The 224,089-nt window shown below is 39.5% G+C and overlaps 4 protein-coding genes and 1 long non-coding RNA gene across 10 annotated transcripts in view; 3 read left to right on the top strand and 2 right to left on the bottom strand.

The window, feature by feature from the left end:
* Nucleotides 1–7,628: 7,628 nt before the first annotated feature.
* Nucleotides 7,629–52,570, top strand: RSBN1L (round spermatid basic protein 1 like). Of its 2 annotated transcripts, XM_050983372.1 has the most exons (9): nt 7,629–8,268; nt 18,625–18,738; nt 28,641–28,901; nt 29,220–29,284; nt 40,948–41,085; nt 41,287–41,429; nt 42,139–42,306; nt 46,946–47,054; nt 47,136–52,570. In XM_050983372.1, the coding sequence occupies exons 1-9, from the start codon at nt 7,674–7,676 to the stop codon at nt 47,787–47,789; spliced, it is 2,247 nt and encodes a 748-aa protein (XP_050839329.1). In that variant the 5' UTR covers nt 7,629–7,673; the 3' UTR covers nt 47,790–52,570. The 2 variants fall into 2 exon arrangements, with proteins under 2 accessions (XP_050839329.1, XP_009085318.1); XM_009087070.4 differs by having other exon boundaries at nt 28,641–29,284.
* A 4,633-nt stretch (nt 52,571–57,203) lies between these two features.
* Nucleotides 57,204–61,247, bottom strand: TMEM60 (transmembrane protein 60). Its single transcript, XM_009086855.4, has 2 exons — nt 61,108–61,247; nt 57,204–57,862 (listed from the first exon to the last, which is right to left on the bottom strand). The coding sequence occupies exon 2, from the start codon at nt 57,818–57,820 to the stop codon at nt 57,416–57,418; it is 405 nt and encodes a 134-aa protein (XP_009085103.1). The 5' UTR covers nt 57,821–57,862; nt 61,108–61,247; the 3' UTR covers nt 57,204–57,415.
* A 409-nt stretch (nt 61,248–61,656) lies between these two features.
* Nucleotides 61,657–124,694, top strand: PHTF2 (putative homeodomain transcription factor 2). 4 transcript variants are annotated; one of them, XM_030238067.2, is made up of 18 exons: nt 61,657–61,758; nt 75,883–75,959; nt 87,474–87,530; nt 90,924–90,993; nt 93,792–93,950; nt 98,366–98,531; nt 99,254–99,418; nt 104,336–104,537; nt 105,619–105,777; nt 108,584–108,802; nt 110,730–110,858; nt 112,066–112,338; nt 113,511–113,642; nt 114,511–114,597; nt 115,644–115,799; nt 118,995–119,090; nt 121,400–121,525; nt 122,281–124,693. In XM_030238067.2, exons 2-18 carry the CDS (start codon nt 75,915–75,917, stop codon nt 122,299–122,301), a joined length of 2,262 nt encoding a protein of 753 aa, XP_030093927.1. In that variant the 5' UTR covers nt 61,657–61,758; nt 75,883–75,914; the 3' UTR covers nt 122,302–124,693. The 4 variants fall into 4 exon arrangements, with proteins under 4 accessions (XP_030093927.1, XP_030093929.1, XP_050843723.1 ...); XM_050987766.1 differs by lacking the exon at nt 61,657–61,758 and adding an exon at nt 62,336–62,399 and having other exon boundaries at nt 122,281–124,694; XM_009086856.4 differs by lacking the exon at nt 61,657–61,758 and adding an exon at nt 67,039–67,541.
* A 25,626-nt stretch (nt 124,695–150,320) lies between these two features.
* The window catches only part of MAGI2 (membrane associated guanylate kinase, WW and PDZ domain containing 2), a 699,256-nt gene continuing 625,487 nt past the window's right edge, over nt 150,321–224,089 (bottom strand). The window contains exons 13-22 of one of the 2 annotated variants that reach the window (XM_030238194.2): nt 219,853–219,944; nt 213,266–213,458; nt 212,207–212,293; nt 210,004–210,252; nt 196,816–197,001; nt 193,059–193,233; nt 190,177–190,417; nt 188,175–188,318; nt 172,877–173,015; nt 150,321–153,271 (exon numbers count right to left, since the gene is read on the bottom strand). In XM_030238194.2, coding sequence (XP_030094054.1) covers nt 152,478–153,271; nt 172,877–173,015; nt 188,175–188,318; nt 190,177–190,417; nt 193,059–193,233; nt 196,816–197,001; nt 210,004–210,252; nt 212,207–212,293; nt 213,266–213,458; nt 219,853–219,944 — 2,300 coding nt within the window. In that variant the 3' untranslated portion in view covers nt 150,321–152,477. The remainder of the gene's footprint in view (nt 153,272–172,876; nt 173,016–188,174; nt 188,319–190,176; nt 190,418–193,058; nt 193,234–196,815; nt 197,002–210,003; nt 210,253–212,206; nt 212,294–213,265; nt 213,459–219,852; nt 219,945–224,089) is intronic. The other variant, XM_030238195.2, reaches the window with a different exon arrangement.
* Nucleotides 212,307–219,912, top strand: LOC127061344 (uncharacterized). Its single transcript, XR_007780840.1, has 3 exons — nt 212,307–212,386; nt 217,437–217,511; nt 219,806–219,912. It is a non-coding gene; the product is annotated as an uncharacterized LOC127061344 (long non-coding RNA).

Below are 224,089 nucleotides of genomic sequence, written 5' to 3'. Positions count from 1 at the left end.
CTGGCAGTTTTGTTAAAAAATAGTAATGTAACTTCTGATCTGTTTCATTAGAGACAATCAAAAGCTAAAATAGCCATCCCTGTGAACTCCAGTAGGGAATCTAGGGTTACCTTTCCCATTGATGTGAGTGGCCCATACCATCAGGCTTTTCTGAAAAACCATTTGTACATTGGATTTTGTAAGAGTTATTTAAAAAATTACTCATAACCCAGGTCATGAGATGTGTAGGGAGTAATGCGTGAGCATGTCAGAAGTGAAGCAAGTTGCCTGGATAAAGTGATTCAAAGAATGGTCTCTGCTTGGTGCGAGGTAAAAAGTGAATCTGGCAGAGTTGGCAAGAACAAGGAGCACATAATGCCAGAGGAGAGGAGATGGGAAGAGCTGAATTGTAGCAAGTACAAGGGGGAAACTGTCTTTGCTTGTGGGTAATAAAAGGCTGATGTGAACTTGTTAAGCAGGTTCCTGGTTTTGTAAGCTCTTCAGAAGGGCTGAGGTGTGGTTGGGTAACAGGAATGCAACACCAGAAAGACGCTTTTTTAAATAAATTGTTGTGTTTGAGTTTCTACTCAAATCTGCAATTGAGTATGAGCCTCTTGAATTTTGACTGATCAGGCCCAGACAAAGATTACTCCAAGGTGGGAGAAAAAGAAGGATAATAACCTAAAAAGGATAAACTGACCCTTGAAACATCCTGGAGTGGGTGGGAAAGGTGGAAATGTGGAGAATGTTTAATTCAGAAAGCAATCTCTTGTCAGAGATTTTGAGACCTCGAAGTGCTACCTGAACAAGGGCACTCTGTGATACCATTGCCATGCAATGAATACATCTTTGTCTGCCCCTTGACATGTAAATCACTGGTAAGAAGGAAGCAATGCAAGTAATTCTTTTTATAATATAAATCAACTTGTATTATACATTAGGACTAGTGAGACACCTAACAGCTCTGAAAAGCGTTGCTGAGCAGCTCTTTCCCCTTCTGTGTCATCAGACAGCAAATTCATACTAGTTCATTGATGCTGGAAAGAACACTCAAGTGTATTTTTTCCCCTTAAATCTACCCTTTTTGGAAATAAATTTTCAGACCTTACAAAATATTTCTACAGATAAATTAGTTCTTCATAGTTTGGATACTGGCTGGTGGTCAAAATTGTCCTGAATTTACTTCTCTGCCGCTACTGCCTTTCACGTGTTTCATTTAGAAGAAGGGAACGCTTATTTGGACAGTTATTCCTCAACAGGGAGGGTGGTCTCAGGCTCCCTGATTCATAGGAAAGGGGCTGTCTAGTCTTACAATTTAAAAACAATGAAATACATCAGGCCTCTTTTGGACCTCAGGCAGCTGTCAGCCTCCTCTGGGTGCTAAGTTGGAACAGCTACATGAGCCAAAAGGACTCTCTCAGAGTCTCTTCTTAGAGCCTTAGACTCCCTGATAGTGCACAAGAGTGAGCTCAGCCCTGTCCGAAGGAGGGCTTTGGCTCCAAGAGACACAGCTCTGCTCTTGGGCCTGTCTGCAGTCCCAGATGGCAGGGAGGTGTTTTGGGAGGGAGCAGCCTTTGTCACTAAACCAAATGCTTTGTGTTTCAGCCGGCCAGGGCTCCTCTCACCACCACTTCTGGAACATGTGATGTGCTCTAGGGACTCCCCCTAACTCAAAAAATGGATAGGTGCTCTTACAGACCACATCACATGCCTATCTAATTTATGTTTTAAACCATGAGACACATCCTCACTTTGCTAGAGACCACAATATGTGTAACAGTAAGGTCCAGAAAGAGGGCACCAGGGTATGTCACTGCTTGGAAATTTGCTGTACACTTCAGTTAAACAACTCAGAAGACTGGCTGAAGTTTTTATTAGAATTTTTATCTTAAGGATATTTTGTAGATATATCAAGCAAGCACTTTTCAGTGTCTCTTCTTTCAGCGATTAAGAATGTGTGAAGACTTTTTCCATCTGCTTCTTCCTCTCCCTTCCCATTAACTCTGAGCATCAGTAGGAACCAGCATGAGGGAGCTGACTTGGAGCAGCCTCTGGGCTAGAATCTGTGGTCAGATGACAAATCTGTCCTGCACACTTGCAGGAACTGGGGCTATCCATCACATAGGTTCAGCATTCCTGCCTCTAAGCCAGGGCAAGACTGTACAAGTAACAAGGTACAACTGTGATTTCACATGAGCAGGCTGGGAGGAGCCTGCTCATCTCTATTTCAAGTCTGTGATCTGAGGCTGATAGTAATGTGTTAGATTCACAGTGAAGTTATTCCATCTATCCTGAGTGAATCCAAAGCCCTTAACTGCCATGTACTGCGGTACATTGTCATGTACTTCCAGTTACATTGGTACATCAGAGAAAATCCGAGGAGATTATGGCAAATGCACTTTTACTTTCAACAGTTTGTCTTAAACTGTTTCCCAGAATCACTGTGGCCACTGATCTGAAGAGCCGTTGCCTCCACTGTGGAGTGAAATTTGTGAACAGACAGAAAGCTCTTTATTGTGGATTTTCCCATTAAGATATTGTTTATGTGAGCAAGCTGAAGTGAGCAGTGAAAGATTAGCTGCTACATATAACTAGCTGGTTGTTTGTTTTTTATATATACACTTACAAATATAAACTGCTACTTTGCAAATAACTGTCTGTACCTAAGACACAAGACCTGAATGTCCTAGAACTAAATGTACCCCAAATCAAGGCCAGGCTGGATAGGACTCTGATCCACCTGGTCTAGTGAGAGGTGTCCCTGCCTATGTCAGAGGAGGTTGGAATGAGAAGGTCTTTTTCTTTAAGGTCCTTTCCAACCCAACCATTTCATGACCATTCTTTGATCTGTTTATCAGTCCATAAGCCTTTAGGGATAGGAAAAGAAAGCCATCAGGAAATCCCTATGGATTTCAGTTTATTGACTTGAACTCTTTGGCAACAATAAGAGGTATGAATATCTCATAGAACTGCTTGTTAAGGAATAATAATGGAGGTTAACATCTCCTCCATATGTAAGGAAATACAGTTTTGCTCAGCTCGCATCCTCTTGCTTTCATGCTGATTTTAGTAATGATGTATCTTTTGTATTGAAAAATTCTAAAGATCTTTCAAATAGTCAAGAAGCTATGAAGACAAGAGCTAAGCAAATCACCTTTTAAACTGCAAGAAGATATAATTTAAAATTGTGCATATCAAGATCTTCCAGTTTGCTCCATTGTTGTGATTGTTACTACACTTTAAAAAAGAAATATTGGAGCTGTGATATTTCGCATGTTAAACACAAGTGAGAAAAGCAGTTCTAAAGACTAAAGAGCTGTTACAGCAGTAGTCTGTAGCTGCTTGAAAAAGCATTAAACAAGAAACAAGTACTGTAGGTCCTCCCTGAAGTGTAAACTCCTTTTTGTGGTTTTTACGGATTCTGTAAAATGTTGGCAGATGAACAATGTAATAAAAACCATGAGTGTCCCCAGTTGTCTGCTCTGCCACGCTGCCAAATGGCTAACCCACCACCCCTGAGCAGTCAGCAGAGACATCTGCTGCTTCTGAGGGGAAAAAGGCTTTTTGGGATAACTGCTGCCTTGGTTACTGGTTGATCAAAGATGCTGGGCTGCACATTCTCACTACTCAGGCGTGGGGACACTGTCCCTTGTGAAGGACAAGGGCAGGAGGGGGTAGTTCTTATCCCCCTGTAGCAAGGCTTGTCACGCTGTCAGCAGCTTCCAGTTATGAGCCAAGTTAGTCCCCAGTGTCTCATTTAGTTCAATTGTTTGGGTGGTAATTGCAGAAGTATTTGGATGTCACTGAAATGTTCTGAAAACCCTGACTATGGAAAATGAAGCTCTTTTAAAATAAATCACACTTTTACATGATGAGATCACCTTTGTTAGTATAGTTCTGTGCACATAAGGGTAGTTTTCACCTCCGTTTCCAAAGATGAATTAACTGACTTTCAATGAGTTTGAAGAAAAAATGAATAACATTAAAAATTACAGTTAGTTAATTCTGCAGACAAAAACCAGCATAAAGACATCTAAGTGTTATCAAATGTTTTCAATTTACACTTGGCACAATTATTTCCATGCTTGACTTAAGAACTGAGCACATGCCAAACCAAGGAAGTAAGCACATGGAGAGCAAACTGTTGGAATTATAAAAAGAATAAATAACATTTCTGAAAGCTGTTTTTTTCTTTGGAGACCTGAGTAAGGCTACAAAGCATCACTTTGGTGGGCAGTTAAGAGTACAAAGCCAAAACACTGTAACTCAACCTGTGTACAGCATTTACCTTCAGCTTTTTATTTTATAGAGGATGTCTGAAATGATTCTAAATTTAGGTGAACATATACATTAATTTGTTTAAATAAATGCCTTGATTAATAACCATTTATATCAGCATTACATTGATTAATAACCATTTATATCAGCATTTCATAATCATCCTAATTAAATGGCAACACACTTGCAAAAACCAGGCTAATAACATGGGAAGCTTATTCTTAATGCATGCTGGATACTGGACTGCTTTGTGTCTGACATTTTTGCTGTCATGGTTTTGCCTCATTTCGGTCTCCATGGTCTAGAAAGTCTTCATGGATTTCCCTAAGTGCATATAAAACTATAGACAAAAGTACATTCATATAATTTCTCTAGTCAGTTTCAAGGCTTCTGCTGAAAGAGATGAGCTCTCTGGTCTCTGAGTATGGGGTGCTGCCAACACCTCAAGGACTGATCCCCACAAAGACTCCCAGTTCACACTGCTCTCTCTCTGTAGGGGACTGGACTTGTGACATGAGACACTACTGTATTTCTGTGGAGTATTTTGGTTTGGGGCAGTGTTTTGACAGTGTTTCTCGAGATTGTATCACTTCATATATTTTTCACTCTTTTCAATTAACATCAGAACAAATTTCTGATTCTGTATTTTACACAAGCTATGCTGCTTGTATTTACCCCTATTTGTTAAAGACACTCTTTTTTCTGAAGCAGTTTTGGTGTTTCTTATCTTGTCTGTCTCATTCAGGAGCATCTGACCGGGATATGTGCACCAGCAGCCAGAGGTTTAAATAAAGGAAAAACAGGTAGTAAGGAAGACACCCTGAAATTTAGTTTTAATGCTTTGGAATGCGTGCTCACCATAGGTATGGTGGAACACTTTAATGTACCTGTGTGACTGATGACAAAACAAGTGACAGGGACAACACCCCTCCTTCTAATGCCCATACAGCAGCACGACTGCGGGAGCTGAAACAGAGCTGGCTTCTGAATTTCATGCACCCTGCAATTTCCTCTGCTGACAAATGGGTATGAGATAGCAGCAGCAAACCTCCAAACATTAGTCACACTGCTTTCCAACAAGCAACAATTACATATAATAGGTACTCTGTCATCTGGCTCCAGCTGAATTTTATAAAGAATTCACTAATAAAAACTTGGCTTATACTTACAAGCTAAATATGCTCCTTCAGAAAGCACAGGAAACAACTTCATCTTGACCTGGGTTTAGTAGCATATTGTCAGCTGTTAAAGTCTGCTGCACATTTATAAGCTAATTTGTCAGTTTTAAATAAAGTGTTGGGCTATGAGTTCTTTGACCAGTTTTATCTTTGTGTCTATTTTCATATTGCTGGGTTGCATTACAATTCAGTGCATTTTTTAGACATCCAAGCATGTCCAATACGAAGGTCAGAAATATGAACTGTCTTAATTATTAACATTGAGGTAAGTGCACATATCAAGATACTCAGCTATTTATACAGCTATCCAGCCTCATTAGCCTAATAAGTCTTGCTAATTCTGCTGCATGGAGAAAAGTGATGTACTCTTTCACAGAGGTTGTGGTCAAGCTCCTTGAACCAAAACCAAGGATTTACTCTAGTTAAAGAACAAAGAAACACTGCTGTAACTCTTCTGTTACTCAAAGCCCCTAAAAGCAAAAGTTCGAGTGACCTTAATACACTGTTGACTTGGGATCAATACTAGCATAGACATGAGATGAACTTGGTTGTAAAGCCTGTGAAGTTGAGAAAGTGCCATGAGGTGCCTCAAATTCTCACTCTAGAGTCACCAGAATCCAGTTTCCATTAGGGACTGGTATGAGGATACCAATGGCCTCATGTGCATATTGTGGCATCTCTAACATCAACTGAGACAAAACCACTGATTTGGACTAAGATGCACGGGTCACCTTCCCTTAACCTGGAAAAGAGATGTCCTTTAAAATGCACAGGTTTTTCTCACCCACTGACATATATAAACATTTCTGAGGGGAGCTGAAGACGACCTTCACACTCATAGGCCCACTCTAGTTTACCAGCCTATGTACACATGGGTAGATTTGTACCTTGATTTCAGTCTGGGATTGGATGTGAGTTGACTATTCTTTTGACACATATGCCATTTTCCCCATCAGGCCCAGAAATACAGTTTGAGGATACACTCTTACAGTAGTGGAACTTGAAACATCTGAGGAAAAGGCAGAGTTGTCTGGATATAGGAAATCTGTTCTTTGCTGCTGTTGAGATGAACACTGAACTGCACTCAAGCTGGTTTACAGTTTCAAAAAAAAACAAAGGAGGAGATAGCCCAAGTGCTAGGAGCTTACTCTGAGGCTCATCAGTGGCAGCTCAAATGAAAATGCTTTGTGGAGCAAAAAAATTCGAAACTTAAAACTCTGTATGCCTGCTGATACATCGTGTACAGAACTTTTCAGAGCAATTTCATCTGGCTGCCATCTGCCAGGTTCGGTTTAATGTGGCAGCGACTCTGTTCTCCCAGCGGCAACCAGGAGACCTGAGGTGCGACTGACCAGAGCAGGAGCCCGGCAATGCGAACACTCCAAAGAAACTTCTATGCACTTCCATGACGCTTCCTGCTGGCACCAGAACCCGGGGGAATTTCAGTCTGCTCCTGAACCGCGGCTATGGCAGCTTTAGTGGCCAAAGGCACGAGTGTCCTGTTCGGGACACTGAGCCCAAATCCCTTGCCTGAGGCGCGACGGTCAATGATCCCCTGGAGACAGACACCCGACTGAGCCGGCGGGCTAGCACCGGCACTCACGCAGCCGCTGAGATCGGCAGCCGCTGCCTTCCTCCCCTCAGGCCCTCCGGAGCTTCCAAGCTTCATCTGAGTCCCTTCAAGGATGCGGGAGAGCGTGGAGAACTCGGGTTCGGAGAGCACCGAACGAACGACCCCCCGGCCCCGGACCATCCCGAGGGACAGGTTCATCGCCTCCCGGGGTACATCCACCGGGAATGGCGCTAGTCCAGATCTTCCTTATTTCCAAACAAACGCCCTTCCCAGAAACAGCCCGCGGGTTGCGGGGCCGCGAGGATCCCCTCAGCTGCTCCCAGAGTAGAGAAGCCCAAAACCTGAGGCGTTAACAAAACCCCCAGGATGCGCCGGAGTCCAAACCTTCCTTATTCCCAAGCAAACGCCTTCCTCAGGAGCGCCGCCTCTCCCCTGCCTCAGTCCCCGCCGCGCTCCCCTCACACCGCCCCCGCGCGCCTTGCGCACTCAGCCGAGCCACCGCCCCCAATCCCCTGAGAGCCCGCCCCCTCTCCCCTCCCTACGATTGGCCGCTCTCGCTGTCTGTCCGGCACCACCCTGGCCTATTGGGCGAGGCCCTGGCACTGCTCCGCCCCCGGCGCTATCGGTTGGGGCGAGCCGAGAGTAAATAGACGCCGGAGCCCAAGATGGCGCAGCCGCCCAGTCCCGGTCGTGGCGCGGTGCCCCCCGAGCAGGAGCTGCTCGGCGCCAGGACGGCCCCGGATGCGAAAGGTTCCCGCGGATCCCAGCCGGCCGCCAAGAAGGTGAAGGGAGCCGAGGAGCGGAGCCTGAAGGGCGCTAAGCGCGTCAACGGTGAAGGGGGCGGCAGTGGTGGGAGCGCCAAGCAGCCGCTGCCCGCGGTCGTGCCCAGCTACAGCGGCCCCGGGCCGTGGGGCTTCGCCACGCTGGCCTCGGGCCCCTCGGCGGGCGCGGGGGGCTTTGCGTTCCCTTCCCCGCTGTCCCGGAAGCTGCTGCCGCCCGCGGTGCTGCTGCCGCCGTCCGCCTCCCCCTCCTCGTCCCACCCGCAGCACCAGCACCGCCACCACCGGCACCGCCTGGCTCTGGCGGCCGAGGCGGGAGGCGGCGGCATCGGCGGCAGCGCCAAGCCCAAGAGACCCAAGGAAAAGCGGGACAAGGAGAGGAGGAAGCACGGGGCGCTGCCCGTTGTGGCGGCGGCGGGAGATGGCGGCGGGGCCCTGAGCCGGGAGGAGAACGGGGAGGTGAAGCTGCTATTCCCGAAAGGTGAGCGGCGGGACAGCGCCGGCACGGGCGGCGGGAAGGGAGGGCTGGAAGGCGCAGCGGGCGCAGGGGCCTCGCTGGAGCTGCTCGGCGGCGGCTGCGGCCCGGGTCGAGGGCTGCGGGCAGCGCTGGACCCGGTCACACATCGCTGCCGTTGTACAGGCTCGTGGGGAAGGCAGCGGCGGCTCAGTCCGCCGTCAATCCTGTCAAAAAAGGGGGTGTGGAATTAGCGATGGCGTCAGCCAGAAGCTGCCAGAGGCCTTAGGTTTTCTTACCTATTAGGGAAATGAGGATGCCGAGTAATTTATTAGAAATGTGCGTACAAAACTGAATTGAGGAAAAACCGAGAACGTGTTGCAAAAAATCGCCGTAATTTAAAAATTAAATCGTAAATAATCTCAATTCTTAGGCTGTTAATTTTTACAGGATAAGTCATTGAGTACTAGTTAAAATGCAGTTAAAATTTAGATACTTAGACTTTTGAAATCTCATGTAGTTGCTGCTCCGGGCTTGCTTTATTTTTTGAAGATCACATCTCCCAAGGAATGCTTGAGGCCTTCAGGATAAGGGGAGGAATGCTGGGTTAGTTCATTAGTGGTGCTGGACAAAAATGGCCATACGAGGTAGGACAAGATGTCAGGCAAGAGTCTTGCTTGGATTCCTGCTGTGATCAACAGTAAATCTTGGAAACTAAAAGACAATACATGAGTATATGATGACAGTACAAGAATACACGCTTTTATTTCTAGTGTGTCCTTTCCCAGTCTCCAATGACCTTAAACCAGATATTGATGCTTTTATATTTGCATTGAAATATAAGGAATTTTAAATATACACTCCATTACCTAGTTTAATCAATTTTCTTTTATTTTAAAGGAAAGATATATTACAGCTGTTGTGTAAATATAGGTTACTTTGATTGTGGCCTATACCTGTAATTACAGGAATAGCCAAGCTTCTAGAGAAATACCAAATGCCTTTTTGTCTACTGATTGGGTTGTCTGGGCTCCCTTACTTCATTTTCCACTAATTTCCATGAGTATCTTAGTCTATTATTCACTTACCATTGGAAGTTTTTTTTATTTACTTGGATCTTGATTGGTGGTGTCCAAGTGGGTTTTAACTATGTCATTTCAGTGCTTTCAAGTGTTCCATTTTAGGGCTTTCCCACCTCTTTGTTCCTGTCCAAAAAGTGACTGGGGAAAAGCCTTTAAAAATGATGCTCACTACCTGTTTGATGTCGGTGAAGTAATTTTGTCTTGAAGGATAGCTAAGAACCTCACTCAGTATCCTTCTTGCAAAGCTGTGTCATTAATAACCATATTTGCTCTGATTGCTGTAGTGTCCTACTGGCGTTAAAGAGTATGTTAGTAAGTCTTAGAACCATACTGCAATAACAAGATGAAATATTCTGTCACACTGGTTAAAGAAATTGACATTGATAGTGGTAACTGAATAATTTATGTAGTTTGTCTCTAAAGAGATTCTGCACCTTGTATCTGGAAAAGATACTTTTCTCAGAGCTTATATATTTACCGTCCCAATTTCTTTTTTTTTTTTTTAGTTGCTGAGTGCTCAGAACAGGTATTTTTGCCTTGCATTTATTCCTTGAAAACTTATCTACATGCAACAAATAAATTTTCAAAGGCAAATGATACCTGTTTGGTATCTGAGTCTACAGATTTCCGTTTAGAGGAAGTAGTTGCTAAACCTAAAATTTTTTTGCATATTTTCCTCTGTAAAAGAAGAACTTTATTTTAATTAAACTGTATATTGCTGCAGAGAAGGCTTTGAGAAAGTGAAAGATACACTGACTCTTCTGCTGAGAGCTTCCAGCCTTTCAAAAGTGATTCAGTATTTGACTGTAGATTAAAGAACAGGTTTGTGCTGTTAATCCTGTGAATAATTTACTTTGCAGAGAGGAAAAGGAAAAATGCAGTTATGATGCAGGGAGAAAAGAATGGCTGGGGGGCAGGCACATAGAATCCCAAGTACAGAGGAAAGCGAAGAATGGCATTAAGGCGGGTGGGTGGAATAGTCAGGACTTGTACATTGGGAGTGCTGAAGCTACAGACTGGAAAAATATACCAGAGGGACTGTGGTTGCAGCATATAATGAGTGAACATGGAATGAATTTGAAATACAGGAAAAGAAAATAGCAGGCAGAAGCAGTGTGGAGGTGATTCTGGTCTTGTTTTTGGGCAAAAAATTATACTTAGGTGCTGTAGAAAAGGCCAGGAAGGCAGGATAGAAGGAGAATGAAAATTTTAGGCAGCCTACAGGGTGGAATTGAACAGCATGGGTAAATTTAGACAATTTTGGGTAATTATGGAAAACTGAAAGGCTTGCACATACAGGCTATATGAGGGGCAGAGAAGTCAGAATAAAATACTCTCCTTCAGGTATAATAAACTGAGTTTGTAGAAGCTGTCATCGGTGCATTCTAAAAATCAGCCTCATGCAGGCAAGTGTGGTCTCTTGTTCCTGGAGTCTGCAGTTAGCCAACCTTTCTGCTTTTGGTGCAGTGGAGAAGGAGCAGCAATGTGGAATTGATGGTATTGATTGTTTTTCTCTGCTAGCATTCATAACTGATACACATGCCAGTGTTGCACCTGCCAGAAGGAAAGTTGTGCCAATGGAGAGACTAGAGGTACAGAGGCAGGAATACTAAGAGATAAGCAGGTGGAGTGGGTGAGAGTTCCTTTTTGAGGCTCTGAAAATGGAAAAAGTGCATCTCCATTTTTGCAGCTGAAAATGGAAAAAGTGCATGTCCATTTTTGCAGCCAAAAATGGAGATGCACTGCAGGTGGGTACATGGAATGGAGTGGGCTTTCCAGTCATTCCAGTACCTATAAATGAGGAGGAGTTGTGTTTCTGATCAGTGAGCTGTGTGCTCTGCTGCACAGAGCTCTTAGGGTGTGAGGAGAAAAATCTTTACCTCTTTGTGAGAGAGACTGAAGCACAGATTTCAGTACTAGAGAAAATGAGAAGCAAAGCTAGAGGAATTAGGAAAAGAATGGTAAAATTTGTCTCATGAGATTGTTAGGACTGTAGTACAGACAAAATAGTACTGGGACTGAGGGTGTGCAGTGATGTGGAGTGAATGAATGTGAGATCTGGTAGCAAATGCATTTTCCTGATTTTAGTTTAATTGTGGTAATGATGATTGGAGTATTGACACTGAGGAGGAAATGGTGAGATTTTTCACCTTGCATTCAGAAAAGCTGATGATAGGAGCTGATGTGTGTCCTTCACTTGCAGTAGTGATTACAAGGTAAGAGAGCCTAGTTCTGAGGCACCCTAATTTCCTAAGTGATAGGATGATGTTAAGCTTGGTAGTAGCCAAGATGTACTTAAAGCTTTTCAAAATTTTTTATATTTTCAAGTCTTTGTTTAAAGACTTCTTTGGTCTTTTAATTAATTGCCAAGAGCTTTTAAGTTGCAGAGTCATAAGCAGGCCTTACGGCTTGTGATTCCATTAAATGAATGGAGTTCAGTGACCCCTTCAGAGATGATCTACCATGCAGAGAACCTGAAAGAGCCTTTTGCCAGATGCATGATTTATTCTGCAGATAACGAGGTTTAGGCTGTTTAAAATAAGCTTAAATTTCACTTGTCACGAACATTCTGATAGTGGAGCTAAAGTTGTGCAATGTTTTTGTTTTTAAGACACAGTGTCAGTCTGACAGAAGTGATTGCTGTTCATGCTATGACTCTGCTGATTCAGTTAGTCATTTAACTGATACTCTGCTCTAGCAGTTCATAGTTGACATTGTTTTCATAACAGTGCAAAGCTCAGCTCAGCCACTCCCCTCTTCATTAGACAATGCCTGGCCAAATCTTTGGTTTTGGTCCCTATACTTGCTGTAAGGTATAATACAGTTGCATTATCCACTTTTTCTGCTTTTCTTGTTGTTTCTGTGTACAATTTCTTTCCCTCCTCTTTTTTTTCTTCAGTGATCCATTTGTAAGATCGCCTCAGTGTGCAGGCAGTTGCAAAATGAGATTGATGCCTTTTGACTTGCAGATGGGGATTTCCCATATGAGCAAGAAAGCTGAATATGGCACTGTAGCTTTTGTTTTTAGTATTAGTCTATTTTCTTTTAACTCTCCCTCCTTTGCCCCCCCCCTCCCACCCCTCTTCTTTCTCCTGCTATCTTTGAAGGATAGATAAGATTAGATTTCACATGAACATTTAGCAGTGATTCTTCTGGTAACAGTTACCTTGTATCGTGTTGCCCTTCTGGGATTTTAGCTTTCCAGAAGTTACACTTTTCAGTTTTAATAATTCTGGTTGGCATCCATTGAGATGCTCATTTTATAGCCTCTCTTGCCAAAGTAGGTTGAAGAATGTTTTGAATCTTTTTACCCCTCTCATCTTGCTTATAAGGTTGTCTTTTATATTTTCTTCTGCTAAACATTTCCTCCTTCTGTTAGCTACTGCTTCCCTTTTTTTCTTTTTCCTTGGACTATGTGGCTTGACTCACTTCCCCCTCCTTTCTGTTGAATTTTTTAAATATAACAGTCATTTTCATGCTTATGAGACCTCTTGACCACTCTCATCTGAATTCTTTAATATATTTCTATTTAGATATCCTACTTAAGCAGCAATGTCTAGAAAGTGTTTGGAGTTTTAAGTATGGTATTCAGGAGGAAGAGGGACTTCTCAAATTTCTGTTACTGTTTGAGATTTGCAGTTCAGTTTTCAGAGCCGGTAGTGACATTAATGTAAGTTTGCGATGCTGGGATGAGTTTGGAGCCATGCATCTTTTTCTCGAGGGACCCTGGCCCCTTTTTGATAAGATAACTTGACATTTGCTAGGCAGAGCAAAATCTTTCTAAGCTGGAGAACCATGCCCTTCCTGTAACCCAGAATCCAGCTTTGTATGTAATTGACGCAGCAGAAACTTACTCTGATTTTAGAATACTAAATAATTTTTCTTAGTTGACACAAGATCAGGAGGCTGAAGCATTTGATCTGAAACCTCTTTAAGAGGCCTTGTTTGCAGCTCTCACATTCTCTGCTACTGATTTCAACTCCCCAGTGCTTGAGCTTAAACTCATTCAGTTCTGCATGTAGAAGGTCTCCTTACAAGTGAGAAGCTTAAAGGAACTGGGAACTGTAATGATCATATTTCAGTTTTTTAAAAGTGTTTTAATTCTGAAAGGGATCTGTCCTCCTTTTCATTCATTGTAGAGCTTGAGGAAATATTCTTGCCTGATAAGGGGATTTCTTGAGTCATATCTTGGATTTTAAACTTAAATTACTGAAAGGAATGTCAGCCGTATGTTCCTGGTTGCTGGGATGTAAAACCTATCCCTGTTTTGGTGGTTTGTATTTTATCTTGAACATACTGTACGGGTTTTTCCATGTTCATTAAGCTGGGAAACCTGCTCTGCAGTGTACATTGTAATACCCTCAATACTAAGCAATTAGGATTTAGTAAGTGCAGGTGTCAAAGCTGTTAGCATGGTGATATTAAATGTACTTCATGTACCTGCATAACCAGTTAAACATGGCTTCTTGAGGTTTTATTTTTATGGGTATTTGTTCAAAGTGAGGAGGGTGCTGATGGAAGGGATGGTAACTGATGTTCTTGTGTGCCCCTCCTTATTCCCCCTTCCTTTCACTTACACTGCTGGTGGTGTTATCCATATTGATGGTGTCCCTTAGCAGTAGTCTGTAAATATTTTGCTTCATGTGCAGTGACAGCCCTTAAATCAAACAGAGGAGAGGCAGGCAGAATACTTTGAACATAATCTATGACTGACTGCTAATGTGAGTTACCATCTGGAAAATGATGCAGAGCAGCTGCAGCTTTTGGCATCTGACAGGGCTGTACAGCTCTCCTCTTTTAGTGCTGAAATGGACTTGCTTGTTTGAGTTCCTGCATGGACTTTAAGGTGCAAATTTCCCAAGTTACAGCCACCACTTTGTACATAAGATCCACTTGAGAGCAGCTTCCACTTAGTACTCACTTTCTATGCTCTCGGTTTACCTTTTTGTCTGTAGAAAGCTTGCAGTAGAGGCAAAGATCTGATTAGATTTCTGAAATCAGGATGGTGTGATCTGTGAATTCGTGTTCCTGTATTTACTGCTTAGGAAATTGTGGCTACTATGAATATCTCTTGAGTTGGGAAACAAAGGACTTTTACTGTACCCTTTAGTTGTAAATGGCTATTTAATGTGTAAAAACAGTGTATATCCATTTCCTTTATTTATGTACTTAACATCCAGAAAAAGTAGCTTTGGAATTTCAGGAGGAAGTATGCATATAATTCTTAATTAGTTCAGTTCATTGTGTAGGATTGTTCTAAAGTGAAGATATTTTTTTCAGATGCCCTTTAGAAAGGTGAGATGGCACACACCATAACTGTCTTCCTGTCTATATGTTGCACTTCTTTTATTTTAATGTACTGCTGTTGCTGCTGCTGTTGCAGCATTTCTTTTGGGTGTGGGTATACAGTTTTCGTGACACGCAAGGCAAGGAATATGGACTTTATGGTGACACTCCTTAGTGTAAATTTGAATGAGACGTGTAGAAGTCTCTTAATTCCTTAGGTGTTGTATTTTTTCTGAACAGAGATACTTATTCCTACAAAGCCCTATATTTTAAAAAGTATGCAGTGGTTTAATTTAGTAGAGTTGGGTTTGGTTTGCATGGCAAGGTAGCAGGGGACATACAGGGGTGGCTTCCATGAGAAGCTGCCTGTGATGGTGGTAATCATCTCTGAGATTATGTTTTTTAAGAGGGGGAAAAATTTACTGCACAGGACCAGTTGCAGCTGGAGAGAGGTCAGTATAGGAGGTGGAGCAGGAAGTGCTCCAGGTGCCAGAGCAGATTCCCCTGTAGCCCCTGGGGCAGCTCCTGGTGGGGCAGCTGTGCCTCTGCAGCCCAGGGAGGTCCCTGGGGAGCAGAGATCCACCTGCAACCCTTAGGGGACTCCAGCCAGGAGCAGGTGGATGTCCAAGGGAGGCTGTGACCCCGTGGAATCCTTTGCTGGAGCAGGCTCCTGGCAGGACCTGTGGCCCTGTGGAAAGAGGAGCCCATGGTGGAGCAGGTTTGCTGGCAGGACCTGTGATGCCATGGGCACCACGCTGGAGCAGGCTGTGTCTGAGGGACTGTGCCACATGGAAGAGGACCCACACTGCAGCAGTTTCTGAGGAGCTGAGCCCATTGGCAGGACTCACACTGGAGAAATAGGTGGGACAAGTGTAGTGAAAAGATAGATTTCTTTCTTTTTTGTCGTGGGACACAAATCACTTCAGACGATTGGCTTTTAGTTTTAGTATCTTTGGAGGTACGTAAAGGCCTTCCCTCTTGTGTGTTTGGGCTATGTTGTTTCTGTGGAGGCTAATTTGATCCACAGCAACACAAAAAGCTTTTTTTATTTTTCTTTTTTATTTGTTAGGAGTAGTCTTGATGGAAGCTAACTGCAGAATATTCTGTGGACGTAGAAAGCTAATTATAAACATCTTCCTACCTTTTACTACTTGGTGATCTTGGTGCCCTACATATGAAATGGAGACCAGTAGTAGCTTCTACTGGTAAACTTCAAAAAAGCTGTACAAGAGCATTCCAGGTTTTCATAACTTCAACAGAACAAGATTTTCTTGTTTTTCCTTGCCAGTGTCACTCACTGCTTCTTTATTTTGTGACATGTAGGTTGTAAATTGCTTAATATTGAGGGTATTCATTTTAAAGCAGGAATTTTATGAAGAATGTTCATGTTTCTGATGTCCCTGAGGAGAACAATCGGCAGACTTTTGTTTGAGAGTTGTGTTTGAATTCTGCAAGCCAGACTAGAAAATACTAATGCTCAGAATCTTAAGGCATTTCAACTGAGAATTAAGTTCAAGTGTTAATCCATGGAATAACTCATTTTGACAGTTTTTTTTAATGTACAAAGATTTTTTTTAAATTTCAGTATTTATGCTTTTCCTTTAAGGTGAACTACTGGCTACTGTTAATCTATTCTGTGAGCCTTGAAGGAGGAAATCAGAAAATCGGTACATTCAAATTGAGCTTCTCAACTGTCTTTTGCTTGCATCAGGCTCTACGCTGGTTTGGTTACAATACTGTGATTTCTAGAAGGGAAAGTTTACTCCAAACTTCCCTCAGCTTCATTTACATTGTATTTGCAATCACTTATGGTAGGATTTACTTGTGGCTGTTGCTGGGGGATGTTACAGAACACATTAATTGTTTCTTTTGTTGGGAAAGTTTCACCATTGACTCTAATTGCTTTGTAGAAGTGAAAATAAACTAGAGGCATTTTAAAAGGTCCTCTGTCTTTATGTGTTGCTTCTGACAAAACTGGAAGATTCATTGGCCTCAATTTCATGAGCTGGCAGTAAAAGATTCTTTCAGTCTTTTGTCCTCTTTCAACAAGACTCAACATCTGTATATGCTCTTCAATCTTGCTTTGATTTGTAAGTAAAGTGGGCCTCTTAACCATACAAAAATGTTGAGATAAAATCTAGGTCTTCCCATGATAATTGTAGTTCTGGCTGAGTTGATCATTCAGCCAAGGTTATAAATCAAGCCTGGTGTTACTGCCTGCTAGTTGAGTGTCTGCTTTTACATTAACTCCTGTTGTACAGTTTACCCAATTTCATACTCAGGTTGAAGGGGATTTACAAATTAGAGTTGCCTTTTTTGGGGAAAAACAGGCTGGAGAGGAAGATTTATGTCAGTTTAACCTATTCCTAGAAAGGTTTGTGTTGCTTAGGAAGGCTTGTTTGGTTTCCATGGTCTGCTATACACGTAAATCTGCTTTGTCATCCATCCCTTCCCACAGAGGTGTTAGGAGGAGGCTGTTCTTGGACATGGCTGTTTCAGTCACTTACCACTAAAACATCCTCTAAGTGCAGCTACATTATTATATTTGTGCCTGTATAGTTTCTGTTCTCTCCCTGCTGCTTATGATCTGTGGAGAGGCAAGAGGCATATCTCAATTGCCATCTATTTTGGTCTTTATTTGACTTATTTTCTTATTACTCTCCCTAAAATACATCCTTTGCTTCACTCTAAGAACTGCAGGGGTTTAAGTTCTGTACTCTCATTAGAGTACTCCTCAGAAGAAAGATATGAATGCTGTAGAATCACTGTTAGAGCATTCATGTACGTGGATTACTGTCAGCTCTTTGCACCTTTATCAACATGCTTCCTCAGTAGTTTGGTTAGGGGTTACTCTACATTGCCTTCTAGAATTGAGGGCTTTCTTTGGCTTGGTTCTGAAACATTTCTCATTTGTTAGTAGCGAACATACTCGCTACTTCTATTTTATGTGAATGCTTAAGGAAGAGTAATTGGATTTCTTTGCTTCCATTTGGGGTTTATAATGCAAGTACCATGAATAAAACATCAGGGCTGTCTCTCAGCTGTATTACTGAAGCATAACATTATGTAGAAGCTTGAAATCAGATTTCCTCTTTCCCTGTGGAGGTTAAAAAGCCCAGTGAACTCTTTGAGCAGGTACTGGCTTCAGGCCAGGAAATAAGGCGTGAAGTGCTGGCTGCACTGCATATAAGCCTAGTAAAATCTGACTTCTTTAATGCTCGGCCTCAGAAGTGAATCTCAACTTGGCTTGCAAAGATGACTGCTTGAGACTATGAATTCCTCTAGGTCTAGTATTTTACATGCAGAAAGCATGCCTAAAGGCTCTGCTTTTCTACATCAGGGATTTAAAAACCTGGAGTGACTTGACAAGAAAGTAAATGAAAAATGAGACTCCTCAGGTAAGCTGTTGCTGATTGTAGGTAAGCAGGGGAAGCACCAGTGAATTAAATCTGCTGTGTGAATGCAGCACGTCTCATGTTTTTATTAATTATATCTGACTGCGATTGCTGCATTAGTCTGTGAATGTAATATAAACGACTTTTCATTTGACAGATTAAACCATCTTTCCTAGGTATTTGCAAAAGCCTTTAAGTTCAGAGTATGTATAGATAGTTACGAGGTTTTCAGTGTAGATGTGCACCCAAAAAAATGCTAACTATACTTTTTTCCCCCCCACTTCTTATGTAATGCATGCGATTCCAAATTCAACAAATGAGCTGACTGCAGATGCAAAATAAGAGCAGAAGGTATAGGAGTAAGCAAAAGTTACTACACAGTTAACTTGCTGGGTTTCTGCATACAGCCACAACATGACAAACAAAACTTTTCTGAGTTAAAGAAGCTTATGTTGGATTATGCAACAGATAAATATTAGCTTTTCATATTGTAAGTACTGGGATTTCCTTGTAACTCCTCCTCTATATCCTCTTAATAGAGCTTGCATAATAGTAATAGGAAACATGTATATTACAATTTGTTTTCTGTTTTGCTTAATTGTGAAATATTTGCATTTCAGGTCAAATCAAAGACAAAGTTAAAGAAAGGGAGAAGAAGCAAAAAGAAAAGAAGAAGCACAAACTAATGAATGAAATCAAGAAAGAAAATGGAGAGATCAAATTACTGCAGAAAGGTAGGTTCAAACTATGTAGTGATTTTTCATTCTAGTGCTAGAGGTATTTGTGATTGGACGCTATGTTTTAATACTATGTTTTTTCATTTAACTTGTGCCATTTTTCCTGGTTAGTTGCTACAAAAGTTGCAAATTAAAACCTGATATAGATGTTAATTTTTTTGTCGACTGTGCTAGGTACTGGAAATTAAAGATAAAACTATCATCAGTGTTGTATATAGAATAGTAGTAATAGGAAAGACCAGTACTTCAAGGAACAATATTAGTGATTCTTCAATAACTGCTGACAAGATGTAGGTTATCATTTTATATCTTGTGGGGAGGAAAGATAAATGAATGTTACATTTTATGTCTAGCATTAATTGTACAAGACTGAGTAATTAAGGAGTTATAATTCAGGAGCTTTGTCAAATACTAGGCAATTGTATGCAGCATGCAGTCTTAATTTTGGCTAATTTCTTCAACTTTGTTTTCTGTAATGAAAGGCAGTTAAGGTTACATTCTCATGTGGCTTGTACATCCATTGAATCTTAGAACTGTACAGTGGTTGAGGCTGGAAGGGATCTAGTCCAGCTGCTCCAAGTATGATCAACTAGAGCAGGTTGCCCAGGATTATCAGACTTCTTATCTCCAAGGGTGGAGGTAACAGTCTCACTGGACAACTACATTCAGATTACATATACAGAATTTTTTTTCTAGTGATTATGATGAGAGACTGGAACAGGTTGCCCAGGGAGGTGATGGATATTCCATCCCTGGCAGTGTTCAAGGGCAGGTCAAGAGCTGGGCTCTGAGCAACCAGATCTAATTGTGAAGATGCTCTTGCTTATTGAAGCAGGTTAGACTAGATGGTCTTGAAAAGTCCATTCCAGCCCAAGCTAAGTGTCAGTTGTGTGGTCTGTGAAGAAAGGCAGAGGCTGCTGAGACTGATAGGCCTGGAGAAGAGGAGGCTCATGGGGGGATCCTATCAGTGTGTGTAAAAACCTGACGAAAGGGAGTGAAGAAAGTCATCAACTTGTTCTCCACGGGCTTATTTCTTCCAGGTGCAGGGTTTTACCCACCCCTCTGTTAACTTAATGAGTCCCCCAAGTTGGCCCTTTTCTACAGCCTCTTGAGGTCCCTCTCACTGACAGGGCAGCTCTGTAGTGCATCAGCTCCTTCCAGTTTTGGATCAGCTGCAGCTTGCTGAGGGTGTGCTCTGTCCCATGATGCCATTATTGGAGAGGCTGAACAATACCAACACAAGATATTAAGGTCTGGATTACTCCAGCAGTGACTGTTTCCAACTGGAATTTGTGCTGCTGCTCACAACCCTTTGAGCACAGCAGTTTAAGCCAGTACTTGAACTACCTTACTCTTCACTTAGGTCATGCTGCATCAGATTTTCTGTGAGGGTGTTGCTTATTTGAGTAGACCAAATGTTTTTTTAATCTGTTGTTTTCAGACTCTACTTTTGAAGTTAGGAACAAATTCCTGATATGTTTTTCTGTTTCCTCGTATACTGTAGGATTTAATTTACAAACCAGAAACTGAAACCCTCAAATCAAATCTTGAACTTCAGAATGCTCATAAGAGATCAGAGGCACAGAGCCCTTTAGTTACTGCATCATGTATTATACTCTACACACAAGTAACTGTATTAACAATGACAGCTTAAAACCTGTGTGGATCAGATCTCAAAGTACTGCTATGAACTTGAGGGTTGTGTAAGCTGATGACTTCCTGTGCAAAGGGCAGGTGTGACTAGTCTTTGCTGAGCATGGAAGGAAGTTGATGGTTGAGATACTGGGCAACACATAACTCCCGTAACAGTGGGTTCTTCAGGCTTAGTTTGAGTAGCAGCCTTTTTTTTTTACACTGGGTCCTGTTTCTGTTGCCATTCAGCAGATGAGGTGCAATCTGCAAAGACAGCAAGTTGTCTTGCACCAATCGAATAGATGATACCTCATGGGGCTGTTGAACCTAAAATAGTGCTTTATTTTCAGGTTAATGTTAAAGTGCATATGCCCAGGGAATGTGTTAAAGACCTCTTTTGAGAAGCAGGATGGCTTATTTTCACAGCAAACAGTGCTACAAGAGTATTAGATGCTTCACCCCTATTTTATTTGACTTTTTATCACTCAAGTTTATTTTATATTTTCCTTAAGGTGTTTGCTGTTAACTGTTTTGTAGAGGCTGTGGTTGGTTTGCCAGTATTCTGCAAAATTGACTCCTGTTTCAGGGAAAGAACGGAGTGAGTCAGGAGAGCAGGCAGTTATTTAGAGCAGACAGATCACCTCCACAGGGTTTGTATCCTGTTCAGAATGGCAGCTTGGTGTCTTCTGTGCCTCCAAAATCTGACTGAATGTTCTTATATGTTCTGTGAGGTTTGTATAACATTTCCTGAGCTGTCCTGCTGATCTAACTTTACATCCTGGGCAAGAGAGAGCAGAGGCAGCAGTGCTTTATGACGCAGCATCTTGTATATATCAGTGTCAGTGTCTCTCTGACCTTTTCAATTACTAACTCTTTATCTAAGAGTGTCTTTTTCCTGTGTAACAAAAGTTAAACTTCAAGCCCTATTGTTTTGAGCTCAGGATTTGCTGTGTGGGCTTTGGAACGAGTCTGCTTTCCATTTCTTCAGGCTTTTGCTTTTGTGGTTGTTTTTTCTGTTTTTAGTCTGTGTCTGTTTAGAGACCAAGTTACAGTGCCTAAAGACAGCTTATTTCCTTCTTCTAGGTATTAGATCTATATCTTGTTGTAAAATATTGCTCTGACCATCTGTTTGTGACTGACTTTGGCTGAGGGGGTGGAGGTAACAGCCTACGTGACTTCAGACAGCTAAACTGGCTGTCCAAGGTCAGAGGTGATGAGTTATAGAAGAGGTCAGTACTGAGGGACGGATGCCTTTTGAGGGAGAGCTGGTGCATAAGCCTAATTTTGGTGCTCTAAGCTGAATGTGGAAGAGTTTATTTATACTTGGAGGTTCTGGTTTGTGAGCTGTTCATTTGCCTAAACTTGGGTTGGCATTCTGTTGAAAGCAGTGATAAAACTTGCCCGTGTTGGAGAAGGGCAATTCTTAGAAAGGGTTTCTCTACTGTGCTTGAGGCTGCTAAAGGAAATGAGGCTCTCTGAAAGATGGCTTTTTTATAAACCTAGAGTTAAAAGGTTTCTTTGTCATCCTTTTGCATTTAAAAGATATATTCTCTGTAGATAGGGCTGTAGAATTGTCTCTGCGTCTCTGTCTGCTGTGTGGAAAGAAGAGCTCAGTTTTCAGACAAAAGCTGCTTGGCACATGCATATTGTTAAACATTCAGAAACTCTTAAGTGATTTAAATTTACTTTTTAGAAAAATCTGCTTTGTAAATAGTTACTGTCTAGATATTGAGCATTTCATGCAAAATATTTCCACCAATGTTATGTGACAAAGTTACTGGAGGTTCTGCAAAAAGGAGGATGATTAATAGGTTTATATGTAAACAGTCCCATTTCTGTTTTTCATTTTAGAAAAAAGTCAGTCTTGTTTTTCTGATTATTTATATCTGAGCACAGCAACTGCTAAATTTGCAGTAGGAGAAATTCTTATTATGTATTTCTGCAAGATTAAATACCTTGGTTTATTGAATGCCAAAATTCAGGAAAGAACTGAAAATGAATATTTTATTTGCTGGTATGAACATACATAAATCCAAATTGTTTTCTGAAGGTTCTTTTAAATTACTCTTCTGGAAGAAATAACATTTAATTGTACCTTTTTATGACCCTTTAAAATTTTTTATAGATGGGTTTTTTTACATGAGTAATTATAAAATCAGTATATTGAATGTGAGACATGAGTCTTTGTGTGTCTTTAGGGAAAATGTTCAGGATTTGTATGCAATGCACTTTAGTTGAGGGAGTAAGACTGAGATAAGAGTGCAGGGCACACAATCCACAATCCAATACTGAGTTTGGCTCATAGTCCTTATGCACCAAGTTACCAACTTTTACCAATAAAATAGATGAGTAGAGGGTAAAACACAGATTTCAAATGAGATGGAGCAAGTGGCAACTGGAGGGAGAGCTGTGCTGAAAAGCTTTCTGCTGGAGCTGGGGATCTGGAATATGAAGCAAAGACTTCTGATACATCAAAATGAAAATGTTAAATTTTGGTGGCTAGGCTCTCCTAAAGTAAGGAACTAAAAACCGATTTTAATTACTAGCTGCTGTTAAAAATGTTTGTGCCTTCCTGCTACTAGCTGTCAGCTAGAAAACTGTGGAAAACAAAGACTTAAGTGTTACTAGTTTTTGGCTTTTGTTTTGAAATATCCTAAGTCCCCCTCTAATAATTCTGGCTGTGACCTCGAAGTTGAGAAACACCTGCTCTGGTTGAAACAACTGAATAAAGTCTTCAACTTCATGGTCTCTGCTTATTTAAAATTTCAGATCAAATGATCAAGCACAACAAATGAACAAAACACAGCATAAAATAAATTTCAGGTAATGTCTGACTTCTTGCAAAAACTTACATTTGGAAGGTATCTGTAATTAGACAGATAAAGCAGATATTAGGCTGTCCAGCATCAGTTTTAATTACAGGTATGTGTCATCTTGTAATAACAGAGCATTGGCTTATTTGCATAAAATTTGAACAGTTTTGAGTGTCAGTCCTTAGTTGTAGGTCCCATGTCACTAACAGTGACGGGTATATTATGGCACCACAAAAAATAAGGTGTGCTGAGTTACCTTGAAAGATCTACCAGTCCTGTAGATGTGTGCATGTGAGAATTATTTTTCTATTTATGGTATGTAAGGCTTGGTACCTAGAAGATGACTAAAAGTTACTTAGCATTAGTTCTGATACTGCTGAGTAGTGCATGCATGAACAGAATGAACATAATTTCCATTCTTCTGATTTATTGATACAGTGCAAATTTTGTAGCTCTATCCTTGTGCAGATACTGCTAAGCCAAATAAGAGCAGAAGTTGTTCTTTGTTTTTTTATAGTCCAGAAAAGTGTGAGCTTGGTGTACTTTTTATCAACAGGTCGGAGGGGAAAGTTCCTGTAAGTGTGAATGCTGAGAGTTTTTTTATCTACCCCCTGTCGCTGTTATTTTTCATTCCTGGGGTCCTAGGGCAGTGAGTCACATTAAATGAAATGTGACTTAAAATTGTTAATTTCTGTCTCGTGTTTCCAAACCATGTGGTGGAAAAAGCTTTTTGTTCATAGGTTCAGTACCTGCTGTGTCTAAATGGATCTCAGGACACAGAGACAAACATGCAATGCACTTCAAAATGTGTGACATTCTATTCCAAGAGTCGTATGTGTATGTATATGTATGGATGTACACACCTGTACTGTGTTTGCTGGTGAAATCTCTGAAACACCTGTCTGGAAAGTTTTGGGTTGCCAGTGTGTGCCTCTGCAGTAAGAGGTGAATCCAGTTAGCTTGTATCAAGTACTGCGCTGCTGTTCCTAAATCTGACTTAAAACAAAGTAGGTTGGATATCTCAGCCTTGTGTTGGGGTCTTTATTTAAACTTTTTTGGATTGCTTATTTATGTTTTCACCAAATTCTGTATGTCTGCTCTGGAGCAACTTGATTACTGCCCTAGAGAGATGTGGAAAGCTGCTCTTCTTTCTTGGTGTCCATTAGTGAAGTGTCAAAGCAGTGTTATTGGTTTTGGAAGAAGCAGCTCATTTTACTTTAAAGTACTTTGATGTATGCAGCAAAGAAGTGACTAAATGAGTGTGTTTCTGCTCCTCTCTACAGCTAATGCAGAAGAAGTTAAAGAAGAAGGTATTGGGCATTGCTGATAGCAATTCCAGTATTCCAGCAAGCTATCTCTTTTTGCTCTTAAGTATTTGCAGTTTCTGAGCAGCTTTAAACATCTACTTCAGAGTGGATCTTTGAAATTGATCAGAGCAGAAGCCTTGGGCTAGAAATGTTCTTCCTCCTCTATCTGTCACATTCTATTCAAGCTTTACTGAGAAATACTATTTACTTCTAGAAATCAGTTTTTCACTTTGTGTTTGTATTCCTCAGGAGAACTGTCTGGACACTAAAATAGTTGAACATAAGTATTTTAAAATTGGGCGTATGCAGGTGTCAAAGGTGGAAAAAATTATAGTCTGACCTGCACTAATAATGAACTAAAATGTTACCTATAAGTGATAAATGAACTTAATGTTACCTTTAAATGAACTAAATGCTAAAAAAAAACCAAACTAAATGTTACCTTTAAATGATAAATGAATGAAAATGTTACCTTTAAAAGCTAAATTTTATAACTTTTTTCGTTAAATTTAAAAGTTCAAGTGTTCAGGTAACAAAAATTTCTGTTAAGTTTTCCTAGGAAATTGATCCTGTCTCATAAATGTACAGTTGGGTGAGGTGGTGGGACTTTTTTAACCTGTAAAAATTCAGCTTTGTTCAGTGCTGGGGTGGATGGAGAAGGTGTGGGGGACAGGGTAGCTGAGCAGACCAGGTGGTTTGCTGCCCCGAGGACAGGTGGGTGCTGGTACACATTGTGTCCTGCTCTCAGTGGCCTGTGTGCTTTAGTTCCTGTCTGACAGTGCTGGAGCCAGTTCACTGATGTAGCAGCAGAGTGCTAGTGCTGGAACCAGTTCAGTGCTGGAAGCAGTTCATGGATGTAGCAGCAGAGTGAATAGCTTTTTGCTGAGCCATTCAGTTGCTGTGCAGTTGATGAGCATCAGTCAGTAGCAGCAGTGGTGCAGGACCATGTGCTGGGAGCAGTGACAGAGGAGGGTGGGGGGGTTGGATCATCTGGCATTGAGCTTATACATAGCTCAGCTGTGTCATATCCATTTGAAGGCTGAGTAATTGTCACATTTTTTCAGTCTTTCAATATACAATTTGATTTTAAGATGTTATTTTCTTTGCAATGTGGGGTGTATGAAGTGTCTATACAAATAATTTTCTGTATGTATGTCATTTGCTGCTGCTTGTGGGGAAATGGAGTTTTTGACAGAACTTGTGTATGCAGTAGCAAAAGCTTGTGTGAATTTTAAAAAGGCTCAAAACAACTAAGCAGTTTTTGAAGTTGCGTTACCTAATTCCTGCTTGAAGTGGTTTTAGAGATCTTAGTTTTACTCTTGTTGGTATGCATTTTTTTCAAAGTGTTTAGTTCTAGTAATGTTTTGAAAAAAGCCCATTTGGAATATTTTTTATCTTCTGGTTTTTGTGTTTTAAGGCTTCTTTTCTGCTTCAGTGGCATCAGTAGTTCAGACATTGAAGGTGGGTTGATGTTTTGTCTCCCAAGGATAGACACCATTTTTCTCTTTACTGCAAGTAGCAGTTCAGGGGACCCTGCTACTTTCCATCATAGATCTTCTGGTGTTTTTTTGTTGTTATACAGCCTTTTGTTCTTTCAGTGATTGTTGCTCTCCTGGTTTCCAAGTGTTTCAGAATTAAAACTGATCCCAGTTCCATCCTTTGTATATATAGAGATCCAAAAAAATCCATGGAAGAGAGTTGCACACAGGAATGAGGGGCTGTGGGCAAATATTTTGTTCCAAATTGTGTGCAGCATTTTTGCAACTTAGTGTGATTTGCTCTTACTGCAGCAAATAGCTTCTTGCTGTGAAGTTTATTGCTATTTATATTTCTCTGATTGAACCCCAGTCAATACAAATTTCTATCCTTTTCTGCTATACATAATGTCCCAGGTCTGAGTGACTAGTTTGAGCAAAAGTCGGCTCTCCATTTGAAAATAAGTGGGTTGGCAGGTAACTCCTGCTTCCCTCTGCATCACCTCACTCCAGCATTTGGTGCTACAGTTCTATAGTTTGTATATTCAAACTAATATAATATCTGCAGAGTGCTTGACTTCTTTGTGATATCCATCAGCATAGCAAAAAAAATTCATATTTAGAGTGAAACAATTTTAAAATGCTGAGTTAAAGCATTATTAAGAGTTTGCAATACCTATATACCCAGATGCTTTTTTGCAGTTGTGTATTCCTGCAGTCAGGAGGAGGGGAAAAATGTCTGAGTCTGTATTTTGAGATTTGTATTGATTTCAAAGCCTGCAGTATGTAACTTCCCACTGTCATAAGCCGTTTCTTTGTTTTTATTTCCCACTGACTGGAGCTGATGCCATAATGACACCATTAAAATGCCCCAGAACGTAGCAGTAGGTGATTTTTTTGCCGGGTAATGACATTGCACACAAGGACCCTGCCACCCTGAATGAACCATTTTCAGGATTCCTCTGAGGTTGAAGTACTTAGTTATTGAACACCTGTTGCTGGTCTTCCTGGTCTGTTCATGCCCACTAGACTTAAAGACTCTGATAGAAAGAGGATGTTAACAAAGAAGTGGTGAATATTGCATCTACCAGATGAAGCAGTCCTGTTGCTGAGGTTTGATGCTGGGTTTACATTAAATTTAGCCTAAGAAAGGACAGACTTCCATGAAGATACTGGCAGTTGAACTTTTGGCAGTTGAACTTAGCTAGCTAAAAGTGAAAAAAAATTGTTCAGAGAGTGTGTAGTGTTAAATCTGATTCTGAGTGAAGAGAGTCTTTGTAGTTATTAACTGTGTAGATTAGGTTAAGAAATCCTAGAATCCATTTCCTTGTTTGGACTAAATAAGAAATGAGGTGACCTCAGGGCACTTCTCATTCCCCTCTCTGTGAGAAAATAGAATCCAGGGAGATAACTAAATCTGCCTCCACTTCAAGAACCCCAGAAGTATTTAGCTGCTGTCACAAACCTCCGGGGACTCAGACCTGAGTGTCTCAATTGCTTGTTCTCCTTTCTAGTATCTGCATCTTCCATGTCCAACCTCTTAATGATCAGCAAGAATTTGTGATCTCATACACCAACAGTTGTGGTCTTTTTTTTTTTCTTTCTTAAAGGACTTCTGTTAAGTTACTTGGATGTGGGATGGCAAGCTGAAAATAATCTACTGCAGAATTGTAGTAGAGACTGGCTTACTTAACTCTTGGAAATTTCATATGACTTAGTCTTGCAATGAAATGCGTTCTTTTTAAACTTGAAAGCTTCTGTGTTTGAACATGCTGGTTTTGAATTGCTGTTGTGAATATAACTTTGTGCTGAAACATACCCACTAACTTTGTTTTATGATGTGCTAAATCATTTTGACTGCTCGATCTTAGGGCAGTGTAGTGCTAGAACTTTTTTGGCTACCACTTCTGTAACTTGCAAAAAAAAAAAAAAAAAACCAAACTTTTTTAAAACAAGTGAGAACATTTACCTTGGGAATCACTTGAATGTGCTATCCCCAAATGAGTAACTTCTGCCTTTAGGACATTTTGGACATTTAGGACAGTTTGTTTTCATGTCAGCTTGTATATTAAGGGAACTTGAAACTAGTTTCTTTTTGTGAGCATTTTCTTTAATGTGTCTTTTGTTTTAATTTTATTTGATATAATATGTATGGGATGAGTTTTTAGATGTTCCCACTTGTTCTTGAACAAAGTTTTTCTAGTTGTGAAAGAATGACCATGTGCAGAAGCCCGTCAGACAAGGTCAGTTCTGGCAGTGGCATCTCGTGGGCAGCTTGCTGCTGCTGTTCATATCCATGGATGGTTTGTAGGCCCCTTGTTTGGCAGTGTTGGACAGCTGTCCTGTGAGGTCTCTGGACTTCACGGGGCTGCAGCTGCTAATGACCAGCTAAAGGGAATGATGGACTGCAACTCATCGTGAAAGCAGCCTGGGGAAACTTGGTTTATTGTGATGTCTTTCCCTTGTTGTCTCAGCTTATTTATCAATTGCACATGGCAGGTGTCTCTTCCCCTTCTCACTTTTGGTAACGCACACATTGTGACCCTTACTTTTGGTCTCTGGTCTTTTTGTGCCACAGTGAGGGTTTTGGTGACTTTGAATCCCAATCTTTAAATATACATTTTGTATAAAAATTTCCTTAAGAGATCTTTTTTTTTTTAAACTCTCAACAGGTGGGAAGGAGAAACCAAAAACCAATGCAGAAGAGCTACAGATTAAAAAAGTTAAGAAGAAAAAGAAAAAGAAACATAAAGAGAATGAGAAGAGGAAGCGTCCAAAAATGTACAGCAAATCTATTCAGACCATCTGCTCAGGATTGGTTTCTGACATTGAGGATCAGGAAGCCAAAGGCATCATAGATGATCATCTTAAGGATTTCAATGGGAAAAATATGGATCCCAAGAAGGACTATGAGTCCAAGATACCAGAGAACAGTGAGTTTCCATTTGTCTCGTTAAAGGAGCCACGGGTTCAAAATAAACTCAAAAGGTTGGACACATTGGAGTTCAAACAGCTGATTCATATTGAGCACCAGCCTAACGGAGGTGCATCAGTTATCCATGCCTACAGTAATGAACTCTCCCACTTGTCTCCTGTGGAGATGGAGAGATTTGCAGAAGAGTTTGTGGGTCTGGTTTTTAGTGAAAATGAAAACTGTGCAGCTTACTATGTAATGGGTATTGTTCATGGGGCAGCTACTTATTTACCTGACTTTTTAGACTACTTTTCATTTAATTTTCCCAATTCACCAGTGAAAATGGAGATTTTGGGAAAGAAAGATATAGAGACAACGACTATGTCAAATTTTCATGCTCAGGTAAGAGGTTATGCATTTTACTTTCTAAAGTCATATAATGGTTTCAAACAACTGTGAACGGGTTTTTTTTTAGAGTAGTTGCTATTGGCTCTGTTATGTGGATGGCACAGAAGACTAGAAACAAGGGATTTCTTTAATAAGTCAGTTCTGCATTATTGAAGATGAGAAGAGACATGAAATTGTTAATTGTTAATCCAATATGAGACGTCATATTGGATTTTTGGTGGGAGGGCAAGTGTTTGCATGCTTGTGTGTGTAGGTTTCTTTGGATTTGTTTCTGTAGCTGCAGATAACCCTCCAAAACTCATGGTTAGAAATGGTTTAGCTGTGGCTTTCTGGGTTTCTGAACGGTAGTATGTCTGTATTGTCATAAAACTGAAATGCTTTAATACAGTGTTATACATAAAAACCTGGATAGGGCACAATTACATTAGCTGCATTTGTAGTTTGGATTTTCTAAATCCATTCTCAAAGAAGAACTTGGGGATATTGTGGATGTAGATTTGGTCCTTATCCCTGTGCGTTTCTCCTCACTGGATTCTCTGAAAGCTCTTAAGTTAAATGGTGGAATGACTGGCAGCTTTTGACTATTCTTTTTATTTCAAATTTTTTTTAAAGAAATGACTGTATGCTTTCTTAACAACAGCTGCTGATTAAGCATCACCTCTGCTGTTTATTAACTTGCTGTAGAAAATACATTTCTGTTGCACAGAAACAATTCATAGCACTGGTTTTCAGGAAAAAAAATCTGTCCGATTTTCACCTTGGTGATGAGGTTGTTGCAAAAAGCCCCTCCAGTGACTATGAAACAATTTATGCAGAAACCCAGTCCTGTTATTTATATCAATTTAATCTCACAATTACTCTTTTAACTCCCATATTTGTGAATTTAGATGTTGTATGGATCAGCTTTAAACTATTTCATCTTCACTTTTGAGACTGAGAGTTCAAGTGTAAGTTACACTGTCATCTCCTTCATGAAAACCATGCCTATTTTTTCCCTTTGGCTGCATAGACATTTGCATAGAACACCTGCATGTATTGACAAAATTCAGGTGTGTGTTATCCACAAGGATATGCAGAACTAAAATGTTGCTGCAAGAGAACATTTGCAGTGCTGGCTGAGAAAATATTTACCATGGAATATGAATATTCTGTGAGCTACAGTCACTGTTTTTCTTGAGTATGTAAACTGAATCATTATTAATAAAAATCACATAACATATAATGGGCAGCTCTCCAGAGCTGCTTTTTGGCCATTTTTGATAAGAAAAGCTAGATCTGTCCTTGTATGTATGTTCCTTAAATCCAGCTGGTTCTCTTGGGTTGCATTAACACCCCATAGCTGTGTGCTAGTGCCTGCCCTAAAGAAATAGCTAATGAAAGCCCAAATTTTGTTGTTGTGAATTATCATAGAATTCTTTTACTAGAAGGATAGATTAAATTGTTATTACAATGGTAACATCAACATCTGTAGTTAAAGCAGTCCTTTGTTCTTTGGGGTTGAAATCATAATTCCCCATTTTTGTGTAAGTGAAGGAGGAACAGAGAGAGGCTGTGGTAGATGAAAGAAGCTGAACTGTGTTATTACAGCATTCAACTGGTGAGCTCCATGGTGTAAGCTGTATTTTACTTGGCTGGAGGTTTAGTTCTGGTATCTTCTTTTCCTTTGTGTTCCCTCTTTTTTTTTTCTTAGTTTTCATGGCATTTTATTACTTCTCAGTTTGGTTGCTTGACAGAAAAGGCTTGGCTCCTTGTATTTTTGCTAATTAAGGGGTAGAGGGTGTATAAATAACGTGTACAGGCAAACATCAGACTTTGTCTTCTGTGCAGCATTTTTGTTTCCTGGAATATTTAAGTCAGTATCTTGGTTGCCTCGTTATTGATTCTAATTTTCCTTATGGTTTTCTTATTTCTGTTTTACTTTGGCTATTTATTTTGGTTTTTTTTTAATGTGGTCTGCTACAGTTAAAATGTTTTGTTAGCTTTGTATTCTCCTTTTTGATGTGTTACATTTTGTGCAGATTGAGAACATTATCCTGTCTCACTAAGTTCTTTGTGAATCTTTTAAAGGGATTCTAATATCTTGTTGCAGTATATTTTGATGAAGCTTTAAATGTATTTGGTTTTCTGTTCCTACATTTCCCCAGCTTTGTGCTGTGGTGTTCCTTGACCTGGGCAGCCTGAGCAATGTCTAGCAGCTGTTGTACAGCCTTAATTGAGGAGGAAGTTGATTTTATCAAGTCTGCTTTGAGTATGTATCTTGGACTTCATCAGCTTTAAGAAACTTGGGTATTCCTTTGGTAATTTTAACTGAAACACTGAAATGAAGCTCACTTTGATACAAGAGGTTCTTTGGTGGTTTCTCAGAGCTCATGTAGCACATGTAATCAATCTAACAAATGTAAGTATTTAAAAAGATCAAGAAAAGTATTATAAAAAGAAGAATGAAGTTTGAGGGAAGCCTGAAATGGAAAGTGTTATAGAGTGTTTTATCAATTTTTGTTTTTCAAGTTGAACCTTTTGTTACTACTCAATCTTCCGCCTCCTGTTTTGTGACAGATGTGGGTTTGTGATTTTTTGGTTTTAAGTAATGCATATTTTTAAGTCATCAAGTTCTGTGACAAGAGTCAGATTGCACAGTAAATTCTATTGCTGAGGTCAAATTGGAGTCCTCCTAAGTTTCCCTCTAAAGTCTGCATCTCTCAAGTAATTTTCTTAGTTTTCACAATTGTAGAGTTGGAAACTAACTCCTTTCAGCTTGCTTCCCAGTACACCTGTGTCAGATAAGAGTAATGTTATTGTACTTGTTAGAAGATAAGGGACACAGATTTGTGAGAGTATTTGCAGCAGATGCAGGAGACAGGATTTTGGAACTGGTTTTTTCTAATGAGAATTAGCTTTTAAATTTTGCAGGGAGAGGAAATGCATCATCCAGCTTGGGCCTATGCCTGAGTGCTCCTTAAAATTTTTTTGCATAAGTGTAACAGCTCTTTCTGAACTCACTGATGCACTGCAAGGCTTAGTCAGACAGTTTCTGTAACTGGGCAAAATGAAATTAGTTTGGATATCCTTGTAGCCATGAAGTCAGTCCTTCAGGTGGTGAAAAATTGTCTTGTAGCCCCATCTTCCCTGGGCTCTGTATTTGTGTAGATGGCAACAGCTGCATCAGTTACCCGATAGCCATGGATCTCATCAGATTCTTAGGAGGATTTGAAAGAACGTAAATAATCAGCTTTTGCCACCTACTTGCAGCTTACATCACTTCACTTAAGCTCTTTAGTGCTGTTGAGACAAATGTTAATATTTTGAACTTTTTATTTTTTCCTCGTGCTGGGCAAGTGTAAGATTTAGTTGCTGTGCTGAAACCCCAAAGCTCACAGTTGATGTTTAACAATGATTAGTGCATTGATTTTACTGTCTTGGATCAGAGGCAACTTCTTAGTACACATGAAGTAAAATGCTGCACAGTACCAGACAAAACCTCTGCTGCCAAACAAGATGGACTGTTTTAAAGCTATATTTGACAAGTCCTTGTTTGTGGGAGATCTCAAGGTGATTCCACTCTTTGCAAAGAAATCCTTTGTAAAATAATTTTTTCCTTGTTTGACCTCTTACTCTTTTATTCTGATCTTCAGTGGAAAAGGCAAACAATTTATCCTTTTCATTCAGCTTTCTCTATATTTGAGGATTGCTTAATAGCTTTTTTCCCCTCTCCCTAGATCAAGTAATTTGAGTTATTTCAGTCTGTGCTTGCATGTTATACCCTTATTAGTGATCTCCCCTTATGTTCAATTCAGTCATCCGTATTTTTTTTCTTAGTATACGATACTAAAAATCGACAGTGTCTGCCTGGTGCATTGATGTCAAAGACTATGACAAGATTGCTGCAAGTGTCTTGCAAATTATTGCTCTTATGTCTATTTTTTCCTTTTTCAGAGCAGTTTGTGATCTGCTGTGGCAGCAGCTTCTGCTAATTGAGTCACTGCCCTTTTCAGGTTCATGCAGTTCATTAAATATGTATGTGAGTGTTGTTCTTGCTTTTGTTTAAACTGAATTATATCCTTTGCATTCAGACCCCCTCTCCAGTTTCAAGCTTTGTTAGTTTTGATCCTTTCCTATGATTTGCAGTGTTGCAATGCCTGTGGGTTTTATGAGGATACACTGCCTTCAAAGGAAGGGTCCTTGCTGCCTGCCTCAAAATGAGATAGTTACGTGAGCTCAGACTAAACTGCCTGCAGTTTGCTCTTATTAGACCATGTTACTGTAGCAGTTTTTAGAATTTAGAATATAGTAGTTTTATAGTATATAATGTTAAGATGTGTACTGGTCCTCTGAACAAGCCTATCCAGTCATAGTAACAAAGGTTAGTTTGACTTGATTGTTTTCAATTTTGTATGTGACTGTGTTTTTTAGTTCTTACTATCTTATTTTCTAGGTAGTTGATAGTTGTATCCAGCTAAGTGGGTTTTTTTCTGTTAATTGGAATTAGGCTAAATAGTCTTTAGCTGCTCTGTCTTCTGTTGACACCTATTTCTTTAAGATGGTGTGTTACTGTCTTCCAGATTTGAAGAACTTGTTTTGTGGTTTTGAATTAGAATCATGGAGTGGTTTGTTTTGGGAGGGACCCCAAGGACTATCTAGTTCCAACCACCTGCCATGAGCAGGGACAAGACCCCTTCCACTAGACCAGTTGCTCAGAGCTCCATCCAGCCTGGCCTTGAACACTTCCAGGGATGGGCCATCCATAGCTTTGCTGGGCAACCTGTTCCAGTGCCTCAGCACCCTCACAGCAAAGAAATTCTTTGTAATAGCTAAACTTGCCCTCTTCCAATTTGAAACCATTCCACCTTGTTCTGTCACTACATACCCTTGTACACTGTCCCTCTCCAGTTCTCTTGCAGTCCCCTTTAGGTACTTGAAGGTTGCTCAAAGGTTGTTCCTGGAGCCTCTTCCCCATGCTGAACAACTCTAATCTGTCTGTGAAGAGCCTGTCTTCATAGGAGAGGTGCTTCAGCCCTCATCATCTTCATGGCCTTCCTCTGGACTTGCTCCAACAGGTCGATGCTCTTCCTGTTTTGGGACCTCAGGCTGGCTGCAGCACCACAGGGGGGTCTCAGCAGAGCAGAGGGGCAGGATGCCCTCCCTTGCCCTGCTGCCCACACTGCTGGGGTGGCAGCCCATGATACATTTGGCTTTCTGGGCTGCAAGTGCACATTGCTGGGTCATGTTTGGCCTCTCATCCAGCAGCATGTCTCAGTCTTTTTGCCCAGGGCTGCTGTCAGTTGATTCTCCATGCTGCATTTGTGCTTGGGATTGTCCCAGCCCACATGCAGGGCCTTGCACTTGGCCTTGTTGAACTTCATGAGGTTCACAAGGCCCATCTTTCCAGCCTCTGGATGGCATCACTTCCTTCCTCCTGTCAGCTGCACCACACAGTTTGCAGTTCTCATTGATTTATTCAAGCTTTGTCTTGTTTTATCTTACTGCCTTTGTGCTGTAGGTATGAGAGGATGCACATCATTCAGCCTGTTCACTTTAGAAAGGTTACTCTAACTGTACAGTCTGCAATTAGACAAATGGCCAGAGCCAATCTAAAGAAGATTTCCTGCCAAAAGAAAATGTCCTCATTCCTTCTTTCCTCCCAGTTGCATGTTCTAGTGCCAAGATGTGGTGCTTCTTGAACTGGTGAGTTCAGTTTGGTTCATTAATCCAGCAGAACTTCTTAATACTCTTGAGGGATTGGTTTTATTATTGGGTTGGCAAATTACATTGTTTAAATGTGTCAAAGGTAGCTCAAGGATGACTGTGGGTCTACACAATCAGCCCCATTCCATAACAGCAGGCAATTGCATCTTCAGAGAAACAATTTTTGTTGATTTTGTTCTCAGTTTGGAATAAATTCGTGTTGCCATACTAGCTGTGATGGACACTGAATAGTAAAATATTAATGAATAAGTATTTTAGAGGAAGATCTGTGATAGTAATGATAGTTCATGTTTGTGGTGTGACTTTGTGAGGGGTTGTCGTCACTTTTTCAGGTTCAGCACACAGAGCTTGTCATTCCCCTTCTCTTTTATCTTCTTTTAATATTATCTTCTCCTTGCTGTCCTCCTTGTATAGCTCTTTAACATATCTTTTGCAGAGAGGTTTTTGCTGTTTAGCTCTTTAATAATTAGTGAAATCCTGCTTGAAGTCATTAGTTCCTTTAGTATTTGAGGGGAATTGATGAAAATATTTCTAAAAGAAAATCTCAAATAATTGTTTAGTGCTTCATTTCTTTATCATTAAAGATTTGTGCAGTATTTATTTCCATATATTATTTTCCTGTGTTCTAGAGAGAATTCTTTTATATTGGAACTATGTCTTTTCAGTAATGTTTCTGTAGTTTTCAGTAGAACTTTGTTTTAATAGAATTTGCTTATTTCTTTTACGCTGATCAAATATTGAGATTGTATTTCCAGAAACTTCCAATTGGAAAAGAAACTATTTCTTGAATTTAGGTTTTTAATGACAATTGAGTAATGCCAGAACTGTCAAGACATCCCATTCTGATACCAAGACCCTGACCTAAAAAAGGGAAAAAAGGTGAGGGGAGGAGTGTGAAGTACATAGGGTACATAGGAAGGTTTAATAGTAAAAAGCAGCCAAACAGATTAAGGAGTATTTGTAAAATCAGAGCAATTTTGATGAATGTTCAGTGTTAGTTTGAAACTGGAAGTGTAAGGAAGCATTTAAGGATTTGAATGAAGTTCGCAAGGAAGAGAAAACTGCTTGGGCACTTCATTGAAATGTACCAGGTTAGCAGGAATGGCATTGGCCTCTTCCGTGGCTGCAGCATTTGAGATGAACACTCTCTGAAACGAGATGTTTTCTGGTCTGAGAGATACCAGTGTGTAAGTGCATTGCTTGTGCACTTCTGTAGCAAAACCCTCAATGTCCTTGCATATACTTAGGTGTTGTAATGGTTTAGGGTTTTGCTGTTGGTCTTTAGTGGGACTTCATGGGTTTCTTGAAATTGAATTCAGTTGGTGGATAATTTTGTTGGTTATTTTTTTCCTCTGAGTACCTTTTCCCCGGACTTTTTTGGTTTTAAAGGTGAAAAATTGAAATAAATTTAAACCTTAAAATTCTAGCAAGAAAATGATAGTTTCAAATAAGGAAAAAAACTTCCTAAACCCCACAACAACCCACACCATACTATATTAAAAATAGGAATTCAGTTGTTATGTGCCCCAGTTTACATTTTTTAAATTCCTCTCTTGAAATGCGTGGTTTCTTTGGATTGTTCCCTCCTCTGTGTGACTTATTCAAACACAAAATCTTTAACATGTAGTGTTTAAAATGTTTCCATTTGTAGGATGATATTATTTAAATGTATTTTCAGTATTTTTATATATATATATCTGTGTGTGTGTGTTTTTCATTTAGCCTTCAGATTCTTGTCAGACACCAAGACATTTCTGTCAAAACATTTGCTATTGCATTAAAAAATCAGTTGAGGCCGTGCGAGTCACAGAAGCAGATAATTGTCAAGTTTTACTAATTGTTGATTCAGTGGTGGTTTTACTGTGACAATTTTCCATTACTGTGATGCAAGAGAATGACACAAGTCTCCTTTTGTGTTTTTAGGTGACATACTTCAAATGTAAGCTACATGAGAAGAAAGAAGTTAGGATGTTGTATTTATTATTTTATGTTTCTATCTCTTTTACCTGTCCATGGTATTATACTGCATGTATTTGGTGATTTGTGTGTATTCATTCCTGACCACATGCTGGAAGAGCAGCATGTCCTTGATTTCTCCTTTTATTATGGATTTAAATTGTTCCAGTTTTGAGCAAGTCTGTAAAATTCTAAAAACCTAGTCACACTGTAAGCTGTGAAATTGCATCTGGGAAGATTGTTTTATAGAGAGTGTGTGTATATATATATATAGATGTAAAATACTTAATATGTGTAGTACTCTATTAGCAATCAGTGCATAATTTAATAGAATTTGATAAGTACTGGTTTTAGTACGTCAGTATTGGTTTTGTGAGTTTAGAAATGCATAGAGCAAGCTGTTTCTCTTCCTGTGAACAAACCAGCCAAAGGATACTGACAGTAAAAGGAAGGGAAAATGTTGCTGTTATCTAATATCCCATAGGTTATATTTATTTGGTTGTTGTCTTTATTGGGATTAATTTTAGGTTTGTCATTTGTCAGACATCAATGGGAGGTTTTGTTGTTTTCACATTATTACTTAGTAGTAGTCTAAGTTGGGAGTGAGTGAAAATTAGTTCCTCACTAAGAATGACTTCACCTTTTTACGCATGCTTTTCTAATCCTTTAGCCTAATCTAAGGTTATGTAGTTCAAGCATAACCCTCTTCTCTAAGACTAGAGTTTAGGATGCTACAACCCAGTTCATGGAAGAGATGAGATAGGAGTTGCTTTTCACTTGCCCACAGCTGCTTCATCTTTCAAACTCTCTCTTGTTCTTTCTGGCCAGGCATTAGTATTTATGGCCTATGTCTTTATTTATTTTTTTATTATTTTATAAAATAGAATTTTTTTAGGTAATTCCTGGATTAAATTCAGATCAGTTCCTTAGGCTTGCTCCCTGTCCTTCTTCAGAGGACCTAATGTTCTCAGGCAAGAAGGGAAAAGAGAGCAAATCTTCCCCTTTGATCACCAACATGGATTTATTTCCTGCTTATACTGGGTCTGGATGGGTTAATTTTCTCTGTGGACTGTGTTTTGGGTTCGTGAGTAAAACTGTTGGTAACACACAGGTGTTTTGGCTATTGCTGAGCATCACTGGCAGAGTGTCTAGGCTTCCAGGACCCCCCTGGTGAGCAGGCTGGGGTGGGCAAGAAGCTGGGAGGGGACATGGTTGGGAGAGCTGGTCCCAGTTGACTGTGAGGATATTCTGTGCTGTAGAACATCGTGCTCAGCAAGAACACCTGAGGGGGCTGATGGGTTGGCTGGAAGGTGCCTTTTGCTTGGGGCTGCTGGGCATCAGTCTGCTTGTGGGAGTTGGTGAGTGGTGGAGAACACCACTTTTGGTGGTTTTTCTTCTTCAGTTTTGTCTTACTGAATAAACTGTGTTTAACTGGACCCATACATTTCCTTGCTTTTCCTGTTCTCTCCCATGTCTCACAACTGTGGGAGGTGAGTGAGCAGGGGCTGTAAGATCACTATCTGCTGCCTGGGTTAAGCCTCTACAAAATTCATAATCAGACATTTCATTCTGTATTTGCAATGATGTGATTCTGAATATGGTGCCAGAATAAACCACTCATCGTTTGTAACTTTGACATTATTTAAGCATTCTTGTTGGTATTTCTTCACCTAAGCTGGATCTTGAGAAGCAATTGTACTGCCTTGTGATCAAGGGGAGGGTGGTTGGTTGGGAACCTGGGGGTGAAAGGGCTTGGACAAGTAATGCTTGAAAAAGTTGTGCTCATTTTTCAGTTTTAACTTTCAGTGGCATGGGTTTTTTTGGGAACAAATGAGAAGTTTCTTAATTGATCCTTCTTAATGCAAATGTTATGCTGCAGCTAAATACTTGCTGACTTTAGGTTTCTTTACCAGCACCTAGTGGTTTATAAGCCAAATGGGTAGGTTGATCCAGCTGGAAGCTTCACAGTTTTTCCAAGCTTTAACTTAGTATTTTTAGGGGAATTTTTTAGAGTTTTCACTTGGAGTAGTTTCACAACCAGTTTATCAAATTCTATGTGTTTTATAAAATTATTTAGGATGAAAAAGACCTTTAAGACCTTTTTAAGAGTCCCTCTGTTAACCCAGTCTTTCCAAATCCATCACTAAACCATGTCCTTAAATTCCATATCTGTACATCTTTTAAATGCCTCCAAAGATGGTGACTCGACATTTCCCTGGGGAGCTTATTCTAGTGCTTGAGAACTTTTCTGGTTAAGAAATACTTTTTAATATCTAATCTAAACCTCCCTTGACACAACTTCAGGCCACTTTCTGTGCTCTTAGCACTTGTCATTTGGGAGAGTGGTAGTAGGTAGCATAAAGAAGCATGGGAAAAGGCAGAAAAATGGCTGTCTTTAATCAGGGATGCAGATGGAAACTGCATCCCAATATCTTGGACTGGAGTGGTGGAATACTAAGCTACTTACGTCAGTGGAAGAAACATCCTTTAGCATGTTAAGCATTTTAATAAAGTATCACAGATTTGTGGGTATCTGTAGCTTCAGAAAGTGTTTTTTTAGGGTTCTTCCTTGCTCATTGCTGTAGTTGTACAAGCTCCTGATGCTTTGTGCCAGTGAAGATGTAGCTGAGGACTGAGCTGATGCAAATTCAGCAGAAATTAATGTTTTGTGATGTTTATCACAAAATCACTAGCTGTCTCTGCAAAAAAAAAAAAAAACCCAAAACCAAACCTGAAGGAAGGTATGACTAAGGATTTCAATGTGTCTGTGATGGGTTGCTGTAGCATTAGCTAAGACATTTTGTAAAATCCTACTTTTAGCCATGAATCTGTTTGCTGGGAGGAAACAGATGATTGGGATGACTGAGATGACTGGGATGATCGGAACAATGTTTGGTTCTGCATTTCTGGAAAGATCTGGTTACATTAGTTGAGTTTCTCAGAAGGGCACAGTGTTGTTCCATGTTCTATTTTCAGGAACTGATGTTAATTCTCCTCTGCACTGCCATAACTGCTAGGAATGTTAATGGTCTGTTTAGGTCAGGACTACAGCTAAGCACTATTTCATTAACTGTTTTCCTTGCAATTTTTTACTTTTCTTGCTGTGGATGCAGAATGTCTAGAGGTGTCATACAGGAGCCTTACTTAGTGTGTGCACTAATCCATCTGCTCTTTCATCCATTCTGATCTCTTCCTATTTCATCTCATAATGCCAGCATCTTTCACCCTGTTAAATAGGAAATCAGAAGCCTAAAGTGGACATGCTCCTCATCAATCTCATGCCTGAATATTTTGGTGATCAAATGCAACAGATCAGATTGTTGAAAAAAAAACTTAAAACAATATGTGTTTCTGTTCAAATTTCACAGCAGAAGATTCCTCATGAGAGGTGAATGCTACAGCTGTTAAAGTCTGAAGGGAGCACAAGATGTGCTAGCACAGCAAAAATGGAGTGATGATCATTGTTTCACTTTTTGTACAAACTCTTTATGGGCCTTGTGTTCACTAATTTGCTCTAGTTAATGTGCTCACAAAGTGGCAATACTGGAGAGGATAAGCAGCAGAGGAAATGTTTAGAGTTAAATTACTTGTAACTCAGAGTTCTCCCTGTTGCAAGAGAAAAGGTAGAAATTCAGCTAGACTTGAGTAATCTAGGTAAGAATCCTTATTGAGTAGTTACTGAGCCTAACGTGCATTGATAATGTTTTGGAGTTACTGGTTTGGGATGTTGTCTTGAAAGGCAGTAAATGAGTTACTCCAGTTTATCTTCAGATGTTAAAATAAAGTACAAATTGTCGTGGATGTTTAATAAGATCTTCTGTTTTTGAGTTTGTAGTAATTGACTTCATAATAATCTTAAATACACTGGAGACTGAAGGACTAAAATAATTTTCTTTTTATCTCAGAAAGCATAAGCCTAGAGTTTACAGGTGCTCATTGAATGGATTTTGCACAGTAGAGGACTCGGTATAACTTCTGTTGTCATATTCTACTTGTAGGTAAAAAGAACATACTCTCATGGTACGTATAGAGCTGGCCCAATGAGACAGATCAGCCTGGTTGGAGCAGTTGATGAGGAAGTGGGGGATTACTTCCCTGAATTCCTTGATATGTTGGAAGAATCACCCTTCTTAAAAGTAAGAACAGAAGGGAATGGGCTGGGAGAAGGGAGACAACATACTCTGTAGTGCTGTTAGAATAATAAAGTGAGAGTATGGGATGCTTATTTAGATAATTGAGTGTTCCAATAAATGCTTTCATCATGAGAGATAAAGCCTGCTTATAACAAGTTTTTTAAAGTAACTCACTTGAAAATTGTGGCTTGTATTTCCCATTAGTGTACACTGCCATGGGGAACACTTTCTAGTTTAAAATTAGAGAGTCGTAAAGACAGTGATGATGGTCCCATTATGTGGGTACGTCCAGGAGAGCAGATGATCCCTGTGGCTGACATGCCAAAGTCACCTTTCAAAAGGAAGAGGTGAGTTGAATTATTTTACTTGGTAAATGTCTGGTTAGCAGTGTTTTCTTTACAAATTCATTTTATCCCAAACCTTTTACTGTTTGATGTTATATGTTAATATAAATTACTGTAAATCTTCATCTCCAAATCCACTTTCTTGTTGTTTTTTTATGTAAGAATCTGGAATTTTTTGTTTAAATTTTTACTGTCTGGCCAAGTAAGGTACTGGTCCTTTTTGGAGCTTTAGTAGAAATTTAAGGTGAAAACTTAAGGAAAATGTGTACACACATACAATTACTGATACCTGCCATGGGACTGCAATTGATAGGCTGTTGTTACATGTGAGTAGATGGTTGTGACCTCTGGGGACAAAGGCTTTTCTCTCACCTTGAAGGTAACAACTCCAACATTAAATGAAATCTTAAAGCTTTTCTGTGGCATAGGGTATAAGGACCAGCTAAAGACAAAACTGAGAAAAGAATGCTCAGTTGGGATCATATCAATGTGTTTAAGTACTTCACAGAAATTTGTAAAAAGGACTTATTTCAATAATGCCCAGTGACATGAGTAGAGAAAATGGACACAAACTAAATTACAAAAAATAATCCATTTAAAATTAAGAAAAGAGGGGTTTTTTTTTGTGTAGATGAGCAGTCCTATTGCCTATGATGGGAATTAGATAATTCAGAGAAATTTCTGTATCACTGTTACTGTTTTTCTTGTGCAGAACTACCAATGAAATCAAAAACCTGCAGTACCTACCTCGAACCAGTGAACCCCGTGAAATGCTCTTTGAAGACCGGACCCGAGCCCATGCGGATCACATAGGACAAGGCTTTGAGCGACAGACCACAGCTGCTGTGGGAGTGCTGAAGGCTGTGCACTGTGGGGAGTGGTAGGTGTTGATTGGCTTCACCTAGGTGTCTGAAAAATGTTTGCCTGAATTGCCATTTATAATTGGAAGGGAGTGTGGAATAGGTTAATCTAGGATTAAAGGTTCAGTGAAGACTTCATAGGTGCTGGCTGAGCATTAGATGCTTGTGTGCTCTCTTTAATTGCATCTGGCTTTGCTATGTGGTTGAAACTTGAAATGCACCTGGCAATGACAGTTCAATTGCTATAATTGAGTTGCTGTTAACTGAGGTCCTGTTAGATGTAAAAACACCTCACACTTCATTTTGCTTCAAGTGGTGCATAGAGACTGAGCTGCTACTGCAGCAGAGGTGCACATGGAGAGACCTTCTGGCAGTTTTGTGTTGTCTGGAGATGAGCAGAATTATTATGCTTCTGCTTCCCAAGTCATGCTTGTTACAACCTTGATTTACTTATGGAAGCTCACCTAGGAAGAACCCTGTTGGAAGCTAGGTGATATTTTTTGGTGTCTGTCCTTAGAATTCCTGTGTGAGATACAGGAAGTGACGTGTGCCTTGTTTGAAGCCTGTTTGCATGTTAACTAAATAAAAAGCCCATGACCATTTGGGATTCCCAGTCCAGATCAAAGAGGTGTTTTTCAATATCTTCAGACTATGAAGAATGACCTTAGTTTTGGAAGTTACCTTTGCATATGTAAACACTGTAAATACCTTCTTCTCTTTGTGTCTGTCTAGAAATGAGAAGAGTGAATTCCCTGTGGATAAAATGATGTGAATTTGTGTTACAGTGCATGAGTTCATTGACATAGAAAGTAGAATAATTGTCATTGGGGAAGAACTGGATTGTTCAGATGATAATGTATTTGTCTCTTGGGCTCTGAGGTTTTCAGTTTCCTTCCTCTTCAGGTTGATGAGAGTGGGAGCCTTCAACTTCCTGCTTGCTCTGGCTGTGCTGTGGTGAATTAAGACTGAGCAGTAGTAGCAGGGCAAGAGCTGAGATAACTGTGTAGATCTGAGTATTTTAAATTACACTTTGCACATTTGAGAGAGGGACTTGCAAAGGAAGTAAAACCAAACAAAACCCCACTCCCTGGACTTGAATGTTTGTAGAGATTAAGAAGTTAAATTGATAGTAATTTAAGTGTCTGGGAACTTCCCATTCTCATCCTATAGCTTTATGACATTCTTGAAAGTCCTTCAGTTTGAGAAATAAAAAAGAAATATCAGCATTTCATTTCAGTGTAAAGACTGAACGTATCTTTTAATTCAGAATAAAAAAATTGTGACGTATGGAGAGAAATAAAATATACAACACAAGTAACACAATAAAAGTTATGTGTTTTAGGCTTGATTTGGCCTAAATTATAATTCCTGCTTTCCCTTTCCACTTTTGTGTTATTTTGGAAAGCTACTTGTATTACATGATGAGAACTAATCAGGGCTTATGAAAATGAAGCATCATGGATTAGTGTAGCACATTAAAATTATTTCAGGTATTGGTTTTGCCATAATTTGCAATCTGTGGGTGGATTTATTTTAAAGGAAACAACACAAATGAAAATTTTGAAAAATCTAGTTTTTATTTTTTTGTTTCTTTTTTTAATCTCTTTGAGTAGTAGAATGAATCTGAAAAGTTGAAGATATTCTGGTGTGCATTTTTAGTGCCATAGTGCCTTAATCACATGTTCTAGTGATGAGATAATGTGTGTAAAAAAATGCTTTCTGTGAGGAGAAAATAAAACAATTCCTGGGCTGCCTGAACTAAATCCATAAAAATGGATTGAGTGGGCAAAAAAAAGCTTTATAAGTTGCTGTGGATTTAAAGTAAGTAGGATTTATTTCCTAGTTGATAGGGATGAATGTTTATGCTAGGTGGGATAAATGTTGTCTTTAAGAACATACAGGAACAGAGCTGTTGAAAAGCAAAAAGCAGGTTATGGTGTTAGAGGACAGACATTGAAACTAAACATTGTATTTTGAAGAAGAAAAAAAATATTTGTCCTTTTCCGAGGGTGAGAGGATCTTGATTTGAGGTATTCTGTAAAATTACTCAATAATTTTTGAATATTTACAATTTACAGAAGAACTCTGACTATTGCAAGCAAACATTTTAAGGATTGAACTATAATCTGATAAATGCAGGTGTGATCATGCTGATTGCTTAATGCCATTTGCTTAGGTGATACCAAGTGAGCTTTAGAATTTATGAAGTGCCAGTGAAATTTGAATTATGGAAATTGATAAGATTTTTATGTGGGAAATCTGGGTGGGTTTTTACAGGGACAGCAAAAAGCACTTCTTGGCATTGTTGGCAAAATGAAACCTGTGCTTCAGCAAGCAGCTTTCAGGTTTGTGTTCTAGAGACTGAAGCTGTGCTTCTCTGTATGATCATAGGGATTTTGTATATATTGCCAGTCTTTTTGCATTTGGCCAGAAATAGTAATGGTGAAACCTCTAGTTTTGAATCTGTTTTGAAAAGTCACAGCAAAAGGAATCCAATCCTTTTGAAGAATGAGGTAAAGGGGAAAAAATACTGCTAAAACCAGTTCTAGCAGTTCTCTAGTCGAGGCTTAAATGCATTTTTCTGAAGTTATCTTTTTTTTTTGTTTCCATTTAATGTCTTTTTGGACATTAACTGAACATCTGTGCTATAGTTCTGCTTGGGGATAGATACATGATATCTAAAATTGAGGTTTTGCAAAAATTATCTTAAAGCTGTGTTAAAGATAAAATCTGCAAATGCAGAATTTAAAATTATTTGATAACATTTTTTCTCAGTTGTTTGCAAAAGGAAAGTTGTGTTCTGTGACAAAATTGCAGTACAGAGCTGGTGATCCATCATCCTCTTGGACAGATGCATATGGAGTTGAGAGTAGGAATGACAATGCATAAAGCAGAATAGACACTGCTGGGAGAACACATCAATTTGGATTCTCTAAGTGTGCAAAATAGTCTTTCAATTGATTTTGAGTCTTAACTTCATTTACAAATATGGGGGACTCCAAATACAAAATCATATTTTAAAAATAAATAAATTATAAAAGATAGATGAATGTAGTTAATGTTTTAACACCACTGGTTAGAAGTGTTTCTGAAGCTTTTTGCTTTCAGTGTTTAAAATGTATTCTGATCCATATACTCGCAATTGAATCTTTAATAAGTAAAATATGTGGTCTGAAAGGTCTCCCTAGCATACTTTCAGTAGTCGATCTGGTATTTTTTTTTTCTCCTGAAAATAGCCTCAGACTGGTTATTTTTTTGCTTTATTGAGACCATGACCTAAATAAAATAAACATGTCTCCTATGTTTAAAAAGCCTGAATGAACTGTACATCATTGCCTGCTTCCTAGAACAGTAATAACAGGAAACATATATATCTTTACATAAAAATAGGTGTTCATCTTGCTTTTAAAAAAGGGCATTGGAACATCTGTTGGATTCTGAAATGTTTCAGCTCTGTTGCATCAGCTGCTCCCCAGGCCCCCTGTGTCTGACTTGTACCCTGTTTTTGGAGGGGTGGAGGCAGGATGAGGGATGTACTGGAGGGGTGGCTGGCACCAGCCCAGCCCTGCAGGAGGGACAGGCAGGAGGGCAGCAGTGGGTTCTGATCCCTGGTTCCTATGAGCAGTGCCTGGACACACAGCCTGTGCCCACTGAGGAGCTGTTGCATTCCTGTCAGCCTGGGGGGCTGCACAGGGGGAGGGACAGAATCTCCAGCCAGGCTCTTTCTGGCTGAGAAACTGTCCTTGCAAAGCTGCTCCAAGGTGAGCTTTATCTTTTATAAATGAAATCTTCATATAATCACATTTAAATAAAAAAAAATCCTTCTAAAATGCAATCATCCCTCAAAAGGAAGTATGTGGAGCCTTTTTTTTTTTTTTTACATGTTTTCAGTGAGGAACAGAGTTTGGCCTTTAGATCAGGAAGTTATAAGGACTGTGGATGCTTTTGCCTTTTGTGAGCTGATTCTAGATGATGTCTCCAGAGGAGCTCTATTAATGGTGTGTATTTCCTTAGGAGAGATGCTTTGGAACTAGAGATGTTTCTCCTAACAATTTGAATATGGAGACAAAGCCTTATTCAGACTTTGCTTTGTGTAGCTCTCTCTAGTGAACATAAATAGGGATGTATTTTTAAGGGATGTTTTGTGGAGGATGCCAATATTGGCTGATTACTGGCATTGTGGCAGCTTAATGTAGCTTCAGCTTTTACTCCTAACTCTGGGAAAGGTGTTGGAGGCTGAGATGCTGAGCAGCGATTGCCACAGTGCTCCCAGTCAGATTGCTGCATGCTCAGGTGGGTGCATCGTGTTGGAGTGCTGACAGAGTAAGCCCAGTGTATCTGGGACAGCTGTCTTTCAGCATCTAGGCAACCAAGAGGCCAGTTAAAAATAGAAATGGAAAATAGTTTGTTTTGTTGGCCTTTTATTGCTGCCTTTACTTCCACTTAAAAAGAAATTGTAGTTAATTTAACAGTTTAATTAGGTTGTGTTTCAGAATTAACTGCTCTGATCAACTTTTTTTTCTTATTGTTGGTTATGGTAGAGTTGTTGTGGTTTTTTAAAGTTAAAAAATTTGCTTTATCCTTGCTTGCAGAGTTTTTGTTATTTTCTGCAGCATGGTAATTTCAGCCTCTGACTGTGCACTTCTTACTCCTCTGTAGGTCTGAGCAGCCTCGTATTACCAAAGATGTAATTTGTTTTCATGCTGAGGACTTCTTGGAGGTAGTTCAGAGAATGCAGTTAGATTTGCATGAGCCTCCGCTCTCACAGGTAAGCACACTGAGAGCTGATGGTCAGTGTCCTCTGAGTACTAAGTCAGAGTTTTCACCTTTCCCCACCTTTTCCCTACAGTGTGTCCAGTGGGTTGATGATGCAAAACTTAATCAGCTGCGAAGGGAAGGCATTCGCTATGCCAGAATCCAGTTATTCGATAATGACATTTATTTCATCCCGAGGAATGTCGTGCACCAGTTCAAAACAGTTTCAGCTGTGTGTAGTTTGGCATGGCACATCCGGCTCAAGCTCTATCATTCAGAGGAAGAGCTCTCTCAAAACACAAATACTGTTGAAGCAGGGACTTCTGCAGACCCCGAGTCTTCGGTTGTTGGACTTCAGACTGACAGAGTTTGTACCGTGAGCAAAGATACCTCCGAAGACACCAAATTTCCGGATGCTCTGCAGACCAAGTACCTGCAGCAGGAGTTTGTGCCGATTAAACATGAACCTCTTGCATCTCTGCGAGTAAAAGAAGAGCCCATGAATGTTGATGTTGCTGAAAAGACAGTGACACCTAATGACGTCGGGGGACAGAGTGTTCAGGCTAGGCTGGGTCACGCTGAGTTGGCATCACTAAAGTTGGAAATGGATTCTAAATTTGAAACCGGCAACAAGGACTTACAAGGCAAGTTGTGCTCTGGAGGTCACGTACATCCAGATGATACAAGACAACCTAGCTCATCATATCCAAAATTGCATGGACAAAGAGAGGATGATTTTTTGTGCTAAATTTGTATATATGGTTTTAAATTCCTTTTTAAATTTAATGATGTAATAATGTAAAGATCATAAATTGTGAGGCAAGTTTGTGACTTGTCTTCGCATCTGTTACAGAAAATAGTTATGTAGCTTTGTAACATTCCTCAGTGCCTGTCCATAACTGTGAAGTATCAAAGCACTTAGGGCCAGATGCACTGTAAACACTGCAGGTTTAACATAAAGAAGTCTTTAAATAATTTTGAGTTGTAGGTTTTAGAGTAGAGCTGACATTTAACATATATATTTTTTGTAAGATGAGCCAGAATTCTTTTTGACAATTCCAGGCTTTTCCATAGAGCTTATTTATACCAATTTTTTCATTTTAAATGTGTCAGCACTGTAGTGTAAATATCTTTTTTAAGAATCTTTTTAGTGTGATTTATACTGAAATGTGAGCCGCTTAATAAAGGTTCATAATAACAGATTGGTTTTATTTTTGGGTCTGCAAAAAATAATTCAGTTCAACTGCCTCTCTTAGTGGTTATGTTTCTACCTGCCACTAATGCATAGGATGCCCTTGCGCCTTGAGGGTGAGGAGCTGTAGCAAACTGAGGTAGAGCTGAGGCATCTTTGTAAATGCAGATTAGTCAGAAGGCAGAATCAGTCCTCCCTTCACATGATTCCTTATGGGTGCTTGTTCCAGGCACTCACCAAACTCCTGCTGTCAGATATTCATGTGGAACAGGGAGTCACACTGTCTGTCTGGAGGGCAGTTGGACACGCAGTGGGCTCCAGGAGTGCTACCACTACCTGCCTGCTTCTCTCTAGATGAGCTGGTGCAAGGGAGCAAACTCTCTCCTGGGCTTTGCCTCTTGGCCCAGCTCAGGGCACAGTTCAGACAGTTCCACTTAACTTGAAAAAATCAAACCAACCAAAAAAACCAACAAACCCACAAAACAAGCCAAAAAAGCAACCACCCCCTCAAATCTGTTACCTGACTGCAATTTAAAGAATATTTAAGTCATTACTTACCAAGCTAAAGAGGCCTCAACTTTGGCAGTGACCTGTAATTCACAGAGAAATACCTGAATTTGAATTGCTCCCTGTGCTGATAGTGCCAGGCAATAAAGAGGCTGTGTTGCAAATATGTGTAGTGGGAAGGTTCCTCATGAGTCACAGTTTGGAAGCAAGAGGTGTTTCATTAAGAAAATAACAGCAGTGTCCAAGTTAACTGTTCTCTTTCCCCACCTATGGAACACTTGGATTCTTTTCGGTTGTGTTCTGAAGGAGAAGAATTTCAAGGCTAGCTAGCATCTGATCTGGTAACTCTGTCATTTAAACTATTTATTCTCTGTGTATTGTACTCCTGTGTAGTTCAAACACAGCCAAATGATAACGTGTCTCTTGGATAGCTGCACACAGCAGTGAACTGCCCTACAGCCTGTCCCTCAGCTAAATATGTCAAACTTCACATCCAAGTCCTATTATTTCCAAAGCCCTCTGTATCTCTGATTTTTTGTTAAGAATTTCCTGTATGACATTTTTGAAAGTTGTACATCCTTAAGTACCCAGTGTATAAACTTTGATGCAATTAGTGGTCACTTTGGCTTCATTTGTAGCAATAGAAAAATGTGATTTTCCAGTGATGTCCAGTTCAACTACCTGAGGTCCTTCTCTTGTAAATGCTTTTTTCCTTATAGGTTGTTAAAATTTAAAATATTACTGCATACTCACAGGTGGCACTAAAATCAGATATTTATTAGATGAGTGCCCCGATTGGTTTAATCCAAAATATGTCTGTCAAGAAATTATTTATTAAATCAATATTTGAATTGCTAAACATTACTCCTACATAGCCATAAATACGTATTAGAGAAGCAATAGAAATGTGAGTCTCTTGGATGTGGCTTATACGTCCTTAAGTCTTACTACTGTTTTCTTTAATGCTGGCTAAGAGATTACTACCAGTTTTCCAGCCTCAGGGATCTTTCTTTCCCCTTTGCTGTGAGCAGATGATTCATGTGTGATGTGGTATGTTATTGCTCTAGCAGATTCTGATTGGAAGAAGTTAATTTGTTCATGTAAGAATTTGAGCCTTCCTTATAGCAGGAGTGTGGTCTCAGCTCCCTTTGTTTTCTGGATTCTCTGGAAATAATGCTTCCACCTGTAATCTCTGGCTTCATGAACATCCATACACAGTTACTTGGCCATTCCTGTTCTCTGTGCTGCCCATGGGAGAACAGCAACAGAGCAGAGCTGCAGGTTGTAGCTTGCACCAAACACACAGCTCTGCAGGTGGGATAGGTGAGGGCTCCAGCTTTAGCCAAACCAGCCTTGCCAGATACTGCTTTTTAAAACAAAATCCACACAAAATAAACTCCCAACTATTCAGTTGACTCAGAATAACAGCTCTTACCAGTGTGCTGGTCATGCATATGCTGACCATTCGTTTGGGTTCAAGTCATTTTTGGTAACCTGTCAGATTTTAGTCAAGTGTGAACACACATCCCCCAGGACCGCTGCCAACTTGGTGCAGCATAGGCCCTGTCCAGACAGAAATAATAAATCTTTGAAAATGATGAGCAAATACAACTTTACACTTAGGAGTAGAACTTTGTTTCCTTTTGGAGACCTGCTCAGTGATCTTGAACTTCTGCTCAGGTATTTTAGTCCTGAGATTTTGCTTCTGAAGTGCCCACATATTCAACCCATTTTGTTCTTACCACTTTCAGAATTCTAAGAGATGTTTTACGTGGCAGCTTTTTTGCAATTTTGATGTATTCTTTTGTTGTTTTGAGACAGACTAGGTTCTCACTTTAGGCAGAATTCCTTGCAGACAGAATTTGAACCATACTGGGATTTTCAATGGCTACCAGACCTCCCTTTGCATTTACAGATGTCTGCAGTCTGGGCTGTCTGGCTTGCATTACTGTTTACTTTTTACTTGCTTTTAAAAGAAAAGATTTAAAAGAAGTGTCCTCTCCCTGTGGTATGTTCATTTTAATGAAATTGTCCTTTGAGAGGGGAGTACTTTTTCTGAGAATGTCACCTTCCAAATTGTTCATTAATCTGACAAAGGCCTTGCTTCAGTCCTGTGCTATAGCCTTTATTCCTGCTGCATACAACTTCAGACTTTTGCTTCAGCAATAAATCTTTCATGGTCAGCTGTACTAAATTAGTTCTTGCCTATTGCTTTTCCCCCTTCTCTGGATTTTGGTGATATATAAATCTTTGTTATTTTGGCTGAAATCTCCAGTGTTTTAGTTGTCTCTCTTGGCCCTTGTTCTTTTGCAGATTGGAGAGAGCTGCCTGAGGCCATTGGTGCTGTTCCTCTCTCCCTGCACGTGCAGTGGTGTTCCAGTTAATAACATGATGTGCAGAAAATTAGATGTTTTCATAGGTCCTGGTACATATTTTTGGGTAGCAAAGAATTGCATTGTTACAGTTGCTAAAAAAGCTTTTGGGGGGGTGGGGTAGCTACTTTTTTTTTCTTTTAATAATACTGGATCTTTTGCATTTCACTGGCAAGTGACTTCCTGTGTTACATACAAGTGTTACTCAGTGTTGTGTCACCCCCAGCCCTCCAAATGCTTGAAAATTGACTCTGAAAAAAATTTCATTACAGGTACTGCTGGCATGCAGATTTTCCCTTCCTTGTTATTATAGTGAATATTTCAATACTACTTTCACTGAAATATTAACTCTATCTAGTATTAGAAATAACGTATTATTTTAGAGGGTGATGATTTAATTCTTCATCTGTGAAAGAACCCTTGGTGATAAATAAAGTTGATTTTTAAGTGGATATAATGTGCACAGTAAATAAGTTGGAATTGCAAAAGATGTAGGAAATGGAAATCTGACATAGTAGAATGCTGTGAGAGCAATCCGAACATTACAGATTTGGAAAATTGAGTAAGTCTTCCAAGAAACACAAGACCGGTATTCATTTATCAAAATGACTGTTTTCTAATATCTGCATGTGAATAAGATGCTGAATTGACCAAAATAAATCCATGGTTTTTCCTTGTTCATTGGCAGAATGAACTGTTGTGAGATAGTACACTGCCACGTGACCCTGCTAGGCTGAAAGCTGTACTGATTCTGATCAAGAGATCAAAGAACTCCTCAAGCTTCTCAAGTGTAATTTTATTTATTTTCTTGTAGTGGTCAGGTATGTAGAGAGCCTTGTGTTTAGGCTGCACAGTGCCTGTACCTTACCAGGATGTATCCAAGCTGGAAATGGAAAAGACAAGTTTTCACTGCTTTGTGCTTTGCTGTGAATGACTGTCAAGAATGTTTGATTTGATTATGAGTCACTGTGTTCAGCTGATATTTTATTACTTTCTTAAACAGATGAAATGCACTTTAAAATTGTATAGAACTTACTGATATTTTGTGCAGATCCCACTGAACTTGCAGCATATGTGGGAATATTTGGGGAACCGATTCCCATCAGTCACTCATTTCATTTTTCTTAAAAATGCAAGTTATTTTGTGTTCTGTTCAGAAGCAGTGATTAACTTCACAATATTTAGGTTGCTGTTTCTGTTAGAATCATCAGGGATACTGACATTGCAAAATTAGTGTATTATATTCTAACCACTGTTTTTCTCTGTGCTTTGATGCTGATATGATCTCTGCTTTGAAGCCGTGCTGTACTTGAGTGCCAGCTAAACATTGATCTTCTCTTGTTCTGGTCATGCTGATAGATGAGCCTACTGATGAGGGCGTTAGTCCTAAATAGTCCTTTAATATTTGGTGTACAGTTACCTGATACAAACATTGATTAAAACAGCAGTTAAAACTTCTATTTTTATCAAGTTTGATTTTTCAACAGCTATTTTGATACTATGTTTTATCACTGAATTTGCCATCCACTGAAATGATGGTGCCATGTTGGGTGCAGCTCAGGCCTGTGTTCTAAGAACTGTGCTTTTTATGGGAGCTTTTTCATCTGGTTGAGACAAAGCAGGGCAGTTAGCAGAGAAAGCTGTTCCTGGTATCTGGAGATGAAAATCTTGAGAATTAGACCTGTGTGTGGGAGACTATGTAACATAAGTCAAGGCTGCTAAATCTTTATTCTTAGCATGCAGGAGTAACACCCAGGTACTTGCCAATGTGAGCTGAAGCAATTGAGAGTTTTAATTAATCACAAAAATTGAATTTTTAGACTAAAAATCATCTTTAAGGGGTGATTTTTTCATGAACTTCAGAAGGAACACTGAGATAAAAATTAAGGTGGATGAACTAAGCTCACATTCTCATTGCTTTCCTGTTTCTTGCTCTCAGGCTGTTGTTCTTCACTGTAGAGAGACTTTTATATTTGTCTGCTTTGGATGTTGGTTTTGTTAGGAAAGGCAGATCAGAGGGAATGGCATCACTGAGTAGTAGATTTTCCTATTCTTTTCCCACCTCAGTACAAGTCCAAGGAGGAAATGCAGAATTTATATTGAACAGTACTCTAGATCCAGCTGCAGAGATTCCCTGAGTTGCCTGAGTTCTCAAAACCTGATGCTTTTCAGCAGCAAGTTGATATCCAGGCCCATTCAGGTCTGCAGGGCCCTTATGGGAGATTACCTCCATCAAAACCTTAAAAACCAGTAAAGTTACAGTGAAAAGGTGCAAATGTTCTTTTCACAATGCAGCATAATTGTTTTTACTGCAATCCTAATTAAAAAGCATAATGTGTTACATGATAGTGCTGTTTTCCATGCTAGTAAATTCAAACAACTTATTTCTGAGGATACAATTATTCAGGAGCTTTATGACTGAAAAGCCTTGTTTTGTTTGGTTTTTTTTTTTCCCCAGAATTATATTGATGTTAAAATAGGGAACACCTGATGTTAAAATTCTAAGTTTTTGGGAGTCTCATAATTTCCACTTTCAATTCTGCTTTGTGTCACCCAGCTTTTTACACTGTGGAAATGTGAAAATTTTCATGAGATTAGGCAAACATTTTGCTTCTGTAGTGTTATACAGATGTATCAGAAAATAATACTGATAATACATTTCTCAAATGGTTGTGTACCCCTGTCCTGTGCTAGTTCAGGCTTTGTTATTGCCCTTTGTGCCTGGCAGTGCATTTTGTGTGTGTCTGCACATGTTCTCAGAGCATTCAAGTTAAACTTTGTTATAGGTGGGAATGCACATGGCACAGAACTGCATTTTTCAAGTATAAAAAGAACACAAAACTAGATATTGTTCTAAAATGGTGACAAATCAAGAAAACCAGTTAGAATTGGCAATTGAAAATTTCAGTTTCATGACCTTTCACACATGTGTGTTAATGATTTTCTGTAATCAGACAAAAGCAGATACTCGCCTGCAATGCATGCTGAAGTGTTCAAACTTGTATAAAAGATGGAAAGAGAGAAATTATGTGGGATGTATCTCTCCAAGTCAAATATATATCATCAGTACAGAGAAATACTTCCATTTGTTTCAACAAACTTTTGAATTGCAGTTTGAAACAAAGCTCTCCTGTAGGTCAGGTTCTCTCCTTTGCCCCCCATCAGCTGCTGCAGGGAGCTGAGAAAACATCCTTGTGCCTTTTTTGTCACAAATCAGTGTGAGCCATCTCAGCATGGAGCTCTCCTTTTCCCTGCCACCTTCAGCAAATTTGCTTTTCACTTGTTTTATCCTGTTACTGAAGATCAGATGGTAAATTTAGGGAAATGTGTGAGGAGATTGGTGGAAATTGGTTCCACTTCCAAGCTGATGATCAGCACCTTTGAGAACAACATAATTATGAACAGATGCACTTAATTCCTGCAGCTGTTTCTGGAGAGCTCACAGTGGGCTATAGTGTACTTTGTATCACAGCTCCTTCTGAGAGAAGTTCTCATAAGGTAGAGATGTGTGCACAAAGATCTCTGCACTGTTCAGGTCAGTTAAATATGATAGAAAATACTCAAAAGGGATATGCTCTTGTCCAAGTTCCCCTGTAAAGAGAAGGAACTTGGAAAATCGAGCACTTGTGTCTGGCGGTTTGTGACTTCCATATGACACCAGCAAGAAGCATCGGCTTCAGCTTTCCAAATAATTTATTTCAAGGTTTGTAAAGCTTATTAAAAACAAGAAAAAAAAAAGCCAAACCCACAACCAAAACTGATATTGCTGATCTTTTTCTATTGAATTAGAAGGCAACAATTACAAGGAGATTGGTAAGGACTGTGTGTGATTCTAGTTAATTAGAGATGCCAAACTTTCTGATAATTGTTACATCTGTGGAAGAGAAGGGGTTTATTAAGGGGGCAGAGTCACCATTCGTGGCCTATCATGCTAATAATACACTAAGTTCTGATGAAGCCAGTTCTTATTGTTCCATCTTTTGTTTTATGTCATAACAATCAATTACCATTGTCAGTTTGGCTGAGGAAATCTGCTCTGCTCTCCTGAGCAGCATGGGTTGTCCTGGCATCCTATGAACGAGGGGGTTTGGAATTTTATCCTTCCAGAATCATCAGATGGGGAAGGACTGTGGGTGTTATTTTATGGTTGGTCCCATACCTACCACAGGTAAGTGTGTGTGTGTGCGGATAGAATCATCTTGTCTGAGTGCTTGAATGCTTGTTACACACTTGTATCACTGCTTGTTAAATGGGTCATCAAAGTTTACCTGAATTGGAGGTAGGGCTTTACTCTTCATACATTTTGAAAGCAGCCATAACAAATGCACAAGGTCAAGCTGCTTGCCATGGAGTGGCATTCTATTCCAGGCAGGGGCTCCATGGCCCGGGCTCCCATTTGCAGAACAGAACCAAGTGGGGCGTGCCTGTTCTCCCCACTCCACACACAGCACCCTGTTCTCTGCACCCCACACACAGCACCTGTTTTCCCCACCCCATGCACGGGTACCTGTGGCACCAGTGTGTGCTCTCTCTCACAGCTCCTGTAGCCAGCAGGTCTCAGAGTATTCCGAGATTAATGTACTCCTCCACACAGCTCATCCTCATCACAAGTGCCAATTTTACTTGAAAAATCTTTCAAGACTGAAGGAAGTCAGTTCACCTTGGGAACCTCACATGAATGGGCAAAAAGTCTCAAACACAGAGCAGGATCCTTCCATTAAGTGTTTTTCAGAACTACACAATGCATAGCTACACCTCCTCCAAACAACTGTTCCTGCTAGGTACTCCCCATAAATGAGCATATCTTGAGGCTGGGTACATAGGTGTGCTTAGTAAAAGCCAATGATTTGTTATAAAAATAAAGCATTTATAAATATTTTTACTTTTTTTTAACAACAGCTACTTTTGTATCTGTCTTTTCCTGGCTTCTCCTTTAGCAAGGTAGGACAGTCAACCATTCCGAAATAATTATGACTTAATTTTAGAGATCATTTGTTACCTGATATTCTGAATTGATATTCATTGCCTTAGAATGGAACATGTTGTTTTCTTAAAGCTCTTTCAGCAGTCTCCCACACTATGGCTCCTCTGTGTTTTTACCCACATCTGTATGATGAAACCACAAGTGTAAATCCAAACACTTCAGGAAGACTTTTTTTTCCACAAACAAGTACAGCTGAATGTACATACTTAAAATTTTATTAGTGAGACACTTTTCTAGGTATGTCCTGTTACCCTAGACTGTTTTTCATTCACTTGACATTCTTTTGTCTCTAGGAATGGATCAGTACTTTCAGTATGCTTGTTAATAATGTCCCAGATAACTGCTACATTTGAATTTGGTGTTACTGTATCTCCTGAAGTCCATAAAATACACTTGTAGTTCCAGTTCTTCCCTCAAGTCCTATTCACTTGTTACCTGAAAAAGGTCATTTCCTCACATCTCAGTTTGCCAGTGCTCCCTGAAGCCAAGGCTTCACCCCCAAAAATTTCATATCCTCATCTATTAAAAACTGTCTTGTTCAAGTACCACTTAGGGCAGGTACAAATGTAGTACTGTATACTCACCCTGTATTTTCAGTCTCTTGCAGCATTGGTGATCTCTCACTTGGAAAAGAAATACCATAATACCATTGTCTCCCTCATCTCTGGATCTCAGGACTGCTGGCACAGCTCAGCTACCAACTGTGTTCCCTAAGGTTAACATACTGGTTATGGGCTGTTAGAGCAGCTTAGAAAACTGCTTATTTTTACACTGGTAATGGAATCTCACTGTCCAAAAAAAAAAAAAAAAAAAAAAAAGAAAAGAAAAAAAAAGGTGTATTACTTTTCTTGCTCTTATTTGGCTGCTGTCAATTGTTACTGATTTTTAAAGCAAATTTAGCTCCTTATGGAAATTATTGTTAACTGGTTATTTCTTGACTTACAGCATAAGTAGCAGAAAATGTTAGTCCTCTTTCCCAGAATTATTCAGTGTGCTGAATACTCTGGGTAGAACATTTGTGGATTCTTTGACAAGGTCTTCTACCTGCACATGAAGAATCCATATCTTATTCCATGTAACAAATATCAGTAATCATATTAGAACAGCTTATGTTGAACAAATACTTTTATTTACAAGAGCATATGTGAGTTTTAAAATAAAAAAACGAAACATGTCTACTTTCAGTCTTCAGTCTGCTTTAGCTTAAGTCTCCAGCTTGACTCATTTGGCTTTCTAGTTTGAAGATCAAATTTGTGGCAAAATGGTAATAATCTAGTAATTTGATGCCAGCCTTGGCACCAGAAACCACCTGGCATAGCCTAGTCTCTTCGTACATAGAAGATATTGTATCCAAGTTCCACCATGCCCCCAAGCAGCAAGGCCCAGAGCGGGATGAACACATAGGCCAGTTTCATGGTGGTGAATCGCTGCAGCTTGGCACACAGGGCCAGGCAGAAGGCCAATTTCAGCAGCATGGCAATGAGGTACCAGACTTTCTTCTTCATGTTCTGGGAGCCATTGCGGGGGTCAAAGCCAGACTTGCAGCGTCCAGCCATTTTTACAATTAGCATAACTAGAAGAATCGTGTCAAATATCCACACTGGAATAAAAATGAGGAACCAGTTCCACGGTGCTTTCTCATCCAACTTCAGCACCAGCATGATCAGGAAGAGTAAGGTAAAAAGCCATGTCAGCAGCACTCTTTGCGCCAGGGACATTCTCATTTAAACAGCTTTGAGAGGAAGGCCTTCGCTGTCAGCAACAACCTAACAAAACAAAAAGGGGAGGGAGGGCATCAAAAGATGGCACTACACCACCATGAGGCATATTCCATAAAGGAGACCAATTCCTTGCTCTTGCTTTCCCACTCCTAGCCTCACCCACATACTGCTTCCTAGCACTTTCATAATTAGCATGCTCAGCTGAGCAGTGTTCCAGTCCACCATTCCCTTGGAGTGCCTTAAGTCAGCTGAGTAACTGCCTTCATCTAAATTTGTTCTGTGAAACAAACTGTACTTTAATCCCAAACAAGCTGTCAGACTCATTTAGGGATTTTTGAATGCTAAGAATATGTTTAGATCCATTTTCCACCAGGACTGAGGCACTCAGAAAACAAAACATAACAGTCCTGTCTCTGTAACAAAATAACCACAGTAAAATGTGAACCAGCACAAAGGAGCCCAAAAACCCTCGGAGGGATCCTGCAGTTTGCAGAGCTGCAGCTGAAGTGATCTGGGCTCAATCTGAGCCAGAGAGCATTGCCCAGCTTTCTGTCAGCCAGCAGTCTTGAAATTACTAAAAGCTACAGATAAGGTTTGCTTTTTGGCAGGTATCTCAAGTATTTCAGACACTGGCTGACAGGTTTATTGGCTGGGTAGGATATTTTAATTTCTCTGTAGTCATGACAAAAGAAAGGCAAGACAAATGCATCTGCTGCTGCAGTCATGAAAGCGAAGTTTTTATCTTCCTAACTGGATAGTTTTTACCACCGCATCTGCCAAAAGCCTTTCACTACAAGTGTAAAAAGCAGATGTGTGAAGGACTGTGATCTTCGTCTAGATTTCATGCTACAAAAATGAATAATTTTTACCAGTGAAATGGTGCTGAAATAGGTATTTAATTATTTAAAAAATTTGAGTTAAGTTTTTTACTAACTCCCTTTAGAACACAAATAGTCTTTCACCTGAAATAAGAAAATGAGCTTTTATTTGTTCCAGACTAGAAGAATATTTAAATTACTGGAAGTGTGATGTTGTATTCTGAAGCACTGAATCCTCAGCACCAGATGCTGAGGGAAGGATAAGAGTTGCTTCCCCTGTGTCCCCAGTGCCCGTGCCTAGAAGCTGCTGCTGCTTCCTGTGTGTTATTACCAAGGCACACAACATCACCTGACTGTGGCTGCTGAACTCACCCAACAAGCACAAATCTACAAATCTACTGCCACCCTTTTTTCTTTTTTTTTTTTTTAAACTGGAATAGTTTTTTGCCAGATTAGAAACTTGAACAAATTCTGTGCCTGAGCACAGAATAAGATTTGCTGCTGGAAGGAGGGAAATAAAGGTGGTGTCTCAACTGGTTATGAGATGACCTACTATTTTACAGTGAGGGGATAAGAATTTTGTACATCACTGGAATCATCCTACAGTTTAAATCTGCAACTTCTGATACACAGTTCCACAGACAGATCTATTATTTTGTTCAGTCTGGGTTTGAAGTTTGAATGGATTTGATTTAGTGGATAGCAGTAAGATTTCTTGTAGGAAGATCCAGTTTTGCCTAAAATAATCTTAATTGGAGTTGCAGTCAGTGCATCCCCTCTTTGTTTTGGGGCTGAACCTTGTGTCCAAGTCAGGCCAGTTCCCTGAACCGAACTAGAAAAAATAAAGAAAGTTTAAAGTAGAATTTTGTAGTTTTGCTTTTCACAGTTTCAGTTCTGCTCAGATCACCTAAGGGTCTGGTTAAAGGCAGTTCCTGACAGGGTGGAACCAAGACCCCTCAGCATTCTCTTTGTTGGGGAAGAGGGGAAACTCAGAAGCAGCACTCAAGAGTTAAGGGGACAAAAAAACTGGAGAAGGTTTAGATAGCATTGTTGTGCTCTTGTTACAGAAACAAACCTAAACCAGCTGGCAGGGGATTACAGAACAATTACTATGTCTGGCCTAAAGCATTTACAGTATTTTGAAAACACTTCCAATATTCTCAAGTGCAAGTCTGTGGCTACAGTGAGGAGTCATGGTCTGAAATGAAGTTTCAGCATTCTTTTCATGAGAATGTTTTTCAAAACCAGTTCTGGAAATCAATGCTACAAACACTACAAAAAGGGCACTCTCTTCTTCACTTTCTCTACACTGGAGAAAGCAGAAACCAAACAGAAACAGACTGGAAACTTGGGTCTGAAAGGAAAAAAGAAACTCAACACTCTTAGAAGTATCAGGTTATCAGATATTCAAAGAAGGTGCTATCACCTGTCTCTGGAGGGAACACAAAGCTACTGAAGATGTATTACATGGGGCTACTCGATTTGAAGGTTGTTCACTTCAAAATACTTTGAGTTTGCTAAGAACCACTTTGCAACAACTGGAAAAAACAGGCAGAAAATTCAGCATGGGAAGTTACACTGCCTTTCTCTGACCTAACAGACACTCCTGCCAGATTGGGCAGGACTGCAAGGATCCAGCCAGTTTTAGAGGCATTTTGAGATGAAAACTCAAGAAAATCCAAGTGTACTTTTGAGATCTAAGAGTCCAAGTAAAGAATGCTACTAGATTTTGAAGGCTGAGAGCTGGATATAGAACTGACATGACAATGAAGGTTTTGATGGAGCATTTGATTATCTCAGAATGAAAGAAAGATGATGGGCAGATTCTTTGCAAGAGCCCAGCTATCCCAACAAGCTGGGTGACACTGGGAAAAGGATGCAGCTGTGATACGGGTCTGAACTGGCTCTTCAGTGAGAGCACTGATGGGATGTCACAGTGGGAAAATAAAAAAGCTCTTGACTCCTATTAAAGGACCGAGATAATTAGAGAGTGAATATTTTCAGTGAGGAGAAACTATCCAAGGAGCATCACTGACCTTGGTGGGATGATCTGCATAACGAGGATATTAGGATAGCTAATACTGTACCGTTTAGGAGAAAAAAATAAAAAAAGAGGAGGGCAACTTACACATGACAGTCAGCTCAGTAGTAATAACATGAACCTACACATTTAGATTTAAACGTTGAGCATCGCCTAAAAAAGTCCTGAAATTCGTGTTATGGTAAAACCATAATAAAACCATTAAACAGAACCCCAGTTCGATTAAATACCGCTTTAGAGCCTATTCCGATCGTATGGATAATTTAATACTTCGAAAGAAATACTGCGGTAGGCCCGGCTTAAAACCCCATTTAAACACAGCTTTGTATATGCCCCTCCCTCGGCCTCACGGCCTTGTCCCGCCAGGCCCCGCTTCCCCGGCCATGCCGGAGGTCCCGGAAGCGGGAGCCCCCTCGCTGCCCGTCACCTACCGCAGGTCCCGGCGCATCCCCCGGTCCGCGGGGCCCGCGCTCAGCTGAGGGGGCGCGGGGCCCTCCCCGCCCGCTCCGCCTCTGGGAACCGCCGGCCTCCCTCACCCGCCCCGGGCCTGCTATTGGCCAGCGGGGACGCGCGTCCTGCCGCTCCTCATTGTCATTGGGCTCAAGCGACGTCGCTCAAGTTAATCCCGCCTTCCCATCCCAGCCGTCGGTGACGCCCCTCGAGCCCGGGCCGCCCATCCCGGCCGGCGGCGGGTCAGCCTGGAGCCCCGCCCCCATCGTCGATTGGTGAAAAGGGCTGTCTGTCATAGTGGCCCCGCCTCCGTCCCGCGGCCTGTCCGTCAAGGGCAGCCCCGCCTTTCTCGTGCCCTCGTTGGGCTGCGTAGCCGCCAATCACGCTTCGGCCCCGCCCCATAAGGCGGGGGGAACGCAGCTGGCTGCCGGCCCGCGCTGGCCCCGCCCCCGGCCGGCGGCGCGCGCGGGTGGCGCGCTGTTGCTGCCGCCGCTGGCGCCTGGACGCGCGCGCCGCTGCCCCCCCTCGCGCTTCCCCCGCCAGCTGTTGCCTCGCGCGCGCCTTCCCGCCGCCGCCTCGCGCTCCCGCCGCCGTTGCGTGCGGCGCGCGCTGCCCCGCGGCATCGGCGAACGGTGAGATGGCGGCGGGGGGGGCTCCGGCACCCGGGCAGGGCTCCGGCGCCCGGGGGCGTCTCCGCCCCTCCGGGGCAGCGGCGGGGGGGAAAACCGGGGTACCGAGTTCCCCGCGCGGCTGGGGCAGGGGCCGACCTGGGCGCGGGGGGCCGGCCGGGGCGAGGCGGCGGTGTCCTCTCGGTGCTAGGGGACAGCGCGGCGGAGGCGCGGGACGCGCATCACCGGCGGGGCTTCCGCGGCTCCCCTGGCCGGGCGGCGGGACCGAGGAGGCTGCCGCCCCCCACCTCCCCCGGGGCAGCCCCTGCCGGGGCAAGGGCGGGCGGCCCGCGGCCTCCGCGGCGCCGCGGTTCCCTCCGGCGGGAGCCGGCGCTGTGCCGGCGCCGCTGGGGCGGGGGTCTGAGCGCGGCTCCGAGCGGCCCCTGCCCGCAACGCCGCGGACCCGCATCGGGTCCGGCCGGGCAGCGGCCGCGCCGTCCCGGAGCCGTCGGTGTCCGGGCTGCCGTGTGCTCAGGCGTCGGTGCGGGCGGCAGAGGTGCAGGTACGGTCCGGGGCCCTTGCCGTGCTTGGGGCTCTGCTGTGAGGAACCTTCTCCCCGCTGAGCTGCTTGAGCGTACCGGGAGCTGCCTCAGTGCCTGTGTCAGGTGATAGAACGTCTTTTTTGCTTCCCTTCAGAGGTCCTGAATTTCAGCATCTTCATGTTCGTCTCTGACCTCGTCTCGTGTATCTTGTGTTTTACATGCGTTTAGGTTTTCTTTTGCTTTAGCCTTTTTTTTTTTCTCCCCTCTTTTCCATCTTAAAGCAGTGGCAACCTGACTTCAGCTTATCCTTGTTTTTCCGTTTAGGAATCAAAATATTAGGGAACTTCTCACACTCAAAGTTTATGCTGTCACATTCATTTTCTTGGTGTTTTATTTGCTGTCTTTTCTGTGAGAAACAAAGGAACTGAGGAAAATTATCCCACAGTACTAGAACTGTGCAGGTGTTTGTTACTTTTACTTCTGTTTCTCATACCCTAGCCTCTGAGGGTGTGTTACTCATATCTGTCAGATTCAGTGAAACTTTGAGTCCATAGTGTTAAGATCTGTGCCAGGTATTTTGCCTTTTACTGCTTTTGCATGTTGCTGGTCACTTGAAAAACAATGCTGCCCAGTGTTGCATTTTGTTCCAAATTTGCCAGTGTCTTATCCATCTGTCATATAATTAAATGGAAAAAGTAATTAATTGGAAAACCTGACTTGTTGAAAGTACTTTAATTAATGTTCTGAAATTCTTTGTGATGAAATGTTCCTACAGAAAATACAGCTTGCCTTACAGTTTGGAGGCACAAGTTCTCTAGTAGGAATGAGATTGGGGATGGTGTGTCATCAGTAATTTGCCTGCTTATATTTTCCTGTTGATGATGTTAAACAGATGGTGGTATCTGTTTTATCAGGGAGACGTGCATCACTTGAAATAACCTGTTAATCCTAGTAAGTGAATCCTAATATCTTCAGCTGCACTTGGAGTGGTCAGTAAGCAGCAGAAGGATGTGTTTCTGTATTTCTGTTACATACATTAGTGCTTGGCATCAGACTTTGTTTCCCTGAGGTTAAGAGGCTAAAAGTGTTTTGTGCATAAATCTCTGGGTTATAAATAGCTGTATGCATTTGGCTATTTTTATAGCTCTGAAGTTTTGGTGATCTTCTTTCGTTTGCCTCTTTGCTTGTGACTCCCTGGAAAGGATAATCCTTTTCTCAGAAGTCTTATTTCTGTTCCACTAAGGTGTTTATGAATGTATGTATGCACATCACCTTGATGGACTCCCTTGTACAGTATTTTCAAGCAGCTTTCGTTTCTGAAGGTGAAGGTTGAGAGCAGTGCTTGGGACGTGTGTATTTAAGATCTCAATCCATGTTTGAAGTGGAATGTTTGTGCAGTTACAGGTTCTGTTGCTATGTTTTACTGCCAATGTATGTTTTTATTCTGGATATAAATATTACAAAGGACAAAACATGAGCCTGAGTCACCAGAAAAAGAATTCGGAAACCTCGTTGGTTTAATTCAATGTTTGCACTATAATTTTTTCTCCTTGCGTTGTGTGGAACATGACATACAAATAAGTTGTCAGTAATTGTTGGGAACTCCATGGAGAATTTCAAGTATTCTGGCAGTACTGGATTTCTCCCAAAGCAGAGTTAGCTCAGCTTGTCTCAAAAAGTTGATCCCGGCTGTATCCATAGCTGCTGGGCATTGGTGTGAATTCTGGGAAAAATCAAAGTCCTGTAGGTTTTGAAAGAGGAAACAGTATTGATGTGTTTTAGAGGGGGGACAGAGGTGGGTGGGTGTGTGTGTGTGTGTGTGTGTGTTTTAAAGAATTCCAGTCAGCCTGGTTTGAGGCAGTTGACCAGGCAGTGAGGGGTGGAGCGCTGTTGGAGTTGAATAATGCTGTTCCTGTCACAGCTGGCAGGGGTCACTGGAAAGCAGTGGACCTTATTTCTTTCCTAATTCTCCAAAGTTACATATACTACCTTGCTTGGCTTTTTCTATATATCTGTCTTTACTTATTTCGAGTAGAAATACTGTTGAAATTTTTTGTCTTTTCTCAGGAGTGAGAATGATACCAGTCAAAGATTGGGGTTTGGGTTTTCCTTTGTCTGTGAGGAAGTTCTTTTCATAATAAACAGTGTTGTTTATGGGTTCATCATCAAACAGTTTATGTGGATTTTTAGCAAGACTTATTAAGGGCACAGAGCTTGTACAATTGCTTCCTTTGTCTGTCTTCTCCCATTTGAGTCACTTCTTGCTCAGATGATGAAACCAAAGTTAATGGCAACTGAAAGGCATTAACTACCTACACTGTGACAAATTTTCATAAAACTTTTGATAGGTAGTGTCCTAAATTAATATTCCTACCCAAAAAAGGCAGTCATAAGTGAGTCCCTCCCTTCTCCAAGAAGTGAGCAACTGCTGGGCAGTCTATGTGCTGATCTCTGAGCCATCAGCACTGGCCTGCTTTGACTGGCCCAGCCAAGCACTTGGGATGGTTGTTATGATGGGTGGGGGGCAGGAAAAATATTTTGGGTGGGGACAATGGTAAGAGCAGGCAGACTTAATTGCTTCTGCCCACAGAGCAAGGTAGGCCTGTTTTTTCTCTTAATGTTTTTTGGTTTATGAAGGAAACAAAACAAAACTCTTGGGGTACCTGTCAGAGTACTGCTGCATCTTCCTGTTTGAGGACAATTGATCACCACTTACTCAAAGATATGTAGTGGTGTAAAAAGTAACAGACTATGAAAGCTTTTAATATCATGTTTTCTCCCTTGAGTTTACTGTTCTGTTATTTATAAAGGTCCTTTTTTATGGGTGCAGAGGAGGAAATGGTTAACTCTTTGAAGAAATTGTATTCAAATTTTAAAGAAGAACCCAAAGAGCTTAATAAATTGCCAAAAGGGAAAAAAGAGTTAATACTGATTACAGTGATAATGTATTGCTGTGTAATGTTTGCGTATGCTCTACTTGTAATCAGAGAATAATTTAGCAAAGAGTCATTGGAGGTCATCAGTCTGGTCCAGCCCCATCTCAGAGCAGTTTCAAAGTTAGAGCAAACACGTATACATATAGAGAGATAGCCATCATGGTGTCAGGAAATTTAGAAATACAGCTTGTGTTTGTGGTGGGCTTTTTTGTTTGGTTTTTTTTTAGTTGAAGAGTAGGATATCAGGGAGTTCCTAGAACTATTCTCCTATTTCTTAATTTATGCATGTGAATGGGATTTTTTTTCCAAATTTGTTTCTGCTGGGAATACATGTAATGAACAGTATTTAATTCTTTGCTCATTTGAGGTGATCTTGGTAGATGTTCTCCAAAGAGCCTAGATGGCTTTCTGGAATGAGTCCAAGCGTTGGACTCCTATTTGCAAATAATTTGTGGTTCTGTTCTTAAAAAAATAAAATACAACTGCAGAGTGGGAGAAGAAATTAAAGCAATATCACATCAAACATGAAATCGTGCAAGCCTTGCATTTTGGAAGTTGGCCAGCGCCAGATGCTTGTGGGGTTTAGGTAGTTGGCAGATGCTGCCTTGGCAGCTGAACACTCTTGGTGTTGATGTGTCCAAGGGACAGTTTGTTCTGTGTGTGGCTCATGCTCTCCTTGCTGTTGGCTTCTGGCTGTCGTGCGGTCGGGTTCAGGGCAGTGTTTGGATGGCCCAGCACAGCCCAGTGATCTCTTTGGATGCTTTCTTGCATCCTGGGTTATGAAGCTTGAGATTCCCTCAGCTGTGTGTTTATTTTTTTTTTCCCTTATTATTATTGTTATTGTGTGTTTAAATAGCTGTTTTCTTTTCGAATGAGAGTAAAATCTTGGCTTCAGTGACTTCCTGTGGCAATGAGTCTAACAGTCTACTTATGTGTTGTAATATAATATTTCTCTGTTAAAAATTTCACTTTGCTGTCCTCTCAGCTTAGTTAATAAATGAAGTTGCCTGTATTACTGGGAACCTGTTGTTTTCTTGAGTTTATTTTCTGTTTTTCTCTTGAAGTCTCATTTAATTTATTATAATGCCTTATTTTTCTGTTAATGGTTGCCTGTTTCAATAGGAGAGTCCTTCAAGTTGTTGGTAATTCGTAGCCCTTCCCCCAATATTTTAATATTCTTCTCCTAATAAAGTAGGTGTATTTCAAATCAGATTGCACAGCTGATGAACAGAGCTGTACCTGTAGTGTTTTCTTTGTCATCCCCCTTTTATTCAGGTCTCCCTGCTCTTCAGACTGTATTACATTGGATGGCAGAGGTCCTTGAACTGCTGAAGTTTCTTTCTGGATTTGAGATATCATTTCTTAAGGCTTTTAGTGGTGTTCATCGTTCGCTCCCCCTGCCTTCCCTTACAGATAACATTGACATGGTTGATACTGAATTCTGTTTATTTTGCCTTTTCATTGTAAAAGTTTATGCATATTCTTAAGCTTTGCTAGTTTAAGATTGCCATCTAGAAATGTTACTGCTTCAGGTCTTCTTTTCTTCTTTGCAGTATAGAAGATAAATATAGTGAGCACTGCTGAACCTTTTAACAGAAGCTTAAAATTTGGAATAATAGGACAGGGTTCAGTTCATTCTATTTCAGAACTTAATTTAGGTAGTACTTCACAAAAACGGTAGTCTGCTGGTCCAGATAGGAGGAGGAGAGGGGAAATAGCCCTAATTAGTCGAGATTACTGTGTTAATGGTGCTTGAGGAGGTTTATGGGGAGAGATCCAGAGTGTTCAAGCTGGCTGTGCTCAGAGCTGCCCCGGTGCCATTGGTGCTCACCATTTGTGCCATTTGTACCTGAAGCTCTGCGGAGGTGAGTGGTGTGAGAGCAGCTTGTGGGCTCAGCAGGGACAGCCAGAGCCTGGGAGCTGTGTCCTGTGTGATGGCCTCTGGGGCTGGCAGCTGGTCACTAATGACAATGTCCTGTGGTGATACTGGTTTAGAGTGGTTAAAACCCTTGTGGAGCCTTACAGGGCCATCCTGACCTTCGCCATCGGTTGTATGGACGTGTCTTTAGGAAGAGATTGTGTGTGCTTGAAGTTCCCTTTAGAGCTCTGGGAGCCAGCTGGAATGTGGGGAATTCCTCTACCTTTACCTGTCAGGGCCTGATAAGCAATGACATGGTGTCTGTGTTCATCTCTCTAGTAAAAGTCTGATGGTTGGAAAACTTCCCTGGAATTTGCCATTTCTGGATGTGCTCATCCTTGAACGCCAGGCACATGTGTGCTGGATGAGTGAGGCCCTGAATGTCTGCCTGTGTCACTGCTGTGTGTTAAGGTATGTGAAAGCTAGTGGAACATAGAGACACCAGACTAGGAAAGTTTAGTCTGTTTGGTTTCAGGATTAGGGTGGTTCTGCATGAAGGAGAATGTGGATTTGCCTTGGACTGGCACTGAATGGAAGACCTGCAGGCCAGTGGTCTGTGGTCCAAGGATCTGGGCATCAGGTGATCAGTAGCCTGCTCTATGCAGACTGGATGCTGCTGTTAATCTTCATTATCCTATTAGCTGATTGCAGTGAAGAATGTTGATTCCAGATTTTGTTCAGTGTTTTGGCTGGTTTTGATCTGTGGCAATGTTTGCTTTTCATAGATAACAGACTCTTTGGAAGTCTTTGACATCTTTCCAAAGGTTCTTTGAAAGTCCACATACGTTCTATCACTTGCTCTTGTCTATCAGTTAGTTTGACATGTCCAGAAATACTGATAGGCCGAGACATGATCTTCCTGTGTAGAAAGTGCTGATTAGACCCTATCAGATAGTCTTTTGGGTATAATGGTGTTCCATTTTTAATGATTGTTTTGAGGACCTTGCCAGATACACATGTAAGGCTTGTTACTCTGCAATTCCGTGCTTGGATCACTCCAGGGACTTTTTTTTTTGTTGTTTTAAAGATTTAAAAATTCATGCTCAGCATTTTCAACTCTGTTCCTACAGAACAGTGGCTGTTACAAGAGGCAGCAGCTTTTTCCGACAGCTCAGCCACTTCATGCCTCAGCTGCTTCAAAAACTTGCTGGAAAACTATTTGTAGAACATGATGCAAACTTGGTGATTTAGGAGTGGTTTTCAGCTTCCTGACTGTAGTCATCAAAAAGCCACAACTCTGCTGTGCAGTGCCTGGTGACAGATAAACATGTCTTCCTAAACACAAGTCATTATTTCCAGTGAGCAAGATTTATTATTGCATTAGGAATCTCAAGAAAGAAGAAGGGAGCATGGCATTTTATTTCAAGGTGGTGACTATATTTGTTTGGAGGTTGTTTTTTTTTTCCAAATATTTGTTAGGGCAGCTACATACATATATATATATATATAAATTAAAAACTTGGTGTTTATAGAAATTCTGTTCCTTAATAAAGTTGTTACAGTTGTAAGAGCAGATGTATACATGCAATGTTTTAGGAATTTCTCAGTATAAGGTTGCAAATGTTTAATGGGGATATGTATGTATGTGCATGTAGTATTCAGTACAAAAAACAGGAATAGAAAGAACTTGAGATCGACCATGTGCTGGTTTGTATTTTGTTTTTTTTAAAGATCAGCATTTCAGAAATGGTTTGTAGATCCAGTGTACTAACAGCTATTCCTGTATTTGGTGAGAATTTTGAAACTGAAACCTTATAGTAGATAAGAAGCAAAATTAACTTGAATATGGTTCCCTTTAAGGGCTTGGAGTCTCCTAGCTTATTGAATAACAGAATATATTTAAATATTGGAAGCGTTTTGCTAATTGATAAATACTGCAGCAGGCTTAAAAGTAAATTATGGGAGGTGTAGAATCTTGGACTTCTCAGTTCAGAGTCTTTCCCCCCTATTTATATGAGTAAGGTATCTATGAGACTGTGTCAAGTTACTTCAAATGGAGCCATGAACCAGTTATGTAACAAAATTAAGAAAGTTGCACAGATCTTAAGGCAGTGATTCCAGAAATGTCTGCAGCAGTTGCAACAACTGCATGCAATGTTCTTTTACCATAACCTGAAATAAATCTCAGAAATCCTGATAGTCAACATTTTGTTGCTATTTCAGACAGTTGTGTAATTCACTGACAAAACAAAACAAATATTCCTTGGGTGACAGTTATTTTGTGTGGCACTTCCTTGCTTCAGATATTGGTGGCTTTGCTGTGGAAGTGAGGATGGCTAGGTTGAGTCTGCTTCCAGTCAGATTTTGAAAGCTAGTTCTCACTGCATGCTCTGTGCTGTGTCTGTGATATCTTCCTGCTTGGCTGGTGTGTGATAAAGGGCATGAACTTATAAGGAAATAGGCAGCAGCAGCAATAGGATCAGGTGCAGTGGTTTGTGGGCAGAATACTGGGGCCTGAGAAGGTGTCAGCCTTTCAGCATCTGACATCTCACTGGAGGCACAGGCAGGTATGGACTTGCTGCTGCCAGATGTGTGTGTCTGTCACCATATATGACATGTTTGGGTCACCATATATGACATGTTTGGTACATCTCTGGTCAAGAGCAGGGTTTGATACCCAGCAGCCAGCATAGGGTCTGATTCATGTCTTAGTGTTGCTGCTGTTGGCCTGATGAGAGGCCTTCTCAAACAAACAAAAACCTCCCAAAATAGACATTTAGGGATGTTAATTTTTTTTTTTAATCACTTGTTTGGGGGTGATTGCATTTTGGGTTTTTGGGTTTTTTTGTGGGGTTTTGGGGTTTTTTTGAGATGGAGTGAAGGGCAGAGTTTGAAAATTAACTCTCATGAGCAGCATCCTGGGAATGCTGGTATCCACTTTTAGCAGAGTTTTGGTCTTCCTTGGGGAAAGCAAGTATGTTAATTCCTTTTTATTTACAAGCTGTTATGACCTTGGGTTGCAAGACAATTTGGGGGGCCTCAGCAGGCATGGCAGGAAGAGTACTTTTCATGCTGATTGCTGGATGTTATCCTTAAGTTAGCAGTGTCTGGGGTTTTCTCAATTTAACTTGACTTTTTTCCTTCAGTTTTGACTGCTGCAGGTTTTCTTAAGGGTAGCTGGAAGGAACATGATAAAACCTCCACTGAAAGGTGTGAACCTAGGAGTGACAAGTTTCTCATTTGCTTGTATACAATTTGCAATTCTGAAATGCTGTTTTGAGAACAGTGATGCATAGATAAAGTACTAAAAAAGAACAGTGAGTGCATTGCTTAGTATTTGATGTTCCCTTTCAAGAAGGAGATGTAGGTTTAATGGTTTATGTGTAATGCACATGAAAAATAATGGGTTTTTTTGGATCATTGCTTTAAGGCTTTCATCCTGTTGTTTGTGGCAGTGGCAGAACTCCCCTGGGTTTAAGTGGAGGAAGGATAACTCCTGGTAAGTTTAGTGCTGGATCTGCATTACAGGGATGCCTCCCTTGGTTTGTTATGTCATGGCAGAAGCAGCTTTTCAGTCAACAGCAGATGCCTAATGTGACTGGGCTGTTTATTGGGCTCATTTAAACTTAAAGTATCAAATAATGTCAGCAATTTAATTTAACTTGTATTTTGATATTGAACCTAGAAAGTGAAGGGTTTTTCCTTTAATTTTTTAAGTCATTTTTTTCTATCTGTGCATTACAAGTTTAATGCTTTAAGAGAGTTTGTAACTAATGTTACAACTACATTAGTGGTTTAGGCCACAGTCTTTACTGTTCTGGTTCATTGTCTTTTCTTACCCTACATGCTGGGAATCTCAGTGAAAAGACACCTGTGATTGTGAAACTGCAATATGGAGGATCTAACATAATGGTAAATCAGTTCTAGCTTGGAAAGCAGTTGAAGAAAGCAGGATGTAGTATTCTTATGACAGCCTTTAAAAAACTGCCTTTAATTTCCTGAAGGTAGTAAAAATCAAGGACTTTTTAAAAAAATGTTTGGGACAAAAGCAACCTAAATTTTGCAGTTTTAATTCTGATGATGTATAGTGAACATGCAACTTCATTGCATCATCAGCCTGTGATCATAATGAGTTGAGAAGGACACTCAGGTCTTGACTCAACATCTGGATGGTATCCTGACCATTCAGGTTGGGATTGCTATAAAGGGAACAGGTTCCTTGAAATACTGAGTGATTCACAGTGTTTACAGGCAAGGGCAGCAACTCTTTGCCTATGCATCCTTGCTTGTGTTGTATTTTTAATTATGTCCTTTTGCTGGTTGACACTGCTTAGACTTGTATATTCTTAAAAGCTATTTTTTTTCTTTGTCACTATGGAAGAGCACAATTTTATTCTTAACTTCTGTCAGTTCAGATTGCTTTTAGACTGTCATTTAGAAGTGCATACATTTATGTCTGACTAGGGTCGCCAAAGCCCTGTGGATATGAGTACAATTTCTAAATATACTTGGAATTTATTTAAATCCTATCTTACTCAGTAAGCACTGCAGTACTGTGGGGCTTGAGCTCTTAGCTACCTGAAGGCATCTAAATTTAAATTTCTGTGGCTTTTGAGAAACTGCTACTTTGATTGCAAGGTGCATTGTGTAATATGATTATGCCCTGAACTGGGAAATAGCTAAGCAACCCCACCTTTGAATAGGGATCACCAAAACTAGGTAGTCCTCTCTGTTAAGCTTTAAGAAAGTAATGAAGCTTTGATTAAAAAATACTGCTAGTTATTCATAACATTAATGTTTGATGGAAATGTAAGGAAAGCTCTGCTGACTGTTACAGAGAGGTTGTGATCAAGCTTTTATATTTGGATGCTCTATCTAATCTTTGAAGTTGGGGGTGTTTTTTGTGTTGTTCTAAAGTCTTCAGCTAGTTAAGATTAACTTAATCTTGCTGTAGTTACTCTGCAGAGGACATTGTACAACTGAGTGCTAAAGCTGGTCCCTATCCTAGATGCAGGTATTTGACAGAGGACATGGAGCAGAAAGCTGGGTCCAGAGAAAATGAGGGGAGAACCAGGCAGAAGAACAGGACTGCTCTGTCTGCTTGTGTTTGTCTATCTCTTTTCACCTTTTTATCCAGTTGATCCTGGTATGCTTTAGAGCCAGGCTTTTGCAGGCTAACCTCAGGATCAATGTCAGCTGGAAACACAAATGGCAGGGTAAGTTGTGGTGCATATGCAGAGTTCTGAAATTGCTAAAATACTTAGTCTCCAGTGTAAGTGTTAAATGAGCTGTGGGGCAGGGAGTCAGAGCCAGAGCTACTGCTGAAGTGCCTTGAGTTGTTTCCATCCATCCCTCACCCAGATAAGCTGGCTTCAGACTGAGTCTATTAAACTCATAATGTCTCATTAAGCACCCCAAAACCTAAAGACAAACTAAAAACCAAACCACAGATAAATCCAGCTCCCACAATCAGAAACAATTAAATAAACTTTTTCACCTTTCATTATTGTGCTGTCTCAGAAATGGTTGGGTAGCTTTTGAAGAAAGCATGTGATATTTCCTAGTAGAGATATTTTTACTTAGCACACCAAACTGTTTTGAGACATCAATCCCATGATTTTGTCATATTTACTTTTGTAAGCACAATCTTTGCATTGTTTATGCAAATGTGTATGCTAATAAGCTTTATATGCCACCAAAATAGATTTATGGAGGATTTAACGCAGAAAGTTTCTTAAAAATATGAAAACCATGGATAATCTAAATAACAGGTTTGTTGATAGAAATCAAATAAAGCTACTTCTTTCTATTTGGTTTGTAGTTTTCTGAGGTAATTTTTTCTTGAGGCAAAGGATTTTAGAGTGAATTAAAAGGCTACTGCAAACGAAGGTTACTGCCTTTAAAATGGCTGATAGCCATTTTTAGCCATATTCAACACAGTTTGAAGTCTTGGATTCATGAGTTAATGTTTGGTTTCCTGAAAAATAATTGACCTTGGAGAAAGACATCAAGTTGATGTAGCTGTTGAGGGAGAGGTTTCTGTCCAGGTTCAGCAGTTCTTTACTGCTGGTAAATGAGTTGTTCCAACCTTTGTCTCATCCTGTGATTAGGCTGGTAGGAAGTTGGGTGTATTGTATTTGAGAGGAGTGTTATTTAAGAGAAATGAGAAGGAGTTAAAGGTCCTCCAAGATGAGGTCATGAAGTCAGGGAAGGTGAGGGTGTAAATGTGATCAGTATCTGTGTGCCCCCTTCCTGCACTGGCACCTGTCACTGCTGTCACTGTGACTGTGTGATGTGAGTGGTGTGTGTGGAGGCCATGTGTATGTGGGGAAGGGTTTTATGTCACTTTTGAGTCCAGTGGAGCAAAGGATTTTTAAAGTAAAGTTTAATTGAAGAGGTTTTCCAATAGCAAAGCAAGTCCTGTTGTAAGCTTTGTATGGGTGAGAAAGACAGGTGACCAGTTCATGTGATGTGTCAGGTTATAGTAGTCTCTCTTGGACTCCTTCCTTTATGTGATAGTATTTTTATATTTATTGTGCCAATGGATTCTTAATAATTGATAGTTGCTCTTAGGAAAACAGACTCTGTTATCAGAAGCAAATAGATCAGAAACAATCACAGATGTTGACAGAGTCATGGCTGCCAGCTTTAGCTGACTTGATGTGACTTACATGATATTTTCAACAGTGGAAAAATCGAGGTGTTTGCTTGCTCAGTTGTACCAATTGTCAGTGTTCTGACATTTCTGGAGTTTTCAATGACTGTCTAAGCTCTCTGAGACATTTCTTTGAGTTGTAGTTTTATCTGAAGTTATATAGAAGATACAGGAGTTGCACTGTTAGAAATCTTAAAAATAGGTTCATTTGGGAACCATGATCATATGTGGCATTATGTCTCTTAGAAATCCTCAGGCACTGATGTAATATCAATCCATTTGTTGAAGGTTTGTACTATAGTGTATATGGTGCATGTCCAAACTAAAGGCAGTATTATTTATATCTTTTAAGTAATGCAATGTATAAAATAGGAATATGTCCATTAGACATACTCCTATTTTATACAGTGCATTACTTGAAAGATGTAGTCAGAGAAGAATGAACATACAAATCTCAGTGCAGAACTGAGTCTTTTGGAGGGACATTTTTTAAATAAATAGAATCATACTGCATTGGAAGGGAGCCATAAGGATCATCAAGGCATCTTTTTGGCCTTGCACAGGACAACCCCATCTCCGTGGCCCTCCATTGGGTGCTGTCTTACAAGACGTCTGGGAATGTCTTTTGTGTTGTGGTGCCCAGAACTGCCCCCAGCACTTGAGATGAGGCCATCCCAGAGCAGAGCAGAGTGAAGAGTCCCCTCCCTTGCCCAGCTGGCCATGCTGTGCCTGATGTCGCCAGGACAGGGTTGGCCCTCCTGGCTGCCAAGGGCGCTGCTGGCTCGTGTTCCCATGAACCAGGACCCCAGGTTCTGCAGCTTCTCTCCAGCCTTTTGTTCCCCAGTCTTTACACACAACCAGGGTTGTCCCAGGCGCACAATGTGGCACTTTCACTTGATGATGAACTTCGTGTGGTTAATACCTGCTTTAAGGAAAAAACATCCCAAAGCCTGAATTTTTTGGTGATGAATAATGTGTCATGAGTTCCTCTAATGCTTAGGTCTTTCATAAAGACACTCATTTTAATCTATTGTACAGTTTTGGTTTCTATCCCATTTGTTGAATGTTGAATTTTTCTTTGTCTTTCTTATCTGTGTTAAAGCTGTAAACAAATGTCTTTAAATCAAGAGATCCCAAATTGTCTTTTATTATATAAACGCCCTACAGGTTAATAATTCTTGCTTCCTTTTAATGAAGAAATATAAGGTGTATTGTTATCAGTTGATACTGACAACTTAAGTGTAATATTTTTACTCGGGATGGATCTTGTAAAATGCTTGGTGTAGATTTTGGTGTTTGGGGACTAAGTCACTGCCCTCCTTATGACATCCTTAACCATGTCCTTGCCATCAGTGAGGCCACTCTAAGGGTGCTGGCTCCAGTTCTGGGCTTCCCAGTACAAGAGAGGCACAGATATATACCTGAAGGCTTTTTATGTTTTTCTTTTTTTTTTTTTTTTTTCCCTCTCTTAATGAACTCTGGCTGACTGATTACACAAAGGAAGACTGTAAAAATTAGTTTCAAGATAGAAATATTTTACATAAGCTGAAAGGTTGGGTTTTGGTCTTTTTTTCATGCTGATTGCTGATTACAGTGGCAAAGATTAACTAATGCTATTGCTATTTGTTACCATTCTTTCTTGGTTTTCTCCTTTTGACTTAGTTTTGGTCTACTGGTTTCATAAGGGTGCTAGTTATGATTAGTGAAGTTCTAGCACTGATGTTGTTTTGTTCTCCAAGTATATCTAATAGTGTGTATGAATTTTTCTTGCATTTTTTACAATTAATGCTGGACTTCAGAGTACTGTGTTGGGCTAATAACTACAGGTTGCTTAATTTATCAGGAAAAAAAAGAAAAGACTGCATGTAATAAAGCACTTGTGAGGTTCCTGTGAGACGATGACAGATCACCTCTGTTCAGCCTCTGTATTTTACTGGGAAGGACAAAACTGGGGCTTTTGATGTCCTGTAGCAGCAGATTTGTAATTTTTTGTTTGCCTAGAGGAGAAAGCCCAAACTCTTAGTGGAATAGAGATGAAGCAATGTGTAAAGTAAATAGAGCTGTTCAGTGATTTGCAGGTAACGGGAGTGTTTCTGCATTCCCTGCTTGGCCTTCGCAGGGAAGTGGAAGTAAAGTTCTGTCTCTTTCTGTTAACAGCCTAAAATGACTCTGTGAATTCAGTGGAATAAATGGCGTCCAAAGTAACTGATGCTATAGTTTGGTACCAGAAAAAGGTAAGATTTCTATTTGTTTTTATGGTGGCTTATTGTGATTATGTGTTACTATAACAAGTATAAAGTACTTATGCGTTACTTGTTAGCATTGTATGAGAGTGAGTAGCTTGAAACTTTTCTTCCATATGTAAATAAGTATTTAGTGACATTAAATAGCTTTTAGTCTCTAGCTAAGTCTATAGTCTTAAGTCTGTAGCTTTTAATCTATAGTCTTCCAGCTGAAAACTCCTTACTCCCTTGGTTACCTGTGCTCTGCAAAAACCAGATTTTGCTTTCTCAGTAGAGTGTTAATTAATGTACAGGAGAAGGTTGTTTCTAAAGTGCAGAAAAGAATCTTTGTATTTAAGTAGAAAGTAAGAATTGAAATAAATTTTCTGACAGTAACAAAACCCCTGTATAATAAGTACCCAAAAGAGAGAGAGTCTTGGCTCTCTGTGGTTTAATTAGTTTTTGTGAGTTAGTGTTTTCCTTGGGCCTGTAGCTGTCTTTTGGAGAGGGAACATCTTGTCCTTAAGCAAATAATGCAGTGGTCTTCAAAACAGAAATTCTGGTTAGCTTCTAGCAAAGCAACAGTTATTTGCTAGAAATAAGGCAATAGAGGTCTGCTTTGCTGAGGTCTTTACAACAGTGAATTAAAGGTACAGTTGAAAGAGCATAAAAATTAATTTTGCTGACTTAATTTATACCAATCATTCAATTATGTATTAAAAACTTGAAAATAATTCCTAGTTTAATGATGAATTTTTGTTTGTTTTTTTTTTTTACCATTTACTCTGATTTGGAAGATGACTTGTAAAAGATCTAATGTAATGAAATTCAGTGCAAGATCTCATGGAAGGGGAAAGTGATGTTGATTTTACCTGCTTCCGCTCATTTTCTCACACAATTCACTCACTGTGTAGAGATATCAGAGTACTGATATCCACACACCAAGCTGTGTTTGTATTTGGTCTGGCCAGGATCCCTTTGTGCAGTGCAAGAGATACTGGGTGTCAGATCCTCATCATGTCTCTGAGGTTTTTGTGGGTGATGATGCACTGTCCTTTGGACAGATCTTTCATAATATTCAGCTTTACATATAGATGGTTCTTTGATGCAAGAAAGAGCCTGCAGTCTCTGTAAATCTTAAGTGAAGTTCATGTTTGTTGTCTGGTTGGTTTTGGGGTTTTTTTCCAAATACATGTGTGTTTCCTATTGGTCATACAGTAAAAGGAGTGGCACATTTGATATGCTCCAAGTTTCCATCCTCCTGATGTTAGGAAGGCAGGATGAGTCACTGAGGTGAGATTTTACAGAGGGCAGACCATCTGATCTTGATATAATCCAGCCATTCCACAGTTTTACTTTTCCCAGGACATTGCTCCTAACAGGATTACTTTTTATCAGTACAGGTCATTCATTTTTCCCAATGATTTCACACACGTCTCCATTTTCTTTGTTCATAGTAAAACCAACATTTCTGTGGTGAATCTGTGTAGGATTTAACAGAGATCTGCTTGGCCAGGAATTGCACAGTGCCTGTATATCAAGGAGTTGTGGTGAGGTGGCTTTTGTTACAAAAGGGATAAGATCATGTGTAAACCAGATGTTGGTCTTTCCCTGGTGTGAACAAAATTTAATTGCAATCCACTTATGGACTGAGATCTGCCAAATGAGCAAGTTATGTTGCTTTAGTATGAGGAAGTGTAATGTTTTGAAGCAAATGGCTGTATTGCAGAAAAGTTGCAGATGTTCATGTGATTTAGACTGTAATTTCTTAGGTACCACAAATTCAGGGTTCTCCTGCATCTGGCTGGTAACCCCAAAGAGTTTTCTAACTCTGTGGTGTGGTGTGTGTGATCTGTTCCTGGGCGTATCCAGACTCTTTCACCTTTGCCCTTGATTTGCTTATTTATTTGTTTAAATCTGTTACATGGCATAGTGTTTTTTACCCATGGATTTTTGTTTAAACCAAAGATTTCCTTTTGGGAACAGAAAGAGCTGTGCTAGTGTTTAGTTCATTCCAGACTTTCTTTTTCAGTCCTTGCTTATGACATCAAGATACTGAACTGTAAGACCTGTTGTTTGCTTCCCATTTTAAATTTCAATTTCAGTTTTTATTGTAGTTGTTAGAGTTGTCTCCCTGGTTAGATCTGCTGACTCATTACACTTGTAACTGGAATTGAAAGTGGGAAGGGATCAAAATGTAGCACATTCTAGCAGTAGAAGTTTGTTTCTGGGACAAGAGAGAACCAGGGTTGCAGTCAGTATTGATCAAATTGATATTACTCACCTCTATGATGAAATGAGAAAAAATAAGCTGTGGTTTTGGGGAGGTGTTTTCAGATTAATAAATTGATGTATGAATGCCTTGAAAAAAGTTCATTTCTGGTATTTCTAGTTATAGATGACTAAGAAGCATTTGAGTTGGTTGGGGCTGTGTGATAAATATTGAGCAGATAACTTACTCATTGTCTTTCTTAGTTTTCAGTTTTAATGTATTTTTAAATATGTTTATTTCGTGTGCCTCTCTACTGAGTTTCAAAGATCTGTTGGTTTCTCAGGAGGCATTTTTATATCTCTTCAATGGAAAGAGTTAAGCAATTGAGCTCTTCCAACCCTACTTAAGGCAAGTTTTGCAAACAGCAAGTTTACTCATGACTCATACTATTGTCTGAAATTGAGCTCCTTACACCAGGATGATTTAGTAATACCCTTAATTGTTTAAAAGGTCAGACCTTTTATTATGTAAACATGTTTTTCTGTTTTGAGAATAGATTTACTCTGCTTTTAGTGCACTGGAGCTCCTGATTACTGTCTCATAAAAATACAGTAATCAATTCTGAATTATTTTAAGTTGTATTGTAAGATTTCAGAGTGGTATTACAACAGCTTGTTATTTGAGATACAAGGTTGCAAGGACAGAGTTTTAGTGCTTCCAGTGCATTTCCCAAACAATACAAATACTTTTTCAAGGCATTAAATCAGGTTGACTCAGTAGACTAGGTACAGGTTGACTCAGTAGAAATTAAAATAAAGGAAACCTCTGCTGTATTTCTTGATGCACTGGGGAGTGCAGTGCTGAGATATGTGTGACAAAGGGTTGGCCTGGCTTGTTTTCAGCCCTTGGAGCTGCCCTGCTTCTTGCAATAAAAGGGAGTGGCAGGAGTGTCTGCATGGCTCTCTGGAAGGGTTCCAGACAGCTTCTCACATAGATGCACCACTTGGTTCATATCCTTAGGATTATGGGTATGTACCACAATACTGAAATTGCTTCACCTTGGTAATTGACTATTTTGTGGAGAAAGCCATCATAGTGTTTCCTGTGGAAAAAATATGACACCCCACATTTATTGAAAACAATTTCAGTATCTGGTGGCAAAACTTTTGTATTATACTGATACTATATATGTCCTTGAAGTATTGCCTGAGTAACAGTAACTGATGTTAAAAATAATAAAGTTATGAATAATTTAAAATACTTCTTCTATTGCTTGTAACTTTTTGCATTAATTTCTTAAAATACTTTCAAGCTTTACAGGTAATAATAGAGAGGATTTTTGATCTGGTTTCCCATTTGGAGAAGATATGTAAATTTACCTTAATAACTTTCTGATTTTCAATCCTTACAGAAGCCTCGCTGCTAAAATGGGAAACTCCTCCTGCAATATTACCAACAAATTTGTACAATTATGTTGTTCCTTCTCTTGGGGATGGTTGTAGGGGAAGGCAGAATGAAACTTATTGAATTGAGGCTGAATCCTGCACCTGATTGCATATCATTTAACTCTGCCAATGCAGCTTTCTGCTGCTCTGGGTGTCCCTTGGGTACAGCTGTTAAAGGGCACAATAAAACAAATTAGTTGTTTTCTCTCTCATGGCTTTAAAGGGCAAAATTAATGTTGTAATGGCATTGCTTTAAGATTTTAATATTCAGTGTTTTACAGCTCATCAGTCCAAGATTATACTTGCCTATTTAGATTAATGGAATGGCCTGGGTTGGAAGGGACCTGAAAATTCATCATTTTCCAACCCCACAGCCATGGTCAGGGACATCTTCCAATAGAGCAGGTTGCAACTTGGAGCACTTGCTAGTGAGGCCAAGACAAAAATATCTGAGTACCTCAAAGTTCTCCCTGTTCCTGGTAACCAGCTCTCCTGTTTCTCTCCACAGAGGGCCCACATTATTCCCAGCATTCTTTCTGTCATCAACAAACCTGTAGAAGCTTGTTGGTGTTGCCCTTGAGGTCCCTGCCCACGTTTAACTGTATCAGTGCTTTAACTTTCCTAACCTGGTCCCTGTATTAAGTTAATAAAGGAGGAGTTAAATGATGATTATATCCCACCTTGAAAGCACCTGATTTCCTTTTTGGCATTGAATACACATGATGCATTATTCACCCTGGCACCAAAGGCAGGTTTTACCAAATGGACAGGCTCTATGGCTATTTTACCTAAAACTTTGGATGCTGAAACTGCATTGATTTGAAAACATCTGACTTCAAGTGCTGAAACTTGACCAGTGTTGGAGCTGGCATTTGTCAGAGCATGGAGGAAGAAAATGTGTGTTCAGATAGAGTTTCCTTCCACATTTGGTACTCAAGCGGTTGCCTGACCTAGTGGGGGTTTACCTTCAATGCCTTGTTTGGTGAGGCAAAACTCTGGTTTCTGAATCTGAAAACTCTGAATTCTGAATGTGCAAAAGAGAGCTCCAGCAGGAGCTGTGGCTGAATGAAGCAGGCTTGCATTTGGCCTGCCTGTAGGCTCCCATTCCTGCTTTGCCTTCCTACAGACTTCCGTACATTTATTTAATGAATTTGGTCAGGAAACTCATCCAGCTAAAAGTAAGACTGTGAGTCTACAAGGAGATGAACCTATCTAATGGCAGGGGAGCAATGAGATGAAATCCCTCTGTCTTGAGAAGGGTTCTCTGGTTCTTAAATTGTTTAATTAGGCCTTGTGGAATTATAGCCTAACATTTTCTGTTCTCTTCCTGTGTGATCTGATTGATATTTTAGCCACCCAGACAAATGCAGGGGCAACAAGGAAAGCATGCTATGGAAGGTGGAAATGATCAGGGACATAAGGGCAATGATATTCTAAAATCCTAGTGGCAACACCAGTAAAGTTTGCTAGATTTTCAGAGATCTTCAGGGAATTATACTGAATAATGAGCCTGTCAGAGTGGTTTTCTTTTCCCAGTTACATCTTGAGGCTGTTTTGTTTTGTGCAACTACATTAGCATTAAAACATTTAAAAAAAAATTAAATGTTTCAGAGTTAAATCCTAAACACTTGGAGAGTAGCTGGATGTTGTTAGCAGTAGTGTAGCCATGGACCCAGGAAAGGGATTGCTCTTGGCCAGCTCACCTCAGCACCTAGGGTGCTGTGTCTACCTTTGGTTATTCCTCTATTCTCATTTAGTTTAAACAAACCTGGTTTCTAGCTCTTCTTCTGTATATAGTTTATGTTTAATTGTGTAATGAAAAGAGATGTTTTGTGGTTTTCATAAATATCTTAAAATTTGTAAACCATTACTCAGGGCAATAAATAAGTATGGCTGACAGATCTTAAGAATTAATCTGTGAAGAATAATTCAGAAAAAACATTAGTATGTAGATGATAAATGTTTAATTAGCTATTACTGGACTCTGAAAGGGATGGTATCTCTAAAGTAAGCCTTAGTAAAATTATTGTTCAGTGAAATGGCTGTAAATAACAGTGCTGTTGCAGTTATTGGAAGAATTTAAGTGGCTCATTAGTTGGCAATTCAAATAGTTAATAATAAATAACTCTTATTAAAGTTTGAATTGCTTGCTTAATTTTACTCCAAGTAGCTGAAACCAGCTCTCCCTCTGGCACCAGACAAGAAGAAGGGAGGGGTCTTGGGATATTTTAAAATCATAAGTAACGGTTCAGCAGTTATAAATTCAAAGCTCTGTGCTTTACGATATAGAACCTTAATCCCTTCACTGTCCTTCTCTGTTTGACTGAAAGTTACTAAACTCTTTGCTGTTAACAGACAGTGTACCACTGTCTATAGTGATTTCTATCTATGTTTTATCAGCTTTGTCTTAGTTTAGCTTGTCCAGTCCACATATTGACCATAAACAAAATTGAAAAAAACCTACCACCCTTGAAAATAAAAAATATCAGAAAAAAACCCCATCCCAAGACTAGAAACCTATTCCAACAGAGATAATTATACTGCTGAGCTACTAGAGTATTACCTTTACTGGAACGGGGATCAGTTCATGTAAGAAAAAAGCAGTTCAAAATAACTTTTAATAATCCTCTTCTAAATTTTGAGAAAATGAAGCATATTGTAAAAATTAATAGTATTGCTTGTATAGAGATAACTTCTATCTGGATATCCTAATACTAAAATTGACTCAGAAAAACATACAGTTATTTTAATTATGTTGGACTGTAGAAGTTAATAAAGCATATTAGCTAATATTTTAGCCCTAAATATTTTAATAAGGTGTCAGACACTTCAAGGAAGCAGCTTTGTTGTTCATTTACCGAACTCTAGATCTTACATATTCTGGATTTGTAATACTATTGTGATGTGGCTTGTAAAAGTGTTTAGAGATTTTAAAGAGCAAAGTTTAGCACACAAGTTTCATTATTGATAAACATTAAAGTTTTAAGATCCAAGAGGAAATACTATGTATTCTTAGGATTATAATCTTTGCTAGTCTGCATGCTCATAAATTATAAATGCCTCTTGAAATATTGATCAATTCCATTAGAATCAGGAGGGCCTTGTGAGTATTGGGCTACAGGTTGATAGCATCACTACATTAGCTTAAAGTGAATATCAGTGTCATTCACAAAGCTCAAGTTCAATCTTGATGCACACATGGCTTGTTATGAGAAAGGCACCAGGAAGAAACCTTGAGCAGTGCTAAAGCCCTTTCCACTGTGCTTTGAACGAAATATTGCTGTGTTTTCAATAGCTCAACTATTCACTTAAGCTAATTGCTATTGCTGTTTTACAGCCAAACTGTACAGGTGCCAAATTTCACATGTATGAAGAAATTTGATCAAATGCTTCCTGACGTATTTGATTGAGCAAGAGTAAGTGCAGTTATTTTTAGATAATTGCAAGAGATGCACATATCTTTTAAACCCAGAAAATGTTATGAGGAATCTGCACTTAAAAAGGATATCAAATTTATTTAATCTTTCAGTCAAGAGCTGGCTTTATCGAGTACCATATATATATAGTTGTAATTTCCCATGCCAAGTCACATACAATTAGATTTTTTTTTTTTAATTATTACTTGTGAGGAAATTTTTTTTTCAAGAAAACCTATTTGAAAGTTTACTATACCCTGTCAATTTAGGATGTTAAACACCCGCTTCTCTGTTGTGAAAGAGTGGCTGCAGTTTTCAGTTGCATTTAATTCCTTATATTCTACAAATTTTTATAGTCCCTTGAAGAATGGTTGCTAATTCTGCAAATGCATAAAGAACAGAATCCCTTTTATCTTCTTTACTTGGTATTTATTGAGGTGTGAGATCTTCAGAATTTTAGAGGTAGCTGAGTTGGATAGACAGGATAAAATCTTGGCATTGAGGAGGTCTGGGATGCATGATTTAAACTGTGTATAAAATGACATCTACTACTTTATCTGCTTCAGCTACAGGTAGGTTAGACCACAGTCTTCAATCTGTAGCATATTACTGACTAGTTTCCTGTAACAAGGTTGTGTTGATGCTTGGTGATAAAAGTTACATTTCAAAATGAGACAGTAGGTTTCTTACCTAACTTTTTGGTAACTTATTTTCTGCCAAGTCATAACAAATAAAAAAACAGAATACAAGTTTGGATCAAGTATTTAATAAATTAAATTAGAATAAATTTCTGTGTGAAATCAATTTAAAATTGGGATATTGTGTTTTATAGTGTGCTCTAAGAGAAGTTTATTGCCCATTGTAGGGTAGACTGATGGATTGAGAGTATCAGTGATGAGCTGTTACATGAAGAGTCTTGGGCTAGGTCTTGAAGAGATTTTAGAAGCATTTCTTAAAGTTGCGTACTTTTAATGGGACCTTTTTTTGACTCCTGTGTTTTGTACTTTAAATTTTCTCCCAAGGATGGTGCAGAATTTGCAGCTTGAGGGATAAGCTCCAGGCACAGTGGGTGGGTAGTAAATGGGTACTGGAGTTGGTCAGGGCATTCCCTGTTGGCAGAAAAGCTCCAAGGCCTGGGAGGAGCCCTGGGACAGCTGCTTATTGAGGGAGACCTTCCTTTGAGCAAGTTTTGTGTATATTTAAATTATTCAGGTTCCAACCTGATCTTTTCTCTGGAAGGTTATTCCTTCCTTTTACTTGCCTTTAGAGATGAATTTCTTTGGTGATAGACTAGGTGCTAGGCTTCTTTTCCATGTCCTGCAGGTATGTACAGTTGTAAGGAAATACATGAATAGCCGAGAGCCTGTATTTGTTTTAGATTTACATTAGATTTAACATAAAACAGAATTCAAATGCAAATACTTGTAAATCCAAAGTCTTTGAAGCTGGAATTCACTGGTGCACTCAATAATTTAAAACTAGGAAGGTTTGCTAGTATTAACTTACCTTCTTCATTCACAAATCATGTTGATTTTAATTTGGCATCTCTGGTAATCATTATATGTTATAATTTAGTTTGTTGTAAATGAAAATGTACCTTTCAATGAATTCTGCAGGACACATTTCACAAACTCTAAGTCTGCTTTCCTGACATAAGGGAGAGAAAAAAAAAATGCCTGTGTTTTTTGCTTGCCTTGTTTGAGTAACACTGGTTCTTCCTATTTTTGTGTAATGTGGGAAATGAAGTGTGCCAGTATCCAGTATTCTACTTTATAATGTTACCTTTGTTTTCATGTATTTTAATCTGATACATGTGGAAGAGAAGTTTAGAGGGGTGCTTATTCAGATGGTGAGAAGGAAGGTTGAGTATCAGGTTGGAATTTAATGTGCTGAGTGGCACACACACCTGCTTAAACTTTGTCGAAACACAAAGAGGTGATATGAAGTAGATTAAAAAAGAAACCCCAAACAACAACAAAAACCATGTGAGAGACTGTAGTGGTACTTGCTGTCTGTAATTCTCTCTTCCACTCCTTTCAGTTCCCACCAGCGTGCCTTGCTGAACACTCCTGTGCTCAGATGTCAATAACTGAAGTTATTGACAGAGGTGGTTGGACAGATCCACTTCTCCAGTAAAGCAGTTGTAAAGAACCCTGTCCTTTAAAGTAGTTCTGGGTCTCTTATTTTACCTCCTGATGGAATAATTGCTTTATAGGGCAATTTTAAAAGAGAAATGTGAATGGCAAAATCCCTCCTTCTTGTCTTTTTGTGGAGATGGAAGTTTCTGCCTAAAAAAGGAAAAGAAATATTTGTAGGAAAATATAATTAAGATTTAAAATCAGTCAACTTCCTTTTTTCAGATACCTTCTGGGGTCTATTTCCTAGAATTCCTTTAACGAATGGTCTGGTATTTGTCTAAAAGAAGAACACTTTCAACTCTATACTAGTTTCAGCTGTGAATGGAATTATGAATGGAGTTTGCTTTGCAGCTTTATTGGCACAAAGGCTTCCTTCCTCATTTGGACGTTACATAACAGTGAGGGACTCAGACTTGCATCCCCCCTTATGTCCTTGTAGGAAGAAATTGTTTTGGAAGTGGGGAGGGGAGGACACAATTTTACGCAGCACAAAAATTTTACTCGGGCTCTCCTTAGCAAATTTAATGAAAACCAGAAAGGCCTGAAATTTCATTTGAAATGTATTTTGAGGAAGAGCCAGAACAATTAGCTGTAAATGCCTGGGTGGAGCAGTTATTCAATATATTGACTTTTTAATTGCTGGCTGTTATCCAGGTGGAATTAGCTGTTAAACTTCCTTTGGTTTAATTACTTTAATTGTAGTAAGTGCTTAATACTGCCCACTACTATGCCTGACTCCCTAGTTATTTTCCACAGTTTCTTTTTTTTTTTCCAAATGTGAGGTGTAAAGTATTTATTATTATCAAAAAGCCAGTAGATTGCTTCTTTTGCAAAGTTTTAAAGTAGCAAACTATAGAAATTGTTTAGCTCTTATGAATGGGAAATAGTATTTAAATTTGGGAAAGAATAATTCATTTTGCTATTCTTGCTTTCAATCTTAGATATGCTTTGGAATTTACTACTCTAAATTAGATTTTTTTTAATGTTTACTTTTTTCCCACTAATTGGTCAGGTTTAGAGGCACAGAAGATGCCTTTAGATTTCTTTGTTTATGTAGCTGTGTGTTGGTTTCCCTGAGTATTTTTTTTTGCGTTTGTGTCCGATCCTTGGTTAAAAGATTCTTTTTAATTAATAATTACTTTTTCTTTCTTTCTTTCTTTTATAACATCTAAATTAATGCTGAAGGCTGAAATACTAAAAGAAAAATGAAAATGTTTTCTGGTAGGTTTGTGCACTTGTGCTAGGGTCTCTTATATCTGCTGCAGCTGTGAACTGGAAGGAGGAGTCACACTCTTGCAATGATTGAATTTGTGCAGGTTTGCACAAGTGATGGAAGTTGTTTTCTCTCCTCTCTGTCAGGTGTTTGACTGAGCTGCTTGTCACTTCTGCAGGCTGGAAAAGGAACTTTATGTCTTAGAAACTGCATCTGTCTCTCTCTGGTGACCTTAAAGTGATCTTACACTCAACTGCTCAGAGTGTGTGATGTGAATCAATCCCTAGATACACAAGATTTTTGTGTCTTGGTAGAGCAGCAGGGATGGCAAGGGTTTAAAATTACCATAGTAAAAGAGGTTATTACTGATTATTACCTAGAAATACTGTTGGTGTAGAGTTCACAGCAATTTGATGATCTTTGATAACTTCTTACAAGACTTGGATGTGTTGTCTCATATATTGACTTGTTCTTGTCACCATCTTAGATCCTGAAGTTTCAGGTTGCCCTTCCTGTAAATATCTGACAGTCAATGGGGAAAAGTGCTGTTTCTTAATATTTGTTTGGTTCCCCCTGGGCTGTAAGTTGGTTGATTACCAGCCTGACCATATATCTGGTTGCTGTGCACTGTTAAGAGATAAAGCTAAGATCATCTGGCTTTCAAAATGGGTGGAGCAGAATAGGAATTATAGATGGTTTAGAAAAAATGAATTGAGGGTATGGGTTCAACTAGATGTGCATATTTCTTTTGAAGTTATCTGAAAGACCATGTCAGTCCAGCTACCACAGTTCTGCCCTCTCTCATATGGAGGCTGCAGTCCTCACCTGGGGTGGGAGGGAGTGTGGTCTTCCCAGTGCATGGGCCTGCACAAGTCTTGGGATGAGGCTGGGGCTGTGTGAGGCTCAGCTCTCCCTCTGTCACAGTTCAATTACAGATTAGCTTGATCCTGTCCAGCCAAGATGGAATGGAGAAGATAAAAAATTCTTTGTAAACTCCCCAAGGGAATAACTTGATGGCTTCATGCTTCTCTTGGTGAAGGTTGATTTGATTTTGTTTGATCAATATCTTTTAAATACTAATGTAGGTTTTTTTTCTTTTTAGATTGGAGCATATGATCAACAAATATGGGAAAAATCAGTAGAGCAAAGAGAAATAAAGGTAATAATGCAGCTTTTTTTTTTTTTTGTGGTTGTGTATGCTGAAGTAATCTACATTGTATGTGGTGGTATTTAATACTGGTAAAGTAAAACTAGACTTCTGGAGTGTTACCAAATGTAACCAGTGTACTATGCTCTATTTATTTTACATAATTAATAACTCTGCACCATTTAGTGTGATGCATCTTTCTGTATCTCAGTACTTTTTTTCTTTTCACTTATCTCAAGACAGGGCTTACTTGTGTTAATACCTCTGTCTTTCACTTTTCTTTGTGATGAATTCTAATGTCAGTTATCTGAGCTCTCTTTGCTTTCAGTTAGTTACCTTATACCTGCAGTTTACTTTCCCTCCTTTATGATGCTGTCATTGTTTTGTACAGTTTATTAGACTGGTAAGTACCTCAGGCTTTGTTTCTCTGAACAAGCAGTTTAACAGTGTTCTGTGCATTTTGGTTTAACTAACAGTACCATCAGTGTCTGCCACATTGCTAAATTGCTTTGGAGATAAAGGAATCACTCTTATAGGTACCAGTTCTATGGGTTGTATATGAAATACCCCTGATGTTAATTTAGTTAACATTTTCTTGCAATTAACCTTTTTTTCCCCTCCAACATTGCATGGAAGTTTTGTGCTATTTCTGCATGAGTTTCAAGGTGTTGCTGTTAATATCAGTAAAATGTACATTGCCTCAGTTTCCTCGGGGATGGCTTTTTTCACTCTGCAGTACTTAAAACAAAACTGTATGTGGGGGCTTGCTTGCCTTCTGTGGGAAGTGTTCCTGACCTGAGCTACAGAGTTTTTGTACAGAAATACACACATTAAGTTGGAACCCATGGAATTTCAGCAGCACAGCTGAGCCTGGGGTTACCTGAATGGTCCTTCCCATGGCCATGAAACTCTGTCACAGCTCTGAGAGGAGTTCATTAATTAACTGCTCGTTACTCAAATAGTTACTGCAAATACTGCAACAAAATGCTGACTGCAAACAGCATCTCTTGTTTGGCCCAGGAGTCCAATAACTAACAAATGACTGGTGGTGTCTGAGTTTGGGTTGACTGAATGAAGTGCAGTTCAGTAACACCAAGGCACATGACTAAGTTCAGCTATTGCACATTAGTGTTTTAATCTCAAAGCTCCTACAGTGCTTTGACGTTGTAAATTTAGGAATAATTATGTAATGATTTATAAATTAACATCACTAAAAATCTGAAAAATTCATATATTGTAGTAGCAAATATGTTTCTCTTACTACAAATTTGTAATTTAGTTATAACTGCAATAGGGTCTATTAAGATTAATTCTAAAATTTGTGTAACAGAGTTTTTACAATAGGAACAATTATTTTTAAGTACTCTTATTTAAACCTTTTTTTACTAATGCTTACCTGAAAAGTGTTTGGTGCTGAATAGAAATTATATGAACTAAGTGGATGGGTCTGAGCATTATGAAATGCTGAGTATTTTTTTTAAAATAACCCTAGTCTGAAGCTGCTGTTTTCCATGTGTGTTAGAGATTTGTGATGCATTAAGAGTAGAAATTGCATCTGAATAAATGGAATACTTCTGCTATGTGTGGCAAACAGTTCAGGAGCCAGCTCAGTGAAGTCCATGGATGCTGAAAGTACTGTTTATCCAATGGAATTTTTAAAGAATGATTCACCATTTCTTTTCCTCTGAAGGTCACATCAAGTTGTATTCTTGACTTAGATTTTTCAGAGTTCTTTCTTTAACATGAAAATATAATTTGAGCCACAGTGGTAAATTTTTCCTAAGATTGAGCCTGTGTTTCTAGGGGGTTATTTCTTCCAAGAGGCACATCTTCATTTAGACTTTCAAGAGAGATCTTGTGGTGCATAAGCACTAATACATTTGAAAATGACTATACCATTCAGCATTTTCTTTTTAAGCTTCAGTTTTCTTTATAAAATGGGGTGGCTCACTTATGCAAAATTCACAAGAATCTGTAGCTGAATCTAGAATTACAGTAATTTCCAATTCTAATTATGGTTGCTTTTCTCATTCCACATAAAATTACTGCAGTTTTAGGACTGCAGTTCTCTAAAAATCTTGCATTATAAGGCCTTTGTAGTGCTTGCATTTAAAATACAACTGGTCGTGTCTGTCATCCTCTGAGCACATTTTGTCCTATTCATGTTTCAGTTGTCTATTAATTTTTTTTTTGTTTCAAGTAAATTCCTTTTTCTAATAGACACGTTAGGTAATAACTACATAAATAGCTTGTTTCAGTTTGATTTTTTTATCTTTATTTCTGCATGAAAAAGAAATCCAGTTTAATTTAGATGTGAGAAATACTTTAAGCTGCATTCAGCTGAACATTTTGCTTGATATTATTCTTACAAAGATTAACACTACCATATTTCACTGATTTGATCCTCATTAACAATAATTTTATTTATATGCTTTCATTTATACCTAATGTTTATGTTTTAGTAGTGTTTTTACACATGGATGATCCTTGGCAATGGTAGAAATGTACAACTCACCAATTTAAATGCTTTTTGAATGAGAACAGTTAAATGGTTTTCATAATAATTTCATTTGTATCCTAAATGTTTTTTGAAATATTTTATTTTACTCTGTATGAATTGTATGCTGTGATTTCCTTACTGTCTAATGTGACCAAGAATCGAAGCTAAGGGGAGCAGAATAAACTCACAGCTGTCTCTGAGACTTGAGAGTACAGCATCACATTTTAGCATTAAAACACACTTGTAAAGCTTTGCCAGTGAGTTTGGTTCTTCTGTGGTGGAAGATGCTGCTTCTGAAAGGAAAAATAAGCTTGCCTTTCTTCCTGCTGCATTCCTGTTGTGTGGGATTTTCCATTGGCTAATCTATATTCAGTACTGAGGAAAAATTCAATACTTTCCTAGAATTTGGATTTCTGAGAGCTGGCTGATTACTGGCTCCTGCATTGCAATGTGATTTGCTATCTGGGTTTGGAATTACGGAGTTGCAATGTAAATGTTTTGTGAAGTTGAGTTAGACGCCCAAGGAGAAAAGAGATTCAAGAATGTAATTTGTTGCAAAAATTCTGAAAAGCTGCTAGAAATGTATTACTAATTCTTGCAAGTGTGTGCATACATTGTCTGCAGAATGCAAAGCCATGAGTGCTCAGTGCCTGTTTGAAAAATAGCCTGGTGGGTCAGTAATTGGTTGGGTTTTATATAGATTGTAAAGTGTGTAAAAGGCATCCATTGTGCATTGTTATTTGGAATGCTTAATTTATAGTACTTTAAATCTATGAAGTTGACATGTTTGTCTGAATTTTCAATAGCAATATAGATTAAATACAATTACTGACCACAGATATTTTTGTCTTTTGTAATGTCTGTCATCTGTATGAAAGTGTTTTGATAATATTTATCTATTGCAGGGTTTGAGAAACAAACCAAAGAAAACAGGACATGTGAAACCAGACCTCATAGATGTTGATCTTGTAAGAGGTAGGTTCTGAGCTAGAAAAAGCTGAATTTCTCAGTATTAAAATAACAGCCATCCTGTGTCTTACAACAAAAGTGGATTAGTAGGTTTAAAATAACCCCAAATGAAACAAAACACAGCCAACCCTACATAACTCTTCCCTAAAGCAGATGGATAGAAAACATTGTTAAGTAATGATATTGGGATTAAATTGAAATGTTAAGAATTTAATTTAAATTTTGTTGTATAGATCTGGATTTGGAAAAAGAAAGAAACTTGTACATTGTCTTACATCATTTTAGAGTTACTAGTTTATCTTATATAATTATTGTCTTGTGCATTGTCTTATATAATTTTAGAGTTACTAGTTTACTAGGTTTACTCCTAGTGCCAGGCATTTAGACTTCTTTTCAGTCTTCCGACATCTGGAGGGAATGTTATGTTGAAGTAGAAGTGTATAAGACTTGATTGTTTTTTGCCTGTTTTAAATAACAACATGGCAGCAGAAGGTCAGATGATATGGGACTTTCCTAAAAGTCTTTACTCAGTCTTAATTTATTCTTATCTGTATGTAATTTTCCTTATGCCTCACGAAGGCTAGGGGAAACATCATTTAGTGTTTTTATCCATGAGTCCAGCAGCCAGCACCGTCTCCTGCAATCATTGCAGGAAGCCAGCTAGTGCATGTCAGGCACCCTCACACCCAGCCTCGGCCTCCAGAGGCCTGCTGGCCCTCCTCTGTCCCTGGAGCCTCGCCCCTTCTGTCCCTGGAGCCTCAGCTCCCCTCTGTCTCCGGAGTCTTGCCCCTTCTGTTCCTGGAGCCTCAGCTCCCCTCTGTCCCCGGGGCTTCAGCTCCCCTCTGTCCCCGGGGCTTCAGCTCCCCTCTGGCCCCGGGCTTCAGCTCCCCTCTGGCCCCGGAGCCTCAGCTCCCCTCTGGCCCCGGAGCCTCAGCTCCCCTCTGGCCCCGGAGCCTCAGCTCCCCTCTGGCCCCGGAGCCTCAGCTCCCCTCTGGCCCCGGAGCCTCAGCTCCCCTCTGGCCCCGGAGCCTCAGCTCCCCTCTGGCCCCGGAGCCTCAGCTCCCCTCTGGCCCCGGAGCCTCAGCTCCCCTCTGGCCCCGGAGCCTCAGCTCCCCTCTGTCCCTGGAGACTCAGGTCTCTCTGGCCCTGGAGCCTCAGGCCTCTCTGGCCGTGCTGCCCTTGCTGGGGCTGCCGGTGCCACCACAGCCGCACTGTGGCCGCAGAGTTCCCCCCAGTTCCCCCCAGCTCTGTCGTTGATGGTCGGTGCTGGCGCTCAGCCCTGTGTCTCAGCCCCGAGTGGGTGTCCTTGGACACCCAGCAGATGGCCCCTGGCCCAGGAGAGACCAGTTAGGGAGAAGGGAGTCCAGGCTGTGCTGAGCATGGCCAGACACACAGCACTCAGGCTGTAAGTGTGACCAGTCCTTTTTATCCTCTTACCCCTCAATTTCTCAGTGCTTGTTTCTCCCTAAATTGCCCAGACCCCTTCTTTCTCCCAGCCCTGGATTCTTCCCTAAATGCCCTGCAAGTGCTGTGCCATCTGAGCTTCTTTTCCCTGGCATCCCACAGTGAGTCCCACCCCTCAGGCAGCGTCCCTTTTCCTCTGGAAGGTGACTTGGAGAGCTGCTCCCAGCAGTGCATGGTGAGGGTTCACACCGGGTCATGGTGGTCATGCCGTGGTTTGGATTCCCACCTGCTTTTCTGCCTCTCTCCTGCTCTGGCCTCATGGAGAATGGGCCTGAGCTGGGCTGATGGTTTCAGTGATGGGTCTGTGAGGAGAACCCTGGAAGGACCCTGCAAAGCATTATTTGGGCTCCTTCCTCCCATTTTCTCTTTGATCTGCTCTGTGGTTGTGCAGATTGCTGTTCTCACATCACCCAGCAGTTTAATTTTTTAAAAATGGGAATGTGAGAGAAAGAAACAAAATCAAATAACATTTGAACTTAAAAGAAACTAAGAAACAGTGTTGGACCTTTTCAGTGCAGTGCTACATAAATAGCATTTAAATGACTGCATGGATGTCTAAGTTGGCATAAAAGTAATTTCAGAGCTGGCAGTGTTTTACCTGTACAGCACAGAGCTCACCAATGCCAGAGCTGGTTGTAAATGAGATGTGGATGGTGTAGTAGCATGCAGTGTTTCAGTCAATAACTTTGGATCATTAAAGTCACATCCCCATTAAGTAAATTTTACACAGTTTTCTGGCTGGGAAGAAAAAGAAATGGAGAGATATGAGAGAGAAAGGACATTCAAATGAGAGAGATAAAAAATTGTATAGAAGGAGACACAAAGATAAATTGTTCTTTTGGTGGCTTCCCTGCTCCTGGGGCTAGTCCTCAGCTGGACAGATTCACTTCAGTGCTTCCCAACCTCATTCAATTTTCCTCAATGACATGGCTGGTGCAGTTTACGGATGTTGGTATTTTTGATCCCTTTTCTGTGTTGGGAAGGGACTCTGCTGTGCCTGCACAGCCTGTAGAGTTTCTGATACCTCAATGAAACAGAAACAGTTTTTAATAATTCATTTTAGAATAATTTTGACGTGGCAATGCTTTGTTATTCAAACATTCGGAAATTACAGGTATTTGTAGAAGTTCCTGATAATGGCAGTCGAGGGCATCAACATTTTATGTCATATTTGGATTGAGGAGATAGTTATTTAAAGGAGCAGTTATTAAATGCAATTATTTGAATAAATCTTGCACTTCCACCGCTTCACTGTCTTAACTACCCTGCTATTGACCAACTGAAGTTTCTATTAGTCATAATGATGAAATAAATTCAAATTTCTTTTCTTTTTTTTAAAGGATCTGCTTTTGCTAAAGCAAAACCTGAAAGTCCTTGGACATCTTTGACCCGCAAAGGAATCGTGAGAGTTGTTTTCTTTCCATTCTTCTACAGGTGGTGGCTCCAAGTGACATCAAGAGTCATTTTTTTCTGGCTGCTTGTTCTTTACCTTCTCCAAGGTAGAGTTGGATTACAGCATCAGCTTCAGCTGAATGCCTTGTTTTAACCATATGAAGCTGGAGTGTGCTGCTTCATTCACTTCATGCTGTTAAGGTCTATTCCAGTATTTTCAGAAAATATTGGAACGACACAGTCCCAAGCATATGTCTCTTGGTTAACATTTTTTTTGCAAATATAAAGGTTGCATAATGAAAAATTTGATACTCTCCTCACAGGCTTTCTTCAGCATTTGGCACATGTTATTTGTCACATCTGAGTATAATTCAGGTTTTCAGGACAGCTGTTAACAAACAGAAGTCGGTTCACAGCTTTCGGGAAATTCAGTATTGAGTTCTAACAGTCTGACTTTGTGAGTCTCTTAATTGTATGTGATACATAAGAGGAAAATTAGAAAGGGCAGAATGTAATGGAGTGAATCAGTATCTGTCAGTATGAAAGTCACCAAACAAATAAGTATTTCAGAAGTTTGTACAACAGATATGGAACAGAAGGTTAATGAAAGTTGGGAGCAATATAAGTACCCCGAGAAGCTAAATGACTAATGAATTTTCCACTGAAATCCAATTAACATGCAATACTACTTTTTCAAATTCGCCATCTGTCATCTCAGTTGTGAATCATTGTATCACTTGGAAATTTTAATTGGAACAATATATGGAGTTTAAAAAAAAAGGCAGTACCTCTTGTGTGGTGATGGTATTAGCAGGTAAAAAAATTCATCTCACCATGCCCGTGCCTCAAGACCTGCAGTACTGACAAATACTCATGTGGCCTTCTATGAAAAGTTTTTCTTATCCCCATTTCTGAGATAAATTCCTCATTTGTCTGTGCTATGGTAAGAGACTCTATAGTGTTAATAATTTTAATCTTTTTTTATAGCAATATAGGTAGGAAAATACATAAGTTGTGCTTGGTTTGTTACCATATTCATGAGTGTCTTATTCTGAGAAACACCATTGCAGTAATTTTTTTATTTTCTTATTTGTAAATTTATTTAAAAAATATATATACTCACACTTTATTTGTGTTGCCTCTGTAAGACTCTCTGAGTAGAAAAATAGTGAGACAATGCAGATTTTGAATGCAAGCAAGTTTTTAGGACATTAATTACAGAGCTTTCTTAGAACTAGCCTTTTTCCTCTCGGATTTCTTAGGGTCTCTGGTTTACTAAGCTGTGGATGGAACGCATCATTTCCCTAATCCATATGGTCTGTTATGTGACAAAGTATTTCTGTGGTTGTGAGTTACCAAATAGCAGGAAATAAGTTACTACTCCATATTACACTATAATCCAACTATTTGAAATACTTGATATTGAAACTGTGCAGAATTAGCTGCAGATTTTTTTATAGTTTTTCAAATAAATTAAAAGACTTAAACATGTAAGTGAAATTAAATGCACATATTTACTTATTGGGAACTATTCAAAACAGCCCCCCCAATCACTTAAATAAAAGTTTTGCTTTTATTTTACTCAGAAAGTGTGCTCAGTTATTAATTTTGTACAGGATTGGTAAGGCAGCACCAAAATGTCAAGAATCCATGATGGAAGATTAAAAATAAACCACCTCAAATTCGAGTGGCCAGATTTCTGCCCTGAATCTGTATTTTGTATTGAAGTTTGGACTTTCTGTCATGATGACAGATTCTCACTGACACTGTTGTAAAATGGTCTGACTATATTTCATTTGTATGTGTTCATAATTAAATAACTAACCTAAAGTATTTTCTATAGATTCATGAATTGCATTGTTTGGAATTACTGCTTTAAAATTGATTAGCTTTACCAGAGCGCTTGCTAGCATTTATATAAATCTACAGAAAAAACATTTTCCTTGGCTGTAGATTTAAACTCCAGGTTTTATTTCCATTGATTTCCTTTAGTGTAAAGTGATTAGCACAATGTGTGATAAGAGAACTACAGAGAAATCTTTTATGCTCAAGGTCACGGAGCAGGCCAGTGACTTAAGATAGAAGTAAAACCTCTTTCTTCTGCTTCCTTATCTATCTAGCAAATAGTAATATCTCATATCTAACTTAAAACATTTTTATATTCTAAGGGAAAAATTAAGTGCAAACTTAGTGTTTATTGTGCATTTCTTAAGTATAAAGCAAGAAACTTTATTAGTGATGTAATGATTGATGGTTGTCATGGTGAGATATATATAAATATATATGTATGCATTTTTAAATTTGGTATTAAAAATATTTCCAAACTTTAAATGCTTTAAAAATAAATGCTTGTTGGCCTTTAAAGTGTAAGGTTGCTTTCTCTGAGGCAGCTTTTTGTTCAATGTGATATTATTTCATTTGTGTCTGTTTTACAAAATCAGCTACTATATTTTAGAAAAGCAGAGGTCAAAATACTGGAAGTACATAAAGAAATAATTAAAAGTGCTGTAAGAAATCCTGTTCCAACCAATTCTACCTAGCTGTTGATAGGAGCAGTTCTTGGATAACCTGACCTAGAATGTATTGTCACACTGTGCAGAAATAAATTCTTGAATTTCTCTCCTATAGTACATTTTTCAGATTGGTGATATTTTTCTAAATCTGTGTGAAACATTGTGGTAGGAATCTGCAATCTGCAGATTTTTGTCTTCTGGAAGATGATTTCTTCTAGGCAGCTCTGCTTTACTTAATGTTTTTTAAGTAGCAGTAGTGAATTTTTAAATTATTTTATGTAGGCCTACTCCTGCAAAACATTTCACATGGAGGTATGTGTTTATCCAAATTGTAAGATAGGAGCCAAAATCAGCTCCTTCTTTGCATTTTATACCTCATGGAGCTAATTGTATGTGTATTGGGAACTCAGATAAGCTCATTTAGAAAGAGATAACATTATCTTTTGCTATCTGTACCTATTTTATTGATTTTTTAATAAGCTGGATTTCTCATTGATGCATGTGGTCTTTGAGAAACCTTATACAGCAAAAATGTAGTTCACTTACAGTAATAAAGAATACTCCATGCAGAACTTTTATGCTTCAATTTAGGAAAAAGACAGAGGAGAAATTAGAAATAGTTATTCCAAAATCAAAAATTATTCCATTGTTTTCTGTGTTCATTGTGTTTCTAATACTGGTTACCTTGCTAAAGATTTGTTAGTGAAAAACACATCAAACCTCTTTTTAGTGGAAAACATCCCATCCAGGTACCTGCTGTATAAGTGTTGCTTAATGGGATTTATTTTAGATGTTTGAATGTGGCACATAGCTTTGTATGTGGCTGCATTTTTTTCGGTCAATTTCACTAGAGAACTGGTGATGGCTGTTGAACTTGTATTTTTTGTGCTAGAAATAGGTCTAAATTATGGGACTTTCACTTCTCAGTAGTACACTAACAAAACCAAGTTCTCATGGGATGTGTGGATGTTAGGCACAGAGAATTGTTTCCCAGATCTGTTTCTGAATTGTTTCTTGGAGTTTCTGTGGGTGTTTTGGGTTTTTTTTTTTTGTTTTTGAGTTTTTGTTTTGTTTTGTTTTTGGTTTTTTCTTGATAGCTTCTGTCAGCTGAGTTATGCATCATAGCTCTTCAAGCCAGAGCAAGGACAGGGTAAGCAGAGAGGAGAGGAGTTGCCTTTTCCTCCTGCTTCATGCCTGCTGGTTGTGTTCAAGTTGACCTGGAGCCTGTAAAGATGTTGCTGTGTGTTTGGGCTCTGGGTGCAGGAGCCTGGTTGCTGGCTGTATATGAAAATGGTTATAGGGTTACAAAACTAACAGCCGTGGAACTGGAAGCTGGCCCTTTTTCCAACCACAACTGCTAGCTGGAGCCTTGGTCACTTCAGCTGGACTACCCCATAGTTTACATGGTTTATCTTTTGATCTTTCCTCACTGCTAAAAAAATGCACAGAAGTATATATAGAATGTTTATAGGGTTGTACTTATGCATGGCTGCCCATCCATATGGGCAATTATGGCCCTTGGCTGGGACATGGAGTTTAAAATGCATTCTGCTGTGTAAGGAGTTTCTAGTCTCAAGTCTCATTAAACTCACTGGGTTGTGCTTTGTCATAACACATGATGCACAATTAAATTTATTTGGGCTGCTTTAAGGATGATATTTGCTTTTTGGTTTTGTCTTCTACTGATGTTTCACCATAGCTGAAGTGGTTTCAGGACAGATACAGCTTTCCAAATGTTCTTTCCCTCTTATTTAATTCAGCCATTTTTTGAGCAATACCTATGATATCACAAATATGAAAGAAAAGATGGGTACTAAGAGAGTAGGCAGCTGTTTAGACCCTAATTGCTGCTGGTTTTCAGGAAAATAATAATTTTGTTCTCTCAGAATTACCTGAGTTGGCTTAAAATGCAGGTAAAGGTCTGCATCTGACTGGTTTGTTTTTGACAAAAGCCATATGAGTTGGCCATTTCAGACATTAAACTCAACTTCATTTCCCTTCTTTTCCAGTTGCTGCTGTAGTGCTATTCTATACAGCCCAAAGCCCACATAATATACCTCTGACTGAAGTCATTGGGCCAATATGGCTCATGTTGCTGCTTGGGACTGTGCACTGTCAGATTGTCTCAACACGAACTCCTAAGCCACCTCCCAGCACAGGGGGTAAAAGAAGAAGGTATAGTCTGTGTTGAAGTGCTTTGGTTAAAGACTTATAGTCTGTGTTTAGTACTTACATTTAGGACTGTTAAACTGCTGTAGAGAATGTGCATGAACAAAAATGTAGGGGTTTACAGTCTGTGCTTTGCTAGAGATGAGAAATTGATGCTCTGTTTTTATTTGAAACTTCAAAATGGTGCTTAATTGGTGCTCTTTAACTTTTATGCATTGACTAATTTAGGCATAGTTTTATTTGAATTTTAATGCATTAAATCTGATATTTTGTCTCCAAACAGTTATCTGAATAGTGGTGGAGTGACAGTGTTTATATTACTTCAAATTTAGTTTTATAAATCTGGCTAATAGTCTGTGGAAAGTATATGTGAAAAGAGATGGGCTCTTGGAAATGTAGAATTTAAGTCTTCCAAGCACTCCACTGACTGTTGTTTGCTACAGTGAATTGTCCCATTAAAATGGGAAGCACTGCAGCAGTGACTTTTGTAGGTCTAAGCTTCTGATGATGAAATGAAATGTGTTTTGTGCTTCAGTATATAAAGTATATAATAATGAATGTATCCTGCTTTTTTATTAAATGGAGTTTATTAAATTGATATGACAAAGCTTTAGCAAAATACTTTGAAATCTTGCTTGTTTTTGCATGCTTAAACTGCTGAACACATTATAGAACTAGCAGATTGCACTTACAAAACTACCTTCCCATTTTAATCTCTTCTGATGAAGGAAATTAAGGAAAGCAGCACATTTGGAAGTACATAGGGAAGGAGATGGCTCTAGTACCACAGATAACACACAGGAGGGAACAGTGCAGAGCTACGGTACAAGCACCTCTTGCAGTATTGGCGCTGTCTTCAGAGATATCTGGCATGCTGCTTTCTTTTTATCAGGGTTTGTATTTATTCAAGGCTACATAAGTGTTAGAGATGCACTATCCCTTTTCTAATTAAGTAAATATTGATGTAATGATTAAACTTCTGTTGATCTCATTTTTGCTCTTAATAGCAAACTCATCTGAGTATTTGAAAATGGACCAGTGTGTTGTTTCTTGACTTTTGTAAATGCTGATGCAATAATTTTGAAAAAAATATTGAATTGTCATAGAATAATTTGGGTTGGAAAGGACTTTAAAGATCATCTAGTTCTTCCCCTTTGGCATAGGCAGGGGAAACTTCCACTAGACCGGGTTGCTCAGACCCCCATTCAGTATGGCCTTGAACACTCCAGGTATGGGGCAGCCCCAGCTTCTCTGGGCGACCTGTTCTACTGTCACCACCCCCACAGTTAATAATTTCTAATACTGAAAACTAAGCTTACCTTTTTTCCATTTGAAACTATTGCCCCTTGACTTATCACTACCTGCTTTTGTAAAAAGTCCCTCTCCAGCTCTGGAAGGTGCTCAGAGGTCTCCCTGGAGCCTCTTCTCCAGGCTGAACAACGCCAGTCCTCTCAGCTGGCTTCACAGGAGAGGTGCTCCAGCCCTTTGATCATCTTCTTGTCCCTCCTCTGGATTTGTTCCCATAGTCCCATGTCCTCCTCATGTTGGGGGCCCCAGAGCTTAGCATGGTGCTCCAGGTGGGATCTCATGAGAGCAGAGTACAGAATTAACTTTTAGTTAAATTATATTTGGTTGTTTTACTACACCGTGTAGGCTATCAGGGACAAAAACCAACTTCATTTCTCAGTTTTAATCCAATGAGAAAAATTCAACTGTTTAAGTTTACTTTATTACATTACCTCCTTGTTAGTCCAAGAGAATGCTTATTCAGCTCTCTCACTGTCATCAAATGACACACTTTTTCTTCAGGATTCAAATAAACACTGATTGGGCTATTAAAATTTTTTTTTAAAAACCCATTCTATTGCTCTATGTGCAAGACATGCTATGCATGCAGCATTTTGAGTGCTATGTATCAACATTTATTAATAAGTGAAAATATACTCAATAAATAATATTAAATTGAGAAAAGGGATAATGCAAGTTATGACATTGATGTTTTGTTGTGCATGCTGCATTGTAAATACAGCACCACTAACATGTCTGTCCTACCTGTGATCTGTGCTCTTAACCACTGGTAAAACACATGTTACCTTCTGGGAATGTCTACTTGAAAACTTGGACAAGTTTTGAAAATGTTTAAAAGTGTTGTAAGAGGAAAGTTCATTTGACTTTTTCCTGTGTGGGTTAAGCTGTCTTTGATAAACTGAGGGTCATAGTGGTAGACATTAGGGCTGTTCTTTGGGTCTGTGGGCATTACTCTCTGGTTTGCTTCAAGGGTAATCTTGTAAACTTTTTGATGTTTTGTTTTCCCTTCATTGAAGATACTGTTCTGCAGTAAGGAGAGTGTTAGAAGATCTTTTTTCCTTGCCTTTCCTGCTGTGTGGCTCAGAGTATTTTCAGTTGAGAAGGGCTATGTAGAACTTACCCTGAAGACTTGTTTAAACCATTTAATGAGAGGTAGTGTGTGTATATATATAGATGTTAAGCCTCCATGATGACTACTTAGTATATACAGTATCTTCAAAGGAAAAAGACCACAGAGTGACTGAGAGTGCTGTAAACAGCCCTTAGTCCTTTGTTACCCCTTCAGTTGCAGAGGCACAGTTGTTTGTATGTCTAGAGCCATACAAACTTGTCTAGATGAAAAATAGCCTTCTTTTTCCCCAGGGGAACATGTAGTTCAGTTTCTTCATGTAATTTTTTTCATGGTAATACAAACAGTTTTGTCAGCACAATGGGAGTGGGGCTGGGAATGAGGAAGCAAGAGCACGGTGTGGAGTACATTGACTACTTGGTGAGTTTCCTTAAAGAAAATCTTATGAAATCTTAGTGCAAGGAAGCTTCACAGCTACACTTGTCCTTTTTCTTAGAACATACTTGGAAGCTCTTTAGATAAGCACATTAGAATGTCTTATCTAGAATGTCTGATGAGTATTTATTTTCAACAGTTTTTCACTTACACAAATCTTTGACTCTTATCTGGAATTTTAAGTATGGGTCATCAATACATGATTTCAAATTAACCTCAGAAATTACGTTCTCTGTGTTAGGGCAGGACCCTGAGTACCTACACCATTTGCCTGTGCTCACATCATTGGTAAACTGGAACTGTATTCAATAAATATCCTTTCTATTGGCAGAACTCAGTCTGACTTAAAAATTACAGCTCTAAACTTTAATCAAGCACAGGGGCAATTTAGAAAATACTGCTGATAAGTCTTACTTGAAAAGAGGGCGGTATCCAAGCAGGTGATTTGTTCAGAATGCAGTACTCATTTGGGAATTTGCTCTGCATGTGTCCTTACTCCAGTGGAAATCTTATAACCTCTAAAATGTTGTAATCTCTAAAAGTTTTGCAGTGGGAACAGAGAGGAGAGTTTTTCTGATCAACCCCAATGAAAATACATTGAAAGAATACTTGAGAGTGCAAATCCACACTCTTCCAGAAATTTTATTGAACTTTTCTTTAGTATTTTCCCTTGATAATGCATGAATAAGACTGAAAGTCAGTCTTGATTTAGCTTTTGCATATATTCAAGCCTTTTAAGACATTGGATTTATTCCTGGTGTTCTTTGTTTTACTCTAAATACTTTTAGTTATAGCCTAAAATTGTAAAAGTTGATTGAGGATGTATGTATATATAGTATTTCTAGAAAACCATACATTTTTGTCAGCTAGGGATATATCGTTTGTGTTTGTTACTGTGGGGTTTTTTGTTTTGTTTTTCTTTGAAAACATGTACACAAAACCCCAACTTTAAGCCCAAATGTATGCTTTTCTGGCTTGAGGCTTACACTTAAATTTAGGGAATCTTACAAAAAAAATAACTTCAGCTTCTCTGGTAGAATCAAATAAAGACTTCATCCAAGCTCCCTGATAGTTAGAATGAGCCTTAGTTGATACCAGACCAGTAGCTTTGGTCTTGTGATTTTAGCACTCAAACATTGCTTGAGTAGTGAAATCCCATCTGAAAAAGTTGTGCATACATGCTTGTGTTCCTTCTTTCTTTATCTATTCCTATCAACTGTATGAGGCTTCTTCTAGCTTTAAAGTTTTGTATAAAATGTATAAAGCTTCTCAAATCAAACTTGGAAGAGCTGTCTAATTAATCTGTTCATAAGTTAAGTAGCTTGTGGAGGAAGTGTTTCTAACTGGATGTGTGTGTGATGAGAATTACATTTATTTCTGCACTGTTTAAAAGACAGTTTTAGAAAGTGCTGGAGAAATATTTAATGAATTACAGATTAGCTTATCTGGATTCCTCTTTATTGCAGATAATTTTATTTTAGTGCTTCTTCCTCATTACTCACAACTGACCTTGCTTATTATGCTGCAATGAGTTGCCACTGAAAGGCAGTCCCTTTGCTTTAAAAGAATTATAAATGTTAACTTTTTTCCAAGTTAGGATGACAAAATGAAATTAAAGATGGGAAAGGAGGATCTCTTGATCATCTCTTCTCTTGATCATTTTGTCTGCATCCCTTTATTCCATTTTTTCTGCATACCATTATTTTGCGAGCTGAATTGGTCCTTTTTGGATTTTAGTTTCCTCTTTTATCCAGCTGTTCCTAGCCATTTTTTGCTTTCTGGACTCCCCTTTATGTGTGGGATACCTTATCTTGGAAGGAGTGTGAGGCAACTCTCCAAATTCTTCCAATTTGTTTGATGTACATATTAAAGAGGAATTTAATCTTCTGCTGTGTAATCCAAGCCCTCACAGAATGCCTCAGTCCTTAAAGAGAAAGGCAGTGCATATTCCCTCACAGGAGCACCAGATCAATTGAACACATTCTTGATAGTTCCCTGACCTATGCCCAGTGTTCTACTTGAAATAAAAATAAAAAAATTCAGAAGCATTATTTATAACACTTTCCTCTTGTTTTCTTTCCCCCGTTTTCCTACCAAGCGTTCTGAGACTCTAAAAAGCAAAATTTAATTTACTTTGACAATAGAGAAGCTTAAGACTAAAAGTCCCTGTCAGTAAGGTAGCAAGTTGCTATTTCTGTTCATGCCTTCATCCACTGCACTTTCTAGTTTGGGAGTGTAATCATCCAGGTGTTTGCTTTGAGAGAGCCTTCTTCTTGCAGGAGGTAGTCTGCTGGTGCATTTATTGTCCAGGAAAGGGTCTTGATTCTAGAGGATGGGAGACTATTCAGTGAGAGATTTGTCCTTTAAAATCCTTGAGATTTTGTCCTTTAAAAAAACAGCTTAGTTGGTATGTTTGTAAGAGATAGGGAAAAATGTTGCCTGGAGTGTTACTGGATAATGCAGAAAAGAGTAGATCCCCTTCTGTTTAGTAGGGCTGTCAGTAAGCAAAGTGTATGCAATACAGCACCAAATATCAGTGTACAGAGTACTAAACAGCATGTTTGTTTGCAGCTTCGGGACATTGCATGCTTGCTTTGAATTAATAATTATTAAAGCAACTTCTGGCATACCTCTTTTATTTGTTAAGATTGAATAGAGGGATTTCTCTTTCACTTTTTGAGGCTTGTGATTCTTCTATTAGCAAAGCTGCTGTGAAGTTTTATTTTTAAAACAGGTTTCCTTTTCTTTCAGTAGCTAGTGATACACATTTCTTTCACACCCTGAGAGTTGATTTTATAACACTTTTAGGAGAGGATAATGGGTATTATTTAGAAGATTAAATAGTTACAAAGATGGCATCAAAATCAAATGTTAATATTGTTCGTTTGTGGACATCTTCGTAAAGCTAAAGAATTGGTTTATAGGAATAAACAGGCTTTAGACTGGGAAATAATTAAGGGAATAATTAATTTAATACATGTATTTGTTTTAAATATAGATCTAAGAAAGCAAAAAACTCAATAGATAAATCCACTGAAACTGATAATGGCTACGTGTCCCTTGATGGGAAGAAGCCAGGTAGAGGCAGTGAAGAAGGTGTGCAGGGCCATGAACGTCGCTGTGAGGTGATTAGGCCAGAAGAGACAGGGTGGAGCCCTTCCACAGTGAGAGATGTCCTGAGCAACCACAGTCACCACAAAGTAAGTGTGTTTGTTCCTTTTTGTGATGCCTTTGATGCATTTTTATCTGCTTTATTCTTAAAAATATTTTAAAAATTAAATCAGGCTTAGGGTCCTGGAACCAAAAATTACAGCGAGTTGTCTTACTTCATCATATTTCTGGCCTTTCCTTTTTCCTTAATGGTGTTTAAATTTTTTTTTTCTATTCTTTATTTCAATGCACAAATTTGTGTGCTGTCCTTTATCTGTGGGTATTTCCTGACCAGGTAAATGTTCTGTGCCTTCTCTGAGAGTCTGGGCATCTATGGTCTGTCTCTGTGATAAAATGGAACAGATTCTGGATTACTGACAATTTGTAATTTTAAGATCATTCTGAGCATTTCTTTCCCTGTGAATTGTCTTCCCTTTTTTTTTTTTTTTCCGTTTTGGTTTGGTTTGGTTTTTGTTTTTAATTGGTCTGTGTGAAAGATAAGGAAAGCAGGATTTCCCTCTAAGTGAAATAGGCAGGACTCTCTATAGTGAGGAATGGGAATGAGAGGGAATAATAGAATTACTACAGGATTATAGGAAGTGATCATGGAAGAAAGCAGGACATTTAATTTGTCTGGCTCTTATTATCTCCTGCATATCCTGTATTCAAAGTAACATATTAGTGACCTCACTATTCAACATACATCCTCTAAGCCTTCATCTTTGTAAGAGGTGGTAGATGTTAACTTTAACTCAGTGTTGTACTGTTACTTTTGATTGGTTGGTTGGTTTAGATTTTTTGGTTAGGTTTCTTCTCTTTTCAGATGAGGATACATTTTTTCTAAGCCTGTCTTGGTGTGTTCAGTTTATGAAAAATCACATTTAAAATAAAAGCATCATAATCTTTCTTGAGGCTAATGTGAACTAGGCCTTCCTTTGAAAAAATATTTTTTAATGTTAGAATTTCTATTCCATAATTCCTGTTTTGCCAATTTTGAATCTTGAAAATGCATTAATATCTGGTTTAACTGAGCATAGATACCGAAGTTGTAGAAAGAAATTTGATGTCACTAGTTGAGAACAAGACTTAGTAAATATGACTCTGTGACTAATACTGTATTTCTTGCACTAGGATACTCACAGGACTGTGACAAATTTATCAGATGAAGTTTCCAGTGAGGAGGGGCCTGAGACTGGCTATTCCTTACGCCGCAATGCAGAACGCACCTCTAGCGACTGCACCCTTCGCAACAGGAAATCTCACCATTACAAGAAACACTACCCTCTGGAGGTTTGTTCATTTCTATTGCTTCTTGCCTGTAAGTTCTTAAAACAACTTGACTTCTTATTGAGTAAGCTATATAGAGCAAGCAGCTTGCATATGCTTGGTTGCTGGCTGGAGTTAAACTATGACATTTCCACAAATTTTTTTTTTTTTCCCTATCTTGGATTTTAGGAGTCTGTAAATTGGAAGTCATGCTACTGAGGAACACAATTTTTTTGTTTGCTTTTTTTTTAATGACAATGTTTTGAAATTTCAAGGTTGTAATCTAGTTTTTTTGAGCTTCATCCTCTTTTTCGATGTGTTGTAAGGAGAATTCAAATATGTTTCGTAGATTTTGCATAGGGTTATGGTAATTCTGTTGCTGTTCTGTGTCACCAGTTGTCTCCTCTGGAAATTTGCTGTGTTACAGAAACAGTAGTAATTGGGGATATGCAAATTTTCAGCATGGTTCTGCTCCTGTTTCTCTCGATTTAGTGTTTTGTATTCACTTGCTTTCTTGTGGAGAAGTCTGATTGACTCTGAATTTTCCTTTCCTTGTCTTTATTGAAACAATAATATTAAATCTTGTAATGAAATTTTACCAAAATTGTCAACGTATAAAAAATACCAAAATTTTAAGAGACTTGATGACATTACAGCTTATAACAGACTCCATATGAGCAGAATTCTTAATTGTAAGGACTCAGACATTGAAAGAGAATGGGATATCTTAGTGTGGTTTTGTTTATTTATTCAAAACTATGCTGTTTTGCTAATGGTATGCAACTTCACAGATATGGAACACTTTTTAAAGGCTGTATTGCTGTTTTTTCTCAAAGGCTGAGCAAAGAAAGCAAAGACTAAAATCAGCACTGGCAAAAGTCCACTGATAGATGGGCTTGATAGGCAGAGCTTCATAAGTAAACTCTCTACTTGTTATAGGAAAAGTTGAAAGGATTGGAAGGATATTGGAATTGATATATTGGAAGGATTCATGTATTGCTTGCTCTGATCACAACTGCAAAGCCTTGAAGTTGATGCTTTCCATAAAAAACAATATTAAATAAGCATTCTTTCACTCATTTCTCATGGACTTTGGCTAGAAAGATCCAGAATGTTGATTGGTCTCAGCATTTAGTGCCTTTTGCATGTGTGCTTTGTGATAATGGCACTCTTTGTTTCATGTTACAGGAGATGTCCCTTCACTGTGTGCTTGTGCAGTCGTAGTGCTTCACAGGAGGAAGCAGAAACACACCATTACAGTTGATTTCTTTTGTTTTTCAGCTTAGATACATTTTTCTCTAGTGTAGAGTGCCTCAAAGCTAGGGAAGACTTTGTAGATACCTTCAGAAGCTAGAGACAGAATGTAATCCATGTTTAGCTGTGGCAGGACTGTTTTACACTTACTCCCTGTTCACTGATCTGACTGATGCAATGAAAGAGGAAGCTTTTCTTTCTTGCTCCCAACTCTCCTCCCCCACACCATTACAAAGAAAATGAAACAATCAGTGAAAGATTTCTTTGTATTAAAAAAAAATTATTAGTGAAGTCAGTGGATAAACTCTCAAATTCTGTCCTGCATTTTCTTTTATCTTCATGGTTATGTGTCTAGTTAATTGTTGTTTGAGCATGCTATTTTTTGTGTTCTTCCTTTATTAAGTTTCAGCCTCAGTGGTACCCAGTAGTGACTGCCTTCTGTAAATATCTTCTTTTTTGCTTTAAGAAAAAATTCTTCAGACTCTTTCTGCATTGATGTTATCCCTCTCTTTGTAAAAGGTGGAGAAAGAGTTCAGACCAAATCTTTTTTAAACATTTCTTTACAAAATGATTTGCATAAAATACATTAAACATGGTTTTCAGAAAGAATGAAGAACATTTCTTCAGGTAGTAATGGACTGTGAATCACAGTAAGTTAGTATGTCTGCTGAAACAGTGCTTAATTTTTTTTTCAGTGTAAAAAATTGTGGGTTCTCAAGAGAAATTAGTAGAAATAAACTTGCTGTTAAGAGGGAATGGAAATTGCCAGAGGATGGCAGTGAGTAGGCTGATACTGCTTTTAATACTACACCCCTGTCTTGCTGGAAGTGGATTCTGTTTATTGTAGAAAGTAGTTTAAACTCTACCTTGTTTTTCTGAAGACAGCAGTAGATTATTTCATGTGTATGCATTGGGAGATTTGAATGTCCCAGACTTCAGATTTTTCTTTCTTTATCCAAGAGCTAGGTAAAATTGGAGTTCACAAAGGCATACTTTTTTGTCAAGTGCAGTTTGTTTAAAATAATTAAATTTTTATGTCTAATTGTGCAGATTACACATAAACCTGGCATCAGCTATGTGTGCCCTTGCTTTTTTTCCCCCTCTATACTTGATGCATTACTGTCTTCAAGCTCACTCTGTCTTTGAGAAGGTATGTTAGTAGTAACAATGTGACTTTAGGGGACTTTAAGGGTCAATTCCTCAGAAGATGGGGGTATAGCTGGAGTCTGTGGCTTGATAATTGCTGTAAAATTCTAAACTAATGAGCTCTAAATCTGTGAAGTGGTTATTTCCTTTTAATAACAAGTATGATTAGATTCTTCCTTTTGTGACCCCCTCCCTAAAAAGCAGAGGCCATGGACTGTTGCTTACTTTTTGGTACAGTATCTTAAAATGTGCAACATCTTAGGCAGGCTTGCAATAAACATACAAACCTTTCTGATGACAAGGATTATGGATTAGAACCTAAAAATCCAGATGAACACAGATTCACTAATCTGAACTTTGAAACATCGCTGCCAGGAAATGATGTAGAATAAAACATCAGTATTAATTCCAGCGGGTGTTTGGCTTTCAGGATACACCTAAATCAGGTACCAGCTGCAGTTCCCGGTGCTCCAGCTCCAGACAGGACTCTGAGAGTACAAGGCCAGAGTCAGAAACAGAAGATGTGCTGTGGGAGGACCTCCTGCACTGTGCTGAGTGCCACTCGTCCTGCACCAGTGAGACCGACGTGGAAAGCCCTCAGGTGAACCCGTGTGTGAAGAAAGAATTCAGAGATGACCCATTTCATCAGGTTGGTATCCACCAGTTCTGGTTTTTTACACTGCACACAAGGTCAGTGTTACCTGTCATACGTCACAGAAAGGCTGGGAGAAAGATCTGTATCAGATGGAAGTAACAAAGCCAAAGTGATCTGATTGAAGTAAAACAAGTAAAACTTGATTTCTGCTACTCAGTCATAAATTTTTCAAAAGAAGAGTGTATGACAATATACCAAAATAGCCCATAGAATATTTGAATGAATCTTAATTCTAATGTAAGGCAAGTACTGATTGATTTGTTTCCTCTGTAATAGGTGGTTCTGTTTGGGTATTTATTTTTCTGTTTTGGAGTTTTCCTTTTTTTTGTTGTTGTTTTGTTTGTTTGTTTTGTTTAATTTTATGTTGTTTGGGTTTTGGTGGGTTCCCCCCCCCTTGTGGAATAGCTTTTATAAGCACTTATCAGACACCTTTCTGTTTGCTTATTTGCAAATGTATATATAAGAAAAGCAAACAGAAGGATTACATGTGCTTTATGTATATGCATATATATATGATATCATGGGTTTATTATACATGCCTAAATTCTATTTGATTATAATTTTTTTACCTTAAAATTAATAATAGCAATTTGGATTATTTCATGCAGTGTTTTCTATTTTTATTTTTAGTTCTTCCTGCTTGCATTCAATAAAATACTAAACCTTGCAGTAGTGAGTTGAATTACAGTACCTGTATTGACTTAAGGATTTTTATTGATTTGACCAGTTGAGAATTTTTCTACTTGATTGCTGATAGTAAATTTTTGGGTTTCAGCTCCTGGTGTTGATACTCCCTCTAGAGGGAGAGCTTGGAAAACTGTGGTTAGGAAAAACCTGCAACAAATATTTATGCTATATTAATGTTATGAATAATTTCTAATTCACCTGGGGAAATAAGGGAGATAATTGAGTACTCAGCAGATTACAAATATTTCAGATCAATACTTGCAAAGCAAGTAATAAAATGAAAATAAAGCCTTACTTGCTATCAATGATAATTAAAATCTAGAAATAATGGCATACCCTTGCCCCTGCCAGCACCACCACTTCCAGCAGTGTGATGCACATAGTGGCAGGTGACTAAAGCTGAAAGCAATTTTCATCTCCTTAATGGGAGAGGAGGGACACAGGGCAGAGGAAAATCAAGAAATGGCCACAGCAGTACTTGTCACCTCAACATTTTTTCCATATCCTTTAGTTCTCACCTGGCCCTGGGGTTTGAAAGAAAGGTCCCTGAGCCCTAAGTGCATTCAGAAGATTAACCTGGGATTGCTTGGCTCTAGGAGCTGCCTGTATTGATTAGACACCTACTGCTCTCTGAGTCTGGCCAGATGCAGTGTGCACAGGCAGGTCTTTATGCATAACAAGGATTTTGAAGTCATTAAGAGCAAGTAATAAAAAATTGTTTCCCTTAGGCTTAACCTGAGAAGAGTGCTTTTCAGGATGTTGGGGGTAAATAAATAAAATAAATTCATTAAATGTGTCAGAATTAAAAATAACTTATAAGTAGAACTTTTTTTTCATATTTCTCTCTTTTTTGATATGTTTGAGTGAAAAAGAAGCCGATAAATACTTAATCCCATTAACTCATCCTTATTAGAAAATGGAGTGTAGAGAAGGAGAGATTTCTCTTCTCACAGCTATTTCTTGGAAAAGAGGGGAGAGGATTTTAAGGAATGAGGTTAACATATAATAGAAGTAACTGCTATATAGCAATATTTGTGTCAGTCTGGTTTGGTTTTTTGGTGTTTTTTTTCTGTTTGTGGTTTTTGTTTTTTTTGTTTGTGTGATTGTTTTTTGTTGCTTTGTTTGGTTTTTGGTTTTTGGGGGAGGGGGTTTGTTAGTATATTGCTGACAAAGGCATATTGACAGGAAAATAGATTCTTATTTCTGATGGAAGATAATTCTTTGTCTTTCCCAGAGTCATTTGCCTTGGATCCACAGTTTAAATCCAGGACTAGAAAAAATCAGTGCAATTGTATGGGAGGGTAATGACTGCAAGAAAGCAGATATGTCTGTGCTTGAAATCAGTGGTATGATAATGAACAGAGTAAGTACTTGTTTTACTTTATGCAAATATTGTGTAAGAAGTGTAAGCACTACCAAGCTTGGTTTATGTGGGTTTTTCTCTTTTTTTGGTTGGTTGGTTTTTTGGTGTGGTTTTTTTGGTATTTTTTGATTGGTTGGTTGTGGGTTTTTTAATTTGTTTGTTTTGTTGTTCATGTTGTGGTTTAAGTCTCTGTTATTCATATTATTGTTCTATGGCTTACATCACTCTGATTTACTTGTGGCTACTAGATTAAAGAGCTACCAGATCTTCAGTGTTGGTACAATAAAAGGTGTTTGCATTGTTAGGTGCTTGCTCACAAAGCCAACCTCAGTTTTATTGATACATGTTGTGAATAATCAAGTTTATCTCCTTGATTTCAATGAACATTTATTGGGTTGGGAATATACAGATCTGAGTATCTGGATGCTAAAAGGATTAGAAAAGAAAGCTTTCCTCTTTAGGAAGCAAACCTCTAAGAGGATGAGTGGGATGTTCTCACTAGTCCTCCCTCCTTTTTCCAAGGACTCCTCTTCGGGAAACAGTTTGGAATGCATTTAATTGATGTGCTCTTTTCAAAATAGACAACATGAGTATTATGTAGAGTTGCTCATAAAACCAAGCATTAGCCAAAGAAAACTCTCACTAGTTCTGACAAGTTGATACTCACTCTCTCGCACTTGTTAAAAAGCAACTTATTCTCAAACCTAGTTCTGGTCTCTGCCTGACTCAGAGGCTTTACAGGTTTGGATGCAAGACACAGCAGAGACAAACTCAGCAAGCCATAGCCAGCAGAACAGAACTCCAGACCTGTCTGCACTGTAAACACTTTGATTCCACTAAAAAGGATGCAACCTAAACCAAACAGAAATAGGAGCAACATACAGGATCTAAGCAGCCCAGTCTGATTGGCCCACTTGGCTAATTCAGCATTCAGTGAATTCTTAATGCAGGAGCATGCACTGGAGTTTAACTGCAGTTTTATTGTTGGGTTTTTAAATTACTTGGTTCCTGTGCATTGAGTGCTCTTTGAGGACTTCCTGGTTTTTAAATAATAAAATGGCATGATGATTGGTTGAAGTTTTCATACAGTTTGCCAGATTATAAAGTGTTCTTTGAGATAAAAGAAAAACATTAATATTTTGTTTATTGAATTAATGACAAAATAATTCAAAAATTAAATACATTCATTGTTTTCTTTTGTTTTTAGGTGAACAGCCATATACCAGGAATTGGCTATCAGATTTTTGGAAATGTCATATCTTTAATCTTGGGTTTAATGCCCTTTGCCTTTCGACTTTTCCAAGCTAAAGATTTAGAACAACTCGCTGCACATTCTGCCACTGAGCTCTGCATGACTGCCTTTGGATCAGATGGAGATGTTCTGGTTCTCTCAATGGTTATTATAAGTTTTGTGGTCCGGGTGTCTCTCGTGTGGATTTTCTTTTTTCTGCTCTGTGTAGCAGAGAGAACATATAAACAGGTATATAAACAGCAAACCAAGAGACTTCATCTAAAGCAAACCAAGGTTTAAGGTTTGCATTTTTTGACTTTGTGGCTATTTTAAACTTGTTTTCTTCAGCGCTCTCTGAGTCATAGATCTGTGATGACAAACATTTCAGTGGGCTTGCAGTTCGGGAGATGACTCAGTTCCAGTGGACTGAAGTCTCTGAAGCTAAAAGGTTTTTTTTTGTTTAGAAGATGTGTTTTATTTTTTTCCTGGAGAGAGTTTCTGGGGGAAAAGTGGCTCAAGGCATTAACATAATGCTTAGTCATGTCCCGGTTTGTTTCAGGTTTCCACAAGGAGAAGTAGTTTCAGGAAAAGAGCTCCATAAATTTCCAATGCATTTCATTCAAAACCTTCAATTTAATTCATTGAATCATAGAATGGTTTGGGTTGGAAGAAACCTTAAAGATCATCCAGTTCCAACCCCTCTGCCATAGGCAGGGACACCTTCCATTAGACCAGATTGGTCAGAGCTCCATCCAGCCTTGCCTTGGACACTTCCAGGGATGGGACATTCAAAACAGTTCTGTCCATCCCTGGCCAAGGCCCTGTGTGTTTTGCTGTTAGATCAGTTCTGTAGGTGGAGATGGTGAGAGCTGCTCTCTGAAGTACTGTTCCATTGCTTGCTGTTGCAATTGAAACTTCAGAGAGCCACCTTACTAGCTGCAGCATACAAATACTTCCTGGTCTGCATAAGAAACATTTTTATACTTTCTGTTCTCAAATTATAGTCAAAATATGTGATGTAATACAGTAGAATGAAATTAACCTGCTTCTAATAATGATTTCTATTGAAAGGAACTTCTATGGTATAGGTGCTCTCTAATGCAAATGATTGGCAGGTTTGGTTTATTATTTCACAGATTTTAGGGAATATAGCAGATCTGTTGTCTAAAATTTGAATAAAGGAACTCAAAGTGTAGCTAAATTTTGTTAATCATTAGAATGTGAAGACTTTTAAAATGTTTTGGTATATTTCCTCTCTTTAATAATATGCTGCACCTGCTTCTGGTTTATATTAGCATATTTTAATTTACACTGCTATGTTGTACATTACATTGACATATTTAATGAAGCCTTTTCTCTTATTTTTTTAGTTCCTCTGAAAATCGTTTAACAGCTAAGGTAATTTTTTTTCTTTTCTGCAGAGGCTACTTTTTGCTAAACTTTTTGGTCATCTAACATCTGCCAGAAGGGCAAGAAAATCGGAGGTACCTCACTTTCGCTTAAAGAAAGTGCAGAATATAAAAATGTGGCTTTCTCTCAGGTCCTATCTAAAGGTAAAATAATTTATATTTTTGTTTTTAATAAGATTTTAACACAATACATTTTAAACATCTTGTTTATGTTCTAACATAAAATATCTCCTATGGAAGGTTGGTGTTGTAGGCTATTTCCTCCTGTACACTTACTATTGGTTCATATGTCCCATATATGCTTCATTTTTGTGACTCTGGGCCACCTGTGCCTGCAGGCAGACGGATCTTGAGATAGTTCATGTGTGGTTTTCACCTTGTTTTAAAGCCTGAGTGTGATCAGAGCTGGAATCTTTGTCTTAGTAATGCCAGCTGAAAAGCTGTGTGAGATTGTTGGGTAAAAAGTGATCACACATAGTCTAATACTGACAATTCTTATTTTAAGGCTTAGTCTCATCAGTTGGTGTCATTAACACAAGGAATTTAGAAAAGCAAGACAGTTCTTGTGTATTTGTGCTGTGAGTGTATGGGTGCCAGGTGAAGCTGAAAATTATGCCCAAGTATTATCTGTAAGACATTCTGATCCCTGAAATCTCCTATCTCTAGTTTTTACAAGCAGAAAAAAAATAGTGAAACCATGAAGGAAATACAGTGTGGAGGCTGGAGAGGGTGGAAAACAGGAGCTATAAGCAAACAAAATTTAGTGTGGTGCTGGTGGGATGAAAGGAGGATAACATCACTAAGATAATAGAATGTACTTGGGGTGTTTTAAATTTCTGCATATGGTAGCACTGTTGTGGAATGTCTTCCTTTCTTTCCTTTGAACCACATTTGTATATTCCACCTTTTCCTGTGCCACTGAGAACATTTGTGTTCTAGCTAGTTGTGGGTTCTAGCTAGTTGTGCTGGTTGGGTGGGGTTTCACTCACATGTGCACATCCTCTGTTTTCAGCGTCGTGGTCCTCAGCGCTCAGTGGATGTGATCGTTTCATCTGCCTTCCTACTGACTATCTCAGTTGTGTTCATCTGTTGTGCACAGGTGAGGAAACTTGACTTGTAGAGAAACAGCCATGACTTAAATAGTTTTTAAAAAAGTTTTGAGTGCCTTTTACATGGTGATGTCTAGTAAGTTAAAAGACCCCAGTGAAAAACCAGTAAGAGCTGTTAGAGCTTTTTGGAATACAGCTCCATTCCATTATCCTCATTTCATCTACTTAAGAATATTTTTCTGTAATAGCAAAAAGAAAATTCTGTTGCAGCAAATTAGAGGGCTAGACAGTCACCAGTGGTGTGGTCTAATGAGATCAAGTGGTGGATTCTGCACTTGGGACAAGGTGATTCTTGAGGGTGTCCTGTGCAGGACCAGGAGTTGGCTCGATCAGTGATCTTTGTGTATCCCTGCCAGCTCAGGATATTCTGTAATATCACTGTTATATTTTAAATCTGTGTCCTCCTTCTATTTTCATTGTGGTTTTTGGAACTGTTTTTTCCTTCATTTTGCATTCTGCAAAGACAGTTGATACTGCCCTTGGTTAATGCTTTTTGTGAGAAACAGGCTTGTTGGCTATATTTGCCTGCCCTCTAGTGGAAAATCTTTTAGTAAGCAAATCTATGTTTAAAGATTTCTGTGGCTTAAGAATTGTCTTTGAACTTCTGTTTCAAAATACAGAGGATCTTCTGAATGGCTTCTGTTGTGTTTTCTTTACAATTTCTAGCTAACTCTATTGTGTTTGCCTGCTAGCTAGCTCTAAGTATTTTATTAAAAATGTAATTTACATAAAACCTAGTACATGTGAGGGTGTATTTTTTTTTAATTCCATATAGTGCCCTTTGCAAGTCTGACTAGGAGTTAAAAATTGTCTTAGAATGTATTTTTTTATTTATCTTTTCTCAGACCTCATATCTCTGATACAGTGTTGGTTTAAAATTATGAGTCAAATTTTCTAGGCCTAAACCCCTTCCATATATTTATTACTGGGATATGTTTCTTGAAGTTGTGGAGATATGTTACTATTTTCTTGTATTGTAATCTAATTATTGTTTCAAATAAAATTTTGATTTCTTTTCTCTGTTTTCTTTTTTCAGCTACTTCACATGCATGAGATTTTCCTTGGTTGTCACTACAACTGGGAACTCGTAATTTGGTGCATTTCTCTAACTGTTTTTCTCTTGAGATTTGTTACTCTTGGATCTGAAACAAGTAAAAAGTACAGCAATACCTCAATATTACTTACTGAGCAGGTGAGAATTTGTATAGACCTATATTTTTATACCTAAACAACTCATTCATCTGGTAGGTCTCAGGCCTTGTAGATTTATTAAAATACTTTGGATTAGGGAGTTAATTATGGGGAAGTGAAGCAACTTTGCAACCCAAAGTTCAATTTCTTAGATAAATGTTTGACTTTATCCCAACTTCTGTTTAAGTGAGTGAGCTTAAGGTACTATCTCTTTTGATATAATTTAACATCTAACAGAACACAAACATAAAAAATATTTTTTAAATATGAAAAAAACCCTGGAATCTCAGTGTTGGATGGGTGAGTAAAAGATCTGAAGACAAACGTAACCCTCTATGAAGTGAGTTGCTGTTTCCAGTCCAATAGCTTAGGACTGCTAGGTTGCATGGATTACATATAGCCTCTTCTAGACTCCTTGGAAGTCTCTTTTTTTTTAGTAATTTTTCAACTTGTCTTTGGATCTATGTGTTTTCTTCTCAGGAATGTTCTGGTTGGTGTTTGTACTTCAAACTTCCCTCTTTGCTCTGCCTGGCACTTCTGATAGTTTTCCAAGCTAAGTGTGTTCATTACATTCATTTAGTGTTAGGTTAGAAAGAAATCTCTCTCTTCTGAAGTTTCACACTGGTGTAAAACAACCTTTTCAGGGCAAGGTCAATAGGCAGTTCCAGAAACCTTCACAGGTTTCCTACAGAAAATGTGTTAAAGTAGGAGAATAAAATCTTCCAGACTGTGTGTCCCAAAGTCAGGATGGGAGGCCTGTGACAGATGATATAAATGACTCATTCTGCCTTTACTAAAGATAGGGTTGGACACTGAGAAGCCTGACTGCCCCTCTCCCTTGTCCTGAATGAGATATTTTGCACCAGTCTGAAAACTCTGAGTTCCTGAGCCTCTAGAGTTTTCCATTGTTCTGTTGATCCTTGGAGCTGAATGTCCCAGTGAAGTTTGTCTGCTGTTTCTGGAATGAAAATGGAGGGAAGTGTTTGTGATGAGGATTGCAAAAAACTGCAAAGAGAGAGACTGTCAAGCCTTTATTTTGCTTTTGTAGGTTTCTATACTGTGGTCTTCCTGGGAGTCAATGTTTGAACATTTTAACCTAGCATGGATATTGAAAGAAACACTTTCTGTATGTCCTCAGAACTTTAAGAAGTGTTATGTCATCAGACACCTTTGCATTGAGTGCAGCTTACTCTGTTACAAGTCTTTTTCCTCCAAAATGCCTGAGAGCTTTATGAAATGAAAACCAAAGTAGGATTTACAATTGTTTTTTAGAAAATGAAAAGGATACACTTCACCCTGGGTAGGACTCATTTTAGACTGGTTTCATTTGCTTGAGCTGGGTACTACAGCATAATTAGTGGTCTTGAGACAGACTCATGGAAGTCTAACATTTTGGCTTCTCAAGAAAGGTCAAGCCCAAAAAATTGACTGACACCTTAAAAAGCACATCTGATCCAGTGTCCTGCAAAATGGCCCACTGCAGTTATTAGGCTTACTGAGAAGAGAACAAAGCTGAAAACAAACAAACAGGGAAGTACAACAACAATAACAAAAAAGGACAAATGAGTCTCCACTCCCAGATGCAGTTTAAATGCTCCACAGAGGAGATGAAATTAAAAATGCTACTTTTGCTAGCAAAGTTCCAGGCACATCTTTGTGCTTTATATTCAACCTATGAATTTTATGATTCAGAGTCATGATGGGAAACTAAAAGGCATTTTTTTGATTTTATGCTGTTTGATTGTAATTTTTCAGATCCTTCTGAAAGTATTTTAATTGGTCTTGTAAATCCATGAGCAAAATAGAATGTATGGTCAGACCATAGGTGTCATTTTGCCAGTTTTGAATCTCAAAGTAGGTGTGGTAGATGGCTGTGCAGAAACATTCCTCCTGATGGCAAGTTTGTTATTGAAATTAAGGAAATCATAATAGCTCTTAAAAGAGATCGTTGAATCTTCCTAGGGTTTTCAGAGTTGCTAATTAGAGCCCTTATTTTTTGTTTAGTCCTGCTTATAACTCTTGCGTTGTTGAGATCAATAGTTTTATCTTTAAAGACTGGAATCTCTTTGGCTCTGAAAGCATAATTTTAATGTATAATGCAATAAGAATAGTTCAGGAGCTTAATATACCTTGAAATATATTAGGCATAGATTTTGGTTTTTAACCTGTGTAAGAAACTTACAGTAGTCCTTTTAGGGAGATCTGATAATCAATTACTTGGTTTAGATGTCTGTGGCCCTTATTTCAATAACCACCATACAACAAGGTGGTGAAATATAGCATAGCATAGTAAGGTGCCATCTGAAGGACTACTTCAGCACGTTGCTAAATTGCTTATTTTTTATTTTGCAGGTTGTCATCCTAAAATAAAAAGTTAGTGGCTTTTCAAGACATCTTTTGCTTTGATTTGCTTTTGTTATGCAATAGAAAAGAAAAAAACCCTAGCCTTTGTTTGATCTAGGATATCAAAGATAGGTTGTTTGAGAACAGAAGCTGATGTTTCAAAATTGCTAAAAGGACAAAAGAGGGCTAGTTTGAACTCTTAACTTTCTCAGAAATAATGACCTAAAAAATTCTGCTTCACAGAAGTATTGTAATGTTCAATATACTGTTCTCCTACAGCAATGAAGAGTTTAATAATTTTTCAAATATTTCAAGGCACCAGAAAGATTGATTTTTCTGCTCTCAAGGTGCTCATGAAGTGCTAAATTACACTAGAATCTTTTAAAAGAAATTACACTTTAGCAGAGTTATGGTTTAGCATTCCATTCTGTTCAATATCTTTTGAGGATGTTAAGTCTTGTAAGGTCTGCCCACTAGTATAAAAACCTTCTGGGGATGAATTGTCAAACCTCAGGCAGCCCTTGAATGAGGAAAAAAAATTATGCAAACCCTACCTATGTTGGTTTTTTGTGTCTAATTTATAGATCAGACTCAACTTTGAACTTGGTGCTATAATAATGTCAAATGTAATTTGTTATATCATAAATTAGCATTGTATTTTCTTATGGTGCTGAGCCAGGACTTGTTCTTGAATATTAAAAAGGAAACAAAAATCTTGCTTGCTTGCATAAATTCATTGCAGTTTTGTCATATGACTGCTGAACAATCACATTGTTGAAATATTAAATAGTTCAAAATTAATTCCTTTAAATTCTGAGTAGGAGGTGATGCTTGTTTTTTTGTTTTAAACCAGATAAACTTGTACTTGAAAATGGAGAAAAAGCCTAATAAGAAGGAGGAACTGACACTAGTAAACAATGTTTTAAAACTTGCTACTAAGTTATTGAAGGTAAGAATTAAAATGGTATTCCCATATTATAAAAAAGTAGAATAGGTTGGATAAAGAGTCACTTGTGTGACTTCTGCAGGCAGTAATGGTTTAAATTTGGTTTAAATTTGCCCTGAAACTCTTCACAAGGATGCTGCTTGTTCATACACTGCAGTCTGTTATGTTGCCATCATTCTGGATTGCAAATTATTATTACATCCAGGAAGTTTTATTCTTTAGCTGTGTATTAGCAGTGTGAGAGAAGGTACTTCAGAGTGCTCAGGATGATGAATGCTTGCGAAATAAATGATGAAATTTTATTGTCTGAGTGTCAATGCAGTGGTGACTTAAGACCTTGTGACCTCACTCTACCACACACTGAATTTGGATACCTTAGGCTGTTGATTCCCATGTGCCAGGGAGCAGCCCATAAAATGCAGTAAAACTCTGTTTAATTTAGCCAGTCAGTAGCTGAGATCAGAGTATTTCTTCTAGTTAGATGAGTAATTCCTCCCAGCAGCACACCTTGAGCTAGGTGTGTGTTGGTCCCCTCCTTTCTGAAAAGATACAGAGCACTTTCCCTGAGAGGACTGATGGAGTCAGCAAGGACTCAGAGCTGACAAAGCAGCTCTGAGAGTTGTGCTGCAGCAATAAGGAGAGCCTGACTAAATCAGTGACTATCTCCTGGTGTTAGAATAAGGGACTGCAGGGCTCTCAGGACCTGGTTGTGGAGCAAATAAAAGAAGTCTTCTCAGTGCCTCAGGTGGTCAGGGTACACTGTGGATACAGAAGGGTTATCTGGATTCAGGGAGGGACTGGACAAGAACAAAGCCCAACAGGTTAAGGATGAGCTCATCATGAGCTGAAGTGTTTGTGTGCTGTGAGAATGTGGGGGAGTTGGATGCTGATCAGGGCTTGGTCTAAATTGCTTCCATTATTTTCATGCTCTTCTCAGTGTTTCAAAAAAAGCTTTCATGTTTTCCTCTCTCCAAAAATCACAGCCTTTTCCAGTGGGGAATTTACCTTCCCAGACCCAGGCCATCATTTAGTTACTGTGAGAAGATAACAAAAAGTGAGATTTTTCAAGCCACCTACTATGAGCTTTAAATAAATTCTTGGTAGTTAGTGATTCGTGCAATTACATACTTCATGTCCAGTAGCTAAATGGGCTTAGGGGTTTTTTAATTTGATTTTGGGTGGTTTTGGTCTTTAAACTTTTATAAAGACTAGATTCTGTTGAATATTCTTACTGATTTCTTACTCACAGGATTGGTAAGATGAATCAAGAATCTAAAACCTTTTTCCTTACAGAATTTCTCTGCTGTCCTTCCCAGAATCATGTCTTTTGTATCTTTTGTATTTGCAGCAGAGTTTTATACAACATTACATCTAAATGAAAAGATTGTTCATTGTTATTTCACATTTTTGAAAGAAGAATCATAGCTTTGAAATTCTCCATTTTTAAAAAAGGGTTTATAAGGCCATTTTCAAGGCCCAGGATGTAATGCAGGAGAAGGATGAAGATGAATTTAAAGCTAGAAAATATAAATGACCAAAGTTGTGATGGTTGGTAGACTTTATATAATCCACTCTTATATTTTAAAACTCCTTTGTATTTTCCTTATTTGACACATTTCTAGGCCAGAAAAGTTTGGGTGATTATATTCACACACCAATGATGGAAAATCAGTGAAATAGCTTCTTTGAGTTTTGTTACAGATTAATTTGGGCCAATGTTTTGGGCCAATGTTTTGTTCCTTTCAATTTAAAAGGTAAAGTATTGGCAGTCTAATGATTGTTAGGGGTTTTTTTCCCCTTATCATTCTTCTCTGGCTATATTGATCAGTTGTTAGTTTCAAAATAAATGGAAAAGGAAGGAAATTGCAATAGGAAAGATATTTTTGTTCATTTTCATAGTTGTGAGGTAGTCTTCTGTCATTATGAAAAATCTCTCTTTTCTTATTTTTTTTTTTTTGGTTCTGCTGCTTGTCAGTTCTTTTATCACTAAAGATGATTTCTGAAACATTGTAAGGAATTTGGAGATGGTGTCACCCTAGCTCTTTATTTTCTTGGCTTCATGAGCTGATTGGTTCTGTACATGGGTAGGCTCCAGTTTTTTGAAGAGTTATTTAAACAACAGCAATAAACAGTCAGTTGCTGTGATGGATATTTTCCTGCACATTGTGTTTGATATGCAGAATAATAGGAAAATGTTTTGCTCCACTGGGACTTGAAGACTTCCTAAAGTAATATTGCTCAATGCATATGTGAACAAACCTCTTTTTGTGTCATTTTTTGTTTTTAATGATGCTTTTGTTTTGCCTTACTAGGAACTGGACAGTCCCTTTAGGTTATATGGGCTTACAATGAATCCACTGCTCTATAACATCACCCAGGTTGTCATCCTGTCAGCTGTTTCTGGTGTCATCAGTGACTTGCTTGGATTTAATCTAAAGGTAAATACTTAAAAAACATCCTTTTTTTCACCCTATATGGAACACATATTGAAGCATAGTTAATTTTCAACCAGGCTAACTAGAAGATTTATTGCTTAAAAACTGTTACTAAATTATTAAATTAAATCCATATCAGAAGAATAATGGTGTATTTGTCAGAACAGCCCTTAAAACTTTTTTTTCATTTTGTGGCTTTGTAATTTCATTTAGGACTCTGAATTACAAGAATTCTTAGATTTAAATATGGAGACATTTGTACACAAAGATGCAAGACCTTCCTTTTCTTCATAGCCCAGATTTGATTTCTCTTTATTCCTCACTGTTGACTCTGTAGCTCTTTAGTGGAGGCAGGCAGAGCAGACTATCCTTGTCTTGCACTGCAGTGAAGTATTGCAGTAGGAGTGGTATTGCTGTGACCAGTCCAACAATGACAGACCAACACAGACAGTGTTGGTCTGTCATTGCTGTAGGGCTGTCCCCTTAGATCCTTCTCTCATGAACTGCAAACTCTGGAAAAGATTTCAAGATTCAGGTTATGAGGCACAAGCTTGTCATTGACACAAAGCCCTTTACTGGCCATTAATTTGCTTACATCTGCTATCTTTTTCTTGTTAGAAATAAATGGGTGTAAAAGGTATTCTGTGTGTCATTAGAATATGCAGCAAATGCAGTAAGAAAAAACATGGTGATATTGCAGTTCTGGTAAACAGAAATAATTTGAGAAATAAGTTGATGTACTGCTCTAATTTTTCCAGCTCTGGAAGATCAAATCTTGACAGTATAGAAAGAAGATGAAATAACAAGAGTGTTACAGAAAAGGTCATTGATGGACAAAACTGCCTCAGCAGCCACTGAACTTGTATTTCAGAAGCTACAACCTCTTCAAGGAAGTAATTTGGAAAACGGAAGTGTTTACATCTGTCTTGTGCAATCTTTGTATTTATTTCATCTTCTCACTGGTTTATGTTTGTTTTAGTTGACATTTATGTTTTATTTTCAACTTACTTCTTCTGTTCTAGAAAGGGTCAAATTTAGGAAGGGTCAAAAACTGTGTGTCTGAGAGTTTGAAATCCTGAAATACGATCACACTAAATTGCTTTGTCTGTTGTTAAAGCTGAGTCAATGCTGAACATTTTTAGTTACCAGTAACACCATATGGAAGTCATTTGATTTTTGATAGTGTGGTAAAATTGCTTAGAATATTTCATTTGCACCAGTCATTTATGAGGACAATGTCAGTAGATGCTGGGTTGCAATAGAAAAGTGAGACACACTCAAAAAATAAAGTACTGACAATACAGTATGACAGGTAGCAAAAATGTTTTATATTGCTATTAGAAGCAATTTCTAATATTTTGAGTAATTCCAGGATCTAAACTCATATAGGCTGCAGTTTAAATATCCTGGGATATTAAAAAGGTATTATATAAGAAGTCAACAAGTGTTCTTTGATAACACATTTATTAGAGCAATAATTGTAAATGGTTACTATGCTGTATGATATTTTGATAAAAATTAAATATTGTATTTATTTGAAATACTGGGCTGTTCTGTGCAGCTCTGACTGTGCATGTGCACTTTTTATTGTTACTTTTAATGAGAAACTTTATACATATAAATGTATATTAATTGGGATATATTATGGTGAACTATGGAGCAGTATGTATTATATGTTGAAGTTGAATATTTAAACATGCAAATTATTTACTGGTGAAAGGAATGCTTTGAATGACTGAGCAAAAGATAGATAAGATAGATGCTCTCCTCTTGTACACTATAGTATATGCCATTCATACCACATTGAAGTTTAAGAACAATTAAACACAAAGAACAAGTTGCTCTGGTGAGCAGCAGAGCTTGCACAGCCTGGTATTTGGCAGGTTTGTGTCTTGAAATAACTGCCATTCCTCCCCAGCAGGTGTCATTCCCATGTGCTTTCTGCTGGGGCTTCTAACACCTCTCCCTCTGCCTCCCACAAGGACCAGTCATATTGACTCGTGGTTCTTCAGTGTGACAAAAATAATGTGTCCATCCCCGTGAAATTAAGGAACTTGTAACAAACTTTCCTTCTACAAGGAAATTATTCTGGGAGGATTAATACCACGAGGCACAAGTATTCTTATATTTTCTGTTTCTAGAATACTGGCTTCATACTGAAAAATGGCAAGTAATTGTTGACAAGAGTCTGGATATTACCCTAGGTTTGCTAATGTTCAGAATCTCGAAAGATTGGAAGTATTGAGTCTTAAACTTATGTGGTATAAAAATATTTTTATATATAAAGCAACACAAACAAGCATTTTGTATTTTATTTGCCTCTGTACTAATGTTTAATAATGACCAAAGTGCATTCTGGTTTTTGGAAGAATGTATTACTGGAGCTTTAAGAACATACTATATTTAGTTTCTCATGTAAAAAACTTCAGCTGCCTCTGATCTGTTTCTCCTTTCTCTGTTGTTTGACGTTGGGATTGTTTTTAAAAATTAAGTACATTTTATACACAGTTTTTTCCAAATTATGGTACAGACCTACACAGAACTTAATTTTGCACAAAATATATTAAAAAAAAAAAAGAACAGCAGGAGTTCTATGGGTGATAAAAAAGATAAGGCTGTTGCTTTTTACAGCCTGTTATTATTAACACCAAGAAGAAAACCATTCTTTAGTCTAGAGTGCAATTATTTTTAGAAATGTGAAATAGTGACTATATGGCATTCATTACTTTAAAAAAAAAAGGGTGAGAAAACACAGCAATTTGGGTTGAAGGTGAAATTAGCTGAACCATGTATACCTCAGCAACTAGCACTGTGCGGTTTGTTGCACTAACAAATGGCGGCTTGGGGAAAGTAAAACACTTGTGAAATGAAATTAAAAATAATAAAAACCTTTATTTGCTACCCTTAGGTATATTCATTATGTTAAAAATGAGAGAGGTTTATTCTCCATCCCTCAATGTGGAAAGTCCAGTATAAGAATAGAGGCAAGTAGAAATATGGCAGATCTTGCATTGTTAACTGTTATTTTTGCCATGTGTTTTGTAACTGAAAGTGTGATCAGGCTTGGAATAAAGCTTTCTATGGCTGATGGTAAAAAAGAAAAAAAATGCAGTGAGCTATGTCTTTAGTAACGTCCAGCATATTTCTGTGTCTGCCTGTTTTGATTTAAATCCATATGTTCTATTTAAATTAAAGCACATTTGGGAAAGAAACATGCATGCAGAATGCAAATTATATAGAATATCATGTGGAACAACACAAGTGAAAGTACAGGTGAAATGCAGAAAGATACTTTAATAATTTGATTAGTTTTCCATGTTATCTTCTAGGAATGGGACATTTAAAACATTTGGGTAGCTACCAAATTTAGTAGCTTCCAAAAACTTCTTTGGATTGCAAGCTTATTTCATTCCAGGTAATGCTTAAGGATATTCCTGGTTCAAATTTCAAAGGTCCATCTTTGGCACCCAGCAGCAAATGGTAGAGAGAATTATCTTTTTTACAGGTGGTGATAGTGGGCTGCTGCAATTGTCTTTACTGGGTACTTCAAACCCCAAGGCACCCAACATGTCTGGGGGATGAGGAGGAGAAAGGTTGTTGGTGGTGTTGATCTGCCCACTGCTGCCTCCTTAGGTAGACTTTTTGTTATGAGTTTCTCAGTAGCGAATTTCCCTCAGCAGGAATGTAAGAGAAGACTTTGAAGGAAGGATGCCTGATTGTTTGTTCTCAATCCATAAAGCAATCAGGTTTTTATTGCATGACTGCACAAAATATATCTGTATTGGTGCAGGAGCTGGGGAAGGAAATCTTTTAGTAATAAATAGCAGCTGACAAAGTCATCTTTTCCAATGGGAAAAGCAGACATCTTTTCCAATGTAATTCTTGCAAAACAGCAGAGAAACTCATCTTGAGAAGGTGCCCATGTTGTTTGTTCTATTAAAAATCCTTCACAACAGTCTTCACACATTTCACCACTTCCCTGTGGCTTTCCTCATGAATAGTGCCTTTATACTTTGTCAGTCTTAGGAAAAGTAGTGACTCTCAGCTGGGTTGTTCGGATCCTGCTTTGCTGACACTTCTTCTTCCTGAAAATCACCATCATCTTGTCATTGGTGATGGACAGAGCCTGCAAATGACCACAGAACACCAGGAGATACCTGCATTGCCAGTGTTCCTGGCTGGGCTGATAGAGGTGTTTGTGGTAATACCTGTCAGCTCTGCCCATTTAATCTGCTCCTTTGCCTGTTGCCTTCCTGACAGAGCAAATAGACCCCACTGGTGGCAGCAACCAAGCAGCTGTCTCAGCAAGGGGGAAATGTCCAAGGCTGCTGTGGACAGTTTGTAAGAGGGATAACTGAGGAAAGAAAAGGGAGTGTGATTCTTCTGATACCTGGAACTGATAACCCACTTCTGGTGACAGTTCTGCTGTCAGAGTTGGAAGTCTGCACTGTGAAATAGAACCTCTGAGCCCAGCATTGCCTGGGGCTTGGTGGAGATAAGATTTCCTCCTTACTGTCTCAAGCAGTCAATCACTGCTGCAGTCTGACATGTCATGTGCATTCTCTAGACACACAGGCAGCCTTGAGCAGGGCCTTCATGTGAAGCCTTTTGGGAAAGGGACACCAGGGTTTTCCCCATAGTGTGTTGCTACTTCCCCTGATTAGGACTGGGACAGGACAGAACTTGGAATGGATGGTTTAGGGACAATAACAGAAATCAGAGAAGGCTGCAGCTCTAAGTGTCCCTTGTTACTTGGTCTTGCTGTGGATGGTCATATTGCAGGCTGAAGGCTTTGTCAACCTGTGGCTGTAGAACACTGCAGCTCGCCCAAATCATCTTGGGGAGCCCAAAGCATGTAGAGAGATTGGTTCTAAATGTAGAGAATCCCCATGTCCTGCACCTCAGAGCTGATCAACTGCTGCCACCAGGTGTCTGTCCTTGGTCATTTTGCTCCTCAAATGCCACACCCTGTGCAGTTCAGTAGCTCTCAAAAGGCAGTGACAGTATTCTGGAGGATGCTGTATTGCTCAGTGTGAGCTGTTTGGTACAGGGGAGGTTCATGGGAAGAATTTGCCAGGATTTGGATCTGCTTCTCCAGCCCAGGAGCAGTGCCTTGCAGCTGTCACCGACATGTTTTATGAAAAATCCTTTAGTTAGGATTTTTCCCCTCCTGAGAGCTGAGAAGCCTCAGGAACAAACTGTAAACAATTCTTATCTGCTGCTGTGGAATGCAACAGGGAGGTCTGTGATTGGCCCCATCAGGCTGTTTCCAATTAAGAGCCAATGACAGTTCACCTGTCCAGCCGGTCTCGGTCTGGGAGAAGACCTTTGTTTACATTCCTATTCTATTCTTAGCTTAGCATGGTAGTGAAATCCTTCTCTCTATTCTTTTAGTATAGTTTTTATATATTATCTATCATATAATAATAAATCAAGCCTTCTGATACATGGAGTCAACTTTCTCGTCTCTTCCCTCATCCTGGGACCCCTGTGAACGAGGTAACATGCAGCAGGCTCTGCTTGGGGCTGGTGTTGGAGCACTTGGCTACTTGGGCAGCTGGGCAGCACTTCAGCTGGTCTTATGTCACATTTCAGGCAGACTGGGCTTGCTGGCAAAGAGGTCTCAGCAGATTTTGTTTTGGGGCTGTCATGCCAAAGGCACACTGGAGTTTTAACTATAAGCAGGTTTATAAGACCTTGGATTTTAATTGGATGTTAATGTAGAAGCTCAGGGCAGATTGTAAGTCTCATCTTGGTTTCATCAAGGAAAATTTGAAGTGTGGCAATAGGAATAAATGGGAAAGGAGAAAGAAACCAGTCTGGTTGATGCCATCTGGATTGTCAGGCTGCCTTTTGAGAGCTTCTCCCAGGTACTTTTGGTGCATGTAGGTCCATATGGAATGAATCATGCAAGTGTAAAATATCTGTAGAGCGTTATTTCAGATTAGTTATTTAAGATTAAGCGCTGGGGAGTCGGTATGTACCTCAATATCTTACAAATAACTTTCCAAAAGTGTTACTAAATAAGATAAAATATTTTTTAAAGTTTATGTTTTTGCCTGTATCTTCCCTATTTCTTCCCACTCTTTAATCATTGTACACTTGAGTGGACACTTTGCCATCCCTAAACAAGCTTTCAGAAATCTGAAGTTGCTGTGGATTTGGTTTTGTGATAAGAAGTCAATTCTCTGGGCTGTAAGCAATGCCATGTCTCCTGCTGTCAGTAACAGAATTCTCTGGAGAGAGAAATCAAGAGAGATTTCCTTTCTGGCTCTTCAGAGATGAAGCTACAACACTCAGTATGGACACAAGCACCTCTGATAAAATAAACAGCACTGATGGCTGGTCAGATTCAATTTTTCCAATATAAGCTTGTATAAGTTCATGATCTGGAGTAGGAAATGAGGTCATGCTGCAGAAAAATTTGTCCATTTTATTTCTTTTTTCCCCCTATGTTTGATTAATCATTTCAAGGAAAGGAAAGAACGTTCACTTTAGGGACAAGTTCCCAAAAATATTCAATTTCTAGCTATTTAATTTATTACTTCAGTCTTTTGTTTAATGATGACACAATACTTTATGTTTAGGCATGCTTGCATTCCTAAACACCCAGCAGCTTTTCACTTCTAGCCCTCATAAACAGCTCCTGCTTCTTGAGCATGGCCTTATTGGTAATGAAATTTGTCAGGAATTAGCTGGCTGCCTTCTGCCCATATCACAATCCAAGCCTCAGTCTCTGGGTGTGTGATTATGCATCAAATGAAATCTTTTGGTTTTGCTCTGTCTCATGCATGTAAATAAATGGGAAGTGAATTACTTGACTAATTGAAAATCACAGTTAAACAAATGGAACCTATGTGGAAGTTGTCCCTAAACCAGTGAGTTTTGGTGAAATAGTTGTTTGGAGTACTCCATTATTTCATTAAACCATCTCTACAATGGTGCTGATTGGGGTCACAGGCAACCAGCCTAGGGATAAAGGTTTGACCTCGATGAAAAGTCACTTTCCAACAGCTCTGCATGCTCTGCTTACTGTACCCAGGGCTGTGGTCTTCTGCTTAGTGTAGGGTTCTTTGTCCTGAGATGTCTGAATTTTAGATGCCAGATTGACCCAGGGCTTCCTTGGCGATCATTAAAAAGTCACATTTACCTTTAGAGGGGAATTCATTCAGTTGATCTTTGACCTTCATTTTAGTGATCCTCTGGGATATTTCTCTCCTGAGTGTAAAAGGAAAAGAAGTGTGTGGGTAATTTAGAATCAGATGCAAAACTTCTAGCCACTTAAATTAGGGCAGATAATCCAACTTTACTGTTTTGTTCTGCAGTGAAACTTTAACAGCGTTTGCAGCTGCATAATTAGTTTTGACTGCTACTGGAAAGGAAGGCATTTGTTTTCTTTTTTTCTTTTTAAATTTTATTAGTTTTCTCATTGAAAAGATTTCCAAATAAGTATTCCAGAGTCCTGCCCCAGCACTCAGATCTCTCCCTGTGCTGTGGATTGGCAGCTGGTGAGCTGCCCACCTCTGTACAGCTGCAGCTCGCAGCCTGCAGGCAGCACTGTGCAGGCACAGCAGCAGCACCCAAACCAGGCACAGCCTGTGCCAGGGTGACACCCGGGTGTACCTGGAGAGATCTGTGTCCTTGTTACTAAAATGAGTAACCTGAAGGATGGGTAAGGTGGGCTCTGGCCTTGACCTCACACATGGGGAGATGCTGTTCCTGTCTTGGCAGAGTTGCAGGGGTTTTGCCTCCATCCTTTGGAAATCCCTCCACACTGCTGCCAGGTGTGAAGGTGTGATGCCGTTGAGGTATAAAACCCATCTAGAAGCAGAGAGCCCTCCCTGCTTGGCCCAGATCTCTGTGCAGAGCAGTCCCTGTGATGTGTGTCCTCCCAGCAGCTGGAGCCAAGGGTACTCTGCTGACAGAGACAAGGCTTTGCCTTATGTCTCCTATGATATCTTCAGGCTGTAGATTTGCAGCCGAGTCAAAGATACTCCTCAAAGGCCTTTGCTGGCTGGCCTGAAAGTGTTTGCAGGGTGGATAAAAATAGCAAAAAAACTCTCCAGCCTGCAAAGGGGGAACCGCTGTTATTTTACCCCCTGTCCTTCAACAAGGTGTTCTGGTTCCACTCTTATGTAAACCCGTGCTAAGTTAGACTGTTTCTAAGTGTATTTGGTGAGTTATTTATTCATCCAGCCCATGTGGATGACAGAAATAACTTACAATGACCCTCGGAGGCTGATGCTGGAAGCAGGCCATTGCCCCCGGGGCTGGTGCTGTCATTGTGCAGGCAAACACAGCAGGAAGAGCAAAGTACCGAATTTAACCTGCATTTCTCACCTCTCCTTTGTGCACCACCTTTTGAAGCAATAGCTCTTGAGAGCAGATAAACTGCACTGAATATAATGAGGTGGGTCTATCTCTAGTGTTATAGATGTGAATATTACCCGGCTTTTGCCTTCTGTGCTGTCCAGGGTCTGACTCTCCACAGCTCCTTTTTGCCCGTGCTATGATGTTTTCACCACGTGTGAAACTGGCTGAAGCAATCCCAGCCTCTCCCAAGTGCCTCTGCACATTTCTGCTGCCATGCTGCTGCTACTCCAACCCACTTAGGGTTTTCTTTTAACACCATTTATTTCAGTGTTGTTTATACCCCGAGCGCTGGTGCTGCCACAGCTGCACAAGCAATGTGCTGCTGGAAGGCAGTGGAAGCTGGATTTTTGGCTGCAGAAAGCATATTGTGTGGCTACAAACAATAGGGATCACTGCCATCAACCTTGGAATAAATAGGAGCCATTGAATTTATTGAAATGGGATTAATTCCCATTGTGTATAGAGGGGAATTAATACAGTGAATGCAAATAATGTAGATGGCCAACAATTTTAGCCTTGGGGTGACATAACGCTGCAGTTAGGGACTGCCATTATTTCCTATTCTTCTTTCCCACACACATGTGCACATTGTGAATTCCAATTGCACCACAAATCCTGGCTTTCTCCATAAAAATGAAAAATTAGGAATTCAAAGTCTGCAAAGGAGTAATTGTAAAATAATTGTTATAACTTGGAGGAAACAACAGATGTTTCACTTGTTGCTGGAATTCTCTGAAGGAGAACTAATTTTCCAAGCATATCGAGTACATGCTAATCAGAAGCATTTTTCTCTATGCAGCAGCATAATGGTATTCCTGGAAATGTTCTTTGTGTTGGCTTAATAATGCACAGCCAAGGAATGCACTGCTGGGACTAGTGGAGCAGCTTTTGCCACTGCCTTTATATTTTGTTTCTTTCTAATTCTCTCAACTGGGCCATTTGAAATAAAATGCAAAACAGATTTATTAATGTTTAAAAGTAATATTCAAACAAACCCATGAAGATAAGTGGGGGTCTCATTGAAGGTTAGGTTGGTGCCTTGTTGAAGTTACTACTGATAATACAGATATTGTCAGTGTTATACCTGGAGCTCACAGGTCCGGAATGTACTGAGAACACCAATTCTCTTTTCTCCAGATCTCAGCCTTTGAATCACCTCCTTCTAAGAGCAGCTGTGACTTCAACTCATCAAGGCACCAGCCCAGCTCTATAAAACTTACAGTTGTAACTGCAGTACAAGAAAATCATGCATATTAGGTGGCTTGAGTAGTGGTTGTGGTATCAAACACTGGAGAACATCTAATGATCTTAAATGGAGATGCAGACAGGCTGGATCAAGCCACCATCTACACCTGCCCTGTGAGGAAAGACTAAAGCTGTTAGGTCTCCTCCCTGGAGCAGAGAAGGTTCAGGAGTGCCTCATCATGGTATTACAGTGCTTAAGAGACAGCTACAAAGAGAATGGAGGCTCTCTCTTCACAAGGGGCATCGGGTACAAATTGTCTATTTCAGCCAAGATTTCCTTGCATATGAAGTTCTGCATTCTAAAAATGCAAAGGCTTTCATAGTATCAGAACACAAAACCAAAAGACAAAACCCAACAAAAAAGACAGCAGGACTATTAATTCCCTTCAATACTCTTTCTTAAATGCAGTTATTATTTAAGAAAACATTTCCAGAGCCTTTGGGACAGAGTTGTGAGGATCAGCCCTGACAGCATGTTCCTCTGACTGGGGCAGCCACAGAATTATCAGCTGTGAGTACCATTTCTTGTTTTTATTCTTCTAAGAATATTCCTATTTTTATTATTCTTGTGCTTACTAATGCACTTTATTTAATACCAGCAGCAGGATTATCTGGTTTTTAATTGGTATGGCAGAGGGAAGAAATCATACTATTGAAATCAGGTTGCAAATTTTTATTTGAAGGTAAATTGAAGTCCTACCTTTTTGGCTTAGGATTTCAGAGTTAAGCAGGAGCAAGTTACTGACTGACTACAAGCAAATACTGTTAGTGTCCTAAAACTATGATCTGTAAATAGTTATAACCAGCATCAATATAATCAGGCTCAAAAGACCAGAGATATCCTATGTGCAAGTGTCCACAGCCTGCCCTGATGTTTGACAACAGTTCAGGTGAATGGTGTACCAGCAGCATGTGACCCTGGTAAGTATATGAGGTTGTACAGGCTGTTCAGATGCTCCATTCAATAATAAGAGATTTTTTCAATATATTTGGAAATTTTGGATGATTTCCTATTAATGAGTCATCATTAGCTGACAGTTTCTTTTAATATTTGCAGGAGATGTTGGTTTTATGATGGAGTGGTGTTCTGTTCATGTGTGATGTGGCTGGTAGGAGCAAACAAATGGATCACTGAGACATTTGTCTCAGAAAGAGACAGTGTGTGCATGGGGGTAGAAGAAACACTTAGGAGAAGACCCAGAATCACCAGCTGGGGTTTGTGGAGAACACATTTTCCTACAGAAAGAAGGCATTGCCTCATTAGTTTAAGGCTGAGTGCATGGAATGTTGATGTTTAAATTAATGATAGAATTTGGGAGTAAGGTTTCACAAAATAACAGTTTTGCCCATGTAACCTCTTCATGGTGTAGGGAGGCTGAGGGATAGGAGAGGGAAGATATCAAGCTGAGTGGGGCACCTGTGGTTCCTTTTGAGTCCTTGTGCTCAGGATTTCTTCCCATGCTTCAGAGGGGGAAGGACATGGAGACAGTTGTCCGTGGATCTTTTCTCCATATAAGATTTAGGTGGATGCACTGCTGGACCTGGATGGTTTGGAATCTAAGAACATTTCAATTTGGAAGGGACCACATAAGGATCACCAAGTCCAATTCCCTGCTTCTTTCAGGGCAACTTAAAACTAAACCATATGACTAAGAACATCATTCAGGTGCTCTTTGAACTCCTATGGTGTTGGTGCCATCACTGCTTGCTCCAGGAGCCTGTTCAGTGATGACCAACCTCTCTGGGAAAACCTGGTCTAAACTTCCCCTGATGCAGCTTTGTTCCATTGTCATGCCACTGGATACCAGAGAAAGGAGATCAGCACCTCTTTTCTCCCCCCTTGAAGAAGTTTTAGGCTGCCATGATATCACCCATCAGCCTTCCCTTCTCTAGACTGAACCAGCCAAGTGATTTCAGCCACTCCTTATGAATTTTGTCCTCAAGAGATTTCACCACCTTAATCACTCTCCTCTGGATGTGTCACTCCTGTGCCGAGGTCAGGGCAGGAACAGGCGAGAGGCAGGATCGTAGAAAAGGCAAAGAAGGATTTATTCAAAGAACAGAGTGGTACAATAGATTCTGTTCTATTGGCTAACTAACAGAAACATCTTTCTCACACACTGTCCTTGAGAGGAACAGAAAAACAAGGTAGTAAAACAGCACCTGTAAATTGTTATCACATCTTCCCAGCTCCCTAAAATTTCTCACAAGCTGCTATGAGAAACACTTGCTGTTTCTCTCTCCCTGACCCATGGCATCCACATGGATGCTCTCTAATAGCTCTACATCCTCCTCAAAGTGAGGTGCCCAAAACTGCACAGAGTGCATAGCAGGGCAGTGTGCAGCAGGACAATCACCTCCCTTGAGTGGCCAGGAATACTGTGCATCAAGTATTATTGATATACCCCAGGATACAGCTGCCCCTTCCTGCTGTCTGCACACACTGCTGGCAATTTACCATCAACACAGAGCCCCAGATCAATTCTTTGCTGCCAGGGCTCTGGGAGCCAGGGCAAGCTCACCTGGGTATGAGCATGGAGAAGGAGAAGTTACCATGTAGAGGGTTGGTATTTAATAAAAAAAAACAAGCCTGGAGCACTCCACTCCCTTGTTAATGTCTCAGAGTGACAGGGATGGCATTTCTGCCTTTTTCTATTTGCAGCATTAGCAGTGGTGCATCTCTGGGTACTTGTGCCATGTTCTAAAACATATGGCAAATTGCTTGCCCATATGGGTTTGAAGAGCAGTGTTTGTTCGGCAGTTTAAACCTCAGAACAATCAGAAGACAGGCTTTGCATTCCAAGCTGGAGAGTGTGGCAATCATCTCACATTGTCTAGACTTTCCTCTCTCTGTCATTTTTACATATTTTGCAGTGATTACATTCATTTCCTCTGTCTTCCTTTCTGCCAAGATCTATCTGCAATCTAGATATCAGTTAAGATAGTTTTTCATATTCATGGTATTAGTCACTGTGAGCATATTTGGAGTGAGCACTTCTGATGCTCCCATCCATTTTCCTTATGGTAAATTAATCCCATTCTGGGAGGGTGATGGAAATGGTGTTTTTTTTTTTTTATTTATCCGTGCAGATCTCATAAATGAAATAAAAACCCCATAAAGCCAGAGCTTTAAAATAATGATTAATCTAATTTTTCTTGGAAGATATATTATTAGACAGGTATAATATAGAAAACTCATTCTTTTGGTTGTAAAAATGTATTAATTAGAGGACTGTGTCACAACAGAAAATGAAGACAAACTTACTACAGAGTAATTTTCATTAGAAACTAGTGGAAATGCAGTTCTTGACTTGCTGGACTTAGGGGTTAATATTAGCTTTTACAGTTTTCTGATGTTGATGGGATTTTAAATCACTCTTGACAAATTAGAGTTACATTGCCTGTATTAGCAACCTGTTTGTGAGCAGGTGAAGGAGAGTGCTTAGACAATTGTGAAACCTCATAAAATGGGAAAGGGCTGGAAGGTGGACTTTAATAAAAACCTTCCTCCTGCTTCCTCAGCTAAAGGGAAGAGTATCTCACCTGAAAATATTGATTAAGCTGTTCTTTTCTGTTGCCTTGGGCTGAAGCTCGACATGTTGCTCTTAATCTTTGCTTTCCAGTGTGAGGACCAAGGAAAATTTGCCTTTAGGATTTTACTGCCCTAAGGTTTGGGCATCAACTTATCAGGCAGACAAAATCTTTGGAATAAGCAGGAGTTTGGTGGTTGTTGGTGTTTGAGGAAGGAGTGAGCCACCATGCAGGTGCTGTGGAGCTCTCAGTTCAGCTGCACACACCCCTCTCCCCAAATTTGTCCTGTGTATAGCCATTTCCTTGAGCTGGAAATCTGGGAGTTGATTGGTTTTGCTCATGTCATTGATCTGTGTTGCTGTCTGAGAGTGTAGTTATCTTTCTTCTTTCAGCTGTCATGAAATCCTAGCTTGGGAAGCTCCTGTGGTTTGGGCTGTTTGGGTCAGCAGAGCAAGGCACCAGCCTGAGCACTGGATGCACACCCCCCATTTCTGCAGGGTTTGGGTGCTCTTCTCTGCATCCCTGGTGCTTCCCCAAAGCACGAGGCACTGCCAGGCATGGACCTGCTCTGCTCCAGCTGCACATAGATGTATCTGCCTGTTCCCACCTTTCTGTCATCTCATCCAAATGTACCATGTGTGTACATATTGCACTCCTGTACCTCCCCCAGCCTGACCCTGCCAGCACTGCACAGCAGCTGCCCCTTTACAGCCCCTTCTGCAGAGCAGACCCTTAAAGCTCTGGCTGGTGATTAGGTGAAGAAGGGTAGACAAAATTTTATCGGCAGATCCCTGCTGTGATTTGGACAGAATGGCTGTCATCTGAGTTCTTCATCCTCCTCTGCAGTGCCTTGGTTTACCCAGCTCAACTCAGTGTCCCCCAGCCCAGCTCAGCCTAATGCCCCCAGCCTGGCTGGGGTGCTGAGCTGCCCTGCTCCATCCTGCCTGCAGATGGGGACTGAAAACTGCATTTGGAAGGCACAGATGCTCTGAGTGCTGCAGCTCACTCCCAGAAGGCAATTACTCTTCTGCTGCAAGCTGGGCTCTGCCTCCTCCTGGGACCAGCATTTCATGAAGGGGGGATGCAGCATTTAAAGAGCAGCAGCCTTTCCCCTTGAGCTGCCTTCCCAGGTGCTCTGCTGAGAAACAGAAGGAACCCGAGGACCTGTGGTGGATGCAATCTATTAGTGCAGGCTTCTGTAAGAATGGGCTGAAATATGTGCACTGCATACGAATATGTACACATATACATGCATTTAATAGGCTTTGGTTTACATACCAAACAGAAAATGCTGGATAGAAAACCCCATGGCCAAACTGTTTTTAATGTTGCCTATTCTGGGGCACAAAACAGCAGGGAAGGGCAGCTTGGCAAGCCTGGCTTTGCTTCTCTGTGAAGGGATGGTTTGGACTGTAGAGAATCCAGCTAGCAGTTGTTACACTGATAATCTGAGATGGCTGCTGTGACTCATGCTCCTAAGCTGAGGTGGAGTGCCCTGGGACTGTGTTTGCCCATGTTTCCTGGCCAGCTCAGCTTTGCAGAGTACGTAGGCATAGAAGGGCACTGCAGCACTCTGCACACCTGCAGGCACTGCTTCACTTTGGATGAGGCAAATCCAGGTATTTGCTTTTAAGCACGTGCTGAAATCCTCCATGGTGTGTAAGAATTACTCCTCGTTTTGGAGAGAGCCAGCCAGGGGATTTGGCACCAGATCTCTGGCTTTTATGTTCCTTGTAAAAGGCTTGAAGAGCTCAAGTAGCCTGGTACTCTGCTGGGGATGTTTCCCCTGCACTGAAATAAACCAGGCATTACCGCTCATTTCTCTTCTAGGTTTATGTGAAATCCTGTCCACCTTGAAATCAGAGGTTTATGTTTTATTCCAGTGGAGCCAAGCTTTCATTTTTATTTCACAGAGAGTTTGGTCTGATTTATACGATTAAGAGTTTTATAAAACTTATTATTCTTGTAATTATTCTCTTGTAATTATTCTCATTTCTCCCTTTTAGAAGTTTCCTAAGTGTGGAGGGACAGACACCCACATAAATTATGTCTCTAAGATGAGGCTGTTTTTGTGACTGTGAGCAGTAATATTGATAAATAGGAAGAAAACCATCACAGCCTAATGCTGCCTTGCACCCCAGTAGGAAGATCACAGGGATCAAATGCTTGAACAGGAACATTCTCAGAAAATCACGAACACTTCAAATTTAGCAGCCTGGTACAACATAGAGAGGGAAGCATGTCAAGGAGGTTAATGCCACTCTGAGTTTTCTTCTGTCTTCCTTTTGTCTTCCTCCTCCCAGATTTTCACACTGAAGGCTTAGGAGCACTGCCTGCTCATATTTGTAGAATTTTGGTATGTAGGTAATTTAAAAAAATTCAGATGCAGGCAGGTTTATTTTGTGTTGATGTTAAAGAAGACCACAGAACAAGTGACACTGGACCTTTGTCCCAACTCCCATGAAGAGCTGCTGCAGGTCAGCAGTGTTGAGATGCTGGTGCTGCAGCTGCACTCCAGTTCCTTAGCAGGACTGAACCCCTACATTTACCCCTGGCTCTCTCAGGTTTGTGAGTCTTGGCTTGACTCTGCATCCCATGTGCTTGTGCTGCAAGGTGCAGGTTCCCAGGCTCTGGTGGTGTCAGCTGTCCTTCTCCCAGGGGAAGGGCATTACTGGAGAGCCCTGCTGGGACACAGACTGCCACAACTCATCCCACAGTTGTGCTGGTGAACATCAGTCTTGTGACTTGCCTCAAAAACTCTTTGATCCCTTCCTATCTCCTTGGTCCCCCTGAGGTCCCATGCTGGGCTTCAAAAGATTTACAATGGCTTTTGTTAAATATTGAAACCTTTTGCAACACCTTGTTATGTTTTACAGGTTCCTGAGAGACTGAATTTCCAAAGAATTTTTTGTTGAACAGCACAAACTTGAAGTTCCAGCTGTCTCTCCAACTTGTAGTCTCACTCTACCAGCAGTTGCAGGCTTTGATCATCAAAATTTCTATTATGCAACTTGATTAAAGGTATTCAGATCTCAAGGTGAGAGCAGAGAGAGATTTACATTTGAAGTGATTTATTAACCTGCTGTAATTTAAGGTCATGCTAGTTTCAGAACATTGTTAGTACTTAATTTTGCTCTCTCTTTGTGCCATCCACTAATAGACAACTAACATTAGTTTAATTCAAAGGCTTTTTGCTTCCTTAGAGGAAATACTATAAGGAAACAAAAGTGCTGTAGTCATTAAAAGGGATTAGGGAAAAAAAAAAGTGCTTTTGAATTCCCATTCTAAAAATCCCTATGCTACAAACACAACTGATTAATGTACCACCTAAGTAAGAAATAAAAAATTGCCATCAGTTCCCTCAACTTGCATTGTACCTTTCATGTCACTCAGTAGCAAGGGAGTGTCAGTGTGTGCAGGTAGATTGTAACCAGTCATTGCTTGGTGGTCTCCTTATTCTTATGATATGAAAAATCCTGGGTGGGCTAAGTCTGGAATGGACAAACACAGTTCAGCTATGCATACCATGACCATAATATCCTACTTTTCTACCAGTGTCCCTGTGTGCTACAGGGGGATAACAGCTCTAATCACTTGGAAAACAGCTGTGCTGTGCCACCCTTAGGGCAGAGGGAGATCTCAAGATTTGTAAATGCTCGTGGTTGAAAGGAATCACAAAACTCAGAGGGGCTAAAAAACATGAAGTTTTATTAAACTACACACTTGGATGGAAATTGGTATGTTAGTCCCTGATCTGCTATATAAGCACATGACAGTGGGTTTTGGATAAAGAGGTAAGATGAAAAAGAAGAGAGGAAGAAAGAGATGAATGAAAGAGAGAAAGAAAGAATAAAAGGAAGGATGCCCAGACTTGGTGGAGGTACCTTTCTGTAGATAATTTTCCCTGCCCCTGATCACCATTTCCTCTCTTTCCATGTGAATTAGTGATTATGCAGAGTCCATTCTTTCAGACCTTTCTGGATATGAGTCAGAGGGCTTGATGGGTCTTGGGTGGTCTTGATACCCCCCTATGTTCCATACCTACTTCTCAGCTTCATTTCATGCTTGCACTGAACTGTGTTGTGCTTCTCTCCAGCAGGCAGAAAAAGGATGTTTGTTGTAGAAAAGTACTGCCCTAGCTCAGTATGCTCCCCTTCTCCAGACACATCTTGCTCTTTTCCACAGCATGGTATTGCCAGCAATCCTTGCTTGGCTCCACAGCCATCCAGCTTCTGGTATTTGAAACATACACATCATCCCCTTATCTTCTGGGCTTCTATACCAGCCCCCAACCATTCTTCAGAAAGCCAAGGGAGTCAAAGAGAATTTTGGGATTCAGGCATGGTACAGACAGTGCTCACTAAACACATTCACTTCACTGTTTTTATATGAGTCACCTTTTATTTCCTTGAGAGTAGAATAATCAACACATAACCACAAGGTCATGACAACTGTAAGAAAAACAACACAAAATTCAGGTATCATGATAGAAAGCCAAAATAATCCCAGTACAAGAGTAGGTCAGGCCTGAATGTAACTACACAGGCTTTGTTGGTGAAAATCTGAGCAGGAGTTGCTCGTGCCACTGTTGGGGTGTGGTTTTGTGAACCTGTGTGTCTGTCCATGCATGTGTAGCTTCTCTTTGCTGTGCCCGCTCTAGGCAGGGAAGTTTCATTTCATTTTCTCTTCTTCACCAATCCTATCAGGTGTGCAAAAAAGTAGAAAATAATTCTGCTTCTGTGCCCCCAAAGGAAGAAGGTAGAACCCAGGTATTGATTTCTTTCATATTCTTTGATGACCTGGTCCCATTTCTGAGAGAGCCAGGCTTGGATTTTGAAAATATCCGGAATACTTTTAAAAGAGAAAAAAACTCCATAGGTACAATTTATGGGAGAAAAAACCACCAGACCCAAAAATAAAATTATTTGGGAGGTTTGCAAGAAGGAAAGGTAAATAAGTGTGAGGAATTGTAGTGGGGATGGCGGGCTGTGGGTCAGGGACAGATGCACTGAGAGGTTCCAGGCAGAAGCACCTGGAAGAAGGGACCTGTGATGAGCCCCCAGGACCTGCACTGTGAGGGAAATCATGTGCATGGTGTGTTAGATACAAACACCTCCCTAACAGCTCTGCACCAAACCCTGAGCTGTGCTCCCCAGGCACTGCATGCCCATCACAGTGAGGAGCAGTATCAGCTCCTCAGAAGAGGACGCAGGATCTGCCATGCAAATGTGAACTTTGGGGAGAGAGAGTGTAAGTTACCAACATGACACCCTGGCAAACACATTAGTAATTACCTGCTAGTTAGATGCACTGTGAAAAATCTGTTCTTATAAACCTGTGACACCCACAGTTACTCACTTTTTTGTTACTTTCTGAGCACTGCACGTGTGCTCTGGGGCTGCAGCAGGCAGTGCAGGCAGGACAAGAACAGGCACTGGGAGTTTGGGTCTCAGCAGGACTCTCTGGGTAGGAAGGCTCCAATTCTCAGGAGGGCTTGCTCACCTTCCTTGTTGGTGCTGGTAGCAATTCTCTAGGCTGTCCCACAGTGGCAGAGCTGCAGCTCAGCTTCCTCCTGACTGCCTGTGGCACTGAGCCTCTGCCCCAGCTGTGGGTGACTGAGGGGAGATGTTGCACACAATTAATATAACAAATAACTCTGGGGAAACCTCAGGGTTTACCTGCTTAACTCCTTCATGAAAAATGATCTGGACACGTCTCAAAGGCTTCTGGGAATATTTTAGTAGGGATTTAACTATCCTGTCTTCAGAAATGTAGATGTTGGTCTTGACTTGGAGCTAGTGACTCTGCACATTTTTTCCAGTCAGTGGAAATTTTTTGATGCTTCTGCAGAATAAATAATTTATTCCTAAAATGTCAGACAAATAGTTTTCTAAAAGTGCCCATTGGTCTCCTGTGGAAAAAGCTTGGAATGAGGAACGGTAGTGTAGATATCTAAACTTGGATGAGATTAATCCTGCTCTGTATTTGTATCCCATTAGTCTCTGGAACAGGAACTGAACTTGGGATACTAAAATTCATCTTTTTGACCATTGGGCTACTGGATATTCTCTACCTCATTTGCTCTATATTGTATAACTGTTTACAGGGGCTGCTGACTTGCCTGTAATCCATAGTGACCAGTTGTGCCTCAGAGCATGGCAGCAGCATGAAGCTTTGGAGGAGTAAAGCTGGAGCAGAGACCATGTTTGCACACATACACACACACACACACACACACACATTGCTCTAAAAATCCTGGTTTTCTCTGCCCAGTCACATGGTAAAAGGAACACCCTAGAAGTGGCTGCGTGAGCTGCTGTGGCAGAATGAGGCAATGGCAAGCACAAGGGCAGAGCTCTTTCTCTGCCAGAGGTGATGGAGGAACTGCTACAGGTGCACAGCAATGCTGCTCATGTTAAGAGCAGCAAGGAAGATGGTGCTGGAGCAATTATTTTTTCTCTTGTCCCTTGTTCCTGGTCTTGAATGGTTCACAACAGCCTTTTGTACCCCCTTGGTGCCTTTTTTGCACTGTCACCCTATGCAGGCTATTCACATTATGTTTTTAGCTGTGCCTTAAAAGAGGTTCTTTGCAGCTCCTGGGAACACTGACTGGTGATGTGTGCTTTGTGTTTGTCACCTTGGGATCCTGGTGTCATCCTGTTCCTTAGCACATCATTTGGGATGTCTGTGCTTACACAGCTCCTTGCTATACAACATAGTCTGATCCATTGACAACCAATTCCTAGCATTGATAAGGCTACATGTCCTTTGAGTTTTTGACAGTGACATACTGCAAAACATTGGTCATGCTAGAAGTAATAGGAAAACCCTAAAAAGTTTGTTTCAAAGGGGAAAACTAATTTAAAAGAAATTGCATAATAAACTCGCAGGGAAGGTTTATTCTTGGGAGGATGACTGGTTGGTGTTAAGCTCACCAGACCTCTTGTCCAGCCTCTCAGCCTGGGGAGGCTATTTCCTCTCTGCCAAAGACTCAAATTTGACTGTTTTTAAAATTAATTGATTTTCTCATCCTACTTTTGTAAGTTTATGTAGTTCTAGCTTTCTTTACTTTTTATGGGTTATATTGATTGCGTTACTCAAGCTGTAGGTCAGTCTAACTGTGTTGCTGTGATTTAAGTTCTTATGACTTGGCAGTTTCTCCTGTGTCCATTTTATTCTCTGTTTTCATGCCCTGATTCCATCAGACACCGTAAAATATCTTGTAGTTCCCTAAGGTCACATGCATGGTAATTTAAAATATTTTTAAATGATGCAATATTAGCCAATAATAAGAATTCTGCAACTATGCATATTATTTATGATTTAGAAGATAAAATTGTTTTCTTTTAAAGTATTTTCGTTTTTATTATGCTGCTGAATGACCTTTCTACTGAAAGACCTTAGTGAAAAATACACTGCTTGCATTTTTTCCTAATGCATTTTGCTAAAGTTCAGAAGATCAGCACTGGGTTGGAGAGGCTATTTTCTCTTGCCTATAAATAACTCTATACAGAGCAGAAGAGCTTTAGCAGGGCCATGCCTGCGTGGCTGGCATTCCCTGCATGCCAGGGGGCACGCTCCCACGGGCAGCCAGCCTGCTGTGGGCTGGAGTGGCCCCAGAGATCACAGGTCTGAGCTGCCCTCTCCCAGCACTGGGGCTGCCAGCAAGGGTCAGCCCTGGTAGATCTGCCCAGCTCCCTCTGCTCTGGACACGTGTCTGTGCAGGTGCACGGTGCTCCAGGGCACTGAGCAAGGGCAGCACCATCCCACTTGGGCTGACTTCATCCCCCTTTCCCCCAGGGCAGCTCCTGTCACTGCCATATTCTCTGAACAATCTCTTTGCCCAGGATTCTTCTCCTGGGAAGATGAGCAGCCCCAGAGAAAAATGAAAACAAAAATTATCTGATTTGCTTCTCCTGTGTTTTGCTGCTTTGGAATGTGGTTTGGAGATTGTTTACCAACTGGTCATTGTTTGATTGGTTTCATGTGAATTGTTTTAACTTAATGACCAACCACAGCCAGCTGTGTTGAGGCTCTGGCGAGAGTCACGAGTTTTTCATTAGTATCTTGTTAAGCCTTTTGTATCTTTTCTCTATTCTTTAGTATAGTTTTAGTATAGCATTCTTTAATATATAATATAATTAATATAATATATTTAAATAATATAATATAATATAATATAATATAATATAATATAATATAATATAATATAATATAATATAATATAATATAATATAATATAATATAATATAATATAATATAATATAATATAATATAATATAATATAAGCCTTCTAAGAACATGGAGTCAGCTTTATCTCTCCCAATGACAGGGGACCCCAGAAAATACCACAAGCTCCTGCCACTCCTGTGTCCAATAAAAGCAGGCTGTGGACAGCTTTTTGACATGCAAAGGCAAGAAAATGGAGTAAGAGATGCTATTAAATGAATGGGTCAATTCATACTTTGTATTTCACCATGCTACCACTGCCTTTGTGTTTTTTAACCTATGACTTCAATATGGTCTTTTATGAAAAAATATGTAACAGTTCCTTACTGTCCCTCAGGCTGTGCTGGCTGAGGTTACCTGGGCTTGGCATCTTGATGTGAGTAATTGTTGCTGTTGCACAGTGACAGCTCACAGGACCCTGCTTTGACTCTGGGGCCCATTTGTTCCGCCTGAGCCTGCAATGTTTACATGGCCAGTCCTGGACCAGTGGTCCCCAATCCCTTTTCTGTGCTGGCTGGGTCACCAGGAGGCACTCCAGACCTGGATGGGGAAAATCAGCATCTGATTCTGCAGGGCAGTTTGCTCCAGGCCAGCCTTGGGCTGATGGTGGCAGAGCTGCTGTACACATTGATTACTGTGTCCTCCTGCTGTGAGGGAAATGCCTGAAATTAACTGGGAAATTAGGGGGAATTTGTCATTGTGTTGGTCCATCATTTATTCCATTTGGACTTCATCAGCTGCATAGGCAAAGGGAGTTGCCAGGCTCTGCACATCAGAGCAGGGACACCTGAGGGGGAAGGTCTGACAGAGTGGAGAGCTCTGGTGGCATCACCTCCAGTGACCCTGTCACCTCCTCTCCCATTGCTGGGGTGCTCACTGCAGCTGGTAAAGACCAAGGATGCTGGGGCTTACCAGTGGGACTGAAATATGAGTAACTTCTATATAATTTGCAAAATAATGTAACAATCAGTTTCAAAACCACTAGCTATCAAGTGTTCTGAATTTATTCCAAAGCCATTGAGTCTGGGACAGAGCTGCTAATCAAAGAACATAATGGACCTATAAAACAATGAGGTAGAAACCTACTTGTTAAGCTCAGGGGACTGAAGGTATGGAGGGGATCAATTTGGGCTGCACTTGCAATTTGTATGCCAGTGTGAAAAATGCTCAGTATAAAAAGGGCAGGATGAGAGATGAGAGCAGGGAATTGGGCAGAGGCTGCTCGAGGCGTGTTCCCACAGGGAGTGAGGTTGCTGATCCTCCAGAGCTGCTTCATGACTAGAGCCTGAGGCTGTGATCTTTCAGTTTTATCAGATGTAAAGCTTATCTTGGGTTGAGATGTGAAGTCAGGACAGAAGCATTGCTGGAGCTGCCCTCTTTCAGGGAGAGTGCCTCACTCTAAATTAGTATGGCAAAGGAATAAACAGCCAGGTTAAGGGGCTTGTACACCCCAAAACAGACCCTCAGAACAAACTGTGGTGTTAGGGAAAGAGCTTTTGCCCTTGACATGAGGCTCATTTGTAGGCTTGTGGTGCTGGGTGCTGGCTGTTGGGAGGTGTCACAATGCAGGACTTAGTGCCACGTGCCAAAGATGCAGAGCTCTTTTTGCAGCTCCACAGCCAGAGCTGGGACCCCTTCTCAGCTGGGTGTCACACAGGGTGTGCTCCTGGGTGCAGGGGGATGCTCTGGTGCTGCTGTGCAAGTCAGATGGGAAGGTGCCTCCAAAAGGCTTTGTGACCTCCTGCAGCTGCCCATGGCATGGGGACACTGGGGTGCATGTCTACCAGAAACCAACCTGGAAAACTGGGCTGTAGCAGGGATATTGGAGACAGGAGTCACTCAGGAGGAGGCACATTCTAGCATTCATTTTTTTCTGGAGCAATATAAGAAGTAATCAATTAGTATTGTTTGTGATGTTTAAGGTTTGAGAAGTACTCTGAAATATTCTGTACTAACAGATTGCAGTGTTCTGTGTTGCCTGCTGGGCTTATTTTTTAAAAATTTCTGGATTGAATGGAGTGCTAATTAGAATAGGTGTTTCACACATGGTGACTGGACTGTGCTGGGAAAGGTCTGATTTTCTTCCTGAATTAAATAGATACTTAAGTGTAGCTTTTTGTACTTGCTGGTTTAGAGACAGGATGAACAATTTTCTGGTTTATGGACTGCAATTATTTAAGTACTTTAGTTCTTGGCATAGTTTTTAATCCTCTTGGGAAAGTACTAACACCAAAATTCTTTAATTCCAGATATATGCATGAAAAGAAACTTCAGAGCCATGGGCAGCCCTGCTGCTTAGTGGTGGCAGGACAGTTTTGTTGGGGTGCCTGTTGTTGTTCACTTCTTTTTGGGGTGCCTGTTGTTGTTCACTACTTTTGAGCAAAGGACACTCCAGGAAGAAAATCTGCATTTCTTTTTGAGTGTTAGTAAAGAAGTGTAAATATTCAGGTGGCTTCAGTGACAGCAATGTCTCCAGTTTACTGAGAGCGGAAGGACAGAATGATGCCAGTGCCCTGGTCTCACTCCTGCTGTAGCTGTGGATTTGTGGTTCCTCAGAACTTTTATTCCTGCTTACAGCTGCACTGGGACTCTCATTGTGATTGGGTTTGGCTTTCTTATTTTAGTTGCTCCCTCCACTGCTTCCACATCTACAACATCTTTGGGTGGACCATTGGTGCCATGCAGCACTCGTGGGGTGCAGAGATGAAGGGAAGTATTCCAGGGATTGAATTCTCCACCTTCCTATGTCAGTGGAGCTGGTGCTGGCCCACCATGGCAGTGCCAGCCCACTGCTGAGCCTGCTCAGTGTGGCTGCAGCCTCTGGGCAAACTGAGGGATTCATCTGTGTGGGATGAGCCCCTCCACAACCTGGAGTTGCTGCTGGAGGGCAGGGGACAGCGTGCTCTCCTCTCCCAGGCACCAGCCCAGGAATTTTACTGAAATAAATTAATTCTCTTCAGAAGTGAAATCACTACATATTCTTTCTTGCTGTCTCCAAGACTTGCAGAGCTTGGTTGCAGCATTTGTGATGTTTGTTAGTTCATCTTTTTCAGTTTTGAAGCTTGAAAAAGTTGAAATTAAAGCAGGTCAGCAGGTGGCCGCATCACAGAAAAGCTCATCACTCCTCTTTCTCCCTGCACCATTTCTCGCCTATTTATTTTGTTTTTCAGTTTAAATGTCTTTACACTTACAGGGGTTGATCAGTGGATGAACAATAGCTTTCTGGATTAGTCTGCACTCCTGTGTGTTTTGTTTTTTTCCTGAGAGCGGCAGCCATGCAACCCAAACACGGGTATTTGGGCAGTTCCTGGATGGGAATGGGATGGAAGATGGTGTTCCAGGCCCCTGTGTGGCAGTGGGTCTTTGTGCACTGGTGTTCCCCCAGCTGTTTATAGGGTATATATTTGTACCTTGCAATCAGAGCTCTCCTTATCGATTAATTGAACTGGCAGAGTGACTTATTGCATAGAGGCACTAAAGATAGGAAGGGCACAGCACAAGTTTTAGATTTGCTATAATTCAGAGGTAATGCTTATGTTACCGTGTCTTGACAAGACATGTTAAAAAAGATTGCCCTAAGCTGAGGTGCCAGCTATGGAGATAAATGTGTGATCACATCATTGATGTTAGAAATAGTGAGAAAAATATTCCAGAACACTCAAGGCTGGACTGAGCACGTGTGCCTTGGCTCCAGGAGGCTGGTGGCTATGCAGAGCCTACAAGTTCTGGTTTGGGAGGTGGGCAGGGGCTGTTCTGGGTGTCCCTCTCCAAGGGAGAGAACAGTTCTGGGTGCTGAGCAGGGGACCTGTGGGAGGCTTGGGGCACTGGTGATTGGGGAAACCCAGGGCACTGGGAATATTTCTCTGTCTGCTCTGGGGTGCCCTGACCCCCAGGGGAGCACTGATTTTCACCCTCATTCATGGAGAAAGTTTCCTAGACTTCAAGATAGACTGGAATCCGCAAAACTGTGAAATAGATTATGGAGAGTAGTGTAAGTGTATCGCTTGGTGAGAAATTGGGGTTTTGGGATTTTTAGCATGTTGTGGATGGAAGCAAGATTGAGAGCACAGGGTGTCATCCTGGGTTTCTTCTTCATGCTTCTTCTTTCTCCTTCTTCATGGATTTGGGTGGCATTTTGTAATTGGGCAGAAAAGTCTGCACTGTGGGCTCTTTGGGTCAGTTATTGGGTAAAAAAGGAAAATAATCCAGGTGTCAGTTCTTAATTGGATAGTTTAGCCTTAAAAGACCTAACAAGAGATTGTTGGCCATTTTGTGCCTTCTAATGAAAAGCTGCTGAACTCACAGTAGAGAGACTGTTTTACTGATAAGAAATAATAATCACTTGAGTCTGAACATGGACTGCTGTCTCAAGTGCCTGCAATCCAGACCCTGAGAAACCAACAACTGGTACCCCCGCAGTGATGTGTGAATCCTGGCCCAAACACAGCTGTTTCTGTGTTTGGCATAAGGCACCAGGTTTCCATTTGGGGGTGATGGCCAGTTAAAATCACTCACTGTTTGCATGACAGCTGTGAAGGTGAAAGTGTTTGGTTCTGAGTGTCCCCTTCTCTGGGCCCCTCCCCTGACACGGGGTGACAGAGCCTTGGGGGACCTGGAGTCTGACAGCTGTGGAGGGTGGGAGTCCTGCAGGACACAGCCATGGCAATTCTCTCCCAGCCCTCAGCAGTCAGGAGGGTAGGCAGCCTGCCACGCTTCTGTGGCCTTTTTAGCAGCAGTTAGAGAAAATATCCAAGCTTCTAGGGGACAGAAGAGGGAAAGGGCTCTTTTGGAGACTGATGTGAAATCAGTCCCTAATGGGATCGGACATCCCTGGGCAAGGCCAAAGCCTTCTCCAGCTTTGAGCTCCATGGCAGTGTACCAAGAAACCTTTCCATTTCATAGCACGAGGGTGACATCCTCCTTTGCTGAGGGGTGCTCTTCCACCTTTGCCTCTGCAGTTCTGGCCCCAGGTTTCTGTGTCAGCAGTGATGTACAGAAAGAGCACAGAGGCTAGGACAGAAATGTGCCTGCAGCTTTGCCTGTCCCTGACTTTGTAAAATGAATTTGGAGACTTCCAGAAGACATCATGGTATGTTGCATCCACAATCCCTGGCCTGAATGCTTGTATCAGTATCAATACAGACATTCAGCAAAGAGGATAAAATGTTATTTATACTTGCAAAAGTGGTTACTGGCTGCATGTACACTTAGTATGTCTAATAACGAACCAGTGGTGGTTTCTGGAGGACAAGGGAGGTGATTTGGGCTTCAGTGCAAGGTGTTGGGTGTGTCTTTACATTTGTATGACAGCCAGGAGTGGGTTGATGACTTGGTGTGTAACTGGCCATGACATCTCTCAGAAGAGGTGACCCGTGTTGAGCTGCTGATGCACATCAGGTGGAGGCTGAGAGATGCCAGATGGTGACAGAGAGCCAAAAGAACAAGGGAAAGAAGGAAGACAAGTTCTGAGGGACGGAAGGAGAAAATGGAGAGTGGACAATTTGATTTACTGAATGGCAGCAGAACTTATCTCAGAAGTAGGATTAAGAACTAGTGGGGAGCTGAGGAGGAAGAGATTCGGAATAAATCTGGTGGTGATGAGAGCACATGGGATGTAGAGAGGGCTAAGCATGAGATGTTTGTGTTTAGCAGAGATGGCACAAATCAGATGGATTCTCACCTTTGATGGGGATGAGAAGGTTTGGCAACGGTGGCTGCACCTTCAGATGAAAAGCATCAGGGAAGAAATGGGTCCATGTTTAACTTCTGCATCAATTCTTAGCAGGCAGCTATCCACACTGGGGCCAAATTTTTGGCAGTCTAATCCCTGAGGCCATGGAATAAGTGCACATATGGGCTACAAACACCTCTTCTGTTTTAGGGGAGCACAGTGGAGTGAAACCAGGGCAAGCTATGCTCTGCTGTAACCACACAAAAAGTGCTGTCTGTCCAGCAACTTTCTGGAAGAAAAGATGACATCTTTGGTGAGAGCTTGTGGGAGCTATTGAATTTCCTGGCTTTTTTATTAAATTTTTGGAGGTCTGCTCTTCCAGGCTCTGCAGTTTGTGTGAATGCCTGAAACAGTGAAGCACTTGGAGAAGGGGTGAGCTCCAGAGCCCACATTTGCCACTGGTTAAGAAAAGGGCTGCACTGACATCTGCCTGTGGTGATTCTTTGTCAAAACTCCTGCCCAAACGTGCATTGGTGATCACAGACTGGCAGGCTTACTTGCACTGTTACACTGCAGTATGGAGCAGAGAATCTGCATCAAACAAGGCATCTATTTCCTTGTCTTGTTGCATAGGTATCAAAAAGAGACATTAAAAGATGTCATAATATCAGCAGTGCAATGCAAATGCTGTACTACTATGTTTAAAAGACAAAGGACATGTCAGACTGGATGAAACCATATGGCTTCAGCACACTTCCCTCTGATACCTCTGGGTCAGAACCAGGCAAACACCCAGATTTCCAACCAGGAAAATAGTGGAAAATAGCAGCAAATTATTTTTGAGTATTAAATATGCTTCATATTTTCTACATGTTTATTGTAATACAAAACTATATTATTTGTTCAGCTGGTTGACATTTTTTGTGGGGAACATTAATGTGAAAAAACAAAGTTCTGCAGAAGTTGACTCAGACTGTATGAAGACAAATTATTATTTTTTGAAAAAAATTACATTCTAGGGAAATAGGAAATTCTTATTTTTAAAAATGTCTTATTTGTGTGAAAAATATTGCTTGTTTTCCAGGTAGACATCTTACAGTGTCTAGAATCCATAAACTGATGATTTTTTTTTTCTAACTGGAGGTCAGGAACATTCAATGAGAGGTGGATTTGGTCCCAAAAGAGGCTGGCTCATTACCAATATTTTTACACCATTATGATGTTTTTTAAGACATTTTTTTTTCTGTAAAATAAATTGAAAATGTAATTGTGCCCTCTTCACACAGCTTGTCAACAAAACCTTTCTAGGGCTAGTAAGAACTGCTCGATTTCTGAGGTAAATATGGTTTGTGCTCAGGTTAATTCTGTATATGTGGTGTACTCTCAGAAGTTGTCTCTCACTGCTGGAGTCTGGCTACCCTGGTCCTTTGTCTCCTGGACTGGAAGCAGAATAAGGGTTTGGGCTTCTCCATCAAGGAAGAGATTTTTCTGTGTCTGTGTTGCCTCATAAGTCTTGACTTGCCATTATAAAATTTTTTAGGTCACATACATGGTGACTAATAAATTGAAGTGAGAAATTGAAATGGTTTAATCCCTTTTTTATAAGGCAGTAGCTAATTAACTCTACTCATATGCAAGAAAATGGTTGTTTGTCAGGGTAACACTGAAGCATGTTACTCAAAATTAACACAAACTATATACAATTGAAAAAATGAAAGATTTTTGGATATATATTTTATTTGACAGTGGTTTAGAATATCATACAGTAAACAAGATTTCTGTAAAAGTTAATTTATCCATAGTGGTGCGTTTCATAAAAATAGTTGCTCACTTACAGCCTTTCTGTGACTATTAATACATGGAATTATATTTATAGAGATAGAGCTGTACAAGGTAAATTCACAGCTAACACTACACAGAAATATTATTTGGAATGGGGTTTAGATGATGTGCTGTCTTCACAGGTTATCGATTACAGCCGCATAAAGCAATTACTGCACAAGGAGTAGCTGTGAACTGTGCAAATTAGAGTTTATGCAAGCATAATCTCAACTGTTTTTCAAATTTCATTGTTTGCTTTCTTTATACATAAAAATAAGATACTGGGACGTGCATCTACACTACAGAAGCATTGTCCAAAATCAGATTCAATAAATTAATGGAAAATTATATTGGATTCTAGTTCAGGGGATAAAGATTTTTTTTCCCATTAAATAAGAGTTTTATAAACAGCTACATGGATTTGTGCTTTTTTAAAAATTATAAGTGGGTTTTTCTTTTTTAAAAAAAAAATGTCTGAAAGCTGCAAAATCCTTGACTTGAGGCTTTTCAAATAATTGGACAGGAAGAAACATGTCTATAAATTTCGCAGTCCAGTGCAATGTTTGAGACATACAGTAATGTGCTAATTTCTTGGAATAAAGCCAATCTCAATCTAGTTTTTCAGCAGAGCGTGTGAGGAACAAAGATTGCTAGTGAACAATAATTTTTAAATATGAATTTTTGACAGTACTTAGCTTTAAGATTTTTTTTTTCAATTACCAATGTATTATTGCCCAGGATTTTGTTTTAATTTTGACAGACGAATAAGCATACGCACACTTACACAGACACACACACATCTGTTTGAAACAAGATAATGACTGATTGACTGAACTCGGAGTTATTTCCTGTGAAGGCAGACTGGAATGTTTACCTGGCACTTAAGGCTTAAAATTCAAAACAGACAAGCAAGAAAGATAAAAAACAAAAAGAAGAAAAAAATGGAGATAGGGAAAAAATGGTAAAATGGAAACCATTCAAAAAAATGGAAAAATACTGAATTTTCTGAATGAGGACACTGACAACCGTATTTCAGAAACCAGTCAAATTATTGTTGACGTGTGCCTGAAAGGCACCTGCTCTGCCAAACTGAGGGGATGAGAGGTGAGAGTGTCCTAAGTAAATGCGGATGGGTATGAAACATAGCACTGTTGATAAGTGATGCTGTCATCTTCTGCAGGAAGGAAAGGCCTTTCCTTAAGGAAACTGCAGCTTTTTCTCTGTAGCACTCTTCCTTTCATTGCAAGGGCCTTGCAGATGCCTGGGGTTTGAGCCTGACCAATTGGTTTGTGTGCTACCTCGCAGGACTTGGGGAACCTGTAAAAAATCACTTTTGAGAATAATTTGCAAATACAACTCCACCTTAACTCCTTTCCAATGTACAGAAACATGGTTTGTTCACAAAAATGGCAGTAGAAATGGTATCACAGAAACTAATCCACTGGATTCCCCATTCCTCCCGCAGCACCCGGTGAGCTATTCTACAGGGTGCCACGTGGACTATCCCAAAGCGTTAACAGTGGAGACGTGTCATGGGTGTACAGTTCCGAACGATGCTTTAAAGAAACCCTTTAACCCCTGTCTAGATATGTCGAGAACAATTTATTTACAACATTTTAGCTCCATGAAAAGATCCTCTCTCGGTTTCAGCTTGCTCCGTGCAGTTTTATTTAAGGCGATGTTCCAGTTTGTGATTGCTCTAACTCGTTCCAGTTTCTTGATATAAAGTTTGAATGAAATCCAAGTCCTTCATGCAGTGGGAAAAAAATGCTAAAGCTACACTGCACTATCCTTCTCTGATGTACTGTCCTTCATATTGTTTTGGTTTCTTCCATAGCTGCCAAAGTCCCTAAAATGGAACTGGGACTTTAGGGTCGATTTTAAATCTCTGTGTTGACTATATGCTTTTGAACTTATTAGATACTGTGCACATTGTCATGGAATTACACACTAATGTTTTCATTCCTCAATGCTTCGTGTATATGTGTGATAGTTAAAATAAATTAAAACAAACCAATGTGAGACAAAAACTAAGAAGAATGTTCTGCGTCAGTTTGAGACAGTTAGAGGGCAACAGTCCCTTGCTTATCTGCTCATGGCAGAAGTACCAGACTTCAGGACGCTTGGTAGCTTATCTGAGCCAGGGATTTTCCACGGCCCTGGAGAGACCGTTGCCTTTCGAACTGTGGTGTTGGTGCTGCGAGTGCTAATGGAGTGGAGATGTCCCTTCCTGGGGAACTCGCTGGGTTTCCCATCAGGGTCCCTCTGGCTGTGGTCCATATCACTTCCAGGCGAGCTGCAGCGGTTGCTACTGTAGCTCTTGGTAGCTCCTGTATCGGTCTTGATGTGGTCTGGTGTTGCAGCCGACTTCTCACTGGTGTTTGTGGATCTGTGGTCTCTTTTGCTAAGAGATCCTCCTCTCTTGCTATCTGGCTTCCTCAGCCTCCCAAACTGTTCATCACTGGCTCCAGCACACATGTGCTCTCTTGCGCCAGCCTCGATCATAACGCCGTGTCCCACCGCTTTGCTTTCTGAGGTGGGCCTGCCACCATCAGTGGTCTTATTTTTGCCTCCTGAATATCCTTTCCAAGAAGCCTCTTCGTGCTTTGACCTGTCTACCTTTTTAGGACTTGCTGACCTTTCTCTTTGTTCTCCTAACCTTTTCTTTTTGTGACCGTTCACCGAAAGCTCCTTTGGTTTCCTTACATCGTGTTCCCTCTTGATATCCCATGTTGGCTCTGGGCTCATCTGGTGAGAAGGGTCAGAGGGTGGGGCTATGTGTGATGAAGATAATGGTGAGATTATGTCGTCGAGGGAAAGAGCTACTTCCGGCAGACCTGGGGAGGTGGCAGAGGGAGCACTCCAGGAGTTTGGTTCGTCTGTTTTAACAACAAAGAGAAGAGAGTTAAGGGCGTATCCAACAGCACAGAGTGCATTGCATAGGCACACGTATTCTGAACAACACTGACACCCAAACCATGACCCAGCCTTAAACCCCTCTACTTCAGCTGAGGTAAAACTCCCTCAATTGTGGAACTAATGGGGAGGCAACAGAAAATAATCTCTCCACAAAAAGAAAAAAAAAAAAGTAAAAAAAAAAAGTGCAGGAGACATAAGAACCTCAAAGCTGGTAACTGCTGGAAACCCTGGTCTTTTTTTCATACAGATTCCACTTTCCTCTGCCTATGTTAAATTATTCTTAAAATAATAAAGGCACGTGCTCATGAAATCAAATATCCTCTTTTGTAGCTGTATAATGGATTTCTTAGCTGGGCAATGTCAGTGCTGTCTCTGAGGACAAATGAGAAGGACTTTCTGCCATCTATTAAACATGTCCCTACTAGCATATAATAATTGACAAGAATTTGTAGCTCAGATAAGGTCATCATTGAATTCTGTCTCATATTTTTTCTAAACAGATATAGTATTGTGGTGTTTATGGCCCCACAATTCTTACAGGGTACTTTTACAGCTCTGCCTTTATATCACAGTGTCAGCTGCTGAGTCTCCTGGTTGTGCATTTTGAATTTCTCTTGGTTACTTAGCCTCAACAAAATATGGTTGTTTTGTGCAGATCCTGTTCAATTTAGCTGAATAAATGTCTCCTTTGCTGAATCACGATGATTTTCCTAATCCAAACCAGAATGTTCTGGGATGCCTTTCTCTTGTGTATACATCCTCATATCTTTTGATTAACTTTCTGGCAGAAAACAAATCAACCATGATTAATGACAGCATGGCTCCCATTCTTACCCATCTACTTAGAGGTTAGAGAAATCACTGAACTTGGCTAATGTCATTCCCTATTTAGCACCATTTTAGTTAGGCTTTGAACAGTATGAGGAATAATCTGTCAGAGATGAAGGACTGTCTCAGGAATCCATGGAAACGAGGTAGAACTTGTGGCAAGAGCTGCATATTTTATGGGGGAGAAAATGTAACCTTCTAGCTAAAAAACAAGCGTGGACTTCTTAAGGTCAGGACTAGTATCTGTCAGTGATATCAACTGCCCTTTAAAAAAGTAACATGCATTTTTTTCAGTGCTATGGCTGCTTTCAAATTATCATGGAGATGTACATTGTCTCGAAAAATGGAATGGATTCTACTGCCCAGCCTGGGATCTGCAGCTTGCTTGACTAAAACAGCACTTTTAAGTTAATAGCTGGATTGAGTGATTGCTGTCTTGCAGATAAAAATAGGAGAGACAATAGTGAGGTGGGTGACGTAAAGGGAGGGAGCAGCACAGTTAGCTGAGGAGCTATTTATTTTCCCAGATGGTGTTTGTCATATGCTTTTGCATAATGAGCATATGTGTGGAGAGGATTAGCATTTGAGAGGGGTAGAAAGTACAAGTTCTGTGTAAGACAAATAAACATTGAGCTGGGAATCTAAATGGGATGAGGGTCTCAACTGAATTTAGAAAAAAAAGAAATCACACTTTCTTACCCTCCAGTTAAGGGTGACTAATGTACCATCTGCTCCCAGCTTGGCACTCAAGCAAGACAAAATGAGAAAGACTCGTGCATGTAGAGTGATCAGCTCCTAGAAGTTTGCCTAGAGAAAGCATTGACTTTGATGGGCTTGTTCTCTGCACCATCAGCCTAGTACAGGACCACAGCCAGTGCCAGATGGGGGAAGCAGAGACCCCACCCTGGCTCTTCTTCAATCCGAAATTCAGGGGATCTCATTCTATTTATTATTTGAGCCAGGGACCATGCACTGAGTCCAAAACACAAAAGCTATCCTGGAACTCGGCATGAAGCTGCCTACATGCACCAGCAAGGTACCTGAGCAAACTGAAGAAGCCACCCCGAGCTTTGAAAAATTAACTTTATATTTTCATGGCACTGTCACTCCTACCCAGGGTAGAGGTGGTGCCAAGGGTTGGACCAATGTATTTGTCTGAACTACAATCTTCTTTCCTAGTTGTCCATGAGATGTTGTTTTTCACAGTTTTTCAGTGTCAATGAAGAGCAGTGGGCCATTATCCAATCTCATGTTAGGCTGAGAGAGCTTCTGATTACAGAAATAGCTGGTTCCTTTGGGTAGTATCAGCTACACACCAGTAAAAACACCAAATAGCCTGGAGCAGCAAGATGCTTTTGGGTAACAAGACTGCCTCTGTGGAAAAGGTACCACGATGCTCAAATCAGCTGCTTCTCATCCAGGAGGACAAACCAGGGACACAACATTCAAAATCAAGGTGACAAACATGTCGTGGCTCCTCTGAGGCAAAAAGGATAATATGGTACCAGTTATTTGTAGGATGTTCTGGAGAAGAGACCTGGAGGTCTGTGGCCTACTGCTTTCTTGCCTGGAAATTACAGAATTTCTACTGTTTTCTATTTTAAAGGGAATGAAAAAACAACCAAATGTTGTAGTGAGAAATCATAGTGGGTTAGAATGTACTTCAACAAAAGTGAATCAGCATATCTCTTATATATACTGGTTTACAAGTATAAGTGTCTATAAACTGGGACATGCTATATTATATGCATTACTGGATTTTATCTCTCCCTCAGAAAACCCTAAGTAAAAGACAACTTGGCCAACCAAGTAAGAAAACTTATAGCCACAGATTTTTTGGTTTGGCTGTGGGACAACCCCAGGTGGATCTCTGGCTGCATTATGTTTAAAATACTTGCTGGGAAGGCACCTATACATAGGTTGTATTTCCAGTGGTATGGAACAATGCTGCCATGGAATAAAACTATAATTTATATTCTTTGGCAATATAGCATTTGCAAGTAAGAAGAAAATTATTTTTTTAAGGTTTAAGTACCATCAGTCTGAGATGGTGAAAACCCAACCTAACCTGATTTTCTTTAAAAGAAATGACCTTATATAGAAAGTCATCCTCAGACTTGGTAGAGGTTAATGTCAACAAGCCATTTTTGCAATATGTCACTTGCTAGTGAGGAGAATACTCATGTCAGGGTATTGTAGCCAACTTCCCTCTTATGTTTGAACATTGTGGAAAAGTGTAAAAATTACTAGAGTAGTGCAAAGTGCAGGAATGTAAGTAATTTGTTGCTCAGAAAAAAACCTTTTAAAGAGCTATGTTCAAGCCATAAGGTTTCATTTGGACTTGTTCAACCAGCACTAAAATGATTGCTTCTCCATAGCAAATATAAACAGGAGAAAAATATAAAATTTTATCCTGCAGAGCAGTTAAATGAGCAATTTATTTTCATAATTATACTCAGTTTCTAACTACGTTTTTGAGACAGTTATTAATATTTCTGATTACTTTTTATTCTGTTGGTCTAAGGCTTTTTACAAAACCTTTGAATTAATTGGGAACATAACCTACTTTTACTGTCTGTTATTCCAACCCATCTCAAAGCATTTTGTAAACATACTAAACCAGAGACAGAGCACTGATTTTACTTTGTTCTTCCTTCACCTCTGTGAGGAACTGAAAACAGTGTTTGTTTAACAGAGCACAAACTGCTAACGCCCAAACAACTCGCAAGCAGATGAGTAGAATATTGCATTCAGTTGCAACTGCTGGAGAGATTTAGGGACAACATAGTTTTGAACTTGTTTCTGACTTTGTCACCATTGATAACATTCTCACTGTGAGAGAAATTGGTTTTCAAAAGTATACCTCTCACTGAAGGCTAATAGATGCCTGCCTTCTTTCTTTGAAGGGAGAAAATCTCCCTTGACCTACTAATTTAGACATGACAAATGAGCTGAGAGCAGCACTATAATCTGTCACTGTGAAGGCATTTCATTTGCTGTAATTTAGTAGGTGTTTACTGGGTGGCTTGTGGTTTCTACAAGCTACTGCAACACAAGTTGGTGGCACTTCTCCATGGGATGTGTAAGAATGACTCACCTACGACCGGCTTCGCATAACTCCCAGGCAAAGGAGTAAATTGCTAACTGAGTAAGAGCCACCACAGACACAAGATTGAGTGTGTGGGAGGACAAGTGGGAGATGAACACAGCCATTTTGGGGCAAGAGTGACACAGGGAAAACATCAGGAACAGAAGTTTTCTGTCTTAGGGTTTTTTTATTTGAGGTAGACCCACCACACAGATGAATTGTTTGTTTTGCTCTGTCAGCTCTCACACATTCAATGGAGTGGGAATGAGGGTACTGCTCTCACGAGTCTATTGCTCCTGTCTTAACTGCTCCAGCTGGATCCAGGGCTTGCTGATGGCTGAGCCATGAGAAAAAGAACCCTGGCTTTAGTCTTCATAAAGAGAAGAGCTCTGCCCATGGACTTCTGATTCATGGCTAGGTTCTCCCTTAGCATCAAAATATTTTAGATAATCGTTTAGTAATTTATCAAGGATGTGTGGTTTTTCATCAGATATTAGTATCCATAAAGTACTAATATAATTTATTGAATATTTAGTAGTAAGAGTAGAAATTACATCACATTTTATTACTTAAGTAATAAAATCTCAAAGCCTTTTTAATTTTCAAATTATATGAATAATGTACAATATATTAAAGCTTTGAACACTTTCATTAGTCTGGATGAAGTGTTTTCTGAAATGTCTAAGCAGCTGTTCTGATATCTTCCCAGAATTATTTTCCTAGGGAATCAAAAAAGGGCTTCATTGAATAAAAAAGATGGTGCTTTATTTTTTCCCCCCATTTTTTTTTTGTCTGCAATTATGTATTGCCAGGAGGTGGCAAGCAGTTCTTGCAGATGCTGCTAATAACAAAAATGGGACAAATTGTCCCCTGGTGAGTATCCACTAATGTTGGCAGTGCTGCACCAGGAGGGCATTTGGGTCTTTCTCATTATAGCTTGACATGTCTTTGATGTTCCTGATTGCATTGGTCTCCTGAAGTTTTTCTTTAATGCTCTCCAAGGAGGGATATTTCAGAATATATAAAGAATCTTTAATCTTTTATCCTGACACTTCCACAACCCAAACACACAGCACCCTTTGTATCCTGAAATAAATGATTCTCTGAAGATTTCATGGTTAGAAAAGCTCTTGGACTTTTTGCTCAGCTATGATCCTTATGGAAATGTGACACAATATGCCACCCTTTCCCCCAGCCTCTCTCAGAAAGCAAGTGGCAATGGGCTCTGCCCCCACCTTACAGCTTGCCTGTACTTCTAGCTATAAATTATAATTCCTGTTAATTATGCAATATGCTATACAAACGTTTTCTCACAAATTGCACTTTTCTTGGCTTAAAATTACACTTCCCTTGTCTGCCCTTCCACTGAACTTATCCACTTTCAGATCCCTGAACACCAGTAGCCTGGAAGCAGACACCAGTGGGATGAAGTGTCCTCTGCTGGGATGTGACACTGCCTTTGGTCAGTCACTGTGGGCACATCCAGGTGGGATAGCCTTTCCATCATTAGCACTGCTCTTATGCTTTACAAAGGTATGATGGCAGTGTGCTATGGGTGCAAAACGTTAATTCTCTGTATAGGAATTAGATACATGCCATATACATTTATAAAAATAGCCCAGGTTACACTTGGTTATTTTAGTATATGAACTTCTTCTTTCTCACACATGCAGTTGAGTGATCAGGTTAATATTTTGAAGCCTTGTTTCTGATACAATGAAAACCTAATCTAATTTTCTATCTTAATGTAGTCATATTTGTTATATCACTTGCCTGTTCGTACTCAACAATGTCATGGTGACTCTGAAAGTTTAGAGTACCTTATAAATATAATTTCAAGTATTGCTTTGCTCAAGAATGGAATATTTCTACTTTTTAGTAATCAGTTCTTTTGGCTTCAAACATTTGTTTTTCCAAAGTTTGAGGATGGCTGCTCAGGATAATCAGAGTTATTTTACAAGTCACAGAAGATTACAGGAAAACAAATATGAATCCTGACATCTTTCACTTCTAAATTTTGTGCTTGGCACTTTCAAAAGAGCAGAATGATTCATTAAGAAAGACTGATACTTGTGGTATGAAACAATGCCAGACCTAGTTTTTCTGTCCCCAAAGTCATTGTGCATTTTTGCTTTTGTCACTGGTCTAATACTGGAAAAGGTGGCCATTATTCCTATTACATGGAGCTATTGGTGACATGACTTCTGCAGATGTTCCCAAGAACTGAAGAGATATGAATGTAAGTGTAGTGTAAGTGATGAACACCTCAGTCTCCTCTGTAAATTTGAAAGGTTTAATTTTACATCCAGAAAATTCAGCCACTGACCTATTCCAATGCTGGGAAGCACAGCTCTACATCCTGCTTGGCCCAGCTCCTAGTGCCATTGATGCCCTACTGCTTTTCATGTTCCTGGCCATTACTAATGAGCAAATACTTAGTTCCTTTGGGTTCAGTATATCCATCTCCATTGTATACTTTATCTAGATATTAAATGGAAGATGCCCTAAGTATTTTTGCAGCAGACACAGTGTTCATGAAGTTCTTGCAAGGGCCGTTTAATGAGACTTTGAATGATTTCATCTCAGGTAAAATTCACTTTCATCACCTTTTCTGTACTCTGCTTAGGGGTTTGTTAGAGAAGTGCTTTCATGTTCAGAGATCTAATTTTAGAATTATTGCAGCACTTCAGAAAGAGCAGATTGTTAGTTATGCTTGGAAGACCAAATCTACAGAAGCTCAGGAGATGATCTTACTTTGTGTTGGAGCTAAGGGAACAGACAGAAAGGGAAAATTTAAACTTCAGTACGAGAGGGAAAAACTGTATATTGCAAGGAAAAAAGTTTAAAAAGTCTTTAGAAAAATGCTGCATGTTTTCTTGAAACATGAAAGCCACACACATTGATTTGTGTGTGCTTTAATCTGTAGCAATCACTGTGTATGAAACCACATTCAATTTCTTATGTAATGTAGTCTTTAAATATGGTTAACAAAGAAACATGGGAAGCAACTGATCTGACTTGGAGGGTTCCTATTATTATTCTGCACTGGTTTTGATCCTACATTATTATACCCAGGGCATCATCAGTAAATCCCTTTCCCTGAGTTAGTTCTTTAATTATGGCACTGTTTCACCAGCATTTTACTGTTCTTACCACTTGAGATAATAATTTAATTACCTCACATAGTCAGAGAGAGTGGTGTCTCAAAAGACCTCTGGAAATAGATGTCTGCTCTTCTGTTGAACATGCACACAACCAGAGTTGTGGAGTTCCTTATGGGAAACCCTTTTGAGGGCTGTGGATCAAGGCTGAGTGGATGAACACAGATATCTACATCCATCACCCCACATCAGGTCCTTTTTAGAAAACACAGGCCACTGCAAGAAAGTGGCCTGAGACCTTTCAGGCTGACACAGGAAATAACTGATGAATTCAGAAACACTCAGACTTTCTGCCATGGCAAGCAGGTGGTCTGGATTGTCTTGGATATCTTGGGTGATGCTTTAGCCCTTTCCTGGTTACTCTGCCATTGTTCACCCCTTAAATAGAAATCACATCCATAAACAATTCATTGTGATTTTGTAATAGTCACAAAAGCTAAGCTCTGCATCATTTGACTCTCTCCAACATCACTTACACCTTACAACAGGGTTGAGACTTTGACACTGCCTTTGCAATAGCAAGAATAAAAAAGGATCATTTTTCTGTGCAGAAAAAAAACTATCCAAAGGAAGGGAGAGGGGGAAAAATAAGGAGCCACACTTACAAGCAGGTTGCATTTCAGAAACAGGTAAATTAGTTTACTAATTTACTGCAATAGCCTTCTGGCTGTAAATCTTAAGGCCAGATGATTATGGCCACGCAGTTTACCTCTCATTCTAAGACCATCTTTAGTTTATTCTGTAGATACGATTCTAATAAACAGTCCTATCAATTAAATATTTAAATCATCGTGATCACCAGTTGAAGTGAACTTGGTGTTTGAGACTGAAATGTTAATGTATAATGACTCAAACAATTTCCAAAAGCAGCTGGTGCTTTGCTGAGGATTTTCTTAATATGCTTTTATATTGTTATATTACTATAGGTAATAATAACCTAAACGGCTACATACCTGCTTTCCATTTCAACCAAATTCTTCTAAAATAAACTATATATATATATTTATGAACACCAATCATTCAGTGTTCCTTCACTAATCCCCCCAAGGGATCTATTAACAAGAACTGGAGTTACCCTCTCCTCCAGGGACAGGTTGTAACACTTGGTAAATTATATTTTTCCTTGAATCAGCTTAATCCATCTGCATAAATGTTGCAGAATTACTAATACTGAAAGACCAAAGTGAAGAGCAGCAGCCTGCATGGGGCTTTTGCCCTCCACAGGAAGCTCCTCTCTATAGTGTCAATATTAAGTGTGTGGACAGCTTAAGTACCAGTCCTGAGTGATGCTCTAACTACACATTATTATTCAATAGGTCCTCCAGGTGGTTTGGTGCCCTTTTTGGAGTGCTGAGCATCTCACATATTTACCAGATCAGAGCTACTCAGGCAATACTCAACCTGTCAATAAAGAAGGTTTTATTTTTCCCTGTGTGGTCAGGCAGCAGAGGAGAACTGCAGAAACCTCAGCAGTTCTCTCCCGGAGCTATGCTGGAGCTGGAAAAACTACATTGGAAGTTACTGTATAATTAAAAAAGATAATGACTTTCAAATTAGCTTTTATTAATAGAATTAAGCCACATTAAGTCATAAAAGGTGTTCATAAATATGTTAATAAAATGTGTGGTATTAATGAAAAACATTCTGCAGAGACTGAATAATTTAAGAGTTGGATATTACACACTTAATTAAAGTTAAATATTAAAATTATGAATTATCACAGCTAAAATGGGTGTTAACAGTAGGCATCACATTCAGTCAGGTCAACAAATAGCTGTTATTATTAAAAGCATGTAGATACTAAATAAAATTTTCTTAATAAGTGAGGAGCATTTTGACTGTGCATGAAATGCTCCTAGAAAGTTGTTTCTGGTAGGCACTGAGGTTCTCACTCTATGACTGAGAGCAGGATCTTAAGCAAAACACTTGGTTTGAACTCAGTCACAAAACTCATGAATAAGTAGTCCTGCTCTGCTTAGGGTAGAAGCTGCAGAAGCAGTTTAGTGTCTCTTCAGAAAACTCTTCAGCCTGGGGGTTTTTAGGCATGAGGGTCCCAGAGCTGTTGTAATATCTGATATCTTTGGAACTCTGAGACAAATTTATCTGAAAACTCCATGATGAAATGGAAGTGCAAGAATAAATGAATTTTACACTGTAATATTCAGCTCCTAATAATTAAACACAAATTACATGTTGTTAGAAAATCCAGATGTTCAGAATTCTGGGTTGCATATCTGTGTTGCTCTTGCTCGACAACATTTAACACTCTCTATGGTAATGTTTGTTAAGCGTTGGTTGGAGAGTCACAGTTACCTCATACTGTCAAAGTAAAAAAAAACCCCACATTTCATTTTCTGTGGGTTTTTTTCTCCCCAAGCTAGGAATAAGGAGCTCTAAGAAATGTGACAGAAGCCATGACCTCTGCTAACCTTTCTCTGTGGTTGAGCCACAGAACATCAGCCAGGAGTTGCACCATGGGATGGTGGAGTGAGGACAGAGGCAGGACCTGCAAGTCCCTCTATGGACAGAGCTTGCCTTTGCCTCCCTAAGGCTTGGAATAACAGTTCTTGGTGTCACTCTCTGTGGGGGCATTTAGAGTCATCACACTTCTGAGGTCAATGAGGAGAGACCATGAGAAGCCCTGTTGGCTTAATTTAGTCTTGAACAACACAGAGTCAGGCCACTGGCAAGGCTCTTTGACACAGGATGCAGGATACAGGAATGTTCCTGTGTGCCTTCACACTGCTCCCTTGGGTCCCTAGATCCCTGTGGCAAGGATTCCATCACAGATATGTGGGGAAGATAACTCTGAGTGGCAACAAGTGGCAGTCTTGTTAATAGTTGGGGGCCTGTGGCAAATGAAAGAGGGATGTGAGATGAGCAGCAGGAGAGGGATTTTCTGGGATATTGTGCTGCAACAGCAGAAGACTGGACTTAGTCCTATGGCAAACTGCAGAGACACAGTAAGTGTTACTGAATTCCTATTTTACCTACTTCTCTGGATTACATGGGGAAAGGAAAAACTGATGTTGTGGAGACAGAGGTATGGCTGTGTTCATTCAGGTTCTCTATTTTGGGTTCTTATCTTCCAGTATTGTCAGCTGGATGGAAACACAGGGAGCCATGAAAATAAATGTTAGAAAAGATTTGTGGGTGGAACTTTGCCCTTCTTTGGGAAGCCTGCTTGCCAGTTTATGTTAACCAAACCTGGGATAATGTTTGTTCATCTGTTTTATTCACTGTAGTTTAGCTGTAATTATCTACACTTGACACCATATTAGTAGATCTACTCCAGAATATTTTATTCGAATAATGAAGCTTTAATTATAAGGGAACTTGCTCAACAAACTTATTAAAAAATCTTTGCTCAGATATGGGGGGACACTGCCAATTTTGATGTGGATTAGCAAGGTTTTGCTTTAGTAATAATACTGAGTAGTCAACTAGGAATTTTAATCTTTAAAGTGCTTCTCAAGCATTAAATAATTAATCCCAAAAACACTCCCATGAGATAGGTAAGTAAATATTACTATCCCTGTTATACAGATGGGGAAAGCCTGGGTTAGACTATTCAGCCAGACTGCTCTGAATCCACTGGGAGTGTAATTACCAAAGCAATGTTTAGGATTCAGTGTTTTTGCATTTAAAAAGTGAGGTATTGCCTTCCTGTAAGCTCAAAGTCATTGCCAGAAAACTGAAAGAACTGTGTCCTTCTTTCTTTCAAGACTGTGTTTTCTATTTCTATATCAAGGGATAAAGGTCTGCATATCTTTTGAAACAGAAATTTTCTATAAGACAGAAATAACTATGTACACCCACTTATACATACACATCCACTGTTATTTAATACAAGGATGTTCTACTTTTCTGCCAGCTGCTACATATTTATTAAATACTAAAGACATGTTTGTAAAGCAGGTTTTAATATTAATTTTTGCCCTTGAATAGTTTTTTACCCATAGCAATAAGGCATTCTAGAACCTTTGGGAGCCCATATTCAAATTGCCTGATGGTTTTAGACCAATTTTATTAACCAGTATATTGGTTCATTTAGTTAGTCTTGTTTTTTTTTTTTTACACACCACAGGTTCCTGAAATTAAGTTGGTATTGCTAGAAATAAGAAGGTGGTATTGGAAATGCAGCAGGAATAGGAATGAATGTTTGCAGTTCCACCAAGCTGGTCACAGGCAGAAAGGGCACTTTTCCAAAATGACTATTGATTTTTGCACTCACATCAGATAAATGATATATGAGGTAGTTCAAGTTTCAAATAACACCCAACCTCAGCTCTGGAGATTTATAAAATGAGCATTAAAAATGAGATGAACTGAATTATCTGATCAGTACTCTGAACAGATAGGAGTATCTGGCTTCAAAGTATAGGCCAAGGTGCTTAGCCATTTATTAGACAAATGTAAAAGCTTCAGACGTTCTAATAGAACTAGAAAAATCAGTTTGTAGCAGACTGCAACCTGGCATCTAATGAAGGATATAACTGTATTCAATCACCCCACAGTGTAAGCTCCCAGTTTTTAATCTATTTTTTGCAAATATGAATGCAGTGGTCACTAGAAAGGGCTACCAAACCCGTGGTGCAAGGAAGCACAGGCAGGTATCACTTGATCTGCAGGAAGCTTTCAAACCACCTGCATCTCTCCTGTGCTGTGTCTGAGTTCCAGTCAGGCTGCTGATCATCTTCCTGAAGGGATTGTTTATACTAAAGGGAAAAAATCCTGCATGTGAGATGAGGTCTTATAACAGACTGCTCCATGATGCTATGGCAGGGCCTCTCCTAAGGCATACTGGAATGGTCAATTTATCTGTTCTGCTTCAGGAAATTTGACTCCTTGCTCAGGGATCTAATGTATGGTAGCACAGTCACATTTTTGGTTGGGATAAGCCCCATCAAAATGGGCTCTTTAGGAAAATTCTTCCCCTCCAAATTCTTTAATAAAAAATACCTGAAATGGAGACATTTTATAACAAACATATTTTCATTTGACATGACATTGCTTTTTTATCAACCAAGTATTTCAGTTTTGGTGTTGACTAGAAGTGAAGTTCTTTTGATTTTCTGGATACATTAAACTGAGAAAAAAATTCAGTTGCGACACTTCCTGCCAAATAAATGAGAACCATTCACAGCTGGGTGACTGCAAAACTAACTTCAGCTATATTTATAGAGTATTTACATTTCTACTTATTTCAGGAAAAATACTTATTTCCTGTGTATGTTTTTCTGTAGGAGGAAAAATAAGGATGATGCCCAGAAAGTTGAGGGTATAAACATGTAGAATTTGAGTTGGACTGCAGTTTATTGAGCTGAAGACTGGGACTTGTACAATGGTCTTGGTGCCAGCCTGGATATCTAACCTCTAACCTCTGTCTAACCTCTCTGAGCTGTGTTCAGTGAAGAGCTAGACAGAGGCAAGGTGAGATTACAAGGAATGGTGGAATTAACTTTTCTATATGATTTAGGAACTTTGCAGCTAGGAGGTCTCTGATGGTGACATACACACTTGAAATACATGGGAACATTCCCAAATAGCCTCTCGATGTGTCCAGCTCTGCAGCAGCAAAGCATATGGATGTGTCTGTGTTCAAAAAAATCTTATTTATTGACACAGACTGGAAATAAAATCTAACTGGGAACACATTGGTTAGATTACCTGGATCTGCATGCACAAGACTGATAACTTAAGCCCAGTTTAGTGCCTGGTTGCTGGGGGCAGAAATTCTGTGAGCACCACACTGGAGGAGCTGCTTGAAGCTCTAAGGCTGGAAGAACACCTCTGGATTGCTCTTTTTCTATTTCCAATCTGTCTGCTTCAGTGTGTGAGACTGTCCACACAATTGTAGCAAATGCAGTGCACTGTGCAAAGTCAGCAGCAGGCAGAGCTGCATGCATCTGGACACTGCTGAGTTTTCTGTGCTGGCAGCAATCAATAGGAAAATAGAAAAAAATAAGTTTTTCTTTTCCTTTGCTTTCCAGGTATCATATCTGGGCCCTGACTCTGTATTACAAATTGAATGTATCTGAACAATCTGTGCAGTTGGATCTGATTCTCTGAAGAAAATTGCTGGAAATTGAGAGCAAAGAGCTTTGTGTAAATTCAGCATAACCATAGGGTTTAATAAATGACTATTGCCTTACAGCACATTTCAAAATGTGTTCAATTTTACATTTGTTATTTCTTTAAGAGGCTGCATATAAATATTGTTTGAGATCAGCAGCTAACTTCCACCTTCATATTGTTAATATTTTTGCAAGCCAAGTGCCATAAAAATGAGGAAAATTACAGGTTAAACTCAGAAATTCAAGATTTTCTACCTGAAAAGGCATATTCAGAAGATAAATTTTTTTCATGAGAAAAAGTGGAGATAGAGCAGACCTATGCACTAGCAGCAGTATAACATGCAAAACTCATTATTTAGAACATTAAAATACAGTTGTAGAATGCTTGGCTGCTGTGATGTCTTAGATAACCAGTTATGAAAGAAAAGTTGAATACTGTAGAAACTATTAAGTGAGCTAGCACGTAAGAAGAAGCTGGAAAATCCTCTCTAAACAGTTGTGAGAAACAAAATGTATTAGAAAGATAATATACATGCAGAGTTTACAAACCGTGTCTTTAGGGTGGCCCAATAAGTAGAAATATGGGGACCCATGCTTGTCACTTTTCATGCACATGGAGAGACTGGAAGGTACCATTCCTAAAGGAAGGGGAGGAACAGCCTAGGACCAATCATTAGAATTAACAGAACCAGTGACATACAGACATTTTTACTATTGTTAGAGCAGAGAATTCTTAGTAAGTTTAGAACAACTGAGAGAAAAGCTTATATGTAACAGGAAAGAAGTATTTCTGTAAAGCTAAGACAAATAGGCATGCTGTAAGTCTAAATATTAGTGGATTATTGAAACTACTGTACATATATATATATATCCAGGACATAGATTCACCTGGTCTATGGATATGGAGTACATCTTGAGGTGCTTCCTGAAGGAGTCATAACAAATCAAAAGCAAAGGGTTTAATGCATTTAAGAACTGTGCCAATTTATTTGTATGAATAATCCTTCTATTGGTATCAACTCTGACATTTTTTGGGTTTCTTTGCTGGGGTGGTGTTGAAGCAGAAGATGAGAGCTTCTTCAAGGCCCTTCAGTTATTGCTAAATAACTTGTGGCTTTTATTTAACCAGCAATTTGCATATACTGACACTTTAATCTCCCTCCCCTAAACAGCCCAAACTAAATCTAAACTCCAGTTCTGTAAAACCACCTGTGTGTAATGAACCCATGGGGTGAGCTGGGTACACAGTTTGGCACTGTGTGAAGAAAGAGATTCCAAAAATACACCATGCACCCCCAGGACATGTCTTCCAAGAAAGCCAAACAAAGCAGGGGAAGAGAGGGAAAGGGACCATCATTGTGCAGACCCATAAAGCACCAACCATCACCACACAATGCAGATTCCTTGTTCTCCAAACCTCAGTGATTCCAGTTCCCACAGCTCTGTGTATCTGTTAGGGTCACATCACAGTGTGACCTAGAATGCTCAGGGCCAGATCCAGATTTCCAAGATAGGGCAATGGTAAAGTTTTCCAAAATCTCAGTGTAAATGGGCTGGAGTCTCTAAAATTTATAACTTCCTGCAGGAGCTCTTAAGCAACTTAAAACAAAGAGAAACTTAATAGAAACCTTATATCAAACCTGATTTTGTGGTCTATAGAAGTATGAATGGAAACAAATTAGTTTATTTATTATTAGTTGAGATGTTCCTTACAGGTGAAATTCAGTGTTTTTGCTCCCTTAGCACTACCAGACAGAAAGCAACTGGGGTAGGGGCTTGCTGGAGGGGTGGAATCCACCTCCAGGTGCTAACCTGCCTCAGCCTTCTCCACCTTTACATTTGATCATAAGACTCATTGCTTTCAGGAACTTCTAGGAACTTACATATTTTAATGTACTGTGAGTAATAAAATCTCCAGTCAGGAAAGGGCAGGAGCTAGAATAAACAAGCTGCCAGGACTGCTGGGACTGAGAGTGAAACACCACAGGCTTTCCTAGGGAACTTCCCCCAAAGACATCTACAGGAAGGACTGGGTGCTCCCACAAAAACTGAATTTCCTGGGGCTGATCAATGATTAGATGTAACTTTCTTCTTGCAGAACTCACGGCTGGATAGAGACACTGATTTGTCAGCTTTACTTCCTCTTGCATGTTACCATTTTGGGATTTTGTGAACAGTTTCCCTGAATTTTGCCTTGGAGGATGACACTTTGTCCCAGTGTTTGGCTATACAAAATACAAGTCCTTCTCAGGGGGTTTCTACAGCTGTGGCTAAGGCCTGAAATACATAAGCATCTGTAATGAGGCTCTCACAGTGTGACCAGGCAGATTTTGAGAGCTGCTGCACACCCCGCAGCTCCTGCTGAAGTTAGTGACCCCTTAGGTAGGTGCACACATGGGAAATTAGGCAGCCACTCCAAGAGATCTCTTGATCCATCACTTCATTCAGATTGTTTTTAATGCTGGTGGGAGAAGTGCTCAGCTCTGCAGGGATGACTCTGGGTTTCGTGTCCTGTGATGTGAATGAAACCTCACACTCTCTGCAGCCAGACTTCCCAGGCATTAAGTGCTTTTTGGGATCAGGATTCCCAGCTGTACTTCTAGTCTTTCTTGCACATTAATATGATTTCTTGCTATGATTTAGTTCTCTGGAGCACTCAGCTGGCAGACTGATTCCTATGAAACACGATGCTGATGCTCTTCGGGTTTGGATGAGCTGTGATAATTCACCTCCCATGGAAGCAGGTTCCTCTGGCTATCCTTTCCCTCAGCAAACATGTTCTGAGATGCTGGGTGACAAAACACCTGTTTTCAACACTTCATTTGTTGCACCCTGCTGTGAAATCAGCTGTAGTTTTGGAGCATTAATCATATCTGAGCTCCCTCACATTCTGTGCCTGCTACAAGGGGATTTCTGCCTCTGAAATGGGCTGGGATCTCTGGCATTTGTTTTCAAGCAAAATCAGCAGCTGGAATGGAGGTAAATGATGCATTCACAGCACATTTTATTTCTTACCCTAGGTTTGAAGAGTGCTTCAGCTCAGCCAGAATTTTCCAAGACTGGAAATGGACAGATTTCCAGGCAGTATAAACTGACATAACTCATTCAGGAAATTTACACCCTCTCAGCAGCTCACTCTTTGTTCCTTCACTAAGTGCTTTCTTCTTTTCAGTACACATTCTTTTCTTTCACAAATCACTTTCTTATTATTGATGAATTTTTCTTAACACTGCTTTTACAGATGTCAATCACATAATCCTTCAAACACTGACATTTCTTGCACTTAAGTACATACCACCATATTTTGTACTAACAGAAACATTGCCCTGGAGTTTCAAACACAAGGAAAATCAAGAAATTGAAGGCAATAATGTGACAGTCTTGGCTGGCTGGTTCAGGTAGCTCTAGATAAGTTTTCTCCTTTTTGGTGCTGTGAATCAGAGTGCTGCTGCTGTTGGAAAGGTCTTTAGTACAGCATTACTAAACCTGGCTTAGGAAGTCCCTGACCATTTTGCCTGTCAGGGACTGAGAGAGAATACCCAGGAGAGGACCCTGGTACACTTGTGCTATTGTTATATTTATATTTTTGCAGCAGGCTTCTGCTGCACACAACCATTGCAGTCCCAATACCAGCTCTGTCCTCCAGCCTTGTGTTTTTATACTCATCTAAGTCTGATTTCCCACTGATGCTCTCCACAGCTGGACCCTGATGAGTATAAGAAATATTTCTGACATGTAATTGCTTAAAAAACCCCTGATTATTTCAGTAAAAAGAGCTCCAATTAGTCTTGTTACATCTCAGCTGTGAAATTCTGGTTGAAGGAAGACGGAGTTACTAAATATTGACTGTCTGCTGTCCTCAGGACCACTTTGTCCTCAAGGCTTCTGTCACAATCTTCTCTGCATTCAGTTTTACATTTGGAAAAGATGTTTCTGGGGGTTTCTGACAGATGTTCTTTGTATCATGATGACTTAATCTTGAGATCTGGCCTGCTTGAGATGTGGTCTCCCATTTTAATTGGTTCTGTTTGTCAATTATTGTTTTTAACTTCCTAGGCAGGTTGCTGTTGGAATTTAGGTTCACCTTCTGTTTGTTCTTAGACTACTTCTCACACCTTTGGGGAAAGACCTAGGGAGGACTTTATTTATCTCAGTTAATTTCAACAGGCATCTTCTTATTTTGCCTCCATTCCCCCCCCAGACTGGATACAGTTCCAACACTTCTCTGCCTGCAGAAACACAGATTAGGAGCTGCAGATGTGCAGATGTGCAGATGTTATCCTTTGCTGTGATGCTTTCTGCAGGCTGTTTGTACACTATGAAGTAACTCCTGAACACTTTTACTCCTTTTTCAGTGCAGTAGGAAAAAGGGCCTTTCAAGCTCAGCTACTTAGTTCTCCTCCTGTGTAAAGCTGGAGATAGAGTTTGGAAAATGGTCTGACTAAAAAGCATTTCTTTGATGAATTTTCTTTGTAGCAAGTTTTATTTCTCAGCAATCTTCATTTTTAAACAACTAATGCTAAGTATTCCAAATGCCTTCCCAAATGGCAAGTTTGGCTTTAAACAACACTCTGAACCTTGTTGCTTTCTCTTAGCACTAAAAGCTGTGTCTTAATTTCTAGTTGTTTACATGCATTTTCTACTCATTCTCTTCTATGGAAGACCTGTGCACATTTTAGAAGATTTGTTTTCCTAAATCAATGATACTTACAATGAAGTTTTTTTGTATTTGTGTGTTTGTTTTTTTTTTTTTTTTTTACTGGAATAATGTACGATTTTATAAGATTATATAAATAACAAAAATTTATTTTGGATTTAAGTGCCATTTGGAACTGGGACCTTAAGAAATTCAGATTTGGAATGGGTCTGAACTGAACTGATTCTTTGCTCATTGTAGCCTCCTGGGCCCACCTTAGATGGAATTGTTTTCTGAGGAAGCAGAGGAGTGCTGAGATATGGTTCTGCAGAGAAGGATTACTGCCACTGCATCAGTCCTGGCCATTTGTTTGTTCTTTCATTAAAAATGATGCACCTCTCCCATAAACAGGTTTTGGAGGTGACCTGAATTTCTGTTAGAGGTCTCTCTGAAAGGATTGCACACTAGTTAAAATTGATATTAAATGTCTTAGTGTGATTTTATCAGAGACCGTGAAAGCCATTTTGGCTTTTTCTACTCACCAAAAGTATAAATCACTAACTTTATTACCAGATAGGTGGGCTGTGGCCCATCTTTTCTGCCTTTCTTCAGAAGCTCTTGAAAGTTGTAAAAAATGCAGCATACACTGTCCTGAGTATTGGTTTAGCCACAGAATTAGCTCTTGTTTAGAGAAGAAAATAGTGCAATTACCAGATGTATTGACAGCTGGGAAAGAATTGACTTTCAGTGCAGCTGACTTTAACAGAGGTATTGAATTTATGTTGGCAACAAAGGCTCACCTGAACCTATAGTTAAGCCAAAGTATTTGAATTTTTATGTGACTGTAATTTCTGATTCTAATGGGAAAGCATTCTGGAACTTCAAAAGTAAAAATTAAAAAGTTTAATAGAGTTCTGGACCTCATAGCATAAAGAAGTTAAGGACTTTTCATTAAAAAGTAGCCCTTTTCCTAAGAGATTTAAGGCCCAGGGGTGCACATCATAGAACTTGTGTAAATATATGAAATTGTTACATCATACTATACAGTAAGCCCTGAATTCAGTTTTTTTAAAAAAACCTCTTTATACCTGAAATTACCTTTGGATAAATTCTTTTTAATTTTTGTCATTTCAGTTATGAAATAAGGTTTCTATATTGTCTAAATGACTCATACTTTTTGAAATATTTAAAAAGTACGAGGAACCCCTCTGAAACAAAATATAAGAAGAATGGATCCTGTTTTCTCACCACAATGAGAAAAATCTCATGTTTTAAATTCATAACTGATTTCTAATTGATCATCCGTGCATTTTGGCAGAGAGAATACAATGGGTGAAAGAAAGGAGTACATTCTTGACAATGCTTAGAGTTCCAACCTGAGCCACTCAATTGCATGGCAACAAGATCATCTGCTGGGACTCAAAATGTGCAGAGAAGTACCAATAAGGAAGAAATTCCAATAAAGGAAGAAAAGGAGAGTTTATGGGCAAATCAGCAACTCCCAGCACGCTCAGAGATGTCCCCTAGGAGGTTTGTAGTGCTGCCCCCAATGCACACCTTAGGAGCCACTGCCTGAGTTGGGAGGGCAGCAGATGACAGAGACGTACACACGTGTGAGTAAGTCCAATCCTACACAGGTAAGCACTTAAGGCAATACTTAATGTGCTCCAGGAAATTACAATATAAAATATCTGCAACTGCTACTTAATTCAAAAGCATTATAGTTAATTTATATAGAGTCATGCACATATAAAAATGTAAAGATGAAAACCCACCATATTCTGGGACCTGGCCTGTTCCACGTTTCAACAACAGTCGCACTCTCCTGCCACCAGACTTGATTAGCTCTATTGCTCTGGCATGTGTCATGTCCCTTGTGCTTTCTCCATTGATTTCAATTATTTGATCTCCTACCTGTCAGGTAAGAAGAACATTGAGTCAGACAGAATTGCAGTAAAATGAGTGTTTCAGGAAGAGACATATTCAATGGATCACAGGTTACTTGAATGACAGACAGACACATCAAGGTAAATTTGTTCCTGTCTATCTGAGGAATATTACTGGCAGATCAAATAACCTCCAAAGTGGATTCTGAATGTGGTATATCAAATGCTGCTTGTCTTCTGCTGGAATCAGTGTAATGCCTTTGTAACTTGCTCACATCTTCTGCACTTAAGAGGCTCTGTTGAATTGCTTGACGTGGTGGAATCACTGGAACATTATCCCTGCTACTCTGTAACACGCAGTGTTGGGAGAGCCTGAGAGGAACTTTGCTGCACTCGCTGTTTTCACAGGGAAAAGAGAGTTTCAAAGCACAAATAGAAACTTCCACCATTTGAATTTCCAAACCTCGGTAGTAAAGTTTCACACCAAATTAAGAGTGGCTATGCAGCACGCTATTAAACAAAGAAAGGTTAGTGCTATGGCACAGGACAAGCAGGTTTGCTGGAGTTCAAAGAGCATGCTTTGAACTGTTTACCACAGAGCTTAGTGCTGGGAGTAAGCACAGCCTGTGGCTGAACTGCCTAGTTAGAGCAGCTGACTCCAGGGTTCCGATCATGGATTTCTGCCACTCATCTCCTGGCCAGATTTCCACTTAGAGCTGGCTTCATTATTTTTCTGCTCTATTTCTACAGCAGTTAAATGTGGCATTGATGTCTGCACATCCCATCTACCCCAACTTGCTTGGCTTTGCCTCCAGCCTGCCTGTTTTGGTTTTGGCTGGCTTCCCATGCTGGAAGCCTTCTCCTTCAGGAGAGGAGCAGTTGCTTTCTGCTGTGCCTGGTCAGCACAGCTGAGAGCAGTGTGGGGAGCAGCACTGCCCAGCCTGCTGTGCTGGGATACCCCTTGGTGAGAGCCTGGAAGCAGCAACACACAGAGGTGACACGTCAGCCTCCTGTTAGCAGCACCACACCTTTGGAATCTGTGTCTTGCAGAAGCCTCCCAGCCCCCTTGGAAGGGCAGCCTTAGTGATACCCAGGAAGAGGGATGGTCTCCTGGGGCTGGTAGAGATGCAGGTCCAGGTGATGGCAGCCAAGGGTTCCAGGTGAGTGGTGAGTGGTGAGTGGGTCAGCACACTCATTTGTCAGTGCCAGAGGAACACATTTGCTCAGCAGGATCTTACCTGCCTCACTGTGCACCTCCAGCTTCCTCACAGTGTTTACACCACACTAAAACAACAATGCCTACACATCCTAGGCAAGAGGTGATACAGACTTCAAGGTGACAAGAAGTCACCCTCTTACAAGACTGTCTTAGCAAAACCAGCTCTTAGCTGGCCTTGGACATTGAAATATCTTCTATTTTGTATGTTTTTCTTTCCTGCAATTGTACTTCTGTCAGCTCAAAGTGTAATCCTTCAGAGGTTCTCCTTTCCTGAGTTTGAAATATAATATTTACTAAATAAATGTGCCCAATATGAAATGTCAATGCAACTCCTAGCATCGAAGAAAACTGGAAAGGATGTCAAGAAGTTACCTAGTCCTTACTTTTGCTCAGAGACAGAAAGAATGCTAATAGAAGTACTATGACAGTGTTTCTCAATAGGAATTCATAGAATTAATACTTTGTCAATAGGAGCTGCATCATCCCAGGATCCTGTATGCAATCTATGCTGATGCTTTGTGTAACTGAAAAGCCATTGATCCAAATAAAACCTTTGAGCTTTGCTATTACACTTTGTAAATGCTGCAGTATTAACAGTGGGGGGGGGAAAATCAGAATTATTTTGTGCAGGATTATTTTTTCAGTGCAAATTTCTTCCTCAGCTGATTTTCTCTCTAAAAAAAAATAAAAATCATTTGATTGTACCATGCAGTGCAAAATTTAAAATATTTCTGGCAGCCTTCAGGCCACACTGACACACAACACAGGAGCTCTCTGGATCATTCATGGTGAGATCTCCCCCAGTCTGGCCATACAGGGCTCTCTGCATCCCCCAGACTTTTGGAGAATGCTGTTGGTTCCCACACTTGGAGCAAAAAGAGAAAACCTGTGTTACCACTCCTGTAACACAGACAGAAGATGGATTTGTAGAATCCCCACAAGGATATGAGTCAGGCCAAATATAGACAAAATTCAAGGATTTTGGGAAAACCTGTTTCTAAATCTCATGAAACAATTAAACCCCATAGAAATCCTGTAAAAGTAAAGTCAGATTTTCAGAATGCTTGAGGACAGTTCCTTTTTTTTTTTTTTTTTTTTTGTGGAACATTGCCTGGGTAGACCATATTTTGCAGAAGGTATTTAAAATGTTCTTGTTAGCATGTCTTGAGAGAAGTGCCAGATTAGATCAAATGAAAGAGGTGTTTTTAACACTCCTTGATGAATAGCTTTTAAAATTAGTACTGAAAGCTGCTTGAGAATGTACAGTCCTTCAAATAAAATCCTCTGCACTCCAGAGCAGACAGACAGAAAGACTTTAATACAGTTTAATATGTAAAAAGGTTAAGTTAATGTCACATTTTTCCCTTGCTGTTTGCCTTCCTTCTGTTTTCACTGGACACTATGCAGGAACTATCTTGCATTAATGTAACCTTTTCTGTATTTCTGTGAATTCACAATTTTTCTCTCTGTAGGCAGCACGTGGCTCATTTGGTATTTTCTTTCATTATAAAATATTGCAGTTGATTTGATATTTCCTTTTCTTCTAAAATATTATGTGCAAATAACTTGAGAAAGCTTAAAAAAAAAAAAGGCTAGCACCTTGGTTATGTGACTGAAGGAGGGGAGAGAAACAAGATGGCAAAAATTAGGTGCTCTAAAATGTACATCAGAAAGGGTGAGACCAGAGCTATAATGGATAGTTGCAGGAGCAGTGGGTTAATTGTGTTCCTTGCTTTTGTGTCTTGTGGCTGACTGATGTACAGCTGAATTATACTGCCTTTGCAGCACAAGCCCAGCTCTGATTAGATGAGAAAACAACAAGGGAGAGAAAAGTTGTCAACACTCTTACCTCGAGAAAAGCTTCAATTAGACTTTGCACTCATAGCTGGAAATTCATACAAAAGAGAAAACCTGGGCTGAAGAGTGGTTCCCCCTGTGTCAGTAAGGAACAATTCTTGGTTTTTTCCTGCAGTTAAACCTTGGTAACCTTCCCTTCCTTTCCCTCCATGATGCAGATTTTCTTATGGCTGATATGGGACAAAAACCCTGCTGTATGGACTCTCTTTGTCAAGGCATTCAAATATGCTTTCTCCCTCAACTTTCTATTCTGGAAGAAATTCTTAGATTTGTGGGAGCTATTTCTGGCTTTTCTAAACCCAGTGATTTTTAAAGAGGATCTTAGATACAACCACGTATTGAAGATACACCAAGGTGAGGCCAGAGGTAATTGGAAACATAAAATCAGTGTCTGTTACACAGGATCCTCAATTCTCTCTTTAGGATCAAAAGATGATTCCTGCAGTTTAAAGCACACAGCATTTCTCTACACTTCTCTTCTGGATCCTTCCATGTCTGTTCACAGTGCCCAAACTGCAGATATTATGAACGTGGGAGGGTAAGTAGAACAGATCAAAATGAAAACACTCTTTCCACATTTACTAATAATCTCCACAGAACAAATTCTTTGCCTTTTTGTAACACATCAGATTTGCAACCCATGGTCACTTTGGATTCTGAGCAGTTATCTCACATTTATCATTGTGCATCTGATTTCTCTGTCCTAAACTGAGCACTGTGCACCTCTGTGACTTTTATCAGATTGACTACTTTAGTACAAAATTTTTATTTTCAAACAGTCTGTTTCTCAAAGTCTTTTTAAACTCCCTATGAATAGTGACATACTGGCATCAGCAAATTTTATTTTATTATTTATCATTAGGTCTCCAATTATTAATGGAATATTGAACTGAGTTGGTTTCATCCCAGACACCTCAGAACTACATTTGTAATTACTATTAAGGAGGAAATCATTCAGAGCAACCTTTGAGAGGAATTACTGTCAGTAACCACGTTAAAAGAGATTCCACCTAGGGCCTCAACCTTTTTATGTGAATTTCATAGAAGGTGGTGTTGAAAGGTGAAAGGAAGATTGTACATTCTCCTCCCCTTTTTTCCACATAGGAATAAGAATGAAAATCAGACATAAGAAAGGAAAATTAGACTGGTATGACAAGAATTTCTTTCCACAATTCACATATGAGTGAACTTTCTCAACTTTTTGGTAACTTGTCACAGATTATTTCTGAGCACAGAAATTAAAGGATTTTTTTTTTTATTAGGCTTTAACAATAGGGTATATGTTTTGCTTTCTCTAGTCTAACTTTTTGTCCTCCATGAATTCTTAGACATAATTACTAACAGTCTATAAATTTACTTACCTTAGCAATTGAGTATACCTGAACATCAGCAAGTTCTGCAAACTTGGATCTAAGTATGCTTTAAGCAGTTTTCTCCTTATTCTGATTTATACTAATTTATTGACGTTTTTGTGAACATCTCAGTGGAGACTGATACAAAGAAAACACTGAATATTTCAGCCATCTCCACATTCTCATGAGGCAGTAGACCTCTTTTTTCCAGTTCCTGATGTTTCTTTAAACATGTGAAACAGGCACACGTACCCTTTCCCAGTCCCAACAGGCAAGCCCTGCATGTGGGACACTCCCCAGGGTGGCATCAACTCTGCTTTTTAACCTTCCTGGTGGTCTTCAGCAAAGACTACAAAGCAGGAGTGATCTACCTCTGTGTCCTCCAGATGTTCTCAGCAGCTGAAGGGTGACGTGTGCTGGCAAGACAGCCTGGGAATCTTGCCTGGCTGCTCCCCAAGCTGTATTTATTCTGGAGAAACATGTTCTTTGCAGCAATGAATCTGGAAATTTTATTCACATTGCTTTTGTGTTGTGTTTCTTTCTTCCTGAAGAGTATGACCCTTGCTGAGTTTCCATGCTGTTTGGGATGAATACCTACCCAAACCCACTGGTTCTCCTCCTAACCCAATGCCACTTGGTAAGCAGAATGCTCCTCTATTATATTCCTACAATGTGCAAGCACAAAGTAAACACTGAATGCTTCACCCTCTAAATGCTTTGAAATTTGAATATTAATTATTTAAATGCAATTATGAAAGTAGTTTGTGTGCATGGAAAATGTTTCTTTACAAAATCTGTTTCAGTTCAAGTTAATTCAGATGCTCCATCCATGTGTAAGAACAACTGAACTATAAAATTGGGCAACATGTTTTCTGGCAATAATGAGAAGATAATATTCCTATGGAATGTTTAAGTAACATCACTATTGATAGGGTAATTAGAAAGAAAATTGTAAAGCTTCTCCAAATCATTAGAATAAAATGGCTTGAGTACATGTGGGTTTATCTGCAGAGCCTTTGTTTGGCTCTGTCCATATTTTAAAGCAATTATTACTGGTCTTGTTAAAAAAAGCCAACCACACACACAAACAGAGTTTCAGAAACAGGGTGAACCAGAAGGGAAACACATACAGCTTTAATGTAGCAAAGAGGTTTTTCCTTGCTTGAGTGTTCTTTCAAACTACAGATGAGAGCCTTGTGTACGCTTGCCTCCGTTGGTGCGTAAGGAACAGTCTCTAAGCAGGTGTATGGTTCCCAGCTGCATGAAATTAAATTAATTGTGTATGCACATTTTCAGTCCATGGTAAATCTAATGATAAAAGCAGCCTCAAATGATTTGTGTGGAGGGCATTGCTATCTGTGATTGTATTAATGCATTTCATAATTAAACCTCGGGAAAGAGACAAATCACGTTTAATTATTTTGATATGGGCATTCTATTTTTATAACTGAAACACTTTTACATGTTGTTTGTTGAGGTTGTTATTGTCAATTGGTCCAAAAGGCTGAAAAATTGTCGGTACTTGGAGATCAAAAGGCAATTCCAGAGTATCTATTTTGGGGAATTTCCAAGTACTGCCAAGCTCAGGTATCATTGCGTGGAGTTAGGCACAGGCTGGATATGTGCTGAGCAAATCTCAGAGCAGAGAAGGGAAACCCCAGGTGTAATACTCAGCCTGAGCAAAGCTGTGGGGTTTTGGTAACCTTGGACTCCCTCCAGTGCATTTTAGGTATGTGAGCTTGGATGTCTCAGCAGAAGACATGGTATTCTCTTTGGGGGAATTACAATGACATGTCCGATGCTACTTCTGAACCAACCATGTAAAAGTTTGGAGTGAAAAAGTCTTTTTTTTTCTGTGGCCAACCAGATATTTGAGCAGCTGGGGCTTAAACAAAGGGCCTGGCACCCTGGAAATGCTGGGCCCTTTGTTCCCACTGAGGGATGGTCTTGGCTCCTGCCCAAAAGAAGGGGGAAAGAGGGGCCATAGGACATGGTGCAGAACAAGAAAAGGCCTTCCCACCATTCCTCAGCAGCAGCTCTAGCTTTTTTCTTTTTACTTTTTCACCTTTTCCTGAGAGAGAGAAACAATAGTGCTATTTGGGAAAGAGAGCTTGGAAAGAGAACAATGTGCATGCCTGATTGTTTGCTAAGAGTGGGGAGTGCAAGAGGGAAAAATGGAGTTTTCAGTCATGAGGGGTGAAAAGACAGCAAAGAGGATTTCTGGTACTACAGTACACTTGATGCCTTTCACAACATTGCTGCAAAATAATCCATGTATATGTGAAATAAAGTTGTCAAAGATAGAAGGAAAATGCATTGCCCTACTGTATGTGATACTCTATTACTTTTTAAAAACAGAGGTATGATAACTCATTGTAGCATAATGTAATATTAATAAAATCTACTTCACCATTACAATCAGGGATGGGAAGCAATAGAGACTATGAAAAGGAAGAATAAAATTTTCTGGTATCTTCTTGATGGTCTCAGGCAGATCTTATCAGGCAAAAGCAAAGCAACTTCAAGGTCTGACAAGCTGATTTTATAGATCCTACAGAGAAACCTGAGAATGGAGATTCCTCATCCAAAGTTGCATCCACACAGCAAAGGCGAAAAGAACAGAAACTCCAACAAGATAAAGATGAAGCCACAAAAAGATTTTGAGGAGGCAAAATGCTGAAATGTAAGATCTAAGAAGATATTTTCAAGCATAACATAGGCATGGAGTCTGTCAGATCTCAAAAGATAGTTTGGGCACAAGGTAGAAAAGACTGCAGAAAACAGATTAATTCTTTTCATCAATTTTCACTGAAGAGGAGGGCAGCAAAACTCCTGCAGAGGGTCTGCTCACTGCAGGGTTGAGTGAGGAACTGGCTCCAACAGCAGGGTCCGTGGCAAGGATTTTATAACAGACTGATGAAACAGATAGTGAGACACCACCAGAAGCAGATGACTTTTATCCTCAGTTCTAAAGGAATTTGGATATGAAGCTGTTCTACTAGTAGCTATAGGATATAATCTACTGCCTAAATCAGTAAATTGCTGAATTTCAAAGGAATGGGAAGTGGCAGGTGTGACACCAGTCTTTAAGAACGATCTTGGAAAGTAACCAAGCGAGTCTCATGTTCAATTGAGCAGATGGAAGGAAGCAATAAGGATGGTGAGGCTTAGCTGGCACGTGGATAATGATGATATAGTGGGAAAGGGTCAGTGTGGCTATTGTAGGGGGAAGCCATTCCTCACAGATCTATTGCAGGTCACTGGAGCTCTCAATGACTATATAGATTAATGTGATCTGGTTAGTATACTGACATTTTCAGAAAGCTTTTAATAGTAAAGTCTTCAATAGAGGCTCTGCTGTGGGATGAAAAAGAATAGGTTCTTCTAAGCAGGAGATTAAATTCTAGGAAAAAAATGCTTTAAATAAGTGGTCAATTTTCACAATCAAAAGACTTTACCACAGTGATTATTCTGCTCAGCATACTTGCAAATGGTGAGGGGAAGAGGTGATAGGATTTGCAGACAGCACATTACCATGCAGTATTCTTACATCTAAACTTAAAACCTCTAAAAAAAGATGGCCCAATCCTGTGTGCTAAAGCAGCCCGTGAAATCCAGTGGTTCTGAGTGCTAAGCACCAAGTATAGTGCATGTGGAAAATGACATACTCCACCCTGTGAATCAGCCATCACCCCTGAAAACACAGATCCTGCTGTCCTTGTGCTTAGCTCACTAAGCTGAAAATGTCAGCACAGCCAAAAACCCAAACAGAATACCAGCTGTTAGAGGGAAAGTGGGGAATAAAGGAGAAGCCATCACTGAGCACCAATATCCTGAAAACTGCAAATTGTTCTGGTGCTTTCACCTCCAAATGAATGTGATACATTGAGAAATGGCTTGGAGGAGGCCAGTGGGGCTGGTCAGGGGTAAAGAACAGCTCCCTTTTGATGCCAGGTGAAATAGACTGGTCAGGTTCAGTACATGATATAGATCAACAGAATAAAGAATGATATGCAGAATGATGAAGTAAGGTTATTATATTGTAACTACAAACAAAAAAAATATTTTTTTTCCAAATTATGCAGGCACTTAAACTTGGAATCCATTGACACATTATGGCAGCATCATGTGGTGTGCTCATTTGTTTTCTAACACTTGATTCTTCATTTTTAAGTTAGGGTTAATTAATTTTTTTAGACCTGAAAACCTTCATAAATATTCCATAAACCCCAGATTTAAATAAGATGCCTGCCTGCCAACTAAGTATTTTAGTCTTAAAATTTAATACTTAACTATTTTTATCACGATTATTAACTTGTTTTTTTTTTTTCACAGCTGGCTTGAACGATTTTGCTGCTAGGCATAGAGTTAGAAGGATGTTTTGAATATGCCAAACTGGATACATTTTTGTAAGAAGGATTTTAATTAAGTGTGTGAGAGGAATAATTCTTATCCTTACCTTTCTGCAAACAAATTCTTAAAAACACACACAGATTTTTGGAGAAATGCTGAATAATAGTTCACCTACAGTTAATTCACTCTTGATTTATTAAACTTTTATACTGTCAAAATATATTCAGGATCCCCGAGGGCCTCAGTTTGCATTTCTTTGTTGTGCAGACAGTAGGATTTTGATCAGCTTTATGTCTGCATGTCAATATATTCTTCCTTGAGTTCTGCCAATTACCCTAACCCAGCACTGAGCTCCTCTTGCCACAGGCTGGCATCCAGCTCATGTGCTTGAGTATCCCAGCTGAATTCTCTGAGTTCAGATCAATCACACCATGTCTCTCCACAAGTGAGGTTGGACAGTGATGTATGTAGTAGGGAATTGGAGTGTGAGTTAGATTACCCCAAAGGGACATGCAGTTTGGTGGGAAAGCATAGCTAACATCTTCCTGTACTCTTCAGATGGATCACAAATCACAGGATGAATGGATGGGCCTAAGAATATCTTTGTCTTTTTGTTCCATTGAAATGACAGTGTTGACATTCACTGAATGCTTATTATGAAGGTAAGATTTATATTACTGCATAAAGTAAGCCAGGTGTGCTGCAGGTTTTAAGAGTAAGTGCTACTTATGTAGAAAAGATGGGCTGCTTAACTGGCATGGATCACTCTGTGGGCATTTGTCTTCCAGATGTGTGCACAAAACCTAAGTCAAGCTGCTGCTGGTGGAGCACTGTATTTTCCTGGGGTGTACTTCTGATATGTGGGATTATTCTAAATATTAGTATTATATATATGCCAAATTTTCAGTGGGGTTTCTGACAGCCTTCTCAAGCCCTCACTCATGTCAAGGGTTCAGCAGCTGAGTCCCTACTGTGCCAGCACACCATGTGGAGAAGACCTTTCAGGCTCCTAGGACCTAGCACTTCTCCTCCTGTCTTTGTGCTTGCTGTGATTAGAGTAAACTTGCAAAAAGGCTTCCCAGCAGCAATATCCACTTTCCTCCAATATTCTGAACATAAGACTTCACTGCTTTTTAGCACCTGGAGAACCTGAGGATCTTCATGAGTCACACAGCAGTATGTCAGTCTTGTTCTTTCTTTTCAATATAAAATAGGATTCCAAACTATGCTATAACAGAAATTAAAGATTAAATTGGTAAATCCTTCATTCATTTTTGGATGCTGGGATTATCTTGAACGTTTGTAAAAACTCATGACTGATCAAGCTATACCTTCGTTCTTCCTGTTTCCTTGCTGCAGCCTTCTTGACTGGATAAAGAAATGTCTGTATCTGTCACCCACTCTCTTTACTGTGTGACAACTGTTTCTCTCTAATGCTTTTTGCTGTAATCACTCTCAAGCTGAGCTGAGCTCCTTCTGGCTAACTGTACTTACTGATTGCAGCCTTAGTTGTTTTCCACTGCAGACTGTAGGAAATCATCCTTTAATGTGGGGCCAATCACTGATGGAGCATCCCAGATAGATGCTTTGCTCTCCATTAACAAGAAATCTCAGAGAGGCTCTACACAAGTGAGGAGTCAGTGCAGATTGTGGTGTCTGCATGGCAAAGTGATTTCAAGGATTTCCACTTAATGTAGAGTAAAAAATTGTTCATTCTTCCTTTTAAGCTTTGATTAGATTTGATTGTCACTGACAAAAAACAATCAGTCCTGTTGATGATCAGTGCCTTTCATATTTTCCTATTTTCCATATTCCTTTAGCAACAGGACTACAAACAGCTGAGATAACCCTGCAAAGACTTTGTTCTGGATGGACTGAAGAAATACAATATTAATGTATGGAGACCAGAATCACAAATGTTAGAAGGTTCCTGTGTATGAAACTACAGGGACTGCATGTGGTTTCTGGTACAAAATTTGGTTGTGCAGTAGGAATTTAACAAAATGGTATGGGGTAGTCCAGGCATTTCTGTAGGATTTTGTCATCTCTGAGATGCAAGACAACAGCAACTGAAAAATAATTTAAAAAAAGAATGAGAATATTTTGCACATGTTAATATGGACTTATAAAAAGTATCTATGGAAGTTATATTACATCCAAGCCTCAGAAAGGGAATGATTCCTTATTTTGTGGAAACACACGACTGATCTACTAAGAACCTAAAAATCAAGGGCTGCAAAAATGGGATACAGGGATTAAGTGGCTAGAAGAACACCAAGCTAAATGTGTGCAACTTCTAGAAATAAAGAAATGTGAAATGAAAAAAACATCATGATGAAACAGGAGAGAGACTTCTGATTTGCATGGTGTAAAAGACTTTCCAAGCACTGTAGGATCCTAATTAACTCATCTCTGACTATCTATTCACTGAACCCTGAACAATTTAAGTGATTTCAGGGTGCCCTGACTTGAGATGCTTGGAAATGTCATGTTGCAGGGAGACAGGTTTATGTTACCTTGTTAAACTCCACAGTTGCACAGCATTTAGAGAGCCCAGATGCCTACATACCACCTGCTCCTTTGAGAAGCCTGAAGAGTCTTAAAGGTAAGAAATTTGTTCTGTGAGACAAAGTTAGCTATAGCCAACTCTTATATGCCACCCTACTGCTCAGAAGCCAGGACTCCAGACTTTTCAAAGGGGACTTAGAGAGGGGACTTCTCTTATGGCTCAAGAGAGGGCTTTAATAGCAGGTTATGAGTTTGATAGGAGCTCTGTAACTCTTTTGTAAACAAAGAGGAAAATGTCAAAATACCAAATGCTCATGCATGGGTTTTGACAGCTGTTTTAAATTTAATATTTATGTCCTCCGTGATTTGAAACTTTAGTTCTGTTTCCTTCCAAATAAGAGACAGACTCCCTCTTTCTGCCTGTCTTTTTTGACCCCTGGCTCTTGGATACTCAACTCTCCCCTTCTGCTAGGAATAATTCTTGGGGTGGGTGGATGAAGGTTCAGAATAATCAAAATAAGGTTGGTGTGAACTTTATTATTATGGGAAATTATTAAATACACAAACTGTGCTGGTTTGCAGAATGCCATGAACCTGAGCTCAGCACAGATTAATTACTGGTGTGAGCATCACTGCAATGATCACTCAGCAAGCTGGAACAACCAAGCAAGGCCACACAGACTCTTATGCAAAACACAGAAGCTCATAATTGACACTATAGGAGCCTCCTGTCCATTTTGCTTGGGTTTATCTCCAGCTGTGTGCAACTGAAACAAAAAAAAAAAAAAAAAAAAAGGAATGCAAACCACAGAAATGCAACAAATGGGAAAAAAGACTGAAGAGTCAAAGCAGAACTGCAGACCCTGAAAGATACAGAATTCTGCTGTGCCTGGATTTCAGATGTCTGTCCTGCCAAAATATAAGAAAAATATGCAATAAAATGAGAAAAATAATGTAGCATAAGGAGATATGAGGAAGCTGGAGATAGGGCTAAATGGTGCATGAGGACTGAGAAAAATGAGTTGACAAGACAATGAAACTAGAGATGTCAGAGATGAGATATATGGCTTTTGTGGAAGATGTAAAAAAGGGATGTAGCTCACAAAGTGACAAAATGACACAGATGTACACTGTCTATAAAAAAGCACATTTCACCCTCATTCTTCAAGAATTTAATGTTATTCTGTATCTTTGCAGGTCTCAGCCACAGTCTCTTTGTTTGACACTGGTTTCAATAAACATGTTGGCTGCTGGAGATACCATTCAAGGCAATAAGAGATCTGTTGATCCTATCTCATGTCTAGCAAACACTACAACCATGCTTAACAATCCCCCTGAGAGCAGAAAGGAACTTATCCCTTCCTTCTAAGACAGGAAGGGATAGAGATCTGCAAGCAGAGCTCTGCCAATCATTGTCCTCAGCATGAGGCAAGAATAAAACATAACTTAGCATGAGCCTTATCTAAATAGACCTGTAAAATTGTTTCCAGAAGGGTCTGAGTCATCAAAGGCTGTGGAGACTGTGCTCCACATTGTCTGTGTTATGTCCCTTGTCTCTGGTGACAGATTCAACTCAATATGACTGTCACTGACAGAGTGGGTGCCGTGTTCTTATTTTTTTAAAAGCATAACCTGCACCTTTTGCTATCTGCTTCAATGTTTCTCTGTAAAGCTTTAGTTAAATTAAAGAAGGCTCTTTGAGGAGGAGGAAACAGCAAGCAAAACAATAATGGAGACAAGTAGCTTATCAGAATGACTCTTAGCTGGAAAGTGTTCTGGTAAGATCCTTCACAAAAGCATGGTTTGGTATCCTCAGTGCTGAAAGCCTAGGATCAGAGAATCATGTCTTTAAGAACAATGGTATCTAAAGCAAGAAGCACTGCCCTGATTTTTGCATGCTCTGCTGTGGAGATGCACCTGTCAAACAGAGAGATACAGAGATGCAACAACCAGCCAAGAAGTGTGAATGAACCTGCTTTGTTAACAGCTGATGTAAACCTAGGAATGGAGATGTGGGTACAGAACTCTGCTTCCTTTGCCCACCTTCCTATGTAACATATTTCTTTCAACATTTTTTTTTTTTGTTTGCTTCTATTTTTTCTATTTTTGTCTTGAAGCTGTTTCTTGAACTTCTCTGTCCATCAGTCACAGGTCACTGAATATAAGAATCTTTCACATTCCAAACCCATTTGTCAGGTTAAAATGTCTGTGAGGCAGCAGAATAAAAGAGAACACTCAGTGACAAGGATGCATGATAGAACTGGTTCCAAAGAATGATGCTTTTAAAAGGGAGAAAAACCCCTAATTACAGCTATCTGGTCAGAATAACACTTATTATGTTAGGCTATGTTGTGGCCATACAATGAAAAAATGGCCACTACAGTGAAAAAGTTTTAAACAAAGATGATTTAGAACCTATATTAGCAGTATTCATTAAAGCATATAGAACTTTTCCTAATGCACTTGAACAAAAACCAACCCATATTAATGTTAAATACTTTCTATATCTTGGCTATTCACAAAGTGAATAATCTAACTTCATTCCTTGGTACTAGTTTGTTTAAATCATGCACAGATTTTAATGCTCATTTTCTACCTAATACAGATTATTATTTGAAATGAATCTTCTTCAAAGGTGTTATTTTATTTTTTTCTTTATTCTTAACCATATGTTTCCAAACATGTGATTCCAGAGCTTATTAAAAGCACAGCTTTTTCTCTGTCTTTATTCACATTATAGCTACTAATGTACATCTTGCATATGGCTTCTCATTAAGAACAACAGACAAGGATAATACTAAAATAAAGAACACCAGAGAAGATATTCTAAAGTCAAAGTTCCAGCTGCAGCACAAAAAAAATGCAGTGGGAGTATATCCCAATTAGCAGTTGCCTGCCTGACTGCCCCACTGGCTTTCCTGACACAGGGGCTGCTTTTGCTGTGGCTGCCAGTGCCAGGGGCTTGCACTCCATGGTACAGCTGAGGAATAGCTGAGCTTTGCAATTCTACCAAGTCATTTGGAGCCCAGCAAAACTCCTGAGCTATACACAGAAAGACAGTGCTCTTTCAGTAAGACATCAAGTTTGATCAGATTGTTTAGACTGTGAAACAGAATAAGTGTAACAACCGTGACATTTGTAAAATCTGTTCTTACCACTGTACAGAACACTTTCATTTCCCGTCTTTGAAATTAAACATTGGTTGAACATGACTGCACTAATTAGATACATAAACAACTTTTTATGTTGACTCTTGGTAGTCTTGCCTATTTTATTTCCTTCTCCTTTTTAAAAGTATCAGCAGGCCTGGGTGAGTTTATACCTTGTCTTTATCACAACTGGACAAATTAAATGTCTCCATTTTTGATTAGGTTTTTTTTCCTATATAGACTGTGTGTTTGCTTTTCTTTAAGATCATGATCCCTACAAACAAGATTAAGATCAATAAACAAATTTAGCAAGCAACACAAGGGTGACTTGCTTAATTAGTAAAACAGCACAGATGAGGTCTTAGGTTTCATAGTTATCTAATACATATCATATAGTGGTCACTTTGCTTTTGTGATTAGACACCCAAATGTTAATTATGTTATCATTATCTAAGAAACACCAAACTTTGAGATTTTTAAGAGTGAAAATAATAATGACAAAAATTTATAACATGGTAAAAGGTATTATCAGTCAGAAGTAATAAATTTATTTGCAAAGAAATGACAGGGATTTACTATATGTATCAACTAATTTCTTGAAGCCCTACAGAATGAGCTTATTTTATAAGAGTATTTGGCTTTTTTTTTTAAAAGCTGATCAGAGGTGAAAAAAGTGCTTTCCCTTTGACCCCATCACCAAACATATCTATAAATGTCGAAAAAAAAATGTCACAATATATTTTACTCACCCTCATCCTTCCATTTCTTACTGCTGGTCCATCTTCTGCTAACCTCAATACATACAAATCCATTTTGTACTCCCTTCCTCCTCGAATACTAAACCCAAATCCTTTGGCTCCTTTTTCCAAATCAACGGTGAAATAATCAAAGTCCTGTATAGACAAACACAAAATGAAAGACAATTAACTATATGGGCATTGTGGTATGCATTCAAGGAAACTTTGAAATTGATCTCTTCAAGAATGTATTGATCCACTTGATATAAGCAAAGGTCCATAGAGAGGTCTGGGAGGGAAATTGTGATGTAGCTTCTGATGCATTGTCAGCCAAGAGTGCAAGATCCATGGGAGCAGAGAAAGCTTGGGTTGGGCAGTCTACTGATTAGAGAATTAAACTGGAGATGCTGGGAAAGAGCCAACCCAAGCATCTCTGTAGATGCTAAGAAGCACCTTATAAGGTATGCACATGAGGATAGAGATTTGCTATTTAGATACTGAACTGCACAATGTTTTCATAGGTATCTCTAGATACCATTCAGGAATTTCAGTATTTTTCTTGATATGGTTTACATGTCTGGTTTTAAAAATATGGACATACAAACCTATACATGGTTCCAGCATATAGTGTCCAGAAGTTTGCAGTCTCCTGCTTAATACTTTTTGACCTCTGTTTTTCCTGACTTTATGTAAGGAGAAAGGAAGGTCTTTTTCAAAGTCTGAACTTTCAGCTAAATCCTCAACCTTCAAAACTGTCAGTGAATATCTGTCATCAGAGGAGTCTTGTCCAAGGTACCATAACTCTTCATCTAACTTATCATCTCTTTGCATTTGTCAGATCATGCTTGATGTCAAAGAAACTACTTGCATGGGCTAGTTTCTATTTATCCAGACTATTACCAACAGAAATTTAATTTTATCAGTCAGGATTTCAATTCCTTTATTTATTTATGCCAATTAGATAAAATCTTAGTTTTCAGGAATGCTGTAGAAATGCAGTCTGACCTAAGAACACCCCCTGTTTGATGAATGAATACATGCCAAGAATGAAAAAATTCCTCTGCTGATGAAAAGGCTTTTTATGTTAGAATTTTTATTTCAACACTCTGGTACCTCAAAAATGGCATTTATTTAACATTGCAGTCACCCAATTATAAAGGTAATGTTAATTTAAAGATCACACACATTAATATATTAATATTAATGGTTTGGAAGTAATTTCCTTTACAGAGAAGTAGTAACTCAGAGTAAAACCCTTTCATGTGTCTTTTCCTTCCATAGTGGCATCTTCCTTACCAGCATCCATGACCTGCCCCTACAGACCCTGCTGCCTTCTGTGTGGGTGGGGGTGCTCTGGGCGTGTCTGCCTCTAAGAGCCTGAATAAGGGATCCAGGCAGCTCTTCACAATGCAGTTTCTTACATCCAAGATGTTACAGCAGTTGTGGGTGACAGAGCCTGTGCCTACAGTGTCAGCTCCAGCTGCAGGCAGGCCTGGAGACCCTTAGTTTGGGTTACAATGCATTATGTACTTTTCTTTGCTGAGCATCTTCATACAGTAGAACCAATCTTTCCCTTAACTATTATCCATAGCCAATCATAACTACTGTAATTACCATATTCATGTTACTATTCTCCAATCACTAAAAGTTAGTACATTACAGTTTAAGCTAAAGTTGTTTTTCAGTTTTCTTGCAGTGGAAAATTCTGAGACCTTTTTTCTGCTCTCCACATTGGCAGGCTTGTTTGCCTGTGCTCTCTTCCTGCTTGGTAAAAACATCTCTGGTTTGAGGTGGGTTTATCCTTTGCTCTAAGCCATAAAAGCCCCTTCTAACTAACACACCCTTTGCCTTCTTGGTTATCCTGTAAGACTGGCTCAGCGATTCTTTCCTTCTACATCAAAACTTGCTTCCATCTCTATTCCTTCTTCAGATTCTACATTCAAAAATCTTTCTGCTAAGCAGACATATCTGTGAGACTCGTCAAACTTTCATCCTTCCCAACACCTGCCTGTACCTGGGGCTGCCTGTACTCGGCCAGGGGGTACTGCCTGGTGTCGGGGGAGTGCTGCCTGTAGTCCATCAGCGGGGGCTGCCTGTAGTCGAGCGGCGGCGGCTGCTGGTAATCCATCACCGGCGGGTGCCGGTAGTCCAGCGGGGGCTGCCGGTAGTCCGTGGAGGATTGCCTGTAGTCCGTGAACGGGGGCTGCCTGATGTCGGGCTTCACATCCTGCCTGGCTTTTACTTCTGACCTGTAGCTGAGGAAGGCACAATGGCTCAGTTTCAGAGAGCAGCAGACCATTAGGAATATGCATTGCATGCAATAGTGAGGAGTGAGAGCCGGCTGCGAAATCTCACGGAACAGATTTTCACAGGGAAGCAAAACTCTCAGGGGTAAATAGTCGAGGCAGCTGAAAACAGCGAGTGCTTTTGAAACATGGGCATAAGCAATTTTCCCTCCGGTCATACTGTGCAATTCTCCAGCTTGTATCAGTGAGATGAGCATTGGACTCAAAGGGACAGGAACAGAAAAAGCATCTTGATTCCCACTTTGCCTATTTTGAAGATGAAACTGCATGTGAAAACACCCATTATACTCACTACAAAATAATTAACTGTTTATAAAGTGTTTTTTTCACTACAAAATGATTCACTGTTTATAAAGTGTTTTTTTCCAAAATTAATATTTCTATAGAATAAGTGTAATATCAGTCCAATGTATATCCCTTTTCTTCGACATAAAGTATTATTGTGAGCTTCTTAAGGTTAAAAAAGGACATATTCTTTGTCTTAGCTGTTACCTTTTTAATGAAAGGTATTCTTAGATATAACATCTCTTATTATTCTGTGTATTTTTTAAATTATACACTCCCTACGATGCTATCTGGCTAAAAGCTCTGTCAGTAAATTCATGTCAGTAGTTATGCACAGAAGTAACACAAGGTGAAAAGAAAAAAAATTTGGTTATGAGGAATTAATAACAAGTAAAATATTGCTTTAGCTGGTAAATGGTTACAAGGAGATGGGTCCTAAAATTTGAAAGATAATGTGACTTTCTGAGATACAGTGCCTAGTTATTTACCTTATTCAGATGGGAGTTTCCCTTAGCACATGGAAATCAGCACATAATGGCACTTCAGGGTGAAGTAAAGAACATTCCTTATGGCAAACTTCCCTACCTCAGCCATGTGGTGTGCTAAAGAGGCACAAAGAAAGTCCTGAACACTTTTAGCAAGGTAATTCTGTAATAGTGGTTTAGGTTATATTTTAACAAAAATGTTCACAGAGTGGATGTTCTTACACTCTTCCCTAGGTGCCAAAGGAAATATTTATTTCCTGTACAGGAAATAGATATTTCAAATTCTGCTTGAATAATGGACTGGAAGTTTTCAGTCAATCAAGTGACCATGTCTGTTCATGGACACATACAGATACAGAGACACATATAGACTTTGAAAGAGATTTTGGAATGCAATTATTGATTACAAAAATTACATTCTGAAAACTTGACAGCATTGTTTTGATAATGTTGATTTATATATAAAAAGGTAATCTGAATCCAAATGTTTCAAATTGTCTGATATGCTTCAAAATTTCATTAATTTATTAATGTACAGTGAAATTATGGCTAATCTTCCTGCACAATAGCTTTAATAATCTGAATGTCTAACCAGACACTAAAACATCAGAACTATTTCCCTTCGACATTTCTGAGAAGGTTAAAATAGACTGATGCCATGATTAGTAAGACCTGCATGCATACATGCAAGCCTCTTACTTTCTTTACTCAGTACCATAATTCTGTAAAAAGAAGATAGAGGACAAACTTACTGTGAGGCTCACTGTGATACTGAGCCTTAATATTGGAAATAAAAAAACCTAGTTAATATTCCTAGGAGTTTTAAAATCTTGTTTTGGTAAAGAAACAATGCATGTGGCTATACAAACAAACTGTAATCTAGCTTATGAAATCTAGTGAAAAATAATGCTGTGTGGACTAGCAAGAGTTGACCTTTTTCTGAAAAAAGAGTCATCTCTAGGCAGGTTCCCAATATATGGCCACAGCTGCATATCAGAAGATGATGTTTTTATTCACAGATGGAGGCACTGTAATTTTTGCTGAATGTGTAAATGATGACATGAGCAATTAGAGCTTACACTTTTCAGTAAAATTATTACAGAATTTCTTTCTGGAACTTTAATTAATATTGTTTGCTGCTCCCATCTGAAAATTCCCAATTTAACAGATATGTAATAGTGACTTCCAATAGCACAAGATGACTTTTGTGAAAACTTCGTATTGAATTTTGTCAGAAACATACATCCTCTAGGAGATGATCACTTTTGGTGAAAGTACTCAATAAAAGTAATTTTCCTTGCATGACTAATTGAAAAAAAATAATTCTGGGCAAATGAAAGTATTACATCTGTTAAGCAAGGAGATTTAGAGGGGGTAGTGTCTGAGTCACAAGTGAATTCAAATATTTTCAGAAGAGAAAAGTTGCAATCCTGTAGCTAGCATCATTTGGGGAAGAGGGTTTTGATGATATGTGTTGGTTACTGAAGATTAGCATAAAGACAGTCAGTGTAATCAGCCTTGTTTAACATGCTAAAAAATAATACAAAGACTAAATAGTGTTGATTGGAGGTCACAGAAACTTGTATCATCCCACCCCACAGCCTGTGTGTGGCTTTTTATATAAACAACATTTAATACAGCTGGTCACAAAATTTCTGTCCCCCTACCATTTGATTTCTATTATAGATAAATTTGCTAACGTATCTGCATAAATTACACATGAGAAACAGGCTGGTAAAGGATACACCAGAGATTAAAAAATAATAAAAAAATGTCTTCCTGACTCCAGACTAACATGCAAGGGGGAGAAAATGCAAGACCTGTTCTCGTGTCCCTGTGGCTGGAGGGGCTGCGGAGGCGGAGGCTGTGCCACGGGGCTGTGCTGGGCGACGGGGCTCTGCTGCGCCAGGGGACTCTGCTGGGCCATGGGGCTGTGCTGCTGGGCCATGGGGCTCTGCTTCTCCGAGCCGGGTGCTGAGGCTGGGCTGTTCAGCTCTGCATCATGGGGAGATGGAGATTAAAGACCTGTCAGACTGCAGCATTTAATAAAGGGCAAAGGTACACAATAATAACTTTTGGTCGCACGCTACATCGGCAAATTTATGCTTTGTCGCTTTTCCTCTCTCAGGTTATAATTAGATTTTAAGACATTTGAACCTAATGGTCTCCTTTTGATAGTCAGTGGGATCTGAAATCTTGGTGACTTCTATAATTCTGGTTGACACTGTCATTATTTAAAACACAATTGAACAAGGGAAATTGCTTCCACGTTTCACATATTCTTTTAAAGCATAGAATTACTGATCACAGAATGATGGAATGATAGAATCATAGAGTCACAGAAGAGCTTGGGTTGGAATGACACTTAAAGATTGTTTAGTCCAACCCCCCTGCAATGAACGTTCCTGTCCAACGTGGCCTTGAATTTTGACAGGAATGCCAGATGGGGCACCTACCACCTCTCGGGGCAGCTTGTTCCAGGGTTTGGTTACCCTCATCATTAAAAAAAACCAACCCTCTTTTTTACATTTGTCTGAATCTGCCCCTTTTTAGTTCAAAGCTATAAGATCACTTGTCCTATCATAACATGCCCTGATAAAAAGTCTATGCCCATATTTCTTATAAGCCCCCTTTAAGTACTGCAAGGTCAGAATAAGGTCTCCTTGGAGCCTTCTCTTCTCCAGGCTGAACAACACCAATTCACTCAGCCTCTCCCCATAGGAGAGATGCTCCAGCCCTCTGATCATCTTCATGACTTCCTTTGGACTGCTTCCAACAGGTCCAGAGCACCCCACAGCTGGATTCAGAACTCCAGCTCAGGTCTCATGAGAGCAGAGTAGAGGGGCAGAATCACCTCCCTCAACCTGCTCATCCATTAAAGAGTCCCCTCATCAAATTCACCTCTCTCCAGTTTAGAGAAAAGGATGTTGTGGGGTACCATGTCAAAGGCCTTGCAGAGGTCCAGATAGGAGAGGTCTATAGCTCCTCCCTTGTCCATTGCTGTCCACTGATGTAGTTACTCCATTGTGGAAGGCCACTAGGCTGGTCAGGCAGGACTTACTCTTGGTAAAGCTGTGCTGGCTGCCTTGAATGACCTCCCTGTCCTTCATGTGCCTTAGCACAGCTACAAGATATTTGAAATGCTTTCCATTTAGAAAAAAAATTCATTTTGAGAGAATGAACATTTTACTGCTTTCTCCACTGGGATGACAGACCTGTCACAAAAGCTAAAACACTGGTGTTTAGTGTTAGGAACACATTAGGTTCTGCTGTCTTTGAGCTCATCAAGAGTTTCCTGTCTTTAAATTTTTGGGGACTGTGAACAGTAAAATAGTAAACCCAATCTCAATAAATTCTGACTAACCATTTAAACTGATATTTTATTTCACTGTGTTATGTCAAATGACTAAGGTTTCACATAGGAACAGTGCAGAATAACAGAACCATTCTTTCCAAAGGACACAAAATTCAAAAAGTCAGAGAGATTGGCATAGGAAATATGGTTTTGTTGCTTTGCTATAAATAAAAGATGCCAATCTTCATTCAGGCTTCCTGCTGGACTTGGGGGGAGACTCATCTGGTACTGAGCTCATATCAAATGAATTTATTCCAACACACTAGCACAGTCCTGTTCACCATTTACCTGTTAGGATGCAGAAATGAGAAAGACTCCACCCACAGGAGGGCAGAACACTGCAGAAGTTCCTGCATTATCAACAGCAAAGGCAAATATGTTTTTTCAATTCCTCCTTGAAACAGAAGGAGTGAGGCCAGTGTGGCGTGGTGCTAAACAAATAAAATGAATGCACACATATGGCTGAACATCCCTAACAGCAGTAGCTACACACAATACAGATCTTGCCTAGTTTTATATTTGAATCTATTTTTAATTTTTATGTGGTTTATTTTGAAACTTTTAACATGTGAGTTTTTCCCTATGGGTGCATATTCTCTACTTATCTAATTTATACTCACAATTATTATAAAAATTTTGGCTACTTTATTGAAAATATTTTCAATATAGGTTTAATTGTCAAAAAAAGCTTGCATATTTGCACTTAAAACACTCCTCATGCAGGCATAAGCAATACTTGTCTGTGTAATTACTATGCTTAAGGCTGTAATTGCCCATTTTGCATCTGTGAGTCTCTTTTGTATTGCAAGTTTTAGAGAGGAAGATTGGAAATTTTGACCCTCATTTCTACATTACTCTCATAACTATGGATGAACTGGTCAAATCATGAGCTGCTTCTAAAACTGCTTTGCATATATATGGTGTTTTTTACCTGAAAGTATATTACAGAGGTATTAGATTTTTGACCAATTTTTCTAAGCTGAGAAGCCAATATCAGAAGGTAAATGAGGTGTCCAGTGTCACACAGTCACACAGGGAAACTGTGCCTTGGCACAGACAATTTCTTCACACTAGCACCTGAGAACATCTTGTAGTACTGCAACTCAGCTGCACCTCTGCTTTCTTTCTAATTTAGTGTATCCATCTCCAACACTAAACTCTTAATGATGTTATTTAACCTGGGTACCAGAGAGGCTTAAACAAACTTCATGGACTGTATGAAGTATCACACTTGCTTTAGATGCCTGCAAAGCTGACCAGTAATTACAAGGGTGCTAATTGATGTGAATTCTAAATTTGTGTACGTTTGTGTTTTTCCCATCACTGAATTCATTTAACAAATGATGAGTTCCCTCAGCTGCAGTCTGTGACCAGTTCAGACAATTTCCCTGTCCCCTTGCTGGATGCAGCAGCATAAGGTGAAGGTCATCTAACTGGGCCATGGATCATTAAGTAATTCCATTACCTTCTGTGTGTCATTCCCAGCTCTACTGGTATTTGTTGCTGAGATATAAAGACATGGTCTCATTAATGTGGTACAATTCATGCAGCAGTGCAGCACATTGTTAAACTAAAAAAAGCCCTGAAATCAACCCCAAACCTCAAGGAACCAACATCAAAAGATCTTCACTGATTAGATGTGGAGCAATGACCAGAATAATGAGTCTATCCCCTTATCCTCACCCTAGAAATGAGATAATTTAGGGTTCAGTTATTTCCTGCCTTGTGCATTTACAGTGATGTATCACTATGTGATAGTGATGGAGGAAACTGCCAAATCTGGACTCTTCCTTCACATCACTTTTTGTCACACGTAGCTGGTAGCTGAACATGCCTGGTGACAGCCATTGCAGTCTCTTGTGAATCACTTTGTCAAACTTTGGCTTGGCTTATAGCAAGATTTAAGGGAATGAACTCAAAACTTGGCTCTCTCGTAGAGTGCTTTTCCATGTAGAAGACAATTCTTGCAAAAGACCTTAACATCCTCTTTCTCTCTCTCTGTTAGGTTTCTCCAGGTTTGCTTTAAATACCCCTTTCATAACCTGAAACCCTTTCAAGAATTCAGATCCTATCTGAGCTGGTTCTAAGCTCATAATTCTGGTGTGCTGCACGTTACAGCGGAGGAAGGAGAACAAAAGATTCTCTTTCAAGTGGTGACATAATTTAAGCTAATTGGAGGCTACTTAAAATTTTCTTCCTGTCTTTAAGGGCCATTGACTTACCCTCCTGAGGAATGATGCGAAGAGTTACACTGAGACCTGCATCTTTAATTAGCTTCACAATATCTGCATGAGGCATGTTAATAATAGACTGGCCATTCACAGCTAAGATCCGGTCTCCAACTTTAAGTTTTGCACAGCGATCCGCAGGGCTCCCATCAATTATCCGCCCTATTTTATGGGGTACAGCTAGACAAGAGACAATAGACACAGTTAGCATGGGCTGAAACAAGTGCTGATGTGCACAAATAAAAGAACATGAGTTCAGTTTAGAAGGAAGTTCTATATGAATTAAAAAGCAGCTTGTGTAAAAGCATATAAGAAAATAAAATCTTATGCAATGTCATTTGCAGTAACATGGTATTGTGTTTTTTCACTAAAAATTCAGAATCCAGATGAATATATACACGTGGCATACACATATGAAGTCCAAAGTTTATAATTCAGCTATTTTGCAAGCCTGGCATGAAACAACCTAATAAGCAGATCAGGAAAACAAGGCATTAAAACAGGGAAAGGGTATAAATTTATACAATAAGTAGCAGTCATAAATTGTCTCCCACCTCCTGTTTTACAGAACTTCTTTATTTGCGTGTTGCAATAGAGGCACAAGAAATATTATTTATTTTATATATAAAAAATTGTTACTGAAAATGCCCAGGGTACGTGAAATTGTTCTCCTCCATTCAAACATGTTTATTGATAAAGAGAAATAATACTGAAGATTTATTGAGATGTAAGGCTCTCTAATTAGGTATTAATAATAAATGAATAGAATTGAATTGACAGTTGGCTATGAGTACATAGCCAACTGTATGTACTATGTACATGTACTACATCAAAAGATTTTAGCCCTCTTAAAGCATTACAGAACAAAGCTTCTCCTTTTGCTCTCCTCTGTGGTTCTTCACCTTTCTGTTTACTCCATCCATGCTCTTGTTCTGTCTCTTCTCTCATTTTGCATTGATTTTGATAAATATTGTTCTTGATTTTTTGACCAGTGTTTGTACTCTATTATCTTCTGGTTTTTAACTAAAACCAGAAGATAATAGAGCAATCTATTTTTCTTTCTCTCAAGTACTCATAAATATGCTTATCACAATTAAATGACTATATAGACTAATTATATCCTAATGGTGTTTGAGTATTCCTCTGCAGTCCCATACTTCAGTCCTGGAAAACAGCACAAAGCAGCTCAGCCTCACTATCCACCTTTAAACTGGTGTTTAAAACCAGTGTGTTTATTTTTTCAAAAATAATATAACTTTTAGCATTTAATTATCTACGGAGAACTTGGAAAAATGAAAGAAAAGGTTCAAACACTTTTTGGGAAATATCTAGGCTATCAATGCTCACATAAACCAGAGCTCTAACAAGGAGATGTGTTCAGAATACATTGCTGCAGAAGAAATTTCTCATCACCCTGACAGACATTTACTGAGGTTTTGGTGACTAACACTGACTGCACATCTGATATAAAGTCACAATAGACATACCTCAAAATGAATTTTGTCTCTAGTATGGATGTAAGTGTTGCTTACAGTGTTAAAAATTAACTTTTGGAACACTGAAAATATAAGTGAGTACTCTGAAGTGCAAGCCACAATCAAGCTGCATGCTTCTTTACCACTATGGTTCAGGCATAAATATAAATTAAAACACAACTTTACTAACACAGACAAAACAAATGTACTTCAGAAATGCATTGTTGCTTAGAAAATAAACACTGAATTTATGTCACAATGTCTAAACATTTCTATGTTTTAAAATATACTAAATATGTATAGCTACAATTTCTACAAAAAATTGTGTTTATTTTGCCCTTAATGAAGAGATGTAACTGCCAATACATACATATCAGTGAGCAAAGAAATAAAAGAGTAACTTGACTCCTAAACAGTTATGTTTACAAAGAGCTTTTTTCATCAAATCTATTCTTAAAGCATCAGCAAGAATCACTTAAGCTAATACTAAAATCTGCCTGTTTCTGGCATATGTAATAAAAGATATGTCTGAAATTGTCATGTCTTTACTAAATATTAGTGGAGATCTGAAAATGAGACTTTCTTATGTAAAAAAGTAAGAATTTTGATAGTAAGAAAAAGGGGAAGTATGGTAGAGATGCTGCAACTAAAATTTCCATGCTTGCCATTTCTAAACCTAAAGATGTTTTTGCTAGCCTAAATATTTAAGTAGATACATAATTTCATTAGTAAGCGGTGTGGGAGGGCGGGGGGTGGGATGTCCCATTAATTTGGCAGAAAAAATTTTTTGTTGGACTTCTTGTACCTGACAAGTGAGTAGAGCAGATGTCTGCATGTTGGAGATGTCTGCTGAAACTGAAGCTGGAGGTGGCAGAGCCACGAGACTCTAGCTCGGATCCAAATCCTGAGACAAAGGAAGGGAGCGAGAAAGAGGAGGAACTTGCTGTTCTTTTCTTCTTCCCTTTAAGCCTAAAGGTCCTCACCTTCCTGATAAAGGTACCTACTCTAAATGTTTTTGTACCCCTGAACTCCCTGCATTCTGTTGTGCTATGAAAGGATCAACAGTAGGTGATGTGATCATCAGATAAAAGCTTGTGTCTGTCAAGGTACCTTTTCTACTCCACTTTGCTATTTGAGGAATTAATGCTCCTCAGGTTGTATTGGTGCCATGTGTTGCCATTTGATCTTGCTGCAAAGTAGGGTGTGGGAAAATTGTGCAGAAGGAATGTGAATCTCTGTTGGATTCAAGGTTACGCTGCTATGCTCGATAGGGTTTTATGGGCAAATCTAGGGATTTACTGGAGGAGCTCATGGGCACACAGCAGAAACTGGTTCATGCACATTTCTAGATAATATGAGAAGACATTTATCTCCTGGCTCCTTCCCTCCCAGTAATGTTATCCTGAGGAGTTTCTGTTCTTTGTTTCTCTTCCCAGTGGGACTCTGCTTGAGGGCCCTCCTAAGCCACAATATCCTGGCTGCCATGGTCCCAAATGCTTCCTTGGGAAGGGAGGATTTATTTAGGGCTTTTTGTTACAAGCATGAATTCTTCTAAGGGACACAGATTATCTGATGTGTAGGTTGTCCACGAAAAAACCCATGTTAAAATATATTAGAAAACTTTCAATTTTTAGAGAGCCTTTGGTGGTGAAATACTTACTTCAAAGGGATAAGAAGGAGCTAGTCTCATAGGGGATTAATTAGGTAAAAGCTACGGAGCAAAGGTAGAAATGAACTGTGAATTTCCATAATGGAGAATTTTTATTGTTCAGAATGGTCACATCTAAAACAAGTGGGGAAGAGCTGTAAACTGTCAGTAAGGAGTGGGTTGAGAGAGGTGGCAGACGGGAACACATGAAAAGAAATTCAAGATGATGCAAGTAAGGAAAAAATAACTCTGCCTAAGATTAAGCAGATATGAGCCCTAAATTAATTATTATCACTCAAGAGACCTTGAAATGTGTGCCTACTTCTCTAAAAACATAAACTCATTAAACAGTCAATATGACATTAAGAGTTGTAAAAGAGTAACAAGTGAAACAAACCATTGCTAGTTAATGCTGCGCACCTAAAGTCCGAGTATTGCTGATTGTTTCAGTATCCTCATCTCAAAAATCATAGCAATGGACTCACAAAGATTCAGAGAAGGGAAGCATGGAAGTCAGAAGCAAAAAGCTTCTGCTCAAAGGAGAAACAGCCTCTTTCAAAGAAGAAAACAGCCTCTGCTCAAAGGAATTTTCCATGAACTCCCTGCCTTCACCTTGCAAAAGAGAATTTGGGGCAACATTCTGGAGGGGCTGAAGAATAAAAGGATTCAAAAAGGGATTAGACCAATTTATGGGGGTGGACACATTGCTGATTAAATCAGAAAACCTTGGCTGTAAAAGCTGACACAATGCCTGGGAAAGGTCTTGTCTGCTGTACGTGCTGTTCTCTCTGATGCTGGTCACAGCAAAGGGACAGCAAGGAGCTGTGTGGCTGCTTGCTCTCTTCTTGGAAAGAAACCTCCCATGTCTGGCATTTAATTAGGGTTTTGTTAACATACAATGCTTTTTTTTTAACTTAAATTGCATCTTTGGGGTCTTATTTTTATCTGAGCAGAACATTTAATGGTGTAACCTTTTAAATGAAGTCCCAAATTGCCTGACGAGTGGAAAATGTTTTCTATCACCCTTAAAAATTTTTACTGAACTATTCATGCCTCTTTTAACAATTCACCACAAGCTGTTCTCCAAACATATGTATACATTAAAGAGTGACAGCCTGTGCCTGGATGAGACTTAGCAGTGAATCTGATCCACTTATTTCAAAACACTGAGTTACCTGAGCAGCATTTAATATTAGCAGGCTATACAGAGAGAATTGGATTTGTGACTTTTTTTTACAAGACACCCATTGATTTTGCTAAAAGTAAATGTAGAAAACAAGCTGCCCCTTTTTAGAACAATTAATTTCTTGGTTTTCTCAGACTACACAATGAATGAGACTGCAAGGGAAAAATTACTGTAAACACGGATTAATACGTATTTTTTAATTGTTGAAAATATGGGAAATTGGTAAGAATGAATTTATATGTATACAAACCACACAGCCCTTCAAAATAGGTCTTTTTCTCTAGTACTATCAAGTAATGCAAAATGTGATACTCAGGAATGATATAGTTGGATATCTACCTTAAGATAAAATAAATCCTTCCAAGACAGGGGCATAATCCCAGACCCAAAATAATCTAGCAGAGAGTAGAAATGCTGCAGAAACCTTATCTAACAAAAGATCTTACAATGGAATGTAACTTTTCTACAGTGTATTTTTCAAAATTTCATGACTTGGGGAAGATTTGAATCCTGAGAGCACCAAAGCTTCTCTGATATTTGAAGTCATTAATCTCACCTCCTAAATCTTGCTCAGATATTTACAGCATTACAATGCAAACTGACCCAGAGTTGGCATGTAGCAGCTGAGGCTTTCCCTGAATGTATTTAATTGTGCAATGATCAGCTCTTAGCTCATTGAAGAGAAATTAAATTAAAAAAATTAAAGACAAAATGATTTAAAGGAAATCTTTGCATTTAGAAAGTGGATAAGGTCTGCTTCCAGAAACTTACATTTCTTTCTATTTTTTTATTAAAAAAAAATCACTCACTTTTTCTCTCCATGATTTAAATTAATATCCTTACCACACATGTAGGTCGCAGAACAGAGAACAAATGTAGTGTCATTATACCTGAGTGTCCATATGCTTAGGTCAGCTGTACACAAACCCAGAGCAGTTGCTGAATACAGATACTGCTTCTAACACCATTTATCACAGAAACACAGAAGGGTGTTTGGAGGGACCTCTGGAGATCACATTGTTTAACCTCCTGCTAAAGCAGGTTCAGTCAGAGCAAATTGCACAGGGTTGAGTTCACATGGGTTTTGAATATCTCCAGAAAAGGAGATTCCACCACCTTTCAGGGTCCTGGTCCAGTGCACAGCCATCCTCAGAAGACAGAAGATTTTCAGAATGAACTTTCTGTGTTTCAGTTTTGTTCAAATGCCCATTGTTTGGCTCTACTCTCTTGACACCCACCCTCAAGATATTTGTATGCAATGGTAAGAGCCCCTGTCAGCCACCTCTTCTCAAGGTGGCACAGGCCCAGCTCTCTCAGCCTTTCTTCAAAGACAGATGTTCTTGTTCCCTAATCACACCACCTTGGTGTGGTAATCACATATCCTCTGAACAGAGAGACATAGCTGTCCCAGGATTTTCCTGGGAAGCTGTGAGAAAAGAATGAGAAACAATTCTTATCTCCACTTGCTGCACCTGCTGTTGTGCACACGTGGAATGTGTTATGGAGATTTGTTTACCAAAGGGTGATTGCTTGATTGGACACTGGATGGTGTTTGGATTGATTGACCAATGAGGTCAAAGCTGTATGGGACTGTCTGTAATGGTTACGAGCTTCTTAATAAGTATAATATAGGATTATAGTATATTATAGTATAATAATATACTATAGGACAGAGAATAAAGCAATTGATCAGCTTTCTGCAATCATGGAGTCAATGCTAATTATTACCCCGTTGGGTGTGCCCTGCACCTTAGCACTTCACAGGGCCCTCCCCAGGTGTTTCATGACTTTCAGGACTGAGGAGCCCAGAACTGGACCCAGCACCCCAGTTGTGGCCTCACCAGGGTTGAGTGGAGGGACAGGACCGCCTGCTGGCAATACTCTTCCTAATGCTCCCCAGGACACCCCTATGCTTCCTGACCACAAGGACACAGTGCCATCTCACAGGCAGCTTGCTGTCCAGCAGGACCCCCAGGTCCATCTCCACAGAGCTGCTTTCCACAAGTCAGCCCCAGCCTGTGCTGGTGCCTGGGTTTATTCCTCCCTTAATGCAGGACCTTGGATTTGCCTGTTTGAACTTCATTAAGTTCCTGTCTCCACAACTCTCCAGACTGCCCAGGTCTGGCCAGCAGAGCTTTCAGGTGTATCAGCCTCTCCTCCCAGTTTTGTTACATCAGCTAACTTGCTGAGGGTACACTCTGTCCTTTCACCCAGACCACTGATGAATAAGTTCAACAAGACTGATATATCTATCAGCCTCTAGCTTTTTGAATATGAAAATAATTTCTCCTCATTTGAAAGACCCACAAGCAAAAAAGACTGGATTTAAAGAAAACATTACCATATCTAAGTCTTTTCTGATTTACATCAGTAATATTTTTACATCTATTCAGTCCTTTTAGACACAACTGTTGAGACTATGTTTTTTAGACAGCAACTTTCTGGTTTTCCCCTTCTACATAGTAGCTAAATTTCAAAAAGTATCTGTTAAGGGGAAAGAATCAAACCTCTGTTTTATCTGTTAAAATCCTCTGGCAGATAAATTCTTGCAATGTCTTCTATTGTTAACAGATATAGACAGTAAGCCAAGCAAATGAGCCTTCCTGAGCCAGCTGTCCTTTTCAATGTTACACAGGGATCAAATAAATATTTATTATATTCTCAATTATCTAAACATGCAAAGGTTCTCATTCAACTGGCAGGCTCCAGCATATCAGATTTTAATTGGAAGAATATATTAAATATAAACATTTGTAATTTCATTGCTATAGAAAAATCTAGATTTCTGAGAACTTGAGTATGGTAGAGTTTCCATCAGGGCTAAAAAATATTTTCCTGATATTGATAGGATATTTTATGTGACATTTATTTGAAAAATAGAAATAGTATGCATGCTGCATACTTGCATGTGAAAATAATCCCTTTTCTTTATAAGATTAATGAATCTATGAATACAAACATCCCATTTTGTGCTGACATGGAGCATATTTGCTTGCATAGCACAGGCATAAGAAGCTAAGTGGGAAGGAGTGCACACACCTTAGAAAGCTGAAGATCTAAGAAAAAATAATGAATTTATAGACTTTACGCTTCTAATGAAAGTAAAGTGGGCCCTGTGGAGTTAGAAAAACCTTGGTTCTCTTGATGGGTTTTGCTAAGAAAAGTCACAGTGTTTGTTCTTTGAAAACACATGAGCAACACCTGTAGGTCCAAATGATGTATTCAGAAATACACTGGAGGACAGAAATCCTCTAGAGAGGGGAGTAATGCAGTTAACATCCTCCATTATTTTTCTCCAAAAAATATCAAAAAGACAATTGAATATTTCATGCCTGCAAACTGCAACAATGTATTTTGATGATATTAAAAACCTCTTTGACCCCTTAAGGTTATTTAACTATGATAATTGCTTATGTTGATTTGAAAAACTAAATCACATAGAAATTTCTTTCAGCTGCAGGTTTTACTATCTCTTAAACATATTTAGAAAGTGTGCTTTTGCAGCTGAAGAGGCAGAACAGTTCAAACCTGAGTATCACAGCTGCATAGAAATGAGAATCCAGATCCCTTGCCCACAAACTGCAAATATCTTCCTTGGGGGATGCACACTGTGGGTGGGTTTTCACTGCTGTGCTCCAAAAATGTCCTAGGTGGGGTAGACAGACATCCTAATTTCCAAAGCTCTGTGTCCTTTAGAATTTGAAGAATGGTCTCATAAAATTATGTCCCTAACCACCATCTTACCCAGGAAAAGCATAGGTGAAATTGCTGCACAAACACAGATCACACAGCTATCACTGATCAATAAACTGGATTTTATCTCTAAACTCTAAGGAGTTTTAAAAAAACTCTGGGCTGAATGGGACTTACTCAGAATGCTGCTTTCTGCAGTCAGCAGAGGCTTATCTTGGATTTATGTTTTTTAGTTAAGACTGCATGTTTTGAGAAATGAAAGAGACATCTTTCATTAGATTCTGTTTTACCCTGTTTTCAAAATCCAGCAGGCACTGGCACATGCAGTGTAGGGGCAAATTAAATCTACAACTCCTCTTTTGCAAAGCAGGAGGAAGATCATAACAAGTATGCAAAATCTTTAATTTTTTGAAATTTTTTTATTGATTAGGCCTGTATTTTCAGTTTGTATACACTATAACTGTGCTAATTGACAGTATCTGCTACAGTAAAAGTCCTGGAAATATTGCCACTTTTCCAACTTCATTGGAAATTGCAAGTTAACAAGGTCTGTTTACAGCACATGCTTTCTCTCTAAAAAAATTACTATGTAAAGAGATTTACAGGGGATCACAAGTACTTATTCTAGATGTAGCTACATCCCAAACACAAAAAGTAAAAGTATCAGGAAGATACGAAGAAGGCAGGAACAAGTTTACTCTATAAAACTCTGGGACAGAAATCTCATTCTGGTCACCTCCAGAAGTCTGTGGATGCTTTTCCATAGGCTGCAGATAGTGAAACTATCTTGATACCCTAAAAATACTTCCCAAATTGTAATGCAAAGTGTAGATTAATTGCTTAAATTTAAGTATTTTAGTATTTTAAGTATTTCTCATGGGTGGAGAAGGGATGAGAGCCACATTCCCCTTTAATGTTGGAACAGGATCTGGGGGAAGGCACAATAGTATATTTTAGAGGCAGTGGAAGTTAATCCTTTCGTTAGAAATAGGTCAGGAGCCTGGACAGGTGTATTTTCTTTTCTTAATCTCCTAGCACTCCAAGATCCTCTGTGTGCTGCACTAGGCAAAATGACTTGCTCCTGGATATACCACTCAAGCACAGCTCTTTATTTATCCACTTTATCTCTTTTTACTGATAGTTTTGAAGCATGGCTGACCTTTTCTATGCCCCTGCTTTGCCCTGTAAAATCTCTTCATTCAATCCTTGTCATTCATTTCCCACTCCTGATCTCCCCACATCAGAGCTGTAGTTCAGTGCAAGATAATCCCCTGTGCTGGATTAGAGAACATCCCAAGCAATGCTTTGACAAAGGGAAAACAAAATTTCTACCATTATAGGCACAGGAAAAGAAGTGTGCCACAAGAATTGGATGTTTAAGCAAGTACCAGTAAGGAAAAATGACATTTATATCTAAAGGCTGGCTCCAAAGTACTTAATGCTAATTTCTCAAACTGACAGCTATTACAGTGCTGTCCATCACAAAATGGGAAAAAATAGTGTGTTTCCTAATTATGGCTGTAGTCTGCCCTCACTCTGTGTCTATGAATAGTAAAAAACCAGCATTTAGTATTTTGAAAATTTCTGCATGGCAAAGGCAGGCCCATAAACCAAGTGTAACCACAAACCCCTTGCAAGCCATTTCGAGAGAAGAGCTGACCAAGACCCTAAACCTCTTGGAAAAAGAGTTTCATCTCTAGTTCTGGGGGCTCCAGAGCCTTTCATGGCTCATTCTCAGGTCAGAAGAAGCGCTCCTAAGAGGCTGTGAGGGAGCAGTGCAGCCCACACCCCACCAGAGGGTGGAAAAGGAATCGGAGACTCAGCTGGAGCACTGTCATGGGATGGTCCTAGAGCTGCACAGACAGAGCAAACTCTCCTGGCAAACAGGACAGCTTTGTGCAACCCCTTCAGCTTCAGCCCAACTGCAGAGCAGCAAACTAATGAACCTGCAGCTCTGTAGCCAGGAGCAGCCTTGCTGGAATGACTGCTTCAATTTTAGCAGTGCTGGAAGCACGCGCAGCTGGTGACACAAAGTGCTTGCTCATGTACTCCACAAGAGCTGCTGTAATCTGTTGGACTGTAAAATACAGTTTGTAAGTGTGATTTCAACAACAAGGAAAATACTGACAGTGCATAATTAATTGCTTTCCTGAGTAATAGTGGTGATGAGTCTTCCAAGACCTCAAGTCTTCTGCTTTTGCAAGAAAGTAGAAGAGGGAATAGAGTTATTGAAATAAACATTCTTAATTCAAAGAAACCCTTCCTAATTTTGCCCTGAGGATGCTCCCAGTGAGACAACTTCCTGGGTGCTGCTCCTGCTAGCAGTGTCTGGCACAACATGATGCTCCCTTTTTGGACCTATTTTGCCCATTTCGAATTCTTCAGAATTGCTTTGCAATTAACATTAACATTACTCTGTGCATGCATGTCTGCATAACATCACTCTGCTCCACGTGGGGATACAGGAGCTGGCAGCGAGTGCACTGCCTCTGAAACAAGGGACTCTGGAACCAGAGCACAATATCTCACCCAAGTAACATATTGCTGCTATCAGAAGGAGTACCTAGCATGGTGCCATGCAGGTCCACATTTTGATAGTGATGTTACATATATTGTGAACATTGCACTTAATATATCCATTTATGTTTTCTTACTGTTGGTATGCTTTCCACCCCTGATTGTGCATTTCAAGAAAAGGATTTTGTGTTATTTTAAGATAGAAGGTACCTCAGGAGAGTTTCCCTGTTCTACCAAAGGGCTCAAAACTTAGATGCTGTATTCTGACTGGATGCCAGTAAGTGCTGAGTAAAAGGGGACAATAATTTCCCTCAATCTGATGGCTATGCTCCTGTTATTAAAGTTTAAATGACTTCACCCAAGTAAATATTAAGTAAAGAAAATAACCTCTCTTACTCTGGAAAGAGTCAATAATTTTTAGATTGTTTTCATTACTGATGACAGGTGATGGAAACTTCAGGATATTTTTTCTGCTACAGTTTTGTAACAGAATTTATAGAGGAAGGGTATTTTCTTCTCTTTTCTGTCACTGTCTACAGCAAATGTAATTTTTTGTTCACTGTTCTTGTAAACTTAGGATTTGGTACTTTTGGGGATCACTGAAATTGAATGCAGTTATTATTTGATTAAATTCTCTTGTCACTTCCACAGCAGGTTGTCATTTCCCTTTACTATTGGGGTGTTCAACTGAGTGTCAAAAATGACTGCTTGCACATTTGCTTGTGGAGAAAGAAAAGTACTGAAGGAACATGGTGGAGGGTAGGGGCAAAGCAGGATCTTGAACCTGGGTCTGTAGTCTTCAAAAAACTATTCTAGTCACAGAATTTTTGTTTGCTTGAGCATTTTCTCTTTCTCTTCCTCTCCCCTTTCCCTCTCCATCTGCCCCAACTGCAAATTCTTCCTATAAAATAATTTTCTTGAAAAAAATCATGACTGACTTAACTGATTAACATGTATGTACCACAATTGATTATTTTTTTCTTTTCTGATCTTCTGCAAAGGACTTCCAGTTCTTTGGCTATTATATTCAGTAATGTGAAAACTCAAGAGTCCCAAGAGGCTAATTAGCTATGGTTTTGTTACAATAATAATTCCAGCAATCATGGAGTTTTAAAATTCAGCTGAGGTAGCATGAAAAACAATTCTTTTAATAACTGCATGGTCATGAAATACTGCAAAAAAGTTTTCTGAGATAACTCGCTATTGTGAGATAAGGTTTTCCCATTACTCTCTTAGCTGCTTTTCAGGAATGAATTTAGAAGAGTGGTGTTTGGCCCTGAAGTTGAAATTGTGATTTTATTTTGTCAGAAACCAGTTTCAGGCAAAAGAACAGTTCCTTCAAAACCTATTTTAGTGTATGGAAAGCATTGTATTAGGCTCCAACTTGCAAAATGATAGATCTTTTCACTTCTTTCGGTTTTTCAGCTGTGGTTAACATTATTTGGTGGGTCATGTGGATGTATTGTAATAGAAAGCCTTTTTTGCTTCTTCTTCCAGAGGGCTCAGCTGTTATATGGTTAAAAGCCATTGGAAAGATCCAAAGGTGTCCCTGTGCCTCCAGCTGCCACTACCTGAGTTGGAGTCTTCTGTAGGTTCTATGTCACACCTGTCTGCCCTCTCCCTAGATGTACCCAGGACAGCTCAAGTGGCACCAGATGTCTAAAGCAATACAATTGACCCACAGAGAAAATTAGTCTTCTGAACAGAAAGGGAGCTATAATTATTAAATGCAGATCTTGTCTTTGGAGTACTACTGAGTAGTAGAGATACACCCATCCCCTGTACTCAGCTGTAATTTTTCTTTACTCAGCTGTAATTTTTTCTGTACTTAGCTGTAATTTTAATGCTGTCTATACTCCACCCAGTTAAATCAGCCTCTCAACAGCTTCATCTAACAAGTTCTCCCAACTTCCAGTTGCTTCTGCAGTCCCATAATCGGACAGCTGTTGTCATAGGGTTTGCTGTGATCTAAGCTTTTTTTCAACTTGCTGAACTTCATCTTGATTTTTTAAAAAAAACCTAATTCTGTTGCATGTAGGAGACTAATTTATTCATATAACCCTACTTGTTACTTACCGTGTCCCTTTGAGCATAGTAACAGACAAAATCTACTTTGTGAGTGAATCCTCTATTACTCTGATAGTCAAAGAAGTGTGGGAAGCGCAGGGATCGGGAGGCCAGAATCACCTTTGGTTTTGCTGAAGACAAAACAAGCAGTGCCTCTGAATAAACATTGAGAGTATCTTCAGTTTAAATCTCTGCTGTGATAAATTATTAGCAGATAGGTTTAAATTAACTATTGCTGTGGGGTCTTGCCCTGATTTTTTAAGACTTTCTAAGCCTTCTGATGTTTACATTCTTGTAACGAACTTTCTCACACACCTTCTGTAAATAACTTATTGTTTTGCATTCTTTCATAGAGGAAGAGAAATTGGATAGACTGTTAGTCTGTCCAGTGTCTTTGGAGAGATGACACTTCCACCCTCCAATCCTCTGAAAACTATAAATGTTAGAGTCAGAAAATAAACTTCCCTTTTCTCCACCTTGAAAGCAGCAGTGCGTGCGCTCACGTTGTTTCGTGTCCTATAGCGACAGTGGGTTTTAATTTTTTTTAATTTGGGGCAAACTTGGAGGAATATGCACTGAAAAACTGCTTTACTCACTTATTGTGGAGCCAGACTCGGGCCTGTTGAGGGAGCTGATGATGACGAAGCCGAAGCCCTCGTTCTCCTTGCGGTGGATGACCACGTCGCTGCTCTGCAGGCTGTGCGACGCGCTGCCCTCGGGCGGCGTGGCGGTGCTGCTGGAGACGGCGTGATTGCTGTTGGCATAAGTCGTGTAGTCACTTCTTGGAGAGCTGTGGTGCGTAGACACCGAGCCTGGGCTTCTGCCATTCTCTGGGCAGGGTTCTCCTGCAACATAAATCACACCAGTGTCACCGCCTGACTCGTTTGGTGGCTCTGTGACTTACAGTACATTTGCTGCTGCAACGTGAATACAGCTGGCTGTCTACAGAGCAGGCTACTCCAAGTGTTAAACTAGGAGCTGTAATAGATGCAGAGAGACAGGAATCTACACAATTATGCAGAGCATTCAAGGGCAATCAGATAAAGCGAGCATGAACACTGACTGCTACACTAGCTACAAGAGAAGAAAGTAGGAAACAGTGCCTATCTGGATTGCAAAATCATTACCAGATGCTATTCCCTTGTCTGCTGGTAGATCTGTCATCAAGAGGAAAACGTGACCGTCTAATCCAATAAAAAATTATTTGTGTTTGGATTACAAGAATTTAAGCAGGGAGCTAACAGAGTAATTAGGATTAGCTGCATAATGTTCTTCTTACAAGTTGATTAGCTTGTTCAAAAAATATTCAAAGAGCAGAGCTGTTATACAAGGCAAAATCATCTCAAGTAGTTTTTCTGTGGGTGTCATGGCAGAAGCAGTGGTCATTTAAAGGTTTGGAGATGCTCTTGTTAGCAAGTTCAAAAGGGCAGAAGTGAAAATGGAGCCCATGTACACTTTAGTATTGCTTTACAGCAACAAGAAGTGGAAACAAGTTAAAGCTTGAGGGATTACCCATTTTTTAGTGTGAGCATTTTGGCAATTGAAAACAGTAAATTTACACTTCCAGATGGGAACAAAAAAGATTTATATTCTTTGCAGGTCTAAGTTGTTTACACAAATCAGCATTTATTGACAGTTTTAATACAGAAATTTCAGATAAATGTAAGTATAATGTTTTCTGTTTGGAACAACAAGAGTGGCAGAGTAATTTTACTGAACACGTGAGGCACTCCCACATATACACATACATCCTAAGTAGAGAGTTTGCAAATTACATCTTCAGTGTGTGTATATGTTAATAAAATAAACAACATCCAAGGACAAGCTGTTGTTTTCTCAGTCAGATGTGTCCTCTAGCAGTCCTTCTGCAACTATGAAATAAAGTAATTAGAGAGTATAAAGAGGAAGAAAAACAAACAATTATTATACTCCTGAAAATCTCTAAGAGTTATTGAACCAAATCTGCAACTAAATGCCATAGTCAGTGACAAGTTTTCATTTTCTGGCTGTCGTGTTTCAGAAAGCTGAATATTGTTTATGTCAGTATGGCTGCAACAGAAAGGAAATTCTCTTACCCTGTAGAATGACCAAGAGCTGGCTTGGCCATGAAAGAATGCAACTGAATGCCATTAAATATAGGAGAAGAATGATAAAGGAGGAAAAGCTTAAATGGCTGTTTAATGTCAACTGTGCAATAGATACTCATCAGAAAAATTACATTTTGCTCCTGCCTGTGAAAAAAATGACATTTCAATCCAAAAATCACATTTTCCTAATCAAATTGTTTTCCAGATCTTGTGAATTGTGATTTCCTGTTCCAGATCTGGGTAAGTATATGTACAAAATGGTAATTCCAGGTGAGGGCTAAGATACATAGATCAGCTGCAGACGGGTAAGGAAAACCCCAGATCCCTCTGTTGTATACATTCATGCTAGTGAGAAATTCCCATGAAATCAATTGCCCTGATGTATTAACATAGCATTTTCCAGTCACGCCCAACACCAGTTACTTTAAATTCTTCCGCAAAGCTCATGTTGTAACACACCACATTAAAACCCCGTTCAGCTCCTGAAATGCTTAAACATTAATGAGCTACACGCCACATTCCCTGGTGTGGCACTCTCAAGGCCCCAGAATAACTTCAGGTGTTTTACCAGCTTGCTCACTGTCTGCACCAGGAGCCCAGAGTGGCTGGCAGAGCTTTAATGTTTAAGGAGCGGCAGCGAAGGCGGCACTGCTGTGTGCCAGCCTTGCCTGCGGTGCGTGCGGCGCTGACGGCGAGGGCTCGGCATCATTACCTTGGTTATTGGCCATTTTCCTCGCGCTGGGGGAGCTGCGAGGGGGCGTCGCGCCAGCAGCTGGGGCACCTTTCTGGCTGGAGGACTCTGGAGTCAGTAACAGAAGAAAGTCAGTCCTGCAGGAGCACGGCTGGCAGGGAGCTGCGGTGCCGCAGTGGGAGGGGGACTGCGAAGATGAAGGTGAGTGGGAGGGCGGCTTTTTTGGCACAGGAGCGGAGGGGAACGGTGCAGGCAGTGACAGTGGATCTGGGGCACGGGCAGGCGGAAGACAGGACAGGCTGAGAATGTGGTTTTGCTCATTTCTGGTACCTCAGACAAGTGTACTCACCAAAAATGTTTTAAAAGTTCTTAAATAAACTTCTTTCCTCAAGTAAGCAATGGTTCTAATGGAAGGTCATCACATTCTCCCATTAAAGCTTTAATAGATGCTGCCACACGCATTTTTCAAGGTTCTGATGTTTTTCAACGATTGAGACTGAGTAAGTCTAAACATCTGATTTACTACAAATACTTCATAGGGGTTTAGGTTCATTTTCTGAATATGTCTGCTTGACAGAAGAATGCGGCCCTTGTGCCCTACAGAAGATTTTCAGCCAGCTTTCATTGAAGTTCAGTGGGACATTCCAGATGACATCAGTGAGACCAGAAATGGGCTTTTAACACATATAAGAGTGGAATGACTTCCTGCCCTAAAACAGTTAACAGTCTTTGAGCCTTTCTCTTATTGACACAGTCAGCTCAAATGGCTTTTAACTTAGGTGAATGTTTAGTCCCAAAAGTGGACAAAAGGAGACAGCACAGAACAAGACAGCATGGAACAAACCCAGAGCACTTATGATCACCACACCAGGGTTGCCAGTATGTTTCCACTTCTGAAGAAAACAACACTCCGTTGCAGAATTTTTGTCAGAGGAACAAGGGACACATATTTACAATAATTCTTTCCTCAAAATGACACAAACATTCACTTTGATTTCCTCTGTTATTTTAAAACAGCACCAGTTTGTGCTGCCAGCGTTGGGATCTATTTTTCCTTTCGCCTTCCCAGCCTTCACTCACCCGTGGGTAGCACCTTTCTCCTCACAGTAAGATTCACCTGCCCGTTTCGGGCGGCGTTGTGCATCAGATCAATCACGTAGCGGTGGGTTTTGCCGGCCACTGGAATCCCATCCACGTACACCAGCTCATCACCAGGGTGGAGACGGCCATCTCGGTCTGCTGAGCCCATGGCAATCACTGCTCCAATGAGAATCTAGGCAGCAAAGAAATAAAATCCTGTCATATATTGCACTGAGCCTCCAATTTAGTGACATGAATATTGCAGTGATTTTCTCTTTCTCGTGAAATTAAGCTAGTGGTTTAGCACAGGTGAAGAGCTCTGTGTGTGTCTGAAAGCTGTGTTTGTCCTCTCGTGGGTATGGCTGAAGATGCTTCCTCGTCTTTGGTAAGAAGGTAAGGTGTTTCCTGTCACCGTCATATTTTCTGAAAAATCCTCTTTGCCCAGGATTTCTCTCCTGGGAAACTGAGAGGCCTCAGAGAAAAAGGAAAACAATATTATCTCATTTTCTTCTCCTGTGTTTTGCTGCTTTGGAATGTGGTTGGAGATTGTTTATCCAACATGTGAATTGTTTTGACTTAATGACCAATCACAGTCAGACTGTGTCAGACTCTGAAGTGAGAGTCACGGGTTTTTAACTATTATCTTCTAGCCTTCTGTCTGCTTCTTTTCTCTATTCTGTAGTATAGTTTTAGTGCAGCATTCTTCATATCATATCATCATGTCATGTCATGTCATGTCATATCATATATCATCATATCATATAATAAAATAATAAATTAGCCTTCTACGAACATAGAGTCAAATTCATCAATTTCTCCTCCATCCAGGGGACTCCAAAAATGCCATAGTTTCCCACCTGCACAAGAGAGATACACCAGAGAATCCTAACCTGGGTTCTACTTGATACGTTCAAATCAAGATAATCAGCCTCTAGGGAGTGTTGAGTTTCTATAGACTACTTTATAACAAAGACTTAAAAATATTAATTCCATGAAAGGATCTTTTTTATTTAAAATTACCAAGTCTGTGTATTTCTTATCAAATATTCTTATCAAAGGTTCTTCACTGCTGTGTGATTTAAGCTTATAAGCATATGGAGTCATATACCTGAGATCAGCAGTGGAAGTGACCCCACTACACAGAGCTGGCTTTGGGACTCTTTAGGGGGAAAAAAGTACTATATTAAATGTTACTCTAAATGAATGATTGCTCAGACAGTGCTTGGTTAAAATGGAAAAAAGAGGAAAAAATGTCAGCTTTTTCTGGGCAGATGTTGTTTTCCCAAATCCATATTTTAATGTATTTTGTATGGGACATATAAACTAGTAAAAAGTCTGTCCAGAACCTTGTAATGACTTTCTCCACCTTCTATGCAGATAATTTCACATAATTTCTTAGCAGAGGATGTATATATTTTCCCCATGGAATAACTGGTAGAACAGTTGAGATTGATTCCAACAAAACCTGCTTTCTTTGAAAGAATATTAAAGCATTCACAGAGCGTGTTTCAAATTTTCTGTTCTCTTTTTCAGTCTGAGAGTGAGCACAAAATGATGGATATGACATGCCATGTGACAATCTGCTTTTAATAATAAAAGAAAAAAGCTATGAAGCATTGCTTTTCATGATGAATTGCAAAGGCTAGATGTAGTAATCACACAGGTGGGCCTGTGTTTTTTTGTGGTCTTAGCTGCAGAGTAGCAAGTGTCTCAGCATGGTGTTTAAATGAAATCCCCTGTGGAGCCTGGAGAATTTTCCCCAGTTTTTCACCTCCCTTTGGCTTACTTTTACTTTCAAAGCTTGGCAAAGAGAGAACATGATGCAGCTTTTTCCTGCTTTCTGGTGTTCCTGGGATCCTGTTAAGCAGTGCCAGGCTGAGTGGCTAGAGAGGCTGTTTCAGGTTCTCTATCCTGTTCTTCAAATGGTGAAAAGTATACCTCAAAGCTTTTGAAAATACTTTGTGCAGAATTCAACCATGAAATATGTATTCATGCTCCTTTACCAGACAGAAGAAAAGCTCTCCAAGGCTACCTTTAGCTAGATAGCCACAAAGTATTCTCAAAATATTTGAGAATTAGGCATCTTACATGAGTAAGAATTTCTTCCTAGTGAATTTGAGAAGAGATGGGTGATAACCCTCTGCAGCTTGGGAGATTGCAGGGATTGGCTTCCTCCTTTGGTTTTCTTAAACATTTGCAGTTTTTTCATAATTTTCCGACATAATATTAAACAATCTGAGCATCTTTAACCCTTGTAAAAACAAAGTGCAGATTGTAGCATGGTCGGTCATCAGTATACACAGCAAACCATAAAAAGTCTTTCTAGATCTGACTAAGCAATTTTTGCTGATATTTCACATGTCCACCATGTAATGTGATTGTGTTACTCATCTCAGGGTTGGATTCCTAACATAAGCGCAGAGTCATACTTTAAATACTTCAGCTAGGTGTGTTTGTCTAGATGATGGCTACCATATCTAATATTTGGGATATTTAATAGCAAGACTAACTTAATTTTCATAAAGTTTTCATTTTCTGAGTCTGAGTTTGTCTCTTATGCATTATCTGCTCTTGTTTCATGGCTGAGAAGTTGCCATAATAGTTATCAATTCTACATGCAAAGCACAAATTGGAAAATACATATCAGGATTATATTACCTCTGAAATGCAGTTCCAAACTGGCATGAGGTTGCTTTGAATGCATGAGAAGGATGATGGCATGCAAGCAATAAAGAGTGTGTTGTAGAGAAAATGAAAAGTTTCTTTTATTGTTTGAGATTAAACAGGACAAATTCTGGGATTAGGATGATTGTGGCAGAGCCTAATCTGAAATTAAAGCCTGCGCCTATTAATTTACACAGGTTAATCTGCTTTGATACTGATTTTCTTTGTGATTCTTGGTAATTATCTGAAGTTGTGTTTTAGTTTTTCTGAACATAACACTGTAGCTTCACAGACATATAGCAAAATTTGTATATACATATAAAGAGTGACTCACCTAATTTTAAGTATCAGTGGTGTTTAAATCCAAGCTAATCACCTGAACTCTGTCTAATCCCTGTTAAAATAGGACTTCCCAAGGCATGGCCTTATCCTAACATTTTTCTCTATGGACATCTATGTCTTGGAAATGTAGAAATATACTTAGAATATATCTTGGCACTGATAAGAAAAAGAATACAAACATATATCTTGAGGACATTTTTGAGAAAAATCCCAGTCTGTCCGTGTTGAAAAGACAAAACTGTTAGAGAAATTACGTATGTGTTCCTGTGATTCTGAGTTTGAGCTGCACAAATGTATGCAAAATATTTCTCTCTTTTGGGACAGCAATTTGCAACTTCAGTAAAGTTCCAATTTTGCAACCTTTCAGTAATATTATAATTCACCATAACAGAGATTATCTCTAAATCCTCAAGTTACTGGGAGATGTGATAAATAGCTGTTGTAGTGCAATATTATAAGATTTGAGAGGTGATTTGAAATGGCACAATTCACGGCCTTGATATTTGAAATTTATCAATAAATTTAAGTGTTTCCTTTCAAAAGGACTTTAATGCTTACAAATATGAAAAGTGGAGCAGTACAGCAGCTTTTTCTCCTTCTAAGGTGCCAGGTAGCTGATATAACTAGGAGGAAACTAAGCTACAGTCCCTCTATAGTGTCCGTATTACCCTTCTAAAATAATGTTATTTGGATTCCACTTCTTTGAAAAAGTTATTGCCTTATGCTGAAGAATCCATATTCCTTTTTAGATATCAAACCACAAAGACAAAATCTTCCTTTTGTTCTGTGTTACCTGATGGCACAGCAGGAGAGCTGAAATAAAAATTTCAAAGCGTCTCAGTTCTTGTTTCATAAGAAAGGCAGGGGTTTGGAGAACAGGCAAAAACTGCTTCTGCTTTTCTGCAGGTGAAAGGAATGGGAGGCTGCAGGAGGGCTGCCCATGGGGGGGCAGGGAAGCAGTGGAGGAGAGAGAACAGAGTTAAGAAGTCTTGTACTTTGAATATGAAATAGAGGGACACTAAAAAGAGTACATCTGTTGTGTTTATTGGTGTTAAATTTGAGCAGTGACAACAAGATGTGCAACCACGAGGGAGTGAGAATTGAAAACCTCAGTGCTGCAACATTTAATTCTAAGAAGGTTCTTTTTGCCTTTTACAATCCTCAGCTTCGAGTTAGGCTCTTCTTAACTCCTGGGGACTTTGAGAAATGTTTGCAAAGACATATAAAGCCCATTGGATTGGTAAGTCTTGGGGAAAAATGCTTTTGTATGTGCAAACCATGGAAGAGAGATAGCAGCCTTGAGGCTAAGGGCAGGCTGAGAGCAATTGTTCAACAGGACAGTGAAATGTGTTAGAGGGTGGTTCACAGAGGGCAGCGGTTTTGGTCCTGCTCTCCAAAAATAGCAAGGTGCTTATCTCTGCCCTTGATATCCAGCTATGGCTCTTTGACTTCAGACAGTAAAGTCAGGTCAGTCCTTTGCTGAAGAGACACTAGAAACAGCTGATCCTCTGTAGTACTTTGGTGCATAATGCATGTAGCTGCAGGGCAAAAGGCTTGCTTCAAAATTTCTTTTCTACTGGACTGCTGAGCAGACTGAGAGACTCAAGTCTCTCACAACTCTGGCATGTATTATGGATATGAACTACCAGAATATCAGATATTCTACACAAGTTTTCTCATAGTCCTTTGGGTTGAAATAATTCAGTTTTATATAAATAATCGTCTTTTAGAGAAGACATTTGAGCTACACTTTTGCCCATGAGATTGTTATAAACCTCCAACAGGAGATTTATTCCATGACTACTAATTATCCATTTGTAATGAAAAAAGCACTAAAGGAGACACCAAGGGAGCCTCACAAAATACTGAGCAGCCTTGTAGCCAGGGACACTTTCTTGGGGGATGGGAAATGCCATTAGACATTACTGTTCAGAGCAGGTAGAAGGAGATTTCCAAATCTTCCTAGAACATAGAATAGTTTGGGTTGGAAAGGACATAAAAAACCCTCTAACTCCAATCTCCCTGCCATGCCATGGTCAGGGACACCTTCCACTACACCGTGTTGCTCAAAGCTCCAACCAGCCTGGTTTTAAAGGCAGTGCTTTTCTAGTGCCATTTCCAAAGAATCTGAAAAGATAAAATAGAACATTTCCACTAACACCTCAGAGATTTCCTTTTTGGCTTCACCCAGTATGTGTGCTTTGAGAGCTTATCCTGGCTGGCCTGTCCAGAAGGGACAGGAAAAATGCTCAGCTGGGGAATGTGCAGATGATGGCCCAGTGGCCTCACTGGGACATGCTCCACAGGAGGAAGTTACATATCAGAGGGGCTCAGACACACTGCAAGTGTAGAGGATGAAGCAGTGTTGTCTTGGAGTCCTCATGAGCAGCTATACTTTACATTTGAAAAACCATTGAAAACACTTATTCTAAACTAGACTGAATTTCAAACAGCACTTGAAGCATCTTTTTTAGAATACATTGCATTCTTTTCTTATTATGGGAGATATCAGTAAAGATATCTCCTGTTAAGATTTATTAGTATTTTGACAGATATTGACAATTTTAAAATATAAGAGCTTCTTTGTTTTTCAAAGCCATGTGCTTGTTATTCTTAAGACTTGAATGAAAAAAGATACTATTCTGAATTAATTTGAATATGGAATATATAAATTATTGACTAGGGAATATACAAATCTAATAATTAATTATACATTATCTCAGAAATGTGGTAATATAGGATTAAGGCCATGCTTAAGATTGTGATAGTAAAACACTATCATTATTGACTTGAGATTAGTCCTAGCTGTCAGATTATAGTTACATCACTGAGTTTTTTTGAAAGAATACTAATTCTGCCTGCTCTCAAAATTATAGTATTCAGATAGATCGGTAACTTATAAAAATATTTATACATTTGTGGTATGTCATGCACATTTGACCCACATTTTCTGGGCTTCTACACTGTTTCTTTTAAATATTGTGCATGAGATTTATTTTATATTATATTGTATTAGCGAACCATCTATGTTCATTTTGCTTCCTGTTATTTAGTTACAGGGCTGCCTCCCTCCTAATGGTATAAAGCTGTCATTTTTATGCCTGCTGCCTCATATGATGTTGTCATTTAACCTGGAACACTGACTATCACTCTGTGGTAATGTCTTCTGTTTCTGGAAATAAACTGCATTGTTGACCATGTCTTTTAACCACACACAGACATTTTGCATACAAGTTGTCAACTCTGAACACAGTTATGGACAGTCTTACGTAATTGGATTTTTGGAATCTTCTGCTTAAACTTGATTTCGAAAAGCCCAGATTAAGAGATGCCAGGTCACACTCTGCAGTAATGGGATGAGTGATGCTCTGTTTCCACCTTAATGCCTTCTTATTCTAACTTAATTCTCAGATATGAAAAACCTGAGAGTTCTGGGTTTTTATATGGATGAATAAAAGTAATTTTACTTGTAGTCTTAAGAGGGTGTTCATTTGGGTTCAGTTATGCAGTAATATTTTTCTGATCTTTACACAGATTATAGAATGTGGAAGGAAAGGGAAAATCAGGAAGAAATAACTCACAGGCTGCCCAGGCTCATCTCCTCCCAGGATCCTGAAGCCAAACCCAGACTCCATTCTCCGAAGGTGAACATCCAGCTCCTTGTAATCGGGACCTGGTTTAAAGAGAAATCCCACTGAGAAATCCCATTTTGGCCTTGTCTTGAGAATTTACACCAACCCCTCCCACCTTGTGTTTATTGCACATGACTAATGGCATCCTGGTTGGAGCTGGTGGAAACAAATGGGCCACAGACAAGGAGGAGAATTGGAAATGTAGGTGTCTCTTGGAGGGTGGTTATGTTCAGTAGAATACACTAAACCAAACTAGAATACATTCACAGAAGATCAGTATGGAAAAGTCTGTACAAAACAGAGCTTAAAAATGTGTCTTCTTCCTAAAACTGACTGTATAATGGACTGCTGCTCATCCACCTCTGGTCTTTAATTTGTCTTTTTCTTGCAGTTCATTAAATCCTACAAAGAATAAACTGAAATGGGAGACAGAGATACATCAGTCCAACTCACAAAACACCAAAATCATTACAGGCCATTTAAGTTCCAAACACAGATATATATATGTCTTTTTATGTAATGAAGCTTTTAAGTATTCCACTTCCAGGTAGTACCCTCAATAAGGAGTTTTGATGAAAATTATCATTATAAACCTCTCAGTCTCAGAGTTTAAATTGAAAGCTAACATCATTAACTTGAACTCCTTAATGCTACTCAATTAAAGTCTCAACAGCTTTGTGAATCAATAAAGTTGCATTTCCATATGCAACCCTAACCTGTCTTTAGACATATATCATGTCCTGTAATATATCAGTTGAGGAATATAGAGTCTTTTAAAAGTCAGTTTCTTATAAAAGCATCTTTAGCTTCACTTGAAAGAACACAGTGTTCTGGGATAATAATAATAATAATAATAATAATAATAATAATAATAATAATAATTTAAGTGAATAAGTGAATAAGTGAAAACAGGAAAAAAAAAGTGAAACTGTAAGCGTTTAGAGGACTAAGAAGTTGCTTGTTATCTGTTGTGACTATTGCTGTCTGCATGCTCAGAGCTGCTTTAGGCTCATCACCTAAAGCAGTGATTGACAGGAATGGTCCTTCCTATGGATTGCACTCTGGTCATTGTGACACAAAAGCTTTTGGTCAGGGTCAGAAAAAGGGTATGACAAACTTTATTTCAGCAAACTGCTCGTAAGTGTCTCCAGTTGTGCCTTGTTCCCTTAGGATGGGAGGGATTACAGATGGCTGAAAAATGGCACTTCAGCAGCTCTCACTTACAGATCTCCCCTCAGAGCCATCAGTGGGCACCTCATAAACTGTGGAATTTGGCACATGCCAGGTGTAGTCTGGGATTAAAGCCTGATTAGTTTCAGTCAGGTATTATTGCAAAGACAGATACAGAAAGACATGCACTGGCTCTATATTAGGACTGTACAATGAAAAATCCCCTGGAAACAGCAGCATAGTGCATTATTTGAACAATCTGTATTGGTGAAAGTGAGACTGAATCACAAATATTTCAGTTGGTAAAATAAAAGTATTACCTTTCCCTACCAACTTCCTTTTCATTTATTGAGAAGACAAAGCCAAACAGAACCAAGCGTCATACTGACTTTTGCCATTTATTTGATGCGTCTCAGCACTAAAGAGCAAATGAATTCTGGGTGTGTACAGTATGTTAACTTAATGCAAATAATTTAAAAGTTGTGAGAGGCAAAGGAATTTCAGAAGAAAGCAGTCCTTTATCTGGTTTGCTGTGCCTGAAAGGATGGGGCTTAGCACTAGGGAGATGTTTTTGTAGACAGACACAGTGTGATCAGCATTTGAAACCCAGGTTTAACACTCAAAGGCACTGTCTCCAGCAGTCTGTCACAACCTGAGCACTGCCTTTACTGAGTACAAGTGAATGAATATGCACAGTTGGGGATACAATAAAGAAATATAAGAATGTCAAGTTGTGAAGAATACTTGCTCTGGCAAACTGAGATGGAATGTCCCTCGGATACATTGACAAAGCTGAGCCAAACCAGTGCTGGCAACAGACTCCAAAATAAGGGACATTATTTAGTTTTTAAAAGATGCTGTTTTTCTACCCTATTTAGAGTGAAATAGATAAGCCAGCTTGACCATGAAAAAGTTTAGGTTAAAAAATGCTGTATAGGGCCATACTTTTCTATGAGCTCCAACACAGTTTGGAAGCCTTTGGATCAATTGCCTAGGCTACAATGCTCCTTCCCAAAGACTTGGGATTCTGTGGAGTCCATTGTCTGCCAACAGGTCACTGAAAGCTGCTTTTATAAAATAATGTTCTTTTCAGTCTCACTAAGGAAGCAAAACACTGGAAAGGATGGCTGGGTCATCAAGTCTAGCTTCCTGTTATTGCAAACCTCTGCAAGCAAACAGCACACAGACCTTACCAGTAAAGACACAGGCAAAGAAGACACTGGCAACTGAGCTGGTCTGTGGCCTTTGTCACTAGGTCACCCACCTTGCAGTAATATCATAATATCACAGTATCTCCAGTGACTGGTACACAACCCTGTGTGCTGTTTCAGCTTTCATGTTGGGTATGATATGACTGACTGATCACCTTTCCACTGCTCTGGAGACAGCTACACCACAGATTCCTGAACTTACATCTCTGAAAGTGGATCTGACTTCTACCCTTGGTTTATGTGCTTGAGCGATTCATGAAATAAGACAGAAGACTTATTGAAAGGCTCTCCAACAATATTAATCTTTCAGTCCAGAATCTTCTAGCAGAATTGCTTAGCTTTTTTCCAGCAATTTATCTTTACATTTCATGCTGAGCACTGTCTTTTCCAGGCTAACATGGAAGTGTTACAATTATAACTGGCATTTTGTAAAATGGAAAGTATAGATCAATTAAGCACATATAACTTGTTTGGTGTAAAAAAATCAGTTACCAGGTTAGTCCAATCAACCAACTTTTGCTAAACTCGCTTTGCACAGCTCTCAGTTTATCTCCACATCAGCAGTTAGTCTTCCATCAAAAACACATTCTAAAGCCTTGCTGCTACTAAGATCCTTTTTTCTTGTTTTTGAAAGACAGGTAAATTGTTCACTACTTTGTACTTTTTCACAGGAGCTCATGTTTGATAGATTTACTAAAAGCCCCTATGATTATGTGGCAGCAGTTTCAATATTCCTGAATATACATTGATTAAGTATTCTTACCCATTTAAATGATTACATTTCACCTGATATTCCTCTAGTGTTTGCTTCTCCAGGATTCTGGTACTTTTTTGTTCCTCACAAAGGATTTTTAGATAGACTAAATTTTGTGTTTTCTTACTGGAGCAGATTTTCAGTTGATCATACAGAGAAAATTACCTGTACTTTCAGAAAATGACACTCCTGTGCCTTGCAATATAGTACAAACTGTTGGTTAATATAAGTTTGTTATGGAAAATGTGTCTTTTTGTTTTCTCTTGCTAACCTAGATCAGCACCTTGTGGTTCATGCCAAGTAAGAAGTAATGAATATGCTTGCAGACAAACCAATACTGAATTAACACTGTCTTTTCCAGTTTGCTTATCCTTCCAGTCAGCTTAATGTACCTCAATGACCTGTCTCCCCCTAAGGTGAAACTCTCTCTTACTGAAAGGAGAGTTTCACCTTAAAGTCAATATTTTTGCTCATGTAATATGGGTACCCTGGGCCAGAATGACAATGCTCCCTCTCCTTCCTTGCCTCTCTACACATCTATATTAGAAAAACAACTTTAACTTTGCTTGCTAGTAACTTAAATCTCTTTTTTTTGTTGTTATACAACTTAGTTTCTTCTTTTTGTGTGAAGGAAAACTTTCTAAACAGTTCATTTGGCCTGGAAGAAAAAAAATCACACCAATTCACTTTGCTAGGCTATAAAACCAGCTGGCTCCCCATGAATTTGAGAATGGTATTGGACAAGCTGTGATCTGATCATCACTGCACAGGGAGGACAGTAAAGAGTGTTGGGAAATTCTTTCTGGTTCCTGAATGATGGGGGATTTGCTTTAAATGTAATGGTACCAGAATACATTGTTACTGAACAATAGTGAGATCTCACAGGTGAAGATGCTATTAGCAGCTCCCAGCTACCTTTCTGCACTGTATTCATCTGCATCTCTGGGTGGACAACACAATGAGATGCATGCATGAAGTTGTTTCTTAAATGTTGAGAAAATACACGGCTGAAAATGCTTAATTAATTTTTTGTGTGAGACAAGGTGAACAA

The sequence above is a fragment of the Serinus canaria genome, chromosome 1A, assembly GCF_022539315.1.
Source record: "Serinus canaria isolate serCan28SL12 chromosome 1A, serCan2020, whole genome shotgun sequence".
Taxonomy (NCBI): domain Eukaryota; kingdom Metazoa; phylum Chordata; class Aves; order Passeriformes; family Fringillidae; genus Serinus; species Serinus canaria.
Note: the sequence above shows the minus strand (reverse complement) of the source record. Positions and strands in the feature narration are given on the sequence as shown.

Coding starts and splice junctions, on each gene's coding strand:
- RSBN1L (XM_009087070.4), top strand. CDS start 7,674: ATGGCGCAGCCGCCCAGTCCCGGTCGTGGCGCGGTGCCCCCCGAGCAG. Junction 8,269..18,624: donor GAAGCTGCTATTCCCGAAAG/GTGAGCGGCGGG, acceptor TTTGCATTTCAG/GTCAAATCAAAGACAAAGTT. Junction 41,086..41,286: donor AAGAATCACCCTTCTTAAAA/GTAAGAACAGAA, acceptor ATTTCCCATTAG/TGTACACTGCCATGGGGAAC.
- TMEM60 (XM_009086855.4), bottom strand. CDS start 57,820: ATGAGAATGTCCCTGGCGCAAAGAGTGCTGCTGACATGGCTTTTTACC.
- PHTF2 (XM_050987766.1), top strand. CDS start 75,915: ATGGCGTCCAAAGTAACTGATGCTATAGTTTGGTACCAGAAAAAG. Junction 99,419..104,335: donor GCTGCTTTCTTTTTATCAGG/GTTTGTATTTAT, acceptor TTTTAAATATAG/ATCTAAGAAAGCAAAAAACT. Junction 104,538..105,618: donor GCAACCACAGTCACCACAAA/GTAAGTGTGTTT, acceptor TTCTTGCACTAG/GATACTCACAGGACTGTGAC.